This window comes from Zalophus californianus, chromosome 7, assembly GCF_009762305.2.
Source record: "Zalophus californianus isolate mZalCal1 chromosome 7, mZalCal1.pri.v2, whole genome shotgun sequence".
In the NCBI taxonomy this organism is placed as follows: Eukaryota; Metazoa; Chordata; class Mammalia; order Carnivora; family Otariidae; genus Zalophus; species Zalophus californianus.
In genome coordinates, this window is record NC_045601.1 from 67,932,264 (window position 1) to 68,220,621 (window position 288,358).

A 288,358-nucleotide genomic window follows, 5' to 3' on the forward strand; every position below is an offset into this window, starting at 1 on the left:
TCAACCGAGTTCATCTTAAAAGAGACTTCTTCCAGAAGACTTCTTGACAAGGGTTAGACAATTCAGTAGATAGTAGAATACACAGGATGCCTGAACTAAGGGTGGATTTTAAGAAGTGGTATGTGTGCCTGATAAATGTGTAACAGCTCTCTGGAGTAGTAATTAGGGATACTCCTACACCAACATACACCTGCTTAGATGAACTCTCTGCCACTACTCTTCTTTTTCTCTACCCCCAACTCCTGAAGAGTTAGATCCAAAAAAAGGAAATGACCCAGAGCCTACCTGAGATCTCTCCATTTTTCAAGGTACTAAAGAGGGAAGAGAAGAGAAAGAGTAGATCCCAATCCTTGCACAATTCCAAACGTGTTCAGTCTGTGCTGGGAGAATAATTCCTATCAAGTATGAGATCAAATTTAGTATGGATTCAACTAAGTCTAATAATAGAAAAGGTTGGGAAGTTTTGGAATCTTCCAAATATTTATTTAAAGTATTATAAAAGGAAAATCTACATAGCACAGTTAAATACAGTCTTCGGGAAAAAAGTGAAATTAAATAATCAAAAAAATCTGAGATTCCTCAATATCCAGTTATAAAAAGATTTGGAAAGCTCATATGGTCTATGTTGACTAACAAAATGTATTTTCCAAATATTTTCTTTGTATTACCAATATATTCTTTATATATAATATATAATTGTATTTTAGTCATATATATCATTTTATATATAGTCATATATCACTGCTCCCACACATATTTTAGAAAGTCTTCCATCGATTCTTCCTAATACATACAAGTTTGATTTTTTCTTTTCTAAAGATAAGGGTTATTCCCATCTCTTCGTTCAAAACAGACAAAAGGAGGCAAAGCAACTGGCATATGAAATTATATATGAGAATAAGGTACAGGTTTATGAATACAGAGAAAAGGTCACTGACTGGGTGAAATATTTGTGAGAATTAGACATGGCACTATAACATTTTCAAAGCAAGTAAAATAGATAGACCAAGAAAGCGTTCAAATACAAAAGTAAAACAAAACAAAAACAAACAAAAAAACTTTATAATCAGGACAACAATAAATCTTGGAGTGCATGCAAATTCTACCGAGTAAAGTGAACAATCTTTTCCCTTTGTGAATCAACATTTATCAGTCATCTACTCTGTTTTGAGTACCAAATGTGCTATCACAACATGTACTTCTGGCCTCAGAGTTCCCTTCCCAAACTCTCGTTCCCTGTGGGGAGTGATGCAACAGAGAAAGGCCAGAGCGGGGCCCACTCTGCAGGCTCTGGGCCATACCCCCCTCCCTAACCTCCTAGCAGGTCCTCACTGCTGTCCAGACAAGGGCCAAGTTTTGTGCAAAGAAAGAGCATGATGTTACCATACAGAGCAAGGGTTACAGATTGGGCAACTTTAGTTAAGGGAAATATTAGGGATGCAGGTACCATGATGAAAATATCAAGTCCATAATTTTTATCAACTTAATCCTTTTAGAGAGTGAGAAAAGAAATGGAATGACAAGTCCAGGGAACTTTTCCCCTCATTAACCTGCAGCCACTTCCTTGACCTATTTGGTATGTAATCTCTGGATGACTGAGGACAAGTGACACTGGCCTGCAAGATAATTTTCAGTAATTTCTGAAGGAGAGTAGAACACAATAAGTAGAGAAAGTATAATAAATCCCTATTTTTCTTTGTTTACGTTTTTACAAAAATCTCTTTTTTTAAGGAAGAATTGTGAAGTCTGGAATATCCCCAAAGTCTTTGTGCAGTTTTATACTTTAATAATTTCAAAAGTTTAATGCTACACATTTATTCTAAAAATAGCATTTGAAAGTTTAATCTGATATAATTTCTTTTTTAATTTTGAATACAATATTTTTTATTTAAAATTTTTGCTTTAGGGGTGCCTGGGTGGCTCAGGCAGTTAAGCCTCTGACTCTTGATTTCAGTTCAGGTCATGATCTCAGGTTGTGGAATCAAGTCCTGTGGGGGACTCTATGCTCATTAGGGAGTCTGCTTCTCTCTCTCTCCCTCTGCCTTCCCCACCCACACTCTCTCTTTCTCTCTCTCTCTCTCAAATAAATAAATAAATCTTTTAAAAATTTTTCCTTTAGTTAATGTTTGTCACCTTCTATTAGAGAGGCTAAAACCAGATGTTAATATTAAAATTTTTATTAAAACTGTAAAAAAACAATAAGTGCTTATTAAATGTAAATAATGATGCTTTCAAGTAAACTTTTATGTAAGTTTTAGCCTTTCCACATCTGAACTTACCAAAGCTACACCTGTACTAAGGCTTCTGGGACAGTGTGTTTAAAATCTAGGCAGCATTTTTATGTTCTCCTAAGGGAGTCAAAACTTTGCAGCCTTCCTTGAAATACTTCTTGATTTAATATATTTGTAACATCTTTTGCAGCATTTATGGCAAAAGCTCTCAGTTTTTGTGAATTTTGAAAATGTAGTTTTTGTGAGTGGCAAAAACTAAGTCAGACTGAAGGTAGAAAGGTGAACTTGGTGCAGATGGATGTCAGGAGAGCAGTTCCCAGCACGAGGGGCAGAAGGGACTCCCGTGAGAGGTAGAGGGAGGAGTAAGACTGGTCAGAGCCAGGCAGCAGGCTGAGGTGACCAGGCAGAGTCACTAACGAACAAAAGACAGGAAGGAAACAGAGGAACTAGACAGTCCTCAGAGCCATGTCAGAAAAGGTGGTTTTAACTCATAGACACTTTCTTTGTGATGTGATTTGTGGTTTTATTTTTTTTTAAAGATTTTATTTATTTATTTGTCACAGAGAGAGATTGCATGCGAGAGAGCACAAGCAGGGAGAGAGGGAGAAACAGGCTCCCCGCTGAGCAAGGAAGCCCCATGGCAGGTCTCAATTCCAGGACCCTGGGATCATGACCCAAGCCAAAGGCAGACGCTTAACCGACTGAGCCACTCAGGCGTCCCAATTTAAATAAAGTTCTCTGCACTTATTTTCTCAGAAGAAAACATAAATTCTTATCTTTTTCTCATAATGTCACTTTAAGTGTTGATTGGATTTTTAAAAAACAAGTAAAATTATAACATCTGGTTCTCTATGAAGATGAAACCCTCCAAAATTTTATATATAAAATGAAGCATATATATATAATGAAACATATATGATATATATAAACATATATAATGAAAGATATATGTCCTACATTATTTTTTTCTAGCAGTGAACCTTCAGAGGATCTAATATGTGAAGAAAATTTAAACCGTATTATGTATAATTAGCTAAAGCAATTATACAATGTCTGAGACAGAAAGCTAGCAGATTCTAAACAATTGTGTAGTGTTATCAAGAATCTTATATTAAATTTAATAACCAAATGTCAAGAAAATTATTTCCTCCTCCGAAATATTTTTCCTAAGCTTCCAATGATATATTTCCTGAAAATGTATATCTTTTATTTGAAACACATTTACCTATTTATTCCTCCTTTATAGATAAAACTACATTCATTTAAATCTTAACATGCATATAGAAGTTTTGGAGACTCTGTTGGATTCAGAATATGAGATTCTTCTGAATTCTCCTATAGAATAAAAAATATACTATGCATGAGGTAGCCCAAACTTTTGATGAATGATCACACTGTACAGTCTGACTGTCACTTCCATGTCCTCTTCTCCAACTATCACACACCTGATACTGACATTTCCAGGGCAATTTCTCTGACTCAATAGATTCTGGGTTTTATTCATTTTTTTAAGGAAAAAAATGACAGACCCCTGATTCTGTTTTGACGGGTAGCTTTTAAAATCAACAACCTAAAGATTTCTAGATATATCCCATCACACTGGACACACAGATCAATTAGTAAAGTGCTGAAGCAAAGTAAATTATTGAGAAGCAGTTCATCACTCTCATTTTTGAGATAAGGCAGCCAGAATGTATTTATGAAGGATTATTTCATGTCTAGAACTTTACTAGATGCTATGGGGAGAAAAAAAAAGTTTCAGGCCCAAAAACCTTGGGATCTACTAACTAGGAACTTAGGATTTTTGCAAGAAAAGTATTGTCCCACTTGTTTTGCTAGTCAGCTCTGATGTGGTGAATAAGATTGAAACTATTTGAACTGAGATGCTGTTTGATTCCATTTGAAACAAGAAATGACAGCAAAAAAACTAGAAAAAGTTAGCTTCTGGGCAGAATTGCATGTAAATAATTGGATAAGGTTAGTATATTATCCTTAATTCTTAATACAATTCTTAGAGTCATTCCCAAATATTTAGTGTCTCACAACTAAGATAGTTGGACATTTTGCCTTTTATTTCTTATATATTTTAAATGATACAAGAAATCCAAGATCAAGGTGTCAGCTGGTTTGATTTCTTCTAATAACTTCCTCCTTGGCTTGCAGAACTCCCCTTCTGTCTTCACATGGTCTTCCCTCATTACCATGTGTCCCAATCTCCTCTTCTCATAAGCACACCAGTCATATTGGATTTGAACCCATTTTACGTTCTGAGGTACTGGAGGTTAGGATTTCAACATATGAATTTTGGGGGACATGATTAAGCCCATAAAATCATCCATATAAGCAGATAGCTGATAGATAGAGCTAAATACGTATATATCTTTCTCTCACTTAATACATGATTTTTATATAAGTATGAGTAAAAATCTATAAAATATATTTTAATGACTAAATATTATATAATTATACAGATTTAACCCCATGCATTTAACCAGTTTCCCACTATCAATCATTTAAGTTGTTTTTAGTATTTTTTCTATTTAAATCCTGCTGTATGAACATCCTTCCATATACATCTTGACAAAATTTCCTATTAATTTTCTTTTGATAAATGTCTTAGTAGTGGATTCTCTTAGTCAAAGAGTATGCTCTTTTTTTTTTCCCTTAGGGATTTTTATACTCACTGCAATATTTGCATCAATTTTTCACTCCAACAATTATGAAATATGAATGTCTGTTTACGATTGCCATGCCAGCTCCTCATTGTTTCTATCATTCCCTTCTTTTCTAGTAAAAAAAGACAACTTACTGTTTTTACATTTATGGTCATTGAAATTAATTTGGCCCCGGGACTGAGGGGTAAACATTTTTTTCTGGCCCTCTTTATGCCCATCTATAATCTTCCTTTTGTGGATGCAGGCCTCATCTGAACCTTCCCCCCACCTATCATTACGGTTTACAATTAAAGCTCATTATTTTCTTCAATGAACCACTGAGCAGAACACAAGCCGCTTCTGTCACTACCAGGGAAATTGTTGTGAAGTTAAAAAACCCAGCCACTTTCCTTGCATCATATGTCCTCCTAGTGACAAGTGTAAATTCTGTCTCGCCAAAGATGTGCTCTGAACAGACACAGTGCCCAGACAGAAATCCTACCAGGGCTGTGGTTGAGTAAACATTGCGTTCCCCTATAGTTTCCAAATATTAACTGTACCTCTTATTTTTAGATGGTAGCCTTCCCCTTGTGGTTCTCTGCATCTAGACATCTGAACTATTTCAACTAGAATGCTTTTCTGCACCATTGGTTGCACGCTATGAGGCAGTATTTGATATTACATCTTTTCAGGTTAATGTGGCAAATAAAGCCAAGTTGTACATATTTTACTGTCAGTTCTCTTTCTCCGCCCTGCCCATTTTCCTGCAATCCTCCATTTGTATTTTACATGGAGATTTGTTCCTTGGAGACTTGGAAAAATGTTCCAAAATGCTATCATACACACTTGGTAAGTCTCTCAGTGGTAGTTTGTCAGAAATAAAAGAAAAATAATAGATTTCCTCAGAGATAGTGACACTTCAGTTCACAGGCTGTTCTTGGTTTGTGTCTATTCCATATTGAATTCATCTAGGTGTTCTGTAGGATCGATTTAAGTGTTCCAGGCTGCTAACAACATATGCCTTATGAGAGTCTTTTTTTCCAAACTCTTTCATAGATTCCGAATGAGTTGAATTATACAGCACATTAAACAAAATGCAAGACTGGAAAAAAAAAAGAAGAAGAAGAGAAAAGAAAGGAAAAGAAAAGAAAAAAGAAAAGAAAAGAAAAGAAGGAAAGGAGAGAGTGAATGCAAGGTGGTTCCTTTGCTTTCAAAAAAATTTTAACTTTACTTACCAAACAGTCCAGCTATCTCTTCAAGAACACCAATGCCCTCTTGACCATCATCGTCATGCTCTACACTGATCACAGCTCAGTGCTACAGGATACTCTAACATCTCTGTATGTTGCTGGCCAAGGTCTTTGAAGCAGTAAAAATCTCCCTTACAAAAAGGAGACACTTTTGAGAAAATGCCTAAATATTTTTTAGGAGAATAAGAGAATAATTTACTCTCTGTGTCTTTCCTTTTTTTTTTTTTTTTTTTTTTTTTGGCTGCGGAGGGTGGGGGCGGGATTCTATCTCATGCTACTCCTGGATACATAAGTTTAAATTTCACTTCCCTACCATTAAGTGGACATATAAATACCCACTGGTAGATGTAGAATAGAGAGCATTCCTCTGACTGTAATGGCAACAAAGATACTTATTTCTGCTCAAGTCGAAGAAAGCATTCTTCAAACACTTGCTGAATATGTCTTTGATTCAACAGAGATAATTAGTTTCAGTTAGTTAAGCTGAGCAACTATTTGCTTCAAAGAAGATACTATATTTGCTTAATTGCATTTAAGTGCTAAGCAGTGTAAAGGGTAACGTTTCCTGAAAATGGGATCTTTCCTCTTAACTGGTTAGAGGATAGCTTATGAAACAAGAGTCAGGAAGAATTTACATCCAGTTTGAAATGGTAGATATTTTCTGATTGTTGAAGTGAACCATATTATCCTCCAAACATTAAATATTCCATACCCACTTAATCAAATTCGATCTTTAATCATACGGACTCAATAAGAAACCATGGTTAGTTGCTCAGTCCAAAGTGGATCTTGGTAAGCAAAATGACAATACCACAAAAATATAATCACACAAAACTATTCTCCATGGACATATGGATGGAGTCATTGTATCACTCTAGAGTGTTTGGATTTTAATTAAGACACAGATCCAGCAAATCATCTATAGTAAAAGTGGTACTGTTTCATTAGACCAGAATAAATTACGAAGTAATAAATAATTTTAAAAAAATAAAGTAAGATAAAATAAAACAAAGCCAATTATTTTTGCTTTAATTTTCAACTAAACAAATACATAAGCCAACAGTGGAAGCAACTGATGGCTAGAACATGATAGTAGCACTCCATCACCCCCTAAAAGCTGTTTCCCTTTGGTATAGGGAGCTTTATCTCTGACTCCAAATGAAGTGACGGCAAGATACCAAGTTTAAAATTCTCTAACTGTCAAGGGCTGTTTTACTAATTATCCAGATTCCAAGGCAATCATACAACCGTAATCATTCACCTCACGCCTGGAAACATAAGTCTTGTTCTTTTGATGAATATTTATAAGACAGTGTAAAGCAGTCTACTTTCTTTTCCCTTCAGGCAAGACAATTTGGAGTTCATCAATATGTATTACCAAGGACTTTTATAAAAGGCACTTCAAAGAAAATTCATCAGGCATTCCTTTTGTCTTGATTTCTGTTAGACTGATACTTCCTCTTGACAAGTATCAATAAATTATCCTCTGATGGCTAGAAACTTGATGTCTTATTCAGAAACTTCCTCACACAGCAAAATCTGGGCTTTGAGTTTCAAGTGAAATTATTAAGACCCTGCATCTAATTTGAGGACAGACGGAAGATATGCAAATTAGAAACAATAAAACAAACATGTATATAGTCACCCTACAGCACACAGGATGGAGTTTCACCACAGTTGAGCATTTTCTTGCTATATACAACTTGCAACTTTTTTATTTGCCATGCAAACATATTTAGACATCCCTCACAAGATAAAAAAAAAAATCACAAGCCTCAGTTCCTGGATAAATGGAAAAACCACACCAAATTAAAGCCAAATTAATGTAGATATGGAAAATGGAGAGTGACAAGCTGTCTCTCTCTGTAAGGCTGATAGTTTTCTCTTTTGAATATTATTGGTTAGACTCACATTTCTGTAAGAGGAGGGTGAATAAATGCAATTGTCTAAAATAAGAATGAAAAAATCACTGCTCTATTTAATGAGCTTTGAAAAATCACATAAAAATCCTTTTATTTGCATCCTTTCTAAAAAAAACATATTATTCTGGCAAAAAGTATTTGGAATAGGAAACCCAATTGATATCTATTTCTATAAACAAACACATAAAATAGCATGCTGACTAAAAAGAATCTATCTTATTTTATGGTTTTACTCACTCTTTACACAGCTATTGTGCTAATTATAAAAATATTTCCACATTCTAAGAAATTGTTTTGTGATTACCTGGTACAGTAGAAAATCAAATATAATATCTAACTTAAGCTCAATTTTAAAAAAAGGAGAAAAATGATGGTATTTGAGCTTGAATACATGCTTTGCAAACCAACTCTAATATTAATCAAACAGCCATTCTATGAAAGTTCATATGCATTGCCAAAACATATATCTCATTTTTGAAAATACAATTCTCAGTAAATAAGGAATTTGAAGTATAGAGTTTATTTTGTAAAAATAAGGGAAAGCAAGAAGGAAAAGATGGCAAGCAGAATAGTTGTAGCGTATGGTATATTCTCTGAGTCCCTAAGAACTGAGGTATGTTATTCAACGGCTTTATAAAAGTAATTGAATACAAGAGTATTATTTGAAAATAGTTTATGTTTTATATTATTTGGTGTGAATGATAATGATGGTGTCAGTCTGAGCTATATTTTCTATTGTTGAATAAATTTGACTTGTAACATGGAATAAGTTTAAGGGGTACAATGTATTACTTTGATACATTTTTATATATTGTAATATGATTGCCTATACAGCAATATTTATCACATTACATAATTATAGTGCAATATTATTGTCTGTATTCATTATACTGTGCATTAGATCCCTATGGGTTATTCACTACTCTTTACAAGTTTATGCCCTTAAAAACCAGCACTCTTATCCCTGCCCCATTCCCTGGTAACCAGCATTTTACTCTTTTTTTTTTACAGGTTTAACTTTTTAAAATTTCACATATAATTGATATCATACAATACTTGTCTTTCTCTGTCTGACTTATCTCATTTAGCAAAATGTACTCAAGGTCCATGTTGTCACAAATGGAAGGATATTCTTTCTCATGGCTGAACAATATCCCATTGTGTGCAGGTACCACATCTTTTTTATCCATTCAACAATTTTTTAAAAAAGATTTTATTTATTTGACAGAGAGACACAGTGAGAGAAGGAACATGAGCAGGGGGAGCGGGAGGAGAAGCAGGCTTCCCGCTGAGCAGGGAGTCAGATGTGGGGCTCAGTCCCAGGACCCCATGATCATGACCCGAGCCAAAGGCAGACTCCCAAAGACTGAGCCACCCAGGCACCCCTATCCATTCAACTTGTGATGGGCACTTAGACTGTTTCCATATCTTGGATATTGTGAATAATGCTGTAATAAATATGGGAGTGCAGATATCTTGTCAAAATCCTGTTTTCATTTCCTTTTAGTACATACTTAGAAGTGGAATTGCTGGATTGTATAGTAAACCCATTTTTAATTTTTTTGTTGATTTCTATTTTCATACTATGGTGGTCCAAGAAGATAGTTGGTATGATTTCAATCTTCTTAAATTTGCTAAGGTTTGTTTTGGAGCCTATCATAAGATCTGTCCTAGAAAATGTTCCATATGTACTTGAGAAGAATGTATATTCTGCTGCTGTTGGATGGAATGTTCTATATAGGTCTATTAAGTTCATTTGTTCTACAGTGTAGTTCAATTCCAATATTTCCTCATTGATTTTCTGTCTGGATAACCTATCCATTGCTGATAGTGGATCATTGAAGTCGTTCCCTACAATTTTGTATCTCTGCTCTAGATTTTTTCTTTGTAATTACCATGAGATTTACATAAAACATCTTATAGATAAAATAGTACATTTTCCGTTTGTAAGAATTTATCTTCATTTGCCTATAAAGTTTGCCTTCTTTTACTCTTCCCCTTTTATGTTTTTGATATCATAAATTATCTCTTTTTATGCTCTAATTTTATCACCTAGTTATTTTTAGTGTTCTTTTCCTTTAACTTTAATACTATAGTTAAGGGTTTAATATACTATTCTAATAAATAGTTACAGTATTCTTTTTTTTAAGTTTTATTTATTTATTTATTTGAGAGAGAGAGAGAATGAGAGATAGAGAGCACGAGAGGGAAGAGAGTCAGAGGGAGAAGCAGTCTCCCTGCTGAGCAGGGAGCCCCATGTGGGACTCGATCCCGGGAGGATCATGACCTGAGCCGAAGGCAGTCACTTAACCAACTGAGCCACCCAGCCTCCCCAGTTACAGTATTCTAATTCTATTTATCACCTTACTAAGAGTTTTGTGTACTTCCATCATTTTGTTTCAGCTTGAAGAACTCCTTTCAGCATTTCTTGTAAGGCAGGCCCAGCAGTAGTGAATTCCCTCAGCTTTTGTTTGTCTGGGAAAGCATTTATTTCTCCATATCTGAAGGGGGACTTGGACACATATAGGATTCTTGTTTGGCAGTTTTTACCTTTCACTATTTCAAATATGCCATTCCACTCTCTCCCAGCCTGCAGAGTTTCTGCTCAGAAATCTGCTGATCGCCTAATGGGGGTAACTTTGTAGGTTATTGTCTTTTTTTTTTTCCTCTGACTGCCTTTACATTTTTTTCTTCATCATTACTTCAAAAAATTTAATATAATGTGTCTTAGAGAAGGTCTTTTTGTGTTGTGATAATAAAGTGTTCTATTATCTTCATGGACTTGTATATCCAGTTCACTCCCAGATATTATTTCTTTATATACACTCTTTGCTCCCTTCTCCCTCTCTTTTTCTTCCAGGATACATTTTATTCTTACATTATGTTTTCTAATGGAACCAAATAGCCATCATAGAGTTTCTCCAGTTTTTAAAATCTTAGTTCTCTCTCTCCATATGACCTGCTTTATTTCCAACACCCCCTTCATCTCCTTAATTGAGTTCTTAAGCTCCAGAATTTCTGTATGGCTCTTTTTTTTTTAATTTCAATCTTTTTGATAAAGTACTCCTTCTATTCATTAATATTATTCCTGAGATCACTGTATTGCCTTTCTGAGGTTTCTTATAGCTCATTGAATTTTTTCATAACAGTTATTTGGAATTCTTCCTCAGATTGCGATATTCCATATCTTTGCATTCAGTTGCTGAAAAATTGTCATTTTCTTTTTGTGATATTGTATTACCATGCTTTTTCATGGTGTTTGATGAAAAGTGCTTCTGCCACCACACTGGAAGTAGTAAACACTTTTCTTATTTAGGCAAGGCTTTTTTTAGTTTGATTTTAACAGTTCAACGGTAGATAGTTAGGAATTTTCCTTTTGTTTTCCAGAAGGTTGCTCTATAGCACAAGTTTTTGGTTTCTCTTACCTAAGTCCCTGTTAGGGTTGAGAGCTGGTGCATTCAGGAGAAAAAAAAAAGTGGCAGGAGGTGGTATGTATTTAAAACTTGGATCTTTGGATATGCGCACAGCCTGGTAGGGGGATCTTCAAGTTGGGGTGGGGGGTTTCCAGAGGCCCGAGGGCAATATTCTTGCCTCCCAGGGCAAAAAGCAGGAGACACATTCCTTCAGTTCTCTTTGCCTACTTCCTTTTCCTTCTCCTCCCCCAGTTACTGCGGTTTCTCCTCAGAGAGAACAAATGGTCTTTCCACCTGCAATAGCTTAGCCAGTCAGACCCCTACTCACTACCTTCACCCTTCACGTCATCTGCCAGAAAAGTCACGCAGGCTTGTTACCTGACCCACCTGCCACCTTCTCTGTCATCATTGCCTCTGCCTCCCACTCAACCACCACTTCCCTCACTCTGCTGCCTCCTTAGCAGTCCAATCCAGACATTTTCAGATGCACAGATAGGTGGATCTCTGGCGTGTCCTGGTACACTGTGCAGAAGTGTTTTTTTTCACCCCATAATGGATGTTTGATTAGTTGTAAATCAAAGGGAAAAGGAAAGAGGAACAACTCATGACATTGTGATGCTGACATCATCTCTACTCTGCCCCCTGAGCTGTATTTTCTAATTTCGCAACCCAAATACACTCTGGTAAGTGCTGCTATGTTCTTGACATAATGGTTATTAATTTCTTCATGTAAAAAAAATAATAAAAAGAGAGAGAAGGATACAAGATCAATTACTTTTTACTATATTCCTTATATACCTCTACATGCCTGTTTCAAAATAAAATCTGCCCCCTGTTGTATTATTTATTATTATATAAAAAATCACTCCAAAATGTAACACACAATAGACATTTCTTTTCTCATTACTTCCATGGGTTAGAAAAACAGGAGCAGTTTGGCTGGATGGTTCTGGTTTAGGATCTCTCATGAAATTTCAGTGAAGCTGTTGACTGGGGTTGCAGTCATCGGAAGGCTTGATGAAAGCTGGAAGATCTTTTTCTAAGCTTCTTCACAGGGATGTGGTCAGGTGGCCTCAATCCCTCCTAGGCTACAGCCTGGGGACCTCAGTTTCCCACCTCATGGTCCTCTCAATTGGGTTGCTTAAGAGTTCTTATAACATGACACCAGACTTTTTCCAAAGTGAGTGAACCAAGAGAGAGATCTACTTTTAGAAGTTACCCACTGTCACTTTTACCCATATTCTATTTACCAGAATAGAAGCAAATCACTAAATCCAATCCACTCATAAGGGGAGGAGGTTAAGCTCCACCTTTAAAAGACATTGTTATCAAAGATCTGTGGACATAGCTTAACTCCTCCACAAGCACGCTCATGACAGTGTTCATATGTCATGAAAATACATAACAATTCAAATTTCACCCAGTAGGAAGATTTGAATTGATTCCCTCATATTAGTCATAATAGTATTTGAAAAACATAAAAGGTCAATTTAATATCACATGCACTTGATATGCAATGCTTCTGTTATATAAGATGCCTTGTTCACTCATTTGCTTATTCATTTGTTCATATAAAAATATATGTACAAGGACAAGCATGGGAATTTTTCTGTGTTTTGTCACTTTGGATAGAAAAATAAATGTTAAATGTCCTTTATCCCCCAGGAAAAGATAACAAGGACTCATGCAAATTTGGGGAGAGTGGGTGTCATGATATATTGTTTAAAAAGTTTTGGCTGGTGTCATGCATACAAAATACTGAAGGAAGACTAAAGATGGAAGACTAATTAAGAGGTAGTGAACTAATTTACATACCTGACAATAAGAATTAAAACTTATAGTGGTGGTCATGTATAAGATAAAAAGGAAATGGATTTAAGAAATATGATGAAGAAAGACAGTGAAATTATCCCTCACTTCAGGAAGATTCATACTATTTTTCCTAATTGGTGCTTGAGAAGAAATTATATATCCATTTCCCAACTAAAGCACCTTCTTTTTTTTTTAATAATTTTTTATTGTTATGTTAATCACCATACATTACATCATTAGTTTTTGATGTAGTGTTCCATGATTCATTGTTTGTGCATAACACCCAGCTCCACACAGAATGTGCCCTCTTTAATACCCATCACCAGGCTAGCCCATCCCCCCACCCCCCTCCCCTAAAGCACCTTCTTTTACAAATAATGAAAGGAAATCAGTCTTAATTTCAAATCTATGTTTGAATATTCAGTTGACCCATAGCCTCTAATGGAAAATGCATAACCATACCAATGCTTATACAAGCAGAGGGAGTGTGAAACAATAAGAGAAAGTGAAAAATTAGAATTAGAATGATTAGAACATTCCTATTCTTTGTTATCTTATATGGTTAAATAAAATGTAATTTTGGGGAAAACTTTTCTGGAGAGATAGATGGTACCCAACCATTAGCCAGAGTTTTGTTGGAATTGTTATGGTAGTAGCTATATTGCTATATATTTTCCAACATATTCCTTCATGCATTTTGGAATAAATTGAATGATAAGTTGCAAATATATAGACAGAATATGAAGGAGAAGGGCTTTGGAACCTGACACACAGATTCCTGTCTTGGTGCCATCACCACCTAGATTCATGATCTTAGACATGTTTATTTAAAGTTTCTAAACCATGATTTCTTTTATTTTTTTAAAGATTTTATTTATTTATTTGAGAGAGAGAGAGCACATGAACAGGAGAAGGGGCAGAGGGAGAGGGAGAAGCTGACTCATTGCTGAGCAGGGATCCCGACAAAGGGGCTGGATCCCAGGACCCCGGGATCATGACCTGAGCCAAAGCAGATGCTTAACGGACTGAGCCACCCAGGTGCCCCTAAACCACAATTTCTTTAAAGTCAAACATTGAAATTCACTTGAAGACTAAGGAGCATTAAATAAAATAATGTATGTAATAATAACGACAGTGCCTGACACTCAGTAAGTGCTAATAAAGCTTTAGGTTTATCACATAAATAATATTATTAGGAGTAATTGGATAACATGAAACTGTGTTGAACTAGGGAAAGGAACTGTGAGAATGTTCTCTGAAGTTAAGACATTAGTAGTCCTGGTTTGGTGGCAGCAAAACAATCCTCAGATTGCCTTTTGGGAGTCACATTCACTGAGATTGGAGCCATGTGACATGATAAAAGGGTATCCTGGTATACTGGTGTCCGGGAGTCTACACAAAATTGCTAAGAGAAAAGACACTATCCCAGTCTTGACAGAGTGGTCTCATGTAGAAGAACCTTATTATTCAGCCCGGAACTATCATTTCAAACTGGCCCTCCTAAAAACAGCTGGGGGAATGGCCAGACACATAGATAATTTTGTCAGGGGAGCATAATTTTAGCGAGGGACCTTAACCCTTTGAGGGTCTTGAGCTTTAGAGAAAAGATCTCAGAAAGCTTTAATCTCAGTAAGAATTTTGGACAAAGTCTTGTAGATATTAGAATCTTCATTAGCTGGAGAATCATATGGTCAGCAGTGGCCTGAAGCAGTATGACTGATAACAATTGGCTGAATATGGGTGTCCGCGGAGTGAAACAGTTCAGTGATGGCATTACCTACAAGAGATAGAGGATGAACCAAAAGGAGTGGAAGACTGTTTTTTGAGACTGTGTTTCTGAAAGACAGTTAATATTATTAACAGAAATAGATGAGTTCAAATGAGAAGGTGCTAGAGAAACAGTTTAAAAATGATGAGTTTAGTTATTAAAACACTGACTTTTTGGATAAACGGTGGATAATCAACCCTCAAAGTAGTCCTGAGTTTATCAGAAACTATCTTAGTAATTGATTCTCAGACAGAAGGACTTTTACTAAGAAATATTTCTTCATATAGAATCTTTATTTTTTCATAAAATGCATCACACAGATTTCCTATTTAAATGATAATAGATCATATTGTAAGAATCTTTAAGAATTAGCATTCTTCCTTTCTTTTTTTTTTAAGATTTTATTTATTTATTTGAGAGAGAGAATGAGAGATAGAGAGCACAAGAGGGAAGAGGGTCAGAGGGAGAAGCAGACTCCCTGCTGAGCAGGGAGCCCGATGTGGGACTCGATCCCGGGACTCCAGGATCATGACCTGAGCCGAAGGTAGATGCTTAACCAACTGAGCCACCCAGGTGCCCTCTTCCTTTCTTGTTTTATAGCCAGGGGAAGATTAGATGTTTTTGCCTTTGGATTACATATATTACTTTTAATTTTTTAAATGTCTTGTTGGCAGCTGAATTGTCCTCCAGCACACAATGCATTAGGTCGGAGTGCTAAACTTAATTTTGAAAGGAGTTAGACAATATTCCTTTGTCATGTCAAATAAGTTAAAATAATCAAATACATGTTTTTTACAGTGCCTAAAAAAAATAAAACCAAAGAACCATTCACAGAATGGATAAAACTCATTATATATTTTTAATGAAAAGCATTTCCAATTACATTTTTTACCAGTTATCATATTAACAAATAATTCTATTGGCATTTTCTGATATGTTATATTTATAAAAAGTCAATATGCTATAATCATTGAATTATTATAGATTTCTAAGCATAAAATTATTCTATTTTTCATTCCTGATGAATACTAACATTATAATAAGACTCACTATTCCATTAATGTATTATTTTGAACATGATTATCACTGAATAGCTATTAAAGAATCATTCTCACTGGGCAAATCAGACTTCAGACTTACTCATTTAACAAGTTTTTCTCAACTTTAAGCCATCCTGAGGATATTCAAATTGCCCCATTCAAATACAAATGTATAATTCATAATTTTATAGTGAATTTTTAAGTCAAAAAACTCACTATTTTATAAAATAACATTAAAATATGATTTTCAAAAATTTATATTAGTGAGAACAAATAAAAATTTAATGTTAGCTATTAAGTCATTTGTCATTTAGATAAATTTAACTATTGTTGTTTTGTTATCCCAGATGGGAAGAAGAGGTCATCTATGGCCCTTCACAAAATATGGTAGCTCTGAACAACTTTTGGCACTGTACATGAAAAGAATAGCAGCTGCTGTATACACATGTTAAGCTTTCTTTCTAACCAAAATAATGAGCATATCCATCACCTAGAAGTTTCCACAAGCCCCTTTGTAATCTCTCAACCCTGCCCTTTAATGTGTCCTATCTTAGCCCAAGCGAACACTGATGTGCTTTCTGACATAAGAGATTCATTTTCATTTTCTAAAATTCTATCTAAATGAGATCATTCTATCTAAATGAGTATGCATTTTTTGTCTATCTTTAACTCAGTATGATAATGTGGTTGTATATGAGAGTTCCTTTATTTATATTGTTGAATATTTTTCTATACGGATACACCACAGTTTCTTTAACATTAACCTGTTTAAGGATATTTTTTTCCAATTTTGGATTATTACAAATATAGCTGTTATGAACATTTTTATGAAGTCTTTGTATGCATATATGTTTTCATTTCTCTTTGGTAAATACCTAGGAGTGGACTGTCTGAATCACATGATAAGTATATGTGTAATATTTTAAGAAACCCTGCCAAACTGTTTTCCAAAATTGTTCTGCCATTTCAAATATCAATCAGGAGTAAGAGTTTCTTGTCCTGGGGCGCCTGGATGGCTCAGTTGGTTAAGCGACTGCCTTCGGCTCAGGTCGTGATCCTGGAGTCCCGGGATCGAGTCCCACATCGGGCTCCCTGCTCAGCAGGAAGTCTGCTTCTCCCTCTGACCCTCCCCCCTCTCATGTGCTCACTCTCTCTCATTCTCACTCTCTCAAATAAATAAATAAAATCTTTAAAAAAAAAAAAAGAGTTTCTTGTCCTCACCAACCCTTCTTATGTTCAATGTTTCTAATTTTAGCCATTCTATTTTGTTGTAGTAGCATCTTAGTTAATTTGGACTAATAAAACCAAAAGCATAGGCTGCGTGCCTTAAACAACAAATATTTAATAAATAAATAAAATCTTTTTTTAAAAAAAAGGGGATGCTTGGGTGTCTCAGTTGGTTAAGCATCTGCCTTCAGCTCAGGTCATGATCCCACGGTCCTGGGATCAACTCCTACATCGGACGGGCTCCTTGTTCAGTGGGGAAACTGCTTCTACATCTGCCTGCTCTTCCCCCTGCTTGTACACATGTGCTTTCTCTGTGACAAACAAATAAAATCTTTAAAAAAATATAAATATTCATTTATTTATTTATTTAAGATTTATTTATTCTAGAGAGAGAGAGCATGCCTGCATGGGGGAAGGGGCCATTAGAGAGGGAGAAAGAATCTTAAGCAGACTCTGTGCTGAGGATGGAGCCTAAATCCAGCTCTATATCATGACCTTGATATCATGACCTGAGAAGAAACCAAGGAGTGGTTAACTGGCTGTGCCACCCAGGCACCCCATTAAACAACAAATATTTATTTCCCCATAATTTTGGAGGTCGGGAGGTATAATCCCAAGGTGTGGAACAGTTTGGTTCCCAGTGAAAATTCTCTTCCTGATTTGCAGATGGCCACCAACTTGCTGTATCTTCATAGAGCCACAAGAGAGATGATCTTATCAGGTCACTAATCCAATCATGAGGGCTCTCCCCTCATGACCTAATTACCTCACAAATGTCCTTCTTCCAGATACCATCACATTGAGGATTAAGTTTTCAAACACATGAATTTGGGGGGTACATAAACACTCAGTCTATAGCAAGTGGTATCTCATTCTGGTTGTAATTAGTTACTTCCTTAATGGTTAATGATTTTTTTTAATTTCTATAATAATTTATATAGAGTGAGTATTATTTCTTCCTTACATGTTTGGTAGAATATGCCAATAAAGCCGTATAGACCTAGAGTTGTCTTTGTGGGAAGGCTTCAAACCTTGGATTCAGTGTATTTAATAGATGAAAGGGCAATATAGCTTATCCATTTCTTGTTGAGAAAGCTTTGTTAGTATTGTCTTTCAAGGAATTTATCCACTTCATCCAAGTTATTTGAATTATTGCTAAAAAATTATTCATAAAATTCCTTTATTATCCTCTTAAAAATCTGTTGATTCTGTCATAAAATCATCTCTCATGTTTCTTTGGTAATTTGTTTCTTCTTCCATCTTTATCTTAATCAGCCTGGATAGATGTTCCCAATTTTAATTACTTTCTCAAAAATCCAGCTTTTGGTTTTATTGATTATTATCTTTTTTTCATTCTCTACTTCACTGATATTCACAGATCTTTATTATTTCCTTTTATCTATATTGGATTTAATTTGCTCTTTTTTTGTCTCCTAGGCCCTGAAGGTATAAATGGAAATACTAATTTGAGGAAATCTTCAGAGGACCACTCATAAATCATTTTTCTCTTATATAGAATTTTTAAAAACTTGATTAAGTGTTACCTCAAAGTTAGTATCTCTGACAATAGCTTACATTCTACTCTCTTTCCTTGCTAGTAGATTGGTAAAGTGCAAAGGTATTTTTTAAATATTTAAGTAATCAAGGTGTAAAACTAGACTAATATTTTTTAAATAAATCTAAGTCATCCCACAAGGACACACAAATAAGCAGAAAAGTATCTCACCTTCTAATAAAGATGAACCCAATATGCCCTATCCAGTGAACTTATGAAGAAATAAATTTTGTCAACTCTAACTCAGAAGAAGTGACAATCATAGGTCCCTGATTCTGTATCACAGATCATAACCACATAATCATTTCAAGCTGTGAAAAATTCAAGCAGCTGTAACAAAATGTCTTTCTTGGCCATTGTTTCAGATTTATGGAATCACAAAACACTTAGTTTTCATGCCATGAGGATCCTCTTCATCTCGACACCTGAGACAGAATTTTTTCTAAATACTAGAACGTGATAGTTATCCATGGAATTTTAAATGCCCTTAATCCATCATATTGTTTCCCATCCACTAATCAATCAAATTTTTATAGTTATGTATCACTGAATAATAGATTACCTCAAAATTTAGTGGCTTAAAATAATAAACATGTATCATATCACACAGTTACTGTGGGTCAGGAATCCAGCAGTAGCTTAGCTAGGTGGCTCCAGTGTAGGGTCTCTGATGAAGTTGCAATCAAAACATTGGCCAACACTGCAATCATTTGAAGATTTGGCTTTTAGGAAGGTGCTCTTGTGCATGCAATGTTTTCTAAGTTCCACTTAGCTGCATAAAGAATGGGCCTTGGTCCTGGAACACCCAAGAGATAAAGAGCCCACACACCCTGTGCTGGGTTTATCACTTTGTGTGGGAAAATCTTTCTTGATTTCATGTTTAGTGAGTACTTTTTCATCTCTGCACAAAGCATGTGTATTTTATGGCACGTGGGTGACTCCAGTGTTTTATCCGTGCCCCTCAGAAAGGGGACAGGGTCCTTCCACGGCAGCATGAAGTTGATCTTGCTCTATCTTTTCTCTATGTAAATAAGGTGTTGTTCCATCCAGTACTTGACTGAGTTGTGTTTTCCTTCATGACTCCAATACCAAGATGCAGCAGGCAAAAGTGTTTAGGGCCCTCCCTGAGGATTGGTAACTAGCACATGGTATTCTGTTGATAGCTTGTCTTGCAGAATCCCATTCTATGTTGGCCCAATCTCATGGTTGGAAAGTTGGTGCTGATTTTGTAGAAGATCCAGTTAGTTTTCATGTCTATCTCTCCACAAGATTGCCTGAGTGTCCTTACAAGAAGACAGCTTCCTTCAGAACAGTGATTTAAGAGAAAAAAATAAAATAAAATAAGAGCAAAGCATCTTTATGGCCTAGCTTCAGAAGTCATATTCTCAGAACCCTTTGGACCTCAAGCTCTCTTCACTTATTATCCAAGATTTTGGTCCTCTTTCCTGTCAATCTTTTGAGAGATTTGTATGTAATTTATTTCATTTCCACAGTATTGTAGTGGCTAAACATATCCACTCTATTAAATGTAGAAGGGGTCCACACAAAGGAAGACTAAAGGAATCCCAGGAGTAGGAATCACTGGGTCCATCTTTGAGGTTGCTTATCACACAATTAATTCATTAATATGGTTGGACCTACTGAAAAAGCTATGCCAATTGTAATTTCAAAGTCAATGTAAATAAGCTTTCCAAAAAAGTCCATCAGTCAGTTCCCTTATCTGCTCATACCTAATGACTTTTCTTCCACTTCAGTTATTCCTTGCCAGGTCACATCCTTGATCTTATCATTATTAGAAATGTTCTATCTTTGAATGTTTAAATTTCATGTATTCCATTTTCTGAACTTCCTATTCTGGCAGCTTAATACTTCTTTATTTTCTACAAATGTATGTCATTCAAACATTCCTGATAATCTTTATGTTTCCTTAGCTCACTTTTGCATTCTCCAAAGCAACTATTTCAAGCCTTCTATGATAGTTTCAAATCTCTGGAGACCACCTCCTTCTTCTCACTCTCAGCAGATTATCTTGCTTACGTGTTAGCAAAGAAAAGGGAGACCTATCATAAGGATGTTCTTAACACCCTTAAAAAACTTACAAACTTACAGTTTCTGATACTTTTTTTTCTTCTGTTTTCCTTCTTGTTACATCAGGAGACAACTTTTTCCCCTTTCCTGGGCCCTAGATCCATTTACCTTCTGCGTTTGAAGATATTTTGCCCTATCAATTATTTTCTCTCTGTCACATATTATCAGCTCCTTCCTCCTATCTATTGTCTTTCTAGATAAATGTGATCAAGTATCTTTCATATTAAAAAAAAGTGGGGAAGAGAGTGGCTTGAATTCTAGTAAGGTGTCAGAAAAAAATTTAGCCATGCAGTAGAAATGGTAGAGTCATAGACAGAAGGCCACTGGTCACGGAATTATGTGGACCTCAAACCCACCTCATTTACCCCCAAGCTTCATAGTCCTCTTTCTTTACTGGCAGCCCTCTTGAAAGACTTGTACATACTCTCTACCTCCAGTTTTTCATATTCTATTCACTCTAACATTCTGCAATCTAGCTTATAGACCTTCATCACTACCCTGTAAATAGACGACCAACAAAAGAGCCAGTGGGAGAAAAAAAGTATGTGGAATTAGAAATACCACCATTATTATGGTTCTTCAGAAAATCTCAACCTGTCCTGCTACTATACTATTTTGTTCTAAGAAAAATGGACATAAATGGACATAAATTCAGACACATGTAGTTTTACTTACTTCTCTGTGCCCTAAAAACCTTCCAAGAGGAGGAAACCTTCCAACAGCAAGGAAAGAAATCTTCCAACAAAAAGCCTGGGTAGGAAATGGGCATTCTTTTCTCCTTGGATGCCAATATCTGGGTGCAGATACACTCTGGGTTCTTCTGTAGTATAGGTATAAACAAATTAAATGATTCAAACATAACATTAATTCCTCAGCAGAAGATATGCTTAAGGGTGCCTGGGTGGCTCAGTTGGTTAAGCAACTGCCTTCGGCTCAGGTCATGATCCTGGAGTCCCGGGATCGAGTCCCGCATCGGGCTCCCTGCTCAGCAGGGAGTCTGCTTCTCCCTCTGACCTTCTTCCCTCTCATGCTCTCTCTCTACCATTCTCTCTCTCTCTCAATAAATAAATAAAAATCTTTAAAAAACAAAACAAAACCTTAAAAAAAAGAAGAAGAAGAAGATATGCTTAAGAACAAAATACCACAAAACTGTTGGAGGATGATAAGAAAAAAAATATGTAAAAAAAAAAACAACCCGTTGGTTGACAAGAGGGTCGGCATTTATTTCTCACATGTCAAAATTTGACTGTGAATGTACTGTGCTCCAGGTGCTATGTTCATTCTAGTAGGAGTTGGAAATTGGAGACATCTTGTAAGCAGTTATTCGTGGTTATGTCCTCTCACTGAAAAACACTTCAGCGGAGAGACAAGAGCTCTTTTTCCTGCTCTTCAGGAAGGATCTGAATGTTCAAAAGCTTTAATATACCTACTGACGCCAAACTAAATGATAGTGGCAAACTCCTTTCCGTCAAATTTATATCTGTTTAAAAACCTTGGAAATACGTGAATGTACATTCCTGCCCATAGAATGTAAAAATTACATGCATAAAAAATTTGTCATCTGCCTTTCCAAGACATTGTTCAGGGAATGCAAATGTGTCTCCAAAGACTGAGAAGCAACCAGCTTGTGTTGTACCAAGAGTGGGGACACTGCCACTTTCCTTACATTCACCAGAACTCTTAGATTTAATTTTTTAAATCTTCCATTGAGCTAAATGCCACATCTTCAAAGATAGACTATTTCAAGAGTCAAAATGTTATGGTACAAATCTACGGAAACTGCATGAACAATGGCTAAAGCTATAATTTCCTAGGGGAGTTAATCAAGAAGGAATTTTGTCATGAACAAAGCTGTACTAACAATAAAGTGCATCCAGACTTTTCACAATCAGGTGATTTAATCATGGGAGAGTCTTTAATACTCTTTCCTTTTCCTTATTGAAAATCTATAACTAGATAGGTTTACAAACAACTTTTGATTACCCATTTAAAAGGGGACAAAGTTAGCATGGATAAATTGTATCCACAGATAAGTCCAGACTACAATATTCTCTGGGAGCCATCTCTCCAAACAAACATTTCTCTAAAAATTTCTCATGAAAATAAAGTGATTTGACCTTTACAGTATCTTATATTTTTCTGCTAATGCTCTACTGAACAATATTCAGAGAATTGGGGGGGAGGCATAAAGATATGAGGAAACATAAAAAGAGAACAAGGAACATATATCGCCAAGAGAAGTAATAGGACCTTTATGTTAACTATATTACATTTTTTTAATTTGTCCCAGTTCAGTCATATTACTAACTCTGGTTTGGGCATCTTATCCAAGTCTATCACTAACAATAATTCTGGCCAGTGATAAACCAGTAGAAATGACTTCAATGCCATTATTTTCTACAGATAACCAAATTTGTTGTCTTTCAAATAAATTCCTTACTCTCAACTAGTAGCTTGATTCATGCTTCCCTGGTAAAAACAGAAACAAGTGGAAGATGCTTAAATCATCTCCTGATCAACAAATCTACCAGTTTATCTTAATTTACATCCATGCTTTGTTTTCCTTCCCCTACAAGTGGGTGAATAGTCCCAACAACCAAACCAACAACTGAACCCACTCCTCCGCTTGTGGCTGACGTCTCCCTTCTGGTCCATGCCCACACTCTGAAATAGGATCATCAAGTTAGTCTTCTCCAGAAGAAAATTTCCATTAGCATATAAGCATGTTCTACTATCTCTTGAATTTAAAAAAAAAAACAGACATTTCTTTGACCTCAGAGCCTTTTTAAACTACATTTCCCATTTTTGTGCTCTCACTTACAGGAAAAAAATATTTAAAGAAAAAGATTTTTGTATCTGTTCTCTCCAATTCCTTAAGTCCCACTCATTCATAATCTTCACCATCCAATACCTTACCTCCAGCAAGACACTGAAATTTTCTCACTGAATTTTTAAGCTTGAATGATGCTTTCTTAGTCTTCTTTTTTGAGCTCTTGGCAGCATTTAAAACGGAAGACGCACCCTGCTGCTTGAATCACTGTCTGCTTGGCCACTGGGACAACACACCCTCAAAGTTTTCCTCCTACCACAAAGATGATTTTTTCTGTCTCCTTTTGGGGATGTTTCTTACCAGTCAAAATTCTAAATATGGATTTTGCAAACCTCGGTCGTGCATCTCTTTTCTAATTGCATTATCTCATGCAGGTCCCCCTTTATTTCTAGCTCCAAATTCTCTCCTTACCTCTACACTTATAGTATCACATTGTCTGCTCGATAGCTGCACTTGATTGCTTATAAAACAGAAAATTAACCTGGGCCAACGCACAAATGCCCACCGCCCCTCTTTCAACTAACTCTTGTCTCAGTGTTCCACATGTAAGCTAGCACCTGCAAGTCACCTTGACTCATTCCTTTCTCTTCACTCGATATAAGCCAGTCTTTTAACTCTGCCACCTTCAGAATAGATCCGGAATATGAACACTTCTCACTATTCTACCACAAACATCATGGGTCATCCCACCATCATCTTCATCTTGACTCCTGCAATAGATGGCTAACTGATCTCCATCCTTCTTTCTCCCTCTGTAAACTTTCTTCCAGGTAAGAACCAGTAAATTCTTTTGGAAATATAAATCAAATCATGTTACTCTTCTGCTCAAAACTTTTCAGCAACTCCCATCACACCTAGAGTAAAATCTACTGTCTAGAGCACCTGGGTGTCTCAGTGGGTTAAGCATCTGCCTTCTGCTCAGGTCATGATCCCGGGGTCCTGGGATCGAGCCCTGCGTCAGTCTCCCTGCTCTACAGGGAATCTGCTTCTCCCTTTGCCCCTCCTCCCACTCATTCTCTCAATGTTCTTCTCTCTCTCAAATAAATAAAATCTTAAAACAAAATTCCACTGTCTAAATTCTATAGTTTGTAAGCTCCTCCTTCCTTTGATCTGTGCCTATTTTTCTACGAGTAGCTCTAGCCATGCTCAAGCCATACTGGCCTTCTTGCCCTTTTTTACCCATTTCAAGCTCACCTCACTTGTTATCCTTATTGCCCGAAAAAATCCACCCCCCCAATTTTGAATATCTTCCTATTTTTTAAAGTTAAGTCTCAGGTCAGTTATCACCTCCTCTGAGGGGTCTTCCCTTAGCATGTTTTCTCAAAGAGTCCACTTCTACTCTAGGCATGCTTTTTAATAATTATTATTATATAAAATTTTGTAATATGTAGATGACTACTCTCTTCTTCCTGACATTCTCACTCCCATTAAAATCCCACGTACTTTTTGATTCTGCTTAAAATATACTTCTTTCTCTATCTCCAGTGCTACTTTTTAATCTTATTAATCAATCTTTTAATTTTAACATCATCAGGATTCTGTAGTTAGCCCTTTTCTCTTTCTCTCAACAAATCTACTCCTGTTATTCTCATTTATTACCTTTATTTAAATTACCATTAATATCTACTTTTATCTATGTCTTTGTCCTCAGTTAGGACCTGTATGTAAAACTCCACATCCATCTATAAATGTTTTTAATCATGCCAATTTGGACTCACACAAGCACCTTAAACTCAACATATTCCAAACAAATCATAATCTTATCCTTTTCTCCCTTTTCTAAACTTAATCCTCATTCTAATTCTTCTACCTTCGTTTATGCCACTCTCCAGTTTCCATGTACCCAAACCACAAAACTTGGAGGCAGTCTTCATTTCTCTCTTTTCCACACCTGTCAAAGTCAATCAGTGTATAATTCCAAAACTTTCCACTGCTGCTTATTTCTATTTCTCCCATAGAAATTCAAGTTCTTGTCATTTCTTGCCCAGACGGTGATAAAAGCATATTCTTTTATGTACCTTTATTGATTGCCTACCCAGCAGCCATTCTTTCTGCCCTTCTGGTTTTTTGTTTATTTGTTTGTTTATTTTAATACCATTCCTAATTTCCTGTGGGAAACCAAGTGTCCCCTATTAAGTAGCTACCACTCAATATGGTTGGGATCAATGTGCCTACCAGCTCTAAGCACTGGCTCTGATCAACCTAAACCAGTATGCATGATCTCATCCCTCGTGCTGCAGGGGTAACAAAGTTTTTAGTTTCACCAGTCTGATTACATGCCAAGAAAATGATCTCTACATTTGTCTATTAGAACTTAAAATGAGTGAAGGAAAACTTTAAGTGACCAATATTTTAGTTTACCTATCATTTATCAGTGTCTCTATCCATCTATCCAGCCATCCATCCATCCATCTGTTCTTGTTACAAATACCTTATTTTTTCCTGATAACTTTTATTTCTATTCCTGACTATAATTCTCTATGTTTAAATTTGCACACATGTAATAGTTTCATGTACCATTTCTATGTCATTATATTTTCCATGTCTAATGTGCAGATGAAGACAATAAAATTGTGAGGAAAATGAATGAACTGAACGTTTATCCATGCATTTGTATTTCCCTCCAATAATCTACATTAAAATCTTTAAAATTGTTTTTAATAGTTACATCATTTATGTATGCTTTCTTACAGTGCAACATATATCAGGCTGACAAGCTCTGTGAACCTGAGAATTAAGAGCACATTCAGATACTGTTTTTTAAATAAGGGGCATTTTGCTGTGCAGGTGTTTTGGTAATTGTGAGACACTGGGAAAAATCCCCCTTTCAGTGGTGCTTAGATTCACACTTCCCACGATGGTGTGGTGAGCAGCCTGGCGCTCACACACTGAGCTATAATGTGAAACATGTGGGAATAGTGCTTGATGCAGCCTCCCTTCAAGGTGTTTTTCCATCATCACCACCATTATTTCCCTCCCCTGACAACTGTGCCATCATTCTGTTCTCCACGGTCTATCTTAGAAGATAAGCGTTCCTACCCTTTCAGTTTTCTTATTTGAAATATGTATCAAAAGTGTATATTCCAAGACTGTATGTTCTATAACTATAGACACATAGAAAAGAGTATGTTCTGAAGAGTAAGAAATGTCTACATCTAATTTCGATATTAAAGAAATATATTTGCCTTTTGCTCACATAAGGGATTATTTACAGAAATTAAGGAGAATAGAAATGCGATTCCGAGGGCTCTACATAAAGACCTCTTTGACAACACACTTAAAAAATTTCAACCTCACAATTATTTTCATTATTTAAAACATAAACTTAACGAATTTTTATATACCCAAAGTAGACTTTTTCTAAGTGTTTTTACTTGTTTCATTTCTTTCCCTAGACATTTTTGGTAATATGCCTGGGATCCTCTCTGCCAGGGTATGGGATATGGGTTGTGTGGTCAGAAGACATGTTTGTTTGATTCTCAACTCTGTCACACTCACCTCTGCGAGCAACAGGGCAAATCATAGAACTTCTCTGGTCAATGGTTTCTTCAAATAAAACATGTGTGTTTTTTTCAAGTCTATTATGCAGAGAACAGTTAAAAAGGTATATAAAAATTCCTAAACCTGCACCTGACAATCAGTGGGTACTCCATAAATGTTAGCTTGCTTTTCCCATATTTCTTCTCCTTTGTACACATTTTGAGCCACTTAGAGACTTAAGCTCTTTTAAAAATGCTTGCAAATGTAGAGTATCATTTCTAGAAACTTAGCAAGTTCTTTGTCACACATCTTCTCTGTCTTCAAATCCTGCAGTAAGATTATAGTATAAATTTCCATTTAAGAGCATCATGAGGTAAGAATAATAAATAGATAAAAGTAAAATTCCTGTTCAATCTCTCCTCCTGGATTTCCTGTTGGATCCCTCTTGCACTAAATGTTGAATTTTTTTTTAAATGTTATTTTTTTTTTCTGCCTTATGTCTTCCTTTCAGTCAGAAGTCTCAATATCTTCCCTGAGAAATACTACAAAGTATCTAGATATTGTCTTTTTTTTTTTTGCTTTTCATTTGTCTTTTACAAATAACCTATAATATAAAACATTCTTCTGCTTAAATCTAAATAAGAGATAATTTTACTAAAGGTCTTACAGATTTGGTTCTCCAACAAAGAGATATACTGACCATGGAGCCTATTGTATGTCCCTGCCTGTCAGGGAAATAAATTTGCCGACCCACCCAAATGTATAGCCTCCAGTCCTACTGACCAGGAAGCCTGCCCGGAGAATCTGGGCAGAAGCAGAGCCCATCCTACAGTCACACTTAGACAGAGAGGTGAGCCACACTATCAAAATGTTAAGTATAAGTATAGCTTCTGGCCCCTCATAACCAGAAGCCTGAACAGTGACCCTGGACAGCTTCAGAATCCAGCCTATGGTACTGCTCAGCTACAGAGCCCAGTCTACAGCCTTTCCAGATTGCTGATACAGCCTATGCTTAGCCTGGGGAGGTAGCACAGCCAGGAGCCTCGCCCAGTGCAAAGCATTGCCTTTAGCCCCACCCAAGAGGGAGCTCAGCCAGCCACCACACCCAACCATAGAGTACAGTCTCTACCCTTCACTCAATTGAGGAATACAGTTGGTAGCCCCTCCCAACCAAAGATCCCAGCCAGAGACATTGCCCAACAGCAGAGCACAGCCCACAGCCCTGCCCAATTTAGAGGCACAGTCTGCATCTCCCTCTCATCGCAGAGCACATACTGAGATCTGTCTGACCAAGAAGCCCTGCCTGAGCCCCTATATGAACACCCAGCTAATGGCACCATCTATCTGGTCAGGGAACCCAGCTAGCATCATATTCAACAGTGAAAGGCTGAAAGCTTTCCTCTAATATCAGAAACAAGACAAAGATGCTTTCTCTCACCACTTCTATTCAACATAGTACTACCTAGAGAGAATTAAACAAGAAAAAGAAATAAAATGCATCTGAATCAGAAAGGAAGAAGTAAAACTGTCTCTGTTTGCAGATGACATGATTTTATGTATAGAAAATGACAAAGATTCAACCTAAAAGCCTATTAGTACTAATAAATGAATTCAATAAACTTGGCAGTATTCAAAATCAGCATACAAAAATCAGTTGTGTTTCTATGCACTAACAACAAATTATCTGAAAAAGAAATTAAGAAAACCATACCATTTACAACAGCTTCAAAAAGAATAAAATGCCTAGGAATAAACTTAACTGAAGAGGTAAAAGATTTGTACACTGAAAACTTTAAGACATTAATGAAAGGAATTGAAAAGACAAAATAAATGGATAGATATTCCATGTTCATGGATTGGAAGAATTAGTATTGTTAAAATGCCCATACTACTCAAAGCCATCTATAGATTCAATGCAACTTCTACTAAGATTCCAATGGCATTTTTTATAGAAATAGAGAAAAATTCTAAAATTTGATGAAACCAGAAAAGGCCCTGAATACCAAAGGAATCCTAAAATCGTCAGAACAAAGCTAGAGGCACCACACTTCCTGATTTTAAACTATACTAAAAAGCTATAGTAATCAAAACTGTAGTATTGGCTTAAAAACAGACACTAAGACCACTGGAAGAGAATCAAGAGCCCAGAAATAAACTCATGTGTATATGGTCAACTAACATTAGACACGGAAGCCAAGAATACTCAATGAAGAAAAGACAGTCTCTTCAATAAATGGTGTTGAGAAACCTGGGTATTTACATGCAAAACAAGGAAACAGACAACGATTTGATGGTTATGACACCAAAATGACAAGCAACAAAAACAAAAATAAATAAGTGACACTACATCAAACTAAAAAGCTTCTGCACAGCAAAAGAAATGATCAGGAGAATTAAAATGCACCCTACAAAACGGGTAAAAATACTTGCAAACCACATATATGATAAGGGGTTAATATCCCAAAATATAAGGAACCCATACAACTCAATAGCAAATAAATAAACAATCCAAATGAAAATGGGCAAGGGACCTGAATAGACAGTTTTCTAAGGATGATAATCAAATGGACAACAGGTACGTACAAAGATGCTCAACCTCACCAATCAGCAGGGAAATGCAAATCAGAACCACAATGAGATGAGGTAACCTCATACCTGTTAGAAAAATATTATTAAAAATAAAAGAGATCACAAGTGTTGGTGAGGTGTAGAGAAAAAGGAACCCTTGTACACACTTGGTGAGAATGTAAATTGTTGCAGCCACTGTGGAAAACATTATGGATGTTCCTCAAAAAATTAAAAATAGAACCATCATACGAATCAACAAATTCTACTTCTGAGTATATACCTGAAAGAAATGAAATTGGTATCTGGAAGAGATATCTACACTCCCATGTTCACGGCAGCATTATCTACAATGCTCAAGACATAGAAGCAGTACACACACACACACACACACACACACACACACACACACAATGGAATTTTACTCAGCCATAAAAAAAGAAGGAAATCCTGCTATTTGCAAAAACATGAATGAAACTTGAGGGCATTATGCTAAGTAAAATAAGTTAGACAGAGAAAGGGAAATACTGAATGGTCTCACATATATGTGGAACCAAGCCTCCCACCCCTGGGGCGGGCGGGGGAGTCCTAAGCTCATAGAAACTGAGTAAATTAGTGGTTGCCAGGGGAGTGGGGAGAATGGATGGAGATAAAGGATAGAAACTTATGGACGTAGCTAAATAAGTCCTGGGAATGTAATGTACAGCAGGGTGACTATAGTTAACAATAGTGTGTTGTATATTTGTAAATTACTAAGAGTAAATCTTGAAAGTTCTCATCATACACAAAGAATATTGTAACTGTGTGAAGTGATGGATGTGTTAATTAACCTCATTGCAGTATTTCACGAAACCCACACATATCAAATCGTTGTTTTGTACACCTGAAACTTACACGTGTTGTATATCATTTATGTCTCAGGAGAGTTGGACAAAAATAAGAGAGTAAAAGAATAAAACTACCCCCTTCTGTTTGTAAATTGTTTGGCAATTATCTGAGGCTATTATTTAAAGTAAGCTTCCCCGTGACTAGGAGGTGACGAGCCTGAGAACAAATGTCAAGAGGTTGAGGATGGCAGGATGGAAAGGGAGGGAAACCGTGTGTCCTCACTGATACCGTTCAACCATCAAATTAACTAACCTTAAAACCTCACCTGAGGACTTATTTTGTAAGAGAAAGTGATAAGAGAAAATATATATATTACTGATACAAATGCTAAAAATTATGCAGATATGGACGGCCTAAAAAGACATTGGAAACGGGTATATGCTCTATTTGTACAGGATTGACAGTGAGCTCTGGGGACTTTTGAATTACCTATCAGCAAATGGTGAAGGCTTAGGTAATAGCCAATTACTGAGTGAAATCCCAGGCTATTAATTATATGCCAGAGAGGACATCCACTTACTGATTGATTACATTCTAGACTGGAAACTGTTCTCACCATTTTCCTTTTGGGACTCTGCCACCATACTATTATTACTGCACCTGCATCTTTGTTGTCCCTTGCACAAATATTCCATGATACCATCATCATTTTTAATCATTCTGTGATTATAGGAACATGCTGGATAATTTCCAAGGCCAGAGAGGAATGTGTTGTTTCCATTAGCCTTGTCTTGCTTAGTGTTTAAAGGCAAGAGAGTTAACTCTGGACTATCCTACAGGATCCCTATCAAGCACTATTTACAAGAACTGTAAAATTCATTTATTATGTACAGAATAAACCATTAACAAACAACTGGTCAATATGAGATTACTGGGTGAGGAAATTAAAATGCATATGGTAATAAGTCAAGACCTCCTTCAATTTATATTTACTGGCAGAATATGGGGGACTGGGGGCATAAAACGTAGTGATAGTAATGGCTCTTCTTGTAACAATTTCTCTGCAACTGACAGTCATACAGAAAATAGAGGTAGCAGAGTATTTTTCATTAGAAGTCGATAGACTTTGCAAGGCTGTCAAATGTTAACTAGCTTACCTTCTGCTCTTTGCAAAAAGGTTAATGGATACAGCACATTTTCCAATGTGACTCCGAAAAACAAAGAATTACAAATAGTATGTGGTGGTATTTGTTTGTCTTCTTTTTTAGCCTATCCTACATAAAATCAAGAGGTCGAATGTCACATCAAAGCTTTGGGCTATCAAAAAATTGTTAGTGATCACATGTGGGGGGTGAGGTAGGGTGATGTAGAGCTAGTTTGTTCACAAATATTGAACTAGTTTGTCTAGTTTGTTCACAAATATTTTATAACTACGTATTATAAAGTTGTATCATTTATACCAAAATATTATGACAGACCTATGTGTCCATATTAAAGTAACACAGCTGATGAGCAGCTTCTAGTCACTCCTGGTAAGAAAGAGAGCATTATCAACTCTATCCCCCTCTTCTGCCCAGAAAGTGAACATTGAACTGTGTTTCAGACTGACCAGCCCCTTGATTTTCCTCATAGTTTGACTACATACATATGTATTCCTAAACATGATTAGGTTTAGTCTTGTGTATTTGGGGATATTTTATTCATGGAATCATACAGTATACACTCTTGTGTGCCTTGCTTTATTTACTCAGCATTCTGCTTTGGAGAATTATTCTTATGGATGTTTCATTCAGTTATTCTGTCTCTAGGAACTTGTCGCTAGACACATTGCTGCTTTAAACATTCTTGTGCATGTTTCCCAGTGCACTGGGGAGTTTCACTGGGGTGAATATGTAGGAAAGAAACTACTGGATTGCAGTAGTTGTGTGAATTCATATTTGCAAAAACAAGGAATAAAGCTTTGGAGCTGGTATTTCCAATCTTTTAAAATTTTGCGAGGCTGGTGAATGTAAAATGATCCATACTGTAATTTTTATTAGCTTTAAATGATAACTACTGAATTGAGCACATTTTTCACAAGTTTAAATTCCATCTTTGTTTCCTTGAGTGGGCTGTTTTTACTGAAACTTATTTTGTCTTCTCATTATTTGGGGGTTGTTCTTTACTGATTTTGGACACTAACACATTGTTGGTTAACTGTGGGAAATGACCACTATATGGCCATGGTTTGTGCTTTCACTATTTTTATGGTGCATATTGATAAATAGATATTCTTAATTTCAGTGCACTCAGATGTAGTAGCTTTTTCCTTTATGTTTTATGCATTTTTTTATTTTTAATGAAATAATTTCCTATCTTAGTTTTATAAAGATTTGTCCTATATTTTATTCTTAGGTTATTTTAGATTTCGTCTTGCACAATTGATTGTTTGCATATGTTTATGGATAAACAATTCCCTCCTACCATTTCCTAAATAATATATATTTTCTTCATTAAACTCTAACACCACATTTGTTATAGATCAAATTTCCATATTTATATGTGTCTGAGTTTCCTTTTCTGTTCATTGGTCTATGTTTCTATCTCTGCTTCAATATTATTCTGATTTAAATATTGTTACTTTACAATGTGTCACCTGATAGAAAAATATCTCCAAACAATTTTCTTCTTTAGAAGAGTTTTAAATATTCTTTTTTTTTCTTTTAAGAAACATGGGCTCAGGGCAGGGGGGTTGGGCAGTGCAGAAGGAGAGGGAGAATGTTCAACAGTCTCCAGGCCCAGCACAGAGCCCAACACAAGGATCCATCTCATGACTCTGAGATCTGAGTTTTTATTGGCATTTTTGAAAAAGATGATAAAAATATTTTATTAATTCTCATAATTTTAGACTGTAGGCCAGGGGTTCACATTTTTTTTTCTTTTTTCTGTAAAGTGCCAGGTAGTAAATGTTTTAAACTCTGAGGGCCATATGGTCTCTAACAATTATTCCACTGTGCCATTGTAGCATGAAAGCAGCCATAGACAATGTGTAAATGAATAAGCACAGCATGGCTGTATCCCAATACAACTTTATTTATAAGAACAGGTGGCAAGCCAGTTTTGGCCTGTGGGCCATTGTTGCTGATCTCTGTTTTAGGTTATCATATCAACTATCATCACAGTTTTCTTTCTTTTAAAAAAAATTGATTTCTTTTATTCATTTTTATGTTCTAATTGTTCTGGCTAGGAAGCCCAGAATAATCTTTAATAGAAGTGTTGAAAGTGGGCCTCAAGTATTGTTCCTGATTTTAAAGAGGTATTTCTAATAGTTCATGGATGTGTGTAATTTGCTGTAGGTCTGCATAAATTCTTTAGATTATGGAAGTTTTCCTCTATTCCTCGTCTATGAGCAATTTTATCATGATACAGGTTTTGTCAATTCTTTAGATCGATCTTCCACTTTACCCAACATGTCTAACATCTTAATATTTGGCTTGTTTTCATCCAGGTCACACAAAGAATATGAATATTGGCTTCAAACTCCCAGGAGGGCCAGCTTATGGAATGAATTATCAGGGGAAATTTTTCTTTCATCCAGTATCAATGTTTAGTTCTTTCTCAAGATTGTTTTGGCTATTCAAAGTCTTTTGTGGTTCTACATGAAATTTAGGATCATTTTATTCTATTTTGTAAAAAAATGCCATTGGGATTTTGGTAATGATTACATTGAATCCGTAAATCGCTTTGGGTAATATGAACATTTTAACAATATTAATTCTTCCAATCTGTGAATACGGGATGTCTTTCCATTTGTTTCTTCTGTAATTTCTTTAATGAATGCTTTATAGTTTTCAGTGTATGGGTCTTTCACTTTCTTGGTTAAATTATTCCTAAGTATTTTGTTCTTTTTGATGCTAATATATTCCTTTCTTTTAAGGTTTTTTTTTTTTTAAGATTTTATTTATTTATTTATTTGAGAGAGAGAAAGAGAGTGAGAGAGAGAGAGCACAAGAGCAGGGTGAGGGGCAGAGGGAGAAGCAAACTCCCCGCTGAGCAGGGAGCCTGATGACCTGAGCCAAAGACAGAGGCTCAAACAATGGAGCCACCCCGGTGCCCTGATTCTGATGCTAATATATTCTTAATTTCATCCTCAGATACTTTGTTTTTTGTACATAGAAACACAACTAATGGGGCGCGTGGGTGGCTCAGTCATTAAGCATCTGCCTTTGGCTCAGGTCATGATCCCAGAGTCCTGGGATCGAGACCTGCATCCCGCTCCCTGCTCAGCAGGAAGCCTGCTTCTCCCTCTCCCACTCCCCCTGCTTGTGTTCCCTCTCTCACTGTCTCTCTCGCTGTCAAATAAATAAATAAAATCTTAAAAAAAAAAAAGAAACACAACTGATTTTGCATGATGATTTTTTATCCTGTAACTGTTAAATTTGCTCCTTAGTTCTAACAATTTTTTGTGGAGTCTTTAGAATTCTCTCTATATAAGATCATGTCATCTGTAAACAGCGATAACTTTACTTCCTCCTTTCTGATTTGTATGTCTGTTATTTCTTTTTCTTACCTAGTTGCTCTGGTTAGGACTTCGAGTATTATGTTAAATATAAATGGTGAGAATGGGCATCCTTGTCTTGTTCCTGAATTTAGAGAAAGAACTTTTAGTTTTTTACCATTGAGTGTCATGTTAGCTATGAACTTTTCATATATGGTCTTTATTATATTAAGGCAAGTTCCTTCTATATCAGTTTGTTGAAAATTTTTACATGAAAACGTATCAAATTTTACCTTGGTTGGGAGGATGGTTTCACAGGTGTATGTGTATGTCTAAAGTCATCAAATTGTATACATTATGTTTAGTGCTTTGTAGATCAATTATACCTCAGTAAAGCTTTTTTTTTTTTAAGCTAACTAGATTCTACACAATCATTTCTGTCAATTTCTTAAATGTTTTAGATGGTCAGTCATCATAAACACTCTGAGGACAGGCCCTATGTCTATATTTGCTGACTAGTGAATCTCTGGTGCCATATAACACCTTCTCAAGAAAGATTTCCTAAATGAATTTTGGGTGATATATATGAATAAATACTCAATGCATTTATCTTCCTCAAATACCACTTCTCCCATCTCTTTCTATGCTATATCCAGTTCATTTTCATCTTTTCAATTCTGCAGTTAGCCTATTTACTTATGTATGTATTAATCTGAAAGAATGGCATACACAACTTTTTATTCTATCATTATTGAAAAAATATAAATTCATAGAAATCTTTTTCAATTACCTTTATTTCCCTTACCAGCCTTATTGATCCTGAAATTACCTTAACTGTATAAGTTTTCTTTAGCTATTGCATTTCCTCTTGGTTATCTGGCTTCATTTATATTTTAAGGAGTGCTCCATATACATTATATCTTCTTGGGTTCCTAGAAAATACTATTTTCTTCCTACCTTTCACATCATTTTTAATACATTGATACAACAAGTTATACTGAAATGTCAAAATTCTGTAACCAGTTTTATGATTTATTACTAATATCTTATATGACATTGAGGAAAAAAATCTCCCTTTATTCCATCAAGATCTCCAGCTATACATATCTTTCAAATATTAATATTTGGGTTTGAAAGTCTTTGATTAAGCATGAGTATGGGGGTGCCTGGGTGGCTCAGATGGTTAAGCGTCTGCCTTCAGCTCAGGTCATGATCCCAGGGTCCTGGGATCGAGTCCCGCATCAGGCTCCCTTCTCCTTGGGAGCCTGCTTCTCCCTCTGCCTCTCTCTTTCTCTCTGTGTGTGTCTCTCATGAATAAATAAATAAAATCTTTAAAAAAAAAAGCATGAGTATGAAAGGATATTAAACAATCTGATTCATTAATGTTGTTTTAAGTATATGACTCTCTTTGCAGCAGCTTCAGTAAAATTAGTACCTTGCTACCCAGAAACACAAACTTATTCCATATGGAGTGTGTCGAACTAGAGAGAATTCCAAATTTTATATTATATTCAACTTTACACAATGCCTAAAAGTTCAATGTAGAAACATGTTTAAAACCTTGCCCTGATCTTTTTCAGTAAAAATGCATTTGTATGCAAATTATACTATACAGTGTACACCTGAAAGTGTATTGCTCTGCATTTTTCCTAAACCCCAGCAAAATAGTTAAAGGACGTCTGAAGGATGTTTGATTTGAAAATGCTTTTGAATAAGAATGTAAAATAAATTTAAAAACAATTTCTTTATGCCTGCCACAAGATTGGTATGTGTTATAAAACTGGCTCAATATTCAAAAGGCATTGTTTTCACTGACCTTATTAGTGTATATGATGGTCTGTGGCATAATTGGTTCTACCTGCACAAAGCAATGTGGAATGTGTATATTGTTACCAACATTTTGCATGAAGTAGCATTTTCTTACCAGGTCAGCAGTGGAAAGATCAGAGGTGAGAGTGAACAGAGAAGACTGCAAGGATCATTCACTTGAGAAACTGAAATACATGACATAAATCTTTTCTCTGCCATCACAGGGAATATAATTTGGGATAAGCCTTTAATTGCCTCTAGAACTTGATTTCCTTACTCATAGATGTCTCAAAAATATTTTAAAGTAATTAAAGTATGTTAAATAGTATAATCTAACTTTTTAAGACCATCTCTCCAATCAAATATGCCTTTAAATTAAATTCAGGGACAAGTCCTCTGTCTCTAGACTAAATCTGATAAAGATGTGTCTAAATTTACTTGCATCTTTCATTCTAATCTCTAGGGATTAGAGGAAGAGAGAAGTGCTGAAATACTTCACATTCTCCTTGTTTCCTTGAATAAAATGTAGCATACCAGGAAAATGGAGGAGGCCAAACCACGTGTGGAACACTAATAATCTGTATCTGGACTATGTTAGTACTGATATCGTGTTTAAAAATCCGTATTTAACATATATTCCAGTTAAATTTTTTTTATGTGGGTTTTAAATGATTTTTCCATAATTGGGCAAAGAAATGTGTCGTCATGGATACCGCTCTATATTGCTTTTGACATCTGCCATCTGTCAAATTGTGTTTACGATGAAAACAAAGGAATAAAAAAAGAAAAATTTTATTAATGTATTTTTTCTCTCAACTGTGAGCCGAAGAAAATAAGCATTTTTAATTATTGACTTTATTTTGGAGATACTCACTGAAAACATAAAACAATCAAGTATACCTGTGGCTTTCAGTATCCACAGGTTTTTGTGATATCTAGAAAAATTTCACATGAGGTTCATGGTGATTTTTGTATTTAACAAAATACTTTAAGCCATAAGATGAAAATTTTATTAATAGCCTGAAAGACACCATTTTAGATAGTGGCCATAATTTTTCATCTCTGGCCCATTATGCACTCATATATTTGTTTTGCAAAGCCAACTCCAGTACGTTGTGGTAAGCAAAACACCAGGAAAATATATCCAAAGAAAGAATGGCCACAATATACAATAGGTCTTTTTTTTTAAGATTTATTTATTGATTTGAGGGAGAGAGAGAATGCCTGCGAGCCGGGGGTGGGGGGTGTGCAGCTCAGAGGAAGAGAGAGAGAGAGAATCTCAAGCAGACTCCTCGATGAGCACACAGAGCCCGACACAGGACTCAATCTCAAGACCCTGCAATCATGACCTCAGCGAAAACCAAGGTATGCTCAACCAATTGAGCCATCCAGGGCCCCAGGTTGTTTTTTATTTTTAATTGAAAGCATATATTTCTTTTTTTTTAAAGATTTTATTTATTTATTTGAGAGAGAGAGAGAATGAGAGATAGAGAGCACGAGAGGGAAGAGGGTCAGAGGGAGAAGCAGACTCCCTGCCGAGCTGGGAGCCTGACACGGGACTCGATCCCGGGACTCCAGGATCATGACCTGAGCCGAAGGCAGTCGCTTAACCAACTGAGCCACCCAGGCGCCCGAAAGCATATATTTCATCTCCAATTCATGCTTGTTCATATTGCATACTGTTTTAAAGCTTCTCCCTCAGAATTCTGTTGTGAAGGCAGTCCATGTAATAACTACTTGGGATTATATATCACATTTTCTGGACACAATAAGTAGCATCATTACAGTCAAGTTAGAAATTGATTTGGGGTGTTTCCCAGTAAATAATATAGTCCTTAATTCAAGGACTCAAAATTCTCAAACTTATTATGAATGTGATTCCTTTAAGAATAGCTGATGTTATACTAGTGGCAAGAGAGGAAAAAAAAAACCAATTTTCTTTTCAAGCTTTAATTTAAGTGGAAAAAGAAAAGTGAGGTAGAAAATTTTTTTACTTAAAGAGTATAAATTTGATCTCCACTAGGTATCTGCCATTATTATGATATAAAATGTATGAAGTACAATGAGATAATGTGCAGTCAATATATGTAATTTATTTTTGGAGCACCTAGCAAAGAAAAATATAAAATAAGAAATGTAAAACATTACATAACATCCACACCCATACACACCACATTTGATTTTAATACCCACCCCACCCCCTCACCCCTTTGTTCCCTTTGCATATCCTACAGTAATAGTTAATTTATTTGTCTTTCCAATTAAAATGTATGTTTCTTTTTCTATTCAACTTGGTATTCCTAACTCTTAGGTCCATACTTCAGATAAGCCAGGCGCCTGATAAGATTTTCTCATATGGAATAAATGAGCGGGAGTAGGGAGGGGAAGGGAAGATGGAGAAGAAAATATAAAATATGTAAACCACTGTAGAAGCCTCTCTCCAGGAAGATAGACATAAGATGCACTCCAATCTGATGTTCTTTGTAAATTTAACATCTCCACACATATGTCTGTCAAATAGTGTAAAAACAAACAAACAAAAAATAGTTTATTCAGTTTATTTATATTTATTTAACAAAGCTTTGTTATTGGGTTTAAAAAAATGAAGGCTTAATATTTATCAAATATCTTCTTTTCCAGGCTATTCTACTTTCTAGATGCAGAAATCTCAAGCATATAATCTCCATGACTCAGACTCCCTAAAGGCAGAGTCCCCGAAGATAAAAATATCAGTCTTCCCTATTTTAAAAAAAGTCATAAAAAACAAATGAGTTAATATGAAATATAGTGATGGTCATGTTCTATTAAAAATCTTTGACATGTTATTGCCTATCCATCTGACCATTTATATTCTTAAGATTTCATTTAGGTATCTAATGTCAGATAATATACTTTTGATTGTGAGATAGTATTTGACAAACCTTGTTAAGCAATTTCTTCTTCACTAAATTATTTCATTTTAAATTCACAAATCAGGTTAATTTAGTGACTTATTATGGTGCTAAATCTACTCCAAGTGTTTCATAAGATGTAGTTACAGAACAGAGAGCAAACATTTAGCTTGCTCATAAAACCACACCTGAGAGGATTTGAAAAACTCCTCTGACATCAGTTGAAATAATTTCAAATCACAGAATATTTTATTCAATTCAACAGAGAACTCAAAGGCTCCAAAAGAGATGGCAAGAGACAAAATGAGGTGAAAATGTAGTCATGAAAGGCAAGCTAACGGATAGTTGATTTATCAAAAGCACCCCTGTGCAATTGAGGCAGTATATGTGCCCACGTGCACACACACACACGCACACAGACCCGTTTACGTGCACGTGTGTACGTATATGAGCCTCACCGTTTAGTAAACAGGCTTGTCAAAGATCTTATTTTTACCTCGAATCACTCATTGCGTGTGTATACATGCATATAGGCAGAGTAAAGAAAGTGCATGTGTTTCTCATACTGTCAGCATCAGGCTGCTTTTACTTAATAATTTACTTATTAATACACGAAAACACAATAAAACGTTGCCAAGTCATACTCCATAAACCACCTGTAAAGAGAAGAGAGGAACTCGGCCCAGCCTCTAGAGTCTACAGCCTCTTAAAATAAGTTGTGAATTGCCCTTTTTAATCAGGACACCAGGGAAGAGAATGATTTCTTTCGAGTGCAGGCACTTCAGAATTCCTGGTGTCAAGTAGAAGCCCACAGACTTCAGGAGCCAGGTTCTTCCCCCTTGAAGAAGTCTCAGTGCATGCACATTAGATGTTTACATGCTCTTGAATGCAGCCTATTATGAGGACCACAAAGAAGAGATCAGTGAAAAGAATTTCTTACAGAAATAGGCATTACCCCAGGAGCCAGTTTTAGGCTGGGAGTAATAGAAAGATAAAATAGAAAGGTTGTGACCTTCATTCTTCATCTCCCTACAACTTGATGGCTTATTCTTGATATAAATCCTTCTGGCTAAAATATAGACTTGAAAAAACATTAAAAACACCAGACTTTGGTGAGGTGTGGGGAGGTGGAGGGGGTTCCTGTGGAGCAAAACTCTGATTACACAGTGGGTGTCAGCTCTAGCTTCAGAACAAAATTTATTTTGTATGATTTACTCTGGGAGTCTTCTCTCTATATCAATTCTCACTATGAGCTCATCAGTTAATTCAAAACATTTTGGAATACAGAAGGAAAGTACGTTTAAATTGGATCCAGAAAGCTTGCTAATTATTTCTGTCTGTATGTTTTCACCTCCATGCATTTTTACCTAGCTTTCATAGGGAAATTCTGAAGTAACTAACTAAACACACACAACAAAATCAACATTCTAATCTCAGGAACATCCCAGTTATTACATAAAAATAATTTATGTAATTCCCACTTCTTGACTCATTATCTTACTTGACTTTGCATTTAACTATTTCTTTAGCTATTGATTACCCTGCTATATGCATACTACTTGATTCATTTTCATGCCAACCTACCCCTAACTCAATTCCCAGTGACTTCAGCTCAGTCAAATTGATGGCAAATCACAGAAAGAAAAAAAAAAAAAAATGAGAACTATGACCTCTCCAATTTTAGCCCAGTTTATGGAATGGCAGAATTTACTGCTTGATAGACCCTACACATAACAGATTAAACCATAATAGTCCTTCAAAAAGCTAGAATCTACAGGACTCTCAAGAATACACCAAAAAAGTTAGTTTTCCCTAAATGAAATGAAGATTCTCATGAGTCCTGAATCATTTAATTTTTTTAAGGATTTTATTTATTTAAAGAGAGAGCACATGCAAAGGGGAGGAGTGGGAGAGAGAGAATCTCAAGCAGACTCTGCACTGAGCACAGAGCCAGAGGCAGGGCTTGATGATCCCATGACCCCGAGATCATGACCTGAGCCAAAATCAAGAGTTGGACACAACCAACTGAGCCACCCAGGTACTTCCAAATCATTCATTTTAACTAGAATATGTATAGTAGTTGTTTTCAAAGAGCTAACCATAAACTATACATATTTCAAAATTGCCTTTTTACCTAAGGTTTCCAAATCTATACCTTCTTAGGTTTTCCCCAGATAATTAAAATAGCTACCCTCCTAATGCCTTTCTATGCTTCAGACATTGTTTCATGTACTTCTAAAAAGGAATAATCTAGGAACCATTTTGTTAATTTTCCTATGCCCCTTGTGAGAAGGGCAATCCCCTATCGTGAAAGATGATATTGTCCCATCACCCCTCTAACAACTGATAAAATTAGAGGCCCTAGAGAGAAGAAACCTGATCAGTTCAGCCTACACAATCTGCAAAGGAGAGCCAGATGACTCAGGCATCTCAGTTTCTTTCCTATTCGAGAAGGCAAACTCCTGTTGAAGAGGACATCCTCTGTGGGGGTTACCAAGGAAGTCATGGGTGCTGATGCTTAGGTGACCAGCAGGGAAGGATCTGGAGTTTGGAGAGAATGTATAAAATGGGGAAACTGAAAGAACTATGGAAGCTAAAATGCCAGAAGCAGCTGGGTATAATACTAAGGGGGAAAGACATTAGAATGAGTACCTTGAGTAAGTCACTTTTTATCTCTGAATACTAAGCACTTAACTAGCATCTGGATAAGCCAGAAAACAGATGACACCTAAGACTCACTGACTTTGTCAAGTGGCTTTTTTTTTAAATACAGTAGAATGCACTTAAACATAAAAAGGTGAGGTGGTCCCTAAGATTATAGAGTCAATTGTAGAACTGAAATGCAAACAATTTTACAGAATTATGCTGATAATCTCTACTCTGTCTAAACCTTAGGGTTGTTTGCAAACCCAAATAAAGTAATTATATGGAAAATATCATTGAAAACTAGTTCTAATCCCATCTTGCCTGAGACAGAGGGGTTTCCTAGACACAGTGCTGAAAGCCATAGGTCCCTGGCAAACTGGGGTGAGGTGTTGGTAACCCCAGGTGCTATGTACATTTAATACATTATGTTAGTTCATAGAAATTCTGTAGACAGAGGTCAAGGATATTTTGAGCTGAAAAAATGGAGTTTTTCCCTCAAACTGAAGAGTATTTGAGATTCAAATCAAAGAACTTTGTGTCCTCAGGGCCAAAACCTGAGAGTAATAACTTTGGCCTGGCTGAGAGAATACCAACAGAAACAACAGAGTGATAGACTCAAGAATATATGGAGTAAAAGATTCTAGTTGACCAATGAGAGAAAAAAGAAAAACCCAGCAAAAACTGCATTAAACCAAACCAGGATGAATTTATCTTGAACTGGGCATATATAATTTAACTATTTTTTTGCATTTTAACTTAATTCTGTTATTGTTTGGGTTTGCATTTAGACATTTCTACAGTAGTGAGAAGAATGAAGAGACGATATAGTAAAAGAAACTCAAATGCAAAATGTTCAAATCTGTATAGACCATAATTTTCAGAGAGGTAAAACTAAAATTCCAAGTGTGGCAAACAGGTCGTGTTTGGTTTGGATATGCATTTAATCTCATGGCCATTAGGTATTCTATTTTTATGGTTTATATCAGAGTAAATTGATTTCCAGCATGGCTCAAGAGGTATGAATTCTAGTCCCAAGTCTACTACCAACAATGAGAATGACATTGACTTAATCAATTTTCCTCTGGGAGTTTCAGTCGCTTCTCTGTAAAGTAGATTCCTTGGACTAGAAGACCTCCAAATTCCCTTCCAGTTCAAAAACTGTAATTTTTGAAGCACAAAATTTAAATTCTGCTTATCTGGCTCCTGCTTAACATTTGAATCTCACACCAGAAAGATGACATGCTCGGCCACCCAATGAGATTGGTGAGATGGGAGACACCAGTGGCCGGTGTTCCTACAGGGCCTGTGAGATCTAACTGGACAGATCTTGTTTTGAACCCTCCCTCCAGAACTTACTGGTCAGAGGACCTCAGGCAGTGTAACCTTTTAAACTCTAGGATTGTTCACTTGAACATGATGTTAATCCTAACCAAGTCACATCGTCATTATGAGGATTGAATGAGAGAGTATGACCGTGTCTGGACCGTGGTGGTGGTCTGCAATCGTCTTCTCTTGTTTGCTTTCCTTTCAGGCTGGGCTGACATAATAAGTAGCTTATAGATAACAGAATAAAACATAATATGACTTGAAAAGTAGTAAATTTCTGCTCTCTAGTCATAATGAACATTCACCGCCAACCCCCACACACAGGTCACCTGCTTGTGATGACCCTGACCTGTCTTTCTAAACCATAGTCTACTGTCTTCATAAGAACACTTAAAAATAAAGTGAAACAAGGAATACAAATATGGAATCTATAGCACCACTAAATTTCCTTTTTGAATTTCTATAAATACTTACTCCTAACGATCCCCTTGTAATTTCAGTAATTAGTATAAATGATTTAAATTAAAGCATTTTGGCTCCATGACAATAGCTACAGCTACTATGGTTATTTATTGTATGAATTGCTGCAAACCATTTCGCCTTTTTTCTCTCCACAGTGATGTTAATTTGTTCTGGTAGCAGCAGAAGAAAGCAGTTGTCCTATCATATCAGCTATTTTGTTGGCAAAGAATCACTTTAATGCCTCATTGAATTTATATGGAATGCATTAAAAGATTCTGTTATTGAGCGGCTCGGTTTATTCATTCCCTGTATTTATGCATCCGTTAATCCACATAGGTATCTTCAATATAACTATATAATGCATGTACATCACACACACATGCATATGCATATACTGACACATACGTAATGCTTAAAAATAAATTGCTATGTCTTTAGGTGTTGATTTCATTCAAAGTACACTGGCACTGTGAGCACCTAGTATACTGCCCTAATTTGAGGAATCATTCTCAACAGGGGCTAAACAAATTCCAATTTGCAATACCAAGTAGGCTCATAAGGAGAGAGTTATCATTTTTTTTAATGAGTGGTACTCTGACCCCTTCATTCAAGGTCAGACTTTGAAAATGTTAAAGTGGCTCATGAGGCATGAATATTCATTTGCCACATAGATATACACACACCAATCGTTGTTTTCATATAAGTTCCTAGTGTGGCAGGGATTTCTCATTAAAAGAGAATTTTTGTTTTTGAAATCTGTTACTAGCTTATCAAAGCACCTGTCTGCTTTTACAACACATATGGCATTCGATCCAGAATGCCACATGGGTATCCACTTTGCAGATAGGCTTTGGCACTCTGAAATACATACCCAGGATCTGTCCCTCTTGAAATTAGATTACTAACTTGCAATCTGTTTTATCCGTGTCCAAAAGGCCTTCATGCAGAGTGGAGGATCCATGGGCTGGAAATGAACAATAGCTCTGTTTCCTCCTCAAAGGGTGATTCTTCCTACACCACTACCTGGCTCCAGCTTCTGTCACCTCTCCCATGAACTGCTGCAAGAGTATTCTGATTGGCCTGCCAGATTCTAGTCTTGCCTCTTTCAGATATGTTGTCCACATTGCAGTCAAATCTGATCCTGTCTCTCTCTTTCCCAAAAGCATTCAAAGCCCTCAGGATAAAGTTCACAATTATTACCATGACAGAGGAGTCCCTGATGTTCTATTTTGTTGCTTCTCTGCCTTGTGATCTCTGCCGTGGCCATATTAAGACACTTGCAAGTGCTCAGAACTCAATATGTGTATTCTTGCCTCTAGGTCTCTGTACATTCTATGCCCTCAGCCCAAACTGTCAGCTCTCCTCCCCAACCTCCCCATCTACCTCTAGAGTTTCATGAGATGAACTTTTATGCTTCTCTCCTTTAGGTGTCAGTGTAGCTAAGACCCTCCAAGAATCCTTTCCTGACACCTCCCAACCTTTATTCCAGAGCTTATGATTTGTCCCCACACTATATCATAGATCACTTACTCATATGTGGAACTTGCCACACTATATCATAATTACTTCTTTACTTTTTGTCTCTCCCGTAAGATTTTCTTATAAACTCCTTGAGTATAAAGATCCTATACTATCAGCTATTATATCTCCAGCAGGATACTCAGCACTTAATAGATGCTTAATAAATATTGATAATGAATGAATAAAGTAATTAAGTTTAGTTATGACACAAGTCATGTGCTTAGGAGATGTTTTTATTAATTTAATATCAAACAAGTATCGTATTCCAAAGCTAGGAAATATGCATTACTTAATAAATGAGTAAAAGAAAAATTTCAAGATCTATGGTGAATCATAAAAATCTTCATCTTCTTTGTAAATATTTTTAATTCATTTTTGTTTGAAACTCTTGTTGCTCAATTTCAAAAACAAAAAAAAAAGAAACCATAATTTAAAAACATTTTTTTCGGGGTGCCTGGGTGGTTTAGTCAGTTAAGCGCCTGCCTTCGGCTCAGGTCACAATCTCAGAGTCCTGGGATAGAGCCCTGTTTTGGGCTCCTTGCTCAGGGGGGAGTCTGCTTCTCCCTCTGCCCCTCCCCCCACGCTCGTGCTCTCTCTCTCTCTCTCTCTCTCTCTCTCTCTCTCTGCCTCTCAAATAAAATCTTTAAAAAAATAAAAACACTCTTTTCTCCATTTTATTTCAAGGAAAGCAAATATGGAGAAATTAGCCTCATTCTTAGCCTTTGCTGATCACTACCCTATTAACTGCCTACCCTATTTCAATCACTTCACTTACTATTTGGTTACCTACTGCTGTACAACAAACTCTCCCAAATTTAATGACATAAAAACAAAGATTATTTGTTATCATCTTTCACAGTTCTGGGAACTGATATGGCTCAATCAGTTGGCTGTTGCTCAAACCTCCTATGCGGTTTTAGTTTAATGGTGACCTTGAGTTGTTTTGATGTCTTCCTTATTCATATGCCTCATGATGGATGTTGGCTGTCAGCTGGGACTTGACTGGTAGCTGTTGGTCAAAATACCTACATGTGGCCTCTCCATGTGGACTAGGCTTCCTCACAGCATGGAATCTAGGTTCCAAGTATAGCCAGGAATCCAGCAGAAGCCGAGCAGCCTTTTCTAAACTAATCTCAGAATCATGTCATCTTGTTTCCTCTGCATTTTTTTTTTTCTATAGAAGAAAGTTTGTAAGGCCAGCCCATATTTTAAAGAGAAGAGAACTGAGCTCTACCTCTTGATGGGAGGAGTGTCCAAAAACTTGTGGGCATGTTTTAAAACCACCACATTTACCTAATCCCTAGTCTCCAAATATTCTTCTTTCTCAACTGACATATTCCTTTACTTAACATCTCACTCCAGATTAGCTTCCTCAGCATTTGGTCATCTATTCTCAATGTGCCTCTCTGCACATATGTTGGCTTATTTCTGCGTGGTGAACCTCAGTCTGTTGGAAAGTGTGCGTGCACTTGCATTTAGAATCATGTGTCCATGTGGATATGACTGAGTCTGTGTTGGGTGTGGGAGGTCAGGTGCCTATGTAGTCCCATGTGTGGAAGCATGCAGATATTTCATTATAAACTTAATTGTCACCATGAGCGCCCCCCCCCACCCCCGCCCTTTGCCCTGTCAGAGCTATTGATGTGCATAGCAAAAGCTTTAAAATGTTTCTTTCTACTTTGGGAATTATAATTTTTCTTATGTTGTGGCTTACTTTTTTTGAATCATAAGTGGTAGACTTTCTTTTAAAATACTCTGAGGTGGGGCACCTGAGTGGCTCAGTCAGTTAAACATCTGCCTTTGGCTCAGGTCATGATCTCAGGGACCTGGGATCTAGCCCTGCATCGGGCTCCATGCTCAGCAGGGAGCCTGCTTCTCCCTCTACCCTACATGCCTGCCTTTCTGCCTACTTGTGATCTCTCTGCCAAATAAGTAAATAAAGCCTTTAAAAAAAATAAAAAATAAAACACTCTGAGGTGGTAAACAAGTTTTGAAAATAGTGGTGATGGTTGTACAACATCGTCAATGTAATTAATGCCACTGAATTGTACACATAAAAATGGTTTTAAGTGGCTAATTTAATATATATATATATATGTGTGTGTGTAAGAGAGAGAGAAAGAACCATAATTTTAAGAATTAGTCATGTTACATACCAAAAACCATTGAATTGTGTGGTTAAAATGGGTGAATCGTATGCTATGTGAATTATATCTCACTACAGTTGTTAAAAGGTGTTCAAGGGAAATATAACATGCATATTGTCTTCTACTTCCCACAATTCCAGAGAAAGTGTTTGGAGTCATATTATATCCAACAAAAGAAACAAAACTATATATTGTGCAACGAATATGTCTATAAACAGTGATACAGAGCTCACTGGTAAAATAATATGTACTTTATCAGCCTGTTACTTGAATACTTCATGCCAGCTTTTAGTCTCCAGAGATTCCTTTCAGGTCTCTTGTGCTTTTGTTTGGTTTATGGACAATTATCAGAGGCTTTTTGTGTATAAAAGCTGGTGGGACTCTACCTATGCTCATACTTAGTGAGCATCATGTACGCATACAAAGGACAGACACTACCACTAACCAAACACACAAAGAATATCTAAGTCAAGCAGTGAACAGTAATAGATGATCTTGTGCATAAATCCTTTACAATTTTGTATATAATCCTTTCCTCTGTTTTATTTCTAATGACTTCTGTCATTAGGATTTTTGGCTCACGGGTGAAAATGTGGGGGTGGAATCAGCATATGGAAAAATATATGTGGAACAAAAAGTAAAAATATAAAAACATGTGGGCATGGAATTTTGTGTTATGATTTGTTTTTATTTCAGGCTGGGCCCAAATAATAAAAATAAGTGGTCCAATCCAACCTCCTAGCTTCAGTGATGCTCAGTAAAAGCTTCTCAGCTGCCTGGCATTCCAAATGAGCGCTGGTACGAACCACACAGTCCCATTCCTGAATACCCGTCCTAATTCTACTCCAGCTCATTTTGTCCCATCTTATATCTCATCCTGTCAGTGTCATCTGTCCTCAATCCTTCTTTCTGTTAGAGTTCAGCATGTCAGTGGATAGGGAAATTTTAACTGGCTATTAATCTAAATAGGCTCTTTCTGCTCCTATTCATGTCTGTTGAGAACGTATAGAAATGTGTCAGATACCCAGATCCAGATTCTAGATTACATTATTATGAATATCATGCAGCATGAACTACTTAAAGAAACAGAACTTTTAAATACAATTGACCAAAAAGTATATGTTATCTAACCAATATTTCCCACTTAACTATTTGGGAGGACATACTGGTTTACACAATACTTAGTCTTATCTCTTTTAATGATGAACTTTCTATGACTTCAAGCCCCCTTCTCTAAGATTGAAAATAAAATACAGTTGTCTACGTTCCCCTGGGTGGCTATAACAGAATACCATGGACTGTGTGGTTTATAAACAACAGAAACCTATTTCTCCTAGTTCTGGAGGCACGAGTCCATGATCAAAGTGCCAGCAGAGTCAGTGTCTTGGAAAGGCTAGCTTCCTGGTTCAGAGAAGGCTGTCTTCTCCAAAAGACATGACCGAAGGGATGTCTTCTTATATATGGGCATCAATTCCATTCATGAACAGTTTACCCTCATGATGGAAGCAGCTCCCAAAGGCCTCAACTCCGAATGCCATTGCACAGGGGATTAAGTTTCAACATATTAACTGGGGGTGGTGCACAAATATTCAGTCTTGGGACAAGCAGAAATGATTTCAGAAATTTCCAAAACATTCTTTGGAAAGAAGTACCACCCACCATGAGAACCGTGTTCTAGGTTCTTCAGAATGGGTTATTCTTCCTATGCCTGAAGCTGCCATGCCCTATACAGCCCTGGTTCCTCAGATGGCAGGGTTTTCTCATTCTACTGATGACCAATGATCTTACTCTTAGGTTTAGATTCTCCACAGCATGGTCAGATCCACCCCATTAGCTCATTCATTTGGTGTCTTTTCACATAGTCCCACATACTTCAAGAGGGCATCCTACCCCTCTATAGTACTATCTAAATATCAACAAGGAGATCCAGGGTAATTTCCTCCTGATTTGGAAGCATAATTCTTCCTGAAGCTCTTATAGCTCCTGCAGCTCCTACAGTTGCACCCACGGTCTCCCACACTGTGATCTTGAGGTGTGGGAGACCTCATTCTCCCACACACTCATGCACTGGAAACAATGAAATGGAGGCACTGAAAGATTGTCTCTTCTCTTTCTGAGATCACATTCTTATTAAAAAGTAGACTATATTCTAACTCCAATGTCCTCCCTGTCTCTCAATAGGTTATATTTATTTTCCCAAAGGGAAACATCTATGTCTCTCAAGGATTGTCAATGTGAGTCAATGGACCTTCAGTGAACTTTCATTAAACATTGAATTGAATAATTTAATCTAGGACCCTGGTGATAAGTAGTGTCCTAAGGTTTCCACTCAGAGACGCACCATTCCAGGAATAGTATCCTTAACTTGCTTTCATTTTTCTGAACTCAGCTCAGGGAGGGAGCTTTGTATGCTCCAAACAAAATGTCACAATGACTTATCATGTTTGGTCTGTTCCATGCTTTTATTCTCTTTCTTCCCTAAGCAACATCTAAAAATAAGAAGTTGATGTAAACTGGGAAAATGCCACACTGCTTTCAGGGCAAACCGGACCCTACTTTGTCTAAGTCTAGGCCAACATTCCTCTTGGGGGGAAAAAAAAATCTGCTAATGATATAAGAGAAGAGGAACAATTAACCATCTACAGCTACACTTCAGGTTATGATGAGGCATAGTCAGGACAATTAACATGACTTAGCAGATTCGTTCTGGAACAGGAGTTTGATCATAAAACATCTGCTATGTAGTTTAGGTGGAATTATTATTATTATTATTATTATTATTATTATTATTATTGCAAATGTAACAGGAAAAAATTGTACTCTTCAAACTGTTACTTTTCCCTACATTCTTTTTAGTTATTTTCCTGTTCTCTCTGGGGAAAATTTCTACCCACTGCCCTCCCCCCCCCCCAACACACACATACACACATATATATACCTTTGCAGGTAAAGATAAATAAAGACAAGTCACAGTGTGCACTCCCTTTGTTCTGTGACTTGAGTCTGCGAACATTTGTCAGTTTGTAGTTGCTGCCTGCTGGCCTGAGCAAGTGTATTTCTTAATCTATTTCACAGGATTACTGCCCAAAGAGAGATCACTCTGTTTTCCCTTAATTTTGCTAAAGAGGTCTGTGCTTTTCACAGGGTGGAGCTTAGAACAAAAAGCAGCAGGAAACCCAAGTGCACCTAATAAAAACACAGCCCACAGCTCAGAGTTTCACACATCCATAGAGCTCCTGCAGCTCAGCCGCACCTGCCATCCAGAGGTATTAAACCTTCCCACCAATGTTGTAGGCACAAGTTCACAGCACATTAAAAAATGAGACATTCTCATTACCTGGCATTCTACTCAACTGAGTTATCAGGGGATACGAAATGAAAGAATTTCAGTTCATCTTTTCTCAAAAAGAAAAAGCCAGTGCATCCAGTATTGAAATTAATCCCTCTTCCTTGCTTTTTACAGAAGTACAGAAATGACTTTAGTAATAATAAGCATAATTATTATTTATAAAAGGCCTAGTGTGTGCCATGCACAATATTTAATTCTTTATCCATATTAGTTTTATTTCTTACCTCAACTCTGCAGGGAAGGTAAAATTAAGTACGGAGAGTATTTTGGGGAGAAAGAATTTTCATAACCTTTAAATTATACCCTACTTTTAACAAGTTAGAATTTTAGTACACCTGAACGTTAGAACTTAGCCTAATAACATCCACAATGCTATATTTTAAATTTCATGTATGTGTTTTAGAGCCACATTTCACTTATGTTCAATTGCTTTAAATGAATTGATTATAAATCTTGGTATAACATTTCAACATTTTGATTTAGATGTTTACATATTCCACTGGGGAAAAAATGTTGGAGTAAATCTATTAACATGATCTCAATGGAAGCCCAAGCAATGTAACAATTGTTTAATTTCTTTTTAAAAGATTCCACTTTACTTTCTAATTGTAAAGAGTAATGTGGTGACATAGCCTAAAAATTTCACTTACAAATATTTTCCTTTGAAATTAGAGTATTTGAAGTGTTCCTAACATAGGATTTTTTGATATTTTTATCCATTTAAAATTCTAATGATAATAAATATAAAAATGCAGCTTATCTAAGAAAAAAATACTTTAAGCTAAAATTATAGACATAAATCCAAGGACAATAATAATATAGACACCATGATGGGGGAATTAAACATAAAAAGAAGCTGAAACAAAAAAATGTACTTTCTAGTTTCTTAAATATTTTAAGAAACAAAACCAATGAACAAAGAAAAAAGAGACAAACAAAAAACAGACTCTGAAATAGAGACAACAAACTATGGTTGCCAAAAGGGAGCTGGATGGGGGAATGGGTAAAGTACGTGAAGGGGATTAAGAATATACTTGCATGATAAACACTGAGTAATATACAGAAGTGTTGAATCACTCTATTGTACACCTGGAACTAATATAACATTGTATGTTAATTATACCTCAATTTAAAAAAGAAAAAAAATATTTTTTAAAAAGCTCAGTCATAGGACACCTGGGTGGCTCAGTCGGTTGGGCACCTGCCTTCAGCTCAGGTCATGATGCCCGGAGTCCTGGGATCAAGTCCCACATGGGACTCCTTGCTCAGTGGGGAGCCTGCTTCTCCCTCTGCCTGCCACTTCCCCTGCTTGTGCTCACTCTCTCTCTCTCTCTCTCTCTCTGATAAATAAATAAATAAATAAATAAATAAATAAAATCTTAAAAAAAAGCTCATTCACCATTCAAATAATCAATTGTAAGGTATTTTATGATTTTGATGTGTCATATTATATCTTTTAGAGTTATTTAAGCTCTCTGTAGGGTATATGTGCAAACAATGAATTATTTCCACTAATGAAAATTTTGGAAAACTTTAAGCTAAGTATAAAATCATGGCAGCAATAGTACTTTGAGAATAATTCTTTGGATTGCATTTTTTCAGGGAACTCTCTGCCTTTGAGGGTGTTTCCTAGACCAGCCATGACCGAAGGGCTTCGCCCATTAGTTCTGCTCCAATTCATATAGACACAGAGGAGGGAAAGGAGAATAAAAAATTGCTCATCAAAATCTCCATCTCAGGGCTATCATTTGTTATGGTAATTTCTGGAATGTATTAGCACCTAAGTAATTGATTATCTGTACGTGGCCTTCAATGCTGAAAAACATTATTAATTTAGAATCAGTTTGTCTTACCCTGGGTGTCCTCACCCCCAAGAGCAGAGACTTAAAAGTCTTGTGTGCAGGTAGCTTTGTAACGATAACAGGCAGTAGGACAGGGCAGTGGAGAGTGAAAAAAACAAAAGGAGGCAAAGCTAATCAAGAATGCATTACTGCGTTGGCCACAGTCACAGGCACTGGTGCATACTCTCGCCTCAACCTTGTCAGGAACCTGAAGAAATGCACCTATGAACCATCCACACAGAAGACAAAAAATATGAAGCGTTATCATGGGCTTCTGTCTCTCATTGGTCAAGATGCTTTCTTGGACATCAATATTCTTATACTCCAAGTTGTATATGAGTGAATGCCAATTGTTTTCTTCAGCAGGTCCTACGAGGTGCAAGCATCCCAGAAGCCCTAGCACAGGAAGCTAGAAGTGTGACCATACAAGCCTACAGCAGGATGCTGTCAGGTTGCACATATGAGAACCTGGTCAAAGCCTGTACATAGCTAAACACCACTGCAATGGCCGAAGTTGAGGTTGAGAATGTTTGAAGGGATATATGAGCAGATCCACTACAATTTTAAAATAACTCAATTTCTTTCTGACCTTTAACCAGAAGCCCACTTGAATCCAAGATATCAATTGCAAAAAAGAGGACAATTTGCTAGCATTCATGTCATAGTAATTACATCATTTATGCCTAAAGATGTGGCAAATAATCAATCCCATTAAGTCTAAAGATATATTATTAGTATCATATGGCTCATATAATAATATACTTTGACATGATATGAAAAAGAAGCTGGTACACTAAAGCATAAAGGGCTGAGACATAGTGTGATGCCCTCATCAAAGTAATATCCCTTCTGCATATTTCATATATTGCAGACATTATTTACCTAATATTCTATTAAAATAAACAGTTAACTTTATTCTCATATAACTTGTTTTTCTTCTACACATTTTGAGGTGGTTTTTGTTTAAGAATAAGAGAACATTAGAAAAAGAAGGAAAGTGTGCATACTTAGAAAGAGAGAGAGTAGGTGAGAGGGAAAAATTGCAAGTTCTTGCTTGGGATTTTTTTTTTTTTGAAAAAGTGTTAAATGTGAAATAGCACTATGAAACACTTTACAGTCCATTCAGTCTCTTTTGGAAAATAAGAGTTGGATTGAAATGAACACTTTAGAAGATATTTCATTTCTTGGCATTTAAAATCAATATTTTTCTCACTGTCATGAATATTTTTTGGAGAAGACTTGGCAGCTATTTTTGTTCATCGTAATTGTGGCTCTACCGTAGGTGAAGATGGAACATCTTTCTCTCATTATTAAGAGCTTAGTAGCCCCGAGCTAAAGGCTGTGATTCTTCATGTCATCACTATGGTGGCAAATAAGAATTCCCATTTAGTTTCTAGCATCCTCATTTGTCAAGAACACTGTATTTCAAGTTCACATAGATTTAAGGCAAACAAAAACTAGACAGCTAAATGCCTCTTTGGTCACAAATTTCATTCATCAATTACAGAAAGTTAAACTAATGGGATATTAATTTTGCAGACTACTAACCTATTTCAAATTTTATTTTAAAAAGATGTGTGAAGTTAATTCAATTTTCAAATTGATTCTCCATTAGCAATAGTTCCAGTGTGGTGATAATGTTAAAGAGCACTCAGGTGAACCATGTTCACAGCGAGGGAGATTTTAAATTCCCTAAACTTTAATGTGAACGTGAAAGTGAAAATACATTACCAGAATGTTCTGCAGGGAAGTTTAAAAAAGGTATTTTTTAAGTAAAGACTTTGAAATTTTCTCAAGTCTTTCTTTATGATTTCAATTTTAGCTGAGTTGATCAAGAATAAAAAAAAAAAGAAGGGTCATGCTTTGAGAAATTTCATTTTTATTAATTTTTTCTTTTTCTTTTTTTTTTATTATGTTAGTTAGCCAGCATATAGTACACCATAAATTGTATGTTGTAGTGTTCAATGATTCATTAGTTGCGTATAACACCCAGGGCTCATCCCAACACGTGCTTTGAGAAATTTTAAATCTGTCTCAATATTGAAATGACAAGGCTTTCAAGCAAAATGACTGAACCCCTCCAACGGGGAGAAGTGCACAATGGGTCCCTCAGTGCCTCAAACAAACTTCAAGCTGCCTACTAACACAGACATGTGTTACCAACTTGTATAGCCTTTAAACCCTTTCTGAGTTCAGAACATTTTCAGTTATTTCCCATTATCTTGCCTACTACCTAACAATGCTGGACCTTAGCTTCATATTTAGTATCTGATGCAGTTAAAAACTCAGCAAAACCATGAACTTGCTAATGATCCAACAAGCCAAGTTAACATGTTATCAGGACAAGTCTCACCAAATCCCTTTTGTCTTCTTTCATTCCCATTCTAATAGTTGAAACAGTAGATGCTAATCTTTGAAAGATCATAAAAATTTATAGACAAGCAACCATAAACATCATTTCATTATGTCATTTCAACATTCAGAGGTTCCATATTTTCTCAGAATCCATCAGATCTAGCTTACATTACCTAAGTTTTCATTAATATTCAATTGATTTCCCAAGTTCCTTATCAAATTCTTTTCATTTTTTTATCAATTAATTGATCTAAATTATGCTTCAAACATGTCTATCTGCATGACAATATGCAATGGACAAAACAGTGAAAATATCAAAATTTTATAACTTCTCTAGTATGTATTTTATTGTCTATTTTAAGCATTGTGTTTTATTGTCCATATATCTGAGGAAATTTGCAAATATATTTTCTTTAATACCATTTTGAATACATAAAAATTCTACAGCAAGTAAAACCTTATGTTATTTCCCAACTACTATTATTATTTTTACATAGAATCGAAAGACTAGAACCAACCAGAGTACAATTTATAGTTTAAAATCTTGTGCCTTGCAAAAAACATCCTTAATCCAACTATGAATGAGCATCACCATGTATTTGCTGGCATGGAAAAAATTTCTGTGGTCCATTCTCAAACTTCAGTATATATAAAAGTACCTGGACCTTGCTTCTGGGGTGATGCCCAGGGACCACCACTTTTATTAGCCATCTGGGAGTTTAAAGGCTTGGAAGAACTGTTATTTTGATTATATTTACATTGAACTCTATCTTCTCTGAGTAAGTTTCTTTTCTTGCAGCCTTATTGAGGAATAATTGACAGATATGATTATATATATTTAAAGTGTACATGTGGGGCGCCTGGGTGGCTCAGATGGTTAAGCGTCTGCCTTCGGCTCAGGTCATGATCCCAGGGTCCTGGGATCGAGCCCCGCATTGGGCTCCCTGCTCGGCGGGGAGCCTGCTTCTCCCTCTGCTTCTCTCTCTCTCTCTCTCTCTGTCTCTCATGAATAAATAAATAAAATCTTTAAAAAAAAAATAAAGTGTACATGTGATGATCTGATATGTATATACTTTGTGAAATGATTAACAAGATCAAGTTAATTAACATATCCATCACTTCACACAGTTAAGTATTTTGTGTGTGTGTGCATGTGTGTGCTTTTCTGTGTTTGAGAATGCTTAAGATGTACTGTCATCAAATTTTCAAGTACATAGTATAGTTATCACGCTGTATATTAGATCCTCAGAAGTTATCTTATAACTGAAAGTTGTACCCTTTGAACTATATCTTCCCATTTCCCATTCCCCTAGTCCCTGGTAACTACCATTCTACTCTGTTTCTGTAAGATCACCTTTTTTTTTTTTTTTAGATTGTATATATACCACAGTTTCCTTATCCATTCATCCAACAGCAGAACCTTAGGTTGTTTCCATATCTTGGCTATTATGAATAATGCATCCATGAACACAGAAGTACAGATATCTCTTTGAGATATTGATTCTATGACCTCTTTGATTCATGCATAATAAAAATAGACCACAGGGAAATACTGCAATTAGTGTGAATGTGGAATTCTATGTAGTTCCATAAGCTAGGACCCCATTCATAGAGTATATTTTTTTTCTGGGATTAGGGGTACAATACACCTATAATTTTAACATTTTGTCTTTAACCATCAATTATTGTATTTCAAAACTTAAGTCTACTGACAAACCCAGTGTGAATTTGGACACACTGATAAAAAATACAGGATCCAGAATAAGAAAGATGATAGTTCCTTTCTTTCTGCAAACACCAACTTCACCTGATATATTGTCTTCAGTTCTAGACACTGAGTTTTAAGAACAGTGACAAGTTTACACATAACCAGAGGAAAGTAACAGTGAGGTTAAAGGACCATTAGCAAGCATAACTAGTCATTTTGGCTCTTAGATAAGCAGCCCTAATTGTGTCTTCAAAGTGCTTTTGCCATTGATAATGTTGCTCAAAAATAGAATGTTATGAACAAGCCATTCTAATCTGGGAGTTGGTGTTTTAACTAATTTTAACTATTATTGTTATAAAGTTGCTAAATTCTTACAATTATTTTGAATTTGGTTTTCCAAATTTTGTTATTCTGAGGAAAAATCTATTATTTAAAAAAGGAATATTTGAGGAAATTTGGGCTTTTTTTTCTTTCAGAAGAATAGGAATTCCTTTATTCAATATTATATGACAGAATTCAGAGTTATATACAACAATAGAGTCCTCTCAAGCCAGTTCAAAAAGAGAAGAGTCTAAAAAAGATATTAGGAACACCACAGAATCTTATGAGGGCTAGAGAGTTGGGCTGGGTGCTGCCTAATGACAAGAGCCTTGACTTAGGTCTCTGTAGCATGTTCTTCTGTCACTGCTGTTAGCAAAACTCCACACGATTCCAACACAAAAGGCACTTGAGACCTTATGCCCCAGGTTGGGACAGTTCCACCCATAAACTCTATCCAGCTGTTTCCCCAGTCACTCACTGCCTACAGAGGTCTTTAGAATACACCTGATTGATAAAGTCTGGGTCACATGACTGTGCTCAGTTGTTGAGGGGTCTGGTGAAGCTGCCCTCCAGCTTTTACTTGGTTGGGCAAGTTAAGATCATAACGCAGGAATTTCCCTAACGTTAGAAGGACAATCAGAAGATGGTGGAAAGCTGAAAATGTGAGGAAGAGATGCTATAAAATTATATTTATTGAATAGTATGTGCCAGGCTTTTTCTTGACTCTTGGGTATGGAGGAGATAAATGCTTTTACATATAGTAATTCTTATAAATAGGACTGAACGTTAAAAGTTACAAGGAAACAAATCTCAATACCAGTAAATAAATTTCTAATATGTTATTTGTATTAAAAGAAAGTTCATGCTATAAAAATCTCGTTAAAATTTGTTTAAATTGAAAAACAAAGCAGGAAAGGGACTAGAAAAAGTTGGACTAAAAATAAGTTATTTTCTTTCAGAAATTTTAGTAATCAAAATGTTTAGCACTGAGTGCATTTTACTATTGCAAGCTAAGTGTAACAGTGTATCAAAATAGTAAAAAAGAAAAGAAAAATTTCTAAATATCACTAAGCAAATACTGAACTGCCCATGAAATCAAACTGAGAATCAATGAGCTTCTGATCATCAAAATAAACACAGCACAATTTACAAGCCCTTATGTTAAAAGAGAAATACAAAACTGGCTAAGCCACTCAGAAAAAGCAGATGTTGATTTCTATTCTAATCACACAAACACTTTTGCCTATGCACAAAAACTCAATTTCAATTGCAGTTTTATATATATAGATATATATAGATATATATATCTCTGACAGTAAGTGTCATCTTGCAAATTACAGTCCCTCATTAACTGACCAAGCAATATAAGGAGTGACTGAGCCTCAAAGTTAAAAAATAATAGCTACTAATTTTTGAACACTTAATATGTGATAGTTAATGTTCTCCATGTCTTATATGTATTTATTCATTTACTCCTTGCAAAAAATCTCCAAAAGTATTATTATTATCCCAGTTTTATAGATGAGAACAAAAAGATAGAGACAGGTGAAATAATTGCCTATGATAGCTAGCAATTGGCAGAGCCAGGATTTGAACAAAAGAAGTTGAGCTCCCCAGTCTGGTCCTGTTTTCCTCACTATGCTCTCCTGTCTCTAAGTAACTTACTAAATGACTCAGCCCTCCCTAAAAGTATGCCATGGCACTTTAATATGTCATGAGTGAATAAATATGTTGTGTGAGCCTGAGATCATCTCCCCCAGGCCTCAGCAGCTATACACAATCAGAGGAAAAGGAGAGAAAGACTCTTTCTGACTAACAAGACAGTATGATCTGAAAAGAGAATTCACTGTACACTGTAATAGCCACTGTACAGTTGTCAAGCACAAATTGACATTATCGTTGAATTGTCATTAGATTGAAGAACAAGTTCTTACGGACAATTACAAGTGCTTTAAGTTGTGAAATAAACACTTCTCCTTCCCAAGAACTTAATAAACTCTGTTACACACACAGAGGTGTGTGTGTGTGTGTGTGTGTGTGTGTGTGTGAGTGCTGACTCCTTGTGAACACTTAGAAAATGGCTGAGTACCAACGCACTCAGAGGAAATAACCCACAACTCACGCAGGACAAACTTTAGAAATTAACCCAATTCAACAAAGACATCCATACAGAAAGAAAGCTAAAGAGCTAGAAACTGACCTCTGTCCCCAGAACTTCCCATGCCACTGCCCTGCTCCAAGTCCCTGGAGAGTTTGGGAGGGATGCAAACCTGCTTTTGTTCTAAAACAAAAGTTCTCAAAGGACAGAATATCTTAATTGACTTCCAAGCTATACTTCTAATTAACTTTATTCTAGGGGCGCCTGGGTGGCTCAGTTGGTTAAGCGACTGCCTTCGGCTCAGGTCATGATCCTGGAGTCCCGGGATCAAGTCCCACATCGGGTTCCCTGCTCGGCAGGGAGTCTGCTTCTCCCTCTGACCCTCTTCCCTCTCGTGCTCTCTATCTCTCCTTCTCTCTCTCTCAAATAAATAAATAAAATCTTAAAAAAAAAAAAAAGAAACTCTTTATAATTAACTTTATTCTAAAATGAAAAGAGGGGCCTCAAGAGGTACAGTGCTTCCTGTTTTTGAAAGAGAATGCAAGAGATACATCCAATCTCTAAGATTCTGAAATTTTATGAAAAATGGGGAAAATTTTTGCATGCCTTGGTGTCATTTAAAACAAACATAAAAATGTGTTTGTTATCCATGAAAAGAATTCAAATTCCAGGAGGACCTGGTGCTAATGCCATTCCATTCAGTCAAACATACATTCTAAAAGTATTTTTGGTGGCCATTAAGGGCTTCAAAAAAGATCTTCCTCATTCATGTTCATCATGACTCTTGGATCCCAGTGATTGTATTGTAAAGCAGCATAAACATAACCCAATCATAACATTGCATTCCCTCTCTTAAAAAAAGCAAAACCTATAATTATTTCAACTTCACTTTAAAGTGTAAACAATGAATATTTCTCAAAGAAAAAGGCTCTTTGTTTGATAGAAACAACTTGTTTAGATTTAGAAAAAAGGCTGTAAATGTGAGAGAGAATTAATGTTCCTAAAAACATAAGCCCTTGAATACTCACAAATTGTGAAAGAAGACAATAAAAAAGGAAAATCAGAAATAATAAAATTTAATTACTGGTTAATTGAAGTGGGTTTTTGACAACGTTCTTGAGAAGTAAGTGTCCTGCAGATACTAACCCTAAGGAAATCCTGGCAGGAAGCAACAGGGTGATTTTTATTCAGGGATGTGAAAGTAATCAGGAACAAAAGGCACATACACACACAGCATCTGTAAATGTATATTACAAATGTATGCTTCAGCCACAAAGTCAATTTTGTAATGATTTTATATGTGTGTATTATATGTGTGATGTATATAACATATAATGTTAACTATATAATTATATATAAAAATAAATTCAGGAACTTTTATTGAGATAAAGTTGAAAATGTGAGTTGGAGAATATGAAATTTTTAGCTAGTTTTCAAGATATATATCCTTCTTCTGTTTCTACTAATGTGGCATACTAGATGCTTTTAATAGTTTCTCAATATAAAACACTTAGAAATGAAAGTGATAAAAAATCAGATATTCTTTAGATATTTAACTGAGATTAAGCAAAGTGACAGAAATCCCTAGATCCAAAGTTAAGAAAAAAAATAAACACCAGGACAGTAGGACTATGTTGATGCCTAGGGTTGATAAAGCAATGAGGGCCAGGAAAAAGTTGGGAGTTGGAATTGGCACACACTCCACAGGAAACTAGGAATCTTAAAATGCTATGCCATGTTGTAAAAGGGTGAACTTTGAAAATAGTCCAATCACAAAAGCAAGGAGCTAAGAAACTGACCTGTACCCTGGGGGAGTAAAGATGGGGGTAGAAAAGAGGAACCTCTTCATAATCAACAGTTACCAATGTAGGGTTTCAGGTTTAAATATGTGCTACATGGAAAATCAGGGAAGCTCTAAGCCAAGACACTGTCTTAGAGTTGACCTGGACTGTTAGCACCTTAGAGCACCAAGCACAAGCAAATACATATTCTCTCTTCATGTGCCTTCAACCCAAGTCCTGCAGTATTGCTACAAATAATACCCACTGAAATTACAAAATGCACAATAAAACAAATCAACATAAATGAATCAAAAGAAACAACAAACATCAAAAAGAGACATCTCCCAAATAAAAGGCTGGATACAGAATATAAAATATTTATTTATATATAAAATATTAATATTCAAATTTGTTCTCTGTTTAAAATATTCAAGGAAATAAAAGACAGTTTAGAAAATAAGAAATAAAGTACTACCAAAAATAAAAGAGGAAACCAAATATAATATCTAACAATAAAACAGAATCATAGGAATTATAAACTAAATGTACAAATTAAGTAACACATTACATACACAGTTGAAGATACAAATTTTAAAAATATCACTCAGATAAAAAGGGGTTAAAAAATATTAAAGAGATGTCAAAAATATTGGATATAAAATGAGAATGTATACCATATTAGAGGCCCAGCAAAAAGACTAGACAGAATGAATAGGAATTTTCAAAGAGATAATGTCTGAGATAATAAATCTTTCAGACTTGGTGAAAGACATAATTTCTGTAAGTCAAGACAGATGGCCAAGAGACACATGAAAAGATGCTCAACATCACTGATCATCAGGGAAATACAAATCAAAACTATAATGAGATATCACCTCACACCTATCAGGATGGCTAAAATGAAGGAATACAGGAAGAAACAGGTGTTAGTGAGGATGTGGAAAAAGGGGAACCCTCTCGCACTATTGGTGGGAATGCAGACTGTTGCAGCCACTCTGGAAAACAGTATGGAGTTCCCTCAAAAAGTTAAAAATAGAACTACCTTGTGTTCCAGCAATTACATTACTAGGTATTTACCCAAAGAAAACAAAAATGCTAATTCAAAGGGATACATGTACCCTGTATCCCAATGTTTATAGCAGCAGTATCTACAATAGGCAAATTATGGAAAGATCCCAAATGTCTATCAACTGATGAATGGATAAAAAAGAGATGGTATATGCATAAAATGGACTATTACTCCACCATAAAAAAGAATGAAATCTTGCCATTTGCAACAACATGGATGGAGCGAAAGAGCGTCATGCTAAAGGAAATAAGTCCAACAGAGAAAGACAAGTACCATGATTTTACTCATATGTGGAATTTAAGAAACAAAACAAATGAGCTAAGGGAAAAAAAAAGAGAGAGAGGCAAACCAAGAAGCCAACTCTTAACTATAGAGAACAAACTAATGGTTACCAGAGGGGATTGATTACATAGGTGATGGGGTTTAAGGAGTGCACTTGTGATGAGCACTGGGTGTTGTATGGAAGTGCTGAATCACTATATAGTAGATCTGAAACTAATATTACACTGTATGTTAACTAACTGGAATTTAAATAAAAACGTTAAAAAAGAAGAAGAAATCCTAAAATAAATAAACTATATATCCACAACAGATATATTATAGAGAGATTGCAAATATCAAAGATAAAGGCAGACATTAAAATCAGAGATGGAAAAAAAAAAAAACTGACAGGCGATAAAGAAAGTGCTTAGACCAACAGCAAGAGCATTAATGGAAATAAAATATACAGTGATATCTTCAATGAGCTGAGAGAATGTAACTTCAACATAGGAATGTATAGGCAGCTAAACATAGCAAATAATAAGGCAAAAAACATATATTAAACTCAACAAAACCTGAGACATTTTAATGCTTAGCCAGTAGAGGTCTTCTAAGAAAATGTATTTTAGAAAAAAACAAAAAACAAACAAAAAAAACATGAAAGAACAGAGATACAAAAAAAATTTTTTTTGGACAGAGAAATTGGCAAATAAGTGGGTAAATCTGAGAATATAATAATATTATAACAACTAATTTCAGAATTTAAAAAAATGTTACTAAAGCACTAGAAAAATAACTACAGCAGGAGGTAACACCATTAAAGCATTCTAACTTGATGCCTTATTAAAAGTATACATACTAAATTTTAAAGAAGTTAACTAGAAGATGGAAAAGCAACTGTCTAACTTTCAGGCCAGTTGAAGGAATATAATGGAGTAATAATAATAAATACCAATTCAAATGAGGAACCAAATAAGTAAAGATAGAAAAAGCAAGACAAATAGAAACTACAAAATAGTACGGTTAAAAAAAAATACAAATCTACTAGTAACACGTGCAATATAAATGAACTACACTTGCCAGTTAAAACAAAGACTGGAGAATTCCTAAACAAACAACCAAATAAAAAAAATGGGCAAAGGACTCAAATAGACCTTTTTCCAAAGAAGACATATAGATGGCCAGTAGGCACATGAAAAGATGCTCAACATCACTAATCACCAATCAGACTGGTTATTATTAAAATGATAAAAAAAATAAGTGCTGGTGAGGCTGTGAGAAAAGGGAACCTTCTTGTACTGTTGGTGGGAATGTAAATTGGTGTAGCCACTATGGAAAACAGTATGGAGTTTCCTCAAAAAAAAAAAAAAAAACCTAACAGAACTGCCACAAAATCCAGCAATTCCACTTCCGGGCATTTACCCAAAGAAAATGAAAACACCAACTGAAAGAGATATATGCATCCCATATTCATTGCAGCATTATTTACAATAGCCAAGATATGGAAGCAACCCAAGTGTCTGTTGATATTGATGAAAGGATAAAGATGTGGTGTGTATATATATATATATATATACACACACAATGGGATATGGTCATCCATGAAAGAGAATGAAACCCCTCTAGTTGTGACATCATGAATGGACCTAGAGGGTATTATGCTAAGTGAAATAAGACAGAGAAAGATAAATACCATAGATTCCACTTATAGATGGAATTTTAAAAAACAAAACAAATGAACAAAAACCCAAAACAGAAACAGATTCATAGACACAGGAAACAGTGTCATTTACCAGGTGGGGGAATGGTTGGGGTGGTGGGCAAAAAGGTGAAGGGGATTACAATTTACAAACTTCCAGGTATAAAATAAAAGAAGGATGTAATGTAGTGTATAGGAAATATAGTCGATAATATTGTAATAACTCTGCATGGTGTCAGATGATAACTAGACTTAATGTGGGATCATTTCATAATGTATAAAAATATTGAGTCACTATGATGTATACACCTGAAACTTACGGATAGTATATGACAATGATACTTCAGTTTAAAAAAAAAATATAGGAAAATTAAAAATTCCTGCAATGCACTGTTCACAAGAGACATACAGGAAGTATGAAATCTAAAGTTTGAAGTAGAAGTAAAATCTGATCAGATTAGTGTGAGTAAGAAAAATTATAGGCCAGTCTTTCATGAGTAGACATGAAAAATCAATTCAAAATGGATTATAGATCCAATTGTGACAGATAAAAATGATTGTTTCTATGTTAAGATTTTAATGTAGAAAAATGTAGTCATGATCTTGAAGTAGAAAAACATTTCATAAAGAAGACTGAAAAAGCATTAGCAATAAGAGAAATAACATATAAATTAGACTTTATTATAATTAAGAATCTCTATTTATCAAGAGAGGTCATCAAAAGAGTGAAAAGACAAGCCAAAATTAGAAGATATTTGCAATTCCTATAACCAACAAAAGACTTTCTTACAAATGGAGCAAAAGACAATTTGATTAAAAATGGCAAAAGACTTGGAAAATCATGTCCCCAAAAGAATGCCCACACTTCAATAAACACAACTGTTCCATAACACTGGAAAGGGAATGGCAACTTTAATCACAATACTATACCTCTTGACACCCACTAGAATGGCTTGAAAATTTTTAAATTGAAAAGTATTATGACAATGTGGAACAACAGGAGCTATCCTATTCTGCTGATGAGAGAATAAATTGGCATAACCATTTAGGAAAATCCTCAGTTAACTACGATATGCACACCCTATTATTACCTAGCAGTTCGATTCTTAGGTACAAATCTAAGAGCAATATATTCATATGTATAACAAAAGCATGTACTGAAAATGTTCATAGAAGCATCATTTTTAGCACCACAAAGCTAGAAACAATCCAAATTCCATCAACAGTAGAACTGACAGATAAATGTGACAATTTCACATTTCACAACAGAATACTATGCAATACTGAAAAAGAATAGTAAATGCTACATACAACATCACAGATCAATCACACACATATTATATTGAGTTAAAGAAGCAAAATGTAAAAAAAAAGATACCATATTGTTCCAATTATATGTTATAAACAACTAAAGCTCATCTGTAGTGACACAAGTAAAAATAGGGGTTGCCTTGGGAGGAAGTTATAGCTAAGAGGAAAAATGAAGCATCTGGGATACTGATACTCTTCTATATCCTGACCTGGATAAAGGTTCTGAAAGGGTGTTCACTTTTCAAAGATCTATTAAGCTGTAAATTTATGATGTGTACATTTAAAAATATATTTTAAATATAATTTAAAAAAAACTTACATTTCACCCTTTGATTTTCTACAGATGTCTCCCAGTAGCTGAACCCATTGAAAAACCAAAGAAAAGGGAATAAATTGATACAGTCAGTAGAGGTTCAGCCTGCCAGAGCACTGAGCAGGGTCAGGAATACATCTGAAGTGGCCAAAAAAGAAAAACCAGTTCAGGGGCAGTCCCAGAAGGCAACCTGGAGCCTTGTTTATAACAGTAAAGAACTCGAAATAGACTTAAAGTCTATTCATCAAGCAAATGAATACATTACATCTGAAATAAACATATAAAGATATATACCATTACAAATCAGAGCTATATGAATCAGAAATAATGCACAAACACAAGAGGGAATGTTAAAAAGAAAATACAGTATGATAGAGATTTTTTACATTTTTAAAATATATAAGACTATTGTTTATTGTTTGGGGGTGCATTCATATAGCAGTGGAAGTAAACAAATGCTTAGGAATAATAAATATCAAATTTAGGATAGCTATCTTTTTATGGGGAAGTTAAGTGTGGAATATGGTCATAGAGGGCTTTAAACTATATTTGGAATGTTTTATGTCTAAAGCTACATGAGAGGTACATAGATGTACATTCAATCACTTTTTACAGCTTCACGAATATCTAAAATATTTCATAATAAAAGGCAACACCATCATGAACACCACCATCTTCATTATAATTATGGACTCATAGCATATGCATTTTATATAGCATTATAATTGGGAATAAAAACAACTTAACCATTCACATATGGTTAATTCTGACCCATCAGTCAAGGAACACTGAAGGGGTCCCATCAGTAGGGCACATGCTTGAGCTTTTTATTCCAGGACTAGAGGCCAGTTTGGATGCTCTTCTTGTGAGCAACTATGTGCAGCTCTAGAAGTTACTTGGGGATAATGGGCAGTATGGGGCTTTAAAACAGAGCAGAGCTAAAGGGTCAACACAGAGATTTAATCCTCAACTTTGACCTTATTAGCCTAATACTCTCAGAAACTGAACTTACTTTTATAAATATATATATGGATATATTTAATAAATATAAAAATGGATACATATTTTTCTACTGTGTGACATATCTATTTATACAGATGTTGAAGATATATACCATCAAGTGGCTATACTAATTTTTTAAATTATTTTTTAAAGAATTTATTTATTTGTCAGAGAGAGAGCACAAGCAGGGGGAGTGGCAGGCAGAGGGAGAAGCAGGCTCCCTGCTGAGCAAGGAATCCAATGTGGGACGCCATCCCAGGACCCTGGGATCATGACCAGAGCCGAAGGCAGACATTCAACCGACTGAGCTACCCAGGTGTCCCGTGGCTATACTAATTTATATTCCTTGAAAGTTTTAAATCTATTTGCTTTCCTTTAGAGGGAGACTTTGAGGTCTTGTTTTCTAATTATTTACACTTTTAGAATTTACTTCCTTAGTTCATATCCTTATCCTTGAAATAATACCTAATAGAGCTGTCTTTTATTTTGTAAGCATAACAAAAACTATATGTTGTACAATCCCAGAGGCTTTCTGATGAGTGCTGCATAAGCTGAGGTCCATTTAACAAATATGATCTCATGCACTGTCAGCATATGTGTACTTACTATAATTAAAATGCAATTACAAGAAATGCATGGCAAATGAGTTTTAAACCTCTACCGACATACGAAATAACTTCTCCCTTCCAGGGTCAATTGAAGCACATTTCTCACTTATTTTGCCCTTTGTCTCCACATAGATCTATAACACTAAGGGGAAAAAATTGCCTTTCTCATTACAGAGCAACACTATAGTAATTTAATGTGATTGCTCAAGCTAAGTACTTTTAAGCATTACTATTTCTATGGCAATCCGCCTTTCATTTATTATACTGGGGAATATCTGTAGCCTTTTTATCCAAACTGCACCAAAATATTATCAAATGCAAGCAAATGGTGGCTAAGCCAATCATAGCATGGCAATTTTTGAGTTAATATTCTTAAACATTAAGAAAAATTTCAGAAATGCTACCATATTTTCTCGCAACATGAAAGAATTCAGTGTCTCATGATCCCAAAACCTAAAAATGAAAAGTGGAAAAATTCAGGATCTAAATATCAGCTTCAAAATTTAAAAGAAATAATTGGAATTTAGGTATTTTTCCTTGATTAATAACAAAGAGGTTGATATTTTAAGGTTGGCGTTTGTTCATCTGGAGCATTTGGATGTAAGCAGATTTTCATCCCTTATGGATGTTTACATGGCATGTACAAACAGTCCTTCCTCCATAAATACGTACTACAGCTAAAGCATTCCACTGTCTAGAATAACCTGAAGATTGAATTTATTTAGATAGTACTATTTTTTCTAATAGTGAAAAGCACTTTCACTTACATAGAGCTTCCTATAAATTTTTCATTCAAATATTTGATAACATATAGGTACATCTTTGGTTTGAAGGGATAAAAGAAATCATTTCCCTTTTGTTTCCTTAGAGAAGAAATAGAATAGTTGAAATTTTTTGTTGTTATTATTGGATATTATATGTTATTTACTTACCCTAAAAAGAAACATCTTCTTATCTTTTAACATTCAGTTTTATCGTCTATTTCACATATTTTTTTAAAAAAAGAATGAAAAAAATCAATGACTATATTCAACCTAATTGAGATCAACAGTGTTATTAGGTAAATGTCACCAATAAATAGTTTTGTAAGAATAGCTTTAAGTAAAAGGATGGAGAAAGACCATTGTGTTTCTTTTTTCTCCATGTCAATTAGCTATTCTTCATCACCTACTACTAAATTACACATTAATAATTTTACCTTTTTTAAAGATTTTATTTATTTATTTATTTGACAGAGAGAGAGAGACACAGCAGAGAGAGGGAACACAAGCAGGAGGAGTGGGAGAGGGAGAAGCAGGCTTCCTGCCAAGCAGGGATCCTGATGCGGGGCTCGATCCCAGGACCCCGGGACCACTACCGAGCCGAAGGCAGACGCCCAACAACTGAGCCACCTAGGCGCCCCTACATTAATAATTTTAAAGAGCCTGGTACTTTTTCACACCTAGTAGGAATACAATAAGTGGTTGATGAATTAAATTAAAAGGTAATGAAGCTTTTAAATTTTTCAATTTATTATAGAAGAAATGATTAGCGACAAGGAAACAGCTTCATCTACTTGGTAAACTTTTCTCACATGTAATCATTTCTTTCTTTTGGCTTTATAATTGAAATTTTTGGAAAGTAAAATATGTTCTTTAGTTTGAAAATTGAAAACAATTAAGTTAATTGGCAATATTTAATATTTTTTATAATCTATCATGCACTGCTATTCAATTGTATCTTTTTTGTCTTTTGTTATGTTTTTTGTGACAAGATTCACTTAGGTAATTTGAATTTAAGGTCATAGAGTGCAGGTAAGGTGTCCTTCTCTGTAAACACTATACCAGCCAGTATTACAGCCCATTTATAGTAGTACCATATTTAAAATGATTCACACATTTCTCCCATGTTCGAAACACCATGCTAAAGGCATGATGAGACAATGGTCTTGCTTGTTTACCAAGAATTTATAATAAATCAAGAGAAACAAATTTCTAATGAATTGATACATGCCCTAATAATCTTTTGAGCTATCTTCTATGGAATAACTAAGGGTGTTAATTAATTAAAGTATGGTATTGAAGGCTATCAGAGCAGGGCATATGGTGAACTGGATCTTGAGGAACAAGTGAGAAGGAGGGATTTAATGCAAATGATGAAGTTTCCCAAAGTTTAGTCATTATAGATCACATCTAAACCATATACTAGTACCCATGTTAATAGTTATTTCATATTTTCTTTCATATGATTCAAGTTTTATTAAATTTTAAATAAATATACTTAAAAAGAAAACTTAGTAAGACTTCCATAAATGAAACAAACAAAATAGTATTATCTGCTACAAAGAGAAGGTGCAGTTAAAAATACATATATGAATCACAGATCTGTACCCCTGAAACAAATAATACATTGTATGTTAAAAAAAAAAGAAGAAGAAGAAAAAGAAGAAGATAGCAGGAAGGGAAGAACGAAGTGGGGGAAATCGGAGGGGGAGACGAACCATGAGAGACGATGGACTCTGAAAAACAAACTGAGGGTTCTAGAGGGGAGGGGGGTGGAGGGATGGGTTAGCCTGGTGATGGGTAGTAAGGAGGGCACGTTCTGCATGGAGCACTGAGTGTTATACGCAAACAATGAAACATGGAACACTACATCAAAAACTAATGATGTAATGTATGGTGATTAACTTAGCATAATAAAAAAAGATTTAAAAAATACATATATGTTGAAACAGATAAAAATTGTTATACTTGTTCTAGCTACTTACCAGAGACACTGAGTAGTCAGGGATACTCCAGGTTTGCATTGCTTCTTTTAAAAGGAGTTTAAGACAAGGTACTGAGACAAAATAGAGACTTCTCTGAAGAGATAATAAAAGGATGCTGCTGTGATCTGACTTGTGTATTTCCCCTCCCCTGCCAAACTCATATGGTAAAGCCCTAAACCTCTAGTGTAATGGTATTTGAATACAGGGACTTTGGGAGGTAATTAGGTTTAGATGAGGTCATAAGTGTAATACCCTCATAAAAGTCGATTCTCTTACAAGAAGAGACACCAGAGATCTTATTTCTTCTCTGTCTTTCTGCCAGGAGAGGACACAGAGAAGGCTGCCATCTGCAAGCCAGGAAGAATGTTCTCACCAAAACCCGACTATGCTGGCACCTTGATCTTGAACTTCCAGCCTCCAGAACTGTGAGAAAATAAATGTGTTATTTGAACCATCCAGTCTATGGTACTTTGTTATGGCAGCCCAAGTTGACTAAGATAGATGCGAAGGTAATTGAGAAGGGAAAACTTTTCCAAGTTGTGATACGATTTGCTTCAATGTTATTTCTGTGCACATAACTATCAACCTACCATGTCCAGCCTACAATAAGTAGAGTGTATTTCCCATTTTTGTTAACTCTAAGAAAACCCATCATGAATACACACAGAGAGATGTGAACAAACATCTCATGGTCAGAGAAGAGCAAGTGGTCTAATGTTGCAAGAAGTAGCCTTTTCAAGCTTGAATTTGAGGTTCAGGGTGTCAGGGATGTAGTATAAAGGATATAGAAGGGATGTATTGATATGAGTGTTGGGGGATTTTTCCTGGCCTAAATTATTTAGTTTACATAACTATATTAGTTTTCCACTGCATAACAAATCACCACAGACTTAGCAGATTAAAACAATACATATTATCTCAGCGTCTGTGGGTCAGGAGTCTGAGCACCATAACTGGGTCTTCTGCTCAGAGTTTTACAATATTAAAATGAAAATGTCATTTGGGGTGCATTCTCATCTGGAGACAAGACTGGAAAGGATTTTGCCCCCATGCTTATTTGGGTTGTTAACAGCATTTATATTTTTGTGGCTGTAGGACTATGGGTTCTAGCTGTTTGCTGGACACAAGCTTCTAGAGGCCCACTCACATTCCTACAGGCCATTGTAGTTATGAAGGGAAATTTAAAAATATGTCTTATGCCTTGAAAATCTACATGTAGTTAAGGGCTCTCTTTTGGAAGTCTTTGAATACAGTGTCCACTCATACGAATTCATCATTTGAGCAATGACAGTGGGCAGGACCCCACCGCCTGCAAGGTGCAGGACAGTGAAAGTATAGCAGTAAGAGAAGGAACTGACCGTGGAGACCATTTAGGAAATACCTGTAATTGATATAGGGAGGAATAATGATGAAGCTTGAGCCATCCAGTGGGAATGCAAAATATAAAAGCAAGCAGGGGTTAACAACGGGGGGCTGAGAAAGAGAAAGAAATCAAAGATGACACTGAACCAATCAGCAATTACTTGTGAATTTGAAAAGAAAGCATATGCAGGGGAAGTTCAGGAACAGGGTTTGAGTTGTGGCTATTAAAGGAACAGCAAGCAATTTTGAAGAAGTGTAATTTAGGAATGAGGAAGGAGAAGGAAGTGCTAAGTCATTTTAAACATCTTATATTTTAAAAGACATAATAATGGTCATAAGGTATTAATAAGAATCCGAATGAGTAAAAAATAGTGAAAAAAGTAGGTAAAAATGATATCGGTATTAGTTATCTCAAAGAGAAGGAAAAAAGATTTTGTGATATTGAAGATCTTCAGCTTCTTTCCTTTTTTAATAAAATAGAATTCCTAGTCAGATCACAGACAGAGACAAATTGGTGATCAGAAATTAAGCAATGGCAGTATTTCAAAAATGTGAACAGAAATTTATTAAATTGTGACATTTATCTGCTCACTACTTTGATAACATAGATCTATTTTTAATCCTGAATAATTTAAAAAATTACTCTACATTAAATATTTAACCTATTCAAAATTATCCTGTCCTAAATATATCAATTAAATGCATACATTATATGCAAGATCACTTTTATTAAACCAAATTAAATATTGAACTAAATTTAATAATTAAACTGGATTTCATATTAGATCAATTTAACACACAGTGTAAAAAGTTCAATTTGTGCAAGAATGAAAGGGTAACAGAAATAAATATTGGACAGGTTTAAAAAAAGAAATGACTATAAATTTAGTTAATAAAATATCCAACATGTAAAATTTTAAGGTAATATTATGTGTCATATGCACATATATGTGTGTGTATCACTGTGCTTATGCACGTAAAGATAACAAAAAATATGTCACTAAAGTGGACTGTTATTCTGGAGATATATACCAAGATATTCATGACTTCCTTGAATTCTTGGGCACCACCAGAGCATATATTTTCCCTCATAAAATGTAGTCAGGTAGAAATGGAAACCTGAAATTACCTCCTCAACCCCTAACGAGAGCTACCATGTTCGTAATAAAAGATGGGAAGGCATCTGAACAGTTAAATAGCTTTACACTCCAAGTTTATCCATTCATTGAAAGCAATCTTTATTGAGCACTTAATTGTGCTGGACACTGTTCTAGGTGCTGAGGATACAGAAATGAGTAACACAGAAAAATCTCTGCTCCTGGGAAGTTTCATTCTGGTGGTAGTGCTGGTGGTGGTAGTGGAGGTGGGGGTTGGGGGAAGGGTGAAGAAAAACAAATGAACATATAATGTGCCAGCAATAAATAGAAAAAAAAAGCAGGGTAAGGAGAACAGAGATTGACAGGGAAGGGAATGATATTTAATTTGGGATGATAAGGAAAGGCCTATCCAGGAAGGTGATATTTGGGCATAATGAGATGAGGAAGTTAAGTGTTTCTGACCTGGAAGAAGAGCTGTTAAATTTCAAGGCTAAGGGACAGGTAGTGACTCATATTTTTAGCACAGACTTTCACAGTTGCTTGCAAACTGTCCCAAAAAGGAATATCAAATCTGAATATTTTGTAAGTTTTAAAGATCAGTAGGTTTTAAAGATCGTAAACATCCAAAAAAGGTCTCAATCCTAAATCCTCATGCAACTGTCGATTTAGAAGTAAGTTTTTACACACACAGACACACACATCTCAGTGAAATTCAATTTACATAAAATTTAAATTTTAAAATCCAGTTAATCATTGATATACACTATTAGTGCTATCTTCTCTTTAACTTAAAGCAAACCGCAACCTCCAGTCCATGACCTTTGTAAAATGCCATAGTCCTATTTCCTGCTTTTGTAAAAAGTACAGGTCCAAACATGATTGAAACTTCTTTGATGATTGTAAAGCTTATAGCAGTTTGGAGTCCTTGCTCTGAACATTCATTCTCACTTGGCTGCACTACCTACAGAAGTAAAAGGTATAGGAAGTCACACTGAATTTATGCTAAAACACAGAAGTTTGTTTGGGCCTAAAATTCTAAAATAAAGCATATTTATTTATTTATTTGAGAACGAGAGAGCTCACATGTGCACAAGCAGCATAGGAGGGGGAGAGGGAGAGGGAGAAAGAGAATGAGCTAGTGTGGAGCCTGATGCAGGCCTCCATTTCAGGACCCTGAGATCATGACCTGAGCAGAAATCAGAGTCAGAAGCTTAACTGAGCCACCCAGAAGCTTAACTGTCCCAAGCTGTATTTTTATAAAATCAATTTCAGCAAATTTTTTGAATTTTATTATTGGGGTCTATGATTACTTGGCTTCTTGTGAGTTGATTTCATTATATAACAATTGCTTGATGTTATATCAAAATTCCATTTTGAACTTTAGAGATTATGAAAGGAATCAAGCCAACACAATTCAGCTTCAAAAGTAGGAAATTTGGGGGTGCCTGGGTGGCTCAGGTCATGATTCCGGGGTCCTGGGATCAAGCCCAGCATTGGGCCCCCTGCTCAGCGGGGAGCCTGCTTCTCCCTCTGCCCCTCCCCCTGCTCGTGCTCTCTCTCTCATTCACTTTCTCACTCTCAAATAAATAAATAAAATCTTAAAAAAAAAAGTAGGAAATTTAGATAGCTTAATATTTTATACATATTCTATTTTCCACTTCATTGTCATAGCTCTGCAAACACACACTGCCTCTCTGTCTCATGGAATAAGTAGAACAGTGAAAGTTAACACGCTCCATTAAGGGCTATCATCTGTGAAACTTGATTCCCCAGGAGATGCCTCCTTCCCATTGCCGGTCATTTTATCTAGCAAAGAATCTCTATAATGTCTATTTGGTAAAACTTTGTTTGTCCCTAACTAAAGTAGTAAGACACCAAATTTATTCCAGTCAAACAAAAACCACTTGCCTTGTCAGCTTATTGCTCTTAACTGTGTTTCCTAAGGTCGCAGAACAAAGTAATGGCTTTTCCTTGACTCCCCCATACTTTAAAGTAGTGTCTGGCATGCTATAGGTACCCCCAAAATTGAATGTAATTGAACCTAGACTGAAATACCCAGACGCACACACTACCTCTACCTCTTAAATACCCATTGCTTGCCCGGACATAGTTTGGGGCAAGCTTCATTCAATAACCCTTGTCTTCTGTATATCCTAGCATTCATTATTTTATCTCAATAAAATGATTTTTAATGATAGTAAAATGGTCCTAAATCTAAATATACCTTAGCTATTGTTCCCCAAACTGTCTTCTCTTTTGTTTAATTTCCTTTGATTTAGCTTGCAAGGAATGAAACACATACCTGTTTATAACCTACACTCAGGCTCTCCACTATGCTCTCTTGATTAAGCTCCATTTTTGAGAAAATAAGATAGTTTGAATTACATTTAGGTGATTTTCCAGAATTTTTTTTTTTTTCCGAGAGAACTCACGCTAATGGGAGGTGAGGGGAGAGGCAGAGTGAGAGGGAGTGAAAGAATCCTAAGCAGGCTCCACACCCAGCTCAGAGTCCCACGTGGGGCTCAATCTCATGACCCTGAGGTCATGACCTGTGCCCAAATCAAGAGTCAGACACTTAACTGATTGAGCCACCCAGGTGCCCCAGAATAATAATTCTTGATACCAACTTACTCCCAAATTAAAAAATAAAAAAGGGTTTTATTCAGAATTAAATTGCAGTGTTCCTGATCATTGTCATGTATCTATTTTTAAAAGATGGCTACCTCGTGTTCTTTTCTTCCATTATATTCCTGTAGTATGCAAGACAATATTATGCACATAAGCACTAAAACACACAAGAGAGTTTTACTCATGCAATTTTGAAGTTGAAATAATTAGCTCTCCTTTGGAGTTTTTACAAGAACTATTAATTCCTGTCTTTACTGATGGTTTCACAATACTATAATACTATTTTGCAGTGATCAACATTTGTAATGCAAAAGCCTTATTTTAGAACTTGCTATGCTTTGATTATAATATAAGTCACTGGAAGAGAAGTGAAGCAAGTTAAGATATACATGTATACAGGCTGGTCTTTGTTATTATTTTCTTCAAGTATTACTCCTTAATTTAAAAGAAAAGTTATGGGCACCTGGGCAGCTCAGTCAGTTAAGCATCTGCTTTTGGCTCAGGTCATGATTTCGGGGTTCTGGGCTCGAGCCCTGTGTTGCGGTCCCTGCTCAGTGGGAAAGTTGCTTCTCCTTCTTCCTCTCCCTCTGCTCTTCCCCCCGCACCCTGCTCATGCTCACTCACTCTCTCTCTCAAATAAGTAAAATCTGAAACAAAATTAAAATGTCCATCGACAGATGAATGGATAAAGAAGATGTGATATATATATACAATGGAATATTATGCAGCCACCAAAAGGAATGAAATCTTGCCATTTGCAATGACGTGGATGGAACTGGAGGGTATTATGCTGAGTGAAATAAGTCAATCAGAGAAAGACACATATCATATGATCTCACTGATATGAGGAATTCTTAATCTCAGGAAACAAACTGAGGGTTGCTGGAGTGGGGTGGGGTGGGAGGGATGGGGTGGCTGGGTGATAGACATTGGGGAGGGTATGTGCTATGGTGAGCGCTGTGAATTGTGCAAGACTGTTGAATCACAGACCTGTACCTCTGAAACAAATAATACATTATATGTTAAAAAAAAGAAGAAGATAGCAGGAACGGAGAAATGAAGCAGGGGGAAACCGGAGGGGGAGACGAACCATGAGAGACTATGGACTCTGAGAAACAAACTGAGGGTTCTAGAGGGGAGGGGGTGGGGGAATGGGTTAGCCTGGTGATGGGTATTAAAGAGGGCACGTTCTGCATGGAGCACTGGGTGTTATATGCAAACAATGAATCGTGGAACACTACATCAAAAACTAATATGGTATGGTGATTAACATAACATAATAAAAAAAAGAAAAAGAAAAAAATCATTTGCTAAGATGATTTTCTAAAAGCAGACTTGTACTTTATAATTTTCTACTTATATTCACACACTACTGTTTATGTGAGATTTCTACAACCCTTTACATTATCCTAGATATCTTCATTCACTTCAGGAATTCACTATGCTGAGAACAGATCTCCAGTGCCTGCTGGTCCATGAAGAATATAAAAGTATATGGAACAAACCTGACCCAACTTCAGCATGAATGTGAGATGACCAGCCTCCCAAAACAAGGTTATATATGCTATCCTCAGTCTAGGACTAAGTAAAATGAATGCTTAATGTTATAAATCACTGAATTTGTTTTTTTTTTTAATTATGTGGCATTATTTCAGTAATAGCAGACTCATGCAGATAGTGTATCCATATTAAGAGAAAAAAAAGAATGTTTCCAAGAAACAATAGTTAATTTAGTGATACAATAACATAAAGGTATCCAATCATTTTAATAACGAAAACAATGGCATTTTTCTTTAGGTTCCAATGAATAATCTCTGTGAATAAACCCAAATAAATAAAAGGGACTAAGTCTTGACTGAAATATCCATCTGAATATAAAATAAAGACTTGGATTATAGACTTATTTATCAACAAACATGTGAGACTAATTGTGTCTAATTCTCCAGCATCTATAATTATAATTTATAAGGTTCTTGGGAAATACAAATTAAGACACATGTTTGGCTGGAAGAATCTGAAAATTTTGTTTGCTTCATAATGCAATTAATGCCTAGGAATCAAGTGATGCTCCATCCCAACCTGAGTATAAAATTTTGCTTTTTCAAAACTTGTATAACCTCCAAAATTATAAGAACTTTCCAACTCTCCTCTGACCATTTGATTCTTTCCTCCACACAAGACCTTCATGACTGAGAGGTGTAAACAGAAGGAAGATTATCAGGAAAATTCAAACGTTCACCTCTTCTAGGGATTTCCTGATTGTTCTTTTTTAACTTTTACTATGAGCACCTGAGAGAGAAAGAGAGATTAGTTTTTCTGAGAGAATTTGTTCTATTTGTTCCTGGAAACCACCTGCAAGCATACATACATGAATGTCCCTGGATTCTGTGAAACATCAGTATCTTTAAAATAGATTTCCCCTCTTGCTTACAAAGTGCTGAAAATATTTTTAATTGTATTCCTGTTGCTTGAAATTAATTAATAGAGCAATTACTTTCAGGAGTGGGGATTGCAACTGACAAGACCTAAAATATGAAACTCGCTGAAGTAAGATTAGATAGGAAGCATCCAGAACCGAGCCCAGTCATTCTTATGAGAGTGAACATATTATTTAAACTACCCTCTTCAGTTACTTAGGAATTAAACTATGTGCTCTAGAAAATTTAGTAGAAAAATGGCAGAAAAGGGGTGCGTGGGTCACTCAGTTGGTTAAGCGTCCCACACTTGGTTTCGGCTCAGGTCATGATCTCAGGGTTGTGAGGCTGAGCCCCACATCAGGCTCCATACTCAGCAAGGAAACTGCTTGAAATTCTCTCTCTCTCTCCCTCCACCCCTCCCCCTTGCTCATACTTGCATGCACGGCTCCCTCCCTCTTTCTCTCTCTCTCTGAAATAAATAAATCTTTTTTAAAAATGGCGGAACAGTAGAGTATATTTGCATTTTCTACAGAAACTGTAGCAAAGCCAGTCCTTACAAAAACTGAAATGGAATAACAAGAGAACCGTATATATTTCTTAAGGAAAAAGCTACTCTGCCATAGTCAAAGATCTAAGACTGATGATGTTTAAGTGATATTTAACTAATGAAAAGCCTCTCTGAAACCCAGCGATTTCCAGTTCTATTATACCCTAAAGCCAGAGCAATAATTGGGAAGCAATGCAGGCAAATTACCTAAAATGTACCCCCAAAGTGACAAAGTTAAAATAAAATGGGCACCACTCAAAGAAAGGCAGATTAGGAAAAAAATGTCTCCCACCCTGTTTCCACCAGCCTATGCTTTTCTGCCTATGCTCTGAAGCAGGAAACATTAATCAAAGATCAAATTTGATATGGAGAATTCATAGACCTATTTCTAAGAATTAGAAGTCATTCAGAGGTTGTGTGTTCTTGACTATGGGTTTGAAGACAGTGACTCAACTTGCTAACCAAGACCCCACTATGAAACTGAAGATCAGCCAAGTATGGCTTGGATATAAACCTCGTGCTCACTACATAGACTGGTGATTGATTAGAAAACAAGGCAATGTTCACACACTACCATTTCCAGTAACAGGGAATATAGCACATAAATAGCACATGAAATCCTAACTCAAAATCTTCTCAGGACTGACCTTCAAAAACGTGGAGAAAAGAAAGTCCCCTCAGCAGACAGAATTGGGGCAGCCAGATTGACTGACCCAGTTGCCACCAAGAGAGTTTGGTAATAGGCAAAACTGTCTTCACAGGCTTTGCAGCACTTTCACACATCCAAGAGGCCACTGAGGGAAAGACAGCGTTATACAAAGCTCCTAGGGTTAACATGTAGAAAAATCCCTGAGGGCATGTTATTTACCCATGAAACTCAGAGTTTCCATGAGGATTCCATTCCAAAAGTTGCAGGATTTTCCCCAAACTCCAAATGCTTCAAGAGATACACTAGAGTTTTGTGATGATATTCTATTGGATACAAACCAGATCTAACTTTTTTTGGAATATTATAAAATGTTAACGTTTTCACATTGTTAGTCATTTTTTCCCCACAGCTTTCTTCATTGATTCTCCCCATTTCTCTGTCTTACTTGTGATTCTTAAATCAAAGCAATGTTTATTACTTGGGCCTTTTATATTTTATACATGTTTGACACATCTGGTAATTATTTCAAATTTTATTTAGTCATTTGGTGACATAATAGAAATGGAATATCATAATTAATCTTCAACCTATAAGTCTTGAGTATTCAAAATCAAGTGAAATTTCTCTGTGAGAGACATCTGAATTTCCCACCTTGGTCAAAATGTAAACTAGTGATGGAAAAGATTGTTGATGAAAAAAAAAAGAAAGATTCAAAAGAAATCAGGCTAATGAAGGAAGATATTGAAAATGAGATCTAATGCTGACTTCCAGCATGATTAGCATACCCTTGACATGAGAAAAGATTTGGCAGAGAATGAGTGTACCTATGATCCAGATCCAGGTGGGATTCTACTTAGGTCTTAAATCTTATGCAAAGCACTTAACCACATGTTCATTAGAAAAGGGGTACAGGTTGAGGAAATTAGTCCTATGTGAGTGTCGGGTGGCTACTAGGACTAAGAAGCATTGAACACAAGAAATAGTATTACTATTGACAAATGAGGGCCATACTGATGAGCTTGGATGGGACATTTGTTCTTTTCTACCTACCTGAGGACGAATATTTGATACAGACATACTTGTTTGTTTTTTAGCCTCAGAGGACAGATAACTGTTTCCTACCAAACTTTTTTTTTTTTTTTTAGATTTTATTTATTTATTTGACAGAGAGAGACACAGCGAGAAAGGGAACACAAGCAGGAGGAGTGTGAGAGGGGAGAAGCAGGCCTCCCACGGAGCAGGGAGCCTGATACGGAGCTTGATCCCAGGACTCTGGGATCATGACCTGAGCCAAAGGCAGATGCTTAAGGACTGAGCCACCCAGGTGCCCCCCTACCAAACTTTGAATGCTCTTATTTTTAGTATTTATTATACCTATTTAAACAATTTGTTTTCACAGTGTGGCAATGAGAAAGAAGTCCTTGACTAGGCTTGCATCCAGGAAATGGATAGTGAAACCTATAGTTTAAAACCATTGTAACGTAAGAGTGTTTGTGGTGAGGCACAGCGCACTGAAGGCACCCCAAGTATAGAAATAGCAAAACCTGAAGTCCTCGTGTTGACAAAGACACAGCTGCAATTACCCTGGAAAGGTAGTGAGCTTGCTGATGGCATATTACATTTTATTAGGCTGTGGAAGGACGTCCCAGGGCAAGAGTCAATAAGAAAGCAAGAAACATGGAGCTTTATAAAGATCAACAATGGGTTATACAGAAAGAAGACTTTCATAATGGTAAAGTCATACTAGAAATAATATAACTAGAAATAATATAACAGGGCAAAGTAACTTAAGGGACTATGTAATATTGGGAAGAACAGAGGGCCTAGAGCAGAGCCTCTGGGACTTCCATCAGAAACACGAGTCAGAGCCAAAAGGAGAGATGGAAATAAAAGAATGGGGCTAGAGTAATTACATAGCAGAACAAAGGGATGATCCTCTCACTTACAGGAGAGGCAAGCAGGACTGGTCTGTTTTGATAGATAATTAGTCCCAGTCAGTCCTAAAATCCAAGTTCTTCCACTCAGGGACCTACTCTGAAAGTGAAAAACTAAAAATTTCACGAAGCCAAAATTCTCCTGTTGTCTTCTTCTATTTCCTCTTTCAGGAGCACACAGTTTTAAGGGAATAATGTACCCAGAGCCAAGGGAGATGGGGAAAAAGTAGTTGTACCTTGTGTAATCCTTGCTGATTGCAGAACATTGGGCCAATTCTGTGTGTCACAGAATTATAGTGATTCAGGTAGGAGATTTTCACAGCCTTATAAGAACTTAATAGTAATCAAAGAGGTTTTCCTTCTTCTGTTAAAAAAGAAAAAGTAGGGGGCTGAGAAATCAGGGGAAATTGTTCACCTGAGTGTCAGAGGGGACCAGTTTCCCATTAGCAGGCTAGTCCTGCTGGACCAGTTCATTAACCACGAATGCTTTGTTCCTTGGCGGAATGTTTTTCAGCCCTGATGAGCTTGGCTTTGAGTGCCTCCCCGGAGGAGGGGAGACTAAGTGTTGGCAACACAGCAGGCTAAGCCTATGTATTCTAAGGAGAGTGTACAGTTGCTAATAAAGTGTTTGGATTTTTCTTTTCTTCTTTTCAGGTGCAGAAAGCTCTGGGGACCCTGATGGGCTGCTTGAATATTTTGATCTCTGTCTAAATCTATGCAGTTTTTGTGCATCTAAAAATAGGTCTTCAAGAGAAAGCATCACTTGATATGTATTCAGAGAATGTAGAAGGAAAAGGAAGGCATTTTATCAAACAAGTTAAAAGTAAGTGCATCTGCAATGACCTTATGCCCCAAAGATACAGAGTCATAGGGTCTAAAATCATTGAATGAGACCTCAAAAGTCTAACCTCCCATTTCATTCATAGTCAACATCTCAGGAGGTAGCCTCCTTTTGAACGTATAGAAGGATAAAGGAGGGCGCACTTATCAAGACCGCCTTTTCATTTTTGGCCATTCCTAATTATTCCATCATCTAGCCACTGGTCTCAATTCTGCCATCTGGGGCCCATTAATACAAGTCTAATTCCTCAGCCATATTGTTCAACAAATTCTGGAAAACACCATGTCCTCTTTCAACATTATTTTTTCAGACTAAATAATCTTAATTCTTTTGGCACTTTTTATATAAAACACTATATTATATGGTTTCAAGCCTTAGAAATGCTGCACTAGCATATTAGTGAGGATGGTTTGGTTGCAGGTGACTGAAATCCAATGGAAACAAGTTAAGGCAACAAGGGAAATGTATTATACAAGCACTGGGGTGTTTCACAAAATTCAACAATTTTGAATCAGTTATCTCTGGATATCCTTTTAACAGTAAAGATTATTTTTAAAATGTTATATAAACAGGCTCAATAATTTCTGGCCAGATTAAAGTATTTTATCGATTAACTCCTCTTTTCTAACCAGTACATATCTACAATTGCAGCAATGAGAAACCAGACCCTGCAGGTGGAGAGCATGTTTATATTTAGAGGCATTCTCTCACTGCCTGGGTGGACTAACGGCATTAGTGGGTGGAGACTCTGGGTACTAAATCTCTTCCCAAACAGATTGCTCTCTGCAATGAAAAATTATCCTGCCTGCCCAAAATGGCCCATGGAGAGCTGTTAACATAGTCAAAGTTTTAGGAAGCTACATCACAATTTCACACGAAATTTTATTAATGCAAATCTCTGTCTATTCTAAATTTTGCAGTTGAATTTTTGAATCTAAATGCAGGTTTCATGTTTATTTTAATTTAACTTACTCTATTGTTTATCATGTACTACCTTCTATTCCCTATTAGTATTACTTTTTTAAAAATATCTTGAGTAAGTCATTGGCGAGGCACTGTAAAGTAGTGGCACTAAATCATAGGCTGCAAATCAGACAGACATGGGTTTAAGTACTGACTCTACCATTTTTAAGATGAATAATGATAGATAAATTAATTCACCCAGTATCGCCTCTGCCAATTGAGGATATAATAGCTTGTTTGGTTGTGAAAATAAAATGAGAGAACCTAGGACAAAATTGCTCAATGTGTGGTGGCAGTTGTAATGGTAGTTATTACTACAATTATTCACAAATTTGATGGAAATGCCATATATAGACTCACTACATATAGATACAAAGGTAATCGTGAACTTGTACCCTATTCGCTAGAGGCCTCCATTTAGAATAATCTTATTCCATTAATCACCAACTCCAAAAGAGATCCTTAATATAACAGGCTGTAGTTATGTTATCAATTATTTTTAGCATCTTAGGTCATAAATCGTCCATTGTGTATGTTTCTTGAGCTTCAGTTCCATCTAAATCACATTTTTGGTCTTAAGAGAACCCCCTTACTAGAGAAGAAACAAAATCTGTTTCAAGTAATCTAGGATTCACTATTTTTTCCAATGGAAAGCTAATTAGCAGAGTAAAGTTGCAAGGTTTTTTTTTAATCATTCTGTTCCAGCATATATTTTAAAATATTCACAGAAATCCTAAAATTTGGGCATAATTATAAACACTTCAAATGCAATCTTCAAATGCAATCATTTACATTCCCACATCAAAGTTTATTGACTAGACAATTATCTGTGGATCCAAATAAATGATTAAATTCTCCCAAGCCCTGAGGCAACATAGATCATTGCTGGAGCACATGGTTCTCCTTTAGCTTAGGACCTAAATGAAACAAACATATGTTCGGTATGTTTTTTGTTGTTGTTGTTGATGAAAAAGAGACCTGTAAACGTTGCTCAGATTTAAGGAAAAATAAAACAAAGAAAACATTTAAAGATCCAAGTGTATCTCTGTGTCCTGACTTGGCATCTTTGAATGAATGAGAGAGCTTAATTTAGAAAAGCCATCATGACAGGTTTTCTTTAACCTCCTGTGGATAAAAACACCAGGCATGCAGCAATTGTCATATCTTTTAGGAATGCCCCATTTGGGTCATACAGGAATATGTGCTATTTCCTGTGTCCTGAGGACATAGTATTATAGCAGTGTTCCGTGTAAACAAAGCTCATTAGTCTCGTTGGGATTATGACCCGGGGCAGGGAGGAGGATGTGGGAACAGACTTTCCTGACACGTTGCATGCTGGACACTTGCACGTTCTTCCCTTAAGGAGGCCCTGATAATAGCCTAGACCCTGCAACTGTCTGGGAAAATACACACCCAAGAGAGATGGATGCCCTGGGGTAATTCCATCATCTGCTTCTTCCATGATAGTGTTACTCTCATCATTTATATTTTGAAGAATCCACCAAACAACATATACTGAAAAACTCCCATGTGTTGGACTCCTGGGAGGGTACAGGGTTATAAAACCCAAAGAGTCATGTTCGTCCACAGGTTAGTGGGAAATTAAGGATTTCAGGGTCTTCCATAATAAAAAGCATATATATTACCTCTAAGCCACATCAATTTATTCTTTCTGACATGTATATTATTTTTTACACATAGAAAAATTTTTAAAGAATGATATGGTATTGGAGCTGAATGGGATGTTTTAAAAATTAACTTAGCTGTAGTTCATTCCTGTCAGATCCATAGTTAACTAATAATTATTGAGGGTCTAACTCTAAGTACTGTTGCTCCATTTAATTCTCCCCACAAATCCATGACACTGATTGTTTTGATCTCCCCTTAATAAACAAAATAGAAAAACAAAAAAACTGTTCAGATCAGCAAAGGAAGGTACCTTGCCAAAGATCACACAGTAATATTTCTAGATGAGTAATTTCAATAGTGATATGCAAAATGATATTAAATATGTATATGCACACATATATTTTTATAAATGTACATATATAAATATATTTTCACTTGATGCCTTAAAACAGTTTTTAAATGTTATATATACATATAAAATCTAAAATTCTGTGTATATGCTTAGAACATATTGATGTAAAACAGTAATTACAGTAGTAAGTGGCTGCATATAGTGTTTTAGAGCTTTCAGAGTATTTTCACGTATATTAGCATATTAGACACCAATAAAAATACTAGTAATAATTATTATTTTTTTTAATGTCAACAATTTTGCTAGGTAGTTGAGCATGTGTAAGTTAAATCGAAGCAGATTTTATTCTTACACTTTGCAAATGAGGAAACGAAGAAGCTGAGACCTAAAATAACTTGCCCCAAAAAACAGGGCAAATAAGCAACAAGACTAAGGGCTCAAACCCAAATTTTCTGGCTCGAAAACATGTGTGTACTGAAGATACATATGAGGAGAAATTTGACGTCTTATGGACTTTATACCCTTGATCACCCTTCTCAGCTAGCATGAGCTGTATCAGAAACTTTCATGCTCCTGAAAAACAGATGGTACCAAGCACTGAAATGTTGTTGAAAATGTTTCGAGCTCAACAATGGCATGGATTCTAGAAACTGCAGTTTCTGCCACCACAGAGACTTTAGTTCTGAACTTTCTGTTCAAGCCTGGACACGGTAATGTTCTCAGTCAGATTTACTGTCTGCATGTGAAACCAACCCAGAACCCTACATTCCCCCCATGACACCTACACGAGAGGTTAAGAAGTAAATGATTTTTGTCCATTGTTTCTCTTATGATGTTAAATCACAGATTACTGCACAAGCAACTGAAAGTACAACATGGTATTAGTTTGGATCTAGAATACTTCAGTATATAAATATCGGAATATTGGTACTATCTAAGGAAGCTGGGTAATGTTTACTTTGTATTGGCTAACAAAAACACTACATGTTCCAGTGCTTGAAGCCATATTTGGCCTCCATAGTTTTTTGTGTTTTTTTTTTTTTTTAGTAGAACTGAGTAACTCCCTAATGAGGTCAAGTAAGCATTTTAATCATGACATAAATCATAGCAAAATTTAAATGTTGATTAACAAAATATCCATTACGTGTGAAGCCACATGCATTAAGCTCATGATGTACCCTGAGCTATTTTCACAGACAGATTATTTGAATAAAAATTCCAGAGGAACATTCTAACATCACGGAAGAAAACAAAATGAAATAACATTTAGATAAGTACCTGGCCTGGCCTGGCCTGCAAATTGAGCAGGGGTAGAGTAGTTGCATGGACTGTGGCTTCTGTAATCTGTGCTCTGCTTGGAACTTCATCTGTATTTTGATGGCAAATTCAGAGGGAGAGAAGACAGAGTAACTGCAAGCTTGGCTTTTCTTTTCTAATAACCTTTGCTCCGCTCTAGGATTTCTGACTTCTATGGGGTGATAGGGTTTTATATTTTACAGAGTGAGATCATTTAAAAAATACTGTTATGCATGCAGGCAATTAAGATTAAAGTCAACCTCCCCTTCATACTCCCTAGTCATATGCTTCTGTATCCAAAAGATAAGAACTTGAGAAATGGCTCACTGGGACAGGCCAATGGGCCTGGAGTCCAGGACTCCACTGCTGACAGCGATGGCAAAGGGTTTTATAGGGGATTGCATGGCCACCCTCCATGACATTAGCCCGAAGAAGCAAGAGATGTATATTAAGAACACCTGATGACCTTCACTAATCCGTTATGGGTTTAACATCGAAGGATTTATCTAGATGCTTTGTGAACTTCTACTTTTATTTGGCCTCAGATGCCTTTGTTGTATTAGGCAGCCTTAGGCTCGCGGCGTCCAACACCCTTTGTTTCAGGCCACCCTTCCACCTGCTAGTTGAATGAACGTGGCAAATTCTTTTACTTCTCACGGCCTCAGCTTGTCTGCCCATAAAAATGAAACAAAAACTGCCCTGCCTATACAGTCAAATGTCAAAAGTTTACTCCAAACCAGGGAAAAAATTAACATGAAAATGCAGTGATCCCAATGAAATAGTAATGTTCTACTTACCTTCCTGAATCCAGAAGCTGGTCCCAGGGCTAGCTGCAGACTACTTGGAGGATGTTATCTGTATGTAAAATTCAGAGTTGTCCCTACACTGTCCTTCTTGCGGGTCATGAAGAACGCAACATAAGAGCAGCGTGGCATTTGGTCTTTGAATACACAATTGTTCATTCATCTCACCCAGGGAAGTACCCTTTCATCCTTGCCTTTCATTCCCAAAATCAAAACTAATTCGTCTAAAAACAAATATTAAGTACTATGTTCACAGGCTGCTCTTCCAAAAGGTAATTTTGACATTGTTTTATATACCTATACATACTGCTGTTTTTAAAAATAGAACTCAGTGTATTTTTTAAGATTCGCAAACTGTTCCATCTCTCCTACATTCATTTGCCCCTCAACAAATCCCAGCATTTGGGTAAAGAATAATTGCTTCTTCCAGAAACCGTGTGATTTTTCTACAAAGAGGAAATAAGAACTTTATTGTAAAAAAGAAACCTGAGGAAGGAACACATCAGTTTGTGAGCAAGAAGAATAAAGAGTAGAAAAAGTACCCACTTCAAAGAAGAATAAACGATTTGATCAATTTCCAAAAAATTCGCAGTGATTCAAGCCATTAAACAAATTTTCTGAAGTTCAAATATATTGAACCAGTCAATGTGTCTTTTGCCTTCTTCAAAGCAGTTCCCAATTTGTAATTTTCTATCAGTTATCTACACCTTACCATTTCTGACATGTACTGACCTTTCCATATTAATATGTTCTTTACTAGATTTACAGTTTTGCTAATACAGCTGTCAGGAAAGTGTTGTTGTAAGATGTGAGGATGGGAGAGGTCAGCAGTTTCGGTAACACCCTTTTTAGTAAGATCATGAATTTATAAAGATGGTACAGAACTGTAGCCAACTCTCCAAGAGAATTTAAAACCGGTATATGTAATAAGAGACAGTGGGACAATGCAAAAAATGTATCTTAAGCTCAAAGAGCAGATTTAGGGAAAAGGGAAAATTGACAAATTCCAGGAAAGATGAAGCCTCTTCTCCTTCAGAGAGCTAGTTCATCTTGAAAGAATCACTCTAGAAATTCCCTTTGTCCACCTTTATCTTTACCAAGACACTGAGCCTTTTATAAGCACGATATTTTGTTCCAAATGATTTCTTCTTAATTTCACTCTGCTAATGATCTTTCCCCTCCACTTTCATTGACACATTTATGAAGTGAACTCAGGAAGATAACAGTGGTATTCCTTTGAAGCCTACACAGTACCTAATGTGTTTTAAGTTTCATTGTATTAAAACCATCCCGTGGGATGGGCTAACACACCGTACCTGAGACAGCAACTTTCAAAACATGCTAACCGCTTTTTCTCATCTTGTAATCGTTAGCCAAGTTGCATTTAGTGCCATCATTTTAGTTTCTTCATTCATCTTAAGACCAAGTCACAAGAACAACCTTATTTGTTTTTAATTGTTCTGCCCAGTCTCTAAAATATTTGTAATTGTTTCACATTTGAATCACATTTATTAACAGACATATGGGTATAATAGAGAAATCACTCCAGCTGGTGAAGCCTTAAGCAAAACCCACAATAAGCTGATCATTTACGAATCATTGTCACTTGAATGTTTTCTTGGTACAGCTTAATTATGACTCCACTCAGTCCAGAGTACAGTGCACTTCCTGGGAAAAGGAGAAATTGAGAGCTCTCACTACAAATGGAGTGAGCTTTGTTATTCACGGAGATCTCTCCTGCACAACTAAACATCTGCTAATAAATTTGTTTCCAGTCTCCATGATAGCTTTTACCTTCATCATTCAAACCTGGCATAAAATTTATGTCAACTGAGAATTCATGTTATTTACTCATTCCTAACTATTGCGATCTCATTAAAATTTTAGCCTGTAATACCCTCTGGAAAATTAGAAATGTTTATAAAAATAAGTGCACAAATAAGAGAGAGAGAGACATTTTGCCTTTTTTCCCAGAAACTCTTTGACAGGTGGTCACCTTGAAATTATGCTGTGATAATACAGCCAGTTTTTAAAAAATGATCTTGATATAGAAGGTAATCAAGAGCTCTTGGGAGCCACCTCTGCATTTTTCCAAGCAATCTTTTCTGCAGTTTAAATGTGTTCATACAAATCTTAAATGACATATAAAGCAATTTTTCCCTTCAAACTATGTAGATCAGTCATAGCATTGTAATTAAATGTCACAGAATGGCAAATAATTATCTTACTTAAATGGTTAATATAGGAAAAATCCATCAACTATCAGTCCTGAATATGTAAACATAGTACTTGTTGCTCTACTGATATAATTAAACTTAAAAGCAGATTTTATTTATGTGGCCCCATCTGCCTCTGGCAAATCATGTTTGAGAATTGGTATTTGACTAGAGGTCACAGAGTCCACATGACTTTAACCCCACTTTAACCTGCCCCTACTTAGAAGAGTATTCAAATATAAAAACCTCAAGTCTCTACTTGCCAAAAAGAGTATCAGGGTCAACTTTTTCTGTGTGAGGACCTAGTCAATTTATGTTTAGTAACAGCTTCCTTGCCACTGCCTTTGTCTTCCAAATGTTTCTTCCTACCTTGGCAGATTCTTGGAATTTACTCAGCTAACAGAGGCCTTGCTCCCCTCTTCCAAGGAATGAGGACTAAACTGATCTTAAAGTTCCCTGTCGGTTGACAAACAAACAAACTGCACAGTTTCTATCTTCCAGACTTTTACTTAATTCTGCGAAGGCCCATTGAAAAATCCAGTAACTGAGATGCAGTATGGTACCACACTATCAAATCCAACTCTCAATATTCTCTCCCCTTTAAAATACTGGGGACAATCGTTATCCAATTCTCCTATTCAGGGTGGCTGCTTTAGTCCCCAAAAGCATACAGTTCTGGGAAGAAATGAAGAGTTTGAGAAGAGGCCTCTGCAGGCTCACTCATATCCATTTCTCCTCTGACAAGGCCTAGAGCCCTTCTTTCAGCAAACTTGATGGTCAGGTCATGCCAGGGGCATCCAGTGTAAATGCAGGGCAGAGGGAACTTCCCATACAGTCCATTCCTCTGATCTCCATGCTGCTGTATCCACTGGAACAAAGATCAGCAAATGAAAGCCACAAGAAAACAAATAACAATATTACTCAGAGAAAGAAAAGACCATGTTCTCACTTAGTTATTCCTGTTGAAGAGTTTGTATCAATCCACAGGGGAAGAAAGGCTGAAAGTTAAAACCTGAACCACACTCCTACAAACATGTACAATGTATGTGTTACAGATATATTAAACGAGCAAGCCTTCTGGGTATAAGAATAAAACAATGTTTTGTTTTGGTTTTTTTCTCTCAACAACTCTTTAAAGTGTGTTTGGTGGGAAAAGTTTCTCCCCTGCCAGTGGAAGAAAACTCCCATGGTCCCATAACTTTTCTGATCAACCTTAGGCAACAAGACGTCCTATGTTTAATCATAATGCAATCACAATACAGGCATCAAAAATACCTAGTCTTAAAATTAATCAAAATTCTAAACTTGGTCTGAAGTTAAATCTTCTCCTATACTCTATCTGAACTTGCATTAAGCAGTAGGTCAGGGAAGAGGGCTGTGATCCTCTCTTTTTCCTGCCTTATGCTTCAACCGCTCTTTCTCATCCCTACCCATCAGGGTGTTTGATCACATTCCATCAGGTATGAATGAGGAGGGAGAAAACCAAGCAAAACCTAGTATAAGCCTCCAAGTGTCCCCTCTCAGTAAAGTTGCATGAGGACACAATTCTCCCAGCAATGAGGTATGACATTATCAACTAAGGAGTTCACTCAGGCTTTGGCATCCAGGGATTTGATTGAGGATTAGTCACATAGTCAGGCGGCAGCAGCACGACTGCCCTTAGCTTCTCAGTCTGCACCGTGTGGCCCAGAGCCTCAGACATACAGAAACAGGCATTCACCAAAGTCACTTCATCAGCATGAACTATCTAGTCAAACAGTAGCTAGAAAGAAAAGGGAATATCTATTTGAAGAGAAGAGGCAGAATAATAAAGGAAATAAGGGAGAATTGCTGACGCAATGTGCCTGAGTAGACACGGAACTGGATTCTAGTACCCAAGTGGAGGGGTTAACCTTAGCTAAAAGTAAAGACAGTTCATCCATAGTTGATTAATTCCGGTTCCCCTAAAGGCAGAGCCAGAGACAAGAATTTCATGCAGGTAGTTTATTTGTTGAGAATCCTAAGAAGCACCGGTAAGGAATTAAGGACACTGAAATATATATGAGGAAGGTTTCTAAAAATCCAATATAAAATGGTGCATTATTAACCCAGTTACCAATTTAAGAAATGGGAGCTCAGTCTCTCTAGGGACCTTCTAAAGATCCATGGAAAATGGACATCAAAGTTGTCCCACTCAAGGACAAGAAAGCTGGGACAGGCCATGCTCTGTTGGTTGAAGTTTGCCCCTCTGAAAATTAACTCTTCTGTACACTCTGTATTGAAGAGAGTAGTTACACAGAGAGCTAGAAATTTTAAGTTGAGAAAAGAAGGGATATGAAGGGCAGTTAAAAAATAGTATGACTACATAAAATTATTATAAGAAATTGGAAACATACAACATAGTTAAAAGAGAGTGGGTGCTTGCCATTGAGATTATGGACATGTTGCCATTGCTAATAAGGAGAAGGACTACGGTAGTTTCCACAGAACTGGAGGCTAAAGAAGGCTGGGAGACCAGACCATTGAAGCAGAAGTCAAACTGAGAATCCAGTGTATTGAATGATTATCCGTGTGAATTATGAAATCTCAAAAATCTAACACAGAGGTCATGTTGGAAAGACATAAGCCAGGAGCTAAAATCTTCAAATAAATTAAAAGAGTTGCCCTAGGAGTGGGTAGATGCTTATAGGATAGGATGCAATGATATACCCAAAGGCTCAAACATTATTTAGAATTACATGAATAATAAAAAACATGGTAAAATTTGTATTGGTTTTATTATTGTTTTCAAATTGTCTACAATAAACACCTTAATTTCCTGGACCTAGAGGACAGTGCACACCCACCTACCTTGGTACATTTCAGAATGTGTGCAGCACATATTGATGATACCAGATTTTTAAAATTTTAGTGATCCTAAGGGTAGGGAGATTGTCCAGCAGCAGCAGTAAGGACTGAAAACAAACAAACAGACAAAAAAACCCTCTGTCACCCTTAAGCACGGCAGTATGAGGCATATAGGAGAGTTCATTTGAGGGGGCTTCACAAGAGGGAGTATTCCAGGGGCCAGCCGGGAAAAAGAGTTGAAGCACTAATTACCGATTGTTCCTTCAAGAGAGCAAGGTGGGTTATTTTAGAGATGGGGAGTATGGAAGACGTATTCAAAGGATTTGAAAGGATTGCACAAGACTCACTGTCTCCAAGGGTCAGCTAGGTGTTAGCACTGAAAAAGAATGTGAAGAGAATATTCAGAGAAACTGTTGAAGATTTTGGGGATTTCACTAATTACCGACTGACTTCCAGAGTGAGGTGGTTTTGGGAGCCGAAAGGGGTGGATATGGAATTATTAAAGGGACTGTCAAGAGTCAGATTGGAATTAAATCTGGACTATAGGGAACTATTAAATCATTAAAGAAATTTAAAACCAGTGAAGAAATAGAATCAATAGCTTAAAATCTGCCCACAAAACAGCAGAAATAAATCAGATCCAGGTTTTATATGTCAGTTCTGCTCATCTTTCAAGGACCAAACACCATTCCAAAGAGCCAAGAAAGAAGAAAGTCCCCCCCCGCCAAAGTCTACATGAATACCATACTAGAAAGAAAAATGTAATAAATCTTATTTCCCAAACTAGATGAAAAAAAATCCTATAGTAAAATTAGTAAACTGCATCTATCAATTATTTTTTAAATTACAAGCCAGCAGAGTTTATCAAAGGAATGCAAGAAAGGTTAAGGACATGGAACTTATTCACCATGTTAATAAAGGAGAAAAATAAAAAGCTTCTAATCATCTCAATGGATGCCCAACATTTTGATAAAATTCAACATCATTTTATGATTAAAAATTAGCAAACTAGGAATAGAATGGAAATTCTTTAATCTGAAAAAGGTTATCAAAAGCCTACAGCAACTTTTATTCTTTTTTAAATCTAATTTTATTTTATTATGTTATGTTAGTCACCATACAGTACATCATTAGTTTTTGATGTAGTGCTCCATGATTCATTGTTTGTGTATAACACCCAGTGCTCCATGCAATATGTGCCCTCCTTAGAGCCCTTCACAGGGCTAACACTTCCCCCCACCCCTCTCCCCTCTAAAACCCTCAGCTTGTTTCTCAGAGTCCATAGTCTCTTATAGTTCGTCTCCCCCTCTGATTCCCCCCCTTCATTTTTCCCTTCCTTCTCCTGATGTCCTCCATGTTATTCCTTATGTTCCACAAATAAGTGAAACCATATGATAATTGACTTTCTCTGCTTGACTTTTTTCACTTAGCATAATCTCCTCCAGTCCCATCCATGTTGATGTAAGAGTTGGGTATTCATCCTTTCTGATGGCTGAGTGGTATTCCATTGTATATATGGACCACTTCTTCTTTATCCATTCATCTGTTGAAGGGCATCTCAGCTCTTTCCACAGTTTGGCTATTGTGGACTTTGCTGCTATGAACATTGGGGTGCATATGGCCCTTCTTTTCACTACATCTGTGTCTTTGGGGTAAATACCCAGTAGTGCAATTGCTGCGTCATAGGGTAGCTCTATTTTTAATTTTTTGAGGAACCTCCACACTGTTTTCCAAAGCGGCTGTACCAACTTGCATTCCCCCCAACAGCATAAGAGGGTCCCCTTTCTCCACAACCTCTCCAACATTTGTTGTTTCTTGCCTTGTCAATTTTTGCCATTCTAACTGGTATAAGGTGGTATCCCTCAACTTTTATTTTTAATGCTACATCATTACATGCATAACAAGTAGGAGGATAAGCACAACTCTTTGGATGCAATCACCAAATGATTTAATTTTGTTTTACAATCATCTCTTGGCCCTGTACTTTTTCATGTGAATTTTAGACTCAGTTTTTTGAGTTTAGATTTTTTAAAATCACATTAGACATTTTGAATGGAATTGCAATGAATATATAGATTTATTTAAGAATTGTTATCTCTACAATATTTCTTATATCTAAATATGAATAGGAACGACCTCCTCTTTTTCTAGATCTTCTGTTAGCTCCTACAATAATGTCATATTTTAAAGTTTTTAACCCATATTTCCTAGATTTATTCTTATGTATGGCACTTAATTGGTTTTGTTGCTCTTTTGAATGAAATATTTATCAAAATTCTATTTTTAATTTATTGTTGCTGGGTATAAAAAAAAAACATTGATTTTTCCTTTAATACTGGTTTGTTTCCAGCAAAGCTTCTAATTTTTACTTATTCAAATGGTTGTCTACAGGTTGTCTAAAATTTTTGTCTGGACAATCATAACATCTTGTGTATCAAGAGGGTTTTGTTTCTTCCTTCCCAATCCATTTGGTTATTTCTTGTCCTGACCCTACAATGTCTATCTAGTAAGTCTAGAGTAGGAGCAATTCTAGTGGTCAGTCTTTCTTGTTGCTATTTGTCATGGATATTTGTCATTCTTTTGGCCTACTAGCACCCTTCCTATGAAAAAGCTTAGTGGGAGACAAAAAAATCCCCTCAAAAATGAAAGCTAAAAATGAGAGATGTTTCCTTTTCCAGTCCTCTGCACTAGAGCAGAGTCCACATGGCTTAGATTCCTCAATCAGACATAACCTGAGCCAGCTGTAATGAATCAGCTGAGAACAAGCAGAATAGGAATGTCAGCGCACTCTTTTTGTGATCATGGCAGTGATAATAGCTACAAAATTAAGTTTGCAGTGTAGAAGTGATAATGGAACAGGTAGCAGGGGCTTCACTGTAACACTGAGTTCCTGGGGCACAACAGGAAGCTATGCAAACTAGAAGCATTGGCAGTGAGCAGTGTGGTGGTGGGCACTGCTTTTTGTGGCCTGGCCAGGAGGCTGAGTCTCAAAATGACCCAATAATTTTATTAGTTTTGTAATAATCTTTTTTTTTAAGATTTTATTTATTTATTTGAGAGAGAGAGTAAAAGCATGAGCAGGGGGCAGAGGCAGAGGGAGAAGCAGACTCCCCGTTGAGCAGGGAGCCCGATGCTTAACTGACTGAGCCACCCAGGTGACCCCGCTTTTTTAAAGATTTTATTTGTAATAATCTTTTTAAAAACTCATTTTCTGTTTAAAACACCAAGAGTTCTTAAGAACCCTGAATAAGAACTAGATTTTAAGGAAATGCTTTTAACATCACATGAAGTTGAATGCAAATATTTATATATTATAGAAATTCCTTATTCTTCCAAATTCAAAAACAGGTTTTTTGTAAAATCACAAATCACTGATGACTTTTATACATTTTTTATGTGTCTCTTTGAATGCCTATGTTATTTTCTCCTTAATACATTATTGTGGTGAAGTGGAAAAAAAAAAAGAGAGAGAGAGAGAGAGAAGGCATGTGAGTGGGGGAGGGGCAGAGGGAGAGAATCTTCAAGCAGACTCTGCTCCAAGCACAGAGCCCCACTTGGGGTTCCATTTCATGACCCTGAGATCATGACCTGAACAGAAACCAAGAGTTAGACACTCAACCCACTGAGCCACCCAGGCAGCCTGAAAGAAGAGAGTTCTAATATTAAACTGTCTGCAGTTCTAGGAAAATCTTTCATGGTTATGATGTTTTGTTTTCGTTTGTCTTGCATTTAATTTTAGTTATACATGGCAGATTCAGTTTACCTTTGAAGTACTTAGAATGTTTCTATATTTATAAAGGAAGACTGATCTGTAATTTTTTGTCTTGTTGTCTTCATCCAGGATCAGTTTCAAAGTTATATTGCCTCACAAAACAACCTGGAGAAATTCCACTCCATCTCTATTCTCCAAAGTGATTTATGTAAGAATTAAAAACATTTTTTCTTATAAGTATAATCATGTTTTCCTAAGGCAGAATTTTTCCCAATTTATTTGACAATGATAATATTCATTTTTTCTCTACAGCTAAATTAAATTAAAGAAGGTACAGAGTTTCCCCCCTCCCCCTGTATAGCCTTGCACCCACCCCAACCAGACCCACACAGCCTCTCCCATTATCAACATTACCTTTCAGAGTGGTACATTTGTTACAAATGATGAGCCTACATTGACACATTATTATCACCCGAAGTCCATAGTTTACCTTAGACATTGCAGTTCACTGTTGGTGTTGTACATTCCATGGGTTTGGGCAAATGTATAATGGTGCATGTGTATCTACCATTATAGTTTCATACAGAGTATTTTTACCACCCAAAAATCCCCTGCACTCCACCTATTCATCCTTTTTCCCTCAATTCTTGGCCACCACCACCACTGAGTTTTTTACTGTCTCCATAGTTTTGTCTTTATCCAAATGTCATCTAGTTGGAATAATGGAGTATGTAGCCTTTCAAGACTGACTTATTTGACTTAATAATATGTCCATGTCTTTTCATGGCTTCTTAGTTCATTTACTTTTGGTGCTGAATAATATTCCATTGTTTGGAATTCTGAAGTTTATTCATTCACTTACTAAAGGACATTACTTAGCTGCTTCAGTGTTTTGGCAATTATGAATAAAGTTGCTATAAACATCTATGTGCTGGTTTTTGGGTGGGCATAAGTTTCAATTTCTTTGAGTAAATACCAAGGAGTGTGATTTCTGGATTATATGGTAAAAGTATGTTTAGTTTTTATAGGAAACTGCCAACCTGTGTTCGAAAGTGGCCATACCATTTCACGTTCTCACCAGCAATGAATGAAAATCAGCATTTAACGCTGTCTGTGTTCCAGATTTTGGCCATTCTAATAGGTGTGTAGTAATATCTCCTTGTTTTAATTTGCATTTCCCTGATGGCATATGATATGGAGCATCCTTTCAGATGCTTATTTGCTATTTGTATATCTTCTTTGGTGAGGTACCTCTCAGGTCTTTGGCCTATTTTTTAACCAGCTTGTTTTCTTATTGTTGAGTTTTAATTGTTTTTTGTTTGTTGGATAACAATCTTTTAAAAGATGTGTCTTGGGGAATCTAGGTGGCTCAGTCGGTTAAGTGTCTGCCTTCAGCTCAGGTCATGATCCCAGGGTCCTAGGATCCAAGCCCCACATCAGGCTCCTTGCTCAGTGGGGGGCCTGCTTCTCCCTCTCCCTTTGCTGTTCCCTCTGCTTGTGCTCTCTCTCTCTCTCTCTGTCAAATAAATAAATAAATAAATAAACTTTAAAAAAATAAAATAAAAATAAAAGATGTGTCTTTTGTGAATATTTTCTACCAGTCTGTGACTTGTCTTCTGTTCTCTCTCTTTTGGGTCTAGTTTTAAAGTAATCTATAATTTATAAAATTTTCTGTCTTATCAGAATTTTTTAATTACACATAAAGGTATTCAAAGTTCTCTGTATGATTAAAAAAACACAATAGTGTTTTCTTGATAACATATGCCAGATGATTGCCTATTTTTCACTACATTTTCTAAGAAAATAGCTTTTGTCTTTATATTTCTTTTCAATATTTCCTTTGCATTTTAAAAAATTTATTTGTGATCTTATTTTTATTACTTTATTTCATGTTTATTTTAACAAATAATAGCTTCTTGCTATGATGGAGTATCTGGTTTCAGAACTATGATATCTAGATAATAAAACTATGATAACTATAGTAGCTGGATAACGAAAGAGAAAGAAATGGAAGAAGGGAGGAAAAGAGAAGAGACAGAGAGAGAAAGAGAGAAAAAAAAAGACACCAAGACACAATTATTTGAAGACTGGAAAGCAGAAAAGGCAGCCATGATACAAAGGGTCAAGATACTGGAGAAAAACGAAATGCTCTGAGATAATCTTACATTCAAGGTCACTTTAAGACATTTGAAATTTGAAGTGCAAGATTGTAAGGCAACATAAAGGTATAATTTAGAACTTGTGAGAGTATCACTGGATCAGAGGAACAGATATAAAATATGGTACTACCACAATCTCTAGGGCTTGAAAATGCACAATGCCAAAGAAAAGGTAATCACACAGAAACGAGTCTAACATTTAGCTCACAATTTCCATTTAAGGCATTTGATGATTCCTAAACTATGAGTATTCAAGGCAAGACCCTGAAAAATCAAGCAAAAAGTAGCTGCTAAGAAACTAAAAAAGATAAGTAGAATTTTCAAGTTTCATGGAACTAGAGAAACCAAAATTTGAGTTTGAGACGGTCAAAAAAGAGTGGCCATAGGTAATATCCCTGAAGACTTCTGAAGTGGATAGATTAGTGTGATCTGCTCATATTTTGTTTGCTTTACAGAAGATTGAACTATCCAGAAAAGAACGTACTATCATCCAGAGCTTCTACAATTTTGCAAGCTTAATGTCCAGTAATCACGACAATGCAGCCATGTATGCTAGGAAATAGAAGAAAATTACTAAAAGCCAAGAAGGGGGGAAAAAACAGACTTTAAAACATCCATTGGCTATCCAGATATCTCATTTATCAGACAGGAAATTTAATAAAGGAAGATATGGAGAATTTTGACAAAACACTAGAATCTACAAAAAAATGAATCAAGGAGAAAATTAAAAACTGTAACATAATTAACTGAAACTAACACTTAAATGGATGAATTTAATAACAGATTAGATATAGAGGAATGGAGGATTTGTAAGCTAAAAGGAAAATGATGAGCAAATATTGAAGTGAAGCCAACCTTAGCATTCTTTACCATTAAAGCATAACATAAATCTTAACCTTAAAATGTGCTCACTTCACATGTGGATGATAGTCATGTTATTAGTGTTTTGAAAAATTTTTTTAGACAGTGTTTGGAGGTTCAACCAAAATACACAAGTGGATCAACCCATGAGGTAAGCCACCCAGACCAACAGATGTAGTTGAGAGTAAAGGGAATCTACAATGGATGGAAACAAAGGGAGATGGTATGTATCAGTTATGGCCTTTGGACCAAATGCAGCAATGGAGGTTGTTGCTGGTCTTATTAACCCTGCCCTTTTAAGGATTCCCAGAAATTGTAATCAACAAGAATCTTAGGAAAACTGCAACAAAATAGGGTGAATTTAATGTGAGAAGGAAGGGCATCTGGGTAATGCAACATTTAGGCTACTGAAGTTACTACTGATGATTTTTCCACACACACTTAGATTCCTTTAATCAGATTGATGATCCCAACACCCAGCTTCTATGAGTGCCAATGCCCACCGCTCACACCTGCAAACTTCTCTGGAGGCTTATTGCTTCACCAGAAGTGCTAGAAGTAAAAACCTACCTTTGCCCAAGGGAGATCATAGCCAATGCCTGATTCCTATAAAAGAACACAGAAGCCCTACAAAAGCTCCACTTTCCTGCCTAAAGATATGTGTGAGGGGATTGATATACTCTGTTTTTTCCATTTATGCTCCGCAGCTTCATACATGGTTAGTCTCATGCTGGATTTCACCTGAAGCTCATCTTCATTCAACTTCTTTCATTCCCTGTTTTATTTCCTCATTCTCTAAAGGGTTCTCCTTCTAATCACTCAACAAGAATACCAGTCTCAAAATCTGCCCCTAGGGTATCGCAATTAAGATACTGGCAAAACTGATTAAAGAAGAATAGAGATGGCACAAAATAACAAAATCATAAATGAAAAAGAGTATATTACTCAATTCCAGCAACCATTACGATGTTAGCAAGAGAATATTATTAACAACTTTATGTCAATATACTTGAAAATTTAGATGAAATGGGCATGTTCTTTGAAAAAAAAAACTAAGAAAACAGGCACATGAAGAATAGAAATATGAATAATCCTGTGTGTATGAAGAAACTGAATTTTTTCGTTGGAAGTTTTCTTACAAAGTAAGCCTCATAGCTATATGGCTTTACGGGTGAACTTGTTCAAATATTTAAGGAAGTCAAATACCAATTTTAGGAAACCAGTACCAGAAAATAGAAAGATAAAAATATTATCTCAATATCAAAACCTGGTAAAGACACAATGAGAATGTATAGTAAAAAAAAAAAAAAGTATAGTAAAAGTTTCACAAACCTAACTGCAAAATCCTAAACAAGATAATAATAAATTGTATAAATATGTATAAAATATGTAATAAATATGTATAAAACTTATAGTGTAACACTAGGAAGATTTTTTAAATCAGGAATGTAACATTACTTTCAAATTTATAAGTTAATCAGTGTAATTCACCATGGTAACCAAATAAGGGTGAAAAATCATGTCATTACTCAAAAGGTACAGGAAAAGCAAAACAAAACAAAACAAAAAAATCTATTCATTATAAAATTATTAAAATACATTAAAGACAGAATGTTTCTCAATCTGAATCTAAGTCAGCCACTAAAAAAATCCATATATATAGCAAAGACCACACTTGATAGTGAAATATTAAAAGGTTTCCCTATGCTATTACAGATTAAGACCAGAGTGAGTACTTTCACTTCTACTCAGTTCTACACTGGAGGTTCTGGCCAGTCCATTTAGGGATGAAAAGTAAATAAAAGATTTATAAATTGCAAAAGTAGAAACAAAACCATCCTTCTCAAATTGCATGCATATTTAGAATGTACAGTGCTAAAATATTTACATACTACTAGAATTTTTAGTGACTTTAGCAAACACTGGATAAAAGCAACATACAAATTTCTGTTTCATCTCTATGTAGTAGCTACAAACAACTAGAAAAGCAAATATTTTAGAAGTTACTATTTCCAACTAGTATACAAAAAAATACCTAGAAATAAATCTTAATGTAATATATATAAGAACTCTATACAGAAAAGAGAAAACAGTAATGATATACATTGAGGAAGAACTAAATAAATGTTCAAAGGATGATACTTTAAAGGATGTAGTATTTAAATCTGTTCATAGATTTAATTTAAAAAATACTTCCAGATATTAAGAATTATAATGCTGTACAAATTAAAATGGTGTGGAATTCACACAAAAGTAGACAAGTAAACCCACATACACATGGTTGCCTTGGGGAAGGGACAATCTTTTCAATAAATAGTTTGGGAACAGTGGAATATCCACATAGATATTAAATAAATGGCTGCATTTTATATTGACTTTTTAATCTATATCACTTTTTGTTGTTTTATCTCAGGGTCTACTTTTATCAACTGTTTTTTTTTTTTCTTCTGTTTATGGATCAAATGTCCTTGCTTTATCATATGTCTAGTAAGTATTATATTTTGTTCATTGTGAATACTACATTGCTAAGTATCTGGATTAAGTCACCTTCCTTTAAAGGGTGATACGTTTTGGTGGACGATTGATGACTTGATCTTGTAGAAGTTTCACTTTAGGCTTTGTTACGCTGGATCTACATCAGGGTTTCTGAACTTGGCACTGTTGACTCATTGGGCCATATAATTCTTTGTTGTGAGGAACTGTCCTATACATTCTAAGATGTTTAGCAGTTTCCATGAACTCTACCCACTTCATGCCAATAGTAGTTGCCCTCTAATTGTGACAACCAAAAATATCTATATACATTGACACATGGCCCCCAAAGACAAAATTTCCCCTAATTGAGAACCACTGCTTTAGAGTAGCCTTTACTCTTAGGCTCTAGTAGCCCTATTTCTTAAAACATGGACTTTCTGAAATATCTTTGTAATGCCTTAGGTGTTTGATGCATCTCCACTCTACTTAGTTGCAACTCCAACTTCTCATAGCATTCCCCTACCTCTCTAAGAGTTGTTCTTTCCAAAACCACATAGAATCTCATTCTGTATATATGTGGCCTAGTGTTTAGTCAAAGGTTCAAGGGGATGTTTCTTCTCTGCACACCTGCCTTCACTCTGGTACACTGTCTCATAAATTTTGGTCTCCTAAGCATGATCACTGCTATCTCTTTGGGCTTAACTTCTCTGTCTCACAATGGGAAAGTACCCTCCACAAAAAATCCTGGGTAATTACAGAGTTTGTTTTGTATGTTTCTTAGTTTCAAGAATCAAAGTTCTGAGCCATCTATTGTCTAACGTCTGAAAACTGATACCTCTTGTATTTTGTTCAGTTTTAGGGTTTATTGCAGCAATTTGAGTCCCATATTTTATATCTCATCATGACTAGATCCGGAAGTCTCTGATTATCTATATAGAAAAGAAAATAAATGAATCCTGAGCCCTACCTCACAGCATTCATAAAAATTAGTTACTGATGAATTTTCAATATAAATATAAAAGGTAAAATAATAAAACTAGAAGAAACCTTGGAGTAGGCAAAGATTTCTTAAACAAAACACAAAAATATGGCCATAAAGGAAAATTTCATAAACTTAACTTCATCAAAATTTAAGAGTAAATGTTAACTAAAAAGTAGGAAAAGACTTCACATATGCATATATGTAAATATATACATATACATCACAAAGGACTTATGGTAAAAATATATTCAAATATATAAGAAAAAACAGCCTACCCACTTAAAAAGTAGACAAAATATTTAAATAGGCACTTTATAAAAAAAAATCATCCAAATGGTTCATAAGCATAAGGAAAGGTGCTCAACCTAATTATATATTTGGAAAAAGACAAATTAAAACATTATGATATATGACTATATGCCTATTAAAATAAGTAAAATGAAAAAAAAAAAGCACCTAATTTTGAAAAGGATATGGAACAAACAGAATACTTTTATCCTATTTATGGAGACATGATAATTTAACAGTAAATTAATTATGGTTTATTCATCAAAAAAAAAATACCACATAGTGAGAGAAAAAAAATCACAACTTAGATATTCAATAACATTCATAAATGTCACAAGAAAATAGGTGCAAAAATTTCATTGATTTAAAGTTGAAGAACAGGCAACTGTATGTATGTAGTAATAAAAGAAAATATGGTTTGTGAAGTACTTATCACTTGAAAAGAAATAAAAAGTAGAAGAGAGCATGAGGAATGTATCTGGAGTGCTGGTAATATTTTGTAATTTAATCTGGACGGTCTAAATAGTTAGCTTTGCAAAAATTTACCAATCTCTACAAATACAATTTATGCACTTTACACTAAGTACCCCACAGTTTAATAACAGACATAAAAGCAAATAAAGAAACAAGAACAAAGAGCCACTGGTCAGATGCCTTTTTACAGCTCCTGGCCACCATCTCATCCGCTATGTCCCTGGTTCTCAACTCCTACTTTGATTTTAACATTTAGAGATATCCCTTCCTTTCCTCCTAGAAAATCCATGGATTATGCATGCTGTATATTACTCAGGATTTTTTAATATTTATTAATAGAATGTTTTATCCTTGCCTAGTAGTTCATTATTTCAGGAACGTAAACTGCTTGTGGGAATATAAATTGCTTTAATCTGCCTCAAATATTGTTTGGCAGTTGCATCAAAATTCTTACAAATGTCCATCTCATTCATTTTTTACATCTCCTTTCACAATCCCACTTCCCAGATTTTCAGATTGAGAAATTATTTGATAGTCTGTCTAGATATACACATTATGAAAACAAAACAAACTACAGCTAGCTGCAGCCTTATCAAAAAAAAAAAAAAAAAAATCCTAAAAACAGCTTAAGTGTCCAACGATGGAAGATCGGTCAAATAAATTATGATATATACTTAAAGTCAATGACTAGACAGAAAGTAAAATAATGATGTTAAACAATATTCAGTGACAAGATTTTTCATAATACATTGTTGTTAGGAAACAGAGCATAAAGTACCATGTATTCTATTAGCCCATTTCATAAAAAAAAGAAAGAAAGAATAAAATATATGCACAAAAATGCCAACAGCGGTACTTCTGGGTGGTGTGCATTTGAGGAAATTCCTTGGTTTTTTTGTACGTTGCATATTTTTGATTTGTAATTTTTTTACAATGAGTTAGACAGAATTTCATAAACATGAGCTAAGTGCTAATGTGGTGATTTATTTCTAAAGGAAAATATCCTAAAAATAAATATATTAAGAGTTAGAATACAATATGATTTTCTAACCCCAAATCCTACAGGGCCATATGCAATATATTAATGTCGTGCCTATCAAATTCAGTAAATTTGGCTACTACCTTTTTATGACAGAAGAAATATGTGAAAGAATACAAGGTGTTTCATAGTGCATGATATTGAGTTAATATGAATGAAAGTTTATGACTATTCTTATTGTTTGCAATTTAAACACAGATTTCATGCTGTGTATTTCTATTGCTCTAAATTTTTCCATTGTTGGGGCACCTGGGTGGCTCAGGCATTAAGCGTCTGCCTTCGGCTCAGGTCATGATCCCAGGGTCCTGGGATGGAGCCCCACATCGGGCTCCCTGCTCCACAGGGAGCCTGCTTCTCCCTCTCCCATTCCCCCGCTTGTGTTCCCTTTCTTGCTGCCTCTCTCTGTCAAATAAATAAATAAAATCTTTATTTTTTTTAAGATTTTATTTATTTATTCATGAGAGACAGAGAGAGAGAGAGAGAGGCAGAGGGAGAGGCAGGCTCCCAAGGAGCAGGGAGCCCGATGCGGGACTCAATCCCAGGACTCCAGGATCATGACCTGAGCCGAAGGCAGACGCTTAACCATCTGAGCCACCCAGGCGCCCATAAATAAAATCTTTAAAAAAATAAAAAAATAAATAAAACTTTTTTTAATTCCTAAATTACCTTCACTTTCATGAATTGTAAGGAATAGTTGTTGCTTTAAGTCAAACGTATGCAGCTACCTATTCATCATAGTTGGCTTTACTGGAGTAAGTCCTTGCATCCTACCAGAACTATCTATAAAGCCTTGTCTGGAGACCATTCTCTATACAACAGCACTAGAAGATACTTAAAGTATCTTCCAACCCTAAGAATCTATAGTCTTTGGAAAAGCAGAATATGTATTTCATTAAGGTATAGATATCCCTTTTTGCCTGAATCTTGGTACCAGTACGGTGCCATATTCCACCTCTCTCTACAAGGATGTACTGCTCTTTTTAATATGTTCATGTGTTCTCTACATCTGTGTTCTCCACATAGTGGACCACCCAAGGAGCGGAACTCACTAACAGTTTGCTGTGCTGGATTTTTTATGGAAATCTTAGGCTGGAAATAGTTTCCCTGAACTACAAGATTCAATAAGCTTGACCATAAACTTAAAGGTGGCACCGAAACTACAAAGATGTCCATTTTTAAATTTCATTATGTATGCACCAAAGCCACTCCACCCATATACAACAATTTCCATATGGTTAATTTTTGATGATCCTTAAAATCTTTTTAAGTCATACTGTTGTGTACTTGTCCAAATATACATTATTTCCAACTTCCTAGTCCCATGTTGTCATCTTAAATATGGCTCTATAGGAAGAAATGAGATAAGACTGCACTGACAACATACCCAATAACCTCTTCTGTAGCACTGTTAAGGATATTCAGATAAAATTAAAAGATTTGGCAACCCCAGGAAATGTTAGTGAAAGGCTCTTATAGTCAGGCCAAATTTTCTATGAACCTAAAATAGTACTCTCCTTGAATGACTGGAATCCAGATGCTGATGAGGCAATATCCTTCAAGTAGTTATCAAATTCGTGAAAATAATAAAGAATAGAATTTTATTCAAGAAATCCAGAAAGCAATATTTTCCTTGTAACAAACCTAGATGAAAATACTCAATATGCTGAGAAAGAAATCGTGATAATCTACTAGACCAGACTTTATTCAACCTCCATCCAGAAGAGATAGCCTAAGAAAATGATATATAAATACATTTTATCTTTTCTTAGAAGGCAAGGAAATGAAGGAATTTGCCATTTAATTATTTCCCTAACTTCTCGAACTGAATTTGAATTTAGTTTTAAAAGACAAAGTTTAAAAGTTTGCAGATTTCTTAATAGCTTTTCATTTGGGAGACATTCTTTTGTCCAGTAACAGTCACTACCATACACATATAGCAGAAATTAAAGTCAGGCTAATCTTTGATTCTGTAATCATGTTACATTTAATCAAATGTCCCTAATACTTAAGAAAACTCAGGTTAATTCTCATTCACACCAATCGTATCTTCTGTATGTTGCAGAAGCATGTAAAGAAGTTAGTGCACATGGACTTTTTAGCCCAGAGCATCCAAATGAGTGACAGAAATGCTCACCCCAAATACAAAAGAGCTAGAGTTAGAGCAGAGATTTACTTCATTGTGATTCATACACCACACACGCAGACATTAAAAAATTAAGAAGTATTCACAGATGACTTCCTAGGAGCAGATGTACCACTTACATAATTCTTTTACGCACCACGCAACGTCACAGACATTAGCCCATAAATCTGATCGGCTGTTCAGTATTCCAGGGCCTCTGTGCTCCTAACAAACATACTTGACCTGGAGAAACTAGAGCAGTCGTTTTTATAGTTCAGATTATTCTAATGTTGTGTCTAATGGCAGTCAAAAATCTTCCCAAGCAGGAGCTTACACCTTTTTTGTGATTTATAACGTTGCCCTTGTATGTCAAAATTCCTTAAAGAAAAATTGTGTTTAAGGCTTTATTCCCACATAGCTTGGGAAAAGAAAATAATCTGGTGTCTGAAATTAAACCATTTGATGCTCCCTTTTATCTATCATCAGTGCTGTTTTTGTAGAAGATGTTATATTTCCCAGTGTTTGTATAAAACAGATAATATAATTTTTAGTTTTCCTCTCTCTTTTCTCCTCAACACCAAAGCATTTCTATGCAGAGACCGTGGTTTTAGGCATAGAACAGTGGCTGAGAATTTAGAGGCTTAGAAACTCCAGACTCACTGTTGTGGTTGTGAGATTTTCCTCAGGTTATTTAGCATCTGTGTGATTCGCTCTCTATCTTTAAATTTGGAATGATAATGCTTGTTCTTGTTTCCTTTCCCCAAATCTGCTAAGGGCTAAGTAGGGTTAAAATGTTTGGGAAATAGAGATGCTGCATAAATCAAGATATGGTATTTTGGAATAATTATATAGCACATCAACCTATCATTGACAGCTAATAAATCATTTAGCACATACTAACAAAAACTACTAATTATGCTAAGTGAACAGTGTCCCAATATAATTCTGCACTTTATTCCTGGTAACTCATTTAACATGGAGAGTCTCTCTGTCTTACCACTCAGTGCTTTGCCAGCATTTTCTTTAATCTTATCAGATCTCTTTGATTTAATTGAGAAGTCATTCTAGAAGAATGTCATTTTTCTTGCATCTCTTCAACAAAGTAATATAATTAAGATTATGCAAAATAGAGAAGATTCCCAGAGTGCCAGGCAAGAGTGAAGGCGTGTGAAATCCCAAAATTAGGAATTGCTGTAGTCAACATAAATAATTGACATTTAGGTGACCTAATTAAAACGAATTACATCTCTGTAGGGGAAAGTTACGATTTCAAACACAGGGTATTCTTGAGAAGTAATAGGCAAAAATATCTGAGAGTTGTGTTTTATATTCTTTATAAAAATCATGGAAAAATGGGCTTTATTCCTGACAAAATAATATTCAATAAGTGGGAGAATTGGAAAATATATCAGAAACAATATTTTTGACTACTGTTTTTTTTTTAAGATTTTATTTATTTATTTGAAAGAGAGAGAATGAGAGAGAGCACGAGAGGGGGGAGGCAGAGGGAGAAGCAGACTCCCCGCTGAGCAGGGAGCCCCATGCGGGACTCAATCCTGGGACTCCAGGATCATGACCTGAGCCGAAGGCAGTCGCTTAACCAACTGAGCCACCCAGGCGCCCTATTTTTGACTACTGTTAAAACAGAATAGCATAGCAGGTAGGCGGCACAAAGCTAGAGCCGGACAATACAGTCTTAGATCATGTCTCTACAAATTCCTTAATCTCTCTGCCTCAGTGTCATTGTCTATGGAATGGGGAACTTATGGGACTTTTGTGATGATTAAATAATTTAACAAACATAGCGGGTCTTGAAAAGTATCTAAAATACAGTAAGATTTGGATAAATCTCCAATTTGGGGTCAATTTCATTTTTTATATGTCCAAGTATTCTAATGAGAGAAGGAAAACTAGAAGTACTGTAAAAACAAAACTGGCAACTTATTTTAATATTTCACTTCGTTTACTTTCAAAATTCTTTAATAAAAAAATTATATTTTTTCACATGAATATGACACTCTTACCGCAGGACTTTGTTAACGCTTCTTCTCATGAAGCAATAGATTTTTTCGCAAACTCCCTTAAACATGCAGAAGGGTGCTCTCATTTGGGAAATGTATCAGTTATGCTCTAATGCTCTAACAGCTTTGAAATTTGCCCACTGTGTCAGATCACCTTTAATAAAGAAATGGAATTATAGATGTTGACACCGTAGGAAAAAATCACCTTCAAACTCTTTAGAAGGAATTTGGTCCACTTACATTAATGGAACAATATCTACAGAATCTCCTGATGAGTGAATGTTTTTAAAGCAAAGAACCTGCTGGTAAAATTTTGTTAAAATTTTTTTCAAAATCCTATTTCAAATGCCCATACCAAAAGCACTTTTGTGTGATATCTTATCTACAAAATGATGAATTAAAACTATTATCTTTTGAAATCTTATCTGTGGGGTATTTCAAAATATTTCTTTCTCTTGTTGAAAGCAGAAGGTGGTTTTCTTTGGTGAAAATGTACCAAAGTCATCTACTCTATTGCAAAATGTAAGATGTAAAGCAGATTATCCTTACATCAAATGTAAGATGTAAAGCAGATTATCCTTACAACAAATGTAAGATGTAAAGCAGATTATCTGTAGCGACAGATCTCTACAGCATAGTGATCAAGAACAATGATTGCAAAATTACACTGCCTGAGCTCCAAAACCCAGTGCCGATTATTAGCTGTTAAGAGTTAGGTAATGTTTCTGTGCCTCAGTTTCTCCATCCATAAAATGGGGAACATAGTTGCATTTGCCCCATGGAATCGTTGTAGAGATTAATGAGATGACACATGTGAAACATTTGGGATGGTTCATGGCACATAAGTGCTCAAAACTTTCCCTTTGTCTTCATGAGTATATGTATTTTCTGGTCAGTACCATATATGTGTTTTAAATATTTTTATGGAATCACTCCAGCAATGCAACAAGTCACTAATTTTAGGAGCATAATCATTGCATAGCATTACCCTTAACTATACATTTGGAAGCATTGGCATAACAAAGTTTGTTGTTTTTTTTTTTAACCTATCTACATTAAGTACATTTATCCACAATAAATACATTATTAATACAAGATTATAGAAGGTAAGCAAGTATCCAGAACAAATGGATAACAAAATACTATATCTTCAGGTTATGTTTAAAGGTTAGAGTTTTCCCAGTTTCTTTCTTACTGGAGTGTGTTTATTATTTGAAAGTCACAACCAAGTGAAGGAGAAATGAGTGGGGCATGAATGAAATAAGTTTAAGTTTCCCAAAAGCCAAAGTCATTGTCCAATCAGGGCAGACAGCTTTAATCCTTTAGCCATTATTAACTCCCCCCTATAAAAATGTTGCTCTGCTTTTAAAAATAGTAGTAGCTACCATTTTGTTAGCAACTATTAAACACTATTCTAAGTGCTGCAAACATTATTTAAAATTCTCTCAGCAATCCTCTGTAATGAGGAAGAAAAATCATAAAAAATCAGATGTAAAGAGAAAATGCAATTTATTTTTGATAATTAAGTGTGTGAACTCTCACCACCTAGTTAGCATGAAAAACTAAGTAAATGCTCAATTTAAATTTAATTTCATCTGATCATATAAACAGCTGCTGCAGGGCCTGGTCTCTAGCTGAGATAAAGTTCTCAGTCTTTCAGAGAGCCCCTCTCCTGTCTTTTCTCTCTCATGAGGTATCAGAGAAGGAGTGTGTAGATGACTTGACTTTGCACTTCAGGAGGGTGGAAGAATGCCTTCACCTTGTGCTCTTCACTGGGTCTACATTAGTTATTGTCAACTGGATTCTGGGGCAATGCTTCCTGTTCACTGTTGACTATTGAGGCTTCTATCTCTGGCTAGAGCATGCGTGGTCCTTTATTTGGGACTGGGCAACATTCCTGAACTAACTTAAACTCCCTTCAACTCTCCTGATTACAGGCTCATTGGCCTCCCGTTTACCCCCAGGCCCCTTGGTCCACCCAACCTCTACTTTAGGATGACTTGCAGGCATCTGGCAAACCCACTGGCTTTCCAATCTGCATGTACCCCACTCATGAACTGAGAGGCTGGGAAGGCCAACCAGATCCTCTCCCAGCCTGATTATAATATACTACTCTTTTAACTAGATTGGGTTGCCTGTGGTGTGATAGGTTCCTTCTAGAATTCCAAGGGAAGAACAGGGCGAGAGATATTTCCATGATAGATGTACCCCTTAATTTATCTAACACACGTCTTCTCCAAGCCCAAGGAAAGGAGACTAAGACTACATTGGCTTCTCTTATCCTCTTATGGTCTCTCTCCCTTCCTTTTTTTCATCCTTTCCATAATCTTTCAGGGCTGAGAGCTTCTAGTTTATCTTTCCCATATCATGTAATTTTTATACCAGAGAACAGCAAAACTTATGGCTTTGGTATTAAAAGCAGAAAAGCTGGGGCGCCTGGGTGGCTCATTCGGTTGAGCATCTGACTCTTAGTATCAGCTTAGGTTATGATCTCCCCAGTCGTAGAATTGAGCCCTGAGTCAGGCTCTGAGCTCAGCACAGGGTCTGCTTCAGATACTCTCTCCCTCTCCCTCCCATTCACTCTCTTTCTCAAATAAATAGATTAAAAAGCAACAACAACACAGAAAAGCCATTTTCTCTACACTTTGGTAGAACACTCTAACCTAGGTCCCCTCCAGGTCTGGCCAATGGCATAGGAGTGAGTGAGTGAGTGAGTGAGTGGAAGTCTTTGATAAAGGAATATGGCAAATCTCTCTCCACAAAGCCTGGGTCTCAAGCATAGTGTTGTGTTCGGGGCTAAAATACCGGTCTCCTGCTTAATACTGAAAAGCTGAAATAAAATATGACCTAAAAAGTAAAATTAATTTCTGACAAAACGTTATCCCTTTTACACTTGTATTTTATTAATCCCAGAGAACTGAGGCACAAAGTAGCTAAGTAAGTTGAACAGGTCAAATTCCCATTCCTAATTGCACCTGATGCCTCATTTGCCTTCATTAATAAGATTTTGACACCCTGGCTGAGCGCTCAGTTCTCCTCCTTTTTCAGAAATCCATACCCCTCAGCCTTTGTACAACATATTTGCCTGTAAAAGCTGACTGACACTTCTCCTGATGATCTGATGAACACTCGTCATAATTTTCTATAAATGTGATATAGAATGTAATCTTAAAAATCATTTAAGTGCGTTATATCTCCATTGTCTCCAACTAAGTTTGAAAGTATAATTAAACACTGAGTCAAATTAAAATTGTACCTAATGTTATAATGTCTGAGGACAAAAACATCCCAGGGAACGTAGAAAATAACTCTTAAAAATAACTCTCGCAGTTCAAATTCATTCTGTCAACAAATATTTATAGAATACACATTTTTGTCCCAGTCATAGTTTAGGCACTGGATTGCTGCTCTGAATAAAACAAACTCCCTCATGGAGGGAGGCCTATATATGCTCCAAAAGGACCCCACCCCATGGGAAGGAGATAGATATTAACAAATAAATAGATAGAATCTGAAGTGGTGGTATGTGCTCTGGGGAAAAATAAACAGGAGTGGTTGCGTGTCTATTGTATGTAGAGTGTCAGCAAAGACCTTTCCATAAAATGACATTTAAGCAAAGGCATGAAGGAAGCAAGAGATTAGGAATCCAAGTCTCTAGGGAAAGCTCATTTTAGGCCCAGAGAATAACAAGGGCCCATTCCTGAGCAGGGCATATGATAGATGTGGTCAAGGAATAAAGTAGGTGCCATCGTGACTCGGACAAGGGGCCACCAGGGGAAGAATAGTGGCCGATGAAGGCAGGGACATGGGAAACAAGATGACGTAAGGCCTTTAGACTCTGTCTCTCATTCTGTGAAAGGTGAAATGCCCCTGGAAAGTTCTGAGAGGAATGTCATCATCTAAGCTGCTAGGTGGCAGTGACATCAGGAAATTGTCTTAGGAGATAATTGCCATAGCCTAAGAGAAAGATGATGACTTCAAATTGCTGAGGCAAGCCTGTAAAAGGGAAAGTCATAGAGGAGACAGAAGAATCTATTAAAAGGCATTTTCTGTTCATAATTATTTTTCACCAAACACTTATGGATATACATTTTTAAAAACTGTGTTTGCTTTTTTCCCCTTTAGAAAATCGTTTTTATTTAATACAGCATATGGATTAAGATCTCAGGTTAGCAACTCTGCCAAAGGTTTAAATGACTCCTGGGTCACTTCCTATCTATGTCACCTTGGACAAGGTATTCTGTTTTCTCTGGAATTTGGTTTCCTTATCTGCAAATTGGCAATAGTAATGAATAGAGTTTTTGAAAGGATTAAATGTGACAATGCAAGTAAAGTCATATAGAAAATGTTTGATGAATTTTAGCTCTTATTACCTCTCCCTTATTTTTAGAAATTTGGAAAACATGGAACTATAAAGAAAATGAAAATGGCCAGCAAGGATGTCACCCAGAGTGGTATCTTATATCTCCATTAATATATTAGCATGACCTGAATGTAAACAAAGTTAATTTTTTTTTACAGGTTTCAGAGTCACTTTGGTAATAGTTTTTTGCAATCAATTTCTGTATATATGTTGATTAATTACCACACATACATGCGTAAACATACACAGATACAAACATACACAGAAACACAGAAACATATGGAGAGTAAGTAGCAAAAAAGGGATGGATTTACCACAGCCAGAGAAACTTTGCCTTTTGTTCCAAAAGACTAGTAAAAAACATATTCGAAGCGGATAGAGATTAAGTGTAGACACAACCTAGGCTAAAGAAAATACAAAAATGAATTCTTCTCCAAGGTGCTATTCATTCAAATAGAGGATTTGAAATTCGATCAAATGCCAATGCAAATGCATATAATGCTTGAATGACATTAATTAGTTGAATATTGAGCCCAGGAGCAAGTGAGACTCACCCACTGAATATGTACATAAGATTTTCCTATCAAGGAGAACCACAGAAAAATATCTGGAGCAGCTTCCTTCTCTTATTTACATTCTGGTTCCTATTAACATTTTCCTGAGAAAGAATTTCATGCAAATACAACCCTTCCAACTTAATAGCAAACTGATAATAAAAGCGAGCACTTTCTTTTGTGAGTGAATGCCTTCAAAAAGCGCCTGAACCACGAAAGTATTTAAGAGATTATGATTTTAACCAGACTATGTTTTAAGACATCTACTAAAAAAGGATCTCTAATATCTCCTTATATACTTAATTCTAGAGAACTTAATAGTTTGTAGCTTAACACCACTATTTGACCAATACTAAATTCACTTTTCTTCAGCTTTCACCAATTCTTTTATTGGCTTTATCTGTTTTCAACTTTTTTTTTTCATTTATGTAATTTGGAATCATGGAATCGTATTCTCATTTCATCTTTTTCCCCCCAAAATGAATATTATGATTCTGACCAATCTAACAGCTTTGACAACACAAGCCTCTTTGGCTTTTCAAACTGAAATCATTCCAAGTAAATTCATCTTGACCACTTAAATTTAACAGTGCAGAAGCAGTTTCAATATTTGTGGATATAATAATTTTTTTTCTACACTAACCTTTTATGTATTTACTTTGAAAGTTCAATGACAGTTGTTCACAATAAATTATACTATTACAGCGGCTTTCCTACGTATGTTGTACTCTATCACTTAACAAATTCATCCGTTTCTGAGCTTCAAAAATCTATCACAGACACATCAGCAGCAGGCTAGTAAAGAATCAGTATAGCCCTGTGAGCTGGGAAATAAACTGGCAATTCAAAGATCATGATCTCTACTACCTTTTTGACTGTTAACTTATCATCTGACCTTCTGCGAGTCACTTACCCTCGCAGAGCCTCCTTTCTGAAGTTTATAAAAATGGTAATGACAACATTGTGGTTACCACCCAAAGGGATTGAGTAGGGAAAAAACTGTACAGCAGCTGTAAAATACCTTGCAGGCCATAAAATGCTACGTAAATGCTTGATAATAACACAGAGCCCCACGGTTTAATATAACACTAGTTTTTTCTGCTAAACAAAGTAGTAGCAGAGGCAACTAGGGTCAAAGATGAAAGTACACAAAGCTCCTGGTCATCATTAGAAGAGTTTGTTTGTTTGAATTGATTTTATGGACTGATGTGTAGGGGATCAAATGCATAGAGCAATCCCGTCATCACGGAGCACTCCACAAAGGACAGTCTAATCAAGCAGGCAGAAAACCGAAGCTGAAAGGCATTCATTCACAGTCCCAGGGGCGTACTCCCTGTTAAATGATTTTCTGTGTGTGTGTTTTGTGTAATAGTACCGTCTTATGGCAAACAACCGGACGTAGAGGAAATGTTTTTTGACATATTTTTTACTCCCCATTCGAGTATGTTCATTATGCTATTTTCCCTTTGACATTCTAATAGCATTTATTTAAAATTAGCATCATTTATTCCAAAGAATCTTTCCCAAATTATGAAATTATGTGGGAATTTAATCACAACTAGATGCTGCCTAACATCATTTATGGAACATCCAGAAATATCTTAATCGTTTTTCAGCTTTTCCTTTTTCGCTCCTCAGGTGAGAAATAAGAATAAAAGATAGATCTCATTACTTCTCACAGAAGGGCTTCAGTCTTGATCTCAGAATCACTTGCTAACTTGCTATTTAATACTTAAAAAAAAAAAAAAAAGGACGGGATGCCTGGCTGGCTCAGTCAGTAGAGCATGAGACTGTTGATCCTGGGTCATGAGTTCGAGGCCTCCATTGGGCAGGGAGCTTATTTGAAAAGTAAATAAATAAATAAAAGCATAAGCCACCTGAACGCTAACAAGTCCTGATTCAGGAAAGAAAGACACACTAATTCAACTACCATATAAAAGAAAATTTAATATGCATTATATAGTGTGTATTAAGTAATTAGAGAATTGTTACTGCAACTAATGCTCCCAAGCCATCGCTAGATTAAGACATAACTCCATCTTTTGACTTATTAGCTGTATATCCCTGAACAATCACTAAACTTTCTAATCCACCAGTTTCTTCATTTATTCGACAAAGATTCATCGAGACGCACTACATGCTATGCATTCACCAGGGCCCTAGAAATGCAATGAACAGTAGAATAGAAGTCCCTGCCCTCACGAAGCTTTTATTCCAGTACACATAGTGATATCTGCCTTGCCCATCTCAAAGTGCATGGTAATGTAAATATGATGATTTATGTAAAAATGCTTTTTAAATTATTAAGTACCATATTAAGGTATATGTCATTTCCAAGATTATGGTAATTGTTACTAATATTACCAAGCGTTAGATACAAAATCAGGTTTTGAAAGATACATAGGATACTTCTGGCATGAGTGGAGGTAGGGGAAGAAAATGAGGCATTTAGAAATGTAATGAGCCAAGGACAGACCTTGTGACATTCCTGGTTTTTTTCAGAGTGACTAATAGTTTTCTGTTTCTCTGGTGTGCAAAATGCAAGGAATGTGAGGTTGTGAGAAATTAATTTGAGAGAGCAAAATCAACAAGATGGTGGACTAGGAAGTCCCACCCCTTATTCCGCCACGGAAATATCAATTAAACCACCTTCCATGGAAGAAAATATCTTTATCAGAGCTCCAGAGTCCAGTTGAGGGGTTCGAGCATTCCAGTACAACACAAAATCCAAAAACAGCCACACTGAAGAGAAAGAAGGCTTTCACTTTATCTGCATTACCCCTACCCAAATCCAGCACTACTCAGAGCTGAGAGACCCCTTTAGCCCATGACTTCTCCCACAGAGAAAAGGGAGAGAAAAATGAGTGTCTGGCTTCCCCAGAATTTGGGGATGCTGCCTGAGAGGCCCACTTCAATCTCATGTTGCCCAGAGCACCAAGGGAATCTGCATGACCGAGTCTTCTGGGGGAAGCGAAGGAAAAGGGTATGGGATCATAGCACCTGGTATGTAGATCTCAACAACAGACAATCCAGGGACACCACCAGCCCGTCCATGGACCCCACCAGCCAGTCCAAGTATGCCCCTGCACCTGATGCCTGCCCGCCTCTGAAGCACCACAGGTGGTGCTTGCACCTGTGGATCTCAGCATCTGGCAATGATGTTAGCAGCCAGCTCAACTTTGTGGGATTGGGAGAAAGCACACAACCCTGAGACTGCTTCTTCAGGTGGGACAGAGAGTAGAGGAGCTTTCCCCTCTTATCCTGGCATCTCTGCACACTGCCCTAGGATAAAGGGGTAGGTGGCACTGGGCAAGCGCTGTGAGGTAGTGAAAAGGTGCACAACTTAAGACATCCCCTTCAGGAGGGAGGGGGGGGAGCTCAGCATTTCAGGGCATTGCTCTGAGAAAGACAGCAGGAGGAATCTCAGTGCCTGGTATGACTATGCAGGATTGAGAGTAAACACACAATCCTAAATCCCCGCCCCAAACACACACACACACACACACACACACACACACACACACACACACAATAGAGTGAGAGGAGTGGAGTCTGCACATCTGTAGAAAAGGTTTGAAAGATCTCAAAAATATCTAGGCAGCCCTGTTGCTGAAGGTCTTTCTCTCTGAAACCCAGTCCATAAAGACTGTTTCTTCAAGTGTGCAGACACCAATGCAAGGCTACAAGGTACAGGAAGAATCAGGGAAACATGACACCCACCAAAGGGACAAAATAAAGCTCCAACAACTGACCACAGAAACGGAGATCTATACATTGTCTGAAAAAAAATCAAAATAATTGTTTTAAAGAAGCTCAGTGAGCAACAAGAGACAGATAGACAATTAAATGAAATTTTAAAAAAAGCAATACATGAACAAAAGAGAAGTTCAACAAATAGATAGAAATTATTTTTTATATTTATTTATCGATTTAGAGAGCATGAATGTGGGGAGGGGCAGAGGGAGATGGGGAGAGAGAATCTCAGACTCTGCACTAAGTGCAGAGCCCAACACAGGGCTCCATCTCATGACCCTGAGATCCTGAGCTGAGCCGAAATCAAGTCAGATGCTTAACCGCCTGAGACACCCAGGCACCCCAGAAATTATTTTTTAAAAGAACCAAATAAATTTTGTAGCAGGAAAAATGACTAAACTGAAAAAGTCAATAGACAGCACCACCAACAGGGATGATCAAATAAAAGAAAGCATCAAATAACTCAAAGAGAAATCATTTGAAATTATCCAATTAGAAGAATGAAAAAAAAATAAGTAAAAGGAGTAGGGGAAAGCCTACAGGACTTATGGGATACCATCAAGTGAACCAAACCTTACTTTCAATAATGTTCAGAGATGTTTAAACAGAAAATCAATAAGGAAACAGCAAATTTGAAAAATATTATAGACCAAACAGACCTAACAGACATATATGGAACATTCCAACCCAAAGCAGCAGAATACACATTCTTCTCAAGTGTACATGGAACATCCTCCAAGAAAGATCACATGTTAGGTCACAAAAGAAGTCTTAACAAATTTAAGAAGATTGAAATCATCTGAAGTATCTTTTTCAACTACAATTGAAGCAGCTAGAAATCAATAAGGTAAGGAAAAGGAGAAAATTCACAAGTACATGGAAATCAAACAATACACTTTTTTTAAAAAACTAAGTCAAAGAAGAAATCAAAAGGAAATTAGAAAATATCTTAAGATAAACAAAAATGAAAACACAACATACCAAAATTTATGGGATGCAACAAAGTAGAACTGAGAATTTAGTTTTAGAAATTATGGGGTTGAGATGCCAAGCATCCCAGGAGATAAGAGACCAGGACTCAGCTGAGAAATTAGGACTAAAGGCAGAAATGCGGGTGTCATCATTTTCAATAAGGTATTAATTGAAACTTTAGGACTTAATAGGATTGCCCAAGGCAACATGGAGATTACCAAGAGAAGAGTTTCAAGGATGAAATGTGTGACAAGGATGATTTGAGCAATCATGTATTAATTTAGTCTCCCCTTGTCCTGGACACTAAGTTTTGCCTTCGTACTCCGTGTTCCTCCCCACTCAGCACAATTGTTCTGCTTTCGAGAAGAGAATGCACTTAAGCGTATCTAAAGGACTACTGGGGGCCCGGGTGGGGGTGGCAAGGAGGGAAGGTCTCAGCTCCCTTCTAGTTGTGTAGGTAATCGTGTCTCTTGTTCCTCCTGCTCCTTCTTCCCAGTCTGAAGTTGCAGAAGACAGCTGTGAAATGATGTATACCAATCATGTCATGTTGGGCAGTAATAAGTCTGTTTTGACAGTCAAAGAAGTAGGGGAAATGAAAAAGAAAAACATAATAAAACTATACAAATACAATCTGTGTGCACAATCTTGGGGGAGAAGCAATATTAATCATTTATGTATTCATTCCTCCTCTCATTCATTAAACAAATGCGTACTGAGAACCCACCTTATGCTAAACACTTACTACAGTGGAGAACACAGGAAGAGAGAAAACTTGATTCTGGCCCTTGAGGAATTTACAGTTTAGAAGAGAGGTATTCATATTGGCATTTTCTCCTAACTACTTCAGATTTGAAAGAAAGGAGAATCTAAGGACTCTGGTAACAGAAAGCCTGGAGGAGAAAATAGTGCTTTCAAATAATTTGGTCTGTATTTATTCTAATCATAAATTATAAAATATGTCAAAATAATTCATCCAATGTGTATGAAAAAATTTCTGTTTAAATAGCATTAATGTCAAGTATTGGTCGGTCGGTTGGTTGGTTGTTTGGATGAAGTGAACTTCAGACCTCTTAGTTCCCATCAAATAAACTCGTAATCAAGTCCCCTCTGACAAGATACTCAGCCCATTTCCAAAAAGTTGGATCTTTTTTCCTTCACTCTGAGTGAAAAGTTTACACAGGTTTGTTTGTTTGTTTTCTTATGGTATTATTTTGAATCAGGCAATCCATAACAAATGACCATTGCCAATTTATATGTATATTTTTTTAATTCTGAGCTTTAGTTCTTTTATCTATGAATGCTTCTTCTGGCATCCTAGATTATGGTTTCAAACTCTGCCTTTAAATCAAAGCATCTCTTTCCTTTCTTTCCACTAGCATCTCTTAAGAAGAAATCAGTTTAAAGTCTCATGATATTTAATTTCTCATTAATTTTCAATACCTCACTATAAATATATGTGTATGATATTCAAACTCACAGTATTCAAGTGAACTTGTAATAAATCCTTTATACTAGTCACACTTAAAAAAATAATCACAAGCTTTAGAAATGTCTGCAGAGTCATTTGCATATCATTGAATCATTGTTTTCAATTTTCTGGGATTTTCTACCCTTTTCATCCTTGTGTCTTTCTCCTTTGAGCTATTCATGAAGTTTTATCACCTGGAGACAAAGCAATTTAATTTTTTTTCCACTTTGCTCTTTTCTCTATTCACAAGTTTGCCAGAGTCTAGAAATCCATAATAATGCACCAAACATTCAAGCTGAGCATACTCTTGTGCTTCAGCAAAACTAAACATTTGCCAATTTCAAGATAGTTAAAACCCATGGTTTTTCATATGATCAGGGAGAAGCAGGCGTAAGGGAAATATTTTACTTGAAAGAAAACTGAAGGACATAATAACAAGGTGTAATAATTCCACATATAATTATGTATCAGACATATGCATTCAGAGTGTAAATATGCCCTTTCTTTGGCCAAAACATCATTAAAGAAAAGATAAAGCACACAAGATACTGTCAACCTTCGTTCTTGCAATAATATGAACACAAACAAGAAAACAAAACTTAAAAACAAGCATAATTTTCAACTGCCATTGTTGAGATTGTCCATCTGAGCTCTGCATGCTGAAAGATCAACATCAATATTAAGAGAATACTGTAAACAAAGGCTAAATGTCAACTCTTAAACCATTTCTTTGTTATGTCTTTCTGTTGCAGTTGTAAATTCTGTCACTCTAAAAGCAGATGATTCATCGCAATTGTGAGGCCATTTTCATCAGAACAATCAACAGTAATGATGTATTGTGAATCATACAGTTGAAAATTGTTCTGTTGTAAATTCTTGGCAAGATATTTTTGCCATGTCCCAAGCTTCAAAGGGATTGAGCTGTAGTGCAGATTATGCTAATTTTCTGTAAACTCTCTTCAAGGGTGGAGACTATTTGAGCATCACCATACTTGGGCTCGACATATCAGCACAAAACACAGCCCCTTCCCCTTTTTATGGGAAATATAGTATTAGTGTGTTCTAAAAGTTACTGTCTTTCAAAGTATTATATCGAATGAAGTTGGTCCCTTGGAGAGGGACATCTGGCTGGATATAGCTCCACAACTGGAGAACATGCCAGATTTATGTCTGAAGTTTTTGTGGGAGAACAGTTCTCAAAGAGTAGTTTTGAAACAGTATAAATATTTTGTACTAAGTGTCAATAAGTTTGACTTTTAGTCTCAGCTTTACTAGTGTCTAGTGACATATCAAAGGTCATACTCTTTCTGAATTTCTTTTTTCACCTGGTTCAATGGGACTGGTCTAGTGGTTCTCAAACTTGACTGGGCACTACATTTCATTGGAAAGTTTTTAAAAAATATAGATGCCCCCAGTCTTCCCCAGACAAGTGAAATCAGAATTTCTAAAGGTGGAGCTGAGGCATTAGTATTTTCTTAAGCTCCCCATGTGATTATAATATGCATCCAACAGTCACTTCCAACTCTAAAATGCTCTGACATTTTATAAAACTTGCCGTTTGAGAACCTCAGCATGTGTTTCAAATGAGTTCTGGGGAGAGAATTTCCAATGTTAGGTGTTGGTGTTTGTTCTATCAGTTGCATTCATAATGTAGGCTGACAAGGAAAAGAAAAAGAAAAAAAAAAAAACAAGAAAAAAAATTAACAGGGAAGGTAGACAGGCCATGCAAACGAGAGCTCAATTACAGAAGAGCTGTCTCCAGGAGACCAAAGTCATGCTCTTTAACATTCTAAGTGATTGGTTTGTGCAGTGAACCAAATCTGAGCAGTTCCAATGTTTGAAAATGTAATGACTTAAATAGAAATACTAATATACCCTTCAAGGTCACGGAACGGTTCCTTGGCCTTAGGAAACATGTAACTTCTGTGAGCTCATGTAGGTCAATTTGACGGACCCCTTATAAACTTAAGATGCATCTTGCTCTTTCCTCTGCATTAAAATATGTTAATACCAGCTTTGGAATCAAATTGATTCATTTTTTTTTTCTAAATCTGCCTTTTTAAAACTTCCTTTTCATTTGCAGAATTACCAAGAAGTTGTTCAAAATTACCATATTTCCTAACTCTGAATAAAATTAAGCAAAGGACTGAAGTACGAAAAGGTCATCAAAACAAGAAACTATAAAAGAAATCTGAGAATAGCTATACATTGCTAATGATAGCCTGAAATTTAATTTAAAGTGAGTCCTGAAAATGTGTAATGGTTAAGAATTGAGTTTCTATCCTCAACCACATGCTTAAAAAATTTTCTGTATAGGCTATCACTAATCATATTAGTGAAAGGGGGAGGGGGTGGGAAAAACCAGTAAGAATTTGCTCATTGAGAGTGCTTTTGTCTTTTCACTTAGAAGGGTAGACAGCGGAATATGTTTTATATATATATGTATATATATATATACACACATATATATATATACATATATATATATACATATATATATGTATATATATATATATATAAACATGTGGTGCCTGAAGTATGGTCAATACTGCAACTAACACACAAAGTCTACAATGGATTATAGATCTACAAGGAAGACAAATAGTTTTGTTGCTTTTGCTGATATTCCACCATTAACCTGAAATCCTCCTTAAATTCACATGTTGTCAAAAAGAAGAAAAAGCTATTGGTAATTTAATTTATTTTCAAAGACATGGGTATGAAAGTCTTAGCTGGATCCAAATCCTTTCATAATTAGGATAATTAAATTGTGTTTTGGTCTAAAAGTTGTGTTTTTAGCTCCACAACTTGCATATCTTGGCTAACTTGTTTCACAATCACTTCAAATGGATTAACGACCTAATCTGGTATTATGTAATACATTCAGAACTTTAAATCTAACCATCATCTTATTTATTAATAAAAATGAGAGCAATCTATGCCCAATTAATATCTTTACTATCTAAAGGTTTGCAAAGACAGACACTTTGAAAATTCTCAGTAGCAAGGTCATTTTTAAATAGTGTAAATTTGTTGAGGAATCCCATGATTACCTACTGCATTTTAATGAAATTGATCTAGTTCTGTTGTGGCTTAAGGTAACCAAGTGCATTTTGAAAAATGAGTTATATCCATTCACAATATCTCAATCTTGACGTTTATTTTTCTGTTAGTAAAATTTTTGAAGTAAAACAATATTAAATACTAAGCAGAATCTGTCTTCAAGTATATTCTTTGAGAACCATCTTACTTTTCGTGTCTAGGATCAGATATTCGAGCTCTTATTGGAGTACATTCTGTGTGAAATCAATCACTCAAAAATTTATTATTAATTTTGTTATTAACACTGTTAAAAACAGTCATTGATTTGTGGAGCTTTTCATAAAAATTCTTGGGGACTACATGTAGTTCATGAATAATGCAATGGATTGCTAAAACACCTGGTGCATTTTTTAAGTTAGCCATAAACCCACAGAGCCAACAACGACCCATAGCTGGCATTCCCATATGTAGCAGAAGCAATGATCCCCAAAAAGGGAATATATTTTTCCGTAAAATAATTCAAGGAGTTTCAAATATTGGCAAGCCCTTCATATTTATAATCAGTAATTTTAAAAACAATATTTCCTCTATGACTTTTTCATTCCATATGAACCTTTCAAATGCAGGCGGTTAAAACCTCATTATCCAAAGGAATTTTCATCCACTTGTAATGAAAATTCATTTTAACGACAGTTTATTTCACAGCTAATTTTTGACATCTTCTGCCATCTCATCGGTTATTCTTCAACAGTATCTTTGCTCAATGGAAGAGAAAAATTATTTCACTTGGATTTCTTTGGTCAGCATACCAAAAACATCTTGTATTCTTGGCAAAATTAATTTTTCCTCACTACCGTGAAGGTTACCATTTGTGATCATGTATGCACATGTGTGAAGCAAGAGGAAATTATACTTTCAATGGAAGAAATGTTTAAATCATTCCAGAGACAGTGTAAGATTTTTAAAACTTTTCCTTTCAATATTGGAAATAAATATGCCTGCCAACTTAGTCAACATCCTTTTTTATCAAATGTTTATGTAATTTTAACAGGCTGATTTCTTCATTGGAAAATAATGTGTGGATGGAGCCCACATCGGTGCACCCTGGTAAGTGTTCTTTTGCAGGCCAATCTGCAATACCCAATTTTAAACTGCTATTTAATATTTTTAAATAAATGAAATAAATATATTAATATATGTAGAATTACTGTGAATGCAACAGCTACATGCCAGTCGATACAGACGTAATGTATTGTTCCAAGCACTGAAGCATCTGGCTTCCTAGTGCTGCCTCTAAATTTCTGCATCACGGGGCGCCTGGGTCACTCAGTCGGTTAAGCCTCTGTCTTCGGCTCAGGTCATGATCCCAAGGTCCTGGGATCGAGCCCCATGTCTGGCTGCCTGCTCAGCAGTGAGCTGGCTTCTCCTTCTCCCTCTGCTGCTCCCCCTGCTTGTGCTCTCTGGCGCGCTCTCTCTCTGTCAAATAAATAAAATCTTAAAAAAATAAATAAATTTCTGCATCACTCCTCAATCATTGTGACAATAAAAATTACCCACTAATTTAGAAAAAAATACTTTAGGGTGTGGTATTATTTTTGTTGAAAATCAATGCCCTGGACCTGTTTACCAAAGATGATACTTTCTATAGACATTTTGTTTTCAAGCGCATCACTCTCCAAATACCACCTTGTATATGTTCAGGCTACTCCTCTGGTATTCTAAATTTAGAGAAAAAAAAAAAAATCTCCAGATTGTTATCTCAAATCCCCTGACCCCATCATCTTTACTCTTTCTGGCATCCTCTCATGCCTCTCCTTCTGTGTCTAGTCAAGTTATATTCTATGACCCATCAAAACCTCTCAATTCTATTGTGACACTCCCTAGTTAAAGCCAGCTCTCCACACAACCAGGCAGAATGCCCTCAGCTTAAATGTTTGCTTGTAAATCTTAAGGAAGAACCTCAGGCTCTTTGGTAGCTCCACTAAATTTTTGTACTCTACCCATTCTTACTTTTCTAGACCATTGCCTTCTTTTCTACCAACAACTAATCCTGCACCTCAGTCCTCACATTTGCTTGACGGCTGTGTCTCTGGTTTCACTGAGACAAGAGAAGAGATAAGAAGAGAAATTCAGGGCTGCCTGGGTGGGACAGTTGGTTAAGCATCCAGCTTAGGTCTGATCTCAGGGTGGTGAGATGGAGCCCTGTGGCAGACTCCACACTTAGTGGGTTTGGGTTTCTCTCTCCCTCTCTCTCTGCCCCTGCCCTTCCCCTAAAATAAATAAATCTTTTTTAAAAAAGATGAAGAAGAGAAATTCAACATTCCTCCAGCAGAGAATCTCCCCACCTACTAAGAGGTGTCCTGCCTTCTTTGCCTCCTGCCACCCCTGAGAACTGTCAGTGCTTTGGACTCCATCTAATCTCACTACGTAAGAACTTTGTTCCCCGTATCATTCCTACATTCTGCTTATCAACTTTTACATCTAGATAGGATCCTTTTTATCAGCATTCTAACAAACTATAAAAAGTCATGTCTTTTTCTAAACAAACAAAATCTCTTAATCCCACTTCCTCTCTAGTTTGGGCCCCATTTCTCTGTTTTTATTTACAGTATTTTTTTTTTTACCAAGTTACTTTATTTTTATTTTTAGCTTTTTTAAGATATAGCATGAGATGTATTTTCTTTCTAGAATATATATTAAATAACCTCATTATTAACTGAGTCAGGCATAGTGCAAAGTATATGGGCTTTGGTGCCACTTATTAGCAAGAAGACCTGTCTTAAATAGATAAAGTTATGGAACTACTAATTCTATACTAGCCATTCTGAATCTTTTTTTCTTTTTTCTTTTTTCTTTTCTTTTAACAATTTTTGTCTTCTCTTCCCTCATGGTCCATTCTTTTTTCTCTTGAGACGACTTCAACCAGGCTTTTATCAACCTGCCATAGAGGCTGCTCTTATTAAACTCAAAAAAAATTCTGTATTGCCAAATTAAATCCTCACTTCTCATTTCTTAGCGTTCTTGATCTATTGGCTATTGATATAGTTGAATAGTGTCTCTTGAAACTCTGTTTACACTTTGCTTCTCTCTGGGTTACCTTCATATCTTCTCCGCTTCTTATATAAGACGTTCCTCGTCTTCCCAAGCTTCAGATATTGGTACCCTAGGCTCAATCCTGGGCCTTCCTCCCTCCACACCCTAAGCAATTTCGTCTAGTCCCGTGTCATTAAATGCCACTTATAATGCGGTTACAGAATTTCTTCTCCTTTAGTGCCCACGGTTCTTGGTCATGCTGCTTCAAAGAATGAGGAGGTAGACCAGACGAAGAGTGGCAGGCAGCAAAGCAAAGTTTTTTGAGCGATAGTGAAGTTTATTGAAGGATAGTACAAACTCCTGAAGAGGGAGGAGACCTGAGAGGGTTGTCACCGGAGTTTCTAAGTCTAGGGTTTTTATGGGTTTGTTGGCTGGGCTGTTCACATAGGAAAAGGTGGAGGGCTTCTTCCAGAGTAGTGTAAAATCCTTTGGGGGCTGGTTTCCTCTTGGGATCAGGGGAGGAGCGGGGAGGCCCTTGTCCCTGCCTGCCTTTCTTCTGACTATCCTTCATCAATGCTACTTATTCCTCCATTTAGGAAGGCTCTCCAGATTTCACTCCCAAACTCTAACCTTAATTGTCTATTTGACATCTCAATTTGGATGACTAATAAACATCTCTAATTTAACATGTGCAAAACTTTCCTTGCTCAAAGAGCTATTTCTCCAGTTTTCCCTGTCTTAGCAATGATAATGCCATTCTTTCAGTTGCTATGGCTAAGATGTTAGAGTCATTCTTGCCTTCTCTATTTTTTTCTTGCCTCACATCCATAGCATTAGAAAATGCTTTTGGCTCTAATCGCAAATACATATTCAAACTGAATCACCTTTTATCACCTCGAAGCATTTCATTTATCTCATAAAACTTAAAATGTCTGAATCTGCATTAGTTCCCTTTACCTGCATAAGAAAACACATTAAAACTTAGTGGCTTAAAATAAGTCATTTATTATTACTTAAAATCTACAGTCAACTGGGAAGAAGTTCTGCTGATCTGAGCACGGTTCAGCTGAGCTCAGCTGGACTCACCAACATCTCTGGAGCCTCAGCTGGGACAACTGAGTGGACTAACCTCTGGTGATTTCTCTCTAGCAATCTAGCCTGGACTTGTGTTGGCAGCTGGCAAGGTTCCAAGAGAACAGAACCATGCAAGGCCTATTACAGTTTAGGCATGGAAATCGGAAATCATACAATGTAAGTTTGCCGCATTCTATTTGTTAAAGTAAGTCATAAAGTCCACCTAGATTCATTGTGATGAGGGAGCAGAAGGCTAGCTGAAGACAAAGCACCAGCAGACGCCCTGCAACCTTCCCCGACCCTCACCCCCCCAACTCCTGGGTGGGATAGGTGTGATATTCTTCCAGGAAGAATGTTAATGCCTTAATGTTAATGCCTTGCTAGAGGGGAAAAACAACCTTAACTTGACAATGGCAAGGCCTCCAGTATCTTATAGGTCCTCTTTAGCATCTAACAATAGTTCTTTTGAAAACCTCCCTGTTCCTTACCTCCCCAACTCCTAAGTATATAATCAGCCACCCCTCACAACCCCAGGGCGGCAGCTCCTTCTGCCCACAGGTCCCGTCCCCATGCTTTAATGTACCACCTTTTTGCACCAAAGACATCTCGAGAATTCTTTCTTGGTCATTTGCTCTGGACCTCAGCCCGCCAAGCCTCACCTCTATTGCAAAACCCCATCAATTGCGAGGAAGAACTACAAAGTCACACTACAAAAGCATGTGGACACTTGGAGGGGAATGATTCCTACTTTTTTGCATTCAATCTACCACACCACTTCATTCAGAACAAAATCCAAAAAATTCTCTCACCAACAAAGCCCTATCCTGGCTCTTCCATACTTTTCTAACCTTATCTATTAGCTGGCTCTTCTTTCCAGCTGCATTCTTTCCAGAATGCAATCCTCATTGCATTCCAGCTATAGCCTCCCATCTTAGGAGCTTTTTGTCTGTGGCCTTCCTCCCAGCCTGTAATGTTCGTCTCCCAAATCTGCTTGGTTCTCTCCCTCTGTACTTATGTCTTTGCTCCAATCAGAGAGAGGTACCCTGATTCAGCTATTCCAAATGTCACCCACAATCTCTCTACCCTCTAAATGTGCTTTATCATTCTTGATAGCATCTATTATTTATTTGGTTTTAGCTTATTGCTTGTCTTTACTAGAGGAATGTCAGGTCAGGAGAGCAGGGGTTTTGTATGTTTTTTGTATACCTCATCCCCAATAACTAGACCAGCACTGTCCAATAAAATGCAGTGCAAGGCACATGTGTCATTTTAAATTTTCTAGGAACCACATGAAAAAACGGTAAAAAGAAGTAGGTAAAATTGATTTAACCCAATATACCCCACATATTATCATTTCAACAAGAAATCAATTTTAACAAGTATTAAGAAATTCTGTTTCATATTATTAAAAAACCTGCCTTTTAAATCTGGCATATATTTTACCCTTACACACATCCCAAATCAGGTAAGTGCTAATAGCCCCATGTACTTAGTAGCTACCATTTTGGACAGCTGAATCCAACTCATTGTTAGTGCTCCATAAATATCGCTCATTATTTTAACTCAAACAAACAGTCTAAGCACAGGTAGGCCAAATTAAATTGAAGGAAAGCCCCGTGGCAAAACTGAAACTACTAGTTCTATAGCTTTATCAGTTTAAGGCAGGTCTTACTACTTTCTTCACTCCTTTATCACATTGTCCCCGAAGGTTTTAAAGTGTTTCCCCAACTTTATCTCAATGTTCTGGAATGCTTTACTATCGCACTACTTTTCTTGATCTCATTGCTCTTAACTCTTTTAAGTGAAGAGTAAAACATTCATGACCACCGAGATAAAGACAGTAGATAAACAAGAAGAACACACACACACACACACACACACACACACACACATACACACACACCCCAAAAAATACCCAAGTCAGTTCTCATCATTTCTTTGTTCACAAAAGCAATGTTTTTTCTCAGCATTCCAGTTAGCTGTTTTGGCCAGATGTTTAAAAAAATCAATACCCGATCTTCTTCCCCTTCTCCTTTCTAGTGTAGGATTCCTGTAGCCAAAAACTCTGTCATGGCTCTCTATATTGACACCAGCAACTAAGGAACTCAGGTTTTCCCTGACTCTAGGCAATTACACTTGCAGTTCATTTTGCCTGGAAAACTTGCCCTCCCTCTCTCCATCTAGCTTCATCCTTCAGATGTCAGGTTAAATAACACCTCCTCAGAGAGGTCTAAATTAGACCATCCTCCCTGTTATACATGCTCATAGCACTCACTTTCCTCATAGCATTTACCATGAGTATAAATACATAATCATTTGAGTTATACTTGAAGCACAGAATCATTCCACATCCCTGGTAGATAGTATAGTTACTGACACAAAGAGGATGCACAAAAAACACTGAGTAGTGAATGTAACACCTGAATAAATATGGCTGTTGGATACATGGAATAGGAAAATTCAGAACTAGAAAATATTGTTAATGCCAACTAATTACCAAATCTGCATTTAAGATAACAATCCTGATAGTGACGTTGGAAAATTCTGTAAACAAATAAATGAGCAAGTGAATGGATGAATGAGTGGACAGTGTGTGTTTATATGCATGATGCCTATGTGCATGCGCACACACAGGCATGCGTAAGCACGTGCGCGCGCACCCGCGCACACACAAGTGAATGTGTTTAACTTATTTGGTTGCTTATATGTACTTGAAAAGTTTACTAACTTTTGAGTAAGTATAATATAAGTAGGGGAAATGCCATAGGGCAGGGTGCAGGGCGTCATGGGAAAAGCTGAGCAGATGGCCAGGGGATCTGGCCATGCCTCATTATTAAGCAATTGTGTAACCTTCAGGCACCCTAGACCTTAAGTTCATTCTTTCTAAAATGACTTAACTGGGTTTGATCTCTATAAGACCCTATTTTGCCAATTTTAAAAGTACTTTTCCCCCATATTTTAAACTCTCCAAAATCAAGATGTATCTTACAATCAAAGATATTTTATGTCCCTGTCGGGTGTGGTTGTGAGTGACTTAAACAAATCTTAAAATCTTCTCTTCATACTTCTGGGAAGATCAAGAAAGCACTAATATCAAAGCATTTTAGATTCACTGAAATAGAGGGACTTTGAGCCATAAAACTCTGTGATTCTAAGTTATTTTACTACCCATTTCCCAACATTTTCAATTAAAAAAATAAACATTTATAAAGTAGTGTTTTTTGCATGGATCACTGATGCGATCCCTCTGAATCATTTTGTAGGTTAGGGTGTTTAAGCTCGAAACTGACATAGAAATCTTCACAGTGGCTAACTGAAGTGCCACTCAAACATACACACTCACCTGTAGACATTCTTTTCTGGTTGACGAAATAGTTCTCAACCTAGAATTCTCCAAATAAGAAGCTTCATTTCCCTACTCAGCATGAACAGAACACACACTGTGAAAACCTAGAAATAAATGGTTTACCACTTTTCATATCTTTTCACACCATGGTAGATTTTTATTTTTATGAATCTAGTGTCGTGTATTTATTTATTCAAACCACTATGATATATCTTGATAAATAAACCATATATATATATATATATATAGGGCCCCGGCTCCCCCTCAGAAACATTTGGAAGACCTTCCACAGCTGTATCATTTCTTTTTAAATTATTTTATGTTTCAACATTCTGCACATAGTCATTTCAGTTAATTATCCTAGGGAACTCTCTAGAAGGGAAAAAAAAGGGGGGGGTGGAAATATACATTCACCCAGGCCCACGATTTTCTAGACTCATCTATATATGTCACCTCCCACAACCACAAAGACTTTCTTCGTTGAGTTTTTTATTGCTTTGTCTTTAATAGTTAATGTTTTTCTCTAAGCCATATTGAATTCTTCTTCTTGAGTTAAAAATAGCACAATTTTTAATCTTCCCCTCTCTTCCTGGCTTCAGTTTGTTTTTAAACATATTGATTTAATGTCAAATTGTCACTTAAAACTGGCTTTGTTAATTTTTGTGATGCAGCTACTATTACTTAAGCAGAGGTGTTTGCACTTCATGCCAACTGCAGGCAGCGTGAGCTGTCTAGATTGTGCATTAGGGAGAACAGCTGATGGATTACAAATCTCTGCATTTCACCAACAGAAATGAATTTGAATCCATCAATTTTATTCCCTTATGCCAAATTTAGGAAGTTCAGTTTATGCAGATCTGTCAAAATATTACATTAAACACCTAGATGAACGAGTTAAATTAATTTAATTTTGCAGTTTGCCTTGATTGAGTTAGGCTAGTTCTATGCACAAAGAAAAAACTCCCAGGGAAATTGAGCCTAGTCAGGGAAGAGATCATGGCAGGGGCCCCTGTGCTCAGCTGAATGGTCAGACAAGGTGTTAGAAATCAGTGACAGGGGAAGGGAGGTGCTTAGACTCTCCTTGTGACACCCATGCCCGTCTTTTACTTAACACCTATCTGATGTTCCCGGAAAGAAAGTAACCACAGCAGTGAATAAAATTAAGATGAAAAAAGGCCACTGCGCTTGCAATGCAGAGCAGATCAGTCAGGGCGACCAAAATGAAAGAGAAAAGGGAACAATAATCCTGCTGTGTGGTTATATAGCACCTTTCATCGAAACAATGTGAGAATTCTCTCTTTTTGCAGGCCAGCTCCCTAGAGGGCTTTGAAAGCAATTCAGGAGGGAAATAAAAGGATTGCAGAACAGATTTCAGGCTTGAATGATAAAATGGACATTCTGCAAGACAGATTTTACTGAATTGATAACTGGATGATTGAGGCTGTCACACATAAATAAATTGAAAAGGAGTAAAATCAAAAAGAAAGCAGAAAATTTTGAAAGGACATAAAAGTACAAAGAAAACCCGATGACCTTGAAAGAAGGTCAGAGAACCAGCCTCTATATTCAGAGACAGTCAAGAGGATTCAAACCTGGAAACATCGGGGGCTCCTGGCAGGTATGATCAGTACTAAAATATGAGATCCATACATTTCCAAAACAGTGTAGCACTAACACTGCACAGTTGGCAAGGGTTAAGCAGTGATCAAATAATGGAATAAGTGAGTTTATTTCAGCAACAGTCATCCTAAAGTCCAGTTTTTTTTTCTTTCTGTCCCTTCCTTTATTTTCTTTCTTTCTTTCTTTTTCTTTCTTTTCTTTCTTTCTTTCTTTCTTTCTTTCTTTCTTTCTTTCTTTCTTTCTTTCTTTCTTTCTTTCTTTCTTTCTTTCTTTTTCTTTCTTTCTTTCTTTCTTTCTTTCTTTCTTTCTTTCTTTCTTTCTTTCTTTTCTTTCTTTCTCCTTTTCTTTTCTTTCCTTTTCTCTTCTCTTCTTTTCTTTTAGGATGTGTCTCTGGAAGGATCACTATGGAGTGAACCATCATGCAAAAATCCAGGCTTCTGCTGGAGTTTTTCCCCAGGTGACCTTTAGTTAATCCTATGCTGAGCCCCACAGGATATGCCTCACCTGGCCTATTTCTCATTCTCTGTAGAGTAATGGAAAGATACCACCCTGGCCAGCTCTGTGGGTCACAACCTAGACCTCGAAGGAGGATGGAGTATTGGCTATGCCAAGAGAATCTTGAAAGGGAAGGAGTTCCATTGGAGGTTCTCTCTCCTTCTGCTGTTAGAAAATGTCCATCCAACTCACTCTCCAACCACTAGAGGTACTGGTAGGTCGTGCTTGGGACGCTGTTGTCTTATGGACAATTGCAGGGGAAGAGGACTTGGAAGGTGCTGGGTGAGAACTTCAAGCAGCTGCTTACCCTGGGCAAGGAGAGGTGGCCCATCTTATGTGTCTCTTTGTGACCACAGATCCTGGGCTGCCTTCTTCCTAGAGGAGCTGGCCACTTTCCTTCTGGTGCCCAGGGAGACTCTGGAGAGGTCTTTTTGCCAGGTGGGATAGCTTTCCCAGGAGACAAGCCATATGCCCTTTCCCTGTTGGCAAAGACACCTGTGAGAAACAAATGCAAGCAAATACAAAATAGACTTTTGGAACCCTTATAACATCAGCTTCTCCCATTCTTCTGCAAATTAAAAGATCAATGGATCAAAAGTGCTACATTACATTTGCAGACATTAATAGTATGCTGTTTCACCTTAAAGCTGAGACTGATTTTCACACTGAGGAAGAACCACAGGCGAATTTCTAAATCAGGTTTCTATTTAGCACTATCTGATACAAAATAATGATTTGTTAGTGCTAGTGATATCTTATACTTTCCTTATAAATGTGTTCTAGTTCTATGAGCATTATCTGAAACTGGATTTCTTTTTGTGATAGGAATATGGAAACTTGTGAAATAATAATTGTATGTCTGTGTGTGTGTGTGTGTGTGTGTACATGTGTAAGTGTGTACTTGGGGTTGAATACAGATACAGAGGTTGTCATTCTGCAATTGAAACATATAGTTACTCAAGAATAATGAAATGATGATATTGCAGTGAACCATCTACAACAAAATTTTAGGGTTGATTATAGCAAGTAATACATGGCCCAAGCAAAAGAACATGATACTTAGGAAAGCCAGACTATAGTGGGAAAATACTGAACATAACTCAAAAAGAGACTTAGCTCAAATCTTAACCCTACCAGTGAACTTGGTTGTCATTCTTAGCTTCTGTAGCTCTATCTTTATCTCAGAAATGTAGATATCAATACCCACCTGCCTAGGCTAATGGGAAGATTAAAAATTATATAAATATAAGGCCTTCACACAGCAGGCATTCAATAAATTGTAACTACTATTATTACTGAGAAGCAGCACAATGTAGAATAAAGAGTAGGTGGTTTCAAAAGAAAGGAACTGATTTGAAGTCCAGTTTGGTATTGATTAGCTGGATAATTCTGGGGAAAATACGTAACTATGACCCTCTGTTGCTTTACATGTCAAATAGGCATAATAATATCACTTCATAGCATTGTTGTAAGTAATAAACAAGATGAAATAATAGAAGTGCTTCCCTGGGAATATAGTAGCTGCTCAAAGAATGTTAATTCCCTTGGTCCCCCTGCCATGCAGCCAAACAGATCTAGTTTTGCATAGGTTTGCTCTTCAACAATAAAAAATGAAAAGCATTTCTAACCAGATACCCAGAGAGTCTTCCTATAGCTATTCTTAGAATACCCGTAGTATGCAAACAGAATGTTCAATTACACAGAAAGTAGATTTTGTGAATAGTAGCTTCCAGATCGCTGGGAAAATTTCCATCACTTTTTTCATTCTTTTCTCTTTCTGCCTGCTTGTTTGTTCACCTTCCTCCAACACTGATAAAGCATCTGGTAGGTTTGAGGCGTGAGTGGGAAGCTGGAGTTGAAGGGGAGGGAAAACCTTTATCCAATTAACATGTGCTCCCCTTAAGGTAAGACCCTTCACTAACAGCATTTCACTTCCCTGCTTCTTAAAGCCTCTATTTTGTTGACTTCTCTGCCAAGAATTCCCTGTTACTCTTCTTTCATCCATTTATTGCACTTCTCTTGCCCTGGCCCAATACTGCGTTAAGCCAAACACTGATGCCAAAAGGGAGAAGGCCAGTGGAGTGGGATTTGTGCCCAAAGATCTTTGGAGCCCCTCTCTTGAGAATCTCCCAACAGTCTGACCGGGATAGAACACAATTTCACTAGCAGCTGCAGCAGTAGGTCACGGCCCTGTGAGAATGTGACATCTCACTCTTTCATTCAGAATGCTTCTCTGCTCTCTGCTTCTCTTAGATTTTAGTTTGCCTGCCTCCAGGACTCAGATGCTTTCATAGAATTGATGCAAACCCCTGGGAAATTTATTTGTCCTTTGATATCATCCGTGCTAATGCTCCCCTCCATTAGCTCAGATAATCAAGAGTTGACTATACATAGAACTGTGGGGGATTACAAAAGCACTTATAACCTAATGAGAGTGGAAAAATACTGCGGGAATTTTAAAAAGAGAGAGAACAGAAAGAAAGCCACAAATACATACATAAATCAACTTACAATGCCCTAGGAAAACACAAGAAGTAAAGGGGACATGTCGTGGAATAACTGGAATCAATGCCACTAAGACTGGGGCAGTGTCCCAGTGCCTCCAAGGGAGAGCAAGCCAGAATATGATGAAAGTGGGTCCGGATTTAGAAGAGAGGTTCTGTGGCATTGGGGGAAGGAAGTCAGGTGGGTGTCATTCTAGTTGGTTCTGATCCTTCTGAGATTAGTTCCTTACTTAAAAAAAAAATGGTTTTATACTATAACTCGTCTTGGGCCTACAGAAATCAAGGTATAAGGCAGGGACAGTTGTCAGCATTACTAGTAGCTCAGCCATCTGTATAATGGGCAGTTATATCTAGGAAATTAAAGGGTGGTGTCAGTTCACAACCTGCGAACACAGAGCCATACCATGTTGGTAATGCAGGTCCCTGGAAATGCCAGATTTGCCCCCACTGTTCTTAGTTGATTAAACCTCATCAATATTTTTTATTACCAAGTGGAAGAAATCACAGGCTCTCCGATATCATGAAAGAGAAGGTATTTGGTAAATCTCAGTCTCCCATTTAATATTTCTTATTTTTTATGTAACAGGATTGGGCATTAGAGTGGTTCATTGCAAATTAAAATAGTGATGCCCTCTACAGCAGTGGTTATATGACCATAGAATCAACACACTGTCCAGATTCTAGGTGAATTTTTATGATAACCGACTCCATAAATACTATTTTCTCTTTCCCCATTATGGACAGCAACTGGTTTATATTCACTGGGAGGGTTGCAAAGCCCACCTTCGTAACACCTTTAGATATTGCCAAAAAAGTACGATCTGCCTTATAGTCATAAAGTCATTCACCAAGATTTAGTGAAGCAAACGTAATGTCTGACAAGCAGGTCCATCACTGTAGCACCGTCTTTCTAATTACTGGAATAACAGGGAGGTGATGAAGGCCTATTTATGGTTGTGAACCATCTGCAACAAAACCAAAGCACCACCACCAACTATTAAAATCTAGTGATTCACTAAACAGAATGAATATATTCACATAAGGTAAAAAAAGAAAAAAAAGCAGCTGGTCTTAGATGAGGCATTCCACCTGCAAAAAAGAGGCACAAAAATTATTAGGATATCTGGATATAGGAACGTCCATATCTGGAAGTTCTATGAGAGCCCTCATATCAGAGCATGAAAAAGAAAATTAATTTCTAGGAGAAATTAATTCCACAGTCATATTTCCTCCAAGATAGTTTAGGCAAATCTTTTCATAATCGACCTTATTAGGCAAAAGGTGGCATCAGTGTAAAAGCAGCAGGATGATCTACCTAGATTATCACAGGGAGTTCATCATATTCTTACGTACACATGAAGATGTTCTCCTTAAGTAAGAGAAGGAGGATAGAATATTCCTTCTTCACCCTAGTCCCTGAATAAATTTGAAATGATGGGAAAGTCCAGAGGCTCCAACCCAGAGAAAAAAATGTGTTTATGGGGCACAGTCTATTATATAAGAAGTAGTCGGAGATGAGGATGGCAGAGTAGGTGGAGATAATTACGGAGGATTTGGCAAATACAGAATGAGTGGCAAAGATAGAGCGAAGAGATACGAGTCATGTACTCAGAAACTTGCCACAAGAGGAGTATAATCCTTTAGCAAACTTTACCCCAGGAGACCAGACACTATTGTGACGAGAGGGAACTTTGCGTTAGTCATCTTAATCCTACTGGCAGTGATCCCTGGACAGTGATCTTGACTGTAGTCATCAACAGGAGATCTATGGTGACCTCTATAGCTGACTGGTCATCTCTTAGAACGTGTCTACTTAAGGAAGGCTGAGCACAAACTCTTGAGGAACTGCTTTGATGAGAAGTGGGTAAATAACTACAATGTTGTACACTGAGGACTGTAAAATACATTAGCACACACACTTCAACAGCCTCAAGAGCTGCAAGATAAACCATGCTAGGTTGGGAAGTAAAGCACTGGAGGCTCTCAAAGCACAGAATGTACCAAGACGGTTGTTTTCCTGAGTTTTTTTTCACTAAACCTGCATTTCTTTTTACTTTTTTAAAAGAATATTGGTATGGAGTTACATGGTAATAATAGCACTTTTTGGTGTTCATATTATTTTAAATTCTTTATAATTTTTAATATTAAACTTTGTTTTGGAGATAATTGTTGAGTCACATGCAGCTGGAAGAAATGATGCAGAGAGATGTGTGTGCCGTATAGCCACCTTCCCTCAATGGTAACATCTTGCAAAACTATATTAAAATATCTAGACCAAGATATTGACATTGATATAGTGAAAATACAGAACATTTCCATTACCAAAAGGATCCCTCATGCCTTCATAACCATATCCACCACACTTCCCCATCTCTTGTCTCTAGCCCCTGTTCTCCATTTCGACAATTTCATCTTTTCAAGAACATTATATGGATGGAATTATACAGCATGGAACCTTTGGGGATTGGCTTTTTTTCATTCAGCATAATTCTGTGGGAATTCATCCAGGTTGTTACATGTATCAATACTTGCTCCTTTTTATTTCTGAATAGTATTCCATGGTATGGAAGTACCTCAGTTGGTTTAATCGTTTAAGCATTCAACCATGGAAAGACATCTGGATTCTTTCAATTTTTGGTTATCACTAATACTGCTTCTATGAACATCTGTGTATAGGTTTTGATGTGAACATACATTTTTCTTTCTGTGGAATAAGTACCCAAGAGTTAAAATGCTAAGTAATATGACAACTGCATATTAGGTTTAGTAAGAAGCTGCCAAACTGTTTTCCAGACTGGCTATGCCATTTCATATTCCCACCAGCAACATGTGAGTGATCCACTTTTTCTGTATCTTCATCAGGATTTTTTATTTTAGCTCTTCTGATATGTGTATAGTAATATTTTGTTATGGTTTTAACTTGCTTTCTCTTATAATTAATGATCTTGAACCTCTTTTCACATGTTATTTATCATGTACATATCTCTTTGGTGAAATGTCTATTCATGCTTTTTGCCCATTTTCTAATTAGATAGTTTCTTAACCACTGAGTTTTCAGAATTCTTTATATATTCTAGATACTGGTCCTTTGTCTAGTATATAGTTCACAAATATTTTCTCCCAGATTATCTTTACATCTTTTAACAGGTTATTTTATTGAGAAAAAGGTTTTAAATTTAATGACATCCAGTTTGTCAATTTTTCATAAAATGCATAATGCTTTTGGTATCAACTCTAAGAATTCCTTATCTAGTCCCAAATTCCAAAGCTTTTCCATCCTTTTACTTTCAACTCACCTATACCATTGTATTTGGAGTGTTTTGTAGATAACATATAGCTGAATTTTTTTCCCCCACACTGCCAACCTCTTTTAATTGATATATTAGACCATTTATAGTTAAGGTAATTATTAATATGTTACATATCATAAGTCTGGCATTTTGTTATTTGTTTTATGTATATTGCCTCTGTTTCTCAGTCCTTTGTTCTCTTTTCTTATTTTTTCATGGGTTATTTTAACATTCCTTTACAATTCCATATCAGTTTCTTTATTGTATCATTGAGTTTTGAATTTTCTTAGTGGTTGCTTTTGGTATTACAACATACATACATAACATCGTAGTGTACTACAATTGGTATTTTACCAAATTCACTGGAGTGTACTTACTTTCATTTAAGTTCCACTAACCTCACTTTTTAAAATATAATTATCTTATGTATTTCCTTTATGTACATTGAACAGCACAGTAGTCAGTGTTAAAATACTTTGTTTATACCACCAAATATGATTTAGGAAACTCATGAGAAATAAGGTATCTATTATTTTACCCTGATTTTTATGCATTCCAATCTTTTTCTTTTTTCCTTACAATTTTCTTTCCATTTAGAGAACTTTCACTAGCCATTGTTTAAAGGTAAGTTTGCTAGCAAGAAATTCTCTTAGCTTTCCTTCATTTGAAAATGTCTTGATTTCTTTTTCATTTCTGAAAGATGTCTCAGCAGATATAGAATTTGCAGTTGACACTTCTCTTTCACTATTTGAAAAATATTGTGTCACTTGCCTTTGGCCTCCATAGTTTCAGAAGAGATATCAGCTGTTATTTGAATTCGTGTTCCCCTAAAGTTAATGCATCATTTCTCCAAGACTGTTTCCCAGACTTTTTTGTATTAGTTTTCAGAAGTTTAATTATGATGCATCTGTGTTTGACTTTTTGAGTTATCCTATTTGAGGTTCACTAAGCTTCCTAACTATAGATTTATATATTTCACAAAATTTGGAAGCTTTCAACCTTTATTTCATCAAACGCTTTTTCAGTACAGCTTTTTCAATATGATTGCCTTTCCCCTCTCCTTCTGGGACTCTAATGATAAGAATGGTAACTTTTTTCTCACGAAAACTAGATACCCTTTACTAGTTTACTGAATTTAAAAAATTGAAGATCCTGCATTTTTAAAAGGCCTTTTTACATAAAGTAGAATTCCTAATTGACAGATTTGGAAATCAGTCTGAACTGGACAAACTATGGATTCAACACGCAGATGAGATTTCCTCATACCCTGACCTCGATGTGGATTTAATACCCACTCTCAAAAGAATCCTATAAAAAATTTTTTCAAAGCCCCTTTGAAACTGCAATCGTGTAGCAAAACCACAAGTAAACAACTGGCTGTTAACCTATTATTTCAAATATAGACTGAAAAGACAACAGGCATATTTTTGTGCAAATTTTATTTATTTTTTTTTTTTATTTTTTTATTTTTTTTATATTTTTATTTTTTTAATTTTTATTGTTATGTTAATCACCATATATTACATCATTAGTTTTTGGTGCAGTGTTCCATGATTCATTGTTTGTTCATAACACCCAGTGCTCCATGCAGAACGTGCCCTCCTCAATACCCATCACCATTTTTGTGCAAATTTTAAAAACATCATAAGTTGAAATATCAAATCTGCACAGCCGCTGTCCCTTCCCAGAAGGTAAGAAACTGCCGGCACATCAAGTCCAAGGCTGTCCTTGGTGCAGTAGGCTACGAAAGGGGGCTCCTTCAGGGTCTGGTTGACATGGAAGTAAGGGCCCTGGCACAATGCTGACTGCTGCTGCTGATCCCACCACCATTGTGGTTTGAAGACTCTGTGTCCCAGGAATCATGAAAGACAGGGTTTGGTCTGGGGGCAGAAGCGCATGGGAAGATATCGGTCTTCTTCATTGCCATTCCTTCTCCTTATCCTGGGCCGGACGCACTCGCTCATGGCAACTGGTAGAGGGGAGTGAGGTTGCACCACTTTGCAAGGAGAGGGACTAGAGGGGACTGTGTTCTGGCAGCTGCCACACCCACCCCCAAGGGCCTTGGAACTTCTCACAGAGCAAAGGGATGCTGCCTGCCCTGAGTCCCCCTGGGTGGGTGGGAGGGGTAATGGTAATTTTTCATGATTTTCCTACAGTTCCATGAGACACTATTCATTTTTTTTTTAGTCCACTTTCTCTCTATTCAAGTTGTGTCAATTCTATTCATCAACCTTCAAGTTCATTAATTCTGTCTTCTAGTAAACCCATTTAACATGTTTTTTAATTTTGGTTACTATATTTTCAGTTCTGCAGTTTCTATTTGGTTCCTTTTTTATAACTTCCTTCCTTTGCTGAGAGTTTCTACTTTGTAAATTTATTTCAATAGAATAGTTATTTCCTTGTGGAAGTATTGTTTTTGTTTTTGTTTTTGTTGAGAGAGAGAGGGGCAGAAGGTGAGGGGGGGGGAAAAAGAGAGAATCTTAAGCAGGGCTGGATCTCACAACCTTGAGATCATGACCCTGAGATCATGACCTGAGCCAAAATCAAGAGTCTGACACCGAACCGACTGAGCCACCTGGGTGCCCCGATGTGGAAGCATTTTTATTATAGCTGCTTTAAAAATTTTTTCATGTAATTCTAGTATCTGTGTTATCTTGGTATGGCATCTATTCATTCATTGTCTTTTTTTGTTCACGTTGTGATTTCCCTCTTCTTGGTCTAATGAGTGATTTTTTTTTCATTGTATCCTGGGCATTTTGGATATTCTAATATTGTGGATTTTATTTAGTCTTTGTTTTTTTCCTTTTAGCAAGTATTCCTGAGGTATAGCAAGAGGGCTGGCCAGGTATTTATGTTCAGCTTCTCACTGGTGCCCACCCACACCACCCTAACAAATGTAGGGCACTGACTCACAATGCCTCATTACCTCTGAATGGAAGTGTAAAATCATCTCCCACGGGGCCCCACTGAAAGGTTAAAAAGATGATATTCTGTGTATATTAGGTTAAATAAAATCCATCAAAGTTTTTGAAACCTTCAGAAAGGAAAGTAATCTTATCCAAATTTGTAGCCATTCTTGCTAGCTCTTGAACTCAAACCAAACTTTGTTACAGTCTGGCCTAGCTTGAGAACTATGAACTGACTCAGGTCTGGGTGCTGGGGAAGTGGCAATGATCTTCATGTGGTACATCTCTAGGCCTAGAATTTTGGGGTTATAAAGAGGAACTTCTAGGATCCCCATGAATATTTGTCACCACTAAATATCCCTGTAAGTCAGACCATTCTGATTACCACACTAGCTCTCGATATTATGGAAAGTGAACATGCGTTCACTTTATCACTTAGGGGCGAGTGCTACTACTTTGTCCTGCCATTTAGGGGCTTGATATAACCAATGAAATATGAGAAATCTTTTCAATGGCAACAGCACTTCCTGGTAAGCACAATTACAGTCACTACAATACTTTATAAGATGCTAACGCTCCTTAACCTATAAAATCCTCTCAATGTCTTGGTGAAGTAAATATATTCCAAGCCCTTTCAGGAAATATAATTAGGAGGTTTTTCATGACAAATCCAATCCAGTAATTTTTTTTTTCCTCCCTAAGGTTTAAACTCCTCTCTGTGCTATACCAAGGAAATTATGGTAACTCAGAGATTTAAAATACTTGTTCAAGGCCAACAGAAGAGCATGTCTGCTCTGTTTTATTTCTCTCTGAATTTTTCTTTCTCTGACCTTTAGATCTTCCTTTAAAGAGTTCACCTGGTTAACTCAGACTCACCTGGGTAATTTTCCTTTGATTAACTTAATGTCTACTGATCAGAAAATAGTTACATCTTTATATCTGGGAAAGTCCCTTTGACTTAATGTAAACTAATCATGGAAATGATATTCCATCATATTCACATCTCTTCCCACATGAAAGGAAAAGAGGTTGTAAAGGGCATGTGTATGAAAGGGTGTGTGTGAATCTTGGGGCTTTCCTAGGATCCTGCCTCCCACAGCCTTGAAGTACCATCTCGAAAGGTAACTATGTATAGAGAAAGACATTTAAAAATAAGTGAGATATGTCATTTTAAGAACCAAGCATGAAATAACCAAGCTTCTTGAATTTTACCAAAAAAAAAAAAAAAATTGACACCTAGTTAAATAGTAAAAGCTTTCAGTGTTTGACAATACCAGACGGTATTAAAGAAACACCAAAAAAGATTTAGCTTTCCTTCAAGAACTATTTAGTTTCTGTTATGTCCATGAAATGTCTTCCAATTTAATGGGAAGTACAATATACAGGCCTTTAATTTTTAACAGACGTTCAAAGAATTATAGATGGATTTTTTCTTATTTCTTGTGTCTAATCATCTTGAGATAAATCCATGTGTGTCAGTCTATATTTAATTAATATCTTATCATATATTACATATCTAAGAGCAGAGCTTCAAATTATATTAATCAAAACCCACTGGAACTGAAGGGAGAAACAGGCAAATCTACAATAATAGTTGGAGATTTCAACACACCTTTCTCTCTTTGTCTCTCTCTGAAATTCATAGAACAAATAAGGATAGAAAAACCTAACAAACACTTTTAATATACTTGATCTCATTGACAGCATATAGCAGAATGCACATTTTTTTCAAGTACACATGGAACATTCATCAACATAGGCTATAGTCTGTGCCATAAACACAATCTTAACAAATTCTAATGACTAACAATAAGACAAATAGAAATTCGTAAAGGCATTAAACTAGGATCAAAACAACAAGATATCTGGAAAATCTCCAAATGTTTATAAATTAAATAATATACACTGAAATAACACATAGGTCAAAGAGAAAGCCTCAAGGGGAGTTAAAAAGTACTTTGAATTGAATTAAAATGAAAATACGGCCCACCAAAATTTGTAGGTTCAGCTAAAACCATGCTTAGAGGAAAATTTATAGACTTAAACACTTATTTTGAAAAATAAGTAAAGTTAAGTATCCCTTACCTTAGCTTCCAGTTTCAGAAACTAGACAGAGAAGGAAAAATTAAACCTGAAGACAGCAGAAGAACTGAACTAATTAGTTAAGAGCAAACATGAATAAAATTTTAAAAAATGAAAATAGAGAAAAGCAATGAAAACAAAACTGATTCTATAAAACTATAAATTGCATTGATATCTATGCCCATGGATTCAACAACTTAAATGAACCAATATAACTCACTCAAGAAGGAAGAAACAAGGATGCCTGGGTGGCTCAGTTGGCTAAGCCTTGATTTCAGCCTAGGTCGTGATCTCAGGGTCCTGGGATGGAACCCCGCCTCAGGCTCTGTACTCAGTGGGGAGTCTGCTTGAGATCCTCTCCCTCTCCCTCTGCCCCTCCCCCCACTTGCATGCCCGCACAACTTATGTTCAACGAATATGTTCAAATAAATAATAAATAAATAAATCTCTAGTAAATAAATAAATCTTTTTTTAAAAAAAAGAAGAAACAGAATATCCCTGTATCTGTAAAATAATTTAAATTAATAATTTAATACATTTCACCTAAGAAAACTTTAGGTCCAAATGCCATCACAGGTGATTTCTAACAAATATTTGGGGAATAAACACTACTAAATCTATACAAACTCTTCCAGAAAACTGAAGAGGAAATATTTCCTAACTCCCTTTGGAAGGTCAGCATTACTCTAATAACAAACCAAAGAAAAATATTAGAAAAGAAAACTAAAGACCAATATTCCCTATGAACATAGATGCAAAAATGCTCAACAAACTATTAGCAGACCAAATCCAGGAATATGTAAAAAGGATAATAGACTGTATCCAAGTGGGGTTCATTTGAGGAAAGCAAGCCTGGTTTAGCATTAGAAAAAACAAAATAATTCACTATATCAGCAGGCTAATGAAGGAAGTCATCTAATCATATCAATAGATGTAAAAAAAAAAGTTTTTTACAAAATTCAACATTTATTCATGATTAAAAACTCTCAAGAGAGGTGCCTGGGTGGCTCAGGCATTAAGCATCTGCCTTCCACTCGGGTCATGATCCCAGGATCCTGGGATCTAGCCCCACATTGGGCTCTCTGCTCAGTGGGAAACCTGCTTCTCCCTCTCCCACTCCCCTTGCTTGTGTTCCCTCTCTCTCCGTCTCTCTCTCTGTCAAATAAATAAATAAAATCTTTCAAAAAAAAAAAAAACTCTCAAAAAACTAAGAGTAAAGCTTCCTTGACCTGATAAAGGGATTTCACTTAAAACTGAGCATTGTCCTTATACTTAATGAGGGAAGACTGAATGCTTTCCTGTAAGACTGAGAACAAGGCAAGAATGTTCTTTCTCACAATTTCTATTCAATATTATACTGTAAGTTCTAGATATTTGAATGAGACATGGAAAAGAATAAAAGGCACACAGATTGGAAAGAGAAATACCTGTATTCACAAATAACATGTCTCTGCAGAAAATCCTAAAGCACCTTTAAAAAGTTTCCAAGTCTCGTAAGTCAGTTTGAAAAGTCCATAAGATATCAAGTCAGTATACAAAAATCACTTGAATTTTTACATATTATCAATGAATAACTAGGAATTGAAAGGTAAAAATACAATAAAATTTACAATAGCGAGAAAAATGATGCACTTAGGTATAAATCTAACAAAGTATGTGTAGGATAAGTGTGCTAAAAACTATAAAACACCAATGAAATAAATAAAAGAACATTTAATAAATGGAGAGGTATACAGTGTTCATGGATTAGAAGCCTGAATACTATCAAGATATAAATTTTTTCCAAATTGATATATATATATTCAACACAATCCAAATCAAATTCCCAAGAGGCTTTTTTTTCTCCTGGTAGATAATTGCTAACCTGAGTCTAAAATGAATATAGAAAAGCAAAAAAGCTAGAAGAATCCAATTAATTTTGAAAATTAAGAGCAAAATAAGAAGACTAAACACTACCCTATTCAAGATTTAATATGAATTTCCATTAATCAAGATATTGTGATAGTGGTAACAGGATACATAAATGAATGGGAAAAAGTCCAGAAAAATATGCACAGCATCATAATCAACTGATTTTTTTTAAAGTATAAAAACATTACAGTGAAGGGAGCATAGTCTTTTCAAAAACAGTGCTGGGAAAAATGTACATCTGTGTGTCCAGTGTAAATAATGAATCTCGACCCACATTTTATTAACTCATAATGACCATAGACCATAATGTAAAATACAAAATGATAAAACTTCTGGCAGAAAATATAGGAGAAAATCTTTGTGATCTCAGGCTAGGCAAAAAGAGTTTTTACACAGTTTGTAGAGTCTTTAGATAGAAAATATTCAACCAAATGAGAGGACGGAATACAAAATGGAATACAAACTGCAACAAATAAACTCAACTATATTACAAATGAACAAAATACACAAACTGAGGTGGGTAGGGAAGAAAAGAACTAACCTAAGTTACTTTGGGAATCAATACTTTGGATAAGTTAGAGGCAAAAAGAGCTATAAGAAAATACTTTTCCTATATTTAGCAGATTTGTTTCTTGCAGGGGTATGTGTCAGCAATTCTGAAACCAATTTTTTGTGTATTTTCGGTTTGAAGGAATAAGTAAGTATATTGTGGATAATGAGAGTCAAGTTTCTTACTATCAGAAAAAGAAGCTGCAATTAAAAAATATGGGAAGATTAGAGGGAGCCTGTGGTGATGGATTACAATGAGAGGTCTCGGTATGAATTCATGATTTTATGCCACACATGATAATAGATACAGAAGTAACTTAAGATGTGTGTGTGTGTGTTTGGCTGGGTACTATACATGCGTTTCCAAGTTTTATACCCTGAAAGGGCTTAGACGAAATAACATTTTAGCAGCAGTGACCACACTGCGCAGCCAGATCTTGATTTTTAAATAGCAATTCTCTAACTAAAGGAATCAGGGCTTTTTGGCAAAATGATTGATTCCAGGGTTGGGGCCAGAAAATGAGAAATAAGCCTGGAATATTGTGTGGTGGCATAAAACAAGGAAGTACTCATATTGAAAGATCATAATAGCCAAACTGAAAGAGCTCTTGTTGGCCAAAGCTAGAAAATTTTGAGAAATAAAATTAACAAATATAGCATGAGGTTATAACCTATAGAATGAAATAAATGCCAAGCATACCATACCAACATAAATAAATACTGGCACACATAGGACGCCTGGGTGCCTCAGTTGGTTGATTGTCTGCCTTCAGCTCAGGTCATAATCCCAGGATCCTGGGATTGAACGCCGCATCGGGCTCCCTGCTCAAAGGGAAGCCTGCTTCTCCCTCTGCCTGCCCCTCCCCCTGCTTGTGCTCTTTCTCTTTCTCTCTCTCTCTGACAAATAAATAAACAAAATCTTTAAAAAAATAAATACTGGCACACACGAATAAATGAGGAAGAAGTAGCAGCTCTTCCTTACGAAACATTTTCAATTAACAAATGTAGAAAGCTAAATGAAACGGAAAGTAACCATTAAAAAATTGCAGTAATAATTGTCACAAACAAGATCTAGAGGTGGATGCTGAAAACAATAGGCAAAAGTTGGAAGAGAAGGGGTATTTTTTCAGTTTCAAATGATCTCCCCCCCCCGATATTTATTAATTTAAAAGGACAAAACAGTAGCATTACAGTGGAGAAGACTAGCAGACACCACTTTAATGAGGTGATCAAGTTTAAACAAGACTATCAATATCATGTACCCTTTGATATAATACATTTAAAGAATACATCATTTCTGTGGCATTCTTGCCAAAAATGCATACCCTTCACTAATTATGAAAACAAAGGTGAGACAAACGCAAACTATAAGGCATTCTACAAAATAACTATCCAGCACTATTCAAAAGCATCACAGGCATGAAAAACAGGAAAGACTAAAGAACTTTCACAGATTGGAAAAGACAGAGAAGACATGAAACTAAATGCATTGTGGCATCCTGGATTAAATCCCCTGAATGGAAGAAGTATATTAGTGGTAAACTGGTAAAATCCAAATAAAATTGACAGTTTAGTTAAGAGTATTGTACCAAACTTAATGTCTCAATGTTGAGAATTATACTAAGGTTATGCAGGATGTTGGGAAGCTGGGTGAAGTGTACATGGGAACTTTCTGAGTTAATTTTGCAATTCTTATGTAAGCTTAAAATTATTTTAAAAGTTTTTTAAAGGTACATATTAAATGCCTCATAATATCAGCACCATAGTGTTATTCCATATAACACTAGTTATCAGACTCCATTCTTGATCCTTTGGAAAGAACAATATTTTCCTATCCCTTGGGATAGTACAGTATTTTGAAAGTGGTTGTCATGTGTAGTATGATGATGATGATGATGACGATTCTATGTGAGAGAATTAATTAGCTCAATTCTCCTTTAAGCTTAAAATGAGATTGAAGTAAGCATCTTCTCAAGTAGAGGCAAGAAAATAATTTTCCTACTTATCTTTGATTCTCCCACATTTCTCATAGGGTGGATTATATGTAAAAAACCATGCCAATTGCGAGGGGGAAAAATATCTGTTTTTTTCTTATATCATGTAGGATCATATGTGGCACAAACTGGAATGGAATTTAAAGGTCAGGTCCAGGGTCACAGAAAAGTGAGCTGCAGGGCTGTGGTTTACTGAGCAGCCCCCGTCCAGGGCTTTTTCCACCATCCTTTGTGGCATCCCATGTAGTAAATTTTACACAGCATATTAAGGGTTTCAGTTGGATTGTTTTAATAAAAGTAATAAAATTTGTAATTAATTTTAAATTTAGTAATTGAAGAACAAGGGAAATGTCCCTTTAATGAAATTTCCTTGCATGATTTCTCAGATGGTTTTGCCATCACCAGTTTCACTGAGACCATCACCCTGTTGGAAGCTGCAATCTGAACAGATGAAGCACCTTTCAACCCAAGTAATTACCTCCCAGGGCTATAAACCCTCTGTGTCCAACACGTAACAAAGCCTTGTCATTAAAATATAAATTGCCCTTCTCTTTCTGATCTGTTTTAAAAGAGAAATGCAGGCTCCACAGCTGACTAGGAGGCAATGGGTAGGAGAAATGGGAGTAGAGAAGAATGTTGGCCTGGAAAGAAGCTTTTCCTTCCCCAAAAATGAGCTCTGCTTTGAGGATTGGGTTCGGAAAATGCTGGGGATTGAAGTGATAGGTGGGGATGGGACTAGAAAATCAAGAAACAATTAGAGCAACAGCTGCTTCCCATCCCTTCTCTCTTTGGCTTCTCCTCCTCCACTCTCAACGCAGCTTTTGCCCTAGTAGGCTCCAGAGCAGAAGAAACTACAATAGTCACCACGGAATTTTCTTTTTCTCCCAAAACATTTTCAGTACAAATAACTTCAGGACACACACACATCTCAAACATTAAATTAACAGCCTTTTATCCTTTGCTGCCACCAAGATCCCCCAGTTGTATAAAAATGATTGGAAAATATTGCCTCGTGGACCTCTTGGGCAACATGAACTTCTGAAAAACAATAGCTACAACAGATGTTTCTTTCACATGATCTGTGTTTGATCTCCTAAATAATGTTTCACTACCACGGGCTTGGCAAAGGGTCAGGAAATGTGTATAATTTAAGGAGAAAATATGGTAACAAAGAAAAATCCCATGATATCCTGAGACAACTGTTATAAATTCCAATGATCAAAATATGGTTTATGTTACAGCAAATAATCTTTATTTTAAATGTCTAATTTCCAAAGATACTTAAGTTTTCAGACAAAGGCAGGCAGCCGTTTGCAATAAAACTGTACCATTTCATTTTGCAGACAATTTTAAAGAAGTCCTAAGACAACAAAACACATATGGATGTCAGAAAGTCAGGTCTCCCTCATGCTGTCCTCCAACTTCTTCAAATCAGCTTTTGAAAATCTAGTCTATGACTTCCCCAACCTGACTTTCAGAAGTTTATTTATATGTCTTATATAACTTTCTTCTTCTTTATTCCACGTCATTCTTCTTTTGAGATAAAAAGCAGCCAGTCAGTTACTCATAATGGTGCTCCACATGCTTGAAGAGGACCACAGAGTTATTTTCTCTTAAAAAAATCTCCCCCTCACACACACACAAAACATTTCCCCCAATTTTTTTAAATCTTTATTCAAGGATCCTTTTCTCTTTCCTGTGATCACTGTAAATATGAAAACCTGTGGTCTCCCTCTTGGAAACTAAGAAAATATTTTCTTTTATTTGAAAAATTGCCTACAACCAAAGAAGCTTAAACTAAAAAGCCTAAGTTATAGTCTTCCACTTTAAGTACTGTTAGCTAAAACAACGCTCTTCATCAATTCAATTGCACCTTTGTTTGCGTGTCACTCAGAAAGCTGCAGTCATTAAAACACAGACTCTCAGGAATCAGGTTTCTGGGGGAAAAAAATGCACGTGCCAGTGGTTTGAACTGACATATAGTGATGCCATGCTTACCTTAGTAAAGGAATACACATGGAATCAATGCAATCTGTCACGCAGAGCATTTATACATATAAAATATGAAATCCATGGTCACAATTTGGAAGAATGCCAAGCCCATGAAATAATATCTTACCCATCTTTGCATTGACCATTCACAGTGATAAAACACATGCAGTATAAATCAGAACAGGAAACAATTTTATTTAAGACCAACAAGAGAGACACAAAGTTATTTCAGTTCAGAGTGAAGCAAAATCTGCCCATACTTAAAAGCCACAATGTTAAATGTAAATGTGTACTGCTAGTCCTTTCAAAAGCCCCAGAAGTGATTTTCCCCATTTTTTTCATAGACCTCTTCTCTCGATTTCATTGTTATATATTTGCTCTTTTAATTCCAACTCCTCAAAAAAAACCCTAAGCTTCCCTTAGGTGTCACTCCAAAGCACAATCTATTGCACTTCTAAACTATGGAACACAGTAATTCTTTAGCCATATGGCTTTTAGTAACTGAAATGAGATCCCAGGAGTGAAATTCCTTATATTCAAGATCAGTTTCCTTCTCAAACTTAAGGTATAATAAGATTTGAACTTCAACTGATGAAAGTAAATGCAATTGTGAGAAAATAATTTTTTTTAAGTAGTGAGAAATTCCCTATAAAATAAACTCTCATAGAAATCCCTAAACTCAAAGTGAGAATTACTGACTTTCAAAGAATTTACCATCGATCTACACCTAAGTGAAAAATGGTGTCATGTAAAAAGATGCAAATGCTTGTTAGTTAAATTTGTCATCATATGTCACAGCTTTGTAGGCACCATCTGGGTTTTTTTTTTTTTTTTCTGTTCTGAATTAAGTTGGGGGGGAATATATTTTGAATGTGGCTAACTTCAATGGAACGTCTCTACTTATCTTTGTTTTTTAGGGTGATTTCCTATTTAGTAATAAATAGACATCCTTACTCATATTTAAATAGTTAATTTTTTTAAAACATGGGGAAAGAATTTCTTCACCTTTAATGTTTGATCTAAAAAAACTTTTACATGGTGGATAAAGATTACTACATTTAATAAGTTTTCCCTTAGGTGTCAATTATTTTAAATCCAGATTTCATTTATTTCTATAAGAATGCGGTAGTTATTTAGACCATGAATACCTTTAAAGAGATCAAAGGCCTTTAGAAGACTAATGTATGAAGTCGAAATAAACCTTTCTTTTTCAGCAGTTCTGAGAAGATCCTTTTCAAATCAAAGGCAGCAGAGCCCACTACTGGCATAGATGGTAAAACTTTTCTCTAGTCAAATACTTGGATGTTGCTTGGAGCTAAACTTGCATTGAATAAAAGCAAAGTCTAGGAATATAAATAACACAACTTTTCAGCTAGCTTTCAAAACCTAGTGATGTATTGCAATAGGGTACTGTGATCTGTTTAAAGATCAACATTAGGATGATCCCATCACATATGACATTTTAGAGACATACTTTTGGAAAAATCTGTAATTCTTCTGGGCAACTAAGGACCACCTATGACATTAATTCAGCCAAGTTACTGGAATAAAGTAAGTAAGGAAACTCTAAATGAAGGTTTAGGAGCTATGTGACCCTCTCCTAATTCCATGGACAATGTTTTACGATTGGAGTGATCAACATGAATTAAATCAACAAATGTTTATTTTTTTATTTTAAATTTTATTTATATTTTATTATTATTCTCTGCCACACAAAAAAGTGGCAGAGAAATTTGCTTTAGCTTGGTTTTGAATAAAGTGTATCTGAGTCTCCTTTGGTGGCTATAAAAATGACCACAAACTAGGTTCCTAAAAACCACAGAAATTTACTCTTTCACAGTTCTGGAGGCCTTAAAGTCTGAAATAAGTTGTCACTTATTTCTGGAGGCCAAAATCAAGGTGTCAGCAGGATTGTGCTTCTTCTAGAGGCTCTAGGGGAGAATCTATTCTGTGTTTCGTTCAGCTTGCTGTGGCTGCTGGTATTCCTCAGCTTGTGGCTACCTCACTCTAACTTCTGCCTCTCTGGTCACAGTGCCTTCCGCTCTACTGTCTACAGGTCCCCCTCTCCTTCTGTCTTATAAGGATGCATGCAATTGCATTCAGCACCAGCCCACATAATCCATGATAATCTCCCCATCTCAAAGGCCTTAACTTAATTACATCTACAAAGACCCTTTTTTTCTAATACAGTAACACAAGTTCCAGGGATTAAAATGTGAATATCTTTTGGGGGCTATTGCCAGCCTACCACAGAGAAATAAAATATATCTCCAAAAATTCATAGTTTTGAGCTGATCTTCATCTGATTTAGGGATCTTTAAAATACTCAAGACAAGACTTAACTTAGAATTATCATAAGGTAAGCACCTTTAGGTACTTGAGATAAGTAAATGTAAAACCTTTCTCAGGGAATACATCCATATGCCTGGACCTACAGAGAAAAAAAAAAGATCTGAAAGAAAATAACTTTTTAAGAAAGAAAAAGAAAATGCACAATGAAACGAATTTATAAACAAAAATATATAGAAAAAACAAACATCAAAATTAGACCCACAAAAACTTCAATACAAATTCCTCAAAAATGTTTCCATAATGCAGACTGGAAAATATTGGTGATTGGATCCCAGAACTCCAAAACAGTGGGCTAGTCACAGTGGCCCAACCCAATAATTTTATTAATTTTATAATAACCTAAACCCACACTTTTCATGACAGAATTTTTTAGCATTGCTCATAGTTAGCATTGCTCATGAGGCTCCAATCAATTAGAATTTCTAGACCAGAGTAAACTAGATGTGGCTAAAGAAATAAAAATGGGAAAAAAAGTCATGAGAAAAAGTAAACTATAATAAAGGATAGAGAACTTGAAAAAAAAGAAGTCATAGAAATTTTAGAAATAAAAATATAATCTTTGAAATTTAAAAGCAAATGGATAGATTAAATAGTAGATTAATGGACAATAACAATAGCTAGCACTTAATGAGGATTTACTATGTGCCAGACACTCTTCTGATCACTTCACAGTGATTGACTAATTTAATCCTTATAACAACCCATGAAGCATGTATAATGATTATCGTCATTTTACAGATAAAGAAAATAAGGCTTAAATTGTATAACTACTAGCACAACTAACTTTAAAACCTCAGCAGTCTGTCTACAAAGGCCACTCTCCAGTAAAATATTCTGCCAACTTGATTAGGCACAGCTGAAGATAGAGTTCCAGAACTGGGAGACAATCCAGAATAAATTAACCAGAATTTAGAAACAAAGAGAAGAAAAATATGAAAGAGAGATGAGAAACAGAACAGAGTAAGATGGCTTAACATATATCTAATTAGATTTCCATAATGAGAGACTAGAGAAAATGCAGGAAAAGTCATATTCAAATAGACAATTTTTGAGAGTTTCCTCAAATGGAGGAAAGACTTGAGTCCATTCATTCAGGAGTCATGATCAATTCCAAATGAGACAAATAAAAACCACAGAAAGTGGGGCAAATAAAAGAAATCCACACAGTAGTAAAAATGCAGAACACCAATGAAAATTATCACTCAAGAATGAGGGCAAAATAAAGACATGGTCAGACAAAAAGAAACTTAAAGTGCTTAGAAACAGCAGAAACTTAGTAAAAGAAAATAGAGAGTTTAGTATTCTGGGAGATGAAAAATGATCCTAGAAATAACTCTGAGAAGTAGGAAAGCCAAGTAAAAAAAATGGAAAATATGTCAGGTAACCTATATAAGCATTGATTGTATAAGTCAGTAGTAATAATATCTAGTTTGTGATAATAAACAAATCAAGATAAAGCTGAAATACTAATCAATAACCTTTGACAACAAACAGAAATGAGATAATGAGATAAAGCATTTAAGATTTTCTGATAAAGGTGGACTATGGTTTTCAGACCAACCCTCCAATACATATATACATATAATAGAAATAATCTAATATAATAGAAAAATGCACTTAAAAATCTATTTAAATTCATTGCATAGTTTTCAAGGAAGAAATGATTTGCAGGTACATAATCTAAGACAAAGAAAAATCTAGAGAGGTAAGTAGGGCTAAGAATGGCTTTTGGAGGCATTTTCCACTCAAAGTAATTGCAGATTGCAAAAGTGATGAACTGAAAACTAAGAAACCGAACATAGTTTTTTGCAGATCCATGTAGCAGGGAGGAAAAAAAAAAGGAAATTCAGGTATAGACAAAGAAGACAGACTCTGGTAAATGCCAAGACTTTTGATGGGGGCCCCAAAGTACTGTACTATATGAATAAGAAGAACATAAAATAGTTTCTGACTGGGTCTGAAGCCCATTTCCAGTCCTTTCAATATCATATTAAGGTGGTGACCATTATCCTTATCCTAGCTGTTAAACAAAGGCAAACGTAATTTTCTCTAGAGAAATATATCTTTCAGAGTCTCCATTTATATGTATTATTTTTCTGATAAAATTAGAAACAGATATTCAAGAAGATAAAATTTTACTGAAAACTAAAATCTCAGAGTACCTAGAAAGTATATTCATCAGACATGAATTTTTAAATCACATGAGGAAGAGTTCTTATCAAATAATAGGAGTCATCTAAATCCAGTTTCTCCATATGTCTTCCAGAATGATACAAATCATTAAAGAGAACAAATGAAACCACCTATAAACCACTCTACTGAATAACTGATTGACAAAGAACATTACAATTTTTGAATTCTATGGATTTAAGGAAATAAACACCTAAGATAAGCAGAGTAAATTTGGCACCCGGGTCAGAAGAGGATCTGGTTAGTTGTGCAGAAAATAGGTGAAGATACTGGAATTCCCTGAAGATTAAAATAATCCTTGAAAGAGAGAATCTCAACATAAGAGAAAAACAGAAGCTTGAGAACCTGGTAGACAGAACATTGACTACAGGGAGATCAAAAGGGAGAGGCTTAACAGTTATGAGACCAAAGGTTAACATTTTGGGCGAGGCACAACTTCTGAGGGCCAAGGAGGTGATAGAAAAGGGAGGATATTTTGGAGGTTTGGTGAACAAAAAGGAGGATAACAAGTGGTTAAAATTTTTTAAAGAAACAAAAGATTACCAACCAAAGACAAACCAATGCTTTCCTTAAAACAAAACAAAACAAAAAACAACAAACAAACAAAACCACCATTTACAAAAGACACTGAAATCCAATGAACCAAGTGAAGAGAATTTCTTAAAGAAAGAACTCAGTAACTCAGTCAAAACCCAAACTCTTGCCAGCACAGAATCCCCTCTTACTGCTTCTTAGGAAACTATATTTTTTTAAAATACAAAATAAAACAAATAAACCAAAAGCAATATTTGTACAAAGCTAAAACCAGAAGACCAGAAGAAAACAGAGAGCTGGAATTAGAACATTTTGGATAATGAAACTATACTTTCCTCCTTACCCAACCATCCCCCCATACAAAGTAAAAAGAAAACACAAGAACACCCTAAAATAACACCCTACTTGTAATTAAATTCCCTTTCCAGAGAACTAATACCAATTCTTGTCAAACTCCCCCCAAAAACTGAAGAGGAAGAAACACTTCCAAACTCATTTTACAAAGCCAGAATTACCCTGATATGGAAACCAGACAAGGACACTGTAAGAAAAGAAAATTACAGGCCTATATCTCTGATGAACATAAATGCATAAACTCTTTAAAATAATAAATAAATAAATAAATAAATAAATAAATAAATAAATAAATAAATGGATCATACACCATGATCAAATGGGATTTATTCCGGGAATGCAAAGAAGTTTCAACATCTGCAAATCAATCAGTGTGATAGACCACATTAACAAAATAAAGGATAAAAATCATATGATCATCTCAAAAAATGCATAAAAAGCATTTAACAGAATTCAACATCTATTTATGATAAAAATTCTCAATAAACTAGGTGTAGAGGGAACATACTTCAACATAATAAAGGCCATATATGTCAAACTAACATCATACTCAACTGAAAGCTGAAAACTTTCCCTCTAAGAGCACAAACAAGACAAGGATGTCCACTCTCACAATTTTTATTTAACATAGGATTGGAAGTCCTAGTCAGATCAATTAGGCAAGAAAAAATATATAAAAGTCATCCAAATTGGAAAGGAAGAAGTAAAACTGTCACTATTTGTAGACCAACATGCAGATATAATTTTACATAAAAAAAACCCTAAAGATTCCACCAAAAAAAAAAAAAAAAACTATTAGAACCAATAAATAAATTCAGTAAAGTTACAAGGTACAAAATTAATATACAAAAATATGTTGCTTTCTATACACTAACAACAAACTATCAGAAAGAGAAATTAAGAAAACAATCGCAGGTTCTTTTGCATCAAGAAGAAAAAAACACCAAGAAATAAATCGAACTAAGGAGGTGAAAGACCTGTACACAGAAAACTATAGACACTGATGAAAGAAATTGAAGATGATGCAAATAAATGGAAAGATACTTTGTGTTCATGGATTGGAAGAATAAATATCATTAAAATGTCCATACTACTCAAAGCAATCTACAGATTCAGTGCAATCCTTATCAAGATTCCAGTAGTGCTTTTCACAGAAGTAAAACAAACAATCCTAAATCTGTGTGGGGCCACAAAAGACCCTGAATAGCCAAAGCAATCTTAAGAAAGAAGAACAAAGCTGCAGGCATCACAAGCCCTGATTTCAAACTATATTACAAAACTATAGTAACCAAAACAGTATGGTACTGACATTAAAAAAAGACACATATATCAACAGAATAGAATAGGGAACCCAGAAATAAACCCACACATGTGTGGCCAATTGATTTATGACAATGGAGGCAAGAATATATAATGAGGAAAAATAGTTTCTTTAATAAATGATGTTGAGAAAACTAAAAACCAGCCACATGCAAAGAATAAATCTAGACTACTATCTTATACCATATACAATAATTGAATCAAAGTGGATTAAAGACTTGAATGTAAGACCTGAAATCATAAAGTTCCAGAAGAAAACGTAGGCATTAAGCTCATTGACATTGGTTTTGGCAATGATTTTTTGCATCTGACTTCAAAAGCAGAGGCAACAAAAGCAAAAATAAACAAGTGGAATTACACCAAACTAAAAAGCTTCTGCAAAGCAAAGGATATCATCAATAAAATGGAAAGGCAGCCTACTGAATGGGAGAAAATATTTGTGAATTTCTGATAACAGGCTACTATCCAAAATACATAAAGAATTCATACAGCTCAACAGCAAAACAACAAACAACCCAAGTAAACAATGGGGAGAGACTCTGAATAGACACTTTTTTCCAAAGAAGACATACAGATGGCCAACAGTCACATGAAAAGATGCTCAATATCACTCATCATCAGGGAAATGCAAATCAAAACCACAGTATCACCTCACACCTGTTAGAATGGCTGTTATCAAAAAGGCAAGAAATAACACGTTTTGGTAAGAATGTGGTGAAAAGGGAGCCCTTGTGCACTGTTGGGAATGTAAATAAATGGAGTCACTTTAGAAAACAGTATGGAGTATTTTTCCACAAAAAAAAATAATAATAATAGAACTACCATATGACCCAGCAATTCCACTTCTGGCTATTTATCTGAAGAAAGCAAAAGCACTAATTTGAAAAGATATATGTACCCTTCCCCCTCCATGTTCATTACAGTATTATCTACAAGAGCCCAAATACTGAAACAACCTAAGTATCCATTAATGGATGAATGGATAAAGTAGGTATGGTATACATATACAATGGAATACTATCCATCCATAGAAATTTGCAACAGCAAAGGTAGACCTTGAGGACATTATGCTAAATGAAATAAGTCAAACAGAGAAAGACAAATACTATATGATTTCACTTATATACAGAATCTAAAAAAAAATAAAAGAAAAAAGAAACCAAGTTCATAGATATAGAGATTAGTGGTTGCCAGAAAGAAGAGGTGGGAAGTGGGCAAATGGGTGAAGTGGATCAAAAGGTACAAACATCTAGTTAAATAAGCCATGGAGACATAATGTACAGCATGGTCACTATAGTCAATAACATTGTATTATATATTTGAAAGTTGCCAAGGGAGCAAACCTTAAAAGTTCTCATTACAACAAAAAAAAAAAAAAAAAAAAAGAGAGAGAGAGAGAGAGAGAGAGAAAATTCTGTAACTATGTATGGTAACAGATGGTAACTGGACTAATTGTGGTAATCATTTCTCAGTGTATACAGATACCGAATAATCATGTGGTACACCTGAAACTAATATAATGTTACATGTCAATTATACCTCAGTAAAAATTTAAATAAATTCAATACATTTTCTTAACAAACAAATGCAGAGTTAGCAACTTTTATGTCCCCTAGTTGAATCATGATACAGCCTGAGCATGAATATAAAACTTCATCCACTACCTAAGGCGGGTGGCAGGAAAACCAGGTTAATTTAAGATTCTGGGCAAACACCCAAATTCTGCTTCTACTCACTTGCAGGCAACAGGCAGTTTCCATAAGACCAAGATTGAAGTGAGGAGATCTGAGAACCCCAGAACACACCAAGGTAGATGGCAGAATGGAGGGAGAAAAAAACAAATCCAAGAAGACTAAAAGATTAAAAGGGAGAGTCCAGGGGGCACCTGGGTGGCTTAGATGGTTAAGTGTCTGCCTTTGGCTAGGGTCATGATCCCGGGGTCTTGGGATCGAGCCCCGCATCAGGCTCCTGGCTCAGCAAGGAGCCTGCTTCTCCCTCTCTCTCTGCCTCTCCCCCCTGCTCATGCTCTCTCTCTCTTTCTCTCTGTATCTCTGTGTCTCAAATGAATAAATAAAATCTTTAAAAAAAGGGGGGGGAGAGTCTGGACCTTGAAGTTTCTATATTATAGGGAACAGAAATAGTTTTTTTTTTTCTACAGTTCAAGAAGTTTGCAGCAGGAGAGTAAACCAAAAGTCTGGGGCAGCTACCTAGAGCTAGAACTGCCGTGGACAATGGGGATGTTTCAACCAGGGTGTTTAATGAATGAGATATAAAAGGTCTCATTTAGGATGAACGTAAGCCACTGTTTCATCCGGATGATTCGGGAAAGAAAGGAGTAAAAGGGGAGAATAGCTAAAGTGGTTATAATCCCCCAAATGCACATTGTCATGGGCCATTTCACTAATCTTTTACTTCATTTTGGTCAGATTTTTAGTGCCAAAAAACAATTGTCTATTGGAATGACAATGGCAGTTGCCAGGGAAAGTCATAGGTATCTTTGCTAACTCTCATAACATTAAGAGAAGAAAGTACAAATTAGTGAAAGTTAGCATGTCACCCTTCAGTGGTTGACAAAGCATTCACAGGATGTCAAGGCCAGGTCAGTACCAAAGCAGTAAGTTATAGCTGTGCCTTGGTATTCAACATTTCATTTCATTACTTTGAAGTAATAGCCACATATAGCTATCCTATTAGGACACATGGTCATTTTCCTATTCACAGCTAGCACAATATAAACATGTGAATTGACAAGATAAGATCCAAAGATGGCAACAATCCAAAATACATCAGCATCCCTGAAATAGACCCCATTGTGATGTCAGCATCATTCTCTGAGGAAGCTGTGTCTCCTGAATAGGAGAAGTTAAAATCGCATAGAGAATTTCTACTAAGGGCAGCAACATGGCTTCATTATGAAGCTAATGATGTAGCCATTGGCCTTTTCACATAGGAATGCAGATAAAGCACCATTCCATGGAATGTAGAATTCCCAAACATTATCCTCAGTATGTGCTCCTCAACCATAGCATGTGAGTCTATTGAAGCATATGTGCTATGTTTTTCTTTGTAGTTTGGATACCATGATAAAACAGAGTAACTCATTTACATAATAATATATTTCATGGTCAACTTACTGGAAGGAGACTTTGCCCAGATCGCTATATTCCCAACTCAACATCACAAGCCCATTAGGTTAGGTAGAACAAGTATTATTCTATTTTGCAGGAGTGGAAATCCTGGCGTGGAAGTTACCTGCCCAAGGTTAAAGAGTAATCAATGTAAGCAAGATTTGATCTAAGTCCTTGGACTTCAATGGAGTATTCCTTTGATTTGTAAAATGTCACAGAGGTGGAGAAAACAATTATGTTTGTAGCATAACAATTAAACCAATAAAGTATTCTATATATTTTGAGTGTTTTATTTGTGACACTAAAATATGATTTATAGACAATTCATTAGCAAAATTGGCACAAATTGACATTAATTTTCCATTAAAATGACATTTGGGAAAGTTATATTAATAAAATGAAGAAATTAAGTTAATAGGTTTAATAACAGATAGAAAATAATGACTTCACTGTTTCAAAATCACCTTAGAAATGTCAGGTATTTTTTATAAGGAAAAATATTGCGATGAAAGAACTGTCCCCTGAGGAAACATTTCATCGGCCATTTTCTAAAGTACCTTGAATTTTCTCTCAGATTCCAGACAACTTAGGACCAAAAGATAGGGTGATACCTTGAGACTTTACTCTACAGTAAACTTCCAGAATAAAGAAAACTCTATTGTTTGATACTCATGCCATCTGACCATGCCATGGTTTTCCTCCTCCTTCACATAGGCCCCTCATCACTATCATCTGTTGATTTAGTTTTTCCTCCTTGTTTCTCCCCAGTTCTCTAGCCAATTCTTGCCATCTTTGTCAATGACTTCAATATTTACATAGATTAACCATTTAATATCCAAGTCTCTCAGTTGCTTAATATCATCTCCATTGAGATTCTCTTTCATGTCACCACAGGTATGCATTGCCTTTGTAAACAGCCAATTTTGTCATCACCTGAAATGAAGACCTCCACTGAAATCTTGACAAACAGCTACACTCTCTCTCTCTGTCAAGTATCTGTAGTATTTTTAACTCACTAATACAAATCTTCACCTTTTCAAAATCCCCAAGACATGAATCTGCTTCATTTACCACTGACATCAGCTCTTAGCTTCACTCCTCTCTGTCCAGTTTAGATTCCACAATTCATCACTTAAATTTACCACTTTATATAAAGTCTTACCTCTCTTGACATTTTTCTCTTCAATTTTGCTTACCTTGGACAAACTCAACCATTTACTTGTGCCTGCACCCATGGACCTGAACAATTCAGCACAAATAATCTAGTAAATTTGATTGGTTTTGCTTGAAATTTTTGGTCAGAAATTCCAAACAGATATTCAACATGGCCTCAGCAATCCTAATATATTTGTGAACTACACCTGCCTTCCTACTCTCCAATAGGATCATTCTATAACCTCTTCCCAAAATTTTTCACAATCTCCCCCTTACCCTTTCAGTCTTGGTGACATACTACACTGAAAAACTAAGTGACAACACAGGAAGTGCCTACTCTTCTTCATCACATGATCAACACAAAACTATCTTCATGAAAACCTATATGCTACGTTTCTTTCAACAGTCTTTAAACAAGAATACTGAGTGTTTATTATTTGCCAGATACTAAACTTCCCTTTCTCTTAAGCCCTGGATCTCATTACTGCTTGTTTTCTCAAGAACATCTTTTTGACATTGGGCCTCTGATGGGTCCAATTCTATTTCACAATGTTTTAGCGTCACCCTACTTTTTTCAGCACCTCTAAAAGAACAAACTCCTTAACTCAGGGACTTTGGACTTCTTGAATTTTGGGGACTAATTCATTGTCAATGCCCTGTACTCAGAGTGGACTTCCCTGACCAAAAGACACAGGTTTACCTTAGCCCTATCAGCTACCTTGGCACTCTGCTTCCTTCTTAGCATATATCATATCTGAATATATTTATTTGTTGTTAGATTTCTTAGTTTTTGACTGTGACTCCTCCTCAACTGTGAGCTCCATTAGAACATGAACTATATCTGTGTTACTGATTACCACTTCTCCTACTCTCGGATCACTGTGTGCTACATGGTATGTCCTAAATAAGCATCAGGTTAAATGAGTGAAGGAGGGGGGAGGAGCAAGATGGCAGAGGAGTAGGAGACCTAAATTTCGTCCGGTCCCAGGAATTCAGCTAGATAGGGATCAAACAATTCTGAACACCTACGAACTCAACAGGAGATCAAAGAAAAGAATAGCAGCAACTCTCTGAACAGAAAAGCTACCACTTTCTGGAAGGTAGGACGTGCGTGCAGAGAAGTGAATCCCAGGAGATATTCGGGAAGATAGACGGCAGGGAAGGGGGGTCTCTGTCAGCCGCCACCAGCTAGTGATAGAGCCGCGGAGCACAAAATTGGAAATTTTACAAGTCTGCTCCACTAAGGGATGTTGCTCCAGTGGCTAAAAAGGGGGTGGAACCCTCGCTGGGACAGTGTGGTCTCAGGACCCTCGAGGTAACAGGAAGACCGGGGGTGCCTGAGTGTGGCAGAGCTCCCAGGTATTGGAGCGGGGAAGCCAGCTGCAAAGACAGAGCCGAGGAGTGGGGTCTCAGCTCGGGGTTGCCATAAACCGTGATCCGCAGCACAGTCGCGCCACTGCTCTTCCAGCGGGGACCCACAAGCGGCAGTTACAAGGAAGACTCCTCTTCCTCCTCCGGGAGGAGTGGTGCGGGAGCCCACCGCAGGGATCTGCTGGGTTTGGAGACTCCACACGGGGTCGGGTGCCAGAGATAGAAATGCTCGGTCACAGGCCAAGACCGGGAAGATGGGAGTAATTGACTCCTTTTCTCTGGGGGCTCACTGAGGAGTGGGGACCCAAGTTCTCGACTCCTCCGGGGCAGAGATTGGGAAGACGCCATTTTCACTGTCGTCCTCCAAAGCTGTATGGAAAGCTTGTTGGGAACAAAATCTTCCCGAGAGTAAACCCGAGCAGATTACTTAACCCAGCCCCGACAAGGGCGGGGCAATTCCGCCTCCAGCAAAGACATTTGGGAACCACGGCAACAGGCCCCTCCCCCAGAAGATCAGCAAGAACAGCCAGCAAGCCAAGACCAAGTTTACCGATTAATGAGAATGGCAGAACTCCAGCGCTAGGGGAATACTGCACATAGAATTCATGGCTTTTTTCCCATGATTCTTTAGTCTTCAAAGTTAATTTTTTTTTTACTTTTCTTTTTCTTTTTTTGAACTTTTCATTTTCCGATTTTCAACCAACATCTTATCAATCCTTATTTAAAAAATTTTTTTTATTTTTCATTTTTAGAGTCATATTCTATCCCTTCATAGTAGTTAACCTTATTTTTGGAATATATATATATTGTTCTCTCTTTAAAATTTTGGGATACAGTTTCTTCTAACAGACAAAAATATACCCTAAATCTCTGGTGTATGGCTTTGTTCTACTCTCCTGCCTATTCAGATTCTCTTCTTTTTTTTTTTTAAATCCTCTTCTTTCTTTTTTCAACCAACTTCTTATCAATTCCTTTTATACAATCTTTTATAATTTTCATCTTTACAGTTATATTCCATCCCGTCATCATATATACCCTTACTTTTGTACATATATAAGTTTTTCTTTCTTTAAAATTTTGGGAGGCACTTTTTTCTAACAGACCAAAATATGCCCAAAATCTACAGTGTGGCACTGCTCTATGCACCAGCCTGATCATATTTGATCATATTCGGGTTTTGTTTGTTTGTTTGGTGTTTTTATCTTTATCTTTTTCTTTTTTTCCTTTTTTCTTTCTTTCCCTTTCTTTTCCCCTGGCTTCAGGTCTCTTCTGATTTGTTTAGTGTATATTTTTCTGGGGTCGTTGTTACTCTGTTAGCATTTTGTTCTCTCATTCATCTATTCTCCTCTGGACAAAATGACAAGATGGAAAAAATCACCTCAAAAAAAAGAACAAGAGGCAGTACCGACTGCCAGGGACCTAATCAATACAAACATTAGTAAGATTTCAGAACTGAGTTCAGAATGATGATTTTAAAGATACTAGCTAGGCTTGAAAAAAGCATGGAAGATATTCGAGAAACCCCCTCTGGAGAAATAAAAGAACTAAAATCTAACCAAGTCCAAATCAAAAGGTTATTAATGCGGTAAAATAAAAAAATGGAGGCTCTAACTGCTAGGATAAATGAGGCAGAAGAGAGAATTAATGATATAGAAGACCAAATGATGGAGAAAAAAGAAGCTGAGAAAAAGAGAGATAAACAACTACTGGATCACGAGGGCAAAATTCGAGAGATAAGTGATACCATGGATGAACCAATATTAGAATAATTGGGAACCCAGAAGAAGAAAGAGGGGGCAGAAGGTATATTGGGGCAAATTATAGCAGAGAACTTTCCTAATTTGGGAAAGGAATCAGGCATCAAAATCCAGGAGGAACAGAGAACCCCCCTCAAAATCAATAAAAATAGGTCAACACCCCGACATCTAATAGTAAAACTTAAGAGTCTCAGAGACAAAGAGAAAATCCTGAAAGCAGCTCAGGAGAAGAGATCTGTAACCTACAATGGTAGAAACATTAGATTGACAACAGAGACCTGGCAGGCCAGAAAGGACTAGCATGATATATTCAGAGCACTAAATGAGAAAAATATGCAGCCAAGAATACTATATCCAGCTAGACTGTCATTGAAAATAGAAAAAGAGATAAAAAACTTCCAGGACAAACAAAAACTAAAGGAATTTGCAAACACAAAACCGGCCCTCCAAGAAATATTGAAAGGGGTCCTCTAAGCAAAGAGAGAGCCTAAAAGTAACATAGACCAGAAAGGAATACAGACAATATATAGTAACAGTCACTTTACAGGCAATACAATGGCAATAATTTATAACCTTCAATAGTTACCCTGAATGTAAATGGGCTAAATGCCCCAATCAAAAGACACAGGCTATCAAATTGGATAAAAAAAACAAGACCCATCGATATGCTGTCTGCAAGAGACCATTTCAGACCCAAAGACACCCCCAGATTGAAAGTGAGGGGGTGGAAAACCATTTACCATGCTAATGGACACCAAAAGAAAGCTGGGGTGGCAATCCTTATATCAAATTAGATTTTAAACCAAAGACTATAGTAAGAGATGAGGAAGGACACTATATCATACTTAAAGGGTCTATCCAACAAGAAGATCTAACAATTGTAAATATTTATGCCCCTAACATGGGAGCAGCCAATTATATAAGCCAATTAATAAAAAAATCAAAGAAACGCATCGAAAACGAGACGATAATAGTAGGGGACTTTAACACACCCCCCCTCACTGAAATGGACAGATCATCTAAGCAAAAGATCAACAAGGAAATAAAGACTTTAAATGACACACTGGACCAAATGGACTTCACTGATATATTCAGAACATTCCATCCTAAAGCAACAGAATACATTCTTCTCTAGTGCCCATGAAACATTCTCCAGAATAGATCACATCATAGGTCACAAATCAGGTCTCAACCAGTACCAAAAGATTGGGATCATTCCCTGCATATTTTCAGACCACAATGCTTTAAAACTAGAACTCAATCACAAGAGGAAAGTTGGAAAGAACTCAAATACATAGAGGCTAAAGAGCATCCTACTAAAGAATGAATGGGTCAACCAGGAAATTAAAGAAGAATTAAAAAAATTCGGGGAAACAAATGAAAATGAAAACACAACTGTTTAAAATCTTTGGGATGCAGCAACGGCAGTCCTAAGAGGAAAATATATAGCAATAGAAGATTTCTCAAGAAACAAGAAAGGTCTCAGGGTGCCTGGGTGGCTCAGTCGTTAAGTGTCTGCCTTCAGCTCAGGTCATGATCCCAGGTTCCTGGGATCGAGCCCCGCATCAGGCTCCCTGCTCCATGGGAGGCCTACTTCTCCATGCCCCTCTCTCCCTGCTTGTGTTCCCTCTCTCGCTGTGTCTCTCTCTGTCAAATAAATAAAATATTAAAAAAAAAGAAACAAGAAAGGTCTCAAATACACAACCTAACCCTACATCTAAAGGAGCTGGAGAAAGAACAGGAAATAAAGCCTAAACCCAGCAGGAGAAGAGAAATAATAAACATCAGAGCAGAAATCATTGAAATAGAAACCAAAAGAACAGTAGAACAAATCAACGAAACTAGGAGCTGGTTCTTTGAAAGAATGAACAAGATTGATAAACCCCTGGCCAGACTTATCAAAAAGAAAAGAGAAATGACCCAAATAAATAAAATCATGAATGAAAGAGGAGAGATCACAACTAACACCAAAGAAATACAAACAATTATAAGAACATATTATGAGCAACTCTATGCCAGCAAATTAGATAACCTGGAAGAAATGGGTGCATTCCTAGAGATGTATCAACTACCAACACTGAACCAGGAAGAAATAGAAAACCTGAACAGACCTATAACCACTAAGGAAATTGAAGCAGTAATCCAAAGTCTCCCAACAAACAAAAGCCCAGGGCCAGATGGCTTCCCAGGGGAATTCTACCAAACATTTAAAGAAGAATTAATACCTATTCTCCTGAAACTGTTCCAAAAAATAGAAATGGAAGGAAAACTTCTGAACTCGTTTTATTAGGCCACCATTACCTTGATCCCAAAACCAGACAAAGACCCCATCAAAAAGAATTACAGACCAATATCCTTGATGAACATGGATGCAAAAATTCTCACCAAAATACTAGCCAATAGGATCCAACAGGACATTATTCACCACAACCAATTGGGATTTATCCCTGGGCTGCAAGTTTGGTTCAACATCCGCAAATCAATCAATGTGATACAATACATTAATAAGAGAAAGAACAAGAACCATATGATCCTCTCAATAGATGCAGAAAAAGCATTTGACAAAGTACAGCATCCTTTCTTGATCAAATCTCTTCAGAGTACAGGGATAGAGGGTACATACCTCAATATCATAAAAGCCATCTAGAAAAAACCTACAGTGAATATCATTCTCAATGGGGAAAAACTGAGAGCTTTCCCCCTAAGCTCAGAAACACAGCAGGGATGTCCACTATCACCACTGCTATTCAACATAGTACTAGAAGTCCTAGCCACAGCAATCAGACAACAAAAAGAAATAAAAGGCATCTGAATTGGCAAAGAAGAAGTCAAACTCTCACTCTTTGCAGATGATATGATACTTTATGTGGAAAACCCAAAACTGCTAGAACTCATACTGGAATTCAGTAAAGTGGCAGAATATAAAATCAATGCACAGAAATCAGTGGCATTCCTACACACCAACAACAAGACAGAAGAAAGAGAAATTAAGGGTCAATCCCATTTACAATTGCACCCAAAACCATAAGATACCTAGGAATAAATCTAACCAAAGAGGAAAAGAATCTGTACTCAGAAAACTATAAAATACTCATGAAAGAAATTGAGGAAGACACAAAGAAATGGAAAAACGTTCCATGCTCATGGATTGAAAGAAGAAATTTCGTGAAGATGTCAATTCTACCTAGAGCAATCTACACATTTAATGCAATCCCTATCAAAATACCCTCAACTTTTTTCAAAGAAATGGAACAAATAATCCTAAAATTTGTATGGAACCAGAAAAGATCCCAAATAGCCAGAGGAATGTTGAAAAAGAAAAGCAAAGCTGGCGGCATCACAATTCCAGACTTCAAGCTCTATTACAAAGGTGTCATCATCAAGACAGTGTGGTACTGGCATAAAAACAGACACATAAATCAATGGAACAGAATAGAGAGCCCAGAAATGGACCCTCAACTCTATGGTCAACTAATCTTCGACAAAGCAAGAAAGAATATCCAATGGAAAAAAGACAGTCTCTTCAACAAATGGTAGTTGGGAAAATTGGACAGCCACATGCAGAAGAATGAAACTGGACCATTTCCTTACACCACACACAAAAATAGACTCCAAATGGTTGAAAGACCTAAATGTGAGACAGGAGTCCATCAACATCCTAAAGGAGAACACAGGCAGCAACCTCTTCGACCTCTGCGACAGCAACTTCTTCCTAGAAACATCGCCAAAGGCAAGAGAAGCAAGGGCAAAAATGAATTATTGGGACTTCATCAAGATAAAAAGCTTTTGCACAACAAAAGAAACAGTCAACAAAACCAAAAGACAACCAAAAGAACGGGAGAAGATATTTGCAAATGACATATCAGATAAAGGGCTAGTATCCAAAATCTATAAAGAATTTATCAAACTCAACACCCAAAGAACAAATAATCCAATCAAGAAAAATCAAGAAATGGGCAGAAGACATGAACAGACATCTCTGCAAAGAAGACATCCAAATGACCAACAGACACATGAAAAAGTGCTCAACATTGCTCGGCATCAGGGAAATCCAAATCAAAACCTCAATGAGATACCACCTCACACCAATCAGAATGTCTAAAATTAACAAGTCAGGAAATGACAGATGTTGGTGGGGATGCGGAGAAAGGGGAACCCTCCTACACTGTTGGTGGGAATGCAAGCTAGTGCAGCCATTCTGGGAAACAGTACGGAGGTTCCTCAAAAAGTTGAAAATAGAGCTACCCTATGACCCAACAATTGCACTACTGGGTATTTACCCCAAAGATACAAATGTAGGGATCCAAAGGAGTACATGCACCTCGATGTTTATAGCAGCAATGTCCACAATAGCCAAACTATAAAAAGAGCCAAGATGTCCATCAACAGTTGAATAGATAAAGAAGATGTGATATATATATATATATATATATATATATATATATATATATATATATATATATATATATACAGTAGAATATCATGCAGCCAGCAAAAGGAATGAAATCTTGTGATTTGCAACAATGTCGATGGAACTGGAGGGTATTATGCTGAGTGAAATAAGTCAATCAGAGAAAGACATGTATCATATGACCTCACTGATATGAGCAATTCTTAATCTCAGGAAACAAACTGAGGGTTGCTTGAGTGGTGGGGGTTGGGAGAGATGGGGTGGCTGGGTGATGGACATTGGGGAGGGTATGTGCTATGGTGAGCACTGTGAATTGTATTAGACTGTTGAATCACAGATCTGTAGCTCTGAAACAAATAATGCATTATATGTTTAAAAAAAGAAGAAGAAGAAGATAGCAGGAAGGGAAAAATGAAGGGGGGCGGAATTGGAGGGGGAGACGAACCATGAGAGACTATGGACTCTGAGAAACAAACTGAGGGTTCTAGAAGGGAGGGGGGTGGGGGAATGGGTTAGCCTGGTGATGGGTATTAAAGAGGGCATGTACTGCATGGAGCACTGGGTGTTATACACAAACAAGGATTCATGGAACACTACATCAAAAACTAATGATGTAATGTATGGTGAGTAACATAACATAACATAATAAAAAAAAAACTACATTAGAAAAGTTGGGACACACACACACACACACACACACACACACTCGAAATGAGTGAATGAATGAATGGATTTACCATTGTTAATTTTTTCACTTCCATAACCAAGCATTAGTTTTGTGAGAAGTACCATTGATTATGGTAATGGTGGCCTCTCTCTATCATAGCTAGAGATCCACTTGAAAAATTTGTGCTTCGTGTCAATCTCCATGACATTAGACTCAATCAGATTAGAATTCATATTCCTAGGGATATAGAACATTCCATGTGGGGCGCAATAAGGGTTTTACAGATCTTGAGACTATAACTATAATCTCCTCACACTGGCTTCTCACACTAGTGGATCAACAATCAAGAAAACAGCTACTTGCTATACTGGTGGGAGTAATTTAATCCTGATTCTAATAAAGTAATTTATTCTGATCTAATAAAGGCCTAGGTTTACTACTACACAAAAGAAGCAGGATACATACGTCTGGAACCCAGGGGCTTGTCTGGATCTTTCTTTGTCCTGTGATAACTGTCAATAGATAATTGTAGCAACCATACCTAAACAAACAAACAAACAGAAAGTTCATACTATCAGTGATGAAATTCTGGGTTACTCACCAGGAAGTAATCCAGGACAGAAATGGGCTGGACTATGGTGAGGGAAATATAAAATTGGGTGTCCGAGAAGTGAGATGAAGTAGTCATAGTCTAAAGACTGGCAGCAGCAGCAAGAACTATAACTTGTTTTATTTATGTTTCTGTCTTTAGTCTATGAGATCATGACTGTCCACTAGCTCAAGAAGATTCTGGGGCTGATTGTATTTGTAACTCTCCTTTGGAGGAAGAAATGAAGACATCTTTCATAAAATGAAGGCTCCATATTGTATTGTGGAAGACAGATAATGGGGCGACATGAATGGATCCTGTTGAATCAAGGGGTGGATTATAGGCCACATGTATCTCCTCAGATTCTTTAGCTCTCTCCTACCCCCTTCACCCTGGGCTACTTGTTACATTTCAGTCACCTTCGGGGCCCTAATAACTTCATCTGAACCATATCTGGTGAGGGCATTCAGCCTACACTTGGGGATTGGATGACTCCTCCTACCACTTCAAAGAAGGAATGAAGCACCATACTTTAAGGCATGGAGTCTGACCTCCCCAGAAGCTGCCAAAGCTTCAACACTGATATCAACTGGAGAAGTGGGGGAATTACTCTCCTCAAATGGGAAATTAGAGCAAAGGGAGATGAAAAATCGAACACACCAGCAGATGTATGCTACATCCCCTCTCTGTATGATATATCCCATCTCCCTTTCTTGTGCTGGTGGACTATTCTTGGGCAATGTTTTCAAAATCAACTTGCTGGAGATTCCCCAGGTAGCCTAGTGGCTATATTTATATTTCCCTCACCATAGTCCAGCCCATTTCTGTCCTGGATTACTTCCTGGTGAGTAACCCAGAATTTCATCACTGATAGTATGAACTTTTTGTTTGTTTGTTTGTTTAGGTATGGTTGCTACAATTATTTATTGACAGTTATCACAGGACAAAGAAAGATCCAGACAAGCCCCTGGGTTCCAGACGTATGTATCCTGCTTCTTTTGTGTAGTAGTAAACCTAGGCCTTTATTAGATCAGAATAAATTACTTTATTAGAATCAGGATTAAATTACTCCCACCAGTATAGCAAGTAGCTGTTTTCTTGATTGTTGATCCACTAGTGTGAGAAGCCAGTGTGAGGAGATTATAGTTATAGTCTCAAGATCTGTAAAACCCTTACCTGCTCTGGTCTTGCACCATTCGATAACATATTAGCACTTAAGACTTGCTTCAGATTTATTTGTTTGTTTATTTGTTTAAGGGAACCCAGACTTACAAATACCTAATAAATGCAAGTCCTGTAAAATTCCAAAACTTTTGTGATTTAAATATATTTGTGAATCCGTACACATTCTAAAAACAATGCACGTGACAATTATTTGTTTTGAAGCATAAGTCAACAGTACTTTATTAACTCATTTTTAAAAAGTTTCTTTATTAACTTGGATGAGTACCATTTTTTCTTGTCTGTGGTTTATCTGTGTTCTTTTTAACCTCTCCTCTAAAAGAGTAGCAAACTTTATTTTGATACTCAATGGCTGTCTTTTACATTTGCTACAAAATGATCTCATCATGATTAACAAAAGTAAGAAATGTATTATTAAAATTATCATTATGAAAAGATCCATACTTTCTTACTGAGCTATATAAAAATTATTTCCTCAACATATTGCATCATTCATGAAAACTCACAAAAAAAGACATCAACAGACCCTGTCAATAGACAACTCATAGCTTGGATTCTGAAAAAGTTCAGAGTTTACTAGGGAAAATGGACACACAATATAATAGAAATTGATAAGAATTATAATAGAGGAATGTGCCAAGGGCTAAGAGAGCAGAAGAAAAGGGCCAATTAACACTGCCTGGCAAGGTTATCAAGAAAAAAGTAACATTTGGGATATGTCTTAAAGGATTAGGAAGATGTCCCCACAAGGAAAAGAAGAAAGAGTATCCCCAACAGAAAAATGAAATTCACACAATAAATACTTACTGACATTTATGTTTCAACCAGTGATATATATTCTAGAAACAGAGTGGTAAACTAGCCATACAAAATCTAGAGTTTTCATTCCAGTAAGGGGGATACTGAACAAACAAAGGAAAAATTAGTTACGAGTGTTGTGCCTATAATTAAAACAAGAGGACATGATATAAAGTGACCAGGAGACTGCTTTAGTGTGGGTGGTCAGGGACGGTCCCACTGAGGAAGTGACATTTATGACAAGTTGCATCAAGCCATTAGGGAAAGGAATAAGGGGGAAATATTCATAGCTAGTTCATGGAATGTGTGTGATGGGAGAAATCAGAGCAGATCATTAGATGGAGAGTTAGGGACTTTTATGCTGAATTTAATCCTAAAAGAATAGCGAACATTTTTATGGACCTACGAAGGGAAAGGACTCAAAAGAGTTTCAGTAGTTGTAGAGTCTGCAATTAGGTGAGGAGGACCTAAAGGAAGAATGACAATGGGGTAGATGAGGCAATTGTCCATCCAGTTGAACAGAGATGAAAACCTGAGCACAGACAATGGCAGGAGTTATACTAATGAGAAAATATTTCTCAAGAGAGATTTAAATGGTAGGTAATTAGGCTTTAACAAGTGAAAATTGAAATTTTCAAAAGTAAAAATGTTGAAGGAATTAGGATGACAGGATCACAGTTGGAGTATTCCCTGTGAATGATGATGTAATTCACCAAGATAAGGAATTCAAATACAGGAGTGGTATTTGTTTTAGGTGAAGGGTGAGTAAATGAGGGACAGAAGAGTACTTTAGTTTGAGGTATGTTGATTTTGTGGTGCTTGAGAGATACCCAGTGTCAGTATACAATTAGAAATAAAAATCTAAAGCTCAGTAGAGAAAGTAGATTTCAAACTCAGGAATAATGAGGAGAGAAAGTTATACAAAAAAAATATTTGGGATTGTTAGGATTTATATGAATAAATTCAACACCTATTCACCAATCTCAAAATCTTCTAAACATAAATCAGAAAGCACTGTCATACAGAGTTTTGTCATTCTAAAATGAGAATTTTCTGAAGAGATCACCCCCATCTAAAGCTACAAGGAAAACTCTCTCCATGAAATAGAAAATCCTCCCAAACAGTTGATACTCATTTGAAGTTAGTAATAATGGATCTAGCAAATAGGCTTAAACTTAGAATTTCTCAACATACTTTAATTTTGTTAATCTACAAAGTGAATTTCATGGGTACTTAAATTCCAAATTCAAATCCTAATTTGTTCTCTGTATTGTGCCTTACATATTTAGATTTTCTAATACGTAGTAGTTACTTCCCTGTGTCATAAACACAGAAGTTATAATATAATACTTATTGAGACATAAGGAAGAAAAAGTAGGTTCCTTTATTATGGGGAAAAATGGTGCCATTATGTAGTTAAACATATAGTGGACGATTTGTATTTTCTGATCATGAAAAATCCGAAAGTTGTAGAATATATCTGCGGATGTCACACAAAAAAAGTCGCTGCATGACATTATAGAAAAATCACTGGGCTTAGGTTCAGAATATCATAGCCAAGTCCCAAAACTGCCATTTATTATTATTTTTTTTAAAGATTTTATTTTTTTGACAGGGGGAGACACAACAAGAGAGGGAACACAAGCAGGGGGAGTGGGAGAGGGAGAGGGAGAAGCAGGCTTCCCACTGAGCAGGGAGCCTGATGTGGGGCTCGATCCCAGGATCCTGGGATCATGACCTAAGTGGAAGGCAGACGCTTAACGACTGAGCCACTCAGGCGCCCCAACACTGCCATTTATTAGCTGTGAGAATTTAAGCAAAAAATTTAATCTCTCTAAACTTCTCTCACTCAACCTGAAAAATGGAAGATAGTACCTAATTTGTAAGGTTAGCATGGATAATGAGATGAACATCCACATAAAAAGCAATGTAGAAACCATAGAACATTATACTATATAAATTTCAGTTAAAGATGGCCATCTGAAACAAGTGTTAATTAAATAGATAAATAGAAAAACCTGACTGAAATTAAGACCCAGCTATGGTTTGGGAACGATGGAGGATTGGGTCTGTAGCTAGATCTTTATTTTTACCCCTAATTTGTGACTCAGTAGCCCTTGAAGTAACAGGAAGCTAAAGTCAGTTATTTCTTATAGTCTTCCAAGTTAGATGGGATGCTAAAGAAAAGAATGTGAAGAAAAAGAGGAGTGGGGAGTCGACAATCTCATTACCTGAATTATAATTAGGTAAGGACAACTCAATTCAAATGGCTTAAGTAGCAATTAGTTAAATGACAAATTTAAGCTGTGATTCCTTGCTTAGGGGCAAGGTGAAGCTTTTTGTATAAGTAGTGACATGAAATCCAGAATACAGTGATTTTCTGAAATGTCTGATGTGCTGAAGCTCATAAGCTGTTGTTAATTGCTAAGAAAAATCAGATAATTGAGTCTAGAAGGAAATGCCTCTCATTGATTGTAAACATTAGATTATATTTTATATTTTTAAAATAATGTACATTAATGCTATATTGTTTTAAAGTATGTTTACCACTAACTAGATGCAACATTAAAGTTATTTAAAAAATTAAAAATCTCTCTTTTGATGAATGAGGTGTGATATCTAATAAAAAATTGAAAATTAAAAAGAAAATTATAAATCCTTTAAGTCAGAAGTTCTCAAATCTAGCTGCCCATTAGAATCACCTGGGGAGCTTTGTAAAACTACCACTTTATGGGCTTCATCCCTAGAGCTTCTGATTTAATATGTGTGGGTAAGCCCTGTGCAACAGCAGTTTTAAAAGCTCCATGGGTAATTCTAATATGAAACCAATGCTGAGCATTTCTGATCTTGACAGAAGATGTATGGCCCTTCCATAGATCCCAGAGCTTTAACACGTTTAGACCCTTTAAGCATTACCAGTAAAAGTCACTGAATAGACAGTGGATTGTGACAAATAAAATTTTCACTTAAAGAGGCATAAAATCATACCATGCTCTAATCACTCTATATTCTTATTTAGTTTCTCCAAACACTGCCTTAACAACAGGAAAATTAATATCCTCCCCTATTCTGTTGACCAAATATTGTCATAAACAATGGCTCTCCATCAGCTTTGCAAAACCATCAAATCACTGCCTTTCAATACGAAATCTCAGATCAGGAGCTCATTTATTTATTTGGAAGTACGGTTTGAAGAATATTTAACCTAGAACATCAATCAGAATGCAACTCTCCTCAAAGGAATTCAATTTTTCAAGTCAAGTTAGTTTTTACGGCAGTGATGAACCTTTGTTGTCTTCCTCAAACTTTTCCAGAACTGTTGCCCCTTCTATTAAATATTTTTCAAAATAGAGCACAAAATAAACAGTATATTATATAAATATTCCTGGTTTTGTCTTTGGGCTGTTTTACATCTTCCATTCATGCAGATATTCTATAGCCCTCTATGGAGAATACAAGTCTACTTCTTTATCCTTCATAACACATGTGTTCACCTGTTACCTAAAAACATGAGCACTACACTTCAGACAAGATCCACTCCATATGATCTGCTGAGCTGCTTTAAGCCTTCTGCCAAGAGCAGAGTTAACCTAATGACTTTTAAAACATTAGCTAAGGGTGCCTGGGTGGCTCAGTTGGTTAAGAGACTGCCTTCGGTTCAGGTCATGATCCTGGAGTCCCAGGATCGAGTCCCGCATCGGGCTCCCTGCTCGGCGGGGAGCCTGCTTCTCCCTCTGACCTTCTTCCCTCTCATGCTCTCTCTCTACCATTCTCTCTCTCTCAATAAATAAATAAAATCTTAAAAAAAATAAAACATTAGCTAAATTCTAATTCACTAACCATTTATTTAGATTATAAAGTGTACCCTTATAACAAAATAGTTTATGAAGAAGCTAAATGACTGGCCTGATTCTTAGAAAGTTTCAAATTATGTCATCATGTTTGCTTACAAGATAATAAAGTAATCCTAAGGGTATATATATATATATATATATATATATATATATACAATTTTAAATAACATAATGTAACATAACATATATAACATAAAATAACATATGCAGCATATTATATATGCTACATAATCACCAACTTATTACTAAATTTGATAATATTAAAGCCAGAAATATCCAATAGAACTTTCTGCAATGATAGGAATAATAAAAATGTTCTATTCTGTATAATTTACCTCATTTTTTCCCAAAGTCCTTTCAGACATGCACTACACAAGAACATCATCACCAGATGTTGTAGTGCAATGTACAAAGTCATGGAGGACTTCGTTTTTATCAAGGCATGCACAACTTGGAAAAGCACATCCACTGCAGCTCTCCAGGAGATAAAAAGTATCTCTTGGGTCAGATCACATTTCCTAGCATTTTTATTTTATTTTTATTGACTTTGTAGATGAAAGAGAAGAGACCTGAGGGTACCATTATTTTTACAGGTGAATCATTCATGGAACAATTCCAAGATTTATCAGGATCTTGAAACAAGCATAAAAAGAACAAACAAAAAACCACCAGTGCAAATTGCATTGGTATATGTTAAAAATCACTTCATATAATTTGTGACACATGGCATTTGTAACAAGAAAGCTTTGAAGTGAGGGTTTCTGGGAGGAGGGCAGAAAGACTTGGATACAGAGTGATTATCTTGCCTACAGTTGCACAATAGGTGGAACAGTCAGGATTCACAACCTGGTAGTCCAGCTGTAGAGTCTGTATAACTAAACTCACTTTAAAAATACTACTGCTGGGGAGCCTGGGTGGCTCAGGCATTAAGCGTCTGCCTTCGGCCCAGGTCATGATCCCAGGGTCCTGGGATCGAGCCCCGCATCAGGCTCCCTGCTCCGCGGGAAGCTTGCTTCTCCCTCTCCCACTCCCCCTGCTTGTGTTCCCTCTCTTTCTCTGTCAAATAAATAAATAAAATCTTAAAAAAAAATACTACTAGTAATAATTGTAATGATAATACAAAAGCTGGTTCTTTAAAATGAATAATTAAATATGCAAAACACACTGGCCTGTAAGGAAAAAGGAAGATAAAGCAAAAATATGCAGGACAAGATTGAGAATAAAAAGACACATGATTAGAGATATGATAGAGACAAAAATGATAAAACATGAAACTTTATAGTCAACAATTTGAAAAATAAAGTTATTTACCAGCCCAGAAGACCAAAATTAATCAAAGAAGTAGACCATTTAAATAGGTCAATTACTCCAGAAGTTGGCAAAGTAATTAAAATCTACCATGACAAAGGCAATTGGATCCAAAAGTTTCACAGTTGAATTCTAACTTTTAAGACCTATGTTAAATACAAACTTTTAGATAATCTTTAAATAAAAGATGTTATTTAAACTATTCTCAATCAGACAACAGTGTATTTCTGAAGCTTCCCCTACTATAACTGGGGTTACAAAAGAGACAAAAAATAGAAACTGTCACTTATGAATATTTTAAAAGATTTTCCTTTTACTTCTCCTTCTATATTACATTTAGAATATTATATCTATTTTTTTTAAAAGATATGTTTGTAGGTTGTAGGTAGGCTATGTTATCTCTCATTAAAGATAATAAATGCATTATTGGAATATTTGTCTAGAAATTAGGTATTACCTCTGACTGGGTTGAAGCACTGATTTTTATGATCAGGAGAAAAAGAGAAGTAATTTTTATTGAAAAAAATAAGAAGAATTTTGCAAATAATTGGCAAATAATTGGCTATAGATAGAAGAGGTCTTTTTTGTGCCATTTAGGCTTTCCCCCATGGTGGTAAGGGGTGCTTGGGAATGCAGGAAGGCTGATCGAAAGTCCCTGGTACATTCTGGATCATGCCTGTGGTTAGGTAGCCAATTTTGATTTGCTTTTTCTACCCTCAAACAGTCCTGCATTAAAAATCTTCCACGAGTCGGGTATTTTCTCTTTGCTTTAAATTCTCCAGGGGCACCTGGGTGGCTCAGTTGGTTAAGCAACTGCCTTCAGCTCAGGTCATGATCCTGGAGTCCTGGGATCGAATCTTGCATCAGGCTCCCTGCTCAGCAGGGAGTCTGCTTCTTCCTCTGACCCTCTCCTCTCCCATGTGCTTTCTCTCTCTCATTCTCTCTCTCTCTTAAATAAATAAATAAAATCTTTAAAAATAATAATAATAATAAATTCTCCAGAAAAATTACTCTAAAATGTCAATGAATTTTACAATTAGTAGGAGTATTAGAAATTATCTAATCTACCTACATCTGAGGAAAAAGATCCAATAATTAATGTCTTTTCCAGGAACATGTAACTTCTAAGGAGTAAAGCCATGATTCAAACTCAGTAATTCTATTTTCAGATTTGCTGCTCTTTCTACCCCACTGGATGTTATCTTCTCATGATGACAAGGAAAAAAAAAAAGTCAAAACACACTGCAGATGAGAAATGTAAAAATCGGTTTAATATCTCTATTTGTGTGTGTGCTTAAGAAAAACTTTTCCTACAAAAATAAGGAAGGGCAATAGAGCAAAGCAATTCTTGCTGGGCAGCCACCTACTTAACTTTTTCCACCCATATTACACGGAATTTTTGTTTCTTTTCTGTTTCTTATATTTGTTTATATTAAGGATGCCTTCCTGTTCCATTTTGTCTTTCATTTCAAATATTACAATTAGTCATAAATACGGAGTAGATTTCCCAGATCTAATCTACATCTAATCCTCAGTTTTTATGAAAATTAAAATTCAACATTTTTTTTGCTCTAATATCTAAGAAAAACTCAATTATGTATAATTTTATTTAAATTTTGGAATGGCTACTATTTACTGAAAACCATATAAAATTCAGGAAGAATCTTTGAATGTAACTTAATTATCAGCAGTAATTACACATGGAAAAAATGCTTCCAGTTTATTTTGAGAGGTAGCTCAGCACAGCACATGTTGCTGATTACACTCATTGTCTTTGCTTAACTGAACATAAGCAGTCTCATCTCTACATTTTACATCATAAAGCATCCTCAATTTAGAGTTACTGATATATTTTCTGTTTTCATACTGTCTCCATTTAAATGCTACTCTTGGAACATATATTTCCAGCAAATAAAAAATTCATAACCCTGTGTAAATGATTAGAATAAATATATGGGATCTGAAGAATGCTTTTCAAATAGATCCAAGGACTAAAATGTTACCCTTGTGTTCCTCCTATTTCACTCCCCCAATCCTATGTGGGAGAATCGACGGTAACATAATAGTTACTATTATAATATGTATGCGGAAAAATGCACACAAATTATTATCCCTAACTTTTGAGCTATTTTATATCTTTTATAAATTTTTTGCAAAGTAAACACAATACTCAGATAAAGCCCTAGAACTGTGAATGTCTCTTTACATAAATTCTTCTCACAGATAAAACCCTCAAAACTTTCAACAAATACTCTTCTCCAATGGATAGTCAACTACTCCCAATTAACTATTGTTTTTTATATGGGGAAGATGAAGAACTGTATGTTTTTGTGTGTACACATGTACACTGGCTTATAGGCTAGTCACAGATGTTTCACAGAAACAAGAAAGAACCTCATACCTTTGTTGTGAGATAGTATTCCATATATGACTGTTGACTAGCTCCTATGTTGACCTTGTAACCTAATTCTAGTATGATTTTTGCACTAGTCTAAGTTTTGGGGTTGAGGTTTATAAGTACTATAGTAAGTATAATAACTCTTTGACACCAACAAAAAAAGCAGTTAATATACTAGGTCGACAAAATTTTAACAAATGAACAAAATGAACCATGTTAAGATTGAAGTAGAGATTTATTTGGTACTTTTTTTTTAATTTGGGGAAAAATTTTTCCCACTCTTTTTATAAGTATATTATTTTGAAGATATACACATTCAAAAACAGGAATCTGAATACGAGCCACACCCAGATAAAATTCATAAAAGCATAAATTTTGCACCATTCTTCACTCAAATTCCCTTAAGTGCCTTAAGTGATCTGAGAAGAAATTGTGGTTGAGCCTCCCCTAATAGGCCAAATTTCTGGGATGGAATATTCTAATCATGAATTTCATTGAGTTTGTATGTATACTATACACACACTATATTATATATATGTATGTATAATATATATGTGTTATGTTATTATATGTGATATGATGTGTTCTATATTATATATGCATATATACATATGTGTGTGCATATAATGAGATAGCATAACATATCATAGCATAATAATAACAATAAAAATAAAAACTGTGATGTCAAAATTAGAAGCAGATAGTAAGGAGTTTTTATTCAGCATAAGATACCTAAAATATGTTGACCTGTTGAAATCAGAACAAACTATTTTAGGAAAAAGAAATCACTTGCTTTATACCATAAATCCTACTCAAATGATTAAATAATTAGCAACAATTACAAATAAATTTAGATTAAAATTAAAACAGATGAACCAAGGAATTTAGAGCCACGTCGTATTTTTCCTTAGGAAGAGCTATTTTTAAGCTCTTTGTGGGCTACCTAGAGAGATACTGTGGATAATTGAAAACTTATGAAAATTACATAACCCTGAGTTTCATAAACATTATGCCAGAGCACACTTGTATCTCTTCTTTGATTCCTTTATTATCTGACCAGAAACACTTGACATTAGCCTCTTTTCCAAACGCTTTGTTTCCCCAGTCTATCCATTGGATATTGGTAGTTTCCAGATTACTGAATGCCAGGTTTTTATTTGCTATCTATCAGGCAACTGGTATTAGTAAAGAAGCAAAAAGATAATGCAGTTTCCTTAAGAAGAAAGAGATACATAAATTGAGCCTGCCCCTACTGACCAGAAAAGAATAGTTGTCTTTTTGAAAACACAAAGCCTATTCTTGTTAGTATGGGTTATCGTATAACCTTTGGAATCAGGTATAATATAAATGCATTTCGATAATAAATATTGTTACTGTGGTTGCAGTATGGTTCTCTGATGAGAGACTATGTCTTTAATCAATTCCAACGAAGTAGCTCAAGGCTTTATATGACACAATGAACTGCAGAATTCATTACAACTTCTTCCTTTCCTCCCCTTCCTCACCCTGGGCACCATACTCATTTGTTGCTAAAATCCTATGGACTCTTAATCTGCAATGTAGCTTATACTACTCCATTATTTCCATCCTTACTGCCATTTATTTACTTGAATCTTTGTCATTTCTTACCAACACTTCTCAGTGGTCCCTTAATGGACTCTGCTTCTCATCTCTTTTCCTCCAAGGTAGCCCTCATAGAGTTAGTGAATAAGAGATGAGATTTTTTTCAAAATCTCTTAATCATTTGTAGAATGAAAAAGTCTTTAGCTTAGAATTTGAGGCATTTCCTCAGTTCTGTGAATCCAGCTGATATTTTCTTCATTGTCCCATCCAGTCTACTCTTGTTACACACTCTCTATTCTGATCATACCAGGAAAATCTATGCATCTGTGACATTTCCTATGTGATCCCAAAGCTAAGCATGGCTTTCCTTATATCTACACGTCATTGCTTCTATTTAAGGTTCAATTCAGTACCTTTGTTTCCATTAGTTCTCCCTTCTATCCGAGAGTATAACTGCAATGCATTTCACTGCCAACTGGCCACCACTTGTTTACTTTTTCCTTGACTATGAATTCCATTATTCTGTATTATAATATAGATTATAAATGCTTTAGAATAATTATTGGTTTTTCCTAATATTTGTGTCCTTCTTTCTCTCTGAATCTAGTATTTTTCCTCATCTATAAGCTGCAGTACATCAAAGTAGTAAAATGCATAGGCTATGGAATCAGATAAACCTGTGTCCAAATCTTGAATCTACTATTTAGCAGCATCAGTTCTTGAGCAAATTATTTTTCTCATGCCTAATGTGATCCTAGTGGAACGGGTATGTTCATAGTGCCTTATGTTAGAGGATTCTTATGAAAGTTTAGTCAACAAATATTTACTGAGCTACTTCTTTGGTCCAAGCTTAAACCGGGATATACAAGAACAAAAAAGCTGCTCCTACCTACAAGTGTTATTGTAAAGATTGAATGATATCACTGTATATGATAAGCCCTTTATACTTATGTCGTAAGTGCCAGGGAAGGATTAGCAATTAATAATGTGGTTTCTGTAATGTTTTATCTATACATCTTCTCCAAGAATTTACTGAACAACTACTAAATGCCAGAATTGGTGGTTACTCTAGAAAGAGAGAGAACTAAGCATGGCCCGTAAGCTCAATAGCTTAAATCATAACAGGGGAGCAAACTAGAAAGCAAGTAACGTGGTGCAGAGAGAGGGGTGTTGATATGATTTGGCTAAGTAGATTTAACTTAAAAACAAAAACAAAAACAAAAAAAGTAAATATTTTCATGTTGCTCCCTGATTATTAAAACTGAGAGAATTTGGGCGCCTGGGTGGCTCAGATGGTTGGCCGTCTGCTTCCGGCTCGGGTCATGATCCTGGGGTCCTGGGATCGAGTCCCGCATCGGGCTCCCTGCTGGGCGGGGAGCCTGCTTCTCCCTCTGCCTCTGCCTCTCTCTCTCTCTGACTCTCATGAATAAATAAATAAAACATTAAAAAAAATAGTATTAAAAAAAAACCTGAGAGAATTTGGTCAGGTGGGCCACGTAATAGCTTAAGTTGAGATAGTATTAAGTAACTGCTGTGACCTTTGGCAGTTTTAGAGCAGGCATTATGATAAACATACTTGGGTATTTCTTGATCAATCATCTTAGTCACTTCAAAATACCAATTAGCCCTTGTAAATGTTAATAATATAAGCAATAAAGAACAGATGGCCACATGAGCAGAAAACAGCTGCTGTTTTCCTGTCAAACCAAAAGATGTGAGCAATGTTTCTAAACAAGGGCCCAGCAGAGAAATTGTGGTGATGAAATTTTCTGCTCTAGGCCCATGCCATATATCTTCTATCTAAAGCTGCTTAAAGGCATTTACGGGCGCCCAGGGCCATAATGGTGTTGATGATCTCCACTGTGTGGAGTGTTCTGAGATAACAGGCAGGTCACCTTCTGCAGGGCTGCCAGCGAACTTGGGGGATAATCTCTTCAAAGCTCAGGATAAGCTCCCTGGCATCATTCAGTTCTCTGCTCTTAGGATCTTCAAGAGCTTAGGAACCAAGCTGGAGGATGCTTAATCTAAATGAACTCCAATGTTCCACACAAACGGAATCATTGCCATCAACAAAAGACAAAGGAGGATTTTCCGGAGTTTACCTGGAATGGCCATTTATGCCCTGTCCACTGCCTGCTCTAATGTTTTAATTTCCATCTGCTTGATCTTTTTTTATTCTTTCTTCCCCTTCCTTACCATCCCCCATCTTGCTCCTGTGCCAGTAAGAGCAAAGCAGAGAGAGAAGGTATGTCTGATTCTTTAGCAATAACCTTGACTGATAATGTCAAAAGAGTCCATTGCACACGGATGCCTTCTGGAATATTTGTCTTTACATTCATCTGCCATAGATATGCACATTATTTATTTTGGATCATTCACGTAAGTTCACATACTAAACTCTCAACTGACCATAAGTATCTGACCACTAAGTATCTAAAGTGACTGTATATGAATTATTGTGTGTTTGTATGGGCAAGGGCTTTAGGCGCATACTTGTATCACAGGAAAGGCAACATCTTAGATGCGGGGCCTCTTCTTGTTTAGAGCAGGGACAGAAGTCCTACAAAAGGTACTTTTGGTTCCATCTATCTGGACCTACAGCAAACTTAAGCCAAAGCAGCTGATATACTGGTTCAGAGAAAATGAAATTTCTGGAGCCAGCACAGTGGTGCCCAAAGTGAGATCACCTAATAGAATTTCATACGATTTTGGAAATATTTTCTCTGAGGTTGACGGGGAAAGAGGAGAGCAGCTATGCTTGAGCACAATGTGCTTGCTCCTAGATAGGAGAGCAGATGGATGATCCAGAGTAGATTTTGTTTTCATAGCCATGGACGCCTTCCAGCCTCTCTCTCTCTTCCCCAGCTGCCAACAGGCCCTCCACTCTTCAATAGACATAGTAGTTGTTTCAGAGATTGTCTAATTCCACACCAAACTTAAATCCGTTTCTTACTGGCTCCTAGTCAGACCACACTTCCTAGTTTCTCATAGTGTTTCCTATGAGCATGAGCCTGAGTTCTGGGTAATGGAATATGAATGCAAATAATGTGGACTTCTTTCATGATTCCTTAAAGATCTCCCTTGTGCAATACTCATATTTTTCTTCTTCCAGATGCTTAATCTAAACAAACATGAAGACCTTGAAAGCCAAGTGTTGAAGACAAAAGGGACACAGGATGGAAGAAGCCTGGGTCCCCATATGATTTGGTCTTACCTTTTGTTAGGGCAGTTCTAGCTCAGTTGGGTTCTTCCTCTTACAGTCTGGCCTTTCTTACTCTAGGAATGGTCCTTGTCCCTAAGGTTTGGCCTTCTTAAAGTCTCAACCGGACACCTGAGTCTTCAGTGAAGTTTCTTTACTTCAGCTTTGCCAGAACAACAGCACCTTCCAGCCCTGAACGGCCTGTGTGGTAGCTCTGTTCAGCCCTCATCCCTGCAGGAGCCTCTCCCTGCTAAGACCTAGGAAGCTTCTCCTGTTCATGTGTAGCCCGGTGCTTGGGTGGAAAGCTATAGTGAACTAAGGAACATCCACATATATATTTACACCCCCAACACAAAGCTTTCGCTCCCCTTGTGCAGTCCTGCAACACTAAATTGCAATATCTGCCACTTACATCTCAGCAAAATTGTCACTCTGCTTGGAGTCCACCTCACTGCACCAAAATTACTCACCAAATACTCTGAATATTACTGAAGTATATCAATCTGCATTATTCTCTACCTCTGTCACCAAAAGTAATTCATTTGTGTGATTCTAATGCTTTATTTTTTATGTGGTTCGAATGCCTTATTTTTTATAAACCCTAGGCTTTTGCAATTTTATGTGTATCTATTTTGCTGGCAAGTCACAAGAATCACCTGAGAGTGTTTATAATTTTGGAAGAAGATAGTAATTGCTTTAAAATATCTGCTGTTTAAAACGTGGAGAAAGTGTGGTATAAACAATATGTTCAATTTGAAATCAAAATAAGTGGTTGGTTAAAGCTACTTCTCACAAAAGCAGGGACTTAAGTGTCATTTGCAGGCATGATTTAACTTTAGTGTAATGGGAAAGAAAATAAGCATTTCTTATATTCAGAAAAGAATAAAGAAAGGTTCATAGGTAAAATCTGAAAAGTTGATTAAAAAAAAAACATGAAGGTGGCCATTCTGAGTGGAAAAGAGACAAAACATGATTATTGATATGAACACATTTTTGTTGAAATATATTAATATTGTCTCCGAGGCACATTTTTACAATGAATGCATATCACTTACATAATGAAAATGTTTTGTTTTGTTTCGTTTTGTTTTTTAAAGAAGAGCATGTGGTCATATGTTGATACTAGAAAACCTTTATAACAAAAACAAAAGAAAAATAGCTGAGATGTAAAAACATAGCATATTAGACTTTTTTAATAAAGCTTTATAAACTTTCTGCTGTCAATTAAAGTAATAACAATGGTTGTGTGTGTAAATAGCTCCTCAGACACTATAGGAGAAAGCTATCAGACTGTCTGACATGTATTGGATAAAAAATATTAAACACTGATTATGGGATAATTCAGAGAAAAAAGTATATTGAATATAAATAACTTAAATTAACAAATGATGGAAATTAAGCTGAACATGTTCAAATTATCCTGATCTTTATTATTGGTCTGTCCCTTCATTTTTACAACAACCATGTTTCAATTAACTGATAATTTCCCATAGAACCTTGATTCTTATGTTTCAGAAACTGAACAAGATATTGGAACTGAAAAGAGGCAGATGAGCAAAGCTTGCATTTTAGGTGTCTCAAAGATGAGGTTGAGAAAACTCAGCTAAATTGTATACTTTTGATGTCTCAGCTTTCAAGTCAGTCCAGATTGAACTCTGGTCTAAATGCAAGGACATCGGATACCTCCATTTCAAAGCTTTTCATTTCTCAGGATGAAGTGTTCAATTTTTGAAATGTAACATTCCAATTCCCACATGATCAAATGGTTTTTGAAAAAGAACAGAAGTTTCTGAAACATTGTTATAACCAAAAAAAAAAAAAAAAAAAGGGTGGGGGAAGAAATAACTATTAAAGAACAGATTCTTGCTTAACCAAAACTAAAAGGCAGAAGGACATATTCCAAATAGTTCCATCCAAGGACAAAAACGAACAGAAAAAGAGAAAAACCTTTCAGCAGGGGTAATACACTGCAAATAAAAGAAGTGTCCCAAGCCTGTGTGTCTAAAAGAGCTAATGGTTATATAAATTTTTTAATATATTACTGAATATAAAGAAATAGAACCACTTAGCAATGGCAATTAGGCAGAGGAGGTATGAACCGTTAAGACTATCATGATTCTTCTATATGTGTTAATAGGAAAGGAACTATCTAATTTCAGTTAAAACACTGAAAAATTTATAGGAAGAAAGAGTACTATCTGAGGTAGCATTTGTGTGTGTGTGTGTGTGTATACATATACATAAATCACACTCACAAATATATATATTTGCCTAGTTAAATAGCATAAGAGTAGTCAATTCATAGCTCCTTTATTCAGTTATTCTTCCATTCAGCAAATGTTTGACCTCTTATAAGCCAGGTACTGTGTAAGGCACTGAGGATACCATGATGAATGCAACATACATGATGCCTAACTTTCAGTTCCTAGTCTACTAGGGGTGGTGGATAATATTTACATAATCATAAAGATACAATAAGTTTTCAGGTAATTAAAATGGAAGATAAGTGCCAAAAAAGAAAAAAAAGAAGTTTTCATGGTTTAAAAAAAATAAGGCATTTATAGAAGCAATCTCTAGGTCAGTTATAGTACGTTTAGTCATTCCTGAGCCTGAGTCCAAGTATATATTCTACACAAACTAATAAAGGAAAACAGTGATTAGTTGGTGGCATCAAAATTTACCTGTTATTGTTATAACTTTTATTCATTATATTGAATTATAGTACAAATGAGTTTTAATTAATTAATAGAATTTGGAAAGCATTTTATAAATAAGTACCTCCAATATTCCACATGGACATATGTTCAGGGATCATTAAAAATGCTATTATTATTATTGTAATATTTTAAAAGAATGTTAATATTATAGTAGCAAAGAGCAGCAATGTACACTCGAGGGACCAACATGTGGAATATGATTGTTAAACCAAGAATGCATAGTGAAAGGCATCTTCTGAATGCTGAAATATGAATTTCAGACTTGTTGGCAGAAAGAGCCCATGAAACAAGTCAGCAGCTCAGAATCTGCATGAGCAATGATTTTCAGTTTTTAGTTGTGGGCAGGTCCTAAATAATCTATATTTGATAGATAATAAAGTTCATAAAAGTCATGAACTAAAAAAATAAAAAGGCATCCTGCTTCAATCTCTCCAGACCTTTTGTTCTTAATTTTGTAGAGTCATTTCTCCTTCAAAGACCAATATCCACAGTCATTTCCCTTTTCTTTTACAGATTTTACTCTAAGAATGCTCACCCATTTGCTTAGTAATTATGTGAAAAGAAGATTCTTTTATTATAAATACAAAGGATACTTAGGGTCAAATTCCAAACAGAATTAATAGATAACAGATGCGTGGTCTCTCACATATTTCAATTCATTTTGGCATAGGTTCATGAAGACTTGGCTTTCCCAGATTCATGAATCTCCTTTCATTCCCCATGTACAGTATCCAATGCATGATCAGAGTGGTCTTTCCAGTCTGAAAGCCAACTCCTTTGATGAGTGGTAAGTCAATTCTTCTCTGAAAAACTACCAACATGTCAAGTTGGAAAATGTCCCAAGTCTCCTTAGACTTTCTAGCAGTGATTCTCAAAGTGTGGCCCCAATCAACCACCAGCATCAGCATCACCAGAGATCTTGTTAGTAATGCAAATTCTCAGGTTCTACCCTAGACCTAAGGAACCAGAGACTCTGGGGCTAGGATCCAAGCATCTGTGTCTTCACAGAGCCTCCCAGTGGTTCTGACACACACTCAAGTTTGAGAAGCACTGCTCCAGTGCCTCAAATTAGTTTCTCTCATCTTTTGGCACAAAGTTGCTTACAAGCTCCCCACAAGCTCTCCTAACTCTCAACAGTTCTCTCAAAATTTTCACCCTTTTATGGGCTATTCTTATCTATCTTTTCCTATATCTGTTTTCTTTCTGAAAGATCCGAGTTTTTTGGCATATCTACCCCATGGAATCATATTACCTGAGACTTTATTCTCTACTACAGACTCATCCGGAACCCCTTAATAGTAACAATGTAGTGACACCAAAGAGAACAAAAATACAGTTGTCTTACCTTAAATAATAATAATTGTTATTATTGTTATTTTTTTTCTTACTTAAAGGCCTGTAGGAATCCCAGGCCATAAAGTCTTTCAGGATCTCAAGTTCCTTCAATCTTGTGGCCCCACCATCCCCATGGGCCTGCCTCATCTTGCATAGTTGAAGCTGGATGTGGGCACCTCTCTGTTTTAAACAAGAGAAAAGAAAATAGAAGAAATCCAAGGAAAGAGATTTCCTTTTAGGCAAGTGACCCAAAAGTTGCAACTCACTTTCCCTCGCCTTCAGTGGCCAAACTTTGCCTTAGGGGAGGCTGACCAACTAAGTGTCCAGGAAGAAATGAGACAGAGACTTAACTGGACAATCAGCAATCAATACCACCCCTTCCCACTGATGTTATTTCTAGAAGTCTCCCCTCCCACCCATTCACATTGTATACTCTCCTCTCAGACAAATCTGTGGCATGACTGTACCTTAATCAGCAATTTTCTATAACTTAATTATTTATGAATCTCCTTTCTACGATTTCAAGTCATCACGTGATTAATGGCAGGGACAGAGCCCTCAATAATATAGAGATGCAAAAGATCTGTCTACAAAGTATAAAAGAAAATAAGTGTCAAATTAGAAGTCAGAGTACCAATGCTAAGAGAATACAAATGTCCCTCATTCTGTTCACAAATCATCTTTAATTTAAATTGGTAAATGTGTATGTATACATGTATATGTGCATACCTACACATACATACACAAACATACATACATGTATAGATAGTAACCAATATATAAAATGTTTTTCTCACTAGAATTATCTTAAAATCCACTCTTTAAAATGTATACAATATTTCTCCTTAGGAACAAAATTATTCAAAATGGAAGAAAATTACTAGACTATCATACAAAAGCATTCTTAATGTCTAATAAACTAATATAGGGCTATAGCATTAGTATTTGTGAAGGCAATCATATGAAATACTATAACAAAATATATTTTTTATGAACTTCCACTGGAGATTTTAAAAACATGCCTTTCCTTCCCTCCTCTCCCCCTCCCCAAAATGTGAATTTGGGAATGTTCACTACTCTTACTAAGCTCTTACCTGTTGACAGTGAGAACAGGGACCAGTTCTAAGTTGCTGGGGTGTCCTTAGCTTTGGCTAGGGATCCACCTGGACTGTGAGCTGGAGAGGGGTTAAGGGTAGGGATTGCGTTCAGCCTTGTGGGTCAGGATTTCCTGATAAGATAATACTGTGGGGAAATTTTTCAGGGGCTTCTCATTCACACCTCATCTCTTCCGAGATGCCCACAGATTGGCCCATTGGTATCTCCTTTAAATTTGACCCACATATTGTTTGCAGCCAGAGTGTTGGTCTGCTCCATCCTATAGATGAACGTATTCAAGGGTCACAATACTTATAAGATGGGCTTTAGAGGACAAAACTACAGAAACAATGAGGGGTGAAATTTTCTTATGCCTCATGCCCTTCACTTTCTCATTCACTCTCGAGGGCTAAAGCCCAGGTCCAGTGATGTTCTGGTGGGGTCTGGGGATATATAATAGATTGAGAGAAGTCTACATGCATTGTAAAAATAATTGCACTAGGATTATCCTAGACATTTCACCACAAGACTTGGCATTAAAAAAAACAAAAGCAAAAATAACAACAACAAAAAAACCTGAGATGACTTAAGTGGGACAAGGTAGGGAAGGGAATGAGAATGAGGAAGCCACAGTAATATGCAAGAAAGCATTCAACTATGACTGGAAAAGTTTTTAAATTACAGTTATAGGAATATGTAAAAGTTTTATAAATAAAGTATATGCATAACATCACATGAGTATATTTTGTTAAATGTTTACAATCACATACTTAAGAGTCAACCCAGTATTGCATTGCCCTCATGTTCACCTGTTTGTGGTAGCTAGTGGAAATAAATAACAAATATACATATAAAATCATGTTGCTCAGAGTAGGAAAAATGTTGAAAATAGAAGAAACTATTTTCAACTTATTTAAAAGATTCTAATGAAAAAATTATTTAACATGCAATATTTACATACATATGTAACTTGAACCAAAATTTCGGCATCTTATTTATTAAATTCTGCTGGCTCTGAGGTTTTTATTATTTAATTAGGTTTAAGTGTATCTCAGTATGATCTTTTCAAAGGAAATTGCCAAGCAAGAAATGACTATAGGTTATCTAAAAATGTCCTTACCCGAGAGAATAAAGTATTATTGTGTGGTATATGGTTACATACTTGCATAGAATCCATCAATGTACTGATATGAGATAATAGCTTTTGATTCATTAATTCCATTGTTCAAAACATCTACGGGGAAGTGTTCCCTAATTATTTATTTAGCATTATTTAAAAGTAAACACATTTCATCCATTAAAACTTCTCCTAAAGATTTCTATTTCCTGAACAATACTAGGATCTTCTAGATCAAGGGTTTTGACCTTAAGTCTGGTATACATATACCTACAACGATTTTCTGTTGAGTGCCTCAAAACTGATTTAAGAAAACCCATTTCCAGATCCTCAAATTTCATATGCTCTCTTTCCAAAAACTGATTTGCTTGAGAAAGGGCCAGTCCTCAAGTTCTCCTTCCTCACTTCTTATTTAACATCACATTTCTCCCTGTTTTCAATAAAAGGTGTACCCCTCACTCAGCATTTTACTATCATGCAAAACCATCTAGAGTGCCAAACAAAGGAATAATTTTGTAGCTCCTTTAATAGAAGTGCCATAAAAGCATGCCCCAATAGTTTCCATTAAGAGATGCAGTCTCAATAAATTTACTTTTTACTTTTATTATCAAGATTTCTTATTTATTATGTTTGATCAAGTATATGTCACTAATAGTAGTTATAATAATACAAATAAGAGCTTTAAAGAAACACTTAGAGTTAATGGTTGCAGGAAGCTAATAAAAACAATTTTCAAACTACATTTTTTTTGATGCATAGACAAATGATAAGTGATTCATAAAAATTTGCAACCATAAAAAGGGTATTACTTTAGGATAAAAGTCTGTGAGTGAATTTGGAATTAAAATATAAGTTCAAGGAAAAAAGAGAAGATATAAAAATTCTAATTATTTAAGAAGCACTTTTTCATGTGTTGTTAAATGAATAGTGGAAGATATCAAATCACTGTGATATCTGTATCCATATGATGCACTTAAAATAATGCAACGGTTTTATTTTAAAACCTCAATATTTAGTGCAATCTGACAATTACACCCTTTGAAATTATCTAAGATTAAAAGTTTTTAAATATCAACTTAAAAAAATAAGCATGCAGTTAATTTTCAACATTCTTTCTTTCAGGGAATGAGTACACAAACAAAAAATTATTTCAGGACTTCTTCCCTACAGTATTCTGAATCATTTAGATTCTAATTTGCCGGACATTTGTTCATTCATTCAATCAACATATACAAAGAACTAGTAAACGCCAGTAATTGAGTTAAATGTTAGGGCTTGGGAGCCGGATTACCTAGAGATGAAAGAAGAGTTCTTAAAATCAAAATGTTCAGAGTCTGGTGAAGAAATAACAAGAAATGATGTTAATACTTTAGAGTCACGGTGAAGATAAACACAAGCTGCTAGGAGACCATAGGAAGGACACCAAACTCAGGCTGTTGTGAGGTGGGCAGTCAGAGAAGACATCCAGATTTCATAGGTTGTATGATGGTCCCTTTGCTGAATATTAACAGTTTATTAAAGGTTAGGCAAGTGAAGCACATGTATGTGTATGTGTGTTGCAAGATGAATAACAGAAACAGATCCATCTGGGAAGAGTAAGCAGGAGGTGAATGTGTGTGACAGAATAATAATTTAGGATATTCACTCCTGGATTATCACTGATTCTTCTCTGAGCCCTGTCTAAGCAGCATTTCCCACTCAAAATATGAACCCTGGGTCCCCAGGCTGGAATTGTTAGGCTCAACCCAGGGAACAAATGCGGCAAATTCTCAGCCTCCCACCTCAAATAATTATGATAAGAGTGTAAAATGAGAATAGGTTTGAAAGAAATTGCCATCAAATCTAAAGAATTTTCTGGCCCACACATCAAGAGCAGAAACGTCTTACCACCTGGGAAGAGGGCATGTTTGGAGAGTAGGAGGGGACTTAGATGTATAGGATCCTCTTTGCCCCACTCCAAGGTAACCTAGGGCCATGGAGGTACATGATAGAATTATTTACTGGTTTCTCGTATATGTTAATTTGGCAGGAGCTGAGTGCAGAGAGGGATATTTCTTTACTTCTTGAATTCTATCACGCTGGATAGTGGGCAGGAGGGCATGATGAGGGAGGCTAGAGAGTGGGGTAATGGGTCCAGGAAAAGGAGGGCAAGAGGGATTCCTGCCGAAGTCTCTACTCCCAGATCAGATGGGCAGGGATATTGAACTTCCCAGTATCCCCGAGTATGACCAAGTTTATGGAAATGGCATTGGTATCGCTATAAGGAAGCCAGCCTGGAGCCCATTCAGATCAGGAACTGATACACAGGCTGCCCTCTACCATGCCCTCTACCCCTCAAATATCCCATTGAGAGAAGCAGTCAGGGAAGAGGTTATATAGGACACAACCTGATTATGATTGTATTTCAAGCCTGAATTGACTGAAAAATGGATGATCTGGACAGAGGACCTGGGAATTGTCTAGATTAAGCTGTCGTCATTATGCAGACTGAACTCCAAGAGTCAGAAAATCAAACTGAGTTATTGAAATAAAGTTACATTTTTGCTCATCAGAGTTTGTAACTTAGATATTTATGGCTATCACACATGAAAAGCCTTATATGTCAGACTAAGGAGTCTGGATTTTGCCCTGAAGGCAATGGGAAGCAGTTGAAGAATTTTAAATAGAAAAATGAGAGAAGCAGGTCTGAATGTTATAGAAGTCATTGTAGCAGCAGTGTGGAGAATGGATTGGTGAATTAAGGGATGGAGATGGAGAAAGCAGAAGGGAGCCCAGCAAGAGACTTTTGACCTAAAAACAGAAAGAAATAACAGAGCACAAGAAGCTGTGACAGTGGATGGATAGGAAAGGATTCATCTGTGAGTCTAAATGGCAGATGTCTTCACCCAACCCCCCACCCCCCCACACCACCCCATCCCCCGCCCCAGCTCTGTCCATTCAGCCCCAGCAGTTCGGTCCTTAGGGCAAGATTCTGACTACAGTGCCACCAGTAAACCAGCTTATGCTCCTGTACTGATCCCAGCAGCCCCTGGATTCATACCGGTTTGCTATCACATTTTGTTTTAATTTATTTTACTTCTACTTCTTAAAAGGTGCTAAGTTACCACCCACCCGTACACTACACATGCCATTTTACATATACTTACATTACATCCATTGACCATACACCATAGCTAAAGTCTGAAATAAAAAATAATAATAAAATAAAGTCTGAAATAAAGTATTTGCAAATTAAAATTGTATAATTAAAAACAGAGTTGGTTGACTGAAGTGTGCCCTTCTACCTTAAAGCTTACCTTTGTTTCCACAAAAGCTTCTGGCAGAATACTGTGTGAGTTAAATAGTCTCTGAACAGAGTTCTGTGGTACAAATCTAGCTCTGTTTAAAAAAGAAAAAAAGAGAAAAAGAAAAGAAAGAGACCCCAAATTGTGTCATTTAGACTGAATTGCCAAACCAGTGCTTGATATATAATCTAATTGCAGTTTCAATCTCCTTTTAATCTGAGCCAATGAGTCTGACACCTGGGTCTTCTCCACTCCCCAAAGAAAGATGAAGTAATCTGCATGATAGGACACCTTGCTTCCCCCCACCACCCCAGAAAACTGTTGTCACTGGAACAATCCTTTTGTTTTGCTAAGAACTTTTTTGCCCCACCCTCCTTCTATACAAAACTTCCATTTTGTACAACTCCTTGGAGTGCCTCTCAACTTGCTAGGTGGGATGCTGACCAATTCATGAATCATTGTTTAATAAAGTCAATTAGATCTTCAAATTAACTTGGTTGACTTTTGCTATTTAACAGCTCTAAAATTTGTTTAGCCCCATGATCTTTAACAAATTGGTTTATCTCTCCGTACCTGTGTATTATTACCTGTAAACTGGGGACAATACTACTATCCTCTCTATCGGTCCATTTAAGGCACCTACGCAGGACCAGGAACAAAGAAAATTTACAGTAAATGCCAACAGTTGATTGTGTGGCCAAATTTGACATTCCTTAAATGTTTTTAAAATTTAAGTTGCATTTAGCACCAAGTTACATTCCTCAGCAAAATCTGTCTTATGCTAATATATACTTAAACAAGGTGACCTTCATATTAAAATCTGTGAGTACAAAAGAGTAAACAGCCACATAATTCACACATTTCTCATTAGTTTCACTTTGTTTTGGTGCTATACATACAGATATCTATTTTGCTTTATGCTACCTCTAAAAATTGCAAAAGGGCAGAGTGGAAACTGTCTTCTTTATTTTATGTGGTGCTGAGTTCAGATGTAAGCATTCCATTTACAGCAATAATAAAGGCTAGATAAGAAATAATCCAAATGGAAAGAAGACTCTTGCCAGTTGGGTTATTTCTGCTGAGCAGAATGTTTATTTTTTCATAGAACAAATTAGAAGTTTTCCAGATGGTTTATCTAAAGTATTTTTCTCTCCTCTAGGCAGAGGATAAATTAGAAGTGTTAGGGAAAGGTCATTCCCACCTCTCCAAGAAGCACATTTTCATAATTAAAGGAACTAAAGTTCAACCATATATGAAATGATCTCTACTCAATATATGAGTTACATTTGTAAATCACAGGTAATTGTTTAATTTGAAGTTTGTCAAAAATATTTTAAAGCAAATAATCATCTTTTTTGGCCTTTGGTAGAAGTACTAATCTTCATCATCGCACAAGCAGAAGAAATGCATTATACTAATTTGCCAACAGCAACAAATGGAAATTTTTTTTTTTTTTAATTTGAAATCACTAGCTAAAAACACCTAGTTGGGTGCATGATTTGCCACATAACAACACATTGTCAGGGTATTATCAGAGAGAAGAGGAATTTTGTCTCTGGTACCGTATCTTCAGATTAGGTAAACAATTTATTTCTAACTCGATCCTCCCGAGATGGTGAAGAGGGAAGAATTTAATATTGAGTTTTGCAGGAGAGATTTTATCACTTGTCAAATTAAGATAGCTACCGTTGTGAGATGGAAAATGAATCAGAAAACAAAGCTCAGACTCTAGCAGAAATTCATCTCCGTTCTGTGATTGTTTGCAGAGCACGCTTCCATCTGCAATTCCACAGGACTGTGTGCTCTGGCAGTCGGAGGAGAACAGGCTCTCCGCCCGCCAGGCATGCAGAAGGGAAGCCTCCTTCTGGCCCCAGGTCTACATACCTGCTATGAGCTTCTGTCCTGGTCATGAACACGCTGAGACTTCTGGTCCTGATCATGCAGTCTGCAAAAGGAGGAGGGAGTTACTACTCATTACCACTCATAATTATGTGGGCAAACAAGATACTTCCCATTGACAAGCATTCCTCTTTTCTTGATAATCATGAGGTAGTTGTAATTTTTTTTAAAAGATTTTATTTATTTATTTGACAGAGAGAGACACAGCGAGAGAGGGAACACAAGCAGTGGGAGTGGGAGAGGGAGAAGCAGGCTTCCGGCAGAGCAGGGAGCCCAAGGCGGGGCTCGATCCCAGGACCCTGGGATCATGACCTGAGCCGAAGGCAGACGCTTAACAACTAAGCCACCCAGGTGCCCTGAGGTAGTTGTAATTTTAAAGAGATATTGAGGAGGCCCTTCCCTCATTGTTTGAGGAGTTACTTCCATGAGACGTAAACCTCATTTTTGAATAGTGGAGAATTTATTTATGGTTTAAAGAGGAGCCAGAGTCAATTATGATGGATTTAGGGTCATATCAATATCTTCAAATTTCAAATTCAGGAGGGTGAAGACATAGTAGCATCATCCATTAAAACTTCCTCAATGAAATTAAGTCTCTAATGTCAGTTACTATCAATGTACCAATTCATTAAAGTGGTAGATGAACAGAATTATTTAGTCTACAATTAGGAAGGACGAATATGTTTCTCATTATGAAGTTTTCCCTCTCTCCCTACTATAACTACATGTGGCAATTTATTGGAATTCTTTTATGATTCTTTTCTATATTAAAAAGTAAACAATGTTTTATAGTTGTAACATTTAAGACCAAATGATCCAGGGGAATTTTAAAGACTATTATCACATCTCATGAGTAAGCTTAACATAAACTCCAGGCCAATAAAAAGACTCTGTAGCCTCCCTTACAATATTCTATCTTGGAGGTAATAAAATACTTTCTTTTAGAGTTTTTTTTTTTTAGCTCTTATAGAAAAAGATGTACCTTTCTCTTTTAATGTATGAGAAAGAGAGTCCCTTCAACATTTGCCTAACTTCCCTTGTTTCTCCTTTATCTTCAAAACGGTAAATTGGAGCTCTTCACTTTCCAACTAATTGGCGTAAGCAGAACCAGTCTGTGGTTGTCTTTGTGTGTGTGGTGGGGATACCATCTCAGGAGCTTTTCTGAATCCAAGCTCTGGGCTTTCTGGAAAGAGCAGTATGTCCCCACATTTGTACTCAGCAGCGTCCACAATATCAGCCATTGCCCTGAGAGGAGGGAGGCATCCTCATAGCCTCCACCCAGACGTCATTTTGGAGAACTCTTCTTTGAGAAGAGATGTGATTTTCTCAATTCTCCTGTTGTTTATATTTATGTTACAGTGGGAGGGTCCAGGGAAAAAGCACTGGAAGGTGGGGCGGGGGGGCTGCTTTTTCTGCATTCACTCTATTGGACCCCAGCAGCAGCTCCACAACCATTTGTTTGCATGTATTTTATAAATTTTTTCATTTGAAGAAGGTGTTCCCCAGTTGATAAAGCAAACATATTAGCTCTTCTACATGGAATTTCAGAATCGAATTGTTGCCAAAATTGCCTATGTAATGTATGATTGTTCCTGGTAAGAAGAGAAAAGAGATCCCAATGTTGAAGCCTTAACACTATTGTGTTAGAGTGTAAAGTGGGCCATTCTATTTTTTTTTATGGGTGTTGCCAGAAAAATGGTATTTGTCTCCACTATCTTACAAGTTGGGTTTCTTACATTATTTAAGGTAAGTTATAAAAGTTCCATGCACTCATAGTCTCAAAAGTTTGCTTTTTACAAATGTAAGAAAGGCTTGTTATAATTTACAAAAAGGAATTTCCAATAATTATAATTTTATCGAGGAGTATAGCTGAGGTCCTATATGAATAATTTAGTTTTAGGATGTCTCCACCCAAAACATAAGTGCTCATTATTTATTCAACCTTGTTAGAAGCTCTATAAATACATTATTATCATTCTCATAGAATACTTTTTAAAGGATAGACAAATGAATGTAAAAATAACTGGAAGAGTCCCATAGTTCATCCTCCAACTTGTTCAGAGGGAGACACCTGATGCTTGGGGTGTACTTTATGAAATGCCATAGAACACTTAAATGTTTAATGGCCTCACACAAATGGGGAATAATTTTATTAGCAAAAAATTATGTCCATATTGCATGCCAAAATATGATATCACAAACCAAGGCCACATGTTTCCATTAAAATAATAAGCTGCTTTAGGTTGTATCAAAATTTTTTCATTATTTGTATAATTTATTTGTTTTGTCATCTGCCAGCATATAGTAGTTGGAAAATAGTAGCAGTCACTAAAATTAAAGAAAAAATTATTAGAGGGAAAATTAAAGTTCAGATATTTAACTGTCAGGTAAAAACACCAATATTAGATTTTATCAGAAGAAAAGCTGGACCAATTCATAAACTTTGATGTTCCTTAAGGGTGTATTTTGAGAACTGTGTATATAATTTATATGTTGCATTTTACAAATGAAGTGAACAAAGCCCAGAGAGGTGAACAGTTCACTCAATGACAGCCTGTTATCAGAAAAGCTATCTAGAAACAAGATGTCCACATGCCCATCCACCTTGTTTTCTTTTCCTATGTCAGGAATGATACCATATAGAAGCTTCTAAGGGTTCTTCACAGTTTTATGCCCATTGCTTGTTCACAAGTTATATACTGACTTAATTTCACTAAGTACTAATATGTCTGTACCAGGTTGCATACCCTTCACTCTTAGCACATAAGTGTCTTCATTTCCCCACATCCTCACAACAGTCAACATGGCAGAAGTTATAATTGCCTTCTCCAAAGTCTTCTGTCCATCTTTTTTTTCTTTAATAATTTTGTTTAAATTGACAATGAGTTCAACTCTGGGGGCAAATTGTCCTAAGCCCATTTCTCTTTGCTAGATACACACTCTTTCAGTATCCTTAAAAAGAAGAGCTGGACATGTGATACACATTGGATCAATGAGATGCAAAAGAAACTCTTCTGGGAAATACTTCATGATCCCATAGGGAGATAGGCATGCAAGGAGACCCTGTTTGAACAATTCCATCTCATTTTTTCTCTGAATGTTACCATCTAATGATGTGATGTCTAGAATGTCAGCAACCACCTTAGCTCCTCAAGGTGACCACTCAAAGATGAAAAGCCAAACAAATGAGAAAGCTGAAGGAAAAAAGGAGGCCTTGGTGGCATTGCTGAATTTCTGCTCCAATCTAGAGCCACTTAAAGGATAGACGAGTTATTTTAAGATATGCTTACAATTACATGATTTTACCATTAGTCATTCCAATGAATTTAAAGTGGTATCTGACTTTTTGTATGAAATTCAAATTTTCAGTTTCTCCAGCATCATCTAATACAGTTCACCTTTTCCTCTCTGATTAATGGTCTCACCATGATCTGGAATAATCTTACCATTTAAACATGAGTTTTTTCTGTCCCAGTGGCCTAGGTAGTATGTCTTAGTATTTGGTAGCATGTGCCTCCCTCTTCAATCTTAACTAATCATGAACATACATTTTTCTTTACTAATTTTATAATCAGTTTGTCAGTTTTCTCAAAAAAAAAAAAAAAACGTATTGCAATGTTGATTAAAATGGCATCACATTTGTAGATTAATTTTAAAAAAATCATCTTTATGCGGCTCCTGGGTGGCTCAGTCAGTTGAGCGTCTGACTCTTGATTTCAGCATAGGTCATGATCTCAAGATTGTGAGATTGAGCCCCGCATTGGGGTCTGTGCTGGGTGTGGAGCTTGCTTGGGATTCTCCCTCTCCTTCTCCCTCTCTCCCCCTCCTCTCTCTAACAATAACAACAAAAAAAGTAGAAAGAAAAAATTCATCTTTATATTTTTAGTTTATATCATCTATAAACATAATTTAATTCTTCATTTAGTTTTTTATTTACTTTACTTTTTCCCTTTATTTCTTTCTTTAATATTTAATTATTACCTGTTTGTTTATTTCCTTTAGTATTTAGGGTTTTTTTTTTATTTTTAGTATTTAGTTTTGTATTTCCTTTATTTTTTATTTTTATTTTTTTTTAAAGATTTTATTCATTTGACAGAAAGAGAGCAAGCGAGAGCAGGAACACAAGCAGGGGGAGTGGGAGAGAGAGAAGCAGGCTTCCCAGTGAACAGGGAGCCCGATATGGTGCTCCATCCCAGGACTCTGGGATCATGACCTGAGCCAAAGGCAGACACTGAACGACTGAGCCACCCAGGTGCCCCATAGTTTTGTATTTCCTTTAAAGCATTTCGGTTTTTCTGTAAAGTTTGCATGTATTATTTTATTAGGGTATTTCTTTCCTTTTTTTTAATTAATTAATTTATTTTTGATGTAGTGTTCCATGATTCATTGTTTGTGTATAACACCCAGTGCTCCATTCAGTACATGCCCTCTTTAATACCCATCACCAGGCTAACCCATCCCTACCCCTCTTCCCTCTAGAACCCTCAGTTTTTTTCTCAGAGTCCATAGTCTCTCATGGTTCGACTCCCCCTCCGATTCCCCCCCCTTCATTTTTCCCTTCCTACTATCTTCTTTTTTTTTTTTAACATATAATGTATTATTTGTTTCAGAGGTACAAGTTTATGATTCATCAGTCTTATACAATTTACAGTGCTCACCATAGCACATACCCTCCCCAATGTCTATCACCCAGCCACCCCATCCCTCCCACCCCCCACCACTCCAGCAACCCTCAGTTTGTTTCCTGAGATTATTAGGTTATTTCTTAAGCATTTTATAATTTTGATTCTTTCATAAATGTATTTATTAATTATCATATTTTCTTGCTTCCTATTCTTGGTTTAGAAGAGCATTCTTAAGTTTTGTAAATTTACCTTGAATCTAACAGTTTTGCTGTATTTTATTAGTTCTAATTGTTGCCTATTAATTTTGATGAATTTTCTATGTAGATAGTTTGCATCTGTAAATAATAACCATTTGTCTTACATCTTTTAACTTTTATAGCTATTATTTCTTTTCCATTTGTCATCTTCAGCCAAAATCTCCAGTGCTAGGTTCAATAACAGACCAGCATTCTTGTGCATCTAAATTTTACCCCGCTCAACGTTGTGGTTAAAGAGCTAGAAGGAAGAGAACTGCCAGCAAAATAGCTACAGGAGATGACAAAGTAGCTTGCCACAGTTTCACTGGCAGTGACAGAAGGTACAAAGCTGCTGGGTCAAAGACAAAGGGGTTTATTATCCATAACAATAGCAGTAGTCAAATTATTAGCATAATCCCAGAGTTCCCCCAGCCCCAGATCCCATTGGGTGTCATAAGTGCCAGGTGCAGCCTCCACATACAATAGGGTGCTCCACAGGAGAGGAACTCTGTTTTTAGTAATCTGCCACTTTTATGACAAACAGGGGCACTGAACTTTGTCTGAAGGGAGACCAGATGCATTGCAGGACCCTGTGATATATTCCCGCAAGGCATTATCTCACTTTTTAGAATTTCAGCCTGCAACGATCCTGAGAAATAGCCCAAGTGAAAACACAGTCGGGGCCTTGCAATTTTGGCACACTCAGCATGATGTGTAAGAGAGCCCATGACAGATTTTTTTCCCAATACTGTTTTATTGCTGGTCCCCAGTGGAATGATATAAAGTGAAATTTTCTACTAAGCATGATGTTAATTTAGTTTTTTGTTAGAATAAGCAATTTCAGGGTATTTTCTCTTATTTCTCTCCAGTAGATTTATCATAAGGAGATACTGAATTATTTTTAAGTATTCTTTATGTCCAATGTGGGCCTCAAACTCACCACCTTAAGATAAATAGCTGCAGGCTCTACCAGCTGAGCCGGCTGGGCATCCTAAAAGATACTGAATATTTTTAAGAGCTTTTGCTGTATGTATTGAGATAACCATGTGATTTTCTTTTGTAAGCCATTAACGTGATAAATTATAGTTATATCGTGAGTATTTGTGGAATAGTGTTTCATGACGACATATTTTTATGTGGCATCCTGGATTCACTCAGCTAATATTTCACTTAGATTTTTGGATCTATGTTTACAGTGAAGTGGGCCTATAATTTTCATGTGTTGTCACTTGCTCTAGAAACTAAAGTTATACATGGGTTTTGAGTACGGGAGGCACAAGCCTTGGCCTGTGGGGATTTTGTTTGTTTCTATTTGTTTTTAGATTTTGTTGCTTAGGAGCTCTGTTTGCTCTTTCAACATTCTTTAAGGGTTATTACTAAATTCAATTTTTATCTTTCTCCCTGCAAAACTTTAACTACTTTGTCTAAGCTGAAAATTCATAAAGCTGAGCATGATAATGTTTTTACGTTTCTTATATCCTAGGGTTTTTTTTCCTTTTCTCGGTAAGTATAATTTAGGTGTTGCTATTTTTATTCTCTGTTCGGTTGCGTTCTCTTATTTTTATTTTCTTTCTTCCTGTTTCTTTGTGTTTGTTCTGCTGCTCTTTTTCTGGTGTCTTGTGTTGAATTTTAGTACATTAGGTTTAGTTCTTCTCCACTGTGTATTTAAAGCTACAAGTTTGTCTCTAAGTACTGCTTTAGTTGTACCTCAAGGATTCTGAAAAAGAATGCTCTCATTGGTGTTCAAGTATCAGTATTCCGTTGTTTCCTTTATGAGTTTCTCTTTTACCTAAATGCTCAGAAATTTAGTTCCTTGACATACAGATTTTTTATTCTGTCACTCTCATGTTGTTTGTTGTTACTTATTTTCTAATGTTATTAAATTATGGCCCAAAAGCATAGACTATAAGATGGTGGTTCTTTCTGATCACAGCTTTCTTTGCGGCCTAAGAAAAGCTTAATTCAACATTACTTCAAAAATAAAATATATTTTCTGTTAGGTTTAAACTTATTTCTACTAATAAGGATATTGGTAGAGATATATGTATAAGTTTAACTATATTAATCGAATCTCTTTTTTTTTGTCTGCTTGATCTTTCAAATATTGATAGTTATGTTAGAAACCTTCAAATACATTTTTTTAATTTAGCTACCTCTTCCTACATTACTGTCCTTATTCCTTTATCTATTTTTTATCTATTATTTATGTATTTTGATATATTCTATATTAAAGGATATATTGTTAAGTACATTTAGATTCATGATCATTTTATTTCTTTAAACTATTGTTTCTTTCCAGGATAGAAAAGCCTGATAAATATCCATTTTAAGATGGGAAATAAAATGAGGAAAGACTATCTTCCCACAGTTTTAAGGCCCATAACATGTAGCTTTTAACAGCTCTTTAAAAAAAAATGTTCTGTGTATATGATCAATATCATTGATTATATTAATCAATATATTAAGGAGGTGTCATCTCCCAAGATAATCAATACATACTGAACCATGACAAAGAGAGATGGATTCTGAAAGTAACATAAGAGTTAAGTCCAATATCATAACTATTGTAGAGAGTTTCAAATATCCACAACACTCCATTGTAACACCTTATATTCATTTCCAAGGACTACATCCTTCTCCACTGTAGTTATCACTATAAAAGAATCTTTCAAGTGCTCTTATCAAGGTTTCTATATGCTTGGTCTGATGGTTTTGAACAATAGTAGCAATTTGTAATATAGTAGCTTCTCTCTCCAATACTCAGAAAAATCAAAGCATACAAAAACTATTTCTCCTGATGCAGTTTAGGATCAAATGAAAGAAAAAAGAATTTGGTCCAATCTAGGAAGACTACTTTTTACCTCACAAAGTTTTAGTAGAAAAATGTTTCTGAGATTTATTTCTATGTGTGTTTTGTTACATAAAGACACATGAGAAAATACACAATTTTTTTTTCCACTTCAGTATTTCATGACATGTTTATTTGGAGACCTTAAGAAATAAATGTCTTTGTCTCAATCAGACTATGAGTTAACTAAGTACAAGAGATTTTGTTTAAAATTAAATTAAAAAAAAAAAAAAGACATAGAGTCTATGTCTTCACTTCTCCCATACAGAATACTTCAAATAATTGTACAAACTTGGAACATAATCAAATCACATACAGCAAATATTATGTTCTTAAAAAAAGATCCACTTTGATTATCAAGTGGACCTTCAATAAGCATATTCAATACCTGAGATTTTCATCATCTTATGGAACTGAATTATTATTGCTTTCCATGAATACATTCTTGTTAGAATATCAAGACCTACAAACCATAAACATGTAAACTCAATTTAATAGACAAGATCAATTTGTCAATGAAAAATCATTTAGCAATAATTACTCCTCACTTATCAAGCAACTTACCACATGCCAGGTAATAAATAGCTATAGGATACCTCCCTGTCCATAGAAAGCTCATATTCTAGTATAAGTATAAAACATGATGCTGAATAGTATGAATACCTTCATAAGTGTAGCAGGGTGATTTATCGATAACAACCAACAACCAACACTTTCTTTTCAAATCTGGTAATTCCCGGCTCCTGGTAACCCTTTCCCCACCCTATATTACCACATGGGGGTCGCTAGGGCTTTCCTTTCTCACATCACCAGAGAATGGAAGTGACAGAGAAAGAGTTTGGAGTCGAAAACATTTTGGTCGAGGATCACCAAAAGCCAAGTTCATGGGATAAATAATGAACTTAGAAACATTAATGATGATACAAGTCAGGTTTGGCTTGGTTTGGTTTGGTTTCATCCTAGATTTGATAAAACTTCCATGACCTAAAATGTGAAATGAATATCCTAAAGACAAGACAGTTGTAACCAACAGGGATGGCTGAGAAGGAGTTAGGAACACCCTCCAATATCCCAACAAAAGACTAATTTTTCTTAACAGGAGACTGTAAGAACTGATACCACCACCATCTAAGTTTGGAGAATGTTAGGAGTTGATTTGGATTCTGCTTCCCGTATGGAACACTGGAAGGTAAAGATAACACTTTCTCAGAAATTCTCTATGTCACCATAGTCAGAAAATTAGAGTAACAACAAAGACACTGTGTGACGTGCCAGGTGTAGAGAGAGCCTAAGGCAGTGTTCTCAGTGTCTACTCCTGCACAAAACAACTTTGGAGAGCAGCCAACATTTTCTGTTCACTCAAGGCGGGAACAAAAGTTGAGAGTGAGACAGTGTGTGTAAAAAAAACCTGAAGGTATCCTGGGGGACTGACCAGGGGATGCCATAGAAGAATATGGCATGCACCAGAGACTGGAAGTAATTGGAAATATAGACACTCGGGGGATATCAATAAGGACAAAGATAGATAACTGAAGGCCAGGATGGGTATCCCCCACTCCTCAGGCCCCTGCCAACACTCCCCACACCATAAGGCTACCTTAAATTTCTAGAAACTTAAATATCACATTAGAGGAAAAAAAAGGAAAAGCCACTAAATGAATGAATTTAAACCTGAAGTAACCAAGAAAACCTGGAATATATTAATCTTTCTTTCTTGAGGTATATTTGGGGTAGGTGATTAAAAATAGAAGTTAAGGTTGGGGCACCTGGGTGGCTCAGTTGCTTAAGCGTCAGACTCTTGATCTCAGCTCAGGTCTTAATCTCATGGTCTTGAGTTCAAGCCCCATGTTGGGCTCCACGCTGGGTGTGGAGGCTACTTAAAAGTAAACAAACAAACAAACAAAAAAACAAATAAAATAGAAGCTAAGGTGAGTTATAGAAATAGAACTTTTCTGCACCTCTAAAATTTGTGGATATTTAAAGAGTTAAATGAGAAGAATATTTCTAAGTGTTTAAATATAGTGTCTCCTGCCAAAAAGTTTCAAGGGTTGAAAATTTTACCCTTCTTCCAATTGCATGGATGCTGGTAGAAAAGACAAGACTCAGGTCAGTGATGAAAGCCCATTCATTACTCACAGCAATAACAATGGCCAGAATACCAGCATTTTTGGAGTCAGTAGATAGCAAAGATAATAGGGTGGAAGGACACCGGCAGTGGGATGCTTTACAAGACAGCAACCCTAAACTTAGAAAACACGAATATTATACAATGAGCAGTAAATATGACTGCCCTTTGCTCTGAAGGAAAATGCCATCTACTCTCCAGGGCTATTTACTATTAATCACCCTGAGGCGAGAGTTTACAACACAGGGCAATCGGTGCCTCACTCACAAGATGTACAGAAACCTGAGAGATCCATGGAGTTGTGCCTCGCAACACCATACCTAGCAAGTACCAGGTAAATATTGACTGTTCTTGTCCTTATTGTTACTGTTAAAAAGCAGTTAATGCCGTATGAGCTACTATATCAACAATTCCCACATATACTATATTATTAATCTAAAAAGTTTTTATTCAGGAACCATTTGATACAATAAAATGTCACATTGGAAAGGCATAATTTTTAAAAAATCACTAAAACTGGCCAAAAAATCTGTTTTAAATCTATGAAGTCAGCTTTTCCCATAGGAATTGAAAACATTTATGTGATTTTACATCCTTCTTTGAAAGGAAAGAAAGGGAAGCTTTAAGATCTTTCTCTTCATTTTGATGAAAGGAAGCTGATGCCCTACTTAAAGCTGTACAGTTATTATTTTAGAATAAGAGTACCCTGGTAGTTTAATTACAATATAGATGTATCCAACTACAAGTCCCATCTTGGCTGAACTTGTTGGCAGATGTTTCTTGTTCCAACAGTTAGAGAAACCAGAGGCCACGGTGATTTAAACTAATGCACATAGTTTTCTGATAAGTCAATAATAATAATAATAAAAAAGTAAAAGTCTGTGCCTGAGAACTCCTAGTTTTATGCATTCTACTAGATTTTACTATTCCCCTTTCAGGAAATAAGCCCTAGAGGAATATTCTTAAAATAAGAACAGAATTATCCTAAATGTAAACTCCTCTGTTCTTTTTTTTACTTTTTTTCTTTTTTTAGGCCTAATTCAGTTACAACTTCATAGAACCTCTTTAATTTCTCTTACCTGGTAATACCAGTTTCTGAGAGCAAGGTAAAGGGTAAAGAGGTTAGAATTCTTTGTAATCAGTTTGCCCAGAATTCAATTCTGGCATGAACTTCCATATTAGGCCCAGAAAATACATGAACAAAACTAGAAAGGAAAGGATAGTATAATATTTATATTATTTGAAATTCAAAATTAGATGTCTATATTTAGCAATTTCAGAAAATGACAACCTATGTTCATGTCCCAAATTCTTTCAGCTAAATTTTAGCCCCCCAATAGTATAATGTATTTGGTCTTTGATTAAATACTTTATCTTTTGAAATAATGCTCATGAAGGTTAACATCACTTATATTATCTCTGCAATTCAGTTTTAGTTATACCTTTTATTAGATATGATCTTTAAAATTACCATAAGAAAACTCCTTATCTTCAAAAAATGTAGTTTAGAAAAAAGAGTGGGGCATTAAAAAAAAAAGGATTAATTCCTTAACAGTAACAATTCTATTTATCCAGGATGATTAGAGAGTAGGTTCCACTGGTTAATTAAATACTATGTCTTTAATCAACAATTAACAAATATGACATATGCAGTGACATTTTCCCAAGATTTAGAAAAGACAGTTAAAGAATGACAATTTTTTCCAAGTTATTATTATTCCTCATAATAATCTTGTAGTTATTCAGGGTCATAATTCTTATCAAAAAAAATACAGGGCTATAAATACAGAGCATATAGGAAGGAGATTAAGCTAAGCAAATCATGTGATAGACATAAAAGTATTTTTTCAAATAACCCCAAAACTTGCTATTTTAATTTTATTTTTTAATACTGCTTTTACTATCAAAATCAAAGCTCAGAATATACAAAAAATTTTATTTTTCCTTTGAAGATTTATTTATTTATGATATGTTTGCATTAATAAATGGGTATACATTCAGGTATTTAAAAGATTTTTAAAATTCTATGACAAATACTTGTCTAAACGCATGATAACATTATTTTTATTAAATCTGCTGGCTAGAGACAAGATATTGACAGCATCAGGAATTATCGTATTTAAAAAGCAAAAAAAAAAAGAAAGAAGGAAAGAAAGAACTATTTGTGACTTAATCCATTATTTAAAAAAAAAAAAAGCTAGCATTTTTTTCCCACACAGGAGACTGTAAGATACATCAATATCAGTTAATTGATTCATACCAAAATTTCTCAAATTGTGAGAGAGATAAACAGGTGAAAATGGCAGATTTTTAAATTCTTACTTTAAAACTGTATACATGAGGGATGCCTGGGTGGGTCGGCCGTTAAGCGTCTGCCTTCGGCTCAGATCATGGTCCGGGGGTCCTGGGATAGAGCCCCACATCAGGCTCCCTGCTCAGCGGGAAACCTGCTTCTCCCTCTCCCACTCCCCCGGCTTGTGTTCCCGCTCTCGCTGTGTCTCTTTCTGTCAAATAAATAAATAAAATCTTTAAAAAAAAATAAAAATAAAAAATAAAACTGTATACATGAAACAAAATTACAGTGCTGTGGACTGAATTGTGTCCCCCCATTCATATGTTGAAGCCCTAATCCCCAACACCTTAGAATGTTACTGTATTGGGAAATCAGGTCTTTAAGAAGATAGCTGAAGTGAAATGAGGTCATAGGTTGGGACCCTAATCCAATACATCTGATGTCCTTATAAAAAGAGGAAGAGACACCAGGAATGTGGACACAAGTAAAGGCCGTGTGAGGGACACAAGGAGAACATCTGCAAGTCAAAGACAGAGGCCTCTGGACAAATCAGACCTGCTCTTGGACTTCTGGCCTACAGAACTATGAGAAAATAAATCCTGTGTAAGCCACCTGGCCTGTAGTACTTTGTCATGGACATCCTAACAAACTAAGACATGCAGTTTCAAATATCTTAGTTATTATACGATAATCTGAATTTAAGAAAAAGCTGCGTTCAGGCGCCTGGGTGGCTCAGTCTGTTAAGCGGGTTAAGCATCTGTGTTTGGCTCAGGTCATGATCCCAGGGTCCTCGAATTGAGTCCGGCATCGAGCTCCCTGCTCAGTCTGTTTCTCCTTCTCCCTCTGTCACCACCCTTGCTTGTGCTCTCTCTCTCTCTCAAATAAATAAATAAAAACTTAAAAAAAATAAAAAGGAAAATGCTGTTTTTGTTTTTGGTTCTTTTTTTCTTTTAGTAGGAAGGGGGTGGAGATGCAGAGGGAGAGGGAGAGAGAGAGAATCTCAAGCAGCCCCCGTGGAGCCCGATGTCAGACTCGATCCCAGGACTGTGACTAAAGATCGTGCCCTGAGTGGAAACCAAGAGTCCAACGCTTAACCAACCGAGCCACGTAGGCCCCCTGATGCTGTGCTCTTTTAAAGAGTATGTGCAGGTTACCTAGGGTCAACTGGTTTCACTGTGCCCTTGTCATCATTTCCGTTTTGATAAGAATGTATTTTTTTCTGATGGGTTTCCTTCCATTCTGCTATAATGTTTAAATATGTAAACCAATCAAGTTTTCACCATTTCTCCTGCGACTAATTTATCTGCTAAATAGTTTTTGTGATCTGCTCTAATCCAATGTACATGTCTCCTTCTGGTATTCTATCAGTGCAGTGAGGATGCATTTTCAAGTGCTCCTTGGTAAAGTGTGTGTGGGAAATGCTGATGTAGCAGACCTAAAATGTAGCTGCATCTTCAGCAAAATCCACACCCTGTAATATTATGTGAACAAACAATTGACAAATAATGATAGTTAAGTGCGTCCTTTTTGTATCCTCTTTGTTTCCCAATCAGCTTTGCATATACAGTCTCTAAGCAATGCCTTCAAAACAGTGTTGATAAAAATGCATCTTAAGCTGGTTACCTCAGAACTAAGTACAGATTATTCTTACTCAATATAATTTAACTCACTTCACCTTTAACAATTATTTTATAATACTCACTTAGAATCCCCAGGATGTATGTTGACTGTGGTTTCACCCATCCATTGTTTCAACCACAGGGGCCCTCTAGCTCAGTAATTAATTTTAATGGTCTGAAAGTTCATGAAACCCCTTTTCTGTCAGTCAACAGCAGATTCACTTTATACCATAGTATACGATATTGTATACACACACACACATAAACAGGATGTCAGTATCTTCATGCCTATATATCTTCTATAAGTACAACCCACATTTACTAGGCCTGTGTATATTAACTTTTCTATATTAAACCAATCACATCTCAAGAGCCCTTAAAAAGGAATTTCAACACAGGCACTTCAATCTAAATAGTTCAGAATTATTCTCCTTAGGAAAACTTACTTTTTTCAACCTTATCTAGTATTAATATTTGTTCCTTAGGCGTGTGTATGTGTGTGTGTCTCCATGGTGTAGAAAACAGTAAATTTCTGAGAGGATTAGAAATATATTCAGATGTCAGCTTCCAATTTGCCCCCTAGATTTTCCTGATATAGTTACATAAACTAAAAGAAAACTAGAGTCACTATAAAATGCTATCTACCCTCTAGTGTAACAAGACAACAAAGAATGCAACAATGTTCACATGATTATTTCCATCATAATAAAGAAACTTAGTATGCAGGCAAACTTTTCAGATCAACAAAATGTGTTTAGTTATAAGTAGATCCAAGCTCTGTCGATAGTGCCAAACATTTTTGTAATAAGGGCTTTCCTACATTTCTGCCAGGCAAATTAAAATTGTAGTCTGATTTACCACATGACATTTTTTAAAAAAATGTTGGAACGCTCAGCATTTTTTAGCAAGTTTTTAATCAATCTAATTAAGGTCTATAGCTTGTCTAGTGATGAAAAAGAGTGAGATACTGAAAATATCCCAATTTTCTTTTTAAATAAGTAACAATAACTTGAGTTCTTAGTATGTGGCAGACACATATTATTTAACCCTCACAACATATGAAAGAAATCAATTACATGAGAAGTAAGTTCTATTATATTCATGTAGGAAATACTGAGGAGTACACAAGAGGAGGAAATAATTCAAAATAGAGGTAGTGGCATACCAGTGGGTGATATGAGAAATGTGGGGGAGCTGTCTATCCCGGTACAATGTACAATAAATACAATGTACTGCTTTGTAGGTGTTGACAAATACACACACACACACACACACACATAAGATATATATATACATATATATATATATATCGGGAGGTTGCATTGTGTATAGAGATAGAGACAGAGAGAGAGAGAGAAACAGAGAGAGAGAGAAATAACAAGGGGCTGCATTGCACGTAGAGAATTTGAGAATAATAGTAAAAACAACCAAAAGCCAGTCTACTTTATATTATGAACATGCACTATGGTCATAAAATATTCTTCCCAGAAAAAAAAAATTGTTCTAAAAAAAATCTAAGTCCTAAACAATGGCTACAATTACAGTTGAGATTTAAACCAGTTTACTTGTATCACTTTAATGAACATTGTATTCTACATAGTCATTTTAAAGTTGAAACTTTAAAAAAAATAAAATAATAAAAATAAAGTTGAAAACACTAGTCATGTTTGGATGTGCAATAAACCCAAAAGTATCATTATACTATGAACAAAGAATATATATTACACATCTCTGGTAGCCATTTATAGCAGGTGAGTTGTTGGTCTTTCTCTGAAACCATTCCTACTCCTTCCGTGGAAAACTAAGATCATAGTTTTCTTTTCAAGTTTGTATCACATAAGTGAATACATACATATATACATACATACATACATAAGGTGGGGTTGGGAATTGGATGAAGGTTTGATAATATTTAGTATTCTTTTACTATAGGATTAGGTTACCCAAGCCATGCCCTGCAAAACACTCTTCTTCTCTCTGGGTTCCTGAAGAAGATCTATACATAAGAAAAAGTGGGGAAAACGAGCCACTTCATTATTAGCTCCGATGAAGGCACAATTCCTCCCACATGCAAGAGCTTATGAATCATGGTGGAAGTAGGAGACTCAGGGTCCTGTCAAATATAAAGCTATAAGATCAAATACAAGACGATAAGATCAGCTTTTTTCAACTATGTGTTATCCTTTTAAAGATTCTAATACCACCCCCCCTAATATTTGGTCATGTACAAGGGTTACAGAGTTGAGAGGTCTAGGAAGAGTCAACTGACCCCAAGATTCATCATAGAGCCACAAAAGGCAGGGGGTCCCAGGGCTGCACTAGTTGCCCCAGGGGCCATCAAAGGCACTGAAGGGCTGAGGTGTAACCTGTGTGGCCATAAAGGAGATGTCCCTAGCCTCTTCCTCTCTCATTATCCTCCAGCACATGGGCTTCCAGAACAACCTCTGATACCTATAGTTTGATAATCCCTGCTGTAGAGTTGATTTTCTGTGTGAACATTATAATAAAGGCTTCTATGTTCTTTCCAGGATCATTTACTTCCTTTTCATAGTTATAACTATCCATACTTAGTCCTGGGTTTATCCCCAAGTGATGTCCCCTGAATCTCTAAAGGACTAGTAAGGAAGTAACTAAATGACTTTTGTGCCTTATACAACATTTATTCATATTATCCCACTTCTGTCTGCTCTAACTTTCTAGGTCACTGAAGATGAGTTGTCACTGGTCAGTGACACACACTAGTCCACCTATGGCCTGGAACCAATTTCCTCTTGTTTTCTTAATGCTATGCACATTTGCATTTTATTACACAGCGGTTCATTCCAAGTTGGGGTACAGGATGTTTTGAGGATGATCTTCACAACCCCGTTCCCTGAGAAGCTGGCTTCCCCCATTCGTGTGGTCATGGGGGAAAGTCATCTGAGCGATACAGAGAGAAGACCGAAGCAGGAATGCAGGGAGTGCGGGGAGGGGCATTGTGTGTCTTACCTATTGGTGTGTACTCAGAAGCTGGTGTAGCTTTGGCACAGAAGAAGTGCTCAGTAAATATCTGTTAAATGAATATATGAACAAATATGGAAGGACTCTGAACACTTTTTCAGCTCCTGATTACAATTTCTTCCTAAGGTTTATGAGGAACCCATTATCCTCATGTAATAATAAGTTTTCTATTTCAACCAAGTCAAGCTTTTTTTTTTTCTTTTAACCCAAAGACCAAAAAAAAGAAATATAGTTAATTTCTATACACCTACTAAGGTCAAACTCTACTAAAAAAAAAAAAATCAATGTGATAACATTTACAAATCCCTTTCAATTTTAAGTCCATAGAACAGGCAATTTGCTTCTATATGACTTTACAGATTAGTACCAAACATTCCCAAACCTGGCTTAAGCACATTTACCCTACAGAGGGACCATACTGAGAAAGTCTCTCTCTCTCTCTCTCTCTCTCATACATATCTTTATTATTTATGTATCCATTTGTTATTCTTTTCAAAGAATGATAATATACAGAGATAAGGTGACACCGTGGTTGGTCCTCCCCAAATTTCAGGTCTATAAAATGGTCTTAAAAAATGATTAAAGACAATTTAGGTGATATAAACAACCTTTATTTAACACTTCATGAGGCAAATGATCTCTTTTTGAAGAACTGCAAGATGGGGTGGAAGGAAGGAAGCTTTTATAGCATAAAGAATAAAGGACAATGGAGAGAAAAGTAGAAAATATCTGATTGGCTGGGATCACATAGTCAACATTGTTTGGGGTGAAAAGGCCCAGAGTTATCTTGGTTTTTTGGGAGGATTGGCTGACTGAATATATTGCATTCTGGTCAAGCAGAGAAATTAGAGGGACATAGAAGTTATCAAAGTTTTGGTTTTCTGACATGGCTCTCTGGGCAGGAGTAGCTCCACCCCGAACCTGCAATGGCACTGTATTGACCTATGTGATCTCTGATTAAATGATTTAGGCCTTCCTTATATCTTCTTCGTTATTATCCATAGGCCATATTGAGCATCACCTGACAGTCGAGGGCAGTGGTTCTCAACTAGAGACAATTTTATCCCAAGGGGACATTGGCAACATCCTGAGACATTTTTGGTTGTCAAAACCCAGGGAGGAACGTGTTGCTGACATCTAGTGGGCAGAGGCCACACACATCCTACCATGCTCAGGGCCGTCTTCCACAACAAACTATTTTCTATTCCAAAGTGCAAGAATGACAAGGTTGAGAAACAGTGGTCCAGGACCACTCACCCTGAAGTCCTGGAATAGAGTTCAACTAGCACCGATATACCAATTGTGATGTGAACAGAGAAGAGATGGCTGGTAAGAAGCCCACAGACAGCCTGATATGAGCTCACCGTTAGCAAAGTGCTTTGATGAAATACTTAAGACCCCAAGGAACAACATAGCTTATACTGTGGTATTCATATAGATGACAGGAAAGCCACATGGCAGACAAGCCTCAAGACATGACTTATTACCAGTGATCTTTGATAGAGATTCACGGACCATTTCCAACTGAAGTATTAAAGCTTCCTGAAGCTTTGGCTCTAGACATGAATAAAAATAACTACCACCAGAGAAGAAAAAGCAGTGGGCCACATCCCTTATTTATCTCTCAAACACTAATGGACTACGATCCCCATCAGCAGTAACAACTTCAAACACAAAAGATAAATACAAGTGTGCTTGGGTATATCTCAGAGAATAATCAAGCAGAAAATAATGTCCAGGGAAGGGGAAATTAATTAAAATAGAATTGTAGACGAGAGCATAATTCATGCATTCCTAACGTGTAAGCTTTTAAAAAATCCTCTATCTAATTACTAATGTCATTGCATGATAATGTTGCCAGAGCCTACAGTCTTTGTTCTGAATCCATTCCATAATGTTGTCTAAAATTTGAACACATTATTTAAAAATTTAGCATACCAACTTATCTTAATAACTACAGGTAACTTTAATTCGAACTGACAAACAGTTGGAAATAAAAGATAATTTAACAGCATCCCAATCAATAAGCATGAATTATTTTTCCTTAGTTCTAGGTTAATTTTTAGTAAATTAATGTAAACATACCTACAAATACATCCCACCCACATAATGTCATAATATCATTAACCGATTTTCTTAGGCTGATGAATGTTTATCACCACAAATTGACTACCACCCTAAACTAAATAAGCTAGGTCTTTCTCTGTACGCCCTCCATCAGTGATTTTCAAACCATAAGCCACAAGGCTATTGCAATGGGTCGCCAATCTGTATATCTGTACAAAGCACAGTCTTTGGAATAATGCATCTCCCTTTACGCTATTTTTTTCTCCACACGTGGTAGCTGGTCAAATTAATAAAATAAACATTTCTTCCAATTATTTAATTGATAATAATGTATTCTTAATCAATAAGGGGTAGAATTACAATTATTATCAACTGAGCACTTTTTCATTATTTTAAAAATGAGTTCTTCCCTTCAAAATGCTAAGAACTACTATCTAATGCTAGGAGAGCCGAATTTCTGTTTTTATGTTCCTTGCATTTATGTAAAAACAATGTCAGTTAACCATGGGATATTTCTTCTGATTCCACATTTGCTCACTGTGGCATTCATAGCACAGCTGTCCAAATCTACCTTGGAATTCATATTTTCCTTCAAGATCAAAGTTTAGTGTACTTAGCTGTGGGCTTTGTTGATCCATTCCTCTTGAACTTCGTTTGGGCCCATAATTACATGCCCAATATAGAGAAAAATGTCAAGAAAGAAACAGATTTCAATTTCAAGCTTCAGAGGAGTTCTGATAATAAAAATGTGGTGAAAATGATGAAAACCTACCTTGACTGATGTACTCTTGTTTTTAGGGACAATGTACTATATGGTGACTGTGAGAAAGGATACATGTCAATTCTGAGATTAGGCCTTTTCCAGGGGAAGTTGTCATTTTAAAAAAGAAAAAAAAAAACTCTTTTTGATGTTGGAAAAATGTCCAGCCATGCTATTTGTTATGCAAAAACAGTGGGATTGCTTTCTGCATGCCAGAAGCGGGGCAAAGGTACAACACACCCACTGCCGGGGCCCATTAGCATCTTTTGTCATAATACATGGCAAATGGACCAGTAACTACCCACTGCCAATTAGAGTGATGATGAGCCAACCTAAAATAGGCAGGTGAGCAGACTAAGTGCCCCTGTGGTTTGCCAATTACCTAAATTATCTGCGGTAGTTTTAGTGCACAGCTACCATGAATACAAATATAAAACACTCTGGTATTCAGGGGAGTTAGGCACTGCTCGGTGTCAAAAAACAGAAAATAAGCAGGATTTTCAGAAGCTGAGTTCTAGCAACTGCGATATCCAGTGTCACCCAGATGAAATACTATCCTGCATTTTGTTTGACAATTCTGTCTCCTCTGGGAAGGGCTCCCGAAACAATGAAGCATCAATTCCATGCTCAATGTCACCAATCAATTGCACAAATCATTCTCAGTGATTCTCGCTAAATGGACATTGGAATGGATCTTCCGCATGGAAACAAGACTTAGCATCAGAAGACCTCAACTAAATAAAACTACTTTTGCCAAAAAAAAAAAAATCATTTAACATAGATATAGAGGAATAAAAAGAAAGAAAAGGCAAGCAAAAGACTTATAAGTCCTGCCATTCTGTCAAATTATAAAGAAATATCATAAAGGAAGATCATAAAAAATCAAGTGCCCTTTGTTGCAAACGCCTTGGTGCAATCATGAAATCTGAGCCATCGCCTTGTGAAAAGACTTCATCCTAGAACCTTTCTTTGGTAACAGCCTTGCTTCCACTATCAGTGGAAACCACTTTCCATTTCCCATTTTCTCACATTTACAGTCACTAGGAACAATGGCAGAGTGCAACACCATTTTAAAGGCAACGCAACATTTTCTAATGAAAAAAAAAAATGATGCCAACTTATATGTTTAAGATTTCCCCATCTTTCAGAAAATTACACAGATACTCGCCTCCAAATTTGGCATTGGGTGTGAATACGTGATCTGAGGCCATTATATTCATGTTCCCTCAAACTTCTTTTTTTTTTTTAAGATTTTATTTATTTATTTGAGAGAGAGAGAATGAGAGATAGAGAGCACGAGAGGGAAGAGGGTCAGAGAGAGAAGCAGACTCCCTGCTGAGCAGGGGGCCCGATGTGGGACTCGATCCCGGGACTCCATGATCATGACCTGAGCTGAAGGCAGTCGCTTAACCAACTGAGCCACCCAGGTGCCCCGTTCCCTCAAACTTCTTAATAGGTTAACATATAGTAAATGATTTCAAAAGAACGGTGCCATGCTCGTTGGATAATGTGTACACTGGTGGTTCTTAATGTTAATAGTAGCAGTCAGGAATCTGAGTTATAGTGCTCTGGTACTGAACTAATATGTGATCTTTGACAAGTCACTTAATCTTTCATCTTTCTTAACTATAACTATAGTTTATCTAAATTATAATAGCAGATAATAATACCTTGCTTGGAGTGTTGTGGTAAGACTTGATTAATTGTCATGTGTGGAGCACGTTAAGGTCTTTGGGTAAAATATATGACTAAAGTGCACAGCATTAATATTATTCACCCATTAACAATGTTTTCCTGTGTAATCGTCCAATCTACTATCAGTTTAAGACACATATGGGGATACTGTTAAGGTGTAGTAATAGAATAATAAGCATTTTACTGCTCCTTGCATACATTCGTGTTGTACAAACTAGTCTACTTTATAGAATATTCAATATAGTTACTAAATTCCACAATGACTGTTTTATTATGCTAATTGATAATCTAGTGTGCTCCAAAGATTAAAGAAAAATGAAATTAAACTGAAAAATCAAAGGGTAACAACTTTATAATGCCTCTTTAATTTAGCGAAATACAATTAAAGTCACACAGTGATAGAATTGACTGTGAATACTAAGATGACTATAATTGACAAAGCAAATGTTACAGAGCCAAGCTGAATAAAGCAAAGGAAAATGCCAATACAGTTCAGTGCCATGGGGTATTTTTGTAGGCTCACAAAAATGAACTATATGACGTCCCATAGATGTTACTGAAAAAAACATTCTGAAGAATGCTTATGTCACCCAATGATGTTTTTTGAATCAGATAAAAATGCACACATTTAAAAGTAACACATATTAAAAAAGATAAAAACGAAAGACAAAAGATCACTATTGTCTTTACTAAAGGACAAACATAATGCTGAGAATTAGATTTTACTAAGCTTATTTGAGTTACTTGATATTTGTAAATGCATAGGACTCAATACTGTCTGCTTTAAATAAAAACACATACACAAAGCATGCAAGAGTGTATGCACACAGAAGAGGTCTATGAATATGGGGTTTAAATGTCCAATCAAATTAGCAACTCCATTGAGCTTCCCTTATAAAACCAACAGATTTGGGCCTTTTCTATTACATAATTCCACAACTAAAGTTCTTCACATGATTACAGCCTGACTGGAAAAATGAGTATAGCTGGATACTCCTGGGGGGATGGTAAATTGGTATAAAGTCTTAGATCAGCAATTGCATAATATCTTAAAAATACTTATGAAATATCCTTCTAAAGAGTAAGGTTTTAATGTTTAAATTAACGTAAATACTGTATTTTACTCTATAATATATGCTTTGTTTTAGACATAAATAAACTTTCCCCAAATCTTTGAGATACAATTGACACACTAAGATGGTATGTCATGTTGATCCTACATCTGTCTGTAACCTTCAGCATACCCTAAGCCAAGATACAAATATATAAATCAAGATTGTGGGGCGGGGGAAAAAACAGTCTGAAGAGAATGAACAGGGGACAGTGACTGAGCAAATAATTGGGAATAATTCCCATTTTAATAGAAAGACATTTTTGAGGACCAGGCTTGTGTGAGACTGGGGTGAGGCAAGGGTAACTGGAAGTTGGTATTTGAGACCCTTTTCTGTAAATATATATATATATATATATATTTACTTTAATTAGCTTATTTATTATAGCACTGTGAGTTTTAAGAGTGCATGTCATGTTTTAGCAGAAGTGACTACCAGCTTTCTCTGTATGATAAGATTATGGGTGATTTTTAAATAAACTATCTTTCTTATTTGAGTTTTTACAATGTTTGTACTACTTTTATGATTAGAAAAAGGAAAAAGCTATTAACATTTTTGGCAGAATATAGGATGCTGTTGCTTCCTGAAACATTAAAGATTGTTCCCCAAAATTCCACATTTCCTCTCATCACTGACAAAATCTTACTCAATATGTAGAATTTATATGATTAAAATACAAAAATTATATATATTAAATTTATAGCTTTCATTTAAAAAATGTGTAAAGCAATATTTAGTATCTTCTGAATGTATCAGCTAGAAATGGTTTTACTTCAAAGCGAAATTTCAGGGAGGCTGCTTCCAACTAAAGACAATAAAACATTCTGGATTCGGAATGACACTTTTTAAAGTAGCTATATATCTTTGGAAACTGGGTGCCACATATAGTGTGAAAAGCATTGATAATGCAAAATTCTCACTCCACACCTAAACGAATGTTCATCATGCTTCCCAAAAATATCAAAAAGAAAATTAATTCCTACTCTTCCCATAATATTTCTAGAAGAGAATCATCATTAGCAACAGAAACAATGTAAGAGAGTGAGACAATGACAATCAAGATTTATGTGCCAGCCTGTTTGTATAAGTCTCTACTCAGTTGGATTTCTTCAGAGCCTCACCTCCTCTGTAAAAGGTAGTCATATTAGCCACAATCACCTCTATTCACTATGGATCATGCAACCAAAAAATCTCTAGTAATTCTCTACAAATATATAAACTTAATGGACTATGTGCTATATATTTCTGATAAAGAAAGAAAGAACAATTTATTCTCACGTGCATTCCATTAGACATTTGGTGAATCAATACTGGGCCCATAGCATTTCCTAAAAATTACTTTCTTGGTTACATTGACTAGAATGTAGTGTAGTTAGTGTTGTTATTCAGATTCAATGAGAATGCATTTGTCTTTCCTGGAATATACTATAGCTCTGTAAAATATGTTATTAAGTAAAGAGCTGAAGCAGCATTCTACTAACGCAGAATGTTCTTGTCTTCAATCAGCGTAATATCTTTAACAAAATGTTCCAGCTTCCCAAGGAGTTGATCTATTCTTTATTATTTTGTTACTAGTTAGGTCATTTTTGGAACCTTGCACTAAAACATTATGAGGGAACGGTGTCTTTATAGTGGGCAATGATCCAGTGCATTTTTAAGAACAATGCATTAAAATTACTCATCTAGATTCCCATTTCTGGTTTCACCACTTTACTACCTATGACCGTGGGCAAACTAACTGGATTCTAATTATGTTTGCCCAGTAAGAGTCTCATAGAAGTGTCACAACAATTAAGTGAGATGATCCACATGAAGCAGTTAACACAGTAACTAACATATACTAAGATTTCATATTGTAGTTATTATTAGAATTCATCTCCAAAATAATGATTTTCTGAAAAAGAACACTGCCATCTTGCAGACTTCAGGGAAACTGCTATTAAAGAAACTGCTATTATTGGGTTTCTGGATGAATAAATTAAAGATTCTGCCATTATACTTCTGATGGTGTTGGCTTCATTGAAAATCTTAAATTTCATTTTTGACCTAAATGATGATTCAGAATAAACTCTTTGACTATATCTTTTACTTCCCACTCATTGTTTTAAAATCTTTGAGAAGCTGAGGCATAAAATATATTGACTTTCAATAAACACATTTGTTTATCCATCTTTAAATAATGCACCGATATTTAATATTTTAAAAAAAAAATTTATTTATTTGACAGAGAGAGACACAGCGAGAGAGGGAACACAAGCAGGGGGAGTGGGAGAGGGAGAAGCAGGCTTCCCGCGGAGCAGGGAGCCGGAGGCGGGGCTCGATCCCACGACCCCGCGACCATGATCTGAGCCGAAGGCAGACGCTTAACGACTGAGCCACCCAGGCGCCCCTGCACTGGATATTTAATTTTTTAAAAATAACACTATTTTTTTAAAGAAACTAAAGTGTAATATCATAGAAAGATATTTGATCTCTGTCTCTGGTTCCTGGCACAGAGCTCCCAGAATTCTTGGAATTTCCTGAGTGATAAGAGTGATGGGATCCTTTTTTGTTCTAATGAAGAGATTCTTGGCAGTCTCTAGATAACTTTAAGATGTAGACTAGTCTCCAGAAAGACAAAGCCTTGATGAGAAGCTTGGAACTTTCAGCCCTAAACCTCAACCTCTAGGGAGGGGAGAGGGGGCTAGAGACTGAGGTAATCAGTGTTATAGACTGAATATTCGTGTCCCCCTCAAATTTATATACTGAAATCCTCAATGTGTTGTACTAGGAGGTAGGTCTCTGGGAGATAATTAGGTCATGAGGGTGCAGCCCTCATGAATGAGCTAAGTATTCTTAGAAAAAGAGACACTAAGGAAATTGCTTTTTCTCTCTTGATCTCTTACCATGTGAGGACACAAGAAGAAGATGGCCATCTGCAAACTAAGAAGCAGTGTTTCACTGGACACCACATCTGCTCACACCTTGATCTTAGACCTCCCAGCGCCCAGAACTGTGAGCAGTAAATGTTTGTTGTTTAAGCCACCCAGTCCATGGTAATGTTATAGCAGCACAGATTGACTAAAATAATCCTCAGTGCCAATGATTTCATCAATCCTGCCTACCCAATGAAACCTCCATAAAAACCCCTAAACAGTTGGCTTCAAGGAATTTCTGGATAGCTGAATTCATCCACATGGCAGAAAGATGGTAAACCCCAACTCAGAAAGTCAGAAGCGTCTGCACTTGAGACCCTTGCCGACCTCACTTCTGTACCTCTTCATCTGCCTGTTCTTCTGTATCCTTTATAGTAAATGGATACATGTAAGTTAAATGTTTTCCTGAACTTTTGGGCCATTTAGCAAATTATCAACTATGTAGCCAAGTCAGACAAAAGTGTGGGTAAACTGGGGACTGATACTCTCAACTGGCATCTGATATGAGGGTAATCTTATTGGAAGCTTTACACCTGTGGAGTCAGACTAGTTAGGATCAGAATTGAATGGTGTAACACCCAGGTGGCATCAGACTTGCTTGGTGTCAGGAAGACAAAATTACCTCTCAAAAACCCTTCAAATTGTTTCTCTTAATTCTGAGCAGATTGGTTCCCCCCCTTTTTTTTCTTAAAAATGTTAGTATTTCAATTTCAATAGAAAATAGAAATTTTGTTAATATTAAACATACAGTTGTATGGTTTGGAACTGTCTTCAAAAGCCTTTCAGAACCATAAAAGCTTAAAATTCCTGAAATCTATTCTCTTAAATCATAAAAACCGCACTCATTAAAATTCAGCTTCTCGGCTGTATCTCTGTCTTTCCCCCCAATGGGCAGTTCTTATCTATCTTATACTTTAATTATGGTTTGAAAATTTTATTTTTTCCTGAAACTTTAATATTTTTAACATCAACTCAATAATATTATTACACGATTTGGAAATATAAAATATATACACATAAACTTTTTATACATGTGTATAAAGGTGAGCAAAATTAACTTTAAAGTTTTATACACATTACATTCAAAAGGAAACCTTTTTTTATTATGTGCTTAAATTTTGACTCTTACATGATAGCATTCAGTGCCTATGGCAACAAAATAATAAGGACAATAAAAGGTTTATTTGACTACTTATTGTTTGATTAATTTGTAGCAATTGTGGAAGCAAATTTCTATATCCTGACAATAGTAATAATGTTGCAAACACTTATTTTCTGTTGTAGTTAAGTTGGAAATGCATGAGAGAAAAACTGTCCATATTAAAAGCAAAAAACAGGGGCGCCTGGGTGGCCCAGTCAGTTAAGTGTCTGCCTTAGGCTCAGGTCATGATCTCAGGTTCCTGGGATCAATCCCTGTGTCTGGCTCCCTGTACAGCAAAGAGTCTGCTTCTCTCTCTCCCTCTGCCCCTAACCCCGCCCCCCCCACCTTCTGTTCTCTCTCTGTCTCAAATAAATAAATAAATTCTTTAAAAAAATAAATAAATAAAAGCAAAAACAAAACCAGAAAGTAAACAAAGAAAAGCAAGCAAACAAATAAATAAATAGGAAAAATGTACGTCAGTTTGGGGACTTCCTTTATCTAAGCAAAAGCCTTAACAATGGGATTTACAGATGTTTAAAAACTCCTTTTAAAACAAAAGTATTACAGTATAACTGAATCATTCATCTTGTAATTCCGTATTTCAGATCTCAGGTTAAATGTTTATCTTAAACATTACTTTAAAATTAATATTTGGAGTATTTTTCCTTTTTATAACACTACACTTTTTTAAATAACCACATAATTATATAGTTTAAAAATACAATTATTTTTTTGAAAACTGATTCTATACCAGAAACCTAATTGATCTCTTACCTTTCTAGTTCCTTGACAACTCCAAGTTGATAATGCCCCTTCTGAAATATTGTTATCACAAGTGCACATAGTATTTTGGATTTTCCACTGGATCTACAAGAGTGACCTTGGTCCCACTGACCTTGATCCCATTGTTCACTGATGGGGTTCAGGGTGGGCTGCCCAAAATATACCGTTTGGGTGTATTGATTATTTTGAATTAAAGTTACTTAAGAAGCAGCCAGTGCAAGAAGGACACTCTGACCTCCTTTGTCTCCATAAAAGCAGGAAATAAATCTCCCATGTGAAAGGTATCCTCACTGTACCAGGAGAAAAAGAATCATCCTTATCACCAGAAATAGGGAATCCAGGGCCAAGAAGCCTGTATAAACAAAGCTTGTTACTTCTTTACTAATTTACTACCCCAAGCTCAAACCCCTTTGTCTTGTCAATTCTTCATAAATGTATGTTTTCTTTGTCTAAAAGGTATAAAAGCTGCTTGCTTTGGTCTTTGAGTCTCATATTTTGATGTGTTCCTATATATACAAAATTAAATATGTTTTTCTCCTGTTAACCTATCTTATGTCAATTGGATTATCAGACCAGCCAAAGAACCTAGAAGGGAAGAAAGGAAAAGTTCCTCCCACCCCATATCAGCATAACATCATATTAAAGTTCTTAGCAGCTGCACCATTTTATTGGGATCAATGAGAAACATAAGTCATTTTCACTTTAACAGATGTTTTGTCAAATTTCTCTTATTAGGGACTCAAGAGATTGTTTTTTTCACCCAAATGCATACCTTTACAATTATCTATAAGGTCTTACTTTAGTCTACTGGGGTCAATTAACATCTTTATTTTATCATCAATTGTATTTGATACATTTCCCACTTTTGTGTCATCTACAAATGTGAAAAACACACTATTGACTCATTCAGTATTTTTAAAGCCCTAAATTTTGTTTATTCCCACTTGAAACTCTCCAAATAACTCTTGAACATTTTAGGACTCTAAAAAACACTCCTCTCATATATATCTTTTTTCAGTTATTAAATAGACTAGCCAAGTCTATCTGATTCATCAGTAAGTTTTCTCCAAATTAGCACCACTCTGTAAGTCACCTATTTCTGAATATGAATGTCTATGATATACAACCAAAAAGAGAATGTGCTTAGGAGGGCATTACTTGTTCTTAATATACCTGTGCCTATTTCTACCAATCACATGTGTTGTTCTAAGGCCTCGCAGACCTATAAATTCATCCTCTGCACTAGCATGTCAACAAAAAGCAATATTAATTTTTATAGACTGCATTCTCTGCAATTCATATCTTGATCCATTTTTGCTTAATGAGATAATGCTTAATCACTTTTCCTCTTCAGGGAACCCCCTTTTCCCATGATTCCTCCAAAACTACAGGTGGTAACTACAAGCTGTATGATACCTATAAATTATTTTAGAAACCTCAGAGATTTACAATTCAAGGGATTGTTCAGAACTTCAATGCAAAGGAATAAATAACTAATAAGATATGGGTTAGCCATAATAGAATTCAGAAGAATTGGAAAGTTCTTAGTTAGAATCCAGGAGGCCTGGATTCTGGCCTAGGTTAATACTTTAAAAGTTAGTGCCATGCATTATTTATTTTTAGATTTCTGTATCTAGTTCAGTGTCTAGTATAAAGTAAGTGATTATTAAGTATTTGTTGAACTAACTAGAATCTAATTTATCTGAATTTGGAGGTCATTCACAAGAAGTCTGTAAATACTTCTTTACAATTTATTTTCTATTTTCTATTTAATAGGTGAATTAAAGTTAGACTTCAGGCCAAATCCTTGTTGAAAAATTCATTAATGTAGCTGTGTAGTACACCTTCATATTTTCCAGCATCGCTTGGATTAATCTTGGAAAACATCTCTCTTTTCCAGTATAATAGAATCTGTAAGCACTCAGGATTTGGGTTATTAAAGTAGAATGCCTGAGTACAGTTTGCAACTGAATATGAGAATTTAAAGTGAACACATGATATGCTAAATATATATTTCAAGTATAATACCCTACTCCACATAGATTTTCCTAATAGCATGGTAGAACACCCAAAAAATTATTGAAAATGTATCAGGCTGTAGAGTAGTCAGCACATAAAGTGATGAAGACTCATTATCAGGTCTTTAACTGAATCTGGCTACTGAGGAAACATGAGCAAAATAAATATGAATGTGGTACGAAACTGATGGGTGAAATGCTAGGGATGTGGCGAAAAAGTAAAAAAGTTCAGAGCAGGAATGTTGTAGGCAAATATGAGAGTTGAAGAAAACACTGAGGTGGGTTTTAAGGGAAGAGTGAAAGAAGACCACCTAGAAAGAGCTACGGAGGGAACAGATCCAGACAAAGTAACCATCTATGGTGAGCCTGAGGATTCAAAGTGGTTAGATCACTAGGAAAGTGATCCGAAGTAAGACTCTGAGTCAACTGAAGTCTCATTGCAAAGTCTGTGTAGTCCACAGTAAAGAGTTTGATTTTTTTTTTTTTTTTTTTACCCTGTAAGCAGCAGAAATGCATAGAATATTTTCAAGTAGTGAAGAGACAACGGAGAGCATTTCAGGGGTTGTTGTTGATGAATCATTCTAAAGCTTATTTCAAGCATTCCCCTTAGGGAGGAGACTGACTAAATGTTGTAGAAAAGGAAAAGGAGGTATTGGATGTTTTCTAGTTTTCTTTCCAGACCAGGTAACTCAGTAGAAACAGTTTTGACATTAACTTAGATAGACAGCAGGAAGGAGATTAGATTTGAGGATGAAGTTGAGTTTAGTTTGATTCAGTTTTTGTGGTGATCATGAGATCTGGAAAAACTCTTAAAAGTCAGATGCCAAGTCTCCGTAGAGCAGGCTTGGGGGGGGCGGGGCGCACGGTAGGAGGGCTGTCTGAGAGGGAGAGGCAGGAGAACCAGGGCTTTCATCACTTCTTGAAAGGGGAGGGAAGTACTTCCTTTGGGGATTGTTAGAGCAATGAACAATAATTTCAAGAGACATGAAACCAGCAGTGACTATTCATGCCACTGAAAATTGACCTGAGGTCTACAGGCTGTCACATTGTCCTCTGCACTTTAGGACTCAGGAACTGGTACAATTATTCTAGACCCTTCCCAAAGATTGGGAACATGCGTGTGTGTGTGTGTGTGTGTGTGTGTGTGCGTGCAGTAGAACAAGTGACTGAAATCAAGAATGAGGATTCATCACAATCAAGTCACCACATAGATTGAAAGACAAAACCTACTTATTTCATTGAATAGTTACTTTTTGAAGACGAGGGTGAGACAAATGAAGTAGGAGACCCTGCCATCACAAAGATAATACAACTAGGATGGGACAAAGACAGGTAGGAGAAAGAGAGCATACCAAGTCCAAGAGTAAAGGAAGGCTGACTCTGTCGCTCAGATTTGCTATCTGTTTATTAATTGTTGAGTACCATAACCTCAGCTGCACATGGTCAGGGATTTGTCTTGTTTCCCCCATATCCTGCTGCCTGGAACAGTTCCTGACTTATAGTATGTGCTCTCAGTAAGTGTTTATCCTACTTGATTAATACACCCTGAAGTCAGTATTATGATAATGATTTCAAAGATTAGGAAACTGCTGCTAAAAATGGTTAAGTACCTTGCTAAGAGTATGTAGCTAGTACGTGCCAGAGATAGGAATCCAAGGCTAAGAATACTTGTATGAGATTCCTGTTCCAGGCACACATTTGCCTTTTAAATATCGGTCACATATAAACAATTTGAAAACAATATGTGGAAAAAACAGGTGTGGTGTTTACTTAATCTGGGTCAGTTTGTACAGCTGAAAGAGGGAAAAACATTAATTGTCATCTAATCCACCTAAAATGCCAATGCCCTTAAAAATAGGGCCATTAGTAATGCAAATATGAGGTCCTCAGGATGGAGAAAAGCCTGCTTAACTAAACAACAAGTCTCATGAGGTTAGCCTGCTTCCAGAATTCTTTTCTGGCTTGGCTATTCTCCATTTTTTATATAAACAGCAAGGCCTGCCAACCCCTGTAGAGCTAGCCATCTATAGCTTCTGACAAAGGTTCTGCAATAAAGAAACACTATGTACTGTGTATTCAAACTCTCCCACTTTTCATATACTCTGATCACTACATATTAAGTGATACTTGAGCATCTAAACAGCCTTTTAAATCTGGTCTGAGCTAGGCCTGGAAGATACAGACCTACGATTTCTTTTCATTGGAAATACGTAGAGCAAGATATATTGGTATGGTAGAATCAACCCTTCAAGTTCACAAGATGAAAAGTATATTTTCTTGAAATGGAAGTTTTTCAGGGTTCAAGAATTTTGGTCAGCATTTCTGGAAATCTATAGGAAACTAGTTAAATTTATGCTCTATGAAAGTCTCATATTCTAAGATGAGTTATAAATTAAACCAAAAATACCAATCACATGTCATCTTCCTTTCTCTTGTTCTCTCATTTGTTTTATTAATATCCTCTTGTTTTTAATGGCATTTAGAATATTTGTATAATACATCTTCTTGTGATGAACATTGATTTTTAAAGAAAGAAAAATCAAGTTAAATAAATGATCCATGCAATAACATTTTTCTTATTCACAATGTTAAGCTGGAGAGATACATTGTTTCTAATATTGATTTAAATGGGAATGAAGTAGGTCATGGGTTTTCATACTGGCTCATGGCTCTTATTCTTACCACCAGAATTAAGAATCCAAGACCAATCCAAACTAAAAAAGTAAAACTCAATGAACAACACATGTAAAACAAATTTAGGATTATAATTAATTTCACAGTACAAAACTATATATAAAATACTAAAACGCATTATTACTGACAGCCATTTTACTTTGGATGTCAAATGGCATCATTTATTCACATGATGGGTATTATAAAAGTAGCTATCCGCTAGGCCAGGGGCCAGAATCTTTTTCTATAAAGGACAATATAGTATATATCTTAGGCTTTGTGGGTCACATATGGTATATTCTTCTTTTCCTTTCTTAAAGGGTATTTTAAAAACATCCTTAGCTCATGGTCTGGATCTGACCAGTGGCCTATAGTTAGCCCAATGCTGCTCTCCTGTTCTAGGTTGGTCCATACAGGCAAAGCTCCAAACCATTTGCTAATACTTTCGTTTTTAATTTAGAGAGAGAGAGAGAGAGAGAGAGAGAGAGAAAACGGTGGGGGGAGGGGGCAGAGAGAGAATATCAAGTAGACTCCACATTCAGTGTGGAGCCCAGTGCACGGCTCGATTTCATGACCCTGAGATCACCTGAGCCAAAATCAAGAGTCCCACACTTAACCAACTGTGTCACCCAGGCACCCCTTGCTGATACTTTTAACTTGGTTGTGTGGAAGAGGAAATGTTTGCTAAGCGGTAATAAAAATAAAACTTTCCTATTCAATTCCTTTTTTTTTTTTTTTACCTCACACTTGCATGCACAAAGACTTGTACATTCACAAGAATAGACAATTTCAGGGCCTGCTGTGTGCCAGCAAAGGGGTTTCGGACTTTCCCAATGTAATCTCACAGAGAGCAAACTCTCAGTCATGTGGAGACCCAGTCCTAATAACACATGCAAATGAAAGGTCTAGTTTTATAATGAACTCTGTGTATGTTAGTTTGCTGGCTTGACTCTGTCCTTTTATTTGACAGATGGTCATTAAGTGTTTGTACATCTCAGACACTGTACCACACAGGGTCTAGGGCAAGAGATCAAACTTGGAAGTCTCATGCCCATGTGGCCTTGAATCAGAGACAGGGAGATAGAAGTAAACATATGTGCGATGGAGAAAATAAACAGAGCCATGTGATAGTGAGTAGCAATGCTTGGGAGTGAGGGTCAATTGTTTTTTTAAATACAAAGATTAGGGCACCTGGGTGGCTAGTTGGTTAAGGGTCTGCCTTTGCCTCAGGTCATGATCTCAGGGTTCTGGGATCGAGCCCCATGTCAGGCTCCCTGCTCAGCATGGAGTCTGCTTTTCCCTCTCCCTTTCCCTCTGCTGCTCCCCCTGCTTGTGCTCTCTCTCTCTCTGTCAAATAAATAATAAATAAATAAATAAATAAATAAATAAATAAATAAAATCTTAAAAAAATAAAATACAAAGTTTATATAGATTGATTATTTAACTCAAATAGAGCAATTCCTTCTAGGCATGCTCAGTTAAAGTGAAAAAATTCACTCAAGTTGGGGTCCCACAAGTGAAAAAAAAGGTATTTTTTTCATTTTGAATTAATACATTCATTGCTTTTATTATGGGGTGCTGAATATAAATGGTACAGTCAAGGAAGAGTGCTGATTTGCTTGTAATCTCTAAATATTACATGAGAAATAGTAGCCTCCAATGTGAAATTTATCAAGAAGAAATAACACCCGCCACGGAGCTTCAATAACTCTAGTAATCTGGTAATCTTCATAATTTTCACAGAAAGATCTTGGCAGCTTACCCAGTTGTCAGCAAAAATGTAATACCTAATAGATAATGCTATTGAGAAAATTCCCCAAATTTAACCAAGAGTATTATATACATTTGCCAATGCATTATGAAGTATTAGAAATAGGTGAAACAGCCCTTTGAAAATAAATGCAGAACATTTGATATCTTTAATTTCACATCCTGTGCTTTTCATACTCTTAGTAATCCACAAAATACAATAACCTGTGTATATCTCCACACGATTTCAAATTAGCAAGCTTCCATAACATTGTATTTCATTTTTTATCAATAAGTACATTCATTCTAAACTGATTTATTTTGCTTTTCATGTCACTATGTAAATTTTATTTCAAATATAATCTTAATGAAAATAACAAGATAGAACACAGTTTTTCTGCCACGAATACTGCCCTGGGGATTTCAATGAGTTCTTCAGGTACCAAGTTACATTTTGAGAAAGTTTTGAACCTCATAGGGGAAGTTGTAGAAAAGGCACTAAGATCAGGTTTTAAGATGAGGACTTTGCAGAGAAAGCAAAAAGAATAAGACAGTTTGTCAATGAGGAGCAAAAGATTGGAGCAAGCCAGATCTTCTCAAATGCAACGAAGTTTAGAGTAAAAAGTAAATAGTTTTATTATTTGCAGAATTTAAATTATGGCTACAAATGGCTGTTTGGTATAAAATGGAATGGAAGGAGAAATTGTAAGAAAACTAGGGAAATCTCTTTATCTTAAAGATATTATAAAAATAGGCCCTTATAGATCATTATTATATATAAAAATAGCATAAAAATTCAATTCATTCCTGGATTTTATTTTTAGTATATCATAAAGACCTTCCCTTTCTCCTTTCCTACTGTTTCCATGAGGAGGAACTCTTAACTCTTTGTCATCACTTTGCACTCGTTTATATGACTGGTAAATCTGGGTGAAGAAAGTGAGCTTGTTCATCTTGGCCTATCAGGGTTTTCTTCCTCTTCCTTTTTTCCTTCTTTTTGGCAGCCCATCCTTGAGAAGCAGACCCTCTCCCTTCCTCTGTACTTTAGGACATATAACATGTCCTATATATTATATACTGTATGTTATTTGTGGATATATGTATATACATACACTATTTTTGTTTACTTTTTTGATCTTCAACATTTTTTAAAAGATTTTATTTATTTATTTGAGAGGGAGAGAGAGAGAGAGCAAGCAAGATCACAAGAACATAGGGAGGGAGAAGCAGACTCCCAGCTAAGCAGGGAGCCGGATGCGTGGTTCCATCCCCAGACCCTGGGATCATGACGTGAGCCAAAGGCAGATGCTTAATGACTGAGCCACCCAGGCACCCCAATCTTCAACATTTTTAAATCAACATTTAAAACTTTAAAGTATGTATCATGACTAACTTCATAAGATCATAAAACACCGGAAAATAACTGTACCTCATAGTTTACTATGGCTATGTTAAAGAAATCATAATTTACATTTAGATCACAGAAAAAAAATGATAGAAAATTACTAATACTTTCTCATTATATCAATTTATCTTCCTGGAGTATTAAATGTCTTCATGTATATACTTTTGTTTTCTGGTTTTTTTTTTAAAGAAGACCTAGAATCCCCAAATGACTAAATCCAGTAAAATTGGAGAGGCTATCAACTTCCACATTTTAGTAAATGATAATTAGAGATCACTCATATAATTTTTAGGTTTGCATGTGACACTAATTTTCTTATGTATTCCAAAGTCAGTGAAAATGTCCCCTTAAGAATTTTAATATTTCCTAAAGGAGTAAAATACAGTGCTTAAATAATGGCAAGCTTTATGTTTTCTAAAGAAGATAGAGTAACTTAGTTTATATTTCCTTTCATGTAAATCCACTTCGGATACAAAGGTAATGTCATCTATAATTAAAATGCCTGAAACATGAAAACACACCATAAAAGTGTTGTCTTGCATCAGCCTTCCCAAAATAATTATAGACTTAAAGCCAACAAATTTGCATTATCCTCTAGAAAGACCCAACATTTTAAAACAAACAAATAAACAAAACATTTCAACAATGTGCATAGCACACTAGAAGAGTGAGGATTGACATATGGAGATTTCCATCTCAATTCCAGGCCAGAGGGACCCATCTGGGTGTCAGATACCTCTCCGGAGACCTGCCTACTCCAGCAGGTCCTTGTGAAGTAACTGATGCTAACTTCCTGAAACATACAAAGAGCCCAATAAATCAGTTATTATATTAATGAAAAATGCAATCTTGTATTCTTATATTTCCAAACAATTGCTAATGATATCCCCTATTTTCCTCCAGATGATAAAGATCAATCAGTAGCTTGGTTCAAACCAAAACCCACCTTTCTTATAAAGAAGCGTTCACACATTCATAGTCTTCCCTTTGTCTTAAGCTTTTACATAGATCTTCTTATTTGTTGTGTTATGACAAAATTAGTCTTTAAAAATAATAAAAAATTATGGGGTGCCTGGGTGGCTTAGTCAGTTGAGCATCTGGCCTTTGATTTTGTCTCAGGGTCGTGAGATTGAGCCCCTCCTTGGGCTCCATGCTGGGCAAGGAGCCTGCTTGGGATTCTCTCTCTCCCTCTGCCCCTCCCACCCCACTGCTAGCATGCATGTGCTCTCTCTCTCTCAAAAAAAATAATAAATAAATAAAAATATAAATAAAAATAATAATAATAAAAATTAAAATGACACTATTATTCCTTAAATCTGAAGAATCAAACTTGGAAAGTATGATAGATATGAAACACTACAAACATAACAATTTACTACTGCGTTACACTGAAGCATCTCTAAATGTTCATGTGCTTAATAAATATTTTCAAGTAATATTTGTTATGGTATGTTCTAAATTGTGCTAAGCTGGTCATTATTGTAGAAACAATGGTTCTGTTTTTCATAGGCCTATATAAATCCATCCATAAATAAGGCATCTTTTATGGGCTAGTGTGGAAGATTTTGGACTTTCAGGACAAAAATAAGGTTATATACATATAAAACATACACCTCAGGGGAAACATTTTTGATGTATTGCCATCACTGACTGGATTATAAAAAATAGTGTCAAAGTTTCAATAGAGAAATGTAAAGACTGATACCAGAAAGCAATATTGAATTGTTATGCTCCATTTCCCAGCACATAGGTTGTCTGATTTTACCCAGAGGGTATTACATATCTGGGATTCTAAGTCTATTTAGAATATGCTGAAGGCACACCTTCCAGGCACACTATGGCTTTAACTAAAAAAGTAAACAGTCTATAATGCTCTCTGTAATTTTTCTGATCTGAGAAACCAAAAAGATAATACATTATACTAGTCCAGAATACAGAGGCATTCCAGAAACATGAAACATGCACTGTTTTGTACAAAATCGATATGTAAAAAATCACTTAAATGTCTTTTAAAGAGATCAACTGTGGGATGATCTTCTACAATGAATAGCACTATCCTTTGGTAGTCTGTTTGAATTTTATTTTGTTTTCTCTACTTCCTTCATAACCTGTCTTCCAATATTCTGTCCACATATTTTATACCTAGTATATTTTGAGGCATGACATATTATGATAGAAATATATATTTATAATTCTAAACCCAAGTCATGTGTTTTCAGTGTTATATTTTTCCTTTTGATAGTTATAAGATAATATATATTTTTCTGTTACTCAAATTCGAGCAAATATGATGGTGGCCCTTTGTTGTGGAAAAGTTCATTTAATTTATTAAGTAGCTTGTTTTGGATGTATATTCTTTTGGAGAGTCTCTAACTTTCTCAAATATTAGGTTAATATATTTTGTAAGATTTAGTACGTCTTCCACTCTATATCAGTTCTCAGAGTGATAGTGAAAACTTTTATAGGCTTGGTTGGAAATCAAATACACATGGAAGTGATCTGACATCTATGAAATGTTCTGTCTGCCCTAGTGCCACCCACCAAGAGAGAACGCGATAGGTATCTTAATGATTAAAGAGATAGTGATGATGTTAAGTCCAAGTCACTCTTAATCTTTAACATTCGATTTGTATGTGTGTGGGCCTTCAGGGAACAGATGTTGGAAAATGACCAGCAATGGGTCATTTTGCAGAAAGGTCTTAGTGCTAGGGAAGAAAAAACATAGTCTATGCAGACACATAAATAGGGACGTCATTGCCAGCTCTGCCAATTACTAACTACCTAATAGACACATTACTGCCCATAGTCAGCTTGCACTTTAGTTTCACCACCTATAAAGTAGGGATAATTATTCCTACTTCATAGCATTGTTGGAAAGATTACATTTCATATATGTGTAAACCTCCTAACTCATAAACTTCCGGTGTTCGCTCACTGTCTTTCCATAAATGTTAGTGTCGTTCTTCCTTCCCCTTATTCACCACTTAAACATTTTTTTAAATTTTCTTTTTCTCTTTCTTTCTTTTAAAAGATTTTATTTATTTATTTATTTGACAGAGAGAGAGAGAGAGAGAAAACAAGCAGAGGGAGAGGGAGAAGCAGACTCTCCACCGAGCAGGGAGCCCGATGCAGGACTCGATATGGGGCTCCATCACAGGACCCTGGGATCATGACCTGAGGTGAAGGCAGACACTTAATTGACTAAGCCACTCAGGTGCCGCCACTTTTTTTTTTTTTTTTTTTTGGAGCGAGAAAGAGAGGTGGGGTGGGAGGGATGGAGAGGGGCAGAGAGAGAAAATCTCAAGCAGGCTCCCTGTTGAGCAAGGAGCCCCAAGGTGGGGCTTGATCTCAGGACCCTGAGATCATGACCTGAGCCAAAATCAAGAGTCCAAGTCCGTTGCTTAACTGACTGAGCCACCCAGGCACCCCCCCCTTCTTCACCACTTAAATCAAATTCAACAATTATTTACTGAGGAACTCCTATGATAACATAATAGGCATTGAGGGATGCTACCCTCAAGCAGCTCAAAAGCTAGAGAGGGAGATACCACACAGGCCATCCACCCACATACACAAACAAATGAGGACACTCAACCAACAGATCTTTTCTGTTAATGGTGCCATTATCATCTGTCTATTTCCTCTTTTCCCACACACTGAACCCTAACTAGCCATCAATCAGACCCCATTATAGATCTCCCCTCTTAATATATTTTGCGTCTATTTTATTCCTTGCATTTCCTCTGCTGGCCACTGTTCTAATTTAAGTTCTTATTGACTTAACTATTCCAAGAGTTTCTTGACGGGTTTTTCTGCTTCAATACTTTCTAATCTATACTTTGCACTCCTAGCTGGGTTACTTTCATTAAAACAAATTGTATTCCCTCATCTACGTTCTAAACTTTTGACTTCTCCATGAAAAAACAAAACAAAACAAAAACAAAAAACATTAAGTCAGTAAACACCTTGAACTCTTCCTACAATTCTTTGACTAATTGGCCAACCCATTCCAGGTCATAATTGATAATAAATATTCCTTAAGCATGACCTGCATCCTTTTGCCTTTCCTCTATTTTTCAAGTTGGGACCACCTTCAACGGCACTTCCTTCCCTCTTCACAAAATATCTTCTTGTCAAATCTCATCTAAACTTTGTGATACTGATCTGTATTGTTGGCATGAATCTTTCTTCCCTATTCTCAGGCCTATATTATGACCTCCATAAACATGAACTCTCTTAGAAATATGTATGATATGCCTCTATACCTCTTCCCCTGGAATGTGAGATCCTGAAGAGCAGGGAATATTGGATCCAGTTATAGATTATGGATTTCCCCAGGCCTTAGAAAAATGCTTTGTTTTTTTGTTTTTTTGTTTTTTTTTTTGGAAAGGCTTATAAACAGAGCCTCTCAGATGGAACTGGATTCAGCTTTACTTGCTTAATCTGTTCTCACCAATTTATCTTGCATTTCTCTTACATTTAATTAGATACTATCTTTTTCAACTCTTTAACCTAGTTCCCTAACCTTTGGCTAGTGACATTCAATCCCATACTCCCTTTCATTTTACATAATTTAACAGTTTCCTTTCATGAATGAAGTATATGGTTAGCAACCTTTAAATATTGACTCCAGTGGAGCCATGTAATGTCATCTGCCCAATCCAGCCCTTATGAAATCTCAAACTTACAGTTGAAATTTGACATACCAATTGGATAAATTGACTGCAGATCAGAATATACCAGATGTCCACAAAAGAAAATTAACATCACCAGTGGGAACTCATAAAAACAACCACCTACAATTTTGCTATCCCTTTTATCTATCAATGCATAAAAACTATCCCAAATCTTAGCAGTGACTTCAAACAATGACAGCATTTATTTTGCTCACAAATCTGGAATTTATTTTTTTCACACACTTTACTTAGTGTCATCTGGGGTGGCTTGAAGACTAGGGGCTGGAAGCAAATGAAGGCGCTTTCATTTTCATGGCTGTTCAACTAGAACTTTATGTGGGGCTGTGGTCCAAGCACCTATAGACAGCCTTTCCACCAAGTGCTTCCTCGTAATGTAGTGGCTGGGTTCCAAGGACAGCCATCCCCAGAGGACGTGGTGGAAACGATAATGCTTTTCTGATAGCCTCAGAAGTTACACAGATTCATTTCTGCTGTGGTAACAGGCCCACTCAGATTCAAGGGGGAAGGCACATAGACCCCCATCTCTAATAACATAGTATTATAAGAGTGTGTGGATGAGCTATATTGGTGAGCAATGTCTAGAAAACACACTCTTCTACATAGAGCTTCAAGAGGACATCTGCAGGCATAATCTTCCTATTTCTTGATAATGTTCCCCAATGCATATTATGGGATGTGGGTTGTTATAATGGCAGGGAGGAGATTAGGATTTCTAAAGATGTTGCTCCCTGGAGTTGGAATTCAGGCATTTCACAACTAACTACAGATATTCTCAAACTCTAGGGCACTTGTTTAAAGACACAGATTCCTGGTAACCAGAGATTTAACATCACTGGAACTGACTTAGTGACAAGGTATGTGACAAATGCCTTCAGTGATTCTTAGGTAGTTGATTTAGGATCCACACTTTGAGAAACACTGGCTTCTTCTATGATTTCAGCACATACTATATGATAAGACTTTTTTATGAGTCTTTCCAATACATAGCTAGTATATTGGAGGGGTAGGGTGGGGAGGGGAAATGGCTATGTTGAATGGCAAGCAGTATAACCAGCTGTGCTGATGTTTTATTTTCTCAACCTTACTATCTTAGTCTTTAGAAGCAAGTTAACTGGTACTTGCCAAATGAGGTGTGGGATGTGGGAAATAGTCATTGTTGAATACAGGCGAACTCTCTATATATCTTTCTTTATTTCATACTTCAAACCTACTGTGTGTGCATTTTTCATTTTAAAAAAGCTGACATTTAGAGAGATGAAATTGCAAACAATCAGAAAACAAAGGAGAGGTAGATCCAGGATTCAAAGTTTCTCTGACTCCAAAGACATTGTCTCTTTGTCCACTCTACTTTGATGCTCATTTTCAGTAATATAAAATCTAAAGTTTGATTAATATCCTCCATCATTTACGTGCATAATTTACTTAAAATCAACATCCTACAAGGACCATGGGAAGACTTTTCACCCCCAATCGACTAGAGTCTTTGATAACATTTGCCATAAATACGTTTCATCCAGAAGTCATCTTGTGTCTGCAATGTAGCACTGAACACAGAGGTTCAGCCAAATATACTTTGAAATGCTTTACAAGATAAAACATTCTTCTTTCCGAAAGATTGGCACCACTTTTAGGTAACCCTATTCCTACAACTGAAGATGAATCGAGGTGACCTTCTGTCTGGGCAAGAATATAAGTTTCTCTCTTAAACTTCCTCAATTCAGTAACCACTTTTCCTTCTTAACTATAAGTTTTTAACTTCAGCACACAATATAGACTATCTGCACTTTGGGAACCTCTGAGAATTCAGTCATGAGTTAACTGTCACCCAACACAGACCAAAGGCTCTCGTAAGACATATGATGTTGGAGGCAGTATAATGGGTATGTTAACTACCCCTTCTCCTAGTCTCCAGGTGCTATCCTCACTATCAAGTTTAATCATCAGAAAGTGGAATACCTTGGCCATTTCCTCTTATCCCCTGCAGAAAGGCTTTCACTGAGTACAATTTAATGTTATGTTTTCAGCCTATAAAGTGAATCAATACCAGAACTGTCCATTTGAACAGTATTTTTGTTTCCTGCAGACATTGTCTATTATGTTATTCAGCACCTCTTATACAAGGAACCATATGATAAATTTCCCCTAAAATTTAGTCCCAGGAAAAAGTTCGTTTCTACAGGCAAATTTATTTTCTTCTGTCAGACAAGATAAAAGAAAATGTGTAAACCAATGTGTTTATCTTCTTGCCTTTCCTGCTACAAAACTTATAGTCATTTGGGGGCCCAACTATAGTCATTCACTAATACCAAGGGCCTCTTGACATCTAGATGGTTTTCTTGCTTCTTATGGAAAATTTCTGATCATCTTACATTTTTATTTGTATTATCTTTTTAGAATTAAAATTATTTTTAATTTAAAGAGCAAATTATAAAGAATGCAAAGTAAAAGAAATGAAGATAAAATTATTTAAAACATCTCCCAATCCTTAATAATTTCTCACCTCAGTATTTTGTAAATTTTCTTTCAATAAAAGTTGCAATAACAGGATTTTCTGACTAGTTCCAGAATGCAGGTTTTTGAAACCCAGAAAGTCTTTTTTTATTCAAAATTACCCCTTTCATCTCTTATCAACACATTAGGGAAATCATGTCATTGTCAAGTGTTGCTGTCAATCATTTGTCAGTTACCAAGATGATGGTAAATAGTGTAGTCATGTCACATCTAGACCACTTTTAACCTCTTTATTTCTTTTACCCAGCTTACTCCGGCTTTAAAGTGAGGATTATTCTTCTCTCCAAATGTCTACAAGAGGATTCTGAGTAACAGTGTCCACTGAGTAATAGTGTCCAAAACTAGATCTCCATAGGATGAATACTGCTTTACAGATTGTTAACCTAAACAAGTAAAAATTTTAGTGAGTAGAAGAGCATGGAATTTAGTGGATAAAGTGGAAACCAGAAAATGTGAAAAATTACACTGAAATTTATCTTGTATAAGCTACAACTATAAACGAATCTGCTCATATTCTCTCTAAATTTGTGACAGTATTATTCTAATTAATAATTTGGCTGCTTGGTAAGAAATTTCTTTTGTAACCAATCATTTTAATTGGTCAGGTCCTTAAAATATTACAAATGTTTAGAAAGGTTATGATTGTCTCAACTGGGTCATTTGAAAGTAGTTTACAGTTCAAATATGTCCCATAAACATTTTTTACATAATTTGCCTGAACTAAACATAATAAAGGATTGCTTTTCTTGTTTTTAGATTGTAAAGTCAAAGGAAAGTAAAATTTTTATGGAAAGGTTTTTTCGCTTCAGGAATTCATTGACTTTACAGGACAAAAGCTCTAATTTCAGGGAATGTGCCCCCTCCCCACCCCCCACCCCCCACCCCGCCATCTCCCACACACACACATACACACAAGCATACATATTTTCAGAGAGGAACCTTTCCTCTGGTCATGGTGCTGAAATGAAAATGTGGTCCAATGCCTCCCACAAATGTGGATGTGAACATTGTGGGGAATCAGATTATGACTTATAAACAAAGACCTTCCCTGGCTTTCTAAGATTCCTTGTGAGGAAAAGGTGTTTTGCCTGATGTTTCCAATTGCTTCACTGAGTTTCATAAACACTTTTCATAAACAGCCCTGAAATAAGTACACACAACACAGACACACACATACATAGCGGTGCTTTAGGTTTTATACTTTTTAAATAAAATATGTCCATGAGCAGTGTGTGGTCTTGGAGTACCTTCAGTGTTTTCTTCTCATCTCTGGAAAGTTCAGGTGCTTTAATTACAGAGGGATGAGGGGCTGTCCCTAAATAACAGACAGTTATTACCAATCACAGAATCAAGAATGCTATTTAGTCGCAAATTCTCATTAACTGAAAATTCACATCGGTAAAAGTGGTGTTTAACATACGTTATAATTTCTCTCCTAGTTGCATGCCACTTTCATGCAAACAAAGAATTAATGCCATGGTAGAAGTTTATATAAAATTAACCAGTCACTCTCCAGAAAGATCAGAGTTCTGAGGTACTCATTAGACTCCACAAAAATATTTGATTAACACAGGTAAATAAATAGCATTATTTATGCTCTGGTTACTAAAAGGCTAACACCACACCCAAAACTGCTTTTCTTTTTTAAGAAAATTAGGCTGCACTAAGCCTAACCTAGCATCACTTTGTTTACAAAATGAAAATCTGTAATAAGGGACATGTGCTGTAGGGAATTCATGCTAGTAATATTTCGTTATTAACATAGTTATTTAAAACAGTTTTACAAAGTTTATTTTATTATTTTTTTCTTATTTATAATGAAAATGAAATGAAAAAAACTTTTTTTTATCACTGAAAACTTAAAAAAATGAACAACCTAGAATATACGGCGAACTTATATCATTTACAAAAATATATACCCTTTTCAGTTTTACAGCATGCCCTACGCTACAGGACAGTAATGCACTTCTGTCTCATTTCATTCTCGGAAGTGAAACAAATCATGTACATCATGTCCTTCTTACAGGCCTGAGGTCAAGTTTCCTGAGTGTACCTTCTCATTTTCCCCCATACACTGTGATGCAGATGACAGTTGTAAAAATACCTTATACTCGTTTCTCTTTACTTATTAACTGATTAAGTAGTAGTTTGGGTAAGAGTAATTCTTAAGTTTAATGAGATATGTTTTCTTTTTGAGTGCCTAATCATGTAGATCCACCCAGTCACAGAACTTCCCTGGAGAATACTTCCCTAACCTTTAAAAACTTGCAGCATCACTCAAGCAGAACAGGACTACTGCTCAGGCAGTCTCTGAAATGTAAGAAGAGGTGTAAACAAATCCAGGGCAAATTGGATGGAAATCCATAATGGGAAAGGGGAGATTATCTGAATCAATTTTAATGATTTAGAATCAAAGGCATAAAATAAATTTTCTTTACAGAAGTATAAAGCCAGAAAATATAATTATCAATAGATTTCTTAAAGATAATTTCCCTTAGGCATTAAAACTTGACTAAATAGAAATGACAAAACATTATAAAAATCATAGATGTTAGGAGTAGGAAGAGATCTTAGAAGTCTCTGATGATGACGGTTAACAGTTAATGAGAACTCACCATCGGCTTAGCATGATGAACGTGCTTTTACATAGATCTCTCCTTTAATACTTGGAAGAAGCATGTGAGAAAAGTAGTAGTATTCCTTTCTTATGGATGATCAAAGTAAGGCTGAGAGGTTAAGAAACTTGCCCAGGGTCACACAACCCCCATGAGAAATGCTTGGAATGGCACCCAGAGAACCTAGCTTCAGAGTCCAGGTCTTGTCTCTCTTCTCAATGGACTCTCTAATTTAACCCTTTATTTTCACTGCCCCAGAGTAGGGAAGTAACATACCCAGAGCCACGTAGCCATTTAGGGGCCACAACCTGAACTAAAATCAAGGCCAGCTTGGCACTTAAAAAAAAAATTACTTCCTAAAGAAGGAGCCAGGACAGATGCTATTCCTTTTGTGGCACAGAAAGTAGAAATGCTCCTGAAGCAGGACTCTGTAAAGGTTTAGTGGGCCCTTTGGAGTGGCGTCCTTCCTCTACTCTCTATTTTCTCCTCACCCATTTTCCTTGTAGTGAGACTCATAAAATACTCCTGGGTGGATTACTCTGGCCAAGCACACCACTGCAAGGCTGGCCTGGTGCGTGTAAATTGCCTCTCAGTGGGTGGCTATTATATTTATATTGGTTTAAACTGTTTCCATTGCCAATCCATTATGCTGGAATTCCCCCTTGCTGAGGGCAGCTGTGTTATTCTTTTCTTTGACTGAAGCCCAAGAACTATCTCTCCCGACTCCTTGGGAACCAACCCTTTAAGAGTAAACATCTTGAGTCAAACAGGGCCCCATCTTATCCCACTGCCACTTGCTAAATTGGGAGCATTCCCCCCTGGCCCCAACCAGTTCATATTGCTCATTTTTCGAAGAGATAGAAATTAGAGAATTGGATGAGATGATGTGATGCATATTTATGCAGAAAGCCAAAGGAATGCAGTGGGAATAACACTTACACAAGTAACTCTGCTTCCCTAGAAGGCAAAGGATTCAAGCATCCCCATGAAAGATGGTCCAGATGGCCCCAGGTATGTCCACAGGAGCACCTTTCAAGTAAAATGCCAGGTGTGTGAGTGCCCTTTTCTGAACAGAATCTCCTAGCAAATATTTATGACTATCTCAGTATTGAACACACATTCTTAAAATGAAAGTTTTGTGGTCCAGTTAGAGTTCAAAACCAGTGACTGATAGTCATGAGCCAATGGAACATCTGAAATGTACATTTCTATGTGTAACTGAACATCAATAATATGTATTTCTATTTCTATGATGACGTGACAGAATTAGGAAGTAAGTTCATCCATTTAATTGTTCCCTTGAGTGCCAGGTTTATCACCAGCAAGTGATGACTGTTGATAACCCCACCCACTTGTCCTGTAAACCTAGACCCTTGTTCCTAGGGGGAATAGGGGAAATATTTTGGAAATAGTAAATGATGGGATTTTAGAATATAGGTGAGGTTCAGTGGGGTGAGGTCCAGAGCCCACAACCAAGAAAGAATTCTTGAGACATCTTTGGTGCAAAATGGTGGTTTAATTAAAGCATGGGACAGGACCCGTGGGCAGAGCTGCTGCACCATTGTGAGGGGTGGCTGATTAAATACTATGGGGTTGGGGGAGGTAAGGGAAAGGAGGTTTTCAAAAGGATTTTCTATGTTAAAGAAGACTCACAGGATACCAGAGGCCTCGCCATTGTCAACTTAAGGTTGTTTTTCCTTCTAGTAAGGCATTAACAGTAAGATAGTTGGGAGCTTCCTGGAGGAACATTACACTTTGCTCACTTCAAGTATCTGTCAATGGGCTGCAGATTATAAGGACTTTTAATTGTATCTACATTCTCTTCTAGGCCATTAATAGAAATGCTTTGTTCTTGTAAATTGTTAAGACTTTTGTAAACTGAGGGAGATTTTTATCTTGCAGGATTGTAATCTCTATAAATTAACTATTTCTTTTTCCTTTAGGGCAGCCAGGAGTGCCTGAGGAATGTCACATATATCCCATGGTGGGGGGGTTTGTGGGGTGTCAGCCTCTGCCTGTCCTCAGCTAGCCTTCTGCTCCCTCATCAGTCAATTTAATGATACGTGTGCAAAGGCAGCCCAAAAAGCCTTTGTCTGATAGTGTGTCAGTTTCATCATTCTTAATTAAGAATTCACACTTAGGAGCAATAGTTGTTGCAAGGACAAAGACAAATTAAAAATAAAAATTCTCCCATTAAAAAATGGGCAAAGAGGGCACCTGGGTGGCTCAGTTGGTTAAGCGACTGCCTTCAGCTCAGGTCATGATCCCCGAGTCCTGGGATCAAGTCACACATCGGGCTCACGGCTCATTGGGGAGCCTGCTTCTCCCTCTGATCCCCTCCCCTCTCATGCTGTCTCTCTCTCTCTCTCTTTTTCTCTCTCTCTCAAATAAATAAAATCTTTAAAAAAAAATGGGCAAAGAGATTGCTCTTTCCTCCCTTTTTCGTAGAGCATTTACTTCAGAAAACTTAAGATTGTATTTTCTCCTCTATTTTTTTTAAGATTTCTTTCCTTTTTTTTTAAGATTTTATTTATTTATTTGACAGAAAGAGAGACACGTGAGAGGGAACACAAGCAGAGGGAGTGGGAGAGGGAGAAGCAGGCTTCCCACAGAGCAGGGAGCTCGATGCAGGGCTCGATGCGGGGCTCGATGCGGGGCTCCATGCGGGGCTCCATGCGGGGCTCCATGCGGGGCTCCATGCGGGGCTCCATCCCAGGACCCTGGGATTATGACCTGAGCCGAAGGCAGAGGCTTAACTACTGAGCCACCCAGGTGCCCTTCTCCTCTCTTTAAAATTCCTTTTGAAAACTAGATAGGCCTTTTGTCATCTTTAAGACCCAAGAATGCTTTTTTCCAGAGGACTCAGGAACCATCTCTTTGATATGTAAACATCAAGGGGTATAGCACCCTTACTTGAGTCTGTGTGGGCATAAGTGGGCACCTTGCTCAAGTTGTGAGAACTATCTCCAGACATAAAAATATGATTTTTTTCTTTCTTTGAATAAAGCCATTTAGCTAATACAGATCGGCATTCCAATTACCCAGTAAAATTAGGATGAACTACGTGTGAGGAAGGAAAGGTGATGTCAAGTCCTCTTACTTGAGAACTAGTTAACTGTTTATCTTGAAAACGTGTATAGAATAGGTTGTATCTGCTTGGCTGTAAAAGAGGATGAGATTTCTTTCTGTCTTTGCAAACTCTTAGTGATTGCCTGTGATTTGCATCACATTCTGATTTAATGCTTATTCAATAATGAAAGTGAATTTAAAATGTAATAATTAAAAAATAATTTTTAAAAATGAAAAATTTGTGTTATTTTATAATTTTTGTCTACTACTTTTGTAAAGACAATTTCAAAGTTGAAGGAAGATTTTGTTGTTTTTCCCCAGAGATTAATTTATTTATTTTAGAGAGAGAGAGAGAGAAAAAGAGAGAGAGCAGAGGGAAGGTCAGAGGGAGAAGGAGAGGGAGAGAATCTCAAGCAGACTCCCTGCTGAGCGCACAGCCCGATGTGGGGCTTCATCTCAGGACCCTGAGATCATGATCTGAGCCTAAATCAAGAGTCAGATGCTTGACCGACTGAGCCATCCAGGAGCCCCAAGGAAGATATCATTTTTAATTATAGTTCCCCAACATTGCCAAGTTTTGAAGAAAGAAAGAATTTATATGGACTTTGGAGGTTATGTGTAATGGAGCAAGTTTTTCTTGATTTAGATGACCTGGGTCCTCCCATCTAATACATCAAGGTTCCCTGTGTAAACCAACCTGTTTCAGTCAAGACCACGTCAGACAAAAAGTGTTTTTTTTGACCTCGCTTGTATGTGTGATCTACTTTAGGTTCATTAAATTGATACTACCATTATGTATAGTAAAGTCCATAAAGCAAAAAGAAAAGTTTTCCAAATGTTCATGAGAAAGGCAGATAAATGTAAAGTTGAAAATCATTTCAAGGAAATTTTAAGGAGACAATTTTTTTATATATCTATATGAAATTCACATGCATAACAAATTATAATAAAGTGTTTCATATCTGAGTAGGGTGATTTATTGGGACTGATTTTTAGTTCTTGTATTTAAAGTATATGCCAGTAGTTCTCAAAATTCAATAAGCATTAGAGTCATCTGGGAAGATTATTATATTGCAGTTTCACAGGGCCCACCTCTGAGATTTTGGTTCAATAGATATGGAGTAAGTACCTGAAATCTCCATTTTTCAGAGCACCCCAAGTGATCATGATGCAGGTGATCCAGAAACTCTAGATTTAAAGAAACACGAGTACACACAATAAATACATGACATTCCAAATTCCCAGCCTAACTTGGAACCAGAACAAATTTCATGTCACTTTTAAATGAATGAAAAAATTTTAATGTAAATTATTATTCTTTTATTCAAGGACTGTGAATTTGTTACACTATTTTTATATGCTTAGACAGAAAAGAAATTTCATTATGGAAGAAAACATAAAAATGGTTACATTGATGTGTTTCAATATAACTAAAATAAAGAAAACCTAGAGTTATATTTGAAAGCATTATATCAATTTGCAATACCAGAAGCCAGAAAATAAGGAAGGCCAAAATTACATTGAAATAAGAATGAAAAAATAATAATTTGGCCTTAAAATCCCATGCCAGAAGTTTTAGAAAACAATAGAAGCTTTACTTAACCCTGTTGGAACTGAGAACGCAGCATCTGAAATGTCAAACGGATGTCAGTGAGCAGAGAGAAAGGTTCAGTCTCCCCTGAAGAGGCATGTGTGGTACCTGGAAAGCGCACCAAGTAAGGATTTCGGGGAGGCAAGTTCAATGGGAATTACTTTGGAAAATTTTCCTCAGGGGCACAAAATTTAAACTTACACCACTGTGGCAAGATTAGCACTGTTGAAATTGAACTCCCTTGGTGAGAGTAGTAGCAGAACAGTATCTTCTGTTAAACCTGCTGTCGGATTCTGGCTAACTCAATCTCAATTTCTTTGCTTTTTAAAGCCCCCCGAAGCTTTATAAAATGCTGCTGATATACTTTCTCTTATGACACAGATCAGTACTGTCGTATAGGAAAGTATTCCTTACTCTATCTCCTTGATATTTCCAATATCAGCATTACCTTCTTATAATATTTCAAATCAGTAAGTCTTTAGTCATAGAAATCATGTGCTGCACTATTCAAGCTTACAAAATGACAGGTCATCTGACAAAACAAAACAGAAATGAAATCCACCATAAACCCAGTGTGTTGTAGAACAGGATTCCTATTTTTTTTCCTTCTTTTCCTTCTCTTAATCCATTTTTACATCACTGTCTCTCATCTGCCTTATTTTTTCTGTGTTAATCTTTTATGTGTTCTATTTCATCTTTGGGAAACTAGTCAACTTCTTTTACTTTGCCTACCGAACACACTGATATATTTTATTATTTCTTTGTTGGCTTTTTTTCCTTCTCCTCCATTGCCTATATAATATATTCTAACTATGCAGGAATTTCTCTTCTACCTTCGGCTCTATGCCCTGGCCTTCTTCCTCTCCTTGATTCCATTGACCTTTATGCATTTTTACACCTTACTTCTTTCCACTTTTTCTTCTCTATTCCAGACTGAATTGTGTTCCCTCAAAATTCATATGCTGAAGTCCTAAACCCCAGTAACTCAGAATGTGACTATATTTGGAGATAGGACCTTTAAATAATAAAACCACTCAGTATTTACTTTGGTTTATTATTTGCCAGACACTGTTCTAGACACTTTATGGGTTAATAAATTAAATATTTGCAATAGTCCTATATGAGATCAATACTTTTACTATCCCCATGTCACAGATGATGAAACTATAACAGAGAGAAGTTGAAAACCTCACAGAACAATGCTTTGAGCAAAATACATACTTTTGAATATTTTCACCATTTCATGTGTTGATCAAGAGGAAGGCAGGTGACTAAACAGGAGGAAGAAAAGTGAAGGAGACTCAGGGCACAACTGCTGCTCTGAATATTCAAAAAACAAGGATGAGCTCTGATAAGAATATAAAGGAGAGGAAACAGAAGATTAGTTTTCTAGAGCTGTCATCCCCAAATACCATAGACTGGGTAGCTTAAACAGCAGACATTTATTTTCTTACAGTTCTGGAGGCTGAGGTCTGAGCTCAGGGCATTGTGGTGTTTCTTGTCTTCTGACACCTCTCTCTTTGGCTCACAGATGGCCACTTTCTGGTTGTGTCTTCACATGGGCATCCTTCAGTCTGTATGGTCTGTGTGCTAATCTCCTGCTTGTATAGCACACTCATCGTATTGAATTGGTGCTACCCATACGTAACTTCATTTTACTTTAATTACTTCTTTAAAGGTCCTATCTCCAAATAGAGATCCCAAGAAGTCACAGTCCTGATTTTTTACTATTTAGGACAGTTCTTCTATGGACATTTTAGGATATGCCTTTGATTGAGCATATGCAGGCCCTATTACATATATATCAAGGAGTGGAAATCCTGGGCATAAGATATGCCTATGTCCAATTTTAGTATATACTAGCACAGTGCTATTGACAAGAAATATGATGCAAACCATGAAAATAATTTAAAATTTTCAGTAGTTACATTGAAAAAGTAACCTGTTCTAACCAGCTGAAACTGGTAAACTACTAAGAACTTGGCATGGCCCAGAAATGCCAATCTCTCACTGGACCTAAATGAAGACTTTTCCTAACCAATGACCACGTTTTCAGACCTACAAGTGGTTCAATATGAGGACGGGATAACACGGGTGTCATTGCATGGTACGAAGTAATGCTGTAGACATTAGCGAGGTTTTATACGATTTTATAAACATTGAAGACTTGGTCATTTAGATCAGTAATTCTTAAATGTTTTGAGTGCATATGAATCACCTGAGAATCTTGTTATAAGTGCAAATTCCAAATTGTTGGGATGTACATCTTTAACCATGATTCTGATGTAGGAGGCCCAAAGCCCACATTTAGAGACATACTGCTATATTTTGAGGAAAACTCAGAAAGCTTTGAACAGGTGAAGGATATTCCAGGTTTTGTTTTTGATTTTGATTTTTAATAGCTCTTATAGAAACACTTAGCATGGATTTCACAGGGTGCCTGGAAGTAGTTTAGAACCAATACATAGCTGCTACAATTGTTCAGATAGGAAATAGTAAGAGCCTGAAATTGGGTACTTTGGATTGGAGATAGGAGAGGGTGAATTCAAGAGATATTAGGGCTATCTGAACCTAGTGTGATGTAGAAAATGAAATTGGGAGAGAGACATGGAGTCTGGCTGCAATTACTAGATGGACCATTGTGCTATTATTATTCATCAAGATAAGAAATACGAAGGGGAAGTGGAAAATGAATGTTTGTCCATTCCAATACAGAACATGAGCACGCTATTTGAATAGGCTATATTGTCAGTTTCTCTCAACCCATCTGCCATTTCTGGCTGGCAATGGTCATAATGTGAGCCATTGTAATATTAGAAATGGAGGGATTAAAACGAAATAGCAAGAGCTACTATTGCCTCAGAGATGTTTAATGCTGTGACCCCTGAAATAGCCTGAAAATCCATGTTTAATTCTTGTTACAAGTCAGAAAAGATTTTTCTAAGCAGAATGACTATGTAAGTCTTCCTTTCCTCAGTTTCTAGAGAACCCAAAAGATACCTGATTCCTCAGACAGAGCATGGCTACTGGAGAGACTTCAAAGAATAATCAAGTTAAGAGTATTCAAGCTAAGTACAACATTATATCCCTCCTGGAGTTGACAAGAAAATCTTTAGACTTAGCAGAGATTAATAATAAGGGTACCAAAGCCAGAAACAAATCTTGCAGGGTCTATTAGAGCCCTTGATATCATGGAATGAGGCCTTAGTCACGCTGTAGTCAAGAAAGTCTTTAGAAAGTTCTCAATGAAAGAACCTTTCCAGGTTTCATTAGTTTGAGATTCCACACTTGGATGTACCCTATTGGACCATTAAAATCAAAGTTCTGACATCCAGAATGAGGAAAGTTAGAGAAGCAACTCTTGTTTAACAAGTTGTATGTGTGTGCACTGCACATTACATTACCGTAGCATGTCTTTCAATAATCAGTTACATAAATGTAATGGACTTTTTTTTGAACTAAATTGTTTCCTTTTCTCCCAATACTTCAAAAGGTACATAACAGAGGCTTTCTCTACACCTGTAGAGAGTAACTGGAAAGGGTATGAACACTGTACTCTCTCCCTCTGTGAGCTTTCTATTTCTTGCTAGGATGGAATCTGAAACCAAACTTCTATAGTGCTATAGCTCAGATTTTTCCATGATTGCGAGAGCTGCCTCCCAGTGTTAAAAAAGATTGCTTTAGAATTTGGCTGGTATTTCTGCTTGAATCTAAGTTGTGTTCACTATAGAATTTAGAACTGAAATGTATTTGAAATATATGCATTCAGTTCAAGGACAATGAGCTAGGCTATCCATTTACACTCACTGGCTTTCAGATACCTGCTCAAATCCCTTCTTAAGGAATCTCCAACAAGCAGCATTAAAACCAAAGAGAGGTTTCTGGGGTGCCTGTGGGGCATCAAAGAGCTGAAGCTTCCATAGCTTGGTGCCAGCACAAAACTGGCAAGAACAGTGGCAGCAACATCGGCCTTGGAAGTGCCCCAGTCCTTCCTGCAATAACAAAGATGTCTTTGAAATTTTGGCAATGAGTTATAGTTTTGGGATCAGCAGTGATAGGACACATCGTTCAGTGAGACAGAGCCGAAGAGAAAGAAAACAGTGGGACCCCGCTGGCCACCTCTTCTCAGTCTTCACCGATCCTCCTCCACTCTCTGACCTTGAAACGTTAAAGTGCAAGAGGGCAGTTAGTCTCCAAGAGCTCATCTCTTGTCTATCCGTACTCATTCCATAGGTGATGACATTTGGTTCATGGCCAGAGTCATGCCATTCTCCAATGACTGTCACATTTATACACCCAACTTAGATTCTTCCCTAGATCTCTTGATTTGTGTATTCAAACAGCTGTTTGCTCATTCCATCTGGATATCTATTAGGTATTTCAAACTTGCCATATCCAAAATCAGGTTTTGATTTTCCCCTCTAAATCTCCTACTTCCACACTTTTTTCCTTCCCTGAACGTAACTCTGTTCTTCAAGTTGTCCACACCAAAAATCTTAGTCATCCTTGATTCCTCTTCTTGTCACACCCCATATTCAGTCCATCAGCAAATCCCCAGAGTTTTATCCTCAAAATATATCCCAGATCCTCTCCATGTCTACTGCTACCACTTGTCCCAGAGCTCCATCATGTCTGACCTGAACTATACATAGTAGCTTCCTCGATGGCCTTTTGGCTTCCAACTTTGCCATCTTAGATATGACTCTCCTTAGAACAGCCAGAATAATACATCTAAAAAACATGTATCAGCCTCTTTCTTTATGGATGAAAATCTTCCAATGGCTCCCCATATAATCAGGATGGTCAAGTCTAAACACTCATTGTGTCCTGCATGCTGGGGACCCTGCACCCCTCAAGCCCCACCACCCTCTTCTTTCTTATTCACACTGTTCTCTCCAGGCACTTGGCATACTAACTCGCAGCTCTATATCCCTTGGCCTAGCTGATCCCTTTGTTTGGAACACTCTTCTGAAAAGTACCCACATGGCTTTCTTCCCCCATTTTCCTCAGTCTCTGCTTGAATGTCGCATAATGGAAGTGGCTTTCCTTGAGCATCCTGTATAAGAAAGCAGCTCCACTCCCACACTTAACTTACCTTACTTTTCTCCATCATGTCTGTCACTAGCTGACTTACTATATACACACTTTTCTGTGTATTGTCTGCTTCCCCCAATGGAATGAAAGCTCCAGGAGCTCAGATCCCAATTATGGGTCATGCCAGAGTCAGATAGAATGGTTTTACAACTGGTAGTATGGCCCTATTCTACCTCCCAGCTGCTCCAGAAAGGGACACATGGGTTACAATGGGAAGTGAACAATTCAGACTAAACATTACATTTTGCTTAAAAAAAAAAAAAAAAAAAAAAAACACCTCAGACTACCCCTCTGACTTTCTGGAGAGACACCAAGGCCAAAGGGGAAATGTAGAAATACTCCTGATTTGTACTTGCACAGAGGCAAACAGTGAAGAGAAGCCTTGGCCTTCACAAGCCTAAAGACAAAAATCTATGCATTGTGCTCCTTATGGACTGAGGTGTAGGAATTATTATGGAGAGAGCAATGGAGAGAGCCCTGGAATGGAAGTCAGGACACCCGGGCTCTGGTCAGAGGTCTGTCTCTATTTAGATGTGTGACTTAGGGTAAATTATGTAATAGCTATGGGCCTCAACTCTCTCTTTTGTAAACTGAAGTTCTTTCTTACTCCAAGGACCTACTGAGTCCATGGCATGATCTCAGCCCTTTCATAATATAAAATAAATGCCCCCGAAGTACTCTTCTCTCCTGAAAATGATAAGAAGCATGTCAGAGTAGGAGTGAACAAGGGCAAGAACAAAGGAACAGGAGCTACCTAAAGATAATCCAAGTCAACTGATACAGAATGGGATTCAGAATCCAGGAAAAGAAATTAGTGCTCACTCATTTATACTCCGCCTCTCTCATCCTGGGATGCAGATAGAGAAGAAAAGGCCCAGGTTGATTAAATGCTCTGTTGTCACTTTACCATGAATTGGTTTAAACCAACTGCATTAGGAGAGAACTGTCAGGTCTGATGATGTCCTTATCTACAGCAGGAAGAGTAAAAATGATGTTCAGTTTAAGGGTGTCTTAAGCACTGTAATTAAAACACTAGTTTACTTTAATCTTGAAAATATCGCTTCTCCATCTGAACTCAGACAGCACTGAAAACGACTTGCTTTTTCTTTTCCCTGAGCAGGCCAGATGAACAGAAGTGCATTTTCAGAGTGCTCCTCTGGGGTGGTCATGTGGACAAATGTATGCAGCAACGTTTTTTCAAGTAGATTAAGCGAAGGGAAAAGATTAACACAGAGGCTCAGCAATTCTGCTAGGATCTCACTTGCAAACAGCCATGAAAAACAATTACGCAGGAGGGAATGGGTTGATGCTTGCTGTCTGCGGCAGGGCATCTCAGAAGCAGCAAAGGAAACCACAGACCAGGCCAAGGATTGTTGCGTCTTAACTAGCTTCCCTGGGGAACATGGCGCCCGATATTAACCGGGAACTGGATGGAAAATGGCGAGCTCGTAACACTCCTTCACAGGTATATAGTGCTTTTCATATTCAAAGCTCTTTAATGCTTCCCTCAGGAACCTTGTGAGATAAGAGAGGAAGTGATTATATCCCCAGTTTGTGAAAGGGAGAATCAAAGCTGAAGGGTCAAGCAATTTGCACAGAAAATAATTGGAGTCAGTGTCCAAGCAACATCTGGCCTCAGGGGTTCCTGGTGTTGAAGCCAGAGCACAGAAAAATGAGGCCCAGAGCCTGGGTCTGGAAAGCTTATATCAAAGAAAGGAAGTACCCAAGCAAGGTCTCATAATTAAAAGTGATTGCACAAAACTCAGTCATGGTGCAGAATAATGCAGGCAGATCCATAACTGAAATGACAAATAAGTGGCTCTCTGCTGAAAATTAATTTCCTAGAGCTTCTTTATGTAGGCATATAGCCATTTGATGGACATCAGCTATGCATTGATAAGAAAGCAGAGATTAGAATCAAGAAAACTGGATGCTTAAGTTCATCTCTAAAGAATAGTTGCAGTATCTCAAAGGGAGTTTGAAGTTAACTTGAATTAACAAAAGCTTAAATATAAACCTCCCTTCCTTTATATCTAGCCTTTTTCTTTCTTTCTTTCTTCCATTCAACTCTTTTTCTCTTCAGCACTATTGGCCAAAAGAAGGAATTATAGGAGAAAAAAAAATTAAGTTTGATCGTCTTTAACTCAAAGACTACAAGAACTCCTACTTCTAGCTGTGATTAAACCTCATCCATAGAGGTATTTTCATTCAGGCTTCTCTTGATTCTTGGTTGAGAAGAACATGCTCTGGTGAGTACTCCTAAATCACATCTGCAGGTATATACATATCCCTGGTGACTGATGGGGTTATAGAGAATGAGGCCCAGAGGTCAGAATCCATGTGTTCAATCTCTGCTCCACTACTGTGGAGCTGTGTATCTTTAAGAAAGTAAGTCTTAATACAGTACAGTCCCCCCATATCTGTGGGGAATGCATTCTAAGACCCCACTGATAGTACTAAAGCTGATGTATACTATGCTTTTTCCTATACACACAGATATATGATAAAGTTTAATTTATAAATTAGGCACAGTAAGAGATTAACAACAGTAACCAAATGAAACAGGACCATTATAATAATATACTGTAATAAAGATTATGGTGACTATGGTCTCTCTCTCAAAATACCTTATTGTACTGTAGTCACCCTTCTTCTTGGGATAATGTGAGATGATACAATGCCTACATGATGAGATGAAATGAGGCGAATGACATGGGCATTGTGGTAGCGTTAGGCTACTATTGACCTTCTGACGATTTGTCAGAAAGAGGATCATTGCTTCTGTATTGTGGTTGACAGCTAGGTAACTGAAAACATGGATAAGGGGGGACTACTGTATTCACAGCTATTAAATAGAGACATCATTTCAAAAAGTTTGTTGTTTCATTGTTTCCCTGAAAATCATATAAAATAATATGTATAAATAAATTAGCATAGTAACTGATGGAAAGCAAATATTCAACAAAGGTTAGCTTTAAAATAAAGCATTTTGGCTTCTTCCTTCTAGCAAATTACACAAACTTAATGATTTCAAACAACACAAATTTACTACCTTATAGCTCGATAGATCTCACTGGGCTAAAATCAAGGTGTCCATAGGGCTGCATTCTTTTCTGAAAGCTCTAGGGGAATCCATTTCTTTGCCTCCATCTTCAAAGCCAGTAATGTTCCATCTCTCTGTGTCTTTCTATCATAGTCACATCTCCTTCTGATTCTCTTCTGCCTTCCTCTTTCATTTTTAAGGACCTCTGTGATAACATTGGGCCCTCCTGGATAATTCAGCATACTCTCTCCATCTCAACTCATCCCACCTCACAGTTAGCACCTGTTGTACACTGAATAATGCCCCCTAAAAAATATCCACATTCTAATCCTTGGAACCTATAAATGTTAACCTTCTATGACAAAAAAAAAAGGATTTTACAGACATGAAATGGAGACATTATCCTGGATTATCAGAGTAGCCTCTAAAAGCCATCACAAGGATCCTTATAAAGAGGAGGCAGAAGGAGATAACATGCATAGGGGAGAAAGCAATGTGACCACAGACACAGAGATTCGAGTGGTGCAGCCACAAGCCAAGGAATACTAACAACCACCAGAAGCTGGAAGAGGCAAGGAACAGATTCTCCCCTAAAGATTTGAGGGAAGTTCAGGACTGTCTTCATCATCTTGGTTTCAATCCAGTGAAACTGATTTTAGAGTTCTGGTCTTCAGATTTGTGTGACAATCAATTTCTGTTGTTTGAACCCACCAAGGTTAGGTTATGGTACCGTATTATAGCAGTGACAAGAAACTCATACAACAACCATAATTGCCCCTGCTACCTCAATCCTCCTTTGTCATGTGATATAACATCGTCCCAGGTTTTGAAGATTAGAACATGGACAACTTTGGGGGACCATTATTCTGCCTACCACACTCCTTTAACCCATCAGCTCTATCAGAACAAATATATTGCACCCACTTTCACGTAACACATTGCACTGTGGCTCTTCCTTTTAAATTCTGTTGCTTAGTGGTTCCGATATTGGTTCTAAGTGTGCACTGTGGCTCTTCCTTTTAAATTCTGTTGCTTAGTGGTTCCGAGTATTGGTTCTAGAGTGTAACCTCTTCGATACTTACTAGCTGTGTGACCCAGAAGAATGGCTAAATTTAGTTTTCTCACCAATAAAGTAGAGATAACATAATACCAGCTCATAGGATGGTTAACTGATCAAATGATAAAATGTATGTGAAGTTCTTAAAATGTTGTTTGCACATATAATCTTTCAACAATATCACATAATATTATTATTATCCTTGTCATCACCATCATCCTCATCAACATCTAGGCTGTAGAAGGTGCATGGGTATATCAGTTTTCTATTACATAGTAATAGAAATAATGGCTTAAAACATAATCATTTACTATTTTATAATCATATAGGCCGTAAATTTTGGCTGAGCTCATTTGGGCAATTCTTCTGCTGGTCTCACTTCAGCTCACTCACACGGCAGCACTTAGCCCTGTCCAAGTGCATGGTCCAAGATAGGCTTATTCCCATGGGTGGTGGTTGATGCTAATGACCACAGGCTGCTGTACCCTCAGGGAAACTAGCCCAGGTTCCTTCACGTGGAAGTCTCAGGAGGAGGTCTTCATGTTGAGGTGTAGGTTCAAAACTCCCAAATGTTGATTCTGCTATTTTATGTTTGTCAAAGCAAGTCCCGGGACAGCCTAAATTCAAAAGAGTGGCAAGATAGAAGCAACCTCTGGATTCGAGGAATAGAAAAGTCATTTTTAAAAGGAGCATGCATAAAGTGATGGGAAGAATTTGTGGCCATTTCTTGTAATCTACTACAGTGAGTTTTGGGAAGACAGCCCTGGATCGAAAAATTGTGCATGCATGCCTGACCTTGGGCAAATCTCATAACCTTCAGTACATAACAGCATTTAAAGGCCTATTCTGTGCCAAACACTAGGCTAGAGTCCAGAGATACTAAGAGAGACTGAGACCTGCTCCCTCTAAAGAAAGTAGTTTGTAAAATCAGTATAATATTTATCTTAAAGGATTGATGTGAGGACGATATAGGTAATATCTATGAAATGTCTAGTATTGTGACTGGCAGGACCTGGCAAGTAATGAGCACTCAATAATTAAGAGCGATCATTATTGTTTAATTTTCACAAGAATGACCAAATTTCACTAATAAATGGGTATAGAAGCCATGTCATCTGTATTAGTCTGCTTGGGCTGCCATGACAAAATACCATAGACTGGGTGGCTTAAATGACAGAAATTTATTTGTCATAGTCTGGAGGCTGAGAAGTCCAAGATCAAGGTGCCAGAAAGGCAGGTTTCATTTCGAGGCCTCTTTCCTTGTCTTGTAGGAAGCTACCATCTCACTGCGTGATCACATGACCTCTTCTTTGGGTATGGGTATGGAAAGAGAGAAGCAGGCTCCCTGCTCTCTCCTGTAAGGACCTTAATCCCAAGGGCCCCACCCTCACAAATTCATCTAACCCTAATTACCTACCCAAGGTCCCATCTCCAAATCCCATCACAATGGAGGCTAGGACTTCAGCATATGGATTGGGGTGGGGGTGGGGAGTTGTGCACAAACATTCAGTCCTTAACACCATCCAAAGCTTTTCATCTTTCAGTCCCAGAGGATAAAAAGCCTGGATGTGAGGTCTTCAGTGGCTTGGAATCAATTCCATAGCATTGAATTGGAGCCATATTTTAGGTAAACATTTATAATCAAAACTAAAAGTTTGCATTCAACCTCAGATTTATTCTATAAAGACAATCAAATGCATGGGGTGCAATTACCAGAGCTATAAACATATAATGCACTAATTCACTCTTCAACAAGGACAGGTGTTTAAATGCTTTTCACTGTCCAAGGAGTGGCAAAGCCCAAGTAATAACTTCAGTCTCAGACACAGCTTATTTTTTTGTTCAAAGGCTTATTGCAAATCCTGGTTGTCAGAACCAGGCGGTATGAAAAGAGAATGGAACTGGGAGTCCGACCACCTGCCTTATAGATCCAGAATTAGCACTAACAAGCTTTGTGACCTAAAGAAAGCTAGCTAACCTCTCATAGCTTCAGTCTCTTAGTGCACAGTAAATGCCAAAATTGGCTTAGTGTTTTTGTGCTGTGTGCCATGGTGCCCTGGGGTAACATAGACCAGCAGCAGGAGTGCAAGACATGGACAGCTTGCGAGCCCTCAACATCTATATCAACCCAGCTCCCCTCCCTTGTCTGAGCCTCACCTGAGTCATTTGAAGAAAGGATCCAGGGGAGGAAAAAAATGTAAATGGTCGGAATGTCAGCGGGCTGGATGAGAGAGTTGGAGCTTTAACGTGCTTACAAAGCAACTGAGGATCTGGTTGAGCTTCAGACTGTGATGCAATAGGTCTGGGATGGGGACATTTCTAAGAAACTCCTAGATGATTGCTGATATTGCCTGTCCCCAGATCACGCTCTGTACAGTAAGGGACTAGATTACAATATGAACCTTTAAGTCCCAATCTTTCATTTACTGAAGAAAAATATTTCTAGCGTGGATACACGGGTATCAAATGACAGAGACAAATGAAGCTTTGCACTCTTAGGGATATTCCAACAGATCTCATATCCAAAAAGCTTTCCTCTAGAAAAAACAGGCCTGAAATTACATTTGGAGGGACAAGTACACCCAAATTGACTTAGCTGAAGTTTGTAGGTGCCTCAACCTTCACGTGGAATTCAAAGCAAATCTCTTGGAGGGTTCAATGCAATTCTATTACCTTTCCCATTGTTCTTTTCATTTTCTCACTCCTCTGCCCTTCCTGTTTCCAGGTGAGATGGGAAATAGAAGGACCAAAATGCCAATAATAAGAAAGAATTTTCTTGCAGTATTTGCAGTCCAGCTGGAATTGGGAAGTAACAAAAAATCTCACAGGCAAAGCAAATCTTGAGGCCATCCAATTTGGCAGAGAGCCCTGAGTGACTGACTAAGAATCTAATGGGGAGGACACCCAAAGGCTCAGGACTCTAAAGGTTCCCCATCTTTCATTTCAATACCAGAAATTTCCAGTCCGTACAGTTTCCATTCTCCAACAAGCTGGGTAATTAGCTTACTGGCTGCCTGGTCAGGGAACTAGTTTTAACACTATTACGTTCAGAGGCATAAACCTCCCTGATGAACCATATTATTAAAGGTTGCAAAGATAATCCAGAGACAAATAGTGTGCAAAGCCACATGAAAACTGCAAAGATGAATTAAATTACATTCCGGAGACTAAAGAATAAATTGGAAATGAGGCAATTTTTTATTCAAGAAGACTTCCTCCCAGTTCTCTCCAAATGTAAACATGCTGCTCTCTGCAGAGGATGGGGTCACCCACTGCCTGGGGAAAGCAGCTTGAATTTTATTACCTTGGTGATCCCTGGCAGCATACACACTTCAGGAGGCACAAACCCTGTTCCCCTTTACTTTGTCTCATATGCTGGTTTCCAGCTCTCATAACATTTTAATTAAATTTGGGCTTGTCTTTCTCTCTCACCTTACTCTGCATCAAAGGAGAGGCTTTTCGCATGCTGCCTGGCTGGGGTCCCTGCAAGTCTTCCATTCCAGGAGCAGGCTGCTTTGCCATACAAGGAGAGCGGCAATTAAATCAAAGCAGAGGTAACCTACAGCTTCTCCGAGAGATAGCCGCACAAAACTTCAATGTGACTTACATATGAAGGTAATGAATTCTATAATGCAAATTTATATACAGGTCAAATAAGAAATGGCTTTGCATTTGATAGTACACTGGGTATTAGGTAGTTGTCACACAATAAATTATTCATCCGGCATAGTCACTTGCTATGTAAATGATAGTCTATGTATATGAACGCATTTAGCACTTAGAATAAAATGGACAGCTGGGGCCAAATGAATCTCTCTCTGGACATATTACCATTACTGCTCCCCAGTGAGTTTAACTCTTCACTTCTGAGGATGGTAATGAGGATATTAATTGAAGAGGGCATGGGATTCATTTTGATGAAGCCAGGGTTACACAAAAACAAGTGAATAATTTTAATACATCTTGATGGCATTGCCTTTGGCACAGTTGGGGTTAACAGGAATGACCCACAAATCAATCTGGTTGGGATTCAGTGGGATTTGGGAAAATAACAAAGGTTAGCTATTTTCAAATGACAAACTCTGTTTACATTCATTTTCCTTAAATGCCATTTGGCCACATGAAAAATACATTTAACCTTCTAACCAATCATTCAACCAGATTTCTTGGTTTCTTCCAAAGCAGCTATTTGTGGAACCTCTGTGTTAACATTTGCTATCCATTTGGATACCAAATCTATGAAAAGCAGAATCATTTTCTCACTTTGCTTCATCATCAAATCATAAAAAAGAAATTACCCTGTGATGTCTGAATGTTCAAAGCTCTGTGAAATGCCCACCAAAACATGTTTGTTACTGGTAGAGTTAGGCAACATCTCCCCACCATATTTATCTATTTATGTCAGACTGAGGTGTCTTTGAGAAGTCACTGGGGCACTGTTTAGCACCAGGATTTAGATGATTGATTGGGGTGGCCCAAGTGAAGATCCAGCCTAGGGAAATTACACAGGAAGGGAGATGGTAACTGCTGAGAAAGTACTCACCATAACAAAAGCATTTTGTCATTCATTGGAAGCCATACTCAGCCCCAGGACCAAAGATAAAAGTGTGTAGGAGCTTGTCTCAGTCAGTTTATCCAGCAAAGGAGAACCAGTAGGATACATATCAATTTAGACAAGGGATGAGCAATTTGGGACTGGCTAATCAAAGCCTAAAGTCCATAGGGTAACAATTAGGAAAAAACAATCTCAGTCAGGCCAAAAGCTGAGGAACACAAGCTGAAGCTTGTCAACCACAGGTGTCCATAAGGAAGAAAGATCCAAGGGGAAGGAAGAGTCATTACAGACTCAAACGCTGTTTGGAGTCGCTGGGTTCAGGGAATGCCTTCCAGCTCATTAAATCAGACCCATCAAGGAAAATCTCCCCTTTGATTCACTTAAAATAGCTGATGCATGACTACAACCAGATCTACAGAATCCCTTCATGGGAGCACCTAGAATAGAGCTTGACTGGATAACAAAGGGATGTGTTCTGCCAAAGCATGGCCACCACCTCCTTCCAACTTGTAGTCCATCCTACCCAGAAACATGCTAGAAATAGAGTTCTGGAGACTAGTTCAGCTTACCCAAGTTGCCACATCTAAAAGCCATCACAGAGCTAATATAGAAACTTATCTAGATCCATCAACCCTCTAAATGTGTGTCTTCTCCTGGGGAGAATTTAGTAATTATAGGAATGGAAGAGTTGTACAGTCAAATGCTATAGCACTTTGGAACTCAAACAGTTTTGTACTGGAACTCTCTTGCACTTACTTCATTGAGCATTCTGTAAGAGAGATGTTTCCTTCTAATATTACAAAATTAATGCCAAGAGATGAGTCCACATGGCTCCAACACTGCTGCTATTAACTAGACTCCAGCTCAGACACAAATGACGGTAGCACCAGCAGCAAAAGGCAATGATTTGCTTTGGCATTGCTCCTCTGCACAACTGATGAGATTGAAGAACCCAGCCTCGATGGCGAGGACAATGATGGATTCATGAGCATATGTTAACATACTGGGATAGCAAGGAGACACTTGACAGAGTGGCAACTCTGTAAGTCTAGACATTCTGGGGTCAGTTATGTAGGGAATTAGAGCCATGAAAATTTGAATAGTGATATAGATGGGACTATAGTTGTCCTCTCCAGCTACTGACATCTCAGGTACGGACACGGCAGCGGCATATTCATATTTACAAAGCAAGTGTCCATGGAACGTTCTTGGGCACTGAGTCACTAATACAGAGTAATGCTAAGCCAGGACTCAGGATGAAGTCTAGAAGACCAGAGCCGATGGACAAGCAGTCAGAATCAAGTTGTCAGGGTGGTGTTGAAAATAGAATCAGAATCTCAGGAAAGGTAGACAAAGGAAACTGGATGCCATGACAGCACCATGATAATATAAAACCAAACTCAGAAGTAAATAGGTAGGAATAGAGAAACCTCTCAAAGCCAAAAAGCTAGTCCCTGAAGGTCACAGGAATCTTGCTACATCTAGAAACATCTTCACTTTTCTATCGGAGTTTGGCTACAAAGTAAACCCTGGCTTTGGGGTCCACCTGATTCCCTTGTAGAAGTCTAACCACAACTCACCATTTACCCTAGGTGTTCCTTAGGTAAGAGGGAAGTAAGAGTACTGGAAATCGCAGAGACAAACAATAATAATCCCAACAGGGAAGCAATTAACTCTCACTCGTCATCACTTGAAAAAAAAAAAAAACAAAAACAAAAGCAAAAAACACCATTTGGCTAATTTAAATAGATTTGAAAACTTAAAAATCAGCATAATGTTGCCTTCCACCCTCCCCATGTGGAAAGTCACATCACGGAAGTCACAAATGTAAAATGTAAACAATATAAACATCCATTGAAGAAAAATTTATTACTACATTATGAAAATGGGATGAGAAATCCAGAATCCCTTGACTTTCTTGGGAGGAGAATAGACAGGAGAGATGGAAAACACAAAATAGGAAAATATATAAAAGAAGTTTTTATTAAAATGGAAGTTATCAAAATTCCACCTGGAATTCAAGAAATTTGTATATGTGACATTGGTGGTGAATATATTTATTTCGTATCTTCATATCTAAATACAGAATATATATCTGTAACATGGATTTGGTCTTCTTCTGGGGCCTCAGAACTACAACTGTCAGTAGAATGGGGGATGTGGATGTGGCAGGTGTCACCAAAAGCAGGAGATAAAGAGGGAGAGAAGAAATAGAGGAGCAGTGAGTGAATAGGGAGAAGATTGGAACAAAGCAAGAGAATGAGAAGGCAAAACATAAGGAAGAGTCCTGTAGAGGAAGGAGGAAAAAGAGGGAAATAAAAAGATGGAAGAGGAAAATAGGGACAAGAGAGGCAGAACACAGCTGAAAATACCTCCAGAGAGCTCCACCGTATGAATGCATCATTCTGTATGCCTGAAGCACAAACCGGAGTCTAATATAGAAGAAAGAAAAAGAGGAATAAGAGGGGAGAGAAATAAAATGTATGATGAAGGTTAAGATACCCTACGATAAATCTTAATATCAATGAAAAAAGAATGGGCTGCTCAGTGACCTCCTTAGATCTTTGATCTAATTAGAAAAAAGCCAGAGAAAGTTTCTAAAGCAGCACTGAATACAGGAAAAGGGATGCACTTTGGGGTTAAAAGTTGTACTCCTGCCATACCTCTCCCCTCTTCCTCCTGGTGGCAAAGAGGAATCACCCACCTCCAACCTCTAGGAAGGCCTTTCCGTTCCTTCTCAGAGTTCTCAGTCCACCAGGTGCTGCCCATTTCCTGAACCTTCAACCTTCCCTGTCTACCACATCCTTCCCTTAAACAGCCAAACCCCACTGTATCATTTTCCATCGTTCATGTCCCCACATCCCCCCTAGCTTTTGCCATGCCTGTCTGTTCTTCAGGAAGAGGAGATCAAAGAGTTCTTTAAAAAGTACATCCCGTCATATTTCTCTTTCAACACCCTTCCAAGGCTCCCCGTTGTATTCTCAACATCTTTAACATTTGATCTACAAAGTGTTGCCTGATCCAGCTCCTACCTACTCTCAGTCATCCACTGTGTTTTCACCACATGGTCCTTCTTTACGTTCCTAGAACACACCCAGAGCCCAGTTCAGTTTGCCTGCACTCGTTCTTCCTTCTGTCCAAAAGTTTCGCCTAGACTTTCATATGCCATCCTTTAACTTAAATGTTACATCCTCAAAGAGGCCTTCCTTTCGACTAGAAAATAAATTATGCTACATCCCAGCACCCTCTACTTCTATTGTGACTCTTTTAGAATATATATTTTTGTGTGTGGATAGTTGTTGAATGTCTGTCTCTCCCCCCAGAGCATAAGGGCAGATTCTGTACTTTTTTACTTCAGTATCTAAAAAAATAAACTCTCTATCCAGCCTGGGAGCAGATCTTATGAGTACAGGGGTAGGTGCTTCTAACTTTTGTCCAGGGATTTTTATGTTGGGAAGCTTAGCAATACCTGGAAAATTCATCATCTAAGTCAAATGTTTTCTGTAAAGGGCCAGATAGTAAATATTTGAAGCTTCGCAGGTCCCAGAGTCTCTGTTGCAACCACTCAGCTCTGCCTCTAGGGCGAGAGCAGTCATAGCTAATAATACATAAGCAGTCATAGCTAATAATACGTAAGCAGTCCTAGCTAATACGTAAGCAGTCCTAGCTAATAATACGTAAGCAGTCCTAGCTAATACGTAAGCAGTCATAGCTAATAATACGTAAGCAGTCCTAGCTAATACGTAAGCAGTCATAGCTAATAATAGTGAGCAGTCATAGCTAATACGTAAGCAAACAAGCATAGCTGTGTCCCAACAAAACATTAAGAACAGTGAAATTTGAATTTCACATTATTTTCATGTCACAAAATATTCTTCTTCTTTGGATTCTTTTTGAAATTTAAAAATGTAAAAACTATCATTAGTTTGGGGGCCATCCAGAAACAGGCAGAGGGCTGGATTTGGTTTGTGGGATGTAGTTTGTCAACCCCGATTTATGGTATATCCACTTGTCATCTTGTACTTGTCTTCCTCCTTCCGATCTTTACTCCATTGTAAAAAACAACAAAATGACCATAACCACAACAAATACTGCTTCTTAGTGAGAGAAAATAATCTGATCACAGAGCACACACGAGCTGTGAGTGTTCCTTCGATGGCCTTCCATTTCTCTTAGACTTATGTCAACCTTCTTTCATAGGCTTTACAAGACCCCTGAAGGGGTTGGCTGAGCCCATCCCCCAATCTGTGCACATCTTTCCATCCTTGCCCTGCTCACCCTTGCTCAGCTCTAGGCCTCCACTGGAGGCTGCCCTCACATTTCTAACCCTGCCCTTCCCAAGCTAGTGGTCACTACTTTTTTAGGAGAATTTCCTCCCTTCTTTGGTGCTAGTTGACTATTCTGTTTCTGGACACCTGTTCTTAGCCCATTTGGCAGATACTCTAGGTTGTCTACCCAGTAGCCATTTAGTCCACAATGGCTAAAAGACACTATGTGTAAGAAAAAGGTTTTAAAAAGTGTTTCTGAAACATTCAGATTTAGAGAAATAAATCATAGTAAGTTAGAGAGTCCATAGATTTTTTTTTTTTTTTTTTTTTGCTTTTTCGCATTTAGGAAGGACTTGGCTAATAAGCTAATGAATGTAAAATCAATTGGAAAACTAAAATTTAGTCTTTGTCCTAATGCAGATATTATGTGTGTATGAGTTAAACTCTTAGGAGAACTACTTGAAGGTCGCAGTGCATACAGTAGTCCTTCGCTGAGGTCCTTCAAGTCCTCTGTCGCCATCTCCCAGCTGCTGGGAAGATCTAGAGCTGCTGGTGCACAGCTGGACCCTCTCTGACATGTGCCGTCTGCAGGCAGGAACGTCCTCATCCCGGGTTATGAGCCCTCCCCTGGGCGGCCAGGAGCCTATGACTATTAGATGCTGGGATACAAAAGCCTAGCCCTCTGTCTAAAGTCGGGACAACTTTTAAAGGCATCCCACTTCCCAAGTTCCCTCTGGAATATTGTCAGAGTCTCAACTGCAATCAAATTGGAGAGAGGCAGTTCTACCTTCTTCACTTGCTTAAAGGAGTATCTCCAGGGGCGCCTGGGTGGCTCAGTCAGTTAAGCGTCTGCCTTCGGCTCAGGTCATGATCCCAGGGTCCTGGGATTGAGCCCCGCATCGGGCTCCCTGCTCTGCAGGGAGCCTGCTTCTCCCTCTGCCTCTGCCTCTCTCTCTCTGTCTTTCATGAATAAGTAAATAAATAAATAAATAAATAAATAAATAAATAAATAAATAATCTTAAAAAAAAAAAAGAGAGTATCCCCAGAGAGTACTCCCCAATAAGACTTTGGTATGCAATTCTCCCTCTCAGAGTGTATTTCCAGGAAAACCAGTCTAAGACAAAGGTTAATTCTGAAAAAAGTAGAGCATGTATATATTTTTTATCTACTTGGTTGAAAATTTTATTTCTCAGGAAATGAATAAAACAATATGAGGAAACTGCTAAACTTAGCTTATTTCTGAATAAATTTTTAAAAAGATAACTGCTTGCTGAAGTATGAAAGCAAGGAAAACTATAATCTTCCACCAGATATTTTAAATAGTACTTTTTGATACGTAAAAAAGATAGATATATTTTTTTCTGAAAGCCCAAAATAGTAACAATCCCAATTAAGAATAAAATATGCCAAATGAAGACAGAAACAAAGTAGGCTCACAAAGAACTGCGATGAAATTATTTTTATAAAACATATATTGCATTAGGACAAGAAGAGGATCACGCAATAAAGAGACATAAAACTAAACCAGAAAGGGTTAAGCCTCAGATTAGCTAAAATATGCAAAAGAACGAGAAGGGAAACCAAAGGTTTTTTTGTGATTTTAATTTTCCCTCCTAAGCTTTTAAGCTTGGAAACAAGCTACAGATCATTCAATGTTTCTTTTACCAGCTCCTTCTCCTTCTACATGTATACAGTTCCTGAAACCTACTTGGTGCTTAGTAAAAGAGAGGAAAAAGCAAAGGGAGGGGAGGGAGGAAGAGAGGGAGGAGAGAAAGAAAGAAGGAAAGAAGGAAGGAAGGAAGGAAGGAAGGAAGGAAGGAAGGAAGGAAGGAAGGAAGGAAGGAAGGAAGGAAGGAAAAAGAAAGAAAAAGAAAGAAAGAAAAAGAAAGAAAGAAGGAAGGAAGGAAGGAAGGAAGGAAGGAAGGAAGGAAGGAAAGAAAGAAAGAAAGAAAGAAAGAAAGAAAGAAAGAAAGAAAGAAAGAAAGAAAGAAAGAAAGAGAAAGAAAGAAAGAAAGAAAAGAAAGAAAGAAAGAAAGAAAGAAAGAAAGAAAGAAAGAAAGAAAGAAAAAGAAAGAAAAGAAAGAAAGAAAGAAAGAGAAAGAAAGAAAAAGAAAGAAAAGAAAGAAAGAAAGAAAGAAAAGGAAAAGAGTAAATGCTGTAATTTAAAAAGACAACAAAGAGAGAACAACATTGCTTCTCCTATTATGTTTCCATATTTTTAATTTAGGAAAATAAGACTTGATATGATAAAATAAATAGTCACCAAGAAATTGAGGTCCAAAAGAGACAGCATAATGGAAAAAGATCATGTTTTATTTTATTCTGAGTCTTTCAGGACTGGGTTCAAATCATAGCTTTATGACTTTGAACAAGTTGTATGCAAATATTTTAGAAATCTTTTTAAATGACCTGGTGATTATAAAAATTGTAAAATATAAAATGACTGAAATTAATCAAAATACTGTTAACTCTACTTTTAGCTAGTTATCAGCTATCATCTGTTCATCATCTACCCATCCTATTCATTGCTTGAACTGACTGTTCTGTCTGGAGTGTACCCCTCCCAGGCCTGCTTTAGAACTTGTTGAAATGATACCTATCCATCAAGACAAACCTTGCCTTTGCTCATGTCTTCTATTTAATATGATGTCTTTCTACTTTTACTTTTACTTAAATTTTCATTTGTACTCAGTTTAGAGTATTGATATTTTGCCTTGTACTTGAACCCCCAAATCTGCGTCTTTCTCATTTGACATCATCAAATCGTCTAGGAAAGGCTCATACACATACTAGCGTCTCAACAAATATTTATTCATTATATAAACAAGAAAAAATGTAGTAAGTGTGCCGACTACATTCAGAGAGTTAAATTCTCTCCTCCAAATTCATACGAGGAACTCAGCACAGACTGTGATACGTTCTAAGGACAAGCTCAGGCTTATCTAAAAAAAGAAAAATTCTTTTAAAAGATATTCTTAAAATAATAATGCCTAAAATTTTTATAAAGTCTACAAGTAAGAAAGAAATACATTTTCCCTTTGAGAAACACATCGGATAGAAGTATACCTAAAGGTCAACAGCAGCCTAGGGTTACTGAGGAGCTATCATACGTGAAGAACAATTGATGATTCTTATTTCTGCTTACACTGGTACTATACAGGTTTATTTTTGGTTTTATTAAGACTATAAATTGTAATTAGCACTTACAAGTATAAGGGGAGGTATTTGCTTTTATTCTACAAAATATGACTTAGAAATTCAAACTACTTACAAAATGCAGACAGATACTAGCTGACCTATGGGCTTTTTAGTTAATGGTCAACTTTGGAATTAAAAGAAATAATACATTAATTCAATAATCATTTGTTGTTTGGGACATCATTAGCCAGTTAGGTCTCTAGCAGACATTTAGACTTAAAGGTCAAGAGCACAGCTTTTAGTCCACTAGAAGAAAAATGATGTTCTAAAGGATATGTTGATGACCTATAAGAATTAATGCATTTCCTAAGCAAGCACTTTAGATCACTGTTAGTGTAAGAAACAACCCATAATGTATAGCTAACAGAGCATAAAAATTGTAAAGATATGTGTCTTACTTAAAGCACTAAAGGTTAATTGAGGATGTATTTGAACTAGGAGAAGGAAGCTTTCCTTTAAAAACAGTATTAAGCACTGAATTGTCAGCATATGATTCCGAAACAATGCCAACACATCATTGAGACCACAAAACAACTTCCCGCTGAAATACCCAGCCTGGAGGAGCATTTCTCAGGCAGTTAGGATTCTTCACAATAGAATTTATGAGCTAGGGCCAGCACTCTGAATTCCACTGACCAACAACTGGAGCCAACTTCAGGATAATCTAAGGGCAAAGATCTCAGTGTAATAATTACTCCAAACTTTCAACATGTACAGAATCCAAATAAAAAGCCTAGAAATGTACATCATGTAAAGGTGAGTGATGCTAGCAAACACCATAGAATACAGGGTCAGTGAAGCCCCAGTGTGGGAAACTTGACACAATGAAAAGTTACACCTTGCTAAACTTCCAACAACCAAGGACCTAGTCCATTATGTAGTTGAGCCAATATTTCAGCCCCCTAGCTATTGAATTTTGGTTTGCTCTGTGCTATTAATATGTTTTCCCCATTCATTTCTTGCTTTGCTTGCAGTGTGTGACTTTAATTTATGTACTCCCTTTGTCTATTTAAGTCCTGGGTTTTAGATAGGTTGTTATGTGTTGTTTTTCTTTTTTCTTTTTTCTTTTTTTCATTTACTGTGTTTTTTATTAGTTCTGGTAAAATTTTATCTCTACTTTTATGACTCCTGTTTATATTTTATTATTTCTAGGGTTTGCATCCTCTACCTCAATAGCCTACTCTTCTGAGATCTTCTAAAGGCAGTTCTTATCAACATAGTCTCACTGAAGTCTAGTGATAATGTTTTATTAAATGTTACATTGAGGCTGAAATTCCCCACAGCAGGTAGTCCGGAATCATTACCAGTCTGAATATTTTCTGTACCAAGATGAAAATGATAAACACAAAGCCTCAGTTGGAGGCGTACCACTTATTACTTAATCTACAAACCCCCTGTGGGTATATTTTGGTGTCTTCAAATGCCCACCCAAGGGCTGTACAAAAAGCCTAAATCTAAAATACATAAATAGTTTTTAAAAGGTCTTATTATACAACATAAGCTTTTGCTTTAGAGATATTGTTATCTTACTAACAAGAAGCCCAAAGTAACCCAAGTATTTGAAAAAAAAAAAATGTGCACACCACTAATTGCCCCTTCTAAGTATTTTGAAAACTCTTCCTAAAATACTTTTCTTATTTCGACTGAGAACCAAGGAAAATACTTCAAATTGCCATTTAACGAAATGTTTAGATAAGGACAATGAAAGAGTTTTTAAAAGAACTGTCTCCAGACATCATAAATTCTGCAAGTCCAGCTGAGCATTATTCAAGCCATAATGAGGACTGCATGCCAGACACAAAGGGCCAAAGGGCTCGAACATCATCCTAAGCAAAACGATGGTGAGAACACCCATGTACATGAGAGCAGGGCATTTATATTCTTTGTGGCACTTGGTGTCTCTAAGCTGCAAAGTCACGTAAAATCCGTTTCTTAGAATATCATGCAGACTTGCCAGATCTGCTTTTGTTAAAGAAAAATATATATTGGAGAGGCAGACAGGTTTTAAGATCAAAACAAAGAGGTGAGAGAGTCTATCACAGATGCTGCAAGGCCCCCAGTTCTTCCTCACTGATGCCAAGGAGGGTTTAAGATAGCAATCGCAAAGTGAAAAATTTAATCAACTGAGAGTTGAAAAACAAATGCTCTCCCCATTTAAATTCCATTTTCAGATGACTACAGGAAGGAGGTTTCAAAAATCACCTTTTTACAAGACAAAGCTTTTTAATTTCCAAGTAAAATATTTATGCTGTTTGAGATATGGCTTGCTTTATAATAATAGCTAAGCCACTGCCCTGCTTATCCACTGGGAGTCCTGGGCGAAGCACTTGATACAAATTGGAGGTGACCTGGGCAAGGATCTGACTGTACACATTCGGTCCCATGAGACGTGCATTCAAAAGGGTCATGATGGGGCTGGACTGTGCTAAAGGCCGTGCATATCATAAAGAAAAACAAAATGTAGTGCCTGTCCCCAAGGAAATAATGAACTAGAATTTCTTGAAAAATGAAAAAGTTAGGTATAACTAGGATACAAAACAAAAGAAACAAGAGTTTGAAGAAGAGTCGTCTGCTGTGACTGGAGAGACTGAGAAAAGCCTAAGGAATGGAAGAAATGGTATTTGATCTGGATGTGAAAGCACGAGTATAAGAAGGTTTTGTTTGTGTGTGTGTGTGTTTAGTTTCTCATATCAACATCAACAACAAAATACAGATTCATGGCAGGAACTTTAGAGAATTTAAATCGGCAAAAAGAAAACAAAAACTCTAACACTCAAATATAGCCAGTGTCGACATGTAGGTGTATATGCTCAGAATAACTTAGTTATGCGTTAAAACTTAATTAACACATGTAATTTAAAACACTCTACCATTAGAACTGATAGAATGGATATGATTGACATGGAAGTATGTTCATGATTTATTGTTAAGTGAAGCTTGGTTATTTGTACATACCTGCATATAAATACATAAATTAAATCATTCATGTTGTGGTAGAATAAGATTTGTGTTGTATTTTATTTTAAAGATTTATTTATTTATTTATTTTTATTTTTTTAGATTTTATTTATTTATTTGACAGAGACAGAGACAGCAAGAGCAGGAACACAAGCAAGGGGATTGGGAGAGGGAGAAGCAGGCTTCCTGCCAAGCAGAGAGCCCGATGCGGGGCTCGATCCCCAGACCCTGGGATCATGACCTGAGACCAAGGCAGCTGCTTAACGAATGAGCCACCCAGGCGCCCCTAAAGATTTATTTATTTAAGAGAGGGAGAGAGAGCATGAGCTGGAGGGGTAGACAGAGACAGAACCTCAAGCAGACTCTGCGCTGAGCGTGGAGCCAGACGTGGGGCTCGATCTCACAACCATTAGATCACGACCAGAGCTGAAACAAAGAGTCCAGCACTTAACCAACTGCGCCACCCAGGCACCTCAGATTTGCATCGTATTTTAGAAAATTAACTACGTTTCTTCCCTGCTCCCCCCTCCATTTTTTAGGAGGAGAGCTTTAAAATGCATTTCTAACTTAATAAAACACTTAACAGTTTTTGTGTCCTGGTTAGTTAAATAAAAATCAATAAGATAATATCTGCTTAATTACCACAAAGTTGGTGAGCAAATTCAACCACTTAGGACAAACCTGGTTTACAACTGCAAGTGAACAGGTGTCTTCTACAATAAACATTCTTACAACTGTGGTTTCATATAACAAACATATGTTGTCTCAAGGTTATAAGCCAACAATTCTTGAGAAAAAAAAAACTATTAAAACAGAACTATGAATTTTACACAAAGTCCTTTGTCCTTTTTAGTAAACAGAAAGAAACTCAGCTTTATGATGACAAGATACAAGAAAAGTATAGATTTAACTTAATATTTATGGTAATGGAATGCAAATATTCTTTAACCTTCTTCCTTATCTTTCTAAACAAAGGGTAATAGCCAAGTCCCTGCTTTGCATTCTCAGAGACTCACAATGTAAACAGATTATTAAAGCCAAAATTTTCCAGTAAGCACCATTTGAAAATTATGGCATATGGTTTCAACTATAATTTTGATCAAGACTGAATTGAAGTATTTGGGCCTTTATAATTTTCTATTTCCATAATGCATACCGTTGAATAATATTTTACTTAACAATATAACAAACACATCTATTCCTACCAGAGATTACTATAATATTATTTTAATGGCTATATTATAGTCCATTCTAATAATAAATCATACTTTAATTAACAATTATCATATTGTTAAACATTGTAAATGTTTCCAGTTTTTCATTAATATTGATAATACTTCTGTGACTATCCTATCATGAAATACTTTCTATATACAAGCATATATTTTTGCATCTTCTCATAGTTGTTTTAGATAATCCCTGAATAGGAGAAACTTTGGCACAATGGGTATGCCCACTTTAAAGGGTATTCTTCAGTATTGTTCAAATGCCTTCCTTAGAATTGTATAAATTTATTCATTATAAATTCCCCAGAAGGATGTTATAGTGCCCATTTTCCCCACAACCTTTTAAACACTGGGTATTACCATTTTTTAAAACTCTTTCCCAACTTTTGGGTAAAAAGTGGCAATAAGGCTTTGTTATTTTCAAAGTTATATTTGGGTCATTTTCATTTGCATGCTTTGGGTAATTTGCATTTGTATGTGATTTGCTCATACTGGGAGGTTGGATTACAGTTTCCCCATATTCAGTGCTTCTTCCTAAGGTGCTTCTCCCCTGGAGGAGGATGCATCCCACCACCAGTAAACTCAGGTGTGGCAGCCAAAGAAAGTGTAGTGAAAGAGACATGCCTCTTAACTGAAATTTTAAGAATTAGCTCTTCATTTACATTTTATCTTTTCTTCTGCCATGAGACTGATATCTTGAAGAAAAGCTGTGGCTGGGGAGAAGTGTTCTGGGGGAGAAGCTGTTCCTGAGAGCAACAACCATTGTCACATAATAACTATATAGCATGAGTGAGAACTAAATTTTTATTGCTGTGAGTCAGTGATAGTTTGGGGTAACTTGTTTTCTTAACATAACCTAGACTTTTATGAATTATTTAAAAACTTGAACCACAAATGAGCAATAACAACAACAACAAAATAAGTGGCATTCAATTCAGGACAGTCAAGTGGTCAGCAAATAATTATCAGAGTCCAGGGGAATGGTGATCCGTCTCATGCAATGGTGAAACATTCCTAACTTGGAAGTCAGATTTTGAACCAAAGGAGTGTGTTGTTACTTGGTGAAGAACCTGGGAACAGAATGGTACTAGCATGTCTTGGTTACTATTTGGTTCATTTAGCAAGAAACTTTAAAAAGGAAATGAATTTTTAAAAGAATTTACTGCTTGCCACAGAGAAAATGTGGTCTAGAAATACTGAAATCACAGTGTTGGAAGATGAACTAGTTTTCATCACCAACTAGGGAGAAACAAAACTGAAAAAGCCTTTGAGTGACAAAGGATAATTAAAATTCAGCCTCATAGCAAGGTACAAATAAAGATTGTTAAAACTAAATTGGTTGTTACCACCCAGTATATTCAGGCAGAAGAGACTAGAGGGATGACTTTCCCAAATCCCAGCCTGAAAAATTCAAGTTCCCCATGATTAAGTGTAGAGTCAAGTCCTGAAAACATTGTGAATGTGAGTCCTGGCACATGATGCTAATTGAAAGCAAATAAATGATAAGCTCAATATGTTTTTGAACTGAACAAAGTTGCCAACGACCTGCCCTCAATGAGACTATCACTGTTTGAGAATTAAAATAACCCTAGTGCACCTAATAATTGAGAAAGCTTAAGGAAAATATGTACTGTACAGCAAAGGAATCTATCAACAGAATGAAAAGAACCCAGAGAATGGGAGAAAATATTTGTAAACCATATATTTGATAAGGGGTTAATATCTGAAGTATATAAGGAACTCCTACAATTCAATAACAAAAGAACTAATAACCCAGTTAGGTTTATTGGGATTTGAATTGTACTGTGATTATTGTTTTCTTTGTATGTTAACTTTCTCCAAAGTTGACATTTAAATGGCCAACAGGCATATGAAAAAATGCTCATTGTCACTAAGCATCAGGAAACTTCAAATCAGAACCACAGTACGATACTGCCTCACATTTATCAGCATAGCTATTATCAAAAAACTACACAAAAGCAAGCAAACAAACAAACCTAAAGACAAGTATTGGTGAAATGTGGAGAAATTAGAACCCCTTCACACTGTTGGTAGGAATGCAAGATAGTGTAACCACTATGGAAAACAGTGGAGGTTCCTTAACAAATTAAAAATAGAGCTACCATTTGATCCAGGAATCCCATTTGAAGTGGGATTCAAATATTGAGATATTCAGGTATCTCAGAGATATCTGTACTCCCATGTTCTTTGCAGCACTGTTTATGATGGCTAAGAAGTGGAAACAAATGTCCATCAACAGATGAATGGATAAGGAAAATGTGATATATACGTACAAGGAAATACTATTCAGCCTTAAAAGGCTGGGGGGGTGGGTTTCATTCTACAATATGTGACAACATGGATTGACTGGATTGACTTTAGGAACATTTTGTTAACTAAGTACAATAAGCCAGAGACAGAAAGACAAGTACTGAATCAGTTTACTTATATGAGATATCTAAAACAGTCAAATAAATAAAATCAAAGAATGGAATAGTGGTTATCATGGCCTGGGGCAGGGGAGAGGAAAATCAGGAATTTTTAATCAACTAAAACAGGTAAAAATTTCAGTTAACATTCAGTTAAGTAAGATGAACAAGTCCTAGAGATCTGCTATACAGCATTGTACCCATAATTAACAATAATGTACTGTACACTTAAATTTTGCTAAGGTGAAGGATCTCATGTTAAGAGTTCTTACCACAATAAACAATAATCACAAAAAAAAAAAAAGCTGTTCTCTGTAATCTCTGTTGTCATTCAGAAATAATCGAGGAGGAAAAGGGAAAAGGAAGAAATTCCCAGAGGAAAGAGCAAGGGAACATGATGAAAGTTTATACAAGGAATATTCCTCATCCACAAACTTGGGAAAATTACAACATCTATCCTGTGGAGTTTCAGGTTTGCTGCAGATCAGAGATTGCTGTGTCCCTCCATCTTGTCTCATTTCTCAATGAGAATTGTGCTGTGGGGTGATCCATTCCTGCTCCAACAGTGTGTGCATGTGTGGATGGTAGGACATGGGACATATAATTTGTATTTAGTTTACAAGTTTCCAGTTTAAGAGGAACATTATTCAAACTTGATATAGGGACAATGTGGCAGCTCTCAGAGATCTGAAGTTTAAGCTCATTATTGTACTTGGATGAGTATTGGGTTTTCTCCCTCAGTGGGAGTGGCAGATTAAACTACTGTTCACTCATATTTGGTAGCCCTCCATCTGGTACCACTTGCCATAGGCAGATTATAAACTCTCACCCTCTGAAATGTAGGGATGGCCATGTGACTTGTTTTGACCAATGAAATATGAGTGGAAATAATATGTGTCACTTCCAAATGGAAGCTTTAACAATGAGATCATGGTTCAGAATCTCTTTCCTACAACAGCAGCAAGATTCTAGAAGAAGGTTGCTCTATTAGCCTGGATCCCAGCAGGAAGACAAGGTGGAGAAGGGCTGTAGCTACCTCATGATGGACATGAAGCATAAGTGAGAAGTAAACCTTTATGGTTGTAAGTCAACCAGCTTGTGTGATGTTTGTTATCTCAATGTGACCTAGCCTACCTATCCTGATTAATAAACATGTTTTATCTTTGCTCAATTTATTATATGTTTTTGTTAACTGACATACATATGTATTTGTACAAACATATATATATGTATATAAAATAGTTTTTCATGACAAATATTGGTTCTATTTTGTTGTCAAAAATTTTTATAGATATTGTTGCCTAGAACAATGTTTTATTTTTATGTCACTCAGTCTCTCCATTTTTTCCATTCCATGTCTGTGTGCCTGCATGAGAGAGAGGGAGAGAGAAAGCAAGGTAGAATAGGTAAATTTTATCTCACTGTCAAAAGTTACACATTACCCTTAAAATTTGTAGTCTTTTTTTTAAAAATATTTATTTATTTTAGAGAGAGAGAGAATACAAGCAGGAGGGGCAGAGGGAGAGGGAGAGAGAATCCCAGGCCGACTCTGTGCTAAGTGGGAAACCCAACACAGAGCTTGATCTCATGACCCTGAGATCACAACCTGAGACAAAACCGAGCCGGACATTTAACCGACTGTGCCAACCAGGCACCCCAAATTTTGTAGTCATTTAAAAAATACATTTGTCTTCAACTCTTCTAGGAAACAGTTTGGTGAAGCAATAGAATGCTAACTTATTCAGTTACTAAATATCATTTATTAATTTTTTCTCCCCCCACTGATTTGAAAGGCTATCATTATCATATGCTATATCTTGACTTGAGTCCATTTCTAGATTTAGTGTTCTATTCAATTTATCTGTCTTCCAGTTATACAACATTTTAATTACTGTAAATTTATATACATTTTTATATCTTGTAAAGCCAGACTTTCTCACCATGACTATCTTTACTCTGGTTTTTCATTATTATATGGGCCATTCTTATCCATTCACTCTTAGAAATTAACTTAATAATTATTTTTGTCAAGTTCTCTCCAAAATTCATCAAAAGAATGACTTCCCACACAATTTATAAGTTAATTGAGAGAATTGACATCTTTAAATATTGAGACTTCTTGTCAAGGTAGATGGATGTCACTTTACTAACTCAAGACATCTTCTATTTTCTTCCTTAATAGAATTGTCTTCTCTCAAGCCCATGGAAAGTTGTAAAATGTCAATGCAATCAGGATAGTTTTGCCCATTTTATATTCTAAAATTATATTTTAATAGACAGCTTACTAAGATTTTCTATGTTTCAAAACCTTTTTCAACTAAATCTTTTTTCAATTAGGCAATTATTTACAAGTAAGGGTATTTTATATTAATTCCTAAAACTGATATATTATTTTTCTTCTCTAACTGCATGACTGGAATTTCCTGAATAATGTTGAATAACAGATAGCAGATATCCTTGTTGTGTTATTTACAGGTAATACTTCTTATATTTCAGTTTTTAGAATAACAGAAACTATTGGTTCTTAATGAAACTTGTTTTATGTTAAATAACTATCAAGCTTTACTATACTATGAATTTTCATCAGACATGTGTATTAAGTCTCATCATTTGAGAGGGCTATAATATAATCATCTTATCAACCAATAAGTTGATTATTTTAATGTCATTAAGATAGATCCTAATATCTTTAAATTTCGGGAATAAATCCAAGTGTCTATAGTGCATTATTTGTTTAATACCCTACTGGCTTCAATTGCTATATTTTATTTGGGATTTTGTTTTCATTTTGTTAGCATATTAGCTCCATGAGGACTAAGATTCTCCACTATATCTCTACCATAATTTACTGTACCTTGTAACATTAAATAAATTATTATTAATGAATAGAGGCCTACATATCTTTAAATAAGATTGCCCTTTTTAAAATTTGCTCTTATTGTCAAACTACCTCATTCTAATGTAGAGGCTATAAACCTGAATGTGACAAGTTAAAATGACATAGATGATTCCTCTCCTGTTCTCTCTGCTATAAGTATTTTTTAAATGGTAAATAAAATGTAACTTTAAAAAAATACCATTTCATTTAAAAAAAACACCATTTCATTAAAATAACCAAGCACGAAGGAAGGAACAGCTCTGGTTCCATGAATAAGAAAAGGCAAAGTCAGTGTAGTAAGCCTGAGAACAGATTACCTGGCCACTCCATCACTTTTCATTAGAGGTAGCTGTCCAAGAGGCTGGAGGCTGGGTCCTATTGACCCACAGAATTAGAATATGTGGCCTCAGTCCAATGAGAAGACAGACAGGAATTCAAAACCCATCCAACTGTATGAGCCAGGAGTGTTCAAGAGATTCCCTTCCATTTAGAAGCCAAGGAAGGGATGAGGACCTTTGCCTGTATCTACAGCCTTGGGTGAAATGAAAAAAAGTCAAAACCTCAACCTCACCAGGCTCATCTTCGAGGCCTAAAGGTAGGACACTTTTGTAATTTGGCTGCAAGTAAAGAAATTAAGATTTTAAACTAGTGCAGGACCACCAGACACTCAGGGAGCAGGCACAAGCTCGGCACTGCTCTGAAACATCCTTTCATACCTCAGGGTCCGCAAGAAAAGCAAATAAAAAACATCAAAGTAAAGATCTAAAGATCATGAGCTCACAGAGAAATGCTACAAATTATATCAGAAACAAATTATAAGGTGGAATCAGCGGATGCCACAAACAGTATAATTAGCACAGGGCAAACTTTGGATTACAGAAAAGGCAGAAGAGATTAAAAAATAATTATGATAAGATTAGAAAAATAAAAGAAACTATTTTGAAAAACAGGACACTATTAAGAAGATAAAGGTGGATTTATAAAATAGCCATACATAATTTGTACAAATGGAAAGGATAGGTATTGACTCTAAATCTCAGCGCATTGGTTAAATACCAGAATAGGCATTTCTGAAGAGAAAAATTAGTGTATTAATTGATATATTTTAAGATATAAATAATTTCTAGTTATATTATTTAGCCATATCTTTATGACTATATTTTCTCATTATATTTGATTTCTACATACTCTGTAATTTTTACATTCACTTTATCTTTGATATAAGTTAATTAATAAAAATAGCACAATGTACCAAGTACTTAGTTAATATGTGGAAAGTGCCTAACACCTAGACTGTGCTTTATTAATATTTGCTATCATTATTTATATGATTTACCCAATTTAGTCCTTAACAGCAATCTTATAAAATAGGAATTAATATAATTTCTTTTTTACTGGAAGGAGAAAGGTACTTGGAGGCTAAGTGACTTGCCAAGGTTCACACAGCTATTAAGAGATAGAATCAGATTTTCTATTTCTATAAATCAGATTTCTATACCCAGACCCCTCACAGAATAAGGACCCTCTGAAGATGTTCACACTCTACCACAGGTCACTTTGTAATTACTAAGTAGTTCATGTTTTGTTATCAATTCCTACTCTGGGGAAATTATTGAGTGTTTAAAAAAAATTCATATATGTGATTTCTGATTATAGGTTGTATATTCTGATATTCATCTATTTGATTCCTTAGGTAATTTTTCAGGAAACGTTCATGAATGGTATGACAATTTTTTGTATATCTAAAAACGTGTGTGTGTGTTTGAGTCAAATGAATGTTAATTGGGCAGTAAATAGAATTATGGGAAATCAGTCTTTTATCCTAAGCAAGCAAGTTGTACCACCTGTCACTGACAGAGCTGTGTTTTATCAAAACCCACTTTGGTTCCTCCTGGGCATTGTTTTACAAGCTTTCTGGGAAGTTAACCATGGCTATGTGAGTAATGGGACATTAGGTGGAAGCAACAGATGTCACATTTATGTTTGTCCCATAAAAACCTCACCAGCTTCTCCATTCTCTCTCGTATCTACTGACTGAAAGGAGAGGTCTCTGAAGACCTGGAAGAACATGGAACCCCAAAGAGGAAACCAAGTCTCTGAATGAGTACACGGAAAGCCACTTGCTCAGAAATACCTGCTGGGTTTTACATAAGCAAGAAATAATTTTACGTGTTAAGCCACTAAAATATGGAGCATTGAAACAGTATCTTGAATTATTCACCATAACCAATCTAAGACAGTTTTCTGGATAACCAATCTAAGACAGTTTTCTGGATAACCAATCTAAGACAGTTTTCTGGATCACAGTGTTTCACAGGTTTTATGCTAATGTTATTCTTTCCTTTTCTGATAACCAGCTTTTAAAATCCGATGCCTGTTAAATGTTCTCTTTGTCCTTGTAATTTACATTACCTGTAAGTATGAGTGTCTTTTCATTAGTTCTGCCCTGCACTCAGGGAACTCTTTTCTTATGGATACATAGGTTGTGGTTGGCAGAATAATGACCCTCCAAAAATGTTCACATCCTAACTCCTGAAGCCTATGAATATGATCCCTCTTATGGCAAAAGGGACTTTGATCTCAGATTATATTAAGAACCTTGAGATGGGGAGATCATCCTGGATTTTCCGAGGGGGGCCAATCTAATCACAAGGGGCCTTAACAGTGGAGAAATTTTCCCAGCTGTGGTCAGAAAAAATATCACTAGTGAAGCTGGGCCAAAGAGATGTATAGTTGCTAGGTTTGAAGGTGAAGGAAGGGACCATGAGCCGAGGAATGTGGGTGGTCTCTAGAAGTGGGAGAAGGCAAGGAAACAGATTCTCCTTTGGAGTCTCTAGAAAGAAATGCAACCCTGCTGACATTTTGATTTATCCCAATGAGACCTGTGTCAGACTTCTAACATACTGAGCTGTAAGATAATGAATTTGTGTGTTTTAAGCCACTAAGTTTGTGGTATTTTGTTTTAGCAGCAATAGAAAACTAATACACAGGTTTTTGGTCGGCTCAGAAAATTTATTATATTTTTTATTTTATTACTGCTTTTCTTCTCTAAATTCTATTGCCTCCTCCTAAAATTCAAATTATACATATATTGGATCATATAGATATATCCTTCATTACTCATAGTTCTCTAATTCCATTCCATCATTATTTGTTTTTATTTGAGTTCTAGTCTTCTAATGTACTAATTTTGTTTTACTGATACTGAAATTGCTCTCCTTATGAACAATTATTTTTTTTTTTTAGTTCAGCAATTATTGTTTTAAATTTCCAAAACTGTTAACACTATATCAGCATCTTTTGTGACTGTAAAATTTTCTTGAGCCTCATTTAGAATCTCTATTAACTTTAAAAAATTATCTCTAATTTCTTGTAATAATTGTGATACACTGGTGAACATGTTCTGAATGCTCAAATGGTTTCTCTCTTTTGAACAGCCAATTTTGTTTTAATATGCCTGGTTATTTTTCTCTGCTTGATCATCCTTATAGAAGTAGATATAATGATTATTTTTGGTATCTACAATACAGGAAAAAAATTCCTTAAGATATATTGGATTTTTCCTTGCCTGGGTACTAACTGACATTTCCTAAATGGTAAAGATGGAGTTGTAAGCAGGAGGAGGTGTCCGGAGAGGTTTGGAGCTTCACCCTTGTTTAAAACCAGTTTATTCTTTTGTCTCTCTTAGCAGAGTAGAGCCAGCTGGACATGGAAGCTCTCTCCAGACACAATATGACAGGACTTAACCAGATCTGTCCCTGCCATTCAATTCCCACACACAGCCCACTCTTGTCTCTTTAGTTTTGAAAATCCTAAGTGGTATCGGGTGGAATTGCTATCATTTTAATTTGCAGGCACTGGGGAGAGGGGATTTTAGGTATGGAGAATAGCATTCTTTGCAGTAAAGGGCAAGCAACATATGGGAGGAGCAGAAGGGACCCTAGAGTTGATTGGTATCAAGGTTTTACATCACCAGTTTGTACCACAAAAGACTATTTAGAGCCATGAATTTTCCTTTGGATTTCAGAGCTACTAGCATAATAATCTTTGTTGGTTAAAGAGGAAATAATACCAATTAGTAGAAATGGCATTTTACAGAATATTTTTCATCATCCAATTATATTATTTGAGACCTGGACATTGCTGGATAGAAGAATAATCACATTTCATGAACAGTACTGTGATAAATGCTTTTACAAATATTATCTTATTCATTCTTGTTTAATTCTTTAAAAAAACCTATTGAATAAACTTTGTAATCTCTGTATCACAGAGAAGATAACTGCAACTCAGAGGATTAAGTGTTGTCCAAGAAAACGTAGCTATAATTATTGAGCAGAACCTGGATCAAGATTTAAACACAGATTGGCCAACTCTAGATTCAGTTCTGAAATTGAAGTGCAAATATATTTAATGGTAAACAATTCCAGGATGACATGTGAGGTCTGTGTCTAAAGGAAACGATCTGTCTTAACTGAGACATCAGTGGTATAAATGATGTCAGTGGTCCTGGCTGTCCCAGAACTCTTATCACAGCATAGTGTGAGGCTACCTATATCACAGAAGTAATGTGATTGATCAAGAATCTTTTGCACTTTTTAATATAAATTACATTTCTGTGATTTGTCACAATGTAATTGCTTCTGTGTGTAGTTCTTTTTCATGCTAAATTTCACATTTCCTTGTTGTGGTCAGTTTCTACAAATTCAAATCAGTGGAATTCAAACAGGATTACATTTCTTTCATCTAAATAATTTATCTTAAAAAAATGGATGTGAAGAGAGTGGCTTAGAAATAAAAAGCATTAGATACACAGAATCTGCTTTGGCTTCCAGGATATGAAGGAAATTGCACAATAAATCAATTTTTATGGATGCTATTGACTTGCAACATTTGCTGCTTTTAAAAATTAATAGCTGAAATAATGAACATTCAAAAAACTCTCTCCACCATCAGTTTGATTAATTCCTTGATATGAAGTACAGATGACAGAGGCAATATTTGAAACTAGATTTTCCAGCTGAGAAAATCCAGACAGAGACCATGATGGCCAATATGGTCTTTTAATTTTTTTTTTCAGTTAATTTGTGCAAAAGATCCCCTTGTATAGACATGCCCTATCCAATAAAATGAAAGTTTAATTATTTGTATAAATATTATTGTAAATGCACAATACTGCCTCCACAGTCCAAGTGTCATCATTTTATATTAATATTGCATTACAGTAAAACTGGTAATAAAGTGCTGCTCTGAAGAAATTGTGCATGGATTTTTAACATGGTACTCAGCCAGTAGACGAGTTTATTAAAGTTACTGAATTATGTAGTGGGAAAAATGGAGTTACTAAAACCCTACCCATGGAAACTGCAATAAAATGGAGACAATGAAATGGTTATAAGAAATTAGAAGCCAAACTTTGTGAATCTTTGCACCAATGTTAAATCCATGAATAGCTTCAGCTTCCTATAAACCCTACACATCCATCCAAATTAGTTTCCAGTGAATTCATGCAAGCCCATGAAAACAAGAGATAACATAAGGCAGGAAGATACACAGAGAACAGCAGGCCCAATTATGACTGTAGAAATAAAAAATGCTCCCAGAGCTTTCTTTGAGGATCTTAGAGTCTCATAGCCAGAGGAAAAAGACAAAGAAGGATGCAGTTCTCATTTGGATCTTATCAAAAGGGCACTTATTTATCTCCTATTATATAAACTTGAATGGCTGACATGCTACTTCTTAAACCCCTGAACTTACCTTGAAATTGTTATTTTGTATTGGAAAACATTCTTAGATCATCTAAGTAAATGTATATTTTATTAAAGTTAGGTCAGCACATCATTTGGTCCATGTGAGTATAAAACACAGCGATAGAGAGCATGGCTTTGGAGTCAGTCTAGCCTCAGTTTGCTTTGCAGCTCTGCCATTTGCTGTGTGAGTCTACACAAGTTAACTAACTTCGATGAGCTTCTCCATTCTTAGAGGGCTGATGCAAAAAATAAATAAATAAGGTATTCCCTGCAGTATTAAGGTACAAGGTATGATTATGGTAAACAGTTTGTAATAACATGTCTCCAAGGCCACCTCCAGGTTTGGTGAGTTGCTAGAAATACCCACAGAACTCAGAAAAACTGTTAGACTCATGGTTATGGTTTATTACAGAGAAAGAATACAGTTAAAAAATCAACAGAGAAAAAAGTTGCATACTTTGGAGTCCAGGAGAAACCAGGAATGAGCTTCCAGTAGCTCCCTCCCAGTGGGGTCACATGGACACCTCTTAATCCTCCCAACAACAATGCGTGATGTGTGCCAATTATTTTCAATGAGGAAAGCTCACCTAAACCTTGTGTCCAGAGTTTTTATTGCAGGTTAGTTATGCAGGCGCAAAGCACCCACATGACTGACCTTGCCTACTCAGGCTGTAGCCCCTCCAGAGATCAAAATGATACAGCATGGCCCAAGTTCCCAGGTAAACAGAAAGAGGCATTCACTGCAAGTCACATTGTGAGTACAAACTATCTCACAAGGCTTAAGGCCCTGGATATACAAATACACTCTTCTCAGGCAGGATATTCCAAGGACTTAGAGGTTTCTCCCAGAAGCTGATTTGTGAAAGAAGGGTGCTAGCCACAAAGCAGGGGCCATCCCAGGACATCTGGAATCAGAAGGAACATGAAGGGGCACTTCCTTCCCCCTGATTCCCTCTGATGAAAAAATGGTAGATGTGAAGGAATGAAACCCTTCTCAAACTCAGAATCTGGCCCAGAGCTAAGTTCTCAGAAATAATCAGAATCGAGTCAGGATCAGCATCAGGTTTGAGTGGGATTCTCTTGCTTGAAAACTGACCCCATTACAGTGGTCATGGCTCCACATATAGTGTGAGGCATCTAATATTGTGCTTCATTAAGGCTAGTAGTGGAGGCAACTACTTGAGATAATTTGGTGAATTAGGTGCTAATTCAGAATCAGTGAGAATCAGTGCTTCATAAAGAATTTGTTAAAACTCAGACTCTCTTTCTCTTCTGTCTTTCTCTTTCTCCTCCTTCTTTTTAAAATTTGCTCAAGAAATTTCCATGCTTATTTGGGGTTGGCAGAATAATGGGCACATTAAGATATCAGATGTTAATCCTGAAACCTGTGAATGTTATCTTATTTGAAAAAAGCATATTTACAGATGTGATTGAGTATCTTAAGATGAGTAGTGTTACACGGGATTGTTCCCCATCAAAATTCGTATGTTGAAGTGTTAATCCCAGTATTTCAGAATGTGACCTCATTTGGAAATAGGATTGTTGCAGATGTAATTATTAGTTAAAATGAGATCATACTGGAGTAGAGTAAGCCCCTAATATAATATGACCAGTGTCCTTATAAAAGGGGAAGTTCGAGACAGATACACATAAAAGGGGAACACTATGAGAAAATTGCCAGCAAACCTCCAGAAGCTGGGGATACAGGCATGAGACAGATTCTCCCACACAGCCCTCAGAATGAACAAACCCTGCTGAATCTTGATCTCAGACTTTTAACCTCTTGAACTGAGAGACAATAAATTTCTGTTGTTTAAATAACCCAGATTATGGTATCTTGTTACTGCAGACCTAGGAAACTAATACAGAGAGATTTTCCTGGATTATCGTTGCGGACACTTAATGCCATCATATGTGTCTTTGTAAGACAGAGGCACAGGGAGATTTCACATAAACACAGAACAAGACAAAGCGGAGCCAGAAGAGGAGGAGGGAATGTGACCGCAGAGGTAGAGACTAGAGTGATGTGGTCACAAGTCAAGGAATGCTGGCAGCAACCCAAAGCTGGAAAAGGCAAGAAAAGGATTCTTCCTCGAGCCTCTGGAAAAAGCACAGCTCTGCCAACACCTTGATTTTGACCCAGTGATACTCATTTTAGACTTCCAGACTCCAGGACTGTGAGACAATAAATTTGTGGCAATTCATTACAGTAGTCACAGGAAAATAACACATTATATATTCATTTAATACAATACCTATGAATCCCTATTACATTTTCAAGAATAGAAATGTGACTATAGCTGCGGCAAAGGACATTCCAGAGTGCTGTAATAGTGGATGGTCAACGTTTCATCTACACATCAAGTTCATACTTATACATTTAAGGCACTTTATCAAATATAGGAATCAACTTACAGTAGCTATGAGGCTTAAGATTTTAAGGCTATTCTATCTTATGATACTAGTATAAAGTATTTTGAATGACTTAGTGTATTTGGTCACTATAAAGATGTAAGCCTTCAGACAAAAAATAATGATCACTGAAAAACAGCATGGGTTCCTCAATCAAAAGTTACAAATGTATTTATTTTTTTTGCCAGCATTAGTAGACAATAAGTTCTCAGACATATGATGGGTCTGGTATGCTTAGATGAAGACCTTTGAGCAAAGGTAGAAAAAGGCTGGATCTAAAATGGTAACATGGTAAATCTATCTATCTATCTATCTATCTATCTATCTATCTATCTTTCAATTGATCAATTGATCGATCAATGTCAGGGTGAAAGGAGGTTTCAGGTAACATGGGCAGGCATTTATGGGGCACTTTTTATGGGCCAGCCACTGGTCTGAGCCCTTCTGCTTTTACACATTATTTGTTCTCTCCACCTTCTCAGAATTCCTCCTTGGCCAACATTTTCCTGCTGTCACTCTTACTCTTTCTCCTTGCCCTGTCTCTTTTCTACTTTCTTTGTCATACAGTATTTCTGCTCATTTTTTTTAAGATTTTATTTATTTATTTGACAGAGAGAGAGAGACAGCATGAGAGAGCATACAAGCAGGGAGAGTGGGAGAGGGAGAAGCAGGCTTCCCGCGGAGCAGGGAGCCCAATGTGGGGCTCGATCCCAGGACCCTGGGATCATGACCTGAGCCGAAGGCAGACACTTAATGACTGAGCTACCCAGGTGCCCCCTTCTGCTCATTTCTTAGACAGATTTAAAGATAATTAACTCCAGGGTCAACTGCGTGGCTCAGTCAGTTAAGCATCTGACTCTGGATTTCAGCTCAGGTCATGATCTCAGGGTTGTGAGATGGGCCCCACACTGGACTCTGTGCTGGACAAGGAGCCTGCTTAGGATTCTCTCCCCCTCTTCCCCTGCCACCCATTCGCACGTGGGCGCTCTCTCTCTCTCTAAAAAAAAAAAAAAAAAAAAAGATAATTAACTCCAGTTCTGTGCTGTTTTAATATAATAGCTACTGAGCACTTGAAATGTGGCTAGTTCAAACTGAGGTTGCTGTAAATGCAAAATACATATCAAATTTTGGAGACTTAGTATTAAAAAATGTGAAATGGCTCATAAACAATTTCTTATATTGGCTACACGTTGAAATAATAGTATTTTTGATATTATTCTATAAAATAAAATATATCTTTAAGATAATTTGACCCAATTAATGTGGCTACTGTAAATTTTAAATGACAAATGTACCTCACTTGTGGCTTCTCTAGATGAAGGCTAAGGACCTTGCGTTTGTATCATAAGAAAGAAATTTTGTTAACAACTTTTGCTAAAAATTTCTGGCGTAGGTAGGTAATCTACCTCAGGAAAATTTTTTGCCACTCCTCTAGAGCCAAAAGTGAGCACAGGCAGTTGTGGTTTGAAATGACAATTATTTTTTCTGTAACCAATGACAAAAGTTACTTAATCAGTTTATTGAACTTGTTGGACACAATTGTCTGACTGTTGAGAGCAGCCATCCTCCCCCACACTCTGTCCTTCCAGTAGTGTTCTTTGGAATTGGTCTTTCCCACCCCTGATAAAATCTCAAGCGGTTCCCAAAGGTTTTCTGGTCTCTTTCAGAAAGAAGAACAATCTCATTTCAAAAATTTAAAAATCTCATCAAATCTAACATTACAGTTTAATCTATTATACAATTTAAATTATCTTTCCCCAGCTGGGGCCTGCCTCAGCTGTGCATCCTGCAAAGAGCAAGGGAAGCACACTTGGTGTCTGAATTCTGCAACCTCACCCCTCCCCACAGCTGCTGCTGTCCCTTCCAAAGCAGTGGAGAAGAGGGGAAGTGCCAGGGAGAAAAACTCAAATACCACCTGACCTGTACAGTTAGCACATGGCCTCAGGGCTCTGTGGGCAGCAGATAAGCAACTGCTTTTTCTCTCTGCGCATTTATTGAATGCCTCTGAGATCCTCCCAGTACAGAACTCTAACCACAGCTCTGGTGAGGCAGGAGACAAGGCATCCAGCTGATCACTGTCTCTGAAGCCTGTGTGCTTCCAGCAGGCTGTCCAGTGCTGGCTCTGTCCACCTCTTCATCCCATTTTGGTATGATTCCCAATCAAGATGGCTGCAGGCTGCTTCCTTCTGGTGGAGTGCACATTTGTTTCTGGGAAACGGCACATTTCTCTCTCCTCTCTCCCGGTCTCTTCCCTCTGTCACCATCTAGTCTGCCCTAGGTTTTAGAGACTTACCAGTGTCTCTACGTGCCCAGATTCCAGGGAACATAAAGCAAGCATTCCGAAAGATTTGTTTCACACAGCCCCTATTTTGGCTTGAGATGGTGTACATTCCCCTTAGCTCCTTCATGAGTAGCTGGAAGGGGGAAATGCCATAGTACTATAGCAACTCTTCCAAGATAATTTAGACTCTCTGTATGAGTTAGGGTAGTCTAGAAAATGATAACAAATGGAACACCAACTTTCAGTAGCTTAAAAAAGTTTATCTAGCTCTCCCATAATAGTCCTGGTTGGGGTTTAAGTAAGTGGTTGGCTCTCTTCAGATGACCATTCAGGGACTCTTTCCATTTTCAGCTACAGGAGTTCCTACAGTTTTGTCATCCTCTGCATCCAGACTGAGAAAGGAGGAGCCCTTGGAGAGACACATCCGCTCTCTTGAAAGCCCTGGCCTAGAAGTGACGCACATGTCTTCTGCTCCCATTTCATCATTGGCCATACCAACTTGCACTGGAGCCTGAGAAACACGTTCCACCCACATGCCCAGCTACAACTCTCTCTCTATGGAAGGAAAGAACAGACTTTGCTTTACAGTTGATTATATTTGCCACAATCTCCGGGAACACTGAGCTCCCCAGGAATCTTTTGCCTCTTCGTTATATACCCTGGGGGAAAAAACAACGATTAAGGTGTTTTTCTTAAAAAAACGTAAGGAGAGATCATTTCATCGTGCCTTACAGCATGTCGGGAAGAGGGGCTATGTCCCTCCAGCTGGGATGTAGAGATACTTGTAGTACCCATATTGTTGTCTTTCTCAGCATTTTGAGTCTCAGTCGAAACTGAGACAGAGTGTATCCCTCTAACTATTACTCAATCATTTAATAAGTACCCATTCTATGCTCTGCACTTTCTATTTCTCATCTCATTTATTCTTACAACAATTCTTTGACATAGGTATTAGGCTCAGAGAGGTTATTTGACTTAATTTAATTAATTAAAACAGAGAGTACAAAGAGAAGCTGAAATTGAAACTCAATTTTTCAGGCTCTTATGATAAACTGCCTCTTGGTTACCCCCTTTTAATATTGACATTTTATAATCTTTACCTTTCTCTCTTTTAGCCTCTTTTTTTTTAGATTTTTATTTATTTATTTGACAGAGAAAGAGAACGCGTGCACAAGCAGGCAGAGGGAGAAGCAGGCTCCCCGCCGAGCAGGGGGAGCCCGATAGAGGGGCTTGATCCCGGGACCCTGGGATCATGACCTGAGTCGAAGGCAGACGCTTAACTGATTGAGCCACCCAGGCGCCCTCTTTTAGCCTCGTTTAACTTTCCTTTAAAATTTTGACATCAATGATATAAATGAAAGAAATGTATGTGCATACATATACACAGTATTTATTTCCAACGTATATCTTCATCTATACATACCGATTACACTTGAAGGAATATAGAAACAATCACTGTGAAAAGTAAATAAGATTTTTTATAGGGAAAATTCTTTCTTCAAATTATTTACTATCCATGGAATATCTCTTAAAATTTACTATTGAAAGAGAAACATGCAGAATGGAAAGCATTATTCTGAACATAATATTTGCCAATCAAAATAAAACCACCTGCATCTGTATGAAAATAAAAAAGCTTGACTATACAATTTCTAATATGTTCAAGCATTTACAAAGCCTTTAGGGATAAAGTACTGTAGTATGGTTTTTTACTTTCAGTGGACTATTAGTCAGGGTTCAATTCCAAACCAATTGGAAGTGTTAGGGGAACAGATCCTATACTGAGCTTCAAGAAACAACTCCCAGAACACCCATAAAGGGTCTACCGAAGAACTGTTGTCTCTGCCATGATTCTGACACAGAGGGGTTCGTGAAAGGCCACCACAGCTGCTGCTTCCAAGACAACACCCCTCTGTGTGCTCCGAGCCAGGCAAGTGATCGGCCAGAGTCCCCATCACTTGACACCCATGGATTTAGAGGATGGGCATTTCAGCCCTCTGCTGTGGCTGGTACCAAAAACCTCCACAGAGACACTTGTCAGCAGAAATAGCGGAAGCAGTCGAAGTGTGGCCTCTGCCTCATGACACTGATATCTCCCTTTCACGTGTCACCACGGCTCCTCTCTTGAGTGAAAGCTCGATTGTGTTCAGAAGCTGAGCTGTAAAGGAGTCTTGCTTTAGCCTTTGGCCTGCACAAAATGATGCTGCAAGGAGTGGGAATGAAGCCGGGGAGTCAAGATGCTGCATCCGCCACAGGGGGGAGGGCAGAGAGGTTTGAATATCTTTTTCACGTGCAAAAAGGACAAATTAATGCTAGATAATTTGCAGGCAGGCACTGGTTTTCCGATTGCGTGTTTTAAATGTGCAGTCACTCCTTAGATGAAAATATTACTCCTATTTGGAAAAGTCTTGACATGACAAATAAGCAGCTATCCTATGGCTTTCAGTTATAGCTGGTTTTTACAAGGACCCTTGAATGGGTCATGCTACGACTCATTATTTTTTCCATTTCAAACAAAATAATTAATTGTACTCACTTGGGAATAGTTTTGTCTGGATGAAAAATAGAATTTTATTCAGAAAGTCTATTTCCCTTCATTTAACTATGTGTCAGGCACTGAGATATCTCTTTTAATCCTTACAACTTTTAAAGGTAGGAAATATTAGTCCTACTTTATAGGTAAGGAATTGAGTCTCAAAAAGGTTAAGTAATTTGTCTAGAGTCATACCACCAGGAAAAAAGTCCAAGCTAGGTTGTGACCCTGGTTCACCTGACTCCCCCTTACTGTTAGGAAACTGCCACACAGTTGGTGCTATCCTTTGTGTTTAATAACTGCTCACACATTTTCTTTATGCCTGTGTACTTTGCCAGATTTCCATGTAAGCAGTTGCATGTCATCTTCATGGCATGACATCTCATCTGCCTCTGCAAGCTATTGAGAAAGAAAGGCAGGGCTTTGCCATTCCACTAAGGAGACAGTTAGAGAAGGTGGTAACAGTGGAGGAGCTGAGAGAGAGAGTGTATGCCTAATGGCAGTGT